General features: G+C 42.2%; 4 protein-coding genes and 1 pseudogene across 4 annotated transcripts in view; 2 read left to right on the top strand and 3 right to left on the bottom strand.

The window, feature by feature from the left end:
- Positions 1-55,018: 55,018 nt before the first annotated feature.
- On the bottom strand, positions 55,019-64,317 carry LOC115151979 (synemin). The gene is made up of 4 exons (XM_029696369.1): positions 63,392-64,317; positions 61,078-61,202; positions 58,970-59,025; positions 55,019-57,850 (listed from the first exon to the last, which is right to left on the bottom strand). Exons 1-4 carry the CDS (start codon positions 64,181-64,183, stop codon positions 55,725-55,727), a joined length of 3,099 nt encoding a protein of 1,032 aa, XP_029552229.1. The 5' UTR covers positions 64,184-64,317; the 3' UTR covers positions 55,019-55,724.
- A 781-nt stretch (positions 64,318-65,098) lies between these two features.
- On the top strand, positions 65,099-65,869 carry pgpep1l (pyroglutamyl-peptidase I like). Its single transcript, XM_029695261.1, has 3 exons — positions 65,099-65,128; positions 65,309-65,535; positions 65,614-65,869. The coding sequence occupies exons 1-3, from the start codon at positions 65,105-65,107 to the stop codon at positions 65,867-65,869; spliced, it is 507 nt and encodes a 168-aa protein (XP_029551121.1). The 5' UTR covers positions 65,099-65,104.
- Positions 65,870-73,261: 7,392 nt separating this feature from the next.
- On the bottom strand, positions 73,262-239,764 carry LOC115151978 (insulin-like growth factor 1 receptor). The gene is made up of 21 exons (XM_029696368.1): positions 239,248-239,764; positions 221,956-222,519; positions 114,883-115,189; positions 110,856-110,992; positions 110,279-110,423; positions 107,266-107,474; positions 104,059-104,185; positions 103,432-103,667; positions 101,581-101,748; positions 100,714-100,921; positions 95,357-95,628; positions 95,104-95,246; positions 94,823-94,988; positions 94,581-94,683; positions 94,285-94,355; positions 93,936-94,165; positions 93,176-93,280; positions 92,773-92,932; positions 92,392-92,521; positions 83,878-84,012; positions 73,262-74,177 (listed from the first exon to the last, which is right to left on the bottom strand). Exons 1-21 carry the CDS (start codon positions 239,339-239,341, stop codon positions 73,643-73,645), a joined length of 4,245 nt encoding a protein of 1,414 aa, XP_029552228.1. The 5' UTR covers positions 239,342-239,764; the 3' UTR covers positions 73,262-73,642.
- Positions 239,765-267,187: 27,423 nt separating this feature from the next.
- On the top strand, positions 267,188-271,866 carry LOC115151344 (protein FAM169B-like; annotated as a pseudogene).
- Positions 271,867-279,776: 7,910 nt separating this feature from the next.
- Positions 279,777-288,358, bottom strand: part of LOC115151975 (aminopeptidase N) — a 17,172-nt gene continuing 8,590 nt past the window's right edge. The window contains exons 11-21 of the mRNA XM_029696366.1: positions 288,355-288,358; positions 287,626-287,705; positions 287,212-287,345; positions 283,427-283,482; positions 283,110-283,257; positions 282,899-282,987; positions 282,699-282,809; positions 282,273-282,440; positions 282,036-282,176; positions 281,386-281,467; positions 279,777-281,188 (exon numbers count right to left, since the gene is read on the bottom strand). The exon at positions 288,355-288,358 is cut by the window's right edge and continues 145 nt beyond it. Coding sequence (XP_029552226.1) covers positions 281,021-281,188; positions 281,386-281,467; positions 282,036-282,176; positions 282,273-282,440; positions 282,699-282,809; positions 282,899-282,987; positions 283,110-283,257; positions 283,427-283,482; positions 287,212-287,345; positions 287,626-287,705; positions 288,355-288,358 — 1,181 coding nt within the window. The 3' untranslated portion in view covers positions 279,777-281,020. The remainder of the gene's footprint in view (positions 281,189-281,385; positions 281,468-282,035; positions 282,177-282,272; positions 282,441-282,698; positions 282,810-282,898; positions 282,988-283,109; positions 283,258-283,426; positions 283,483-287,211; positions 287,346-287,625; positions 287,706-288,354) is intronic.

The following is a 288,358-nucleotide window of genomic DNA, read 5'->3' as shown; positions in this document are numbered from 1 at the left end:
GCCCATTCCTCCTGACAGAGTTTGTGTAATTGAGTCAGGTGTGTAAGCCTCCTTGCTCGCACTCGCTTTTTCAGTTCTTCCCACAAATGTTCTATAGGACTGAGGTCAGGGCTTTGTGATGGCTACTCCAATACCTTGACTTTGTTGTCCTTAAGCCATTTTCCCACAATTCTGGAAGTATGTTTGGGGTCATTGTTCATTTGGAAGACCCATTTGCGACCAAGCTTCAACTTCCTGACTGATGTCTTGAGATGTTGCTTTAATATATCCACATCATTTTCCTCCTTCATGATGCCATCTATTTTGTGAAGTGTAGCAGACCCTCCTGCAGCAAAGCACCCCCACAACATGATGCTGCCACCCCTGTGCTTCACGGTTGAAATGGTGTTCTTTGGCTTGCAAGCCCCTTTTTCCTCCAAACATAACGATGGTCATTATGGCCAAACAGTTCAATTTTTGTGTCATCAGACCAGAGGACATTTCTCCAAAAAGTAAGATATTTTTCCCCATGTGCATTTGGAGCAGTGGAGGAGTGGCTTCTTCCTTGCTGAGCGGCCTTTCAGATTATGTCGATATTGGACTCGTTTTACTGTGGATATAGATACTTTTGTACCTGTTTCCTCCAGCATCTTCACAAGGTCCTTTGCTGTTGTTCTGGGATTGATTCGCACTTTTCGCACCAAAGTATGTCGTCTCCTTCCTAAGCGGTTTGACGGCTGCGTGGTCCCATGGTGTTCACACTAGCGTACTATTGTTTGTACAGACGAACGTGGTACCTTCAGGCATTTGGAAATTGCTCCCAAGGATGAACCAGACTTGTGGAGGTCTACAATTTTTTCTTCTGAGGTCTTGGCTGATTTCTTTTGATTTTCCCATGATGTCACGCAAAGAGGACCTGAGTTTGAAGGTAGGCCTTGAAATGCATCCACAGGTAAATCTCCAATCGACTCAAATGATGTCAATTAGCCTATCAGAAGCTTTTAAAGCCATGACATCATTATCTGGAATTTTACAAGCTGTTTAAAGGCATAGTCAACTTAGTGTATGTAAACTTCTGACCCACTGGAATTGTGATACAGTGAATTATAAGTGAAATAATCTGTCTGTAAACAATTGTTGGAAAAATTACTTGTGTCTTCAACAAAGTAGATGTCCTAACCGACTTGCCAAAACTATAGTTTGTTAACAAGAAATTTGTGGAGTGGTTGAAAAACAAGTTTTAATGACTCCAACCTAAGTGTAAGTAAACTTCCGACTTCAACTGTTTATATGTGTATTTATATGTATGTATATGTATGTACAGTATATTCATATACCAAAAAATATATATGGGGGATTGGAAATGACGCGGACAATTACATTGATGGAAGCTACAATCTATCTGCAGTATTGAAACTGATCTACCCCCTAAAAAACATTTTGGGGGAAAAGATAGAATGGAAGGATACCCATTTTATGCCCCTGAACCTTTTCAACTAGAAGTTAAAGCAGTGTTAAAATGGCAGTATTCAGATTATACCAATTTTGTCAAAATCCTATAAATACCAATGTTAGTGGGATTATTCTCATCCCTTCCCTTTAGTCTGAATCTTCCTCTTTTGGGAAGGGGTGCTCATTCTCTTGCTGGCTGACTCATCAACTTCAGCACTCTGTCATTATCTTTCTCTCACTTTGGAAAAGTCTTTCACCAAAGCACTCCAGAAGGGAAGCATAGGCAAATGGTATGGGGGCCCCTGTGAAACACTAAACAATCAGTCAACTGGGTTTGCCCTTCTGGAGTAACAAGCTCACATCACATCCAGTCATCAGTCATCTCCTGCCTCTGCTTGTCCTCTCGCCTGTTTTCACACCATTTCTCTCACTCCACATAGCTAACATGATGAGTTATTATGTTTTCCACCAACTTGATTCCCTTTGTTGTTTGCACTCACACTCCTTTCTCACTTTTCTGCCTGTGAGTTACGATTCCCTTCCTCGATTTTCCATCTCGATAGCTAGAGAATTAGCTCCAAATGTCTGGCAAGGTGTCAGTCAGCAAACTTGAAAAACCTGGGGAAAAAAGGACTGGCTTTGAGAGTTTTGGTGGTAATTCTCCTTCAGTAGAACTCTGGCAATAATATTAATCTTGACATAAAAACCCATCTGTCGCTTTAAAACACCTGAGGAGGGAGAGATGGGAGTTACATGCAGAGAGCCTGTTCTGATTTTAACAGGGCCAGTGCGCTTAAAATCTTTACACCTTCTCTGTAGGTAGCCTGTAGATACTGTAGCCTAGCAGTTAAAGCATTTGGCCAGCAAACGAAAGGTTGTTAGTTTGAATCCCCAAGCTGACAAGGTGGGGGAAAACTGTAATTGGTCCAGGGTTGCTTTTGATAATGGCTGATGCTTGCTGTGACAATCTCTCTGAGGAGGAGTTGGAATATGCAAAAAAAAATCCATTTCACACATGTACAATACACACTTGTACATGACAAATATAAGCACCCACCAAATTATTATACGTTCATTCCTTTTCCCACTGTTAATCTTGTCAGAATGTGAGGCTGGCCAGTAGCCACTAATCAAGCACCTGTCTGTTCCTCTGCTCCTTCACTCACACACTATTAAAAACATCTTGTTGTTTTTACGGTCAATTACTGGAAACCAATTACCTGTAAGTTACTTTTTATAAAAAGTCCAGTATGTTACCGTAAATTGCAAAGAAACTTCAGTTTAACAGTACATTACTGGAAATGACCCCTTTGGGTCCCCAGGAACAGAATTAAGAAACACTGCCATACAGTACAGGCTGCACAGACAGTAAGCCAGGAAACACAACAGACTTGAGCCAGCAACCTAGTGAGAAATACAAAACCACTTAGGTGAATATTCAGATGTGAGATGTCAAATCCCATTGTGCTCCAGCGTCCTATAATTTATATATGCATTAAGCACAGCAGGAGGTGAAAGGAGATCCCTCTCACCTCACAAATAGATTAGCCCTGTCCAATTGAACATGAACAATATTCTACATTAAACAGCATTTACGTAAATTGATCACCATTCTCAACTGAATATGAAGATGAACACCTGTATAAATGATAAAACTTTCATCAAGAAAACATTGGAGTCAGGCGAATTGGGAGGTAAAAATATTCCATGCTGCTCACAAAGACAGCAACACAAGGATACCACAGAGTAAATAGGCATTTTAAGGTCATAGATTTAGCTGGTGGTAACTTGTGGAATAGACACCGTCTGGAATTGTCAGGAATCCCGCTTCCTGAGTCTGTTTCTGCCTGAGCTGACTGTTTTTTTGTTTGAGTGTTGTCTAAGGTTCCTGAACGCACCCTGTCTGGTTGCTAGGCAACGAAGTTAGGCGGGAGATCTATTGATTACCCGCACCTGCATCTCATCAACCTTCTGCACACCTGGTCCTGATCTTCACCTCTTCTTAAGCCCTGAGCTGACATCCATTCCCTGCCGGATCGTTAACAACGAACAGTATGTTGTACCAGCGTATCAGCCTCATGTTTCCTGAGCTAGTTTTGTTGTTTTGTGCTTGTTACTGGTTACTCACTCCCGTTTACTCTGTCTACAGTCATTCTCCCGGAACATTCAACTCCCTTGCCTGGCCGTCGGTGGATACAGTGACTTCATTGGATCAACCCATTTACTCTCATCAACTCACCTCCGCTGCCGCTCCGTCTCCTGGATCACTCAAATTACACATCAAGACTACCAATAAATACTCACCTTCATTTTACTCACCTTGTCCTGGTCTGCTCTGGGTTCTGTCTTAGAGAATCGTGACAGGAATGTGGTTTTAACCAATCAGCATTCACGATTATAACCACCCGTTGTATATTTAAGCAATAAGGCATGAAGAGGCGTGGTACAGTGGCTTACAAAAGTATTCATCCCCCTTGCCGTTTTTCCTATTTTGTTGCATTACAACCTGTAATTTAAATAGATTTTTATTTGGATTTAATGTAATGGACATACACAAAATAGTCCAAATTGGTGAAGTATTTTTTTTAATTAAATTTCTTTTTTTTAAAACAGAAGTCATGCATGCAAATGTATTCACCCCCTTTGCTATGAAGTCCCTAAATAAGATCTGGTGCAACCGAGTACCATTCAGAAGTCACATAATTTGTTTCTTTGGGGTAGGTGGGATGCTAGCCTCCCACCTGGTCAGCATCCAGTGAAATTGCAGAACGCGAAATTCAAAATACAAAATTCGTAATATTAAACATTCATGAAAATACAAGTGTTATACATCAGTTAAAAGCTTAACTTCTTGGTAATCCATCTTTGTCAGATTTCAAAAAGGCTTTACAGCGAAAGCATACCATGCGATTATCTGAGGACAGCGCTCTGCATACAAAAGCATTACAAACATTTTCCAAACAAGCAGAGAAAGTCAGAAATAGCGATAAAATAAATCACTTACCTTAGAAGATCTTCCTCTGTTTGCAATCCAAAGGGTCCCAGCTACATCACAAATGGTCGTTTTGTTCGATAAAGTCCTTCTTTATATCCCCAAAAAGTCAGTTTAGTTGGTGCGCTTGATTCAGTTATCCACCGGTTTTCCTTCGTTCAAAATGCATACAAATTAATCCCAAAAGTTACCAATAAACTTTGTCCAAACAAGTCAAACAACGTTTCTAATCAATCCTCTGGTACCCTAATATGTAAATAAAAGATACAATTTAAAGACGGAGAATAGTATGTTCATTACCGGAGATAAATAACAAAGTGCGCGCACAACACTACCAGCCAAAATGGGAGCCACCTAGAAAAACTACAAATTCTAGCAAATTTTAAAAAAAACTAAAATTAAAACCTGTTTTTGCTTTGTCATTATGGGGTATTGTGCGTAGATTGATGGGGGGGGGGGACAATTTAATCAGTTTTAGAATAAGGCTGTAATGTAACAAAATGTGAAAAAAGTCAAGGGGTCTGAAGTACTTTCCGAAAGCACAGTACCCTAAACTGTACAAGTGAAAACGTGTTTGTCATTGTCCCGTGTAAATCTTGTCTTTTTTCAAAGAAAATGTGTATATATTTTAATCTCTTTTTTCATTTTTAAATTCAATATACCTTCCGCCAACCCGCCTCACCCAATGTGGTACGGATCTGCTATTTTCTAGACCTTATAGCTAGAACCTCCATCAGAAGCTAGCCATCAGATGCTAACCAGCTAATTAGCTACTAGCTATTTAGTCATTGTTAGCCACTGCTAGCGGCCTTTACCTCTAGCTCAGACACCAGCCGCTTTTACCTTGGATAATATCCGCCAGTCTGCACAGCACGATGTCAACCCTGAGCATATCGGACTGCTTTTCTCCACCATTACTCCAGATTACTCCATTACTGGACCATTACTCCAGATCATCACAGCTAGCTAGCTGCTACCGAGTGGCCCAGCCCTGAAGCTAGCCTTTGAGCCAGGGCCATCTCCCGGCCTGCTCAGTGGACCCTATGATCACTCAGCTACACAGCTGATACCTCCCGGACAATTCACTAACACGACTAGAAGCCACTACATCGCCGGATTCCTGCCGTAAGCTCTGGACCTTTGCATCGGAACATCGCAACTAGCTACTAGCTAGCTGCTACCGAGTGGCTATAGTGGCTAACTCCTTTGTCCCGAAGCTAGCACCAGTTAGCCTCGAGCCATGCGCATCTCCCGGATAGCAAACAAAATTACTCCAGCTACAATTCCTCTTTTGCCAATTGACCTGGACCCTTTGTCGACACGGAGCCCCGCCGATCCATCACGTCTGGTCTGCCAACGTAATTCCGTCCAATGTGCCCTCAACCGGCCTTTGTCGGACTTCGGCTTCTGCTAGTCCCGGCCTGCTAACTTTATGAACCCCGTGTCTCCCGCTTGCTAGCATAGTAAAGACTTCCCTGTTTCATCTATTGCTGTTCACTGGACCTTATGATCACCTGGCTACATAGCTGATGCCTGCTGGACTGTTCATTAATCACGCTACTCCATTTTGTTTATTTTGTTTATTTGTCAGCCACAGCCTTTGAACTCAGGCCCTGTGTGTAGTTAACTGACCCTCTCTGCCTATTCATCGCCATTTTACCTGTTGTTATTGTCTTAGCTGATTAGCTGTTGCTGTCTTACCCATTGTTGTCTTAGCTAGCTCTCCCAATCAACACCTGTGATTGCTTTATGCATCGCTTTATGTCTCTCTCTAATGTCAATATGCCATGTATACTGTTTATTATAGTAATCATTGTTTATTTTTACTGCGGAGCCCCTAGCCCCACTCAACATGCTCAGATACCTCTTTTGTCCCAACTCCCACACATGGGGTGACCTCACCTAGCATAACTAGTGCCTCCAGAGATGCAACCTCTCTTATCATCACTCAATGCCTAGGTTTACCTCCACTGTACCCGCACCCTACCATACCCCTGTCTATACATTATGCCCTGAATCTATTCTACCACGCCCAGAAATCTGCTCCTTTTATTCTCTGTCCCCAACGCACTAGACAACCAGTTTTGATAGCCTTTAGCCGTACCCTCATCCTACTCCTTCACTGTTCCTCGGGTGATGTAGAGGTTAACCCAGGCCCTGTGTGTCCCCAGGCGCTCTCATTTGTTGACTTCTGTAACTGTAAAAGCCTTGGTTTCATCCACGTTAACATCAGAAGCCTCCTCCCTAAGTTTGTTTTACTCACTGCTTTAGCACACTCCGCCAACCCTGATGTCCTTGCATGTCTGAATCCTGGCTTAGGAAGGCCACCAAAAATTCTGAGATTTCCAACTCCAACTACAATATTTTCCGTCAAGATAGAACTGCCAAAGGGGGAGGAGTCGCAATCTACTGCAGAGATAGCCTGCAAAGTTCTGTCATACTTTCCAGGTCTATGCCCAAACAGTTGGGCATAGACCTGGAAAGAGCTTCTAATTTTTAAAATGAATCTCTCCAGAAATAAGTCTTTCACTGTTGCCGCCTGTTATAGACCCCCCTCAGCTCCCAACTGTGCCCTGGACACCATATGGGAATTGATTGCCCCCCATTTATCTTCAGAGTTTGTTCTGTTAGGTGACCTAAACTGGGACATGCTTAACACCGTCCTACAATCTAAGCTAGATGCCCTCAATCTCACACAAATCATCAAGGAACCCATCAGGTACAACCCTAAATCCGTAAACATGGGCAAGCTCATAGATATTATCCTGACCAACTTACCCTCCAAATACACCTCTGCTGTTTTTAGTCAGGATCTCAGCGATCACTGCCCCATTGCCTGTATCCGTTATGGGACCATGATCAAACGACCACCCCTCATCACTGTCAAACGCTCCCTAAAACACTTCTGCAAGCAGGCCTTTCTAATCGACCTGGCCTGGGTATCCTGGAAGGATATTGACCTCATCCCGTCAGTAGAGGATGCCTGGTTGTTCTATAAAAGTAATTTCCTCACCATCTTAAATAAGCATGCCCCTTTCAAAAAATGTAGAACTAAGAACAGATATAGCCCTTGGTTCACTCCAGACCTGACTGCCCTCGACCAGCACAAAAACATCCTGTGGCATACTGCATTAGCATCGAATAGTCCCCGCGGTATGCAACTTTTCAGGGAAGTCAGGAATCAATACACACAGTCAGTTAGGAGAGCTAAGGCTAGCTTTTTCAAACAGAAATTTGCATCCTGTAGCTCTAACTCCAAAAAGTTCTGGGACACTGTAAAGTCCATTGAGAATAAGAGCACAGTATCACCACCGATAAATCCACGATAATCGAGAATTTCAATAAGCATTTCTCTACGACTGTCCAATGTTCGCTCCTGGCTACCCCCACCCCGGCCAACAGCTCCACACCCCCTGCAGCTACTTGCCCAAGCCTCCCCAGCTTCTCCTTCACCCAAATCCAGATAGCAGATGTTCTGAAAGAGCAGCAAAACCTGGACCCGTACAAATCAGCTGGGCTAGACAATCTGGACCCCCTCTTTCTAAAATGATCTGCTGCCATTGTTGCAAACCCTATTACTAGTCGGTTCAACCTCTCTTTCGTATCGTCCGAGATTCCTAAAGATTGGAAAGCTGCCACGGTCATCCCCCTCTTCAAAGGGGGTGACACTCTAGACCCAAACTGATCTATATCCATCCTGCCCTGCCTTTCTAAAGTCTTCGAAAGCCAAGTTAACCTGTTGAGGACAGATGTTCCGTTAGCGGAACCCTGTTCCGCCTGCGGAACCCCTAGCCAACAGCCAATGGCATCGCACGGCGCGAAATACAAAACCAACTAAAAACCACAATTACATTTTCTCAAACAATCAACTATTTTACACCATTTTAAAGATAAGACTCTCGTTAATCTAACCACATTGTCCAATTTCAAAAAGGCTTTACAACGAAAGCAAAACATTAGATTATGTTAGGAGAGTACATAGACACAAATAATCACACAGCCATTTTCAAAGCAAGCATATATGTCACATAAACCCAAACCACAGCTAAATGCAGCACTAACCTTTGATGATCTTCATCAGATGACACTCCTAGGACATTATGTTATACAATACATGCATGTTTTGTTCAATCAAGTTCATATTTATATCAAAAAACTGCTTTTTACATTAGCATGTGATGTTCAGAACTAGCATACCCACCGAAAACTTCCGGTGAATTTACTAAATTACTCATGATAAACGTTGACAAAATACATAACAATTCTTTTAAGAATTATAGATACAGAACTCCTTTATGCAATCGCAGTGTCAGATTTTAAAATAGCTTTTCGGCGAAAGCACATTTTGCAATATTCTGAGTACATAGCTCGGCCATCACGGCTAGCTATTTTGACACCCACCAAGTTTGGGGCTCACTAAACTCAGAATTACTATTAGAAAAATTGGATTACCTTTGCTGTTCTTCGTCAGAATGCACTCCCAGGACTTCAACTTCAACAACAAATGTTGTTTTGGTTCCAAATAATCCATAGTCATATTCAAATAGCTCCGTTTTGTTCGGGCGTTCAGGTCACTATCCGAAGGGTGACGCGCGAGCGCATTTTGTGACAAAAAATTCAAAATATTCCATTACCGTACTTAGAAGCATGTCAAACGCTGTTTAAAATAAATTTGTATGCAATTTTTCTCGTAAAATAGCGATAATATTCCAACCGGGCAACGTTGTATTCATTCAAAGGCTGAAAGAAAAAAATTTAGTAGTCTCGTGAACGCGCATCTCAGTCTCACTGTCCCCAGGCTGACCACTTACAAATTCTGCTGCTGTTCTTTGCCCAGAGACAGCAGACATCCCATTCCACTTCTGGTGGCTTTAGTGTGCCAATGGAAGCCTTAGAAAATGTCACATTACAGCACAGATGCTGTATTTTCGATAAAGATGCAACAGAAGGACAACAAATTGTCAGACATGGCACTTCCTGTATGGAATCTTCTCAGGTTTTGGCCTGCCATATGAGTTCTGTTATACTCACAGACACCCTTCAAACAGTTTTAGAAACTTTAGCGTGTTTTCTATCCAAATCTACTAATTATATGCATATTCTGGTTTCTGGGCAGGAGTAGTAACCAGATTAAATCGGGTACGTTTTTTATCCGGCCGTGAAAATACTGCCCCCTATCCCAAAGAAGTTAACAAACAGATCACTGACCATTTCGAATCCCACCGTAACATCTCTGCTGTTCAATCCGGTTTCCGAGCTGGTCACGGGTGCACCTCAGCCACGCTCAAGGTACTAAACGATATCATTACCGCCATCGATAAAAGACAGTACTGTGCAAACGTCTTCATCGACCTGGCCAAGGCTTTCGACTCTGTCAATCACCGTATTCTTATCGGCAGACTCAACAGCCTTGGTTTCTCAAACGACTGCCTCGCCTGGTTCACCAACTACTTCTCAGATAGAGTTTAGTGTGTCTTTGGACACTGTGTTAACAAACCTCCAGACGAGCTTCAATGCCATACAACACTCCTTCCATGGCCCCAAACTGCTCTTAAATGCAAGTAAATCTAAATACATGCTCTTCAACCAATCGCTGCCCACACCCACTCGCCCGTCTAGCATCACTACTCTGTATGGTTCTGACTTAGAATATGTGGACAACTACAAATACCTAGGTGTCTAGCTAGACTGTAAACTCTCCTTCCAGACTCATTAAGCATCTCCAAACCAAAATTAAATCTAGAATCGGCTTCCTATTTCGCAAAAAAGCCTCCTTCACTCACGCTGCCAAACATACCCTTGTAAAACTGACTATCCTACCGATCCTTGACTTCGGCGATGTCATTTACAAAATAGCCTCCAACACTCTGCTCAGCAAACTGGATGCAGTCTATCACAGTGCCATCCGTTTTGTCACCAAAGCCCCATATACCACCCACCACTGCGACCTGTATGCTCTCGTCGGCTGGCCCTCGCTACATATTCGTTGCCAGACCCACTGGCTCTAGGTCATCTATAAGTCTTTGCTCGGTAAAGCTCCGCCTTATCACAACTCACTGGTCACCATAACAACACCCACCCGTAGCACACGCTCCTGCAGGTATATCTCACTGGTCATCCCCAAAGCCAACACCTGCTTTGGCCGCCTTTCCTTCCAGTTCTTTGCTGCCAATGACTGGAACGAATTGCAAAAATCGCTGGAGACTTATATCTCCCTCGCTAACTTTAAGCATCAGCTATCTGAGCAGCTTACCAATCGCTGCAGCTGTACATAGCCCATCTGTAAATAGCCCATCCAACTTCCTACCTCATCCCCATATTGTTTTTATTTACAGATGACCTGGCCTCCACAATCACCTGACCTCAACCCAATTGAGATGGTTTGGGATGAGTTGTACCACAGAGTGAAGGAAAAGCAGCCAACAAGTGCTCGGCATAGGTGGGAATTCCTTCAAGATTGTTGGAAAAGCATTCCAGGTGAAGCTGGTTGAGAGAATGCCAAGCATGTGCAAAGCTGTCATCAAGGCAAAAGGTGGCTCTTTGAAGAATATCAAATATAAATTATATTTTGATTTGTTCAACACTTTTTTTGGTTACTTCATGATTACATGTGTTATTTCATAGTTTTGATGTCTTCACTATTATTCTTCAATGTATAAAATAGTAAAAATAAAGAAAAACCCTTGAATGAGTAGGTGTGTCCAAACTTTTGACTGGTACTGTATACACACATATATATATATATATGTATACAGTGGCAAGAAAAAGTATGAGAAACCTTTGGAATTAACTGGATTTCTGCATAAATTAGTAATAAAATTTGATCTGATCTTCATCTAAGTCACAACAATAGACAAACACAGTGTGCTTAAACTAATAACACATACATTGTTGTATTTTTCATGTCTATATTGAATACATAATTTAAACATTCACAATGTAAGTTGGAAAAAGTATGTGAACCCCTAGGCTAATGACTTCTCCAAAAGCTAATTGGAGTCAGGAGTCAGCTAACCTGAAGTCCAGTCAATGAGACGAGATTGGAGATGTTGGTTAGAGATGACCTGGCCTACAAAAACACTCACAAAATTTTATTTGGCTATTTACAAGATGCATTGCCTGATGTGAACCATGCCTCGAAAAAAAAGATTTCAGAAGACCTACGATTAAGAATTGTTGACATGCATGAAGCTGGAAAGGGTTACAAAAGTATCTCTAAAAGCCTTGTGGTTCATCAGTCCACGGTAAGACAAAATGTCTATAAATGGAGAAAGTCCTGCACTGTTGCTACTGTCCCTAGGAGTGGCCGTCCTGCAAAGATGACTACAAGAGCACAGCGCAGAATGCTCAATGAGGTTAAGAAGAATCCTAGACTGTCAGCTAAGAACTTACAGAAATCTATGGAACATGCTAACATCTTTGTTGACGAGTTTACGATACACTAAATAAGAATGGTGTTAATGGTAGGACACCACTAAAGAAGCCACTGCTGTTAAAAAAACATTGCTGCACGTCTGAAGTTCGCTAAAGAGCACCTGGATGTTCCACAGCGCTTCTGGCTAAATATTCTGTGGACAGATTAAACTTAAGTTAAGTTGCTTGGAAGGAACACACAACACTACGTGTGGAGAAAAAAAGGCACAGCACAACAACGTCAAAACCTCATCCCAACTGTGAAGTATGGTGGAGGGAGCATCATGGTTTGGGCCTGCTTTGCTGCCTCAGGGCCTGGACAGCTTGCTATCATCAATGGAAAAATCAATTCCCCAAGTTTAGCCTTACATTCTCCTGCAAAATGTCTTTATCTGTCCGCCAATTTAAGCTCAACAGAAGTTGGGTGATGCAACAGGACAACGACGCAAAACACAGAAGTAAATCAACAGAATGGCTTCAACAGAAGAAAATACGCCTTCTGGAGTGGCCCAGTCAAAGACCTGACCTCAACCTGATTAAGATGCTGTGGCATGACCTCACGCAGTTCACACCAGATATCCCAAGAATATTGCTGAACTGAAACAGTTTGTAAAGAGGAATGGTCCAAAATTCCTCCTGATCGTTGTGCAGGTCTGATCCGCAACAACAGAAAACATTTGGTTGAGGTTATTGCTGCCAAAGAAGGGTCAACCAGTTATTAAATCTAAGGGTTCATATACTTTTTCCACCCTGCACTGTGAATGTTTACACAATGTGTTCAATAAAGACATGAAAATGTATAATTGTTTGTGTGTTATTAGTTTAAGCAGACTGTGTTTGTCTATTGTTGTTACTTAGATGAAGCTCAGATCAAATGTCATGACCAACTTATCCAGGTAATTCCAAAGGGTTCACATACCTTTTCTTGCCACTGTGTCTCGGGATGACACGACGGTCTGTCGACGTGTCAATTAGCCTCTGTGTTAGCTTCCATACAAATCAACACCTACATGGTTGTTGGCACTCGGACTTCTTCAGATTGTTGAGGGATATGGAACAAAATGTTTCTAACTTTGTTATGTGGGCTTGTGTGACAGCACCTTGTCTTGAATTTCTCCGAACAACTAAAACCTTAACAGAAAACCATACCACAGAATGGAGCATCCCTCACTAGGGGGATTTCCAGTATAGGAGACATGTCTCTTACAAGTGCTGATTAGGGTTTGTAACACACATGGCTTGGACAGGAGACAAACAAGGTCTGCTGTGTGAACATAAACTAGAGGACTGATGGATGGTCTGTGTGTCAGACTGTTGCTGTGTGATTCAGCTGAGGAGATTTCCCACTGTGTCCACACACACCCAGCTCTTCTCTCTTTCAGATCCCATCACACACTTCTCTCCATGGTCAAACCCAGACACACCACAGATGGTCAGACATATGCATAATGGAACATTGTGGCTCATAGATATTGATGCATGATACAATATTGACAGAATTCAGCTTAAATTCTGGTGCAGTTCGGGGGTTACATGTATGGTTCGTACAGTGGATGTAAATGTAAAGTCTCAAGTCGCCTTAAGACTCCCTGGAGACTGGCTCACTTCTGGCAGTCCCAAAGACAGCCAGTCTACCTCACATCCAGTCTACTACACAGCCCCCTCCCATCCACTACACTCCAGACATCCACTAATGTGTCATTTGACGACGGGAGGGAGACAAAAGAGAATAAAGCAAACAGAACGAGCATCTTTCCAGGAAGGCCCTGAAGGGGTTCGGGTCCCTGAAAAACAAGGCTATTTTGAAGGTCGTTTAAAAAGCGGCAGACTGTGCTGCTCAGTGTGGGGGCTGTGAGTGCGCGCAGGGGGAGAAGCTGGGGCCGCACGGCGCTGAGGCGGGCATTCAGGAGCTCTCCCCGGTGCTCTTCATCAATCTCCCCCATCCGCCAAGAGCCTCCTCTGACCCACATAGCAAGCAGCTGCAGGGGGGTGCCTTTACTCCATTATTGATACCACTGCGTTACACGATCACCACTTGCCTCAACCAACACAGCAGAGGAGTCACAAAGGTCAGAGGACCACAGGCAGACATTTAGCCTCTCACTGACATTCACAGAGTGTATTTTATTAGTGTATTTTAGTGTATTTTATTTTATTCCTCTTGTGTTACTATTTTTAAACTCGGCATTATTGGGAAAGGCTCGTAAGCAAGTATTTAACGATAAAGTCTACACCAGTTGTATTTGGAGCATGTGAGAAATAACATTTGATTTGATTTGATTTAACAAAACACCCTCTGAGATTACTAGTACCGTTTGTGGTTTCAATACACACCAGGTACAGATATGGTTCTGTTGAAAACTTCATGGCTTAAATTTTTTACAACAAAAGGTTTTACACAACTAATGATGGCGCAGATACATAGTTTAAGTAGTTAACACAAGGTCAAAATAACAGGAACTAAAAAATACAGTTGCTATTTGTGTCCAGTATCTTCAACAAAGTGAACTGATTGTGTATTGATGTACAAGAATACTTGTGAGTACTCAGAAGAGCCTCTATCTAAGCACAGTGGAAAGTCTTATTTCCTTGGCAACAATGCCTGCAGCCATGCAGCTTGTGAGAGATTGGAGGTCTATCATCTCAGATGTTGTTATATAAACTAAGTGAGGAGATAAACCTGCAAAAAAACTGGGGGATATTATACAATTTTGGAAGAAAAGAGTATTAGTTTTCACCTGGATAACTCCTACCCATTTGCACAACTCTGGTTAAACAAACAGGTGAAATGTGGCCGCAATATGATGTTTTGACACTGGACCTCTCAGTGGCATTAGCATAATAAACTGTGAATTCCTGCTCCCCCAGTGAGCGAACAAGCATCTCTCACATTTTCCTGTGGTTAACACCAGGATGACAGAGGGCTGCGGTTGTAGCAGGGTGTTCCAGGGACACAGCGGGATACTAGACCCCCTCTCTACCTGGAGCACTGACCTCTGCTAGACAGTTCAGGGGAGCCTCACCAAGCAGACAAATTCCTGAGCACACTCCTGGAGCAGCATGCTGTGCGTTTACTAAATAGACTGTGTCTGAGCAAAGTTAAGCCTGGGTACGCTACATAGCCATCGCTCGCTGACAAAACTCTCCAGTACATGTATCTCCCTGTCACAACACTGCTAAAACTGCAATTACAAAGGAATTTACAAACTGTCAGCAAACAAAACATGCATGGTTATTGGTTTACTGCGCCATTGTCCAAACAAAGGCAGACAATATCACCTCCAAAGCTTTCTATAATCTTAGATTTTGACACTGAATAGGAGTGTGAGTGGAGGCTTTAGCTCTGAAACAATGGGATATTTGTTCTCGGCATACGCCTCAAATTTAGGCCAAGGTTTGAGAGGATAAACAGCAGTCTAAGCCATTCTAAGACTTGGCCATAGCATAGAACAATTCAAATGTTCCCAAATGCAGGCATGGAATGATGTTCTGCTGGATGGAAATACAGCTTATCTTATCATAAGTGTATCATGCTATTGCTATGGACAGCCTCACTCCGATTCAAACCTAGGGACGCCTGACTTAAGGGGTTGGCTTTGTTTCTTCTTCTTAACTGCTGCATTTCTTGCACAAACACTTTGATTAAAATACTGGGACACATTACTCCCTCTGCACGTGAATAGTGGGCTTTATCTGAAGTGCAGCAGCTGTGAACACATTAGCATATGTTCTGTGAGTCAGAATAAGACACCTTTGTTAAAGTGTTAAACTACTTATGCAATTTTACAGCCAAGAATGTGCTCCAGCTTTTTCCGAAAAAGTAGTTTCAGTTCATTATAAATAATCATAAGATGGAGATAAACTCGAAGCAGAGCATTGTAAAAGCAATGAAATAGGACACAATATGAGAAAGTTGGAAATCTTTCCTTCTCTCTGGCAGAGAGTACTATGTTGTTCCATTTGAACATTGTTTTACCTCAAGGTTAGGAAAACAGTTGGCTCCTTAGATGAGTTTTTTTTTTACCTGGTAGTGAACTGTATTTCAAAGCCTTGGCTATCCAAGCAAAATGACAGTACAGTATCATGTAACAATACAAACACATAGTCTAAGCACTCAACACAAATACAACTTTAAATAATATGTTAAATGATATGTTAAACTATCCCTTTTCTTGGAAGGGTGACTTCAATGTTTAACACAGTACTCCAAGTTCTGTATTCTATTCAAAAAGCACATGTAAAGTTTCATGATTGGAGAAACCTTAGAGAATGTGGGTTGAACCATGCAGGGGATCATATGAAGTGCTGAGGGGTGAATGTTTGTGGGTAAACTAACACAGGAAGCAGGGACATCTGTATGACTGAAAGTGAGGTGTTAGTTTGTGGCTCTGTCAAACAACCGTGACTTCCTTGTCAAACATGAGTATATGATAAGTCACTCATTGAAAATTATTAGACAAATTACTAAAATATGTAAATTAGTGAAATTGTAAGATCTTACTGTCATGCTCCTTTCCATTCCTTATGTTTTTACTTATAAACATAAGGGTTATGCTCATGTAATGGGTTATGCTCATGCTTGCAGCGTTTCAAAATTACAAATGAATTTACAAACTGCATGCCACATGATGCCAGAATTGTGAAACAATTAAACAGAGATATCTGAGGTTAAATCAAAAACAAATTACCCTCCTTGATGAGATGTAAACGGGTTCAAATCTGTAAATGGTGCATGGCAATTGGATTAATTAAAAAATACAACTCTTGATGGCGTGTAAGGTCTTTTCATCTTCGAGTCAGACCAATAAAGAGAATGTTGTTGTGGAAGCTGTCTCCATTACGTGACTCACACTGCTAGTCTACAGGGATTTCTGTGTGCTGTTATGAACATACTGGGCACAGTGAGGTCATGTGGCTTGTCAGCTTGGTGTCTGTGTGGCAGAGAGCTCAGTGCACCACACCAGGTGGGGGGTGGCAAAGGGGCTGTTGAGAAGCAGAAAGAGTGGTTTGACAACATCACAAACACAGATGTGCTGCCTTATACCTACAGTGCAGCCCGGGGGAAATCACCAGCAGTCCATGTTCACTTCTTTATTCTCCACAAAGGTATAGCACAGGTTGGTTTAAGACACTAATAATCTCTTATTGAGTCACTCAATGAGCTACGTTTTCAAGAACTGAATGCTACATGATGATCACACTGCCTTCAAATGCAAGATTCGAAAAATACTGTCTGTCTGTGTGGTATTGCAACCTTTAATCACATGCTAGGAGTTTTCTGATTTCATTTGCAGCTGGGGGGGGTGCAAGTCAACAAGGTTGCCATGAGCCCCTTGAACTGTGAACACGGAAGAGTAAGTGCTTGCAGGAGATTGCAATGACAATGTCTACAGGTGAGGATGAATTAATTACAAGCAGAGAAAAACTATGGAACTTAAATAACTTTTCATATCAGCCTAATTGATCATTGACATACATGAAAACATTAATATAAAAAAAAACTCTAAAGGATTGGCCCCTTTATTTCAATTTTCGCATAAAATGACATACCCAAATCTAACTGCCTGTAGCTCAGGACCTGAAGCAAGGATATGCATATTCTTGATACCATTTGAAAGGAAACACTTTGAAGTTTGTGGAAATGTGAAAGGAATGTAGGAGAATATAACACAATATATCTGGTAAAAGATAATACAAAGAAAAAAGCAACTGTTCATCTTTGAAATGCAAGAGAAATGATGCAGAAAAATGTATCCATGCTTTTGTCACTTCTAGGTTAGACTACTGCAATGCTCTACTTTCCGGCTACCCGGATAAAGCACTAAATAAACTTCAGTTAGTGCTAAATACAGCTGCTAGAATCCTGACAAGAACCAAAAATTCCTGTTAAGGCAAGGGCTGATTTCAAGATTTTACTGCTAACCTACAAAGCATTACAAGGGCTTGCTCCTACCTTTCTTTCCGATTTGGTCCTGTCGTACATACCTACACGTACGCTACGGTCACAAGACGCAGGCCTCCTAATTGTCCCTAGAATTTCGAAGCAAACAGCTGGAGGCAGGGCTTTCTCCTATAGAGCTACATTTTTATGGAATGGTCTGCCTACCCATGTGAGAGACGCAGACTCGGTCTCAACCTTTAAGTCTTCATTGAAGACTCATCTCTTCAGTAGGTCCTATGATTGAGTGTAGTCTGGCCCAGGAGTGTGAAGGTGAACGGAAAGGCACTGGAGCAACGAACCGCCCTTGCTGTCTCTGCCTGGCCAGTTCCCCTCTCTCCACTGGGATTCTCTGCCTCTAACCCTATTACAGGGGCTGAGTCACTGGCTTACTGGTGCTCTTCCATGCCGTCCCTAGGAGGGGTGCGTCACTTGAGTGGGTTGAGTCACTGACGTGGTCTTCCTGTCTGGGTTGGCGCCCCCCCCTTGGGTTGTGATGATGCGGAGATCTTTGTGGGCTATACTCGGCCTTGTCTCAGGATGGTAAGTTGGTGTTGAAGATATCCCTCTAGTGGTGTGGGGGCTGTGCTTTGGCAAAGTGGGTGGGGTTATATCCTGCCTGTTTGGCCCTGTCCGGGGGTATCATCGGATGGGGCCACAGTGTCTCCTGACCCCTCCTGTCTCAGCCTCCAGTATTTATGCTGCAGTAGTTTATGTGTCGGGGGGCTAGGGTCAGTCTGTTATATCTGGAGTATTTCTCCTGTCTTTTCCGGTGTCCTGTGTGAATTTAAGTATGCTCTCTCTAATTCTCTCTTTCTCTCTTTCTTTCTTTCTCTCTCTCGGAGGACCTGAGCCCTAGGACCATGCCTCAGGACTACCTGGCATGATGACTCCTTGCTGTCCCCAGTCCACCTGGCCGTGCTGCTGCTCCAGTTTCAACTGTTCTGCCTGCGGCTATGGAACCCTGACCTGTTCACCGGACATGCTACCTGTCCCAGACCTGCTGTTTTCAACTCTCTAGAGACAGCAGGAGCGGTAAAGATACTCTCAATGATCGGCTATGAAAAGCCAACTGAAATTTACTCCTGAGATGCTGACCTGTTGCACCCTCGACAACTACTGTGATTATTATTATTTGACCATGCTGGTCATTTATGAACATTTTAACATCTTGGCCATGTTCTGTTATAATCTCCACCCTGCACAGCCAGAAGAGGACTGGCCACCCCTCATAGCCTGGTTCCTCTCTAGGTTTCTTCCTTGGTTTTGGCCTTTCTAGGGAGTTTTTCCTAGCCACCGTGCTTCTTCACCTACATTGCTTGCTGTTTGGGGTTTTAGGCTGGGTTTCTGTACAGCACTTTGAGATATCAGCTGATGTAAGAAGGGCTATATAAAGACATTTGATTTGATTTGAAGAGAAAGGCCATAATGTATTATTCCAGCCCAGGTGCAATTTAGATTTTGTATGTGCAAAGTTTTAGACTGATCCAATGAACCATTGTATTTTTGTTCAAAATTTGGACTGCCCAAATGTGCCTAATCTGTTTATTAATTACTTTTCATGTTCAAAACTGTGCACTCTCCTCAAACAATAGCATGGCATTATTTCACTGTAATAGCTACTGTAAATTGGACAGTGCAGTTAGATTAACAAGAATTTAAACTTTCTGCCAATATCAGATACGTCTATGTCCTGGGAAACTTACTTACAACCTCATGCTAATTGCATTAGCCTACGTTTGCTCAACTGTCCCGCAGGGGACCCACCAATCCTGAAGAAGTTTTAAAATAATCAAACCGTAGTTCCCCTTTAGAATTCCCTATGATGCCCTGGAAAGACCCAGAGAGGCCAGAGACCGCCCAGCATCTTCACACAAGACCTTTTTATGAATACAGCCTGGAGGCCAAACTCATTTTAGACTCACTGTAACATTGGCACTCACTGTGAAGCTACTAACGGTGGGATTTGAAGGTAAAGGGGGGAGAGAGAGATCTGGAATGGTGTTTGGCTGGGGGAAGAAATTCAGAGCACACATACAGATGTAGAAGTCTGTGTCGTGGCTTCACTCCTCTGTCACTGGGTTCTGCTGTGAAAACAACGCCCCCCTCTGTCTCTCTTTCTCTCTCTCACTTCCTCTCTCTGTCTCCACTGGACACCAGCCTGACATACCAGACCTTGTTCGTTAGTGCTTATTTTGACCCGCCGTTGCTAAATTAGGAATCCAGAGAGAGCAAACGGAGGGTGTCTGCCAAGGCAGAAGAAATAGGGTCTGCTCAGGCCTGGGTTTGCTGAGGGCCCGTGCCAGCCCTGCCAGGTTCATTAAGACTCACTTGGGTTTCAGAAATAGAAGGCCAACAGGGACCCAAGCCAAACAGGACCCAGGACACCCCGGCCAAATACTCACAGGATAAACAAACAAATAAACTGCTTTTCTTATGCACTGCCAGAGTCAACCGGCAGCAGCCACCCTAAGGAGCTATAATAAGTTATCTGCAAACAAGGTGAGCACTGCCGCAGGTTTAAACCTGGTGACAGAGCACACACTGCCTACCTGATAGAGAATTAATTAAAATACAGACTCTCTCTAGAGACCAATTTCTTAAAGCAGCCACAGAGACATAACTTCTTGTTAGTTTGGCATGGTTTAAGGCAGAAATGTTCAGATGGATATTTATGAAAGGAAATGTACATTTCCTTTAAGTACGGAATAGGACATGGATTTCTATTTAGAAACATATTTCTAAAACGCCACACTGGAGATCAGTATGCTGAAGCAGAATGCCAACTACAGGTTGACGTTTATTTTCATGAATCTTGCCCTGGAGGCTGAACTGAGATGTGCCAGCTGCAAAGTAATATTTGCTATATCATAAAAATTAGCGTTTTGGTCTTAATTTAAGGTTAGAGTTAGACATTAGGGTTTGCAGTGTAGTTACTGTTAGGGTAAAGGTTAGTGTTAGTTATAAAATCAGATTTTATGACTTTGTGGCTGTGCCAGCTAGTGACCACTCTGCAGAACTGCCTCCAGGGCAAGATTCATGACAGTATATTTTATTTAACCTTTATTTAAGCAGGGAGTCTTGCTGAGACCACAGTCTCTTTCTCAGATGAACCCTGCATGAACACATCAATAAACAGCAATTACACTATACATATACAGTGCCTTCAGAAAGTATTCACACCCCTTGACTTTTTCCACATTTTGTTGTGTTACAGCCTGCATTTAATATTCATTACATTTAGATGTTTTGTCACTGGCTTACACAATACACCATAATGTCAAAGTGGAATAATGTTTATCAATATTTTTACACATTCATTAAAAATGAAAAGTTGAAATGTCTTGAGTCAATAAGTATTCAACCCGTTTGCTATGGCAAGCCTAAACAAGTGCAGGAGTAAATATTTGCTTAACAAGTCACATAATAAGTTTCATTCACTCACTCTGTGTGCCATAATAGTGTTTAACATGATTTTTTAATGACTACCACATATCTGTACCCCACACATACAATTATTTGTCAGGTCCCTCAGTCGAGCAGGGATTTTCAAACACAGATTCAACCACAAAGACCATAGAGAGTTTCCAACGCCTCGCAAGGGCACCTATTGGTAGATGGGTAAAAAAAAGCAGACATTGAATATCCCTTTGAGCATGGTGAAGTTGTTAATTGCACTTTGGATGGTGTATCAATACACCCAGTCACTACAAAGATACAGGCGTCCTTCCTAACTCAGTTTCTGGAGAGGAAGGAAACAACTCAAGGATTTCACCATGAGGCCAAAGGTGACTTCAAACAGTTACAGAGTTGAATGGCAGTGATAGGAGACAACTGAGGAATACTTAATACTGCAAAACAATGTGGCAAAGCAATTAACCTTTTGTCCTGAATACAAAGTGTTATGTTTGGGGCAAATCCAATATAACACATGACTGAGTACCACTCTCCATTTTTTTAAACATAGTGATGGTTGCATCATGTTATGGGTATGCTTGTAAACATTAAGGACTGGGGACTTTTTCAGGATAAAAAAGAAATGGAATGGAGCTAAGCACAGGCAAAATCCTAGAGGAACGCCTCATTTAGTCTGCTTTCCCCGAGTTACTGGGAGATGAATTCACCTTTCAGCAGGACAATAACCTAAAACACAAGGCCAAATCTACGTTGAAGTTGCTTACCAAGAAGACAGTTAATGTTCCTGAATGGCTGAGTTACAGTTTTGACTTAAATCTACTTGAAAATCTATGGCAAGACCTGAAAATGGTTGTCTAGTAATGATCAACATCCAATTTGACAGAGCTTGAAGAATTTTGAAAATAATAGAGACTTACCCAGAAAGACTCACAGCTGTAATCACTGCCAAAGGTGCTTCCACAAAGTATTGACTCAGGTGTGGGAACACTTATGTAAATTAGATATTTCTGTATTTCATTTTCAATAAATTTGCTATAATTTCTAAAAGCATGTTTTCACTTTGTCATGGGATATTATGTGTCGATGGGTACATTTTTAAAATATTTAATCCATATTTGAATTCAGGCTGTAACACAACAAAATGTGGAATAAGTCAAGAGACCGCTGCTCCCGAAGGCACTGCATCTCTGTGCTAGAGGCATCACTACAGACCCTGGTTTGATTCCAGACTGTATCACAACTGGCCATGATTAGGAGTCCCATAGGGCGGCGCACAATTGGCCCAGCGTCGTCCGGCTTTGGCCAGGGTAGGCCGTCATTGTAAATAAGAATTTGTTCTTAACTGACTTGCCTAGTTAAATAAAGGTTAAATATTTAGTTTTTACAAAAATGAATACTTTCTGAAGGCACTGTATATACACATTAATTACACATACATGAAAAGCAAACACAAAACACGAAAAGCACAACACAATCATATGAGACAAACACATTCTTCAGTAAAAAGGCCTCTAACATCTGCTTAAATTAGAGGCACCAACCTGCATGAACAGGACGGTCTCAAGCCATTAACTGACCTGTCTGACCTGCAGGACATCGCGCTCAGACAGAACTTGATACAGTTTACATCCGAGGGGCTTGTCCAGTACAGACATTTAATGAACATCCATAGATGTCAAATATTTTCTTCTTTAGTAACCTTTAATAAGATTTTAATTACTGATAGAAACAGAGTTGACTTAGGTAAAGCACTGACTCAATCCCCAAGATAAATTAAACATTTCAATCCATAATCTATCAGTGTCTAAAGTCAGTAGGCTGTATCCCTTCAAAATATTGTTGAATTATCAGAACACACACCATATTCAAGGAGGCCACAGTGAAAATGGAAGTTATGTCTGGTACTTTACTGACATCTATTGGATCATTAGAGAACTTATCCAGCTCTCCAATACAGTCTATGGTCCAGAAGCCCCTATCATCAGGGAAGGAATAATGATAGCATGTGTAGATTATTACAGGAATTTGAGAAAGAGGATGGTCATTGATTTAATCTGTCTTGGTACAGTCAACTCAGAATAAATTCAACACCTTGAGACTGTTGTGACAGCATGGACAAAAACACAGACAGCAGGTAGAGTTTTGGGCTAGTAACTGAAAGGTCGCAAGTTTGAATCCCCCAAGCCAACCGGTTGAAAAACCTGTTGATGAGCACTTAACCCGAATTGCTCCAGAGTCGCCGTTGATAGTGGCAGGCCGTGACCCCATTCTCGGAGCCTGTCTCAGGGAAAGTGGGATATGCAAGAAAACACGTTTCCTATTAATACATGTGTAAAATAGGACAAATAAGCACCCACATTATTATTATAACACGTTATCAGAATGAAACTGTATACTGAAGCACCTATCTGAAGTGCCCATATTATAAGTAACTTCTATTGCAAAGCTGGCAATCCAAACTCTAGTAATGTTAAAACTGCAATATGTAACTTTTTGGGTGACCTGACCAAATTCACATAGAAACTTAAGTTATAGATCTGTCATTCTCATTGAAAGCAAGTCTAAGAAGTGGTAGATCTGTTCTATGTGCGCTACTTTTATGCTTCCCGTTTTTGCGTCTTTTAATTTTGGTTTTGTACACCAGCCTAAAACAGCTGAAAATACAAGATTTTTGGTTATCGAAAATATATTTCAAATCAGTTTACATGGTACTGTCACGTCCTGACCAGTAAAGGGCTTATTTGTTATTGTAGTTTGGTCAGGACGTGGCAGGGGGTATTTGTTTAGAGTGTTTAGGGGTTTGTTATATTATGTGTTTATGTAGAAGGGGTATTTGTTTAGAGTGTTTCGGGGGTTTTTGGGCTATGTGTTTATGTAGAGGGGTGTTGGTTTAGAGTGTACCGGGGTTTTAGGTTTAGGTTCTAGGTTAGTGTACTCTATGTTAGTTCTAGGTTGTTTACGTCTATGTTCAGTTTATTGATTTGACCTTCAATTGGAGGCAGCTGTTTCTCGTTGCCTCTGATTGAAGGTCCTATGTATAGGGGTTGTTTTGTATGGGGTATTGTGGGTACTTACGGTTGCATAGATTTGTGTTTAGCCTGCATCCTGTTCTTTCGTACGTTTTCTTGTTTTGGTGTTCAATAAAAGTGAAATATGAGCACTCAACCCGCTGCGCCTTGGTCCAATACCTACGAAAGACGTGACAGAACTACCCACCACAAACGGACCAAGCAGAGGAGGAAGGAGCAGCAGCAGAGCTTCATGGAATCATGGACATGGGAGGAAATTCTGGACGGGGCTGGACCATGGCACCAGGCTGGGGAATACCGTCGCCCACCGGAGGAGATAGAGGCAGCGAAGGCGGAGCGGCGCCGGTATGAGGCTTTGTACGCGCCGATGGGGAAGCACGAGAGGCACCCCCAATATTTTTTTTGTGGGGGGGCACACGGGTAGTTTGGCTGGGCCAAGGGTGAGCCCTAAGCCAGCTCCCTGTGCTTATTATGGGAAGCATTTGGAGTGGAGAGCGCCGGAGTATTCGGTAGTGCGCACGATCTCGCCCATGCGCACACACAGTCCGGTGCGAGCGATCCCAGCCCCTCGCAAGTGCCGTGCTAGAGTATGCATCCAGCCTGGTAGGAGGATGCCTGCACAGCGCCACCAGTGCGCCTCCTAGGCCCAGGCTACCCTACGCCTGCTCTACGCACGACAACCATCAGGCCTCTGCACAGCCCAGTTCGCCCTGTACCAGCACTCTGCTCGTGCAGGGCTGCTATTACCATCCAGCCAGGCTGTAAATCCTTACACTCCGGGACAATTGACTATAAACCAATAAACGCACAAAGATCAGTCACGTTAGAAATTGTTGGAGTAGTCAAAGGATCAATTTCCTCCTTCCCTAGTGTCCTTCAACGATCCTAACCAAAATAAGGATTTTTATGAATCAAACAAGAAAGCATATTATTTATACGCTCCCAAGAGTGGTTTTGACAAACTGATGGAAAGTTTTGGATTGCTTTTAGTCTGGAAGCTCCCCCTCTTGGGAGCTTCTCCACCATGACAAGGTGGTGTCCACGGATAATATTTTTTTAAAGTTGATTTGTCAGTGAGTGGACTATGCCTGGCTGCCTTAGATTCCCCGAAGATCAAAGGTTGGGTCTAACCCGTCATTGGCTAAGCAACTTTCATGTCTGTATTTTGCCAGATTTTTAGGTTGACACTTAAAAGTCCTGAAACCCAGACCATTAGAGTCTTGCCAAAACCCAATATATTGTGGTTGTTTGGGGTATCTTGGAGTTGTTTAAAACAATGAGGGACAGTCACTTGGCACACATTTTACAATCAGCACACGGTCCACCTTTGGCTAATGGGTTATGGTCAAATAAGACCATAATGTTTTAGATATTTCTGAAATGTAATACATGAAAAAGTCCTTTGGCGCAAGGATGTTTGGTACATATTTGAAATGTGTATGTATTGTTGAGAAATAATTACTTGAATTTTGGCCTTACCCAGGATAATGTTTCATCCGTAAGTACTACAAAGCAAGAATTTGTGTAATATGACGCTTTATTACATGCTCTGTAATAAAAAAATGTAACGTTGGTTTGGTGTTTGTGGTTTAAACGGATCAAGAGTGACGAATCCAAAATTTGCTTTTGAACTTTATGGAGTTCAAAAAGTATACATAGGCCTACTATCAAAAAGTATACTTTGACATAATCTATGTTGAAGCAGTGAAGGCCTACTGGTGAACAAAATTAACGCACCCAGCACAACAACAAAAATGTGCCCCAGCACATAGCCTCCTTCATCCAATTACAGAACACAGGCAATCAGCGCGTTCCTAAATTCAGTCTGGATTTTGCGGTGTGTGCCGTTTGGAAATTAGTGATGGGAAGTTTCAAGTAATGGTGACTGCATAATTAGAGTGTGTCTGAAAGTGATCGTTGTGAAACAAATGGGAGGACCAACACAGGAGGGTGTGTCAAAACCTAACAGTTAATTGGGCAGATTGGTTGCCACTCAATGCGGTTTTGTGTAGCTCCTTCCTGCTTTCTTGTAGAGCTTATTTCAAAGAGTGCTCTGTAAGCTATGCATGTTGGACTGGACATGTTTTCATATGGAGAAAAGCCTCTCATTAATGGGTCCACTATGGTTCTGTGTAGCCTAGTTACGCAAATATATTTGAGACCAGTGTATTTCAGTTTTTATCAACTTTCAGCCTGGTCTCATAGACTAGATGTAGCATAGGAAATGTAAATCTGGGACACTGAAATTAGTTTGGTATGTTACATTTAGTATGGTTACATAAGACAGAAGGTTACAAACCCAAAAGTTGCGTGTTCGAATCTCATCATGGAAAACTTTAGCATTTTAGCAACTTTTCAACTACTTACAAATGTTTTGCTACTTCGCTACTACTTAGCATGTTAGCTAACCCTTCCCCTAACCTTAACCTTAACCCTTTTAGCCAACCCTTTAACCTAACTCCAAAGCTTAACCCTAACCTTAACCCTAAGCTCTAGCCTAGCTAAAGTTAGCTAGCTGGCTAAAATTTGTGTTAGTCACAACAAATTTGAATTCGTAACATATCATACGTTTAGCAAATTTGTAACATATTGTACGTTATTACAAATTTGTAACATATTGTACATTTAGCAAATTCGTAACATATCATACGAATTGTAATTTGTAACATATCATGTGAAATGGATGATGGACAACCACAAATTAACACAAACATACAAAATGTAAAATATCATACTAAATAGAGTGTCTTGGCTTTACGTACAAAATCATATGAAATGCTCTGAGACCAGGTTGCAGCTGTCTTTGACTTAATAAGTAAAATATATTTGAGTAAGTAGTAAGTCCCAGATAGTTTGCAATAGAACATACCAGAGGGGGGCATCGTTTACTACCTAAATTATTGACATCATCAGGTTACCACCAGTGTTTGGAATACATTGAGTTTGTCGACAAAAAAGAACATGGGATGCCTTTTCACACAGAGATTTATTTGTCAAAGATCTGTGGTGGATCTGTGTAAACTATGTGGTTATATCGGAGACAGGTTTATAGCAGTGAATGTCATCTATTATTATAGTATTTATAAGTAGCAGCCAGGGAAACTAAATGTTCTCACTTTGACAGAACATTCCTATTTTTCTGCCTGCTTGTGGCACTCTTTACCTGAATTGTTAGAATTTTCTTGTGATCACAAAAAAACAACTTATTTTGCTCAAATACTGATAGAAGGAAATTGTGTTTTCTTTGAAAATATGGGCCTGGCTGAGAATAGAACATTCAGTTTTCTGCCTGAGTGTGACACTGTTTACCGCAATTTTCTAGATTATTTTGTGACCAAAACAAAACTACTTATTTTACTCAACTAGAGATTGAAATAAACGCAGTGGCATATATTCATGGATGCCAAGAGAAGCCAGGCTTCCCAAAACAATTGACCAAGAAAAAAAAGGAGTCTTTCGTATGTGTTTCATAATTTTCTTTCAATTCAAAAGAGGCTGAATGTATCTCACCAGAGAAAGCATCCGAGCGAGCGAAACAGCACCCCTCTGTCTCTTTATGTGTAGACCATTTATCTGATGCTGTCTGTTCAAAAAATAATATTATATTGTTGCCTCCCGTAGCATTGAATGCAAGGGAAGCCAGCAAGCATTTGGCCTCCCTTGATACATTTTTTTATAAAATAATAACCAATCAACATTGAGCTAAACTGAGCGAGCTCAACTGTGAATGGTCCTGGCGCACCAAAAAAAAGTCTCAAGGGGAATTCAGTTTGGATTTGGCTTCAAACCAATCCCAACACAACAAAAAACAAACGTCATTGACAAAAAAACTTGAATTGTTGCATCTTGTTGTGTTGCTGTCCTCCAGTGGCTAGCTAGCTAGCAAAAATTGTCTCTTTCCTAAATTAGCCGTGAATAGAGATAGAGATTTGGACTTGTGGTTTTACTTAATTCTCTGTACTGGCCAATGAATATTATTGTTCCCCTGGCCTGAGAGGATGGAAGTCCAATTTGTAGCTAGATGTAGTAGGCTAATGTCAACTAGTTGGCTCATCATTGCCCATGAAAGACACAAGTAATTTTTGTTTACAATTGTTTACAGACAGATTATTTCACTTACAATGCACTGTATCACAATTCCAGTGGGTCAGAAGTTTACATACACTAAGTTGACTGTGCCTTTAAACAGCTTGGAAAATTCCAGAAAATTATGTCATGGCTTTAGGCTAATTGACATAATTTGAGTCAATTAGAGGTTTACCTGTGGATGTATTTCAAGGCCTACCTTCAAACTCAGGTCCTCTTTGCTTGACATCATGGGAAAATCAAAAGAAATCAGCCAAGAATTTCCAAATGCCTGAAGGAATCACGCAAATCTGTACAAACAATAGTACGTGAGTATGAACACCATGGGACCACGCAGCCGTCATACCACTCAGAAAGGAAACGCGTTCTGTCTCCTAGAGATGAACGTACATCGGTGCGCAAAGTGCAAATCAATCCCAGAACAACAGCAAAAGACCCTGTGAAGATGCTGGAGGAATCAGGTACAAAAGTATCTATATCCACAGTAAAACGAGTCCAAATCGACATAACCTGAAAGGCTGCTCAGCAAGGAAGAAGCCACTGCTCTAAAACCGCCATAAAAAGCCAGACTACGGTTTGCAACTGCATATTAGGACAAAGATCATACTTTTTGGTGACATGTCCTCTGGTCTGATGAAACAAAAATAGAACTGTTTGGCTATAATGACCATCCTTATGTTTGGAGGAAAAATGGGGAGCCTTGCAAGCCGAAGAACACCATTCCAACCGTGAGGCACGGGGGTGGCAGCATCATGTTGTGGGGGTGCTTTGCTGCAGGAAGGACTGGTGCACTTCACAAAATAGATGGCATCATGAGGCAGGAAAATGATGTGGATATTTTGAAGCAACATCTCAAGACATCAGTCAGGAAGTTAAAGCTTGGTCGCAAATGGGTCTTCCAAATGGACAATGACCCCAAGCATACTTCCAAAGTTGTGGGAAAATGGCTTAAGGACAACAAAGTCAAGGTAATGGAGTGACCATCACAAAGCCCTGACCTCAATCCTATAGAAAATTTGTGGGCAGAACTGAGTCAGCTCTGTCAGGAGGAATGGGCCAAAATTTAGCCAACTTGTGGCAGCTTGTGGAAGGCTACCCGAACCGTTTGACCCAAGTTAAACAATTTAAAGGCAATGTACTAATTGACTGTATGTAAACTTCTGACCCACTGGGAATGTGATGAAAGAAATAAAAGCTGAAATAAATCATTCTCTCTACTATTATTCTGACATTTCACATTCTTAAAATAAAGTGGGGATCCTAACTTACCTAAGACAGGAACTTTTTACTAGGATTAAATGTCAGCAATTGTGAAAAACTGTTTAAATGTGTTTGGCTAAGGTGTATGTAAACTTCCGACTTCAACTGTATGTGACAATTAAACATTTTATTTATTGTATTTTTTTGTCATTTCGACAGGTTACCTTGGCGTTCTTGGGCACAGGGACTATGGTGGTCTGCTTGAAACATGTAGGTATTACAGACTGGGTCAGGGAGAGGTTGAAAATGTCAGTGAAGACACTTTCCAGCTGGTCAGCGCATGCCCTGAGTGTGTGGCAGGTAATCCGTCTGACCCTGCGGCCTTGTGCATGTTAACCTGGTCTTCCTATGGAGAGCGAAATCACACAGTAGTCTGGAACAGCTGGTGCTCTCATGCATGGCTCAGTGTTCCTTGCCTCATTACTTTAAGACATGAAGATCAGTCAATATGGAACATTTCAAGAACTTTTAAAGACTCTTCAAGTGAAGTCGCAAAAACCATCAAGCGCTATGATGAAACTATCTCTCATGAGGACTGCCACAGGAATGGAAGACCCAGAGTTACCTCTGCTGCAGAGGATACGTTTATTAGAGTTACCAGCCTCAGAAATTGCAGCCCAAATTAATGATTCACAGAGTTCAAGTAACAGACCCATCTCAACATCAACTGTTCAGAGGAGACTGTGTGAATCAGGCCTTCATAGTCAAATTGCTTCAAAAAGCTTCAATGAAACCACTACTAAGGACACCAATAAGAAGAAGAGACTTGCTTGGGCCAAGAAACACGAGCAATGGACATTAGACTAGTGGAAATCTGTCCATTGGTCTGATGAGTACAAATTTGTGATTTTTGATTCTAACCGCCATGTCTTTGTGAGACACAGAGTAGATGAAAGGATGATCTCCGCTTGTGTGGTTCCCACCGTGAAGCATGGAGGAGGAGGTGTGATGGGGTGAGGGTGCTTTGCTGGTGACACTGTCTGTGATTTATTTAGAATTCAAGGCACACTTAACCAGCATGGCTACCACAGCATTCTGCGGTGATAGGCCATCCCATCTGGTTTGGGAATTAGTGGGACTATCATTTGTTTTTCAACAGGACGATGACCAGAACAATGACCCAACACACCTCCAGGGTTTATTTTTTTATACAGTTTGTATCTCTGTATTCCAGCAATTCAAATAAAGATGAGTGCAAATTGGAAGTGTGACTTCTTTCCCCAATGATTTCCTAAGGCTGAGGTATTTTGTCAATCATCAGTTATTCCATACCAAGGCTAGATGGGGCAACACCACACACAACTGCAATGCAACTAATTCATTTCATTTGTACATGACTGTTCAGTCTATTGAATATTCCATCAATGAAAATATGGATTTTTTGGCTGAATAAAGGTTTTACTAAACCTTTGAAAATGGACACAAACCTACACAAAAAAGGAAGTTTGTCAAATAAAGTCATTGACAGGAAAAGTACTTTACTTCATAAATTATAGTTATAGCCTCTCCCCTTAACTTCTTAAAGGGTAGGGGGCAGTATTTTGCTCTGTGCAGGCCAGTCAAGTTCTTCCACACCGATCTCGACAAACCATTTCTGTATGGACCTCGCTTTGTGCACGGGGGCATTGTCATGCTGAAACAGGAAAGGGCCTTCCCAAAACTGTTGCCACAAAGTTGGAAGCACAGAAGCATCTACAATGTCATTGTATGCTGTAGCATTAAGATTTTCCTTCACTGGAACTAACGGGCCTAGACCGAACCATGAAAAACAGCCTTAGAACATTATTCCTCCTCCACCAAACTTTACAGTTGGCACTATGCATTCGGGCAGGTAGCGTTCTCCTGGCATCCGTCAAACCCAGACTCATCTCTCCAGAGAACGCATTTCCACTGCTCCAGAGTCCAATGGCAACAAGCTTTACACCACTACAGCCAACGCTTGGCAATGCACATGATGATCTTAGGCTTTTGTGTGGCTGCTTGGCCATGGAAACCCATTTCATGATGCTCCCGACAAACAATTATTGTGCTGACGTTGCTTCCAGAGGGAGTTTGGAACTCGGTAGTGAGTGTTGCAACCGAGGACAGATGATTTTTACACGTTATGCACTTCAGCACTCCGGTGGTCCCATTCAGTGAGCTTGTGTGGCCTACCACACTGCGGCTGAGCCATTGTTGCTCCTAGATGTTTCCACTTCACAATAGCAGCACTTACAGTTGACCGGGGCAGCTCTAGCAGGGCAGAAATGTGACGAACTGACTTGTTAGTAAGGTGGCATCCTATTCAGTAAGGACATTCTACTGTTAATGTTTGTCTATGGAGATTACATGGCGGTGTGCTCAATTTTATAAACCTGTCAGCAACGGGTGTGGCTGAAATAGCCGAATCCACTAATGTGAAGGGTTGTCCACATACTTTTGTATATATAGTGTACTTTACACCATTGTTAAATCCCTGGGATGAGAAAAAATGTGCTGGTGCAGTATATATTTCTTTTGGGACATAAAAGATTGTAAATCAGCTCCAAATCATTTTAACTTAGGACATCTGTTACAAAGTATTCCGACACATAATAGAGATATACAGCTCATTCAGAAAGTATTCAGACCCCTTGACTTTTTCCACATTTTGTTACGTTACAACCTTATTCTAAAATAGATTAAATAGTTATTTTTCCTCATCAATCTACACACAATACCCCATAATGACAAAGCAAAAACATTTTTTTGGATGTATGGACATTCAGAGACTTGTCCCAAAGCCACCCCTGCGTTGTCATGGCTGTGTGCTTAGAGTTGTTGTCCTGTCAGAAGGTTGAATCTTCGCCTCAGTTGGAAGTCTTGAGCGCTCTGAAGAAGGTTTTCACCAAGGATATCTCTGTACTTTTTCTCTGTACTCAATCCCGACTTGTCTCTAAGTCCCTGTCACTGAAAAACATCCTAACAGCATGATGCTGCCACCACCATGCTTCACCGTAGGGATGGTGCCAAGTTTCCTCCAGAAGTGACGCTTGGCATTCAGGCCAACGAGTTCAATCTTGGTTTCACCAGACCAGAGAATCTTGTTTCATGGTCTGAGAGTCCTTTAGGTGCCTTGAGGCAAACTCCCAGCTCTCCACCTGATTTATTAGTAAAAATAAAGAAAAATCCTGGAAGGAGTGAGTGTGTCCAAACGTTTGAGTGGTACTGTATATAATTCTGATTGATGTAGTGCTGCAGAGATGGTTGTCCTTCTGGAAGGTTCTCCCATCTCCACAAAGGAACTCTGAGCTCTGTCGGCATGACCATCAGGTTCTTGGTCACCTCCCTGACCAAGGCCCTTCTCCCCAGATTGCTCAGTTTGGCCTTGCAGCCAGCTCTAGGAAGAGTCTAGGCGGTTCCAAACTTCTTTCATTTCAGAATGATGGAGGCCACTGGGTTCTTGGGGACCTTCAATGCTGCAGACATTTTTTTGTACCCTTCCCCATATCTGTGCCTCGACACAATCCTGTCTCGGAGCACTATGGACAATTCCTTTGACCTCATGGCTTGGTTTTTGCTCTGACAAGCACTGTCAACTGTGGGATCTTAAATAGACAGATGTGTGCCTTTCTAAATCATGTCCAATCAACTGAATTTACCACAGGTGGACTCGCAGAAACATCTCAAGGATGATCAATGGAAACAGGATGCGCCTGAGGTCATTTTCAAGTCTCATAGCAAAGGGTCTGAATATTTATGTAAATAAGGTATTTCTGTTTTTTATCTTTAATACATTTGCAAAAAAAAATTAAAAACCTGCTTTTGCTTTGCCATTATGGGGTATTGTGTGTAGATTGGTGAGGAAAAAAAACACATTTTATCAATTCCATAATAAGACTGTAGTGTAAATAAATTGGAAAAAGGGAAGCGGTCTGAATACTTTAAGAATGCACAAATGATGTGATCGTATGGAAATGTAAGCAAGGTTTGAAATGATTATGTTTAAGAGAAAAAATTTATCGGTTTGGGCTTCTTGCTCTCAATTTGCAGCCTACAAATTATTGTAATTAAGTTCCGGCCCACAGCTGAATCTTGTTGATGATCCCTGAGATCAATTGTAATGGTTCAGTTAGCTCAGACAATATGGTCTTTTCTGCTCTAGTTTAGGCCTGTAGTGTCATGTAAAGTCTTCACATTAGAAGTGAATTTAGTACACTTAAAGTTGCAATGTTTTATGTCAACATCAAGCTTTCTCCCAGGCCTGTTGTCAAGTACAAAACTGGTGAGAGTGTGCGCAGCTGCAGGCCAGCCTTGGGTGCGGTTACTGCCCGTCCCACTCGTTCAGTGTCTGCTGGAGCAGTGGAGCAGGGGCATGGAGGACAACACATCCCCATACCCTGAATAAATGATTCATGATTCCCCTCAATGCTCTGGCTCGAAGAACTAACCCTTGTGTACTGGGGATGCTTTTTGCACAAAACTGCACTGATCAGCCACTCCTAGAGGCTGGTGATTTTAATGCAGGAAAACTGAAATCTGTTTTACCTCATTTCTACCAGCACCTGTGCAGCTGGAGGCAAAATAACTCAAGATCACCTTTAACCCACACACATACTGTACAAAGCTTTCATTCGCCCTCCATTTCGCAAATCTGACAATAACTCTATCCTCCTGATTCCTGCTTACAAGCAAAAATTCAAAAAGGAAGTACCAGTGATGCACTCAGTACAGAAGTGATCAGACGAAGCAGATGCTAAGCCACAGGTCTGTTTCGCTAGTACAGACTGAAATATGTTCCGGGACTCATCTGATGGCATTGAGGAGTTTACCACATCAGTCACCGGCTTCATTAATAAGTGCATCGAAGTCGTCCCCACATTTACCTTACATACATATCCCAACCAGAAGCCATTGAGCTAAGGGATAGAGCTGCCGCTTTCAAGGAGCGTGACACTAACCCAGACACTTATAAGAAATCCCACCCTCTGACGAACCATCAAACAGGGAGGCGTCAATACAGGACTAAGATCAAATCCTACTACTCCGGATCTGACGCTTGTCAGATGTGGCAGGGCTTGCAAACTGCCACGGATTACAAAGGGTGCGTACTCAGAGCATTCACTGACCAACTGACAAGTGTCTACAATGACATTTTCAATCTCTCCCTGACAGTCTGTAATACCTACATGTTTCAAGCAGACCACCATCATCCCTGTGCCCAAGAATGCCAAGGTAACCTGACTAAATGACGAACGCCCCGTAGCACTCACATCTGTAACCATGAAATGCATTGAAAGTCTGGTCATGGCTCACATCAACACCATCTCATACATCCTGGACCCACTCCAATTCACATACAGCCACAACAAGGCCACAGATGATACAATCTCCATTGCACTCCACACTGCCCTCCCCCACCTGGACAAGAGGAACAGCTACATGAGAATGCTGTTCATTGACTATAGCTCAGCGTTCAACACCGTAGTGCCCTCCAAGCTCATCACTAAGCTAAGGAACCTGGGACTGACTACCTCACTCTGCAACTGGATCCTGGACATCCTGACGGGATGCCCCCAGGTGGTGAGGGAAGGCAACAACACAACCGCCACGCTGACCCTGAACATGGGGCCCTTCAGGGGTGTGTGCTCCCCTCCTATACTCCCTGTTCACCCACGACTGCACAACTCCAACACCATCATTAAGTTTGGCGATGACACAACAGTGGTAGGCCTGATCACCGACAACAATGAGACAGCTTATAGGAGGAGGTCAGAGACCTGGCAGTGTGGTGGCAGGACAACAATCTCTCCCTCAACGTCAGCAAGACAAAGAAACTGACCGTGATCTACAGGAAATGGGTCTGAGCATGACCGCACTCACTTCAACAGAGCTCTAGTGGAGTGGGTAGAGAGCTTCAAGTTCCTCGGTGTCCACATCACTAGGATCTATCATGGTCCAAACACACAAACATAATCATGAAGAGGGCACTACAACACCTCTTCCCCAACAGTTGGCTAAAAAGATTTTGCATGGGTCCTCAGATCCTCAAAAAAGTTATACAGCTGCAGAGCACTGCTTGACATCCAACCGCAAGGCGCTACAGACAAAATTGTTTTAGCCACAATATATTAATGCCTTCCCACCCTTCTACACTCAAGAAGATGTGTTGTTACAACCAGCATGGTATTGACAGGGTTTGGGAGCTCTCACAGGAGACATTGGCTCAGGGAAAGATAGAGGTTGAGGTTTGGATACCTTCAACACAAACACAAGCACTACATGAACATCTGATAGCCCTGTCTGGGAGTTGTATTGACTTCAATGTTATGGATTTGTCCAAACATACTTTGAGTAGTTAATGAATGCCTAACATTTGCTGTACAAGTCAATATTAATTACCAGACATGGCTGATGCAAATGTGGTACCAATATATAGAATTGAATATAATGATCATGGTAATTCTGAATATATACTCAGCTTGGAATAGTAGCATTAGTGTTTCAACTTGCAGGGAGCTGAGGTAGAAAGTGTTTGGGGGTGAGGTCATCCTTTTAAGGTTTTTATGACTGACAGTTTGTTTACGCGATTTGTGAAATTGGAAAAATGTGCAGACTCTCGCTGGTGTGTAAGCTTGCTAAATCTCTTTTGTTGGATGATGACTCTGAACTTGGCCGGCTTCTACAGCATCATAGTCAATAGGACTATAGTGTTGTGACCAGTGTGAATGTACCCACAAAAGCCTTGAACAATGAAACAAGCTTTTACACAGTTTTGGGTCCAGGTGGAGATTTTCTATTTAACTCATTGTAGAGGTACAAGGTGGGAGTGTGATGAGCACAATATTAAATACTGATCATAGTCACAGTATAATACAGTTTATTTTGCCACCTGTACCTTGACATTGGACGTTCACATCTGAGGCGGCGATTATGGTTCTCATCGCCCACTGACTGTTGCATTCCTATGGCTACATGTTATGTTTTGCTCTCATATCTAGGTGATGTAACAGTGAAAGAAAATGACAAAACGATTGTGTTATGTTCCAATGGGGCATCCTCAGCCTACCAAAGCACCATAGTCTAACAGAGCAGGTTTTCTGTATTCATTTTGCTGTATTTTCACCTGAATAGTTACTTTGCTGGCTTTGTGAACACTATAATTTTCCCTGTTTAAAGCGCAAGCCTTCATAGGACAATTTACGTCAGCATTGGTCTGGTAAACATGATTAAACAGAGGGCCGTGTGGGCTGCTTGGAAGGTCATGGCAAAATCTCTAATTACATTATTACTCCGTTCTGTGGACAGTGAATTCGATTTCAGCTGCAGATGACATACTGCCTCCTGCGCCAGGAAGCCTGTGAGGATGTCATCAGCTGCTAGATGAGGGGATACAGTGGCATTGTCCACAGGTCTGTATATGTGGGCAGGAAGGCATTACACTGGCCTGGGCAGTACACACACAAAGCTGCTCCTGCAGCCAACCATCCCAGCTGCCCTAAAAGGCTGTGCCGTTCTCTGGAATTTCTGATACACAGCAGATGGGTGGAAAAGTCCCACTCCCATGTAGGCCAGCTCCTATCAAGGCTTGTTTGAATAATCTGGCATGCATGGGAAAACTCAGAAAGAGATGGATTTAGTACTACCCTCTAGCACATCTATTCTACTGCAGTAACTATACACACTGATATTTGATTGGTAGTAATTTATACCAGTATTTATGGGGTAAATAATAGACAATTACTGTCGACACCAGTTCCCTGCTTTACTGTGCAATGTCCATGTAGAGGGATTGATGAACAATGGGGAATTTTCCTGCTGCAGTGGCGGTACTGTAGCGTGGTATTGATACTGTACGTGTAAGATGCCTTCTGACGGTGGAGCTGAATTGAATTTAGACTCCATTAGAGCTTCTGAATCTTGTGGGGGAGTTGAGGCTGTTAGATTGCTAGATTGATGGAGTCTGACTATTGTCCTTGCTGAGGATGATGCAAGTCTCCTTTCTGCTTTAGCCCCCTGCTGGCATCCCCCACCTCACCCGTAGTATTGTGAGGGAGGGTGTAAGACTGGAGGCCTATTGTACAGAGATTTAGAGCTGGTATTGTGTGCTGGTACTGAATGGCATAATATTAACCACCTACAGTACATGCTGCTCATATCAACGACACATGTACATATTCTTGTATTTTTAACAATATTTTAGAATAGGGGAATTTTGACCGTTATCTTGATGTTTCATCATATTTCTGTTCACATCCACACAGCCTCTATAAGGGACTGTCTCTGGATTTGTTGCTGTTGCAGATGGATCACTGTGTTGCGACTACCAGGACAAACCTAATTCAGACATCCCGGTGTGGAGTTCTAGTGGAGTTCTAGTGGAGTGTGGTTGCTCAGAAAGGTGCTGGAGTTGTTTGGCAGTGTCAGTAAGTCTATTTATAATGTGGCTCTGAGTGCAACACACTCCTCAGTCTGCCCAGAGGAGAGACCAATAGAGACCTTCAACTAGTGACAAAGTAAACAGTGCTTTGTATGCGAATTCCCTATTATAGTCTGCACTCACTGCATCAGACTTCAGAGGCACCAGTCCGCTAGACACAGCCAGACCTAGCTCGACATTCCTCTTTAGGCCCCACGCTCTCAACACTGCAACAGGCCTACAGAAAGGGCCAGGCTGCTAATGTTCTGCTTTACTCTTTCTCAGTGTGAGAGGTGTGAGGGACTGCTGGAGGGTTGGGAGAGGTCAGGCCTGCTCTGTCTATAAGGACATGGCTGCTATAGCACAGGCCCAAGGAAGGCTGGACAGAGCCATAGAGCACCTCCAAGGTAAGGGACATATGAAATCTGGACACAGGCTTAAGAGGGCACAAACAGCAACACACACAGCATTACTATATTCAAATTAATACAACAACCTCTCCCTCAATGTGAACCACACAAAAGTGTTGATTGTGAACTACAGGAAAGGAGGGTCGAGCACGACCCCATTCACATAGACAGGGCTGTAGTGGAGCGGGTCGAGAGCTTCAAGTTCCTTGGTGTCCATTTCACTAACTATCATGGTCCAAACACACCAAGACAGTCGTGAAGAGGGCACGACAACACCTATTCCCCCTCAGCAGACAGAAAAGATGGGTCCTCAGATACTCAAAAAGTTCTACAGCGGCACCATTGAGAGTATCCTGACTGGTTGAATCACTGCCTGATATGGCAACTGCTTGGCATCTGACCACAAGGCACTACAGTGTCATGACGTTGGCCTGTGGGTAAGGTTTATGACCCCCCCATAAATACCTTTCTCCCTTCCCCTCTCTGACCCTACTGAAGGACTTGAATAGCCTGTGTTAAATATAGAGAGTCTGGGAACATCAAACAAATGGGGAAAAGGAACCATATTTTGGTAATAAAACCAGTTGGAAATATGCTTGGGAACGTAATGAGTATGGATTTCAGTTCGGTTGTCATCTGAGACATTATGACTGATGACAGGACGACATAAACTGTACCTGGGAAAGTATCCACCCTCTAGTTATCAGAGTCACATGGAATTGTTATGCAATTGAAATGTTTGATATTGAAATTGTTTGTTAGGAGATTAAATGTAATTTTAGCTTCCAAATGAGAGATTTGGGTTTTCATAAGGAAAGTGCCCTGCTTGATCAGCGGCCCACCCCTGTGAAGAGGAGGGGTTATAAACGATGAAACACATCCTTCCCCCCTCTCCACTATATAAGCCTTTGACGAAAAGATAACCACGTTGTTCCAGTACGTGAGGTCTGCAGCCTCTACGTTAGAAGGACACACATGTCAAGTACAGAACTAAGCCAACCTCGGCGTGAGCTTTGGTGGCGAATGGTATGAACTTTGAGCTTATTCACTACAGAAGTGATACTTCCTAGCCGTTGAGTTAGCAGCGGCCACTGTAGACGTGGGCTAGGACGGACGGACGACGGATCCAGTCTAACAAACAGACGAAGATACCACCACGTATCCAATTTACCACCAGAGACATTCTTCCGAGGACAGGAAGATCTGTTGGCCAACCCGGCCAGCATCTACGACCAATCTACCGAAGCGCAGCTCAGAGTAAATATTTATTGCATTTTCCTTTTCCAAATGGGCGGTAATTTAGAATGCATAAGATACTGTATTTACGATAGCATAGCTGCTGTTTGTTTGTTCCTAAGTCTTCCCGCTCTTTCATTCAAGCCCAACCCCCTTTCCTTTGTGTAACCAGCCGTCATATCTGTTCCGTCCACCGGGGATGTTTTCTGTGTGACATCATTTGTATTCTGTGTATTTGTAATTCTGTGTGATTAGTTTAGGTATTTAGTAAATAAATAATTAAACCCAATTTTGTATTGCTGATTCAACTTGTTAGCCAGGGTTCGTGAAGATAGCCAAGAATTTACAACTTTCATTGTGAGACTGAAAATAAGATAAGGGTTAATATTGACTGCTATCGATGTAAAATATGACTAAGTATTTTAAGAGTTTATTCGGAAGATAACGGCTCTATAAACGTTCTTCCGTGGTGCCCCGACTTTCTAGTTAATTACATTTACATGATTAGCTTAATCAGGTAATATTAATTAGAGAGAATTTTATAGGTTAGCATGTCATATCACTTAATCCGGCATAGCCAAAGACACGACAACAGCGTATGGCCCAGTACATCACTGGGGCCAAGCTTCCTGCCATCCAGGATCTCTATACCAGGCTGTGTCAGAGGAAGGCCCTAAAAATTGTCCAAAACTCCAGCCACCCTTGTCATAGACCATTCACTCTGCTACTGCATGGCAAGCGGTACCAGAGTGCCAAGTTTAGGTCCAAAAAGGCTCCTTAACAGCTCCTACCCCTGAGCCATAAGACTGCTAAACACTTAATCAAATGGCTACCCCAACTATTTGCATTGACCCCCTTTTTTACACTGCTGCTACTGTTCGTCTATGCAGACACTTTACCCCTACCTACATAAACTCAGCAAAAAAAGAAAGGTCTCACTGTCAACTGTGTTTATTTTCAGCAAACTTAACATGTGTAAATATTTGTATGAACATAAGATTCAACAACTGAGACATAAACTGAACAAGTTCCACAGACATGTTACTAACAGAAATGGAATAATGTGTCCCTGAACAAAGCGCGGGGGGGGGGTTCAAAAGTAACAGTCAGTATCTGGTGTGGCCACCAGCTGCATTAAGTACTGCAGTGCATCTCCTCCTCATGGACTGCACCAGATTTGCCAGTTCTTGCTGTGAGATGTTACCCCACTCTTCCACCAAGGCACCTGCAAGTTGCCGGACATTTCTGGGGTGAATGGCCCTAGCCCTTACCCTTCGATCCAACAGGTCCCAGACCTGCTCAATGGGATTGAGATCCGGGCTCTTCGCTGGCCATGGCAGAACACTGACATTCCTGTCTTGCAGGAAATCACGCACAGAACAAGCAGTATGGCTGGTGGCATTGTCATGCTGGAGGGTCATGTCAGGATGAGCCTGCAGGAAGGGTACCACATGAGGGAGGAGGATGCGTTGAGATTGCCTGCAATGACAACAAGCTCTGTCCGATGATGCTGTGACACACTGCCCCAGACCATGACGGACCCTCCACCTCCAAATCGATCCCGCTCCAGGGTACAGGCCTCGGTGTAAAGCTCATTCCTTCGACGATAAACGCCCTGGTGAGACAAAACCGCGACTCGTCAGTGAAGAGTACTTTTTGCAAGTCATGTCTGGTCCAGCGACGTTGGGTTTGTGCCCATAGGCAACGTTGTTGCCAGTGATATCTGGTGAGGACCTGCCTTACAACAGGCCTACAAGCCCTCAGTCCAGCCTCTCTCAGCCTATTGCGGACAGTCTGAGCACTGATGGAGGGATTGTGCGTTCCTGGTGTAACTCGGGCAGTTGTTGTTGCCATTCTGTACCTGTACCGCAGGTGTGATGTTCGGATGTACCGATCCTGTGCAGATGTTGTTACACGTGGTCTGCCACTGCGAGGACGATCAGCTGTCCGTCCTGTCTCCCTGTAGCGCTGTCTCACGCGTCTCACAGTATAGACATTGCAATTTATTGCCCTGGCCACATCTGCAGTCCTCATGCCTCCTTGCAGCATGCCTAAGGCACGTTCACGCAGATGAGCAGAGACCCTGGGCATCTTTCTTTTGGTGTTTTTCCAGTCAGTAGAAAGGCATTTTTAGGGTCCTCAGTTTTCATAACTGTGACCTTAATTGCCTACTGTTTGTAAGCTGCTAGTGTCTTAATGACCGTTTCACAAGTGCATGTTCATTAATTGTTTGTGGTTCATTGAACAAGCATGGGAAACAGTGTTTAAACTCTTTATAAGGAAGATCTGTGAAGTATTTGGATTTTTACGAATTATCTTTGAAAGACAGGGTCCTGAAAAAGGGCCGTTTCTTTTTTTGCTGAGTTTATTACTTTGTCTAAGCACATTGACTCGGTACCAGTACATAGCCTATTATAGTGTTACTTTTTTTGTTACTTTATTTATGCAAATATTTTCTCACTTGAAAAAATAATTGCGGCCTCCCGAGTGGCGCAGTGGTCTAAGGCAGTGCTAGCTGTGCCACTAGAGATCCTGGTTCCAATCCAGTGGTCTAAGGCAATAATAGCTGTGCCACTAGAGATCCTGGTTCCAATCCAGTGGTCTAAGGCAGTGCTAGCTGTGCCAATAGCGATCCTGGTTCCAATCCAGTGCTAGCTGTGCCATTAGAGATCCTGGTTCCAATCCAGTGGTCTAAGGCAGTGCTAGCTGTGCCACTAGATATCCTGGTTCCAATCCAGTGGTCTAGGTCAGTGCTAGCTGTGCCACTAGAGATCCTGGTTCCAATCCAGTGGTCTAAGGCAGTGCTAGCTGTGCCACTAGATATCCTGGTTCCAATCCAGTGGTCTAGGTCAGTGCTAGCTGTGCCACTAGAGATCCTGGTTCCAATCCAGTGGTCTAAGGCAGTGCTAGCTGTGCCACTAGCGATCCTGGTTCCAATCCAGTGCTAGCTGTGCCATTAGAGATCCTGGTTCCAATCCAGTGGTCTAAGGCAGTGCTAGCTGTGCCACTAGAGATCCTGGTTCCAATCCAGTGCTAGCTGTGCCACTAGAGATCCTGGTTCCAATCCAGTGGTCTGAGTGCTAGCTGTGCCACTAGAGATCCTGGTTCCAATCCAGTGGTCTAAGGCAGTGCTAGCTGTGCCACTAGCGATCCTGGTTCCAATCCAGTGGTCTGAGTGCTAGCTGTGCCACTAGAGATCCTGGTTCCAATCCAGTGGTCTAAGGCAGTGCTAGCTGTGCCACTAGAGATCCTGGATCCAATCCAGTGGTCTAAGGCAGTGCTAACTGTGCCACTAGAGATCCCGGTTCCAATCCAGTGGCCTAAGGCAGTGCTAGCTGTGCCACTAGAGATCCTGGTTCCAATCCAGTGCTAGCTGTGCCTGCCACTAGAGATCCTGGTTCCAATCCAGTGGTCTAAGGCAATGCTAGCTGTGCCACTAGAGTCCCTGGTTCCAATCCAGTGGTCTAAGGCAGTGCTAGCTGTGCCGCTAGAGATCCTCGTTCCAATCCAGTGCTTGCTGTGCCACTAGAGATCCTGGTTCCAATCCAGTGGTCTAAGGCAGTGCTAGCTGTGCCGCTAGAGATCCTCGTTCCAATCCAGTGGTCTAAGGCAGTGCTAGCTGTGCCACTAGAGATCCAGGTTCCAATCCAGTGCTAGCTGTGCCACTATAGATTCTGGTTCCAATCCAGTCGTCTAAGGCAGTGCTAGCTGTTCCACTAGAGATCCTGGTTCCAATCCAGGGCTACCTGTGCCACTAGAGATCCTGGTTCCAATCCAGTGATCTAAGGCAGTGCTAGCTGTGCCACTAGAGATCCTGGTTCCAATCCAGTGCTAGCTGTGCCACTATAGATTCTGGTTCCAATCCAGTCGTCTAAGGCAGTGCTAGCTGTGCCACTAGAGATCCTGGTTCCAATCCAGTGGTCTAAGGCAGTACTAGCTGTGCCGCTGGAGATCCTCGTTCCAATCCAGTGGTCTAAGGCAATGCTTGCTGTGCCACTAGCGATCCTGGTTCCAATCCAGGTTCCGGCCGCCACAGGGAGACCCATGGGGCGGCGCACAATTGGCCCAGCTACGCCCGGGTTAGGGGAGGGTTTGGCTGGCCGGGATGTCCTTGTCCCATCGCGCTCTAGCAACTTCTGTGGCGGGCAATGCACACTGACACGGTCACCAGGTGTACTGTATTTCCTCCGACACATTGGTGCGGCTGGCTTCTGGGTTCAGAGGGCATTGTATCAAGATGCAGTGTGGCTTGGCTGGGTCATGTTTCAGAGGACGCACGGCTCTCGACCTTCGCCTCTCCCGAGTCTGTACTGGAGTTGCAGCAATAGGTCAAGACTAACTACCAATTGGATACCACGAAATTGATGAGAAAAAGGGATAAAAAATATATTTTTTATAATCTGCATTATTGGTTAAGGGCTTGTAAGTAAACATTTCACAGTAAGGTCTACACTTGTTGTATTCAGCGCATGTGACAAATACAATTATTTGATTATATGAGCAACAGTATATGAACAACCACTACCAGGAGTTATCAGAAATGGGCATGTAGTGGAGGGTTGGACAAACTACTTAACACAAGTATATGCAGACCGAACCAACAAGCAAACAAACAATACACACAGTATGTTGGTTGAAGATCATAAGTGATTGTGATCCTCCATCTGTGAGTACATATAGAGCTCCCTGAGCCCACAGGATGCAGTCACTCAACGTTCAGGATGACTACCGTCACTGACTCCTCCTTACAGGGAAGCAAGAGATCAGTCTCGCATACACACACACACACACACACACACACACACACACACACACACACACACACACACACACACACACACACACACACACACACACACACACACACACACACACACACACACACACACACCAATAGACCCAACACCACTGGTCTAACCCCCTTAACAGCATGTTACATTCCCCAGCAAGAAAACCAAATCATCTTTCTCAAACAGAAGGGGAAACCAATAAAGTCACCAACAATAAAAACGAAACAGGTGGGTTTTTAGGAGAGGTTCTGAAAGACACTCATGGGGGTGTCCACTGAAAGTTGACTAGCAACAACAACTGGAACCTAAAAGACACCCACCATGAGACCCACTAAATTTGTGCAAGAAGATGCAAACAGAAAAACCAAAACCAAACTTAAAGACAGAAAGGAAACCAAAAAGTTAAGGCAAAACAAAAACAGGGAAGATCAGATAAAGGATTGTTTGTCTAGACATCACACTATGGCACACCAACCAAAAGTGTTAACCCTACACATCTCTCAAGACAACTGGAGCACAGGGCCAGCCAATATTAAATAGCACCTGGGCCAGCACAGGCGAAACAAATTCCCACTAACGAGACGGCAACCAGCACAGGTGTAACACATACCGACTAATGAGGTGACACCAATCGGCATGCCCTATGTGCTAATGAGCTATACATGCTAAAGTACAACCTCAAAACATAAATGGAAAAACCAAAACCTGTAACACGTCTTCCAGGTGTTTACAGCCTCACAGACTCTGTTCTGCTGCTCTGAGAAGTTTGACGTTCTCAACTGGAATGTACTTTCTTATTGCCAAGCTATTTGAGAGGGCTCTGCTAAAGGTCAGGAGTCACAGGGAGTGGCACCCTAACATGAATACACCACTGAGAGTATGTTTATGAAGCTCACTTATTTATTTACACACACACAGAGTCCCTGTCATTGTGAGAGCAGCTATTTACACCAAGGTCTCTAAGGCTCAGTGCCCTGAGAGTAACATACGCTAATCCAGGCTCAGCCAGTCAATCTCTGGTGTAAAATGTCATACAGAATGACATTGTGCTGCTTTTTCTTTGGACACAGCCAGACAGAGAGATGGGCCTGGAGACGGTGGATGGAGAGTAGAACTTTTCTGACTGCTGTCAATTAAAGGACCACTGGCCCCAATTAGGATGGCAATCCATTACGTCCTTCTAAGCCAAAAGTGAAATTCCTAAATATGTCTCTGTATATGGATGGAATGTGAGAAGTACTGTATATGATGACATTCACTCAGTTAGCAAACAAGTGGCAAAAAGTTGCATTACAAGTTCCTTGTCAACACCATTGTTATTATATTCCAATTATGTTTGATTTATAAAAGACACAGTTAATGCTTATAGCAAATACCCATCATCAATATTTATATACAAAGTATGATGCACATACACATTGACACACTTTATTTTTCCTGGCCGTGCGACCCCAGTCTCTCCGTCCTCAGAAAGACACTGAAATAGCCTAGTTCAGGGGGATTTCAGAGTACTAGTAATAACATGGCTGTAAATTAAGGAGCGTCGTTGCTATGTTGCCTTGTTATTGCATCCAAGTGCGAAGGGGGTCCAAGTATCCCAGAGTGAATCAGAGCTCTCACACTCTGCTGCTCGTCGTAAGGACGGGACTTATAACCTTTCTGAATTACCCCTGACAGATAACATGCAGTGATATCATGTTCTTCCTCCAGTAAATCATGACAACAGCTGCTCTATGGAGCCATGATGTTGAATTTAGGATTCTGGATGGGATCAAAGATGATTTGATAGAGGGAAAAATACATGAAAGCTGACAGTGAGAGTTGTTCTTATCCTAAACCTTTTCCTCTATAGGGGCTACCAAGGAAACCTGACTCCAACATGACATGTTGATGAAAGGGGAAGCAATGGCTTACACACACACACTTGGAGTTTTCCTCCATGTTGTAGTTCTTCCATGCAGCAGGGACAACTGATAAAAACATGAATCAAGGCCATCTGTAAAACGTTCCCTGAGTCCTTTACTCTGACTCTTCCATCGCTAGGTAGGAAACATTGAGCACTCACATTCCTTGCTTTCACAAAGTTCTGTTCACATCCTGTGATTTATGTTGATTGTGGAAACGATGAATAATCTTTGTTGTTGCTTCATCAAACATATGTGTGTGACAACAACAACATAGTGTTTTGGGTACATGGCTACTGTACATTCAGCAAATATGCTCTGACAACATAAATAAACAAATAGACGTGGTCATAGCATTCTTATTTTAATTGATTGAAGGCAAGTAATTCTGGAATGGAAGATGCCCATCACTGCTACTTGTGTTAGCAGTGATGGGCCAGTAAACCAGTATAAACCAGAGCAGATGTCAGGGTTATAAATGTTTGGTTCTAGAAATACCCTGCGATGAGCCGGTCTGTGCTGGTCAGTGTCTACTCACTGGGCGGAGTGAGACAGACTAGTGTTAACTGAACCCTGTTTACAGGAGGAGTTATTTCTGGATGGGAAGAGCTCTCTATAGAACTGGACAGGAAGTGTTTTGTTACCCCTCAGCTGTCTGAGTGTAGCTCTAACTTTTCATATTGTTTGTTGACAAGAACAATCCATCAGCCTCCCTACTTTTTGTCATACATTTCACACAAAAGCACTGTATTCACTGAGTGCTTTGAACTTTAATGAACTTTAATCTCACGTTGTGCCAAATTATTCAAAAGCATGTCTTATCTTCTCCTATTTTAAACCACATCTTACCCCACAGTGAACCTAGCCCATCCTTGTTCTTGTTCCAGTGTCTGGACATTCATAGTGTCCTGTATGGTCCTCCGCATAAAACAAGAGCCGCACAGAAGACAGTGGACACGCTGGCCCTGTAAGCAACTCATAGTGTCTTAGCGCGATGATAAAGTATATTCCCAACACTGTCTGCTCTGTTAAATGCATTGAAGTCATATAATCGTTTACAGTACTGTATTTCTTTCCAGGGCACCCAAGGTTGCTGGGAGACGGAGGGAAGGCAGCCTGAAAACAAGGCCTCCTATCTGTGCAGTCCTACCTTCCTATAGCAAGGCAGGAGGAAATGCCAAAATGTCTGACTCCTAACATGCCATCAGAGCTGAGCTGGATGAATGGGCTTGGGCCCACTAAGAAAATAGATACCCTCCCTTTGTCGCAAGTAGAAATTAGATACATTTGAAGTGGACCAAGAAGACCCCTGACAATCATCTCTGTTTTCATTGTCCATTTTCTGAGAAATTGGTGTCAGGCTGTTGTTAAGACCACGCAGACAGAACTCTTCAGAATGAAGTGGCAGAGGGTTCTCTTGCTCAGAGAAGAGCTGCAGCAGATCACCATCTGTCTCTTCCATTCCTCTCTGTGTATACAATGAAGAGATGTCACGGTCGTCGTAAGGAGTGGACCAAAATGCAGCGGGTATATTGATCATCTTCTTTACTTTATTAAGGAGAAGAACTCTTAAACAAAACACGAAAACAGTCCAATAAGGTGCACAAACTAATACTGGAAACAACCACCCACAAACACAAGTGAAAAACGAACACACTTAAATATGGCCTCCAATTAGAGACAACGACAACCAGCTGCCTCTAATTGGAGGTCATTGAAAAAACACAACATAGAAATAGAAAACTAGAATAAACATAGAAATGGAAAATATAGAACATAAATCAAAAACCCCGAAACACACAAAACAAACACCCCCTGCCACGCCCTGACCAAACTACAATAACAAATAACCCCTTTACTGGTCAGGACGTGACAAGAGATTCCATGTTATGTTTGCTGTACTTAACTGTACCAATGTTGTTGATTTTGTAAAATAAATGACCCAAGGCTTATTAATAAAGACTCAAACTCAGTAAAACACACTCGAGTAGTAATTTAATTGTTTTTGCAATATGAACTGGTGTTTAGACAATGGTTCAAATGATTCTGACAATTCACCCATCTTCCATAAAATAACAATGTAGGCTAATTCATGAAGCACTTACTTTCAATATGTGAATTACACCTATCAGTCTATGAGGGTAGAGCACCCCTTTTTAAACATAAAAAATGGAGGCATAAAAGGCTCTTGGGCACCGCAGTGTGTTTAAATCAAATCATATTATATTGGTCACATACATATGGTTAGCAGATGTTATTGCGAGTGTAACGAAATGCAACATTGCACATTGAATAGTTTGGAGATTTAATTTAACCTACAATGTTTTGTGTCAAAAATATTGCCTTTTTGACAATGTTCTTAAGCCCAAAATTAACCTACAATATATGTGTATTGATCAAACAGTGTTTATGTTATATTCACACACTGAAGAGATTTTTAAGCACTGTGAAAGGCCACCTGTTTTCTAATGTATCTGGGCACTTAAGTGCAACCAGGGGCGTCATGCACCCCAAAAATCTGAAAGGGCACAAAGTATGTGAGGATGGCTTTATTTCTTCAGCTTCATCAAGAGCCATAATCATTGTGCTTAATTCTATGCATGTCTAAGCGTATGCCTTGAGCTGTCTGTATCCTCCTGACTGATTATTTTTTTAAAGAAACCTAATATGCTTCTCTGAAAAAATGTCACACTCACACACTCAAACACACACACACATGCAAACTCACACATACACAAAGGCAGTGATACTAAGCTGGTACTCTGTTCCTAAAATAGCCATAGTTGTGCATATACAAACATGCTGTCTAGACCGGACACGCGTGTGCGTCCGTGTGTGCCATCGCACACATGTTGATTTTGTACATCCACACCAGACGCGATCCAAGACACGCAGGATGAAATATAAAAACTAACTCTGAACCAAATATATTCATTTGGGGCAGGTCAAAAAAACATGAAACACTCATGGGTATTTAGCTAGCTAGCTTGCTGTTGCTAGCTAATTTGTCCTGGGATATAAATATTGGGTTGTTATTTCACCTGAAATGCACAAGGTCCTTGTTTTCTGGATCTTTGTAGATTTTTGACTAATTTCAGTCACAAAAAATGATGTGTTCTCTACTCCAACATTTAATCCACAGACAAAACGGGAAACCTAGTTAATTTCTAGTAATCTCTCCTCCTTCAGTAGTAGTAGTGGTAGTAGTAGTAGTAGTAGTAGTAGTAGTAGTAGTAGTAGTAGTAGTAGTAGTAGTAGTATTCTTCTTCTTCTGTAGACTTTATTTGTCGATTGGCAACCTACTTTAACCTCTATGGGCTATGTGGGACGCAAGCGTCCCACCCCTGGTACACCCTATCAACAACAGGTGAAATATCAAGAGCGCCAAATTTGAAAACAATTAAATGTCATAATTCAAATTTCTCAAACATATAACTATCTTACACCCTTTGAAAGATAAACATCTCCTTAATCTAACCACGTTGTCTGATTTCAAAAAGGCTTTACGGCGAAAGCATAAAGTTAGATTATGTTAGGACAGTACATTGAAAATAGCTGTGTGTAATGTTTTGTCAATGCAAAGACACGCGTCACCAAAAGCAGAAAACCAGCTAAGATTATGCACTAACCTTTGACAATCTCCATCAGATGACACTCCTAGGACATTATGTTAGACAATACATGCATTTTTTGTTCTATCAAGTTCATATTTATATCCAAAAACAGCGTTTTACTATGGCGTTGATGTTGAGGAAATCTTTTCCCTCCAATACCGCCAGTCAAATCAGCACAACAAATTTAAATAATTACTATTCGAAAACATTGGTAAAATATTATATTGTCATTCAAAGAATTATAGATTTACATCTCTTGAACGCAACCGGATTGCCAGATTTAAAAATAACCTTACTGGGAAATCACACTTTGCAATAATCTGAGCACTGCGCCCAGAAAAATACGCTTTGCGATACAGACTAACCGCCATGTTGGAGAGATCTAAAATCGAAAATACTATGTAAATAATCCATTACCTTTGATTCTCTTCATCAGATGTCACTTCCAGCAATCCCAGGTCCATAACAAATGTAGTTTTGTTCGAAAAAGCTCATAATTTATGTCCAAAAAGCTCCGTGTTAGCACATGATCTACGCCCGCCGGACTTGTCTTCATGAAAGAAGGGAAAAAAAATATTTACGTTCGTTCAAACATGTCAAACGTTGTATAGCATAAATCATTAGTGCCTTTTTCAACCAGAACATGAATAATATTCAAGGCGGACGATTGCATTCTCTTTTAAAACCTATTGGAACGAGAGGACCCAACATGAACTCGCGCGCCAGAGTCTTATCGGCCACCACCGTTCCAAGGCTCTTGTTCGGTCAGATCTCCCAGTAGAAGACTCAAACCACTTTGTAAAGACTGGTGACATCTAGTGGAAGCCATAGGAAGTGCTCAACGATTAATAAGCCCCTGTGTGTTTCAATGGCATAGGCTTAAAGGTAATTCAACACATCAGGTATCCACTTCCTGTCAGAATTTGTCTCAGGGTTTTGACTGTCATATGAGTTCTGTTATACTTACAGACACCATTCAAACAGTTTTAGAAAATTCAGAGTGTTTTCTATCCAAACCTGAACAATAATATGCATATTCTAGCTTCTGAGTTGGTGTAGGAGGCAGTTAAAAATGGGCACATATTTTTTTCAAAATTCTCAATACTGCCCCCTAGCCCCAACAGGTTTTAAGGTGCATTACCACAACCAACTGGGCTGGAGTGTGGACCTCAGTTCATCTTTCAAACACCCAAGTGGATTTATGCTCCTAAAAACCAATGAGGAGATGGGAGAGGTGGGATTTGCAGCGCGTCAAGCATAAAAAAATAGAACCAACTTCTATTTTAGCGCCTGGCTACGCCGACGCTCTTTGACGCGAGCAAGCAGTTTAGATGAAATGATTGAAAAACATGTTCCGTACCAGTCAAAAGTTTAGACACACCTACTCATTCAAGGGTTTTCATTTATTTTTACTTTTTTCTACATTGTAGAATAATAGTGAAGACATCAAAACTATGAAATAACACATGGAATAATGTAGTAACCAAAAAAGTATTAAACAAATACAAATATAGTTTAGATTCTTCAAAGTAGCCACCCTTTGCCTTGATGACAGCTTTGCACACTCTTGGCGCTCTCAACCAGCTTCATGAGGTAATCACCTGGAATGCATTTCAATTAACAGTTGTGCCTTGTTAAAAGTTAATTTGTGGAATTTATTTCCTTCTTAATGCGTTTCAGCCAATCAGTTGTGTTTTGACAAGGTAGGGTGGGTATACAGAAGATGGTCTTTTACCAAATAGGGCTAAGTCCATATTATGGCAAGAACAGCTCAAATAAGCAAAGAGAAATGACAGTCCATCATTACTTTAAGACATGAAGGTCAGTGAAGATGGAACATTTCAAGAACTTTTTAAGTTTCTTCAAGTGCAGTCGCAAAAACCATCAAGCGCTATGATGAAACTGGCTCTCATGAGGACCACCACAGGAAAGGAAGACCCAGAGTTACCTCTGCTGCAGAGGATAAGTTCATTAGAGTTAACTGCACCTCAAATTGCAGCCCAAATAAATGCTTCACAGAGTTCAAGTAACAGACACATCTCAACATCAACTGTTCGGAGGAGACTGTGTGAATCAGGCCTTTATGGTCGAATTGCTGCAAAGAAACCACTACTAAAGGACACCAATAATAAGAAGACACTTGCTTGGGCCAAGAAACACAAGCAATGGACATTAGACCGGTGGAAATCTGTCCAAATTTGAAATCTTTGGTTCCAACCGCCATGTCTTTGTGATACGCAGAGTAGGTGAATGGATGATCTCCCCATGCGGGGTGTTCCCACCATGAAGCATGGAGAAGGAGGTGTGAGGATGTGGGGGTGCTTTGCTGGTGACACTGTCTGTGATTTATTTTGAATTCAAGGCACAATGAACCAGCATGGCTACCACAGCATTCTGCAGCGATACGCCATCCCATCTGGCTTGCGCTTAGTGGGACTATCATTTATATGACAATGACCCAACACACCTCCAGCCTGTGTAAGGTCTATTTAACCAAGGAGAATGATGGAGTGCTGCATCAGATGACCTGGCCTCCACAATCACCCAACCTCAACCCAATTGAGATGGTTTGGACCGCAGAGTGAAGGAAAAGCAGCCAACAAGTGCTCAGCATATGTGGGAACTCCTTCAAGACTGTTGGAAAAGCATTCCTCATGAAGCTGGTTGAGAGAATGCCAAGAGTGTGCAAAGCTGTCATCAAGGCAAGGTTACCACATGATTCTATATGTGTTATTTCATAGTTTTGACGTCTTCAGTATTATTTTATAATGTAGACAAAAGTAAAAATAAAGAAAAACCTTGAATGAGTAGGTGTGTCCAAACTTTTGACTGGTACTGTATGTGTACATTTATTTTGCAACACTCAAGCACGCAACGCAAGCAGTGTGGTCAGCATGTACAGTAAGGTCAGATTCAATCAGATCAAGCATTAACCGATAGCAGACACTCTCACAAAGTGGATGTTTTGAAGGTGTTGGAAGTGGTGTTGGAGGTAGTACTGCATTGGAGTGGTAAAATCAGTGAGCAGCTGCTCTTGCAATCACTGTCTCGAAGCCACACCCCCACTCGTGTTAAGAAGTTCAGAATGAGAAAGTGTAAGCTATATAGAAATAATTGACAATGTCTGCTTTAGGTATAATGCCGGGAACCACTTGTGGATTTGACAGCTCTAATGCAGTTCCACTTCTGACACCTTCAAAACAACCGCTATGTGGATGACGGCTAAAGCGGATCTGATTTGACTAGAGCCCTGACTCACCTCTAAGCCAAGGTGAATCCTGACACTGGTCACCAACACAACATGGCTCAAGCCAAGGGAATTCATATGTACTGTGGTTTACTGAAATTACACTGAACAAAAATATAAACGCAACATGTAAAGTGTTTTATATTTTATGAGCTGAAATAAAAGCTCCCAGAAATGTTCCATACTCACAAAAAGCTTACTTCTCTCAAATATTGTGAACAAATTTGTTTACATCCCTGTTAGTGAGCATTTCTCCTTTGCCAAGACAATCCATCCACCTGACAGGTGTGGCATATCAAGAAGCTGATTAAACAGCATGATCATTACATACACCTTGTGCTGGGGACAATAAAAGGCCACTCTAAAATGTGCTGTTTGGTCACACAATGCCACAAATGTCTCAAGTTTTGAGGAAGCTTGCAATTGGCATGCTGACTGCAGGAATATCCACCAGAGCTGTTGCCAGAGAATTGAATGTTAATTTCTCTACAATAAGCTGCCTCCAACATTGTTTTAGAAAATTTGACAATACTTCAAACCGTCCTCACAACTGCAGACCACGTGTAACCTCGCCTGCCCAGGACCTCCACATCCGGCTTCTTCACCTGTGGGATCGTCTGAGACCAGCCACTCGGACAGCTGATGAAACTGTGGGTTTGCATAAGTGAAGAATTTCTGCACAAACTATCAGAAATCATCTCAGGGAACCTCATCTGTGTGCTCGTCGTACTCAACAGGGTCTTGACTTGACTGCAGTTCAGCATCGTAACTGACTTCAATGGGCAAATGCTCACCTTTAATAGTCACTGGCACACTGGAGAAGTGTGCTCTTCACAGATGAATCCTAGTCTCAACTGTACCGCGCAGATGGCAGACAGCGTGTATGGCGTCGTGCGGGCGAGCGGTTTACTGATGTCCATGTTGTGAGGAGACTGCCCCATGGTGGCGGTGGGGTTACGGTATGGGCAGATAAAAGCTACGGACAACGAACACAATTGCATTTTATTGATGGTAATTTGAAAGCACAGATATACAGTGACGAGATCCTGAGGCCCATTGTCTTGCCATTCATCCGCCGCCATCACCTCAGCAGATTTCAGCATGATAGTGCACGGCCCCATGTCGCAAAGATCTGTACACAATTTCTGGAAGCAGAAAATGGCCCAGTTCTTCCATGGACTGCATACTCACCAGACATGTCACCCATTGAACATGTTTGGGATGCTCCGGATCGACGAGTATGACAGCGTGTTCCAGTTCCCGCCAATATCCAGCAACTTCGCACAGCCATTGAAGAGGAGTGGGACAACATTCAGAACATGTGTCGCGCTGATTGAGGCAAATGGTGGTCACACCAGATACTGACTGCTTTTCTGATCTACGCCCCTACCTTTTTTTAAGGTATATGTGACCAACAGATGCATATCTGTATTCCCAGTCATGTGAAATCCATAGATTAGGGCCTAATTCATTTATTTAAATTGACTGATTTCCTTATATGAACTGTAACTCAGTAAAATCTTTGAAATTGTTGCATGTTGCGTTTATATTTTGTTCAGTGTAAATGTACAGGTCTTATCTCAGACATTAACCATATGCTTATCTCCATATTCTCTCTAGTTGTCTGTCTCTCCTTTCCTTAAGTTCACTCCACCTTGTTTACAGTCTGTCTGTCTTGCTTCCAGTGCCTCTACAAGCAGAGAAAAACACCTCTCTTTGGAATTCAAGATGTTTGGATTTCTTCTTGCTCCCTCTAAAGCCATTTACAGGTTAAAAGATCATGGTGAGGGAACCGGAAGGATAACCTATAAAACACTTTTGAGGGTACAATATTGTACATTTTGAAACTTAATAATAATGTCAAACATGTAGAAAACGTTTAGTGGTTTTACTAAGTGGTGATCAGAATCACTCGATTACACCCCATCTGATTTAGAATTGCATTTGATTTTTTTCTTTTTTTCTTTCCAATTCAAATTGTTAATAGCAAGTAGATTTCATTTGACAAGACATGATACACATACTTTTGTGCCCTATCATAAACACATTCAAATATAGCCATCATTAGCATTGTATTGGAGGATTTCCCTTATTAACCACAGGAACTCCCTCAGTAACAAACCACTAGCTTTAAATGTGGTTAAAAATAACATGGCATTACAGGAAACAATAGGTATAATGTTTTTTTTCTAGATACATACTGTAAATGTTGAACATATTTTAAGACTGCAGCATTAACCATAACAATGGAGGATATATTAGCATTGTTCCATATTTGGTTATAGTATCTCAGGCAAAAAGACAGCCCTATTCTGTGGTACAGGTTACTACAAAAATATAGCAGGAAATGAATATAACATATTCTTAAAAAGAAGCAGAGAGACATTTGAAAATGGGTAACAAATGCTATTAAAACTTTTTTATATATATGCAGTGGCTATCATTTGTACTCTTATCACAGTTGTAGGCATAGCAATTTAGGAATCACATCGAATAACGTCACCTTACAGTTCGCTGCAACTGATTGACTGGTGTGTGACTTAATATGGGGAGTATTATAGTAAAAATATCTAATTTGAATCAGAACTCATCTTCATTAGATTCAAGATAGACTGTGGCAACTCTTTTCTTATGAGTGACCTTCAGTGGGGGATCCTGTCCTTGGCCATTATTTACATCCATCTGGAAGGTGAATGACTTCTCTGATTGCCCCAGCTTGATGTTCTTCTCAGTGACATCAGCTGAGGACTCGCCTCCCTGTCCCTCACTGCTAGTCACCCAGCACATCTCCTTTGTGTCCAAGGTGTATCCTCCCTCTGCTCCAAGGTTGGGGTTGGAGGAGCGTAGAGCCGCCATGATCTGCTCCTCAGATACATCATCCCCCTGCTCCCCCAGCAGCCCAGAGTCCTCTAGAGTTGTTGAGCTCTTGAGCTCTGCCACAATGGTCGTGGTTCCGTTGTCAGAGGACTGGTGTACTTTTTTTATGTCCACAGATATGTTCTGAGGACTATCACTGCCGCCTCTTGTGAGGAGAGCCAGCTCTTCTTTCAGGCTCCCTGACACTGTTCCTTGGAGCTGCTCTAGGGCTCCCCTCAGCTGCTCTTTGGGGCGTAGAGTTTCCTCTCTCAGGTATCCGAGCATTGACTCCTGCACTGTGGGGGAGACACGGATGGTCTCCTCTTCAATGATGCACTCTGAGTAACTCTTTGGGGCCAAGGAGTGGTCATCTTTCATGTACTGGCTGTCCGATGCAGGTCTGTAACTATCGATTTCCTCAACAAAAAATGTGTTCTTTGAGGCTTCCCCCTCCTGGTAATACCTTTCATCTGAAAAGTCGTCCACCATTCGTCCACCACTGGAGGGTGGTTCACCATGTCCATATGATGCTATACCACCACCCTCCTCAGGCTCTGACAGATTTCCATCAGGTGTGGAGACTAAATACTCTTGAGACTCTTGGTTGTGGCTGTAGTACGGAGATTCACTATCTCTGAAGTCTTCCTGGACCTTCACAGATTCACCACTACTGCCATAGTTTGCTGCTGTCATGGAGGTTTTCATTACTTCAGCACCACTCTCATGGTATTTGGTGCCGTGAGGGTCATTCTCTAGTTCTTCAATCTGAAAGAACATTGAAGAGGGCTGGGAGAACTTGGGTGTGGACTTCTCCTCAAACTCGTACTCCTCGTCACTGTAACCCTCCACTGGTTCCTCGATGATTTCCACATTGACAGTCTTGTTTTCCATGTCCTCTCCTCCATGCAGCCCAAGGCTGAGCAGATTCTGAATCATGTTTCCTGTTGCAGTGCCCTTGATATCCTCCAGTGACATGTGTTTCACTCCCTTGCTGAGAAGTTCCTCCAGTGCAAAGTCCTCTGACATATCCAGCTCCTCCTGCACCTTGGACTCCAGGATAATCTGTGTCTTTGTTGACCCGTCCTCCTTCTCCGTTTTCTCCACATGGTAAGTGATCTTGGAGTCTGGAGATGAGCTGCAGACCTTTCGATCCAAACCAGCAGGTTTCATGACCTTCTCAATGAGTTCCTCCATAGACACAGAGTCTAGGACCATCTTATCACTTGTCGTGGTTGCTGTAATGCTGCCATCTTTGGCATGCATCTTGACATTCTGAAGACCAAATGCATCTCCTCTCACCTCTCTTTCAACTTGCCTCTCTGCTTTCTTTTTGTTGTCCTCCTCTGTGTTTCTGCTAAGACTCATCATTGGTGGTGACAGAATTCTCACTGATTTGGGGTCAGCAGTGGGTGAGAAAATGGGACTGGACGTGTTTGCTATGCCTCGAGAATGGTCAAGAGAATCCTTAGCTGAGTGTTGTGACCCCTCTTTGATTCTCACACTCCTCTCCTCCACAACTTTCTTCTGAGCATCTATATTTGTCTTGTCCGTACTCTGGGCCACAGGTTTAACGGTAGTGGAGGAAGAGCTTGAGGATGCAGACTGGGATTTAGTGAATGAGACCATGTCCCTTCTGGCGGTAGGACTCTGATTCATGTTGTAGCTGCTGCCTTTGACTGAGATAGGAATGATCCTGGAAGGACTGGTGCGACCATACTGAGATGGAACAGGTGATCTTCTCAAGCTTGAGGTTGGCTCCATGTATTTCACATCCAGATGTTTCCTTACATCCTGTCTGGTTGATGTGGAAACTCTTGGTTTGTACTGTTGTGGAGGCATCATCTTAATATCTGAGGTGGAGAGTGAAGCACCAAATGAATGTTGTTATAAATTGGGAAATGTCTATCACTGCATATACACTGAGTGTATAAAACATTATGGACACCTTCCTAATATTACGTTGCACCCCCCCCTTTTGCCCTCAGAACTGCCTCAATTCATCAGGGCATGGACTCTACAAGGTGCCGAAAGTGTTCAACAGGCATGCTGGCCAATTGTGATGCCAATGCTTTCCACAGTTGTGTCAAATTGGCTGGATGTCCTTTGGGTGGTGGACCATTCTTGATACACACAGGAAAAAACAGTGAAAAGTGTGAAAAACCCAGCAGCATTGCAGTTCTTGAAACAAACCAGTGTGCCTAGTTTCTACTATTATACCCCTTTCAAATGCACTTAAATATTTTGCCTTGCCCATTCACCCTCTGAATGGCACACATACACAATCCATATCTAAATTGCTTAAAGGCTTTGAAATCTTTCTTTAACCTGTCTCCTCCCCTTAATCTACACTGATTGAAGTGGATTTAACAAGTGACATCAATAAGGGATCATAGCTTTCACCTGGATTCAGCTGGTCAGTCTATGTCATGGAAAGAGAAGGTGTCCATAATGTTGTGTACACTCAGTGTATATACAGGTAACTGACAAAATCATGGAAATATGAGGAATACCAAGTATATTGAAAGCAAATGCTTCCACACAGATGTGCTTAGGGTCATGTTTAAAAACTGCAGGGCAAGCCATTATTTTGGCTACCATAGCTATGCCCCTATAGGATGGCAATTCCCCCCATCCACAGGGCACGAGTGGTCACTGAATGGTTTGATAAGCATGAAAACTATATAAACCATATGCCATGGCCGTCTCAGTCCCCAGATATCAACCCAATTTAACACTGTTCTGGGTCGTGGTGGCCCAAAGTCCTATTAAGACACTTTATGTTGATGTTTCCTTTATTTTGGCAATTACCTGTATATACAGTAAGTTTGTAGAATTGAGTAAAATAAATAAATGCTACCAAAAGGATGTAAGCAATAGAAAAAATGTCTAAAGAAAATTGACTCTCAAATGTATAGTAACACAAACGTCCCGGCCGAAAGTATGACTTATTTGAAAGTTATGTACAATACCTATGACTCTTCCTCTTGACTGCAGATGTTGCTGATGCTCTCCTTCAATAAGTGCCCTATAGAGAAACAAAAACACAATGGCATTAAAACCAAGGGTACATACATGGCAATGAAATTATTTGATTTGTATTCTTAGTGCAATATTGCTTCTTCATAATTAAGCAATGGTTTGTTTTCACACAAATACAATCACCTCACAGGAGGATGTTGATCTTTCTGCCCTGCCATCTCAAACCTCAAATAAAACACACAGGTAGGCTACCAAACCATGAACACAACCCATGGACCTGGCCATATACAAACAAGAGCAGAGGTCAACATCAACACTTTACCACAACAGACCAAAAGACGTCTAACAACAAACATACTGTACCAGTAAAGTTGAACAGCTCACCTGCCTCGGAAAAGTAATGGCTCCACAAAATAAGAGTTGGAAAACAAAAGCTACCTTATGAGACTTTGCTGAAGCTATAACCCCTGTGAAAGTCGCCGGTGTCTCTCCCAAAAGGCTGACCTAAAAATAACAGCTACAACGTGCTTCTGTCTGCTCTCTACTATGGATTCTAATGTGTACACAGGCACGCACACAATAGGAGACAGACCAGCTTTCCCGCTAACTCTTCAAGGAAGACATTTTTTCCAAATATTTTAAACAAAGTGCAGATGTACCAGTCTAAGTAGGCTTACAAGAGACCTCGATAAAGAGCCTAGGGAGACCAGGGAATATTATGTAAATAATATCCTTTATATGGGCCACAGACCAGATGACACAAAGAGAGACCCCGGAAGAGACCAAAAAGAGACTAGTGTTTGTGTTAGATTTCTGAATTAAGCAATAATTCATGAGAAGCCATGTGTTATGGCATTTTTATCATGGCTATGATGTGGTCATAGCCACGAGGCGAAGCATGGTAAAGACATGGATATCAAACATGGTAAAGGGCTAAGGCACTGCATCTCAGGGCTTGAGGCGTCACTACAGACACCCTGGTTCGATTCCAGGCTGTATCACATCTGGCCGTGATTGGGAGTCCAATAGGGAGGAGCACAATTGGCCCAGTGTCGTCCGAGTTTGGCCGGTGTAGGCAGTCATTGTAAATAAGAAGTTGTTCTTAACTGACTTAACTAGTTAAATAAAGGTTCAATTTAAAATAAATAAAATCAAATAAAGCAGGATAACAAGTGTCAAGCAAGTGAGTATTGACATGGCTATTTCATCTTAAATGCCATCGCTTGATATAACCATGTGCATGGATTGTACTAGTGTTGTGGGACTAAACTAGCCTCTGTTATGATAATATTGAAGTGTTCTTGAAGTAATCCAATGTGAATTGTAGTGACATGGTATTAGTCTGGCATTGCCATATCAGGGCTCAACAAGACATCTCACAAATCACTTTAATACTTTTTTTCTAACAGAGATATAAATAGCAAATATTTCCTGTTCACCTAAGACCAAACTGTTTAGGTCTTGGCTGTTTACAAATGAGCAAAATATTCCTACAGATATCACACTGTGGATAACATTAGGAGTTAATATTAGAGAAGGCTGTGTGGAGGAATGCTAAGTGCCCCTGCCAAATGGGAGGGCAGCAGAGCAGTTGCTTTGCAGCTACAGTGAAGGGTGAAATCACTATAAATACATTTCAAGTCCAACAACACTGCAGCATTGAAGGGTCAGTGTTGGGCCTAACATGACAGAATCAAATCAAATTTCTGGTCCGACAGGCAAAACCGATGTATTACTATACTGTAAAGGCTGCTTTGTAATTCTATGGTACTTTTAAGCTGCAATAATAAACTGACTGTATTTACAAAAGCACTACACCACAATTCTCTCAGCATTTCCTCAGAATCAGCATTTTCAGCCACCTCCACTGATTTCCAAAGATACTATAGTAAAAAGGAGCACTACACAACGTCTAACCCATGAGGCAGAATAATGTAACATGACATTTCTAACTGTGCTTGGATCATGTGGGAAGTAAGGTTGTTAGTACTATGTCTTGGTAACTACTGTTGGTTGCATAACAGCAATCTCTGCTAAAAGTCTCTATAGTGGCCTCTATAGAAGTCAGAAAGGACTAGCAGTACAGAAGAAGACCTACCTGTAGTAAGCCACCTCCATGCCCAGATCCATCTTGACCTGCAGGAGCTGCTGGTGGTCTCTGACCTTTTCCGCCATGGTGTTGGCCAACATTTCCCGCTCCCGCTCCAACTGATCAATAATCACCTGCAAAGAGACGATGGAATGTAATTGTGAGCATGTGCATTGTCTTCTATCCTGTCATACATTTTTCTCAAATACTGTTATGAGACGATAATTATAGGGTCGGTCTATATGGATTACATATCAATATATGTATTACATTTCTCATTACATATTGCAATATCAGATGTAGGGAATTCAGATGAGAGGTGGTACCCTGAATACGAATATAAACCCATCTTTCAGGCCACAATTTACTGTCCAGATTTGTCCCTCTAAGGTACCCATATGATCATTCATTGTACTACGTGTCAGTTTCAATAAGGTATTTTGGTTCACCATCTAACCCTCTTCGTTTCTCCCTCAGTAGGTAACCGATCCAATTGTATTGAGTGTGTACAGGTGAATGTGGCACTGCTGTTTGTGTTGTGCACCTGTTTTAAAGGCCCTTGAGACACCTTTCCTAGTCACCTCTCATTTAAAGGAAAAGCAGGATGGACTGGCTGAATCATGGGTGATCCCTCAAACGCATCAGACTAAACAGCTAGGTAAACAACTGTCCCTTTAAGTCTAGTCTGATGTTGACATATGGCAGGGCTCCCCAACTGGCAGCCCGCAGGCAGAATTTGGCCCGTGGGTGGTTTTATTTGGTTTTCTGAGCTAAAAATAATAATACAAAAAAAACGTTTGTTGTTGGAAATGAAAAAACACCAGGAAATCCGCTCCAAGTGATTTTATTTTTGGGAATCTTTTCTCAAGTATTTACATACATAATAAAGAGACGTTATCATATACAAATATAAGCAAGGTTTAAAATGATTATGTTTTAGTCAAATATTATATCTGTTTGGGCTTCTTGCGGTCAATTTGCAGTCTACAAATGATTCGTAATTATGTTCTGCCCCCCTGACCATCCGCTCCAAAAAAATCGCCCCCCGGCTGAATCTAGTTGATGACCCCTGACATTTGGCATCCCACTGAATGAGTGTCAGGTTCAATTTTAAACCCATTCCAGGAATTTGAAGATTATTTTGAACAATTAGACATCACTTAAGAGTTTATGACAACATTATGCATGATGTACCTTGAAATTATTTTGGAAATGTGCATTGGAGTAAAATGATTGATCTGCTTGGTAGGGCTCCATCGTTAGTAGGATACTGAGGATTAGTCTCTGTGACAGCTAATTGGTTTAAGTGGCTGGTACAGCTAACAGCCGTAATATGTTTGGCCAGTCAATCCTTTTTGTCTGGCCTGAAACACTGAACTGGTGCAGAATGCATTTTTCTCTGTAGTTATGAGGGAAGTTATGGGCCTTCCACCACCCTGGGGTTGCCATTTTAATGGCACAGGCTTATAAATCAAAGCTGCTGAGATTATTTTCAAGATTTATTGGCTTCAGAACCATCGACCGAGTGTTGATATCATCTATAAGAGGCTGATCCCAGTGGATGGATGGTAGGCAGTGGGTGTGATACAGCCAAATGTCACTCCTCACTGTGGTCCCAACAGGCCTGTCAGGGAACAGGTGCTGGTTGAGAGTTTATATGGAGTAGTTGTGCTCATTTAGAATCACAAAGTAGTACAAGGCCCCTCCAAGTAGGAAAGTGATACTTCACAAGGAGGTGTGGCTCATATATCAATTTCTCAGTTCCTGCAGTTACTTTGCTCCATTTTTAATTCCTGTGGGCCAATGTGATTGAAGTACATGCACAAATATATGCACATTTTGTGTCGTTTAAACATAACTTTGAAGCATACTGTGAACATTATCATTGAAGAAATATCTGATCAATAAATTCAGTCATATAGTGAAATTTCATAGCAGTATAACTTATTATAAGGAGGTAAAGGATCCATCTCACTCATCATAATAATTATGCATCATAGTACAAAATATGATAATGAGAAATAACAACAAAAAAACGAACTAAAAAACGATGTTCGAGTCTGCAGCAATTGAATTTACTATGGAGTAAATTTCTCCTAAAATAGTGGGTGTGGCACCTAGAGGAGGCAGTCATCTCTAATGGAAAGGCTGTGCGATCTGTGCGCAGCACCAATCACGTTGTAGAAATGCATGCATTTCATGATCCATGAACGGAACCAAAAATAACACAAATTTCTGCATTGTTATGACTTTTGTATATATACTGTCAAAAGACAGACACCGAATGGTGTCTAAACATGGGATGCAAACCCTATTTGCTGACCTGATACTGGGTGATGTCCCCGTGGAAGTTCTCCTGCATGTCTATGAGCTGTTCCTCCAGGTGTATTTGAATCTGACCTTGCTTTTCAGCCTCTTTACGTAATTTGTCAAACTCTGAGGCATACTTCATCTTTTCCCTTTGGAGATCCCCCAGCCTCGTCTGGTCCGCTTTGATCGATTCCTCCATATCTTCGACCTTCCTTCGATACATCTCTGAAGTGTCTGTCCATCCTTCGGACAGGCTGAGGGCATAATGTTGCATCTCTTCCATCGAGACCGCTGGAGGACCATGGTACGTTTGGGTAACAATAGGTCGTGAATGCACCTGGCTCCGGAGCTTGGTCATTTCTTGTCTGTGTGCATCCTCAATGAATTTGTACTCGTTCTCAAGCTGGAACAGCCGTTCTTCAAGTTCCCCATTGGTCTGTTGAGCTTTATGAAGCTGCTTCTCGCAACCTTTTAGCTCTCCACCTATGTCTTTGCATACCACCTGCTCCTCACAACACATCAACTGTAACATCTGAAACTCTTGCCAAAGCTTCTCTCGTTCCGTCTCGGCTCGGGACTTCTCGAAAGATAGTTGCCCCACCATTCTCCTCAGGTCCCGTATGTCGGCCATATATTGGTTGTCCCATTCCACTGTCTTCTCTTGTCTTATCTTGTTTATTTCAGTTATGAGGATTGCATTGTCATGCTCCAACTGCATTGTTCTTGACAGGTACTGGCCCAGTCTGTTGTTGAGCTCCTGTAATTGATGTTTTTCTGCTTCAACGCTTCTCCTGAATTGTAACATCTTGTCATTTACAAATGTTACTCCTTCGCGTCTTTATATTTCAGTACGGAGAAAATGTTGTTCTGGTCTTATTTGCGAGTGCGTCTGGGAGCAGAGCTGTGATGCAACTCAGCATGAGGGCTTGACTTGTTAAGTGCAGAAGGTGGGCGGAGGCTTAATCATGGCTTCCAGCGGCCCGTTATCCTGGCAGATGTTAGTGGGTTGAAAATCTTATTCGCTTTTCCTATGGTGGGCTATAGCTCTACCAAGTGGAGAGAAATGTACGATGCAACCGCACACCCGTTCCAACAGAGACAGTTCACTACACCCTACAAATAAAATCAAATCAAAATGTAAACATTTTTTGAAAACAAACTATTCTTGATTACACTTCACAGATATACATGCTATTCATTGGTAGGGATTCTAATTTCTGCACGTACAGAATATGTCTGACTCATCTGCCTGCTTAAAATGGAGAGTATCAGTCGCGCGTAATGGACGCAGATGAAGTCTCCGTGGTATTAACTGGTCTGTGTTACCTTTAAAGTTTTATTTCGAAGTTATATTAGGCTATTGTATGTTTTATTGACAGCTAAGCAAATGTAGGCTTCTGCTATGTAGGCTATTGTTTGGCTACTGGAATGGAAAGCGCTGGTGTTCCCCTTTGTACAGTTCTGTTTTCATTTTGATCAGGGTTCGGGCCTTTCAGAGAGTACTTGGTAAATCCTAGTTGGCAGGCAGCTCAGGTAATGTAACATGTTGGATATCTCAATTGAATGTGTATATTTAATTCAATACATTTAATTATTGTGCAAACTACATATATCATGTCCTGCATTTGCAATAGGGTTTGGAGAAGGTTGGACTGGCAGAGAACATTAATATCTACATTAAAGAGGTATCAGTGAGCTACTCAAATCACATCAGGTGATAGTTGGCATGTGGGAAACTGTTAACCCAAAGGTAAATATGCATACCATGATGGGAGGAGGGGTTGGGACAAGAGTGCAATCCCCTTCTAACAGTCAAATATCTAAAATATGTTTTGCTTCTTTACCTGTGTCTATACTGCTTTTCAGCCCCATTACTGTACAGTACTCACATGTAAAGGTTGACTTACTGACTTTTCTCTGTGATTCCCAGTTTGCCATACATCTTGGAATAGCCCCGGGCTCAAGAGGCATCTCTCTGGAGCAGACAGGCAAGAACCATGGTTACAGAGATAGAGATGTGTGTGCCTTTTGTCCTGTTAATCATTGCTGCATTGAGGGAGGACCAGATAGACTAGACTCAATCATAGACATGAGGTCCCTCTCCAAGGACCTGAAACAAATGGGTCTGGATGTCATCTACTCAAGGGACGCAGGAAGGTAGGGTTCCATATATCCCAGATATACTGTACATTAATAGTAAAGACAATGATTTGTAAGGCATTCCCTCTTATCCAGGTACCTGTGTGATTTTGTGTATTACTGCTCTCTGCACCATGGCCATGTGAGGGCAGCCTTCATCCATGTGCCAGCCTCAGGCAGCATGGCCACTCCTGACAGACTGGTGCCACTGCTGCAGACTGTCATTCAGGCCATGCTCAACCAGCTGGAGGCCCTACAAACAGCCAAAGACCACATGACAACTGTCTCCAAGACTCCCGAAGACCCAACCATGGCTACCTCAGGCATAGTGCACACAGGAGATGATCCATGACCGGTTAGATCATGCCACTCGTATTGTTACTATTCATCCTGTTTCAATGTGTTGTAAACAGTAAGTCATTCTGCTAAATATACAAGTATGGAATATAGTCAAGTATGTGGTAACTCATAAGCAATCAGTCATGACAGCAAGTCATCTTTCTCATTCACTTTTTTATTCAAATTTTAAGAAAAAAATACAAGAAATTCTCATAGATACACATTAAGAGAATGGCATGTCAAAAATACACCATCTCAACTATACGTGTGAAAAACCATGAGGCCTCAGATACAGAACTTGCAAAAAGACAGAGTCTAGCCAAGCTGTTTAACCAAATATATTAGCCAATCATTGAAATGACAGAGACTCAGATTTTGTGAAAGTATAAGTAAATAAAAACGAAGTAAAATCTTCTCAGTAGATCAAGGCCCCTTTTTGAAGTTGTCGGAATGCAAAGCAGAACAACAGTGCCTGAAAAATTATACTGATAAACCTCAAGCTCATTATTGCGATTTGATTGCATGGATGCCTCTTCTATAAACCTGAGGTTTGCATATAGAACATTCTGAAGAAAATACAATTACAATTATATTAATAATAATTGAAATGCAACCTTTTCAGTCAATCTTATCTCCATGTTTGCAAATTGGCAATGCAAAAAGAAACCATTTATCTACTGTAAACAACTCTTCTTAAAATTCTAGTCATGCTATTTACTCTCTGCCATGACTACCCGTAATCTACTGGACATGTCTGTCCTATTTATGTCCATGTATCTACTTGAGTTGTGGTTATAATTGGTATGTAACCTTCTGGTAACTAAGGAACACAGCCAGCATTCCAAGAAAACAAATAATCACTTCGTAACAGGCCAACACTTTAACCAATTTTGATAACTGAAAAAAAGAAGAAATAAATATTACATATCTCTTATCTTTTATCATTACAGACACCAACACTTGAAACACTACATCTAAATGTGAAACACTCCCATCCATTATACTGTACTCAACAACAGAAGCACAGGGCCCTTGTTAAAACGGTGATCTGAATTATTTCTTAAAAATCTGGTAGTGTATATATATATATATATATAGCCATTTGTTTCCGCCAATGTGCCATTAATCCAACCAAGTCTCTTTTGCACCCCCCCCCCATGGATTTACAGCCTACAAAAAGTATAACTTCAGAATATTGAACACGTAAGCCTTCCAGGTTTTGTTGAGCTGTGAACCAAAAACCTTTCTCCATTCCGCTCCATAAATCAGAATCATGTTTATATGCCCTCAACTCCACTTGTCTTTTGCTCTACATAATCTGAGCTTCACCTTTCTATGAACCTTAATGACAAATACCTTTGATGAGAATTTGAGGTCTAAATCCAACCATGCCATCTCAACAACACTTCCATTGATATTGGCCCAGTCTTAGAGGATTTACACCCACAGATTGAGACACCCTTTTCTGAAGCGGCGCCATTATCAGCAGCAGTAGAGTAGAGAAAGCAGGGGTGTAGTCTTAAGACTAATCACAATGAGGAGGATCATGAAGATTACAATGAAGGGACATTAACATCAACTACCTCAACATCTGAGTCTATTCAGAGGTTAAGTCTATTTCAAGCCAATTGGAACGATTTAAAAAATCTTAACAGGGGACAAAAAAAAATACTACAATATTTGAATGTGGGAGCTTTGTAGGTGCTATTTAGAAAAGTGAGTCATTAGGAGCAGGTGGATAGGATGGAGAGATTAGATGATGAAGGAGAACAGAGGAACCAACAGTGTCCTGTCTGACAGATGCATGGGGAGATGGAGCAGCAGCAGATGGCTGGAGATGTTCTCTCTACAGTTGGTCTGCTTTGAGACATCCCTCCCAGGACAGAGAATGTGGTGTCTTAACCTGCGTTCGCCTTCATGTACCACAATTACTCCATATTGACCTATTATCTCTCTAATGCCGGTTATTTCCACACTCAACTGCTCCCAGCAACATAAGGGACAAAGCTTATTTTCGTAGTTGTAGCACTGACTTTGAGAACTTGTGGGGTTATTAAGTGTAGAAGTAAGTGAGTATGGTTTATGTTGTCTTCACTAAGAGGGTTTCACAGAAATAAGTGCCATCAGTTTTACTTTAGGGGAAATCAGTACTTTACATAGGATATTAGCAATGACCATTTTTACAAGAAGAAATGTGTAAGCTGAAACCAGAAGCCAGTGTTGGCAAACATTCTACAGGAGTTGTTTCAATGTCAGTAGTGCTTTAGTTATCCAGAATTCAGGCTAAAGCCAAACATCCTCTGATCTACCTTGTTTTCCAATATACAGTACATTACAATAGCAAAGGATTTCTGCCTTGCAAAATGTCTAGAATGATTAAAGATGATAAATGCAATGTTTCCCATTTTTTGTTTTATAAAAATTGCTTGACTCCAACATACTGATTTGTTTGAAATCTACCTAAATACATAGATACAATTGAAAATAAAGAAGTTATCGTTCAGCTTCACCCTTCTTGGCAGCTGTATGATCTGAGGATTTCTTGTTGTGAAATCCTTGTTTGCGGAGGAGGGGAGATGGGATTTCTGCAGGGTGTAGCTACATATGAGGACACCGAGGTCCAGACCTCAGTAATTATTTTGAATTAAAAAAAGGAACTCTCAACTTACTGTTGAGAGTTAGAATAATAGAATACATAAGGTGCAATTTTGAAACTTGGCTGTGCATTAGCAGTTTCTCTCTTGTTTATATGTCACTGACAGTCACTCAATCAGCCCATGTCAGAAAACATTGTAGATTGGTAAATTAGTCTAGTTAGCTATCTAGACTTGTAGTAATCATGGCCAAATTACTGACCGGGAATGCAGGGCACGTGCCCAGGGGCCCAGACCTCCAAGGGGCCTCCATTGATTTTGTTAGTTACTCTCACTCAGATATCATATTAACATGGCATAAGTCATGTGTAGAATTGCAGGAAATGAACTATAAAACTGCAACAACAAAAAAGGTCTGTATAGCAAATGTATTTGTTCACCTTTTGTTAATAAAATACTTTATCTGCTAAACTCTGTACATTTTCAATTATAGTTTTTAATCTAATTGTATAACTAGTAGGCTATGTATTCGTAGATCGACTGAGGTGAATGAAGCTACAGCAACCAATATGACAATGGTTGTTTTTGCTGTTCTCCAAATAGCATTTTACAGTTTTTAAATTGTATAGAAATGCAGTAAATGAGATTCAACTTTATTAAAATGTCTTGGCTACGGCCCTGGATGTCTGAGGTGGCTGTGTCCTTCTCTCTACCAATACATACTGTACTGTGACTTTGTGTAGCCTACTGTAAACACTTCCTATCACAATAGTCATTTGATGTTATTCTAAGTTAGCATTATTAGGTTACCAGGTTAGCATGTTAGCGCTCAAACCATGAGAGTCGGACTTAAGCCATTTCCTGAGAAATACAGGCCAGACAATATCTTTTATTAAATCAAACCCGTAACATAATCTGTACCACATACATTAAAAATCCTCATACTTTCAGTTAACTACCAACATACTTTATTTTCTATTTAAAATCTTTGGACCAGCAGAAAATTGAGTTGATACAGAAATCGTTAAGCATTTGAGACTAAATAGAATTAGAACCACCCGAGCTACATCCCATCTCCACTCCAACCTAGGTGTGTGTGTGGTGTGTATTGATAATGAGGTCTACCCGGATCCAGAGGACTGTGAGGTTACCTTATACGGACTAATGAGAAAAGGTGAGATGTACTTTTGTTTTTCATACACATACATATATTTTAAAAGAGTGAGGTAGATATATACTTGAAGGGAAAAAAAGAAAAACATCCCCAGTCATGACACCAAAGAAAATACATAAAAAAATCCAACTTTATACTGAATCATGGGGCCTTTATACAGTGATTTAAACTGATATCACAAAAGGAAAATAAAAAAATAAATAACAATCCTACAGAGAGAACCTTCAAAGAAGGAAAAAATAATCACCAAGCAACACTTTTTCAAAAGGAGAAGTGCTTCAAAAACATTTTTCATACCGACACCCCCACTAAGACCTATTCCATTCATGACATTGAAATGTGACCACTTCCCTGGACTTTAACCCATCCTTATTTGGTTTACAGATGCCATGTTTAAGGAGAATAACAACAGAAACTGTTTTCACTTTCATCATAAGAGAATGAGTATGACAACAGAAATGAATCGAATGATAAAGGAGAATAAGCAGTAATGCTGCGTTTGAAATCTAAGACACAAAAAGAGAACCATGATTATGGATGAGTCTTCTTTGAGGGGATGGTGAGTGGTTGGGATAATTAAGGCAAACAAGACAACCCAATTAGCCCTATTAATTGAGAGGCAGGAAAATGGATGGGTTAAAACACCAGATGCAGTAGAAAAAAATAAAATCCTGTGTAACTAATCCTGACTTCAAAAGGAGGCACTGGGGGAGGCAGGTATACTGTACATTTCAGTGTGGGGCTGGAGGGGAGGGGAGAGGGCACTATTGGACTCAACAGAGAGGTGAAACAAGCAGAGGACAGTAATGAGAATGTATGGAGAAAGCAAAACCTTTACTTCGACCTGAGATTGAGTTGCACCTAGGGGGGAATAACTAGGCGCAGTGCTAGACAACTGGTACAAGAAGGGTGACAAACGTACACGCTCACACATGGAGCTAAGGTGTCCATTCAAACTAATAATAATAATAACAATAACAATAATAATATAGAAATCTACAAAAAAAGAATGCAAAGGAAAACATGTTCATAAAAAAGTTAAAGGCAATGGAGAATATGTGGTGATACAGACAACCTTCTGGGGTAAAGAAGAGAGAAAAGTCATTTTATATCTAAATGATCATTTTCTTTGCTTGGAGAAGTATGACGCATAAGAAATGGACTGTAGTGGAGATCATAAACTATTAAACCTGAAGGATTTCTTTATATATATATATATATATATATATATATATATATATATATATATATATATGTATATATATGTATATATATAACATCTAAAAAAGAAAAATAATAAAATAGCAGCTTCATTCTGTACAGGTGAACATCTGAACAGTACAAAAGTTATAAAAGTGACAAACCAATGATGTGTGTGAAAATGATCCTAAGGTCTAACATACAACTGTAAGACCTTTATATAAATGTTTGAATTGTACAGAGAGACTAATGACGAGTCTAAAAAAGATATGCTGCGTACAATGCCTCGCATGCTTTTAGCAGACGTATGTAGAGTACAAGGTGGAGTTCAGTTGAGTCCTTTAGTTCTCCTTGTATCAGAACTGATCCAATGCCTTCCACTTCAGGTTTGTTTCTGTATGTGTTGCATTTTTGGCGCAAAATCCTTTTTGCTCAATGTCTCTGTTGGTGATGTTGGTGTTTTCATCTCTCAGATGACACATACAATAGAAGAGGAATCCAATAAGGGCTCTGATGTAACTCGGGGGAAAAACAAGAGAAAACAGGCAAATTCCTTTTACATTTTGATTGTAATTGTGAAGTAGAAAACAAAATAAACAGCAATTTGTTTTTTTTAGGATGCTTGACTATGTTTCTCTCCATGTCAAATCAAAAGGACAAATGAAGAGCAAGAAGGAGAAAACTACTAACTTTGATTTGGCAAAAAATGTGTCCGATTCACAATTGCCCTCCCTCTATCATATCTACCCACTCCTGAAATCATTCCAGGAATATTTACAGGAAAACCAATTATCCTAGTCCAGAACACATCAATGTCTGAAATGTGGGAGAAGTATACTGATGAAAATAAGTTTGTAAGAGGAGCTATATTTTGCTGTCGAGAGAATAATGTGTTGGTATAGAAATACAGTGCATTTGGAATGAGTTCTGACCCCTTGGCTTTTTCCACATTTTGTTATGTTACAGCCTGATTCTAAAATGGATTTAAAAAAATCCTCATCAATCTACACACAATACCTCATAATGACAAAGCAAAAACAGGTTTTTAGACATTTTAGCAAATCTATTAAAAATTATTTTTTTAAATTACATTTACATAAGTATTCAGATCCTTTACTCAGTACTTTGTTGAAGTACCTTTGGCAGCGATTGCAGCCTCAATTCTGCTTGGGTATGACGCTAAAAGCTTGGCACAAATGTATTTGAGGAGTTTCTCCCATTCTTCTCTGCAGATCCTCTCAAGCTCTGTCAGGTTGGATGGGGAGTGTAGCTGCACAGGTATTTTCAGAGATGTTCGATCGGGTTCAAGTCCGGGCTCTGGCTGGGCCACTCAAGGACATTTGGAGACTTGTTCCGAAGCCACTCCTGAGTTGTCTTGGCTGCGTGCTTAGACTTGTCCCGAGCAGGTTTTCATCAAGGATCTCTCTGTGCTTTGCTCCGTTCATCTTTGCCTTGACCCTGACTAGTCTCCCTGCCGCTGAAAAACATCCCCACAGCATGATGCTGCCACCACCATGCTTCACCGCAGGGATGGTACCAGGTTTCCTCCAGACGTGACCCTTGGCATTCAGGCCAAAGAGTTCAATCTTGGTTCATCAGACCAGAGAATCTTGATTATCATGGTCTGAGAGTTCTTTAGGTGCCTTTTGGCAAACTCCAGGCGAGCTGTCATGTGCCTTTTACTAAGGAGTGGCTTCCGTCTGGCCACTCAACCATAAATGTCTGATGGAGTGCTGCAGAGATGGTTGTCTCCCATCTTCACAGAGGAACTTTGGAGCTCTGTCAGAGTGACCATCCGGTTCTTGGTCACCTCCATGACCAAGACCCTTCTCCTCCGATTGCTCAGTTTGGCCGGGCGGCCAGCTCTAGGAAGAGTCTTGGTGGTGCCAAACTTCATCCATTTAAGAATGATGGAGGCCACTGTGTTCTTGGGGACCTTCAATGCTGCAGAATTGTTTTGGTACCCTTTCCTTCGATCTGTGCCTTGACACAACCCTGTCATGGAACTCTACGGACAATTCCTTCGATCTCATGGCTTGGTTTTTGCTCTGATGTGCACTGTCAACTGTGGGACCTTATATAGACAGGTGTGTGCCTTTCCAAATCACGTCCAATCAATTGAATTTACCACTCATGGACTCCAATCAAGTTGTAGAAACATCTCAAGGATGATCAATGGAAACAGTATGCACCGGAGCTCAATTTCGAGTCTCATAACAAAGGGCAGGAATACTTGCAAAATCAATTTTTGCTTTGTCATTATTGGGTAAAAAATATCTTAGAATAAGGCTGTAACCTAACAAAATGTGGAAAAAGTCAAGGGGTCTGAATCCTTCCCGAAGGCAGTATAAACACACTCAGATATACACATTATTCTCTCAGAAATGATCTAAATGGGCTCGTCTGTTGGATTTTCTAGCAGATATGCTTCAAATTCTTTTTTTAAGTTATTGTCTCTCACTTACAATACCTGTCAGTCAGGGAATATTGATGATGTTCTTCTTTAATGATGTTTTTAAAGTAACAAATACTAAACAAGAAGTAAACACTAGAGCTTCCCAGTGTTGTTGTTCGTTCTGAGCCACCATACTCCAAACGCTTTAGCAGGTTTCTGTGCTGTTTCTCAGTCTTGGTATTCAATAATAAATCTTGATAATATTATTTAAAAATGAAAGACTCCTACTGCAGTAGAGTAGTATAATGTGTCAGTTATTCACTCATCCATCACCCCATTATAACTAAAGCAGGGGAGAAGTTTATGTTACCCTGTGTGAGAAGAGGAGGAGTGGGGTGATCTGGCTGAGGGGGGAGGAGGGGATCAGCAGGCTGAAGACTGGGGCAGTGGCAGCGCCCGCTCATTCTTGCGCCCCCCGTTCATGTGAGCGTAGTTCTGTGTGTCCTCAAAGTTGGGCCGCAGCACCACCACTGGCCCGTTGGCCGATATCTGTCCTGAGTGCTTGTCCAAGGCCAGGCCTGGGGAGGCCGAGACAGAGGCAGCCGGGACTGAGGTGGAGGGAGAGCCAGGTCCCTTCAGGGTATTAGAAGGGCATTGCATTGGGGATAACTGCTGGGGAGGAGGGGGCGCTGAGCCCCCTGTGGCCCCCATGGGTCCCTGGGAGGGCAGAGGAACAGCAGTGGGGGGTCTGCTGGGTGCAGGGTCCAGTGGCACGTTCTCCATGTTCTCCACCTCCATGTCCAGCTCCTCAGTGTCTGGGGGCTTGTTCTCCTCGCTGAAGAAGAAGCTCATCTCACTGAACGGAGGCTCCAGCTCCTCCTTGAGGCTGTTGATGATCTCCAGGAAGGAGGGACGCATCTTGGGGTTGTACTGCCAGCACATCCGCATCAGCTCAAACCTAAGGGCACAAACACATGATCTCATTTATTATACATAATATGAAGGATTCAACTAAAATATGATCCAATACAGTGAGGGAAAAAAGTATTTGATCCCCTACTGATTTTGAACGTTTGCCCACTGACAAAGAAATGATCAGTCTATAATTTTAATGGTAGGTTTATTTGAACAGTGAGAGACAGAATAACAACAAAAAAATCCAGAAAAACGCATGTCAAAAATGTTATAAATTGATTTGTATTTTAATGAGGGAAATAAGTATTTGACCCCCTCTCAATCAGAAAGATTTCTGGCACCCAGGTGTCTTTTATACAGGTAACGAGCTGAGATTAGGAGCACACTCTTAAAGGGAGTGCTCCTAATCTCAGTTTGTTACCTGTATAAAAGACACCTGTCCACAAAAGCAATCAATCAGATTCCAAACTCTCCACCATGGCCAAGACCAAAGAGCTCTCCAAGGATGTCAGGAACAAGATTGTAGACCTACACAAGGCTGGAATGGGCTACAAGACCATCGCCAAGCAGCTTGGTGAGAAGATGACAACAGTTGGTGCGATTATTCGCAAATGGAAGAAACACAAAAGAACTGTCAATCTCCCTCGGCCTGGGGCTCCATGCAAGATCTCACCTCGTGGAGTTGCAACGATCATGAGAACGGTGAGGAATCAGCCCAGAACTACACGGGAGGATCTTGTCAATGATCTCAAGGCAGCTGGGACCATAGTCACCAAGAAAACAATTGGTAACACACTACGCCGTGAAGGACTGAAATCCTGCAGCGCCCGCAAGATCCCCCTGCTCAAGAAAGGACATATACATGCCCGTCTGAAGCTTGCCAATAAACATCTGAATGATTCAGAGGACAACTGGGTGAAAGTGTTGTGGTCAGATGAGACCAAAATGGAGCTCTTTGGCATCAACTCAACTCGCCGTGTTTGGAGGAGGAGGAATGCTGCCTATGACCCCAAGAACGCCATCCTCACCGTCAAACATGGAGGTGGAAACATTATGCTTTGGGGGTGTTTTTCTGCTAAGGGGACATGACAACTTCACCGCATCAAAGGGACGATGGACGGGGCCATGTACCGTCAAATCTTGGGTGAGAACCTCCTTCCCTCAGCCAGGGCATGGAAAATGGGTCGTGGATGGGTATTCCAGCATGACAATGACCCAAAACACACGGCCAAGGCAACAAAGGTGTGGCTCAAGAAGAAGTACATTAAGTTCCTGGAGTGGCCTAGCCAGTCTCCAGACCTTAATCCCATAGAAAATCTGTGGAGGGAGCTGAAGGTTCGAGTTGCCAAACGTCAGCCTCAAAACCTTAATGACTTGGAGAAGATCTGCAAAGAGGAGTGGGACAAAATCCCTCCTGAGATGTGTGCAAACCTGGTGGCCAACTACAAGAAACGTCTGACCTCTGTGATTGCCAACAAGGGTTTTGCCACCAAGTACTAAGTCATGTTTTGCAGAGGGGTCAAATACTTATTTCCCTCATTAAAATGCAAATCCATTTATAACATTTTTGACATGCGTTTTTCTGGATTGTTTTGTTGTTATTCTGTCTCTCACTGTTCAAATAAACCTACCATTAAAATTATAGACTGATCATTTCTTTGTCAGTGGGCAAACGTACAAAATCAGCAGGGGATCAAATACTTTTTTCCCTCACTGTACATCTATCATTGCATCTTCTCACCATAAGGTGGCAGAGTGCACCAAGATAGAGCCAATGAAAATGTTTCTGATACTCACTGAAACAAACAACTTCCAGAGGTTTCTATTCAAACAGCTACTGCCAACTATGAATAGAATGTCAGTAAGAATCTACCATCATATACCATACTACAGCATATGTACAACTAGACAGTAAATCATACATGAGCAAACTGTGCTAGGCTAGCAACAGAACACAGAAAACATCAAAACAACACCATAAAAAAAGAATCATTAAAGTTTGGTGTGGTGCTTGACCACACACCACATATTACATTATACACAAACAAGCTAAGAATACCTTCTACAGCCTACTGACATAAACCACTTAGTCATCTCCCTCTCTCCCAGCAGCCACCTCTCTATGTCCGATCCCACAACAGCCTGTACAGCTGGGTATCTCAGCCTCTGCGCACCAAAGCTTTCTGGGTAGTTCTCTCTGAAGCAGACACTTAACTTCAAACTAAGTTTCAGCCAACGGGAGGGAGGGTTGGTCATGGCTTGTTCTTTAGCCTCTCAGTGAGTTAGTCTCTTAAAGTTGTCTTTCAGATGGCTAAACTAAACCCCGGCTCCAAGACCTCCCATGAAAATGGCTGTAATGCTTGGAGCTGGGCCCACGCACCAGAGTAACCTGTCTGCTTGACGTTGGCATGCTGAAAATTCTTCCTGGACAATCTGTCGCTGTGTATAACTTTCGCTGATGTGAAATGAGAAAATACGCTACAATAAATCATGTCTGCATGTCAGCACCCAGCTCCTCATCACACACAAACACATTCCAGCACATTTTACTTTTCACATCATTTCACTCACATCACGATATGTAAATGTTGCATCGTTCACATTATAAATACCCATACCAATGCAAGCCTCTACCGGAGTAGAGATAGAGAGAGCTACAAAAGAGAGCAACCTATGCTATGACAGACCATTAATAAACAGGAATCTGCAGCTGCAGGCCTGATCATCAACATGTTCCACAATATCACCACTCAGAAAATCAGTTCTTTTCATGCAGCTTTCTAACATTGGATCAAATGTCTAGTCATATTTCACCATAGAACAGTATCTTAGATATTGCCATAATTCTATCTATACTGAACTACAATATGAACCCAACATGCAACAATTTCAAAGATTATACTGAGTTACAGTTCATATATAGAAATCAGTCATTTTAAATCAATTCATTAGGCCCAAATCTATGTATTTCCCATGACTGTGATTTCACATGTATTTCACGTTGGTCAAATATACCTTAAAGAAAAGCTAGGGGCATGGATCAGAAAACCAGTCAGTATCTGCTGTGACCACCATTTGCCTCATGCAGTGTGATACATCTCCTTCGCATAAAGTTGATCAGGCTGTGGAATGTTGTTCCAGCCCTTTTCAATGGCTGTGCGAAGTTGCTGGATATTGGCGGGAAGTGGAACATTCTGTCGTACACATTGATCCAGAGAATCCCAAACATGCTCAATGGGTGACATGTCTGGTGAATATCCAGGCCATGGAAGAACTGGGACATTTTCAGGTTCCAGGATTTGTGTACAGATCCTTGCGACATGGGGCTGTGCATTATCATGCTGAAACATGAGGCGATGGCAGCGGATGAATGGCATTCAAATTGCCATAGATAAAATGCAATTGTGTTCTTTGTCCGTAGCTTATGTCTGCCCATACAATAACCCCACCGCCACCATGGGGCACTCTGTTCACAAAGTTGATATCAGCAAACCGCTCGCTAACACGACACCATACACGCTGTCTGCCATCTGCTCGGTAGAGTGGAAAGCGGTATTCATCCGTGAAGAGCACACTTCTCCAGCATGCCAGCGGCCATCGAAGGTGAGCATTTGCCCACTTAAGTCGGTTACGACATCAAACTGCAGTCAGGTCAAAACCCTGGTGAGGATGACAAGCACGCAGATGAGCTTCCCTGAGAAGGTTTCTGACAATTCTTTGGTTGTGCAAACCCACAATTTCATCAGCTCTCCAGGTGACTGGTCTAAGGTAAAGAAGCCAGATGTGGAGGTCCTGAGTTGGCATGGTTACATGTGGTCTGCAGTTGTGAGGCCGGTTGGAAGTACTGCAAAATTCTTTAAAACGATGTTGGAAACAGCTTATGGTAGAGAAATTAGCATTCAATTCTCTGACAACATCTCTGGTGGACATTCCTGCAGTCAGCATGCCAATTACACGCTCCCTCAAAACTTGAGACATCTTTGGCATTGGGTTGTATGACAAAACACATTTTAGAGTGGGCTTTTATTGTCCCCAGAACAAGGTGCACCTGTGTAATGATCATGCCTTTGAATCAGCTTCTTGACATGCCACACCTGTCAGGTGGAATAATTATCTTTGCTAAGGAGAAATGATCACCAACATGGATTGTAAACAAATTAGTGCACAAAATTGGAGAGAAATAAGCTTTTTGTGTGTATGGAAAGTTTCGGGGATCTTTGATTTCAGCTCATGAAACATGGGACCAACAGTTTTGTTCAGTGTAGTATAGCCTATGTGTATTTAAAGTTTCACTCATCCCCATAATAATTCAGATTTTACGCTGCTGTTACACGCTGTTTATTATCTATGCATAGTCACTTTACCCCTACCTACATGTACATATTACCTCAATTACCTCGAATAACCTGTATCCCCGCACATTGATGCAGTGCCGGTACCCCCTGTATATAGCCTCGTTATTGTTATTTTATTGTTGCTCGTTTATTTTATTAACTTCAGTTTATCTAGTAAATATTTTTCTTAACTCTTATCTTTCTTTTCCATTGCTGGTTAAGGGCTTGTAAGGAAGCATTTCACTGTAAGTTTTTTTTTAATTTGACTGATTTGAAACCCATACAGTTGAAGTCGGAAGTTTACATACACCTTAGCCAAATACATTTAAACTCAGTTTTTCACAATTGCTGACATTTAATCCTAGTAAAGTATCCCTGTCTTATGTCAGTTCGGATCACCACTTTATTTTAAGAATGTGAAATGTCAGAATAATAGTAGAGAGAATGATTTATTTCAGCTTTTAATTCTTTCATCACATTCCCAGTGGGTCAGAAGTTTACATACACGCAGTATTTGGTAGAATTAACTTTAAATTGTTTAACTTGGGTCAAATGTTTCGGGTAGCCTTCCACAAGCTTCCCACAATAAGTTGGGTGAATTTTGGCCCATTCCTCCTGACAAAGCTGGAGTAACTGAGTCAGGTTTGTAAGCCTCCTTGCTTGCACACGCATTTTCAGTTCTGCCCACAAATTTTCTATAGGATTGAGGTCAGGGCTTTGTGATGGCCACTCCAATACCTTGACTTTGTTGTCCTTAAGCCATTTTGCCAAACTTTGGAAGTATGCTTGAGGTCATTGTCCATTTGGAAGACCCATTTGTGACCAAGCTTGAACTTCTTGACTGATGTCTTGAGATGTTGCTTCAATATATCCACAGAATTTTCCTCCCTCATGATGCAATCTATTTTGTGAAGTGCACCAGTCCCTCCTGCAGCAAAGCACCCCCACAACATGATGCTGCCACCCCTGTGCTTCATGGTTGGGATGGTGTCCTTTGGCTTGCAAGCCTCCCCCTTTTTCCTTATGGCCAAACAGTTCTATTTTTGTTTCATCAGACCAGAGGACATTTCTCCAAAAAGCGCGATCTTTGTCCCCATGTGCAGTTGCAAACCGTAGTCTGGGTTTTTTATGGCGGTTTTGGAGCAGTGGCTTCTTCCTTGCTGAGCAGCCTTTCAGGTTATGTCGATATAGGACTCGTTTTACTGTGGATATAGATACTTTTGTACCTGTTTCCTCCAGCATCTTCACACGGTCCTTTGCTGATGTTCTGGGATTGAGTTGCACTTCTCGCACCAATGTACATTCATCTCTAGGAGACAGAACGCGTCTCCTTCCTGAGAGGTATGACGGCTGTGTGGTCCCATGGTGTTTATACTTGCGTACTATTGTTTGTACAGATGAACGGGGTACCTTCAGGCGTTTGGAAATTGCTCCCCAAGGATGAACCAGACTTGTGGAGGTCTACAATTATTTTTCTGAGGCCTTGGCTGATTTCTTTTGATTTTCCCATGATGTCAAGCAAAGAGGCACTGAGTTTGAAGGTAGGCCTTGAAATACATCCACAGGTACACCTCCAATTAACTCAAATGATGTCAATTAGCCTATCAGAAGCTTCTAAAGCCATGGGATAATTTTCTGGAATTTTCCAAGCTGTTTAAAGGCACAGTCAACTTCGTGTATGTAAACTTCTGACCCACTGGAATTGTGATACAGTGAATTATAAGTGAAATAATCTGTCTGTAAACAATTGTTGAAAAAATTACTTGTCATGCACAAAGTAGAAAAATTACAGTTTGTTAACAAGAAATTTGTGGAGTGGTTGAAAAACGAGTTGTAATGACTCCAACCTAAGTGTATGTAAACGTCCAACATCAACAGTATATGGTAAAGATGGGAAAACCTTTCAAATATGACTCATACTTTTTTTATTATGTTATCGTTGTCTTCTTCTCTCTCTTCTCTTCTCTTCTCTCCCCTTCTCGTCTTCTCTTCTCTCTCGTTGTCTTCTTCTCTCTCATTCCCCCTCTTTCTTCAGACTGACTACAGCATTGTTCTGCAGCCCTTGCTGGCTCCTGGCTCTGCAGGTCTCTGTACTGTAACTCTCCACTAACTCACTACAGGAGAGGCTACCAGCAGCGGCAACCTTTCCAGTACAAACCCTCCCCCACCCCACACTCTCCCTCCCCTGCGTAACACAATTCACACTCTCTTGCAATCAGGACACCACTGTGAGGCTGCCATAGAAACCCAAGGTTTGTGTCTACATAACACCCACCCCTCTCTCCCCTCTCTGTAAGGTGAGAGAAAGAGGGAATGCCTTCGCATTGAGATCAGAGGCAGAGAGGAGAAATGCATGTACACAGCAGAGCCGCCTGACAGCTAGGGAGGCTGTTCCATTCCATTCCATTCCATTCCATTCCATTCCAGACAGACAGACAGACAGACAGACAGACAGACAGACAGACAGTGTCTCTCTCTCTCTCTCTCTCTCTCTCTCTCTCTCTCTCTCTCTCTCTCTCTCTCTCTCTCTCTCTCTCTCTCTCTCTCTCTCACAGAACAGAACAGAACAGAACAGAACAGATATAGCCCTTGGTTTACCCCAGACGTGACTACCCTTGGCCCGCACAAAAACATCCTGTGGCGTTCTGCATTAGCATTGAATAGCCCCCGCGATATGCAACTTTTCATAATGAAATTTGCATCCTGTAGCACTAATTCCAAAAGGTTTTCGGACACTGTAAAGTCCATGGAAAATAAGAGCACCTCCTCCCAGCTGCCCACTGCACTGAGGATAGGAAACACTGTCACCACCGATAAATCTACGATAATTGATCATTTCAATAAGCATTTTTCTTTTCTATGGCTGGCCATGCTTTCCACCTGGCTACCCGTACCCCGGCCAACATCTCAGCACCCCCTGCAGCACCCCCCCCACCCCACACACACTTCTCCTTCACCCAAATCCAGACAGCTGATGTTCTGAAAGAGCTGCAACATCTGGATCCCTACAAATCAGCTGGGCTAGACAATCTGGACCCTCTCTTTCTAAAACTATCCACAGAAATTGTTGCAACCCCTATTACTAGCCTATTCAACCTCTCTTTCGTATCGTCTGAGGTCCCCAAAGATTGGAAAGCTGCCGCGGTCATCCCCACTCTAGACCCAAACTGTTATAGACCTATATCCATCCTGCCCTGCCTTTCTAAAATCTTCAAAAGCCAAGATAACAAACAGATCACCGACCATTTGGAATCCCACCGTACCTTCTCCACTATGCAATCTGGTTTCCGAGCTGGTCATGGGTGCACCTCAGCCACGCTCAAGTTCCTAAACGATATCATAACTGCCATCAATAAAAGACAGTACTGTGCAGCCGTCTTCATCGACCTGGCCAAGGCTTTCGACTCTGTCAATCACCGCATTCTTATCGGCAGACTCAATAGCCTTGGCTTCTCAAATGACTGCCTCGCCTGGTTCACCAACTACTTCTCAGATAGAGTTCAGTGTGTCAAATCAGAGGGCCGGACCTCTGGCAGTCTCTATGGGGGTGCCACAGGGTTCAATTCTCGGGCCGACTCTCTTCTCTGTATACATCAATGATGTCGCTCTTGCTGCTGGTGATTCTCTGATCCACCTCTACGCAGACGACACCATTCTGCATACATCTGGCCCTTCTTTGGACACTGTGCTAACAAACCTCCAAACGAGCTTCAATGCCATACAACACTCCTACCGTGACCTCCAACTGCTTATAAATGCTAGTAAAACTAAGTGCATGCTCTTCAACCGATTGCTGCCTGCACCCTCCCGCCCGACCAGCATCACTACTCTGGACGGTTCTGACTTAGAATATGTGGGCAACTACAAATACCTAGGTGTCTGGTTAGACTGTAAACTCTCCTTCCAGACTCACATTAAGCATCTCCAATCTAAAATTACATCTAGAATCGGTTTCCTATTTCGCAACAAAGCCTCCTTCACTCATACTGCCAAACATACCCTTGTAAAACTGACTATCCTACCAATCCTTTACAAAATAGCCTCCAACACTCCACTCAGCAAACTGGATGTAGTCTATCACAGTGCCATCCGTTTTGTCACCAAAGCCCCATATACCACCCACCACTGCGACCTGTATGCTCTCGTTGGCTGGCCCTCACTACATATTCGTCGCCAAACCCACTGGCTCCAGGTCATCTATGTCTTTGCTAGGTAAAGCCCCGCCTTATCTCAGCTCACTGGTCACCATAGCAACACCCACTCGTAGCATGCGCTCCAGCAGGTATATTTCACTGGTCATCCCCAAAGCGAACCCTCCCTTTGGCCGCCTTTCCTTCCAGTTCTCTGCTGCCAATGACAGGAACAAATTGCAAAAATCACTGAAGCTAGAGTCATATATCTCCCTCTCTAACTTTAAGCATCAGCAGTCAGAGCAGCTCACTGATCACTGCACCTGTACACAGCCCATATGTAAATAGCACACCCAACTATCTCATCCCCATATTGTTATTTATCTTCTTGCTCTTTTGCCCCCCAGTATCTCTACTTGTACATCATCATCTGCACATCTATCACTCCAGTGTTAATGCTAAATTGTAATTATTTCACCTCTATGGCCTATTTATTGCCTTACCTATCTACTCTTCTACATTTTCACACACTGTTTATAGATTTTTCTATTGTGTTACTGTCTGTACGTTTGTTTATGTGTAACTCTGTGTTGTTGTTTTGGTCGTACAGCTTCGCTTTATCTTGGCCAGGTCGCAGTTGTAAATGAGAACTTGTTCTCAACTGGCCTACCTGGTTAAATAAAGGTGAAAAAAAATATATATAAAAAATGTACAGAACCCTCACTAATCGGGAATGAGCGGCATCTTTCACACACGGGCCGCGGCATCCCTTCTATGGGCCTCAGCATCCCTTCTATGGGCCTCGGCATCCCTTCTATGGGCCTCGGCATCCCTTCTATGGGCCTCGGCATCCCTTCTATGGGCCTCGGCTTACTACTGAGGAGGGAGCTCCCGTAACACCAGCTGAGCATGTGGGCCATGATGTCACTGTGCTCCATTTAACCTGTGATGTAAATGTCACCAGTCAGGCCTTCGCTTGGCTCCCCACTGGCATATGGCTCTCATGATATAGTATGCACATTTGGCCCCTCAACTCTAAATAGTAGCTGCAAGGGAACCTTTATTTAATTGAACCTTCATTTAACAATGACAGTGAGCTGGTACTAGAGGACAATATCTTCAGAAAATGCACCGAAGGAATAAGCCTAACAGTGGAACAGACAACAGGAAAAACACCACATATTGAAAGGTGTGGCTAATACTGTCATTGAGATATTCTCCTGCGTCTGACTCAGTCCCAGAGCAAGAGTGACATTGAAAGAAAGAGCAGGGGACTCACAGCATGTCAGGACAGTTGTCAGGCTTGTCCAGGAGTCCTCCCTCCATGACGAAACGCAGCACCTGCTCGTTGGACATGCCCTGATACGGCTGCTCAGACAAGGTAGAAATCTCCCACAGCACCACTCCAAATGACCTGCAGGGGGAGACAGAGAGGAGACAGGTATGTTAGAAACAACACACATTTTAAATTTCAAGTTTTATTAGTCGTATATATAGGATAGACATGGTATACACCGTCCAGTGAAATGCTTACTTGCAGGCTCCTTCTCGACAATGCAACAACAATAAGAAATAATACAAGATAAGAATACGAACATAAAGTAAATGGCTCAGTAGAATATATATATATATTTGTATAAGTATAATACAGGAAAGCACAATTTATTATCCAATATTTACCCGTTTTGGGGATGGGGGGATTGGTGGGCAAGTGTTTAAATTGTGCAGTATTTTATCAATAATAATAAGAGTCTGGTAGCAGCAGATGTGATGTGATGTGCGTGTGTACATGCATGTGTGTCTGCTTGGGAGTTTGCATGAGTGAGTGCATGTGAGCTAAGCAAAGGTGCGGAGAGTCAGTGCAGGTGGTCAGTCCAGTTCAAGTGTAGCTGGGGTGTGTGGGGTCCTTGATGATGCTGCGGGCCTTCCTCGGGCACAGCTTCAAGTAGATGTCCTGGATGGGTGGGAGCATGGTCCCAGTGATGTACTGGGCCATCATGTACTGGGCCATCTGCGGTCATAGACTGAGCAATTCCCATACCAGGCCGTGATGCAACCGGTCAGGACGCTCTCGATTGTGCAGCGGTAGTATTTGGAGAGGACCCGGACTAGCATGCTGAATTTCTTTAGCTGCCCTTAGGAAGTAGACACGCTGTTTTTATTTTAATTGTTTTATTTAAACTTTAGTTAGCTGTTGCACCCTCTTGACAAGAGTGGTGGTGTTGTTGGTCCATCTCAAGTCCTTGGTGATGTGGACGCCGAGGAACTTAAAACTGCTGACACTCTCTACTGCAGTCCAATTGATTCCCTCTGCTTCCTGAAGTCAACAATCAACATCCTTTGTTTTGCTGATGTTGAGGTAGAAGTTGTTGTCCTGGCAGCACAATGCTAGTTCACTTACCTCCTCCCTATAGGCTGACTCGTCGTTGTTGGTTATCAGGCCTACAACTCTGGTGTCATCAGCAAACTTGATGAAGGAGTTGGAGTCGTGCGAAGCCATGCAGTCGTGGGTGAACAGGGACTACAGCAGAGGGCTGAGTACACACCCCTGGGGGTCCCCTGTGTTAAGAGCTCAGTGTGGATGAGGTGTTGTTTCCAAACCACACAGCCTGTGCAGAACACCGTCAGGAAGTCCAGGGTCCAGTTGCAGACAGTGGTTTCCAGTCCCAGGGCTCTGAGCTTGGTGTCGACCTTGGAGGGAACAATAGTGTTGAATGCTGAACTCTAGTCAATGAACAGCATTTTCACATACTGTAGGTTTTCCTCTTGTCCAGGCCTAGTGAAAAGCGATGGAAACGGCATCTTCCATCATCAGCAGTAGGACCATGCAGGGTAATACAGGCAAAAACATCCATACACAGGGCCCAGCAGGGCATGTAAATAGTCTCTGGCAGCGCTTTACAAGGATGGTGCTGCACTGTGTAATGTTGAGTAAGACTGTTCTCTAACAGTGGGAAGCAGATTGTGCAAAGAACAGAAGAAACGTTTATTCATAAATTCATGCTACATATATTAATTAAGGACAAATGTAAATGTTTGTGTAATTTTGCCTTATCCATATTTTATGCATACAATGAGCCTGTATACTACCCAGAGACCACTAAGGAACTGCAACAGAAAACAAAACTAAAACCTAAGCTTGACACAAAATAACTACGAGTTCATCGTTGCCAATGATTATTTGTTAGCTCTCTTAAGCCATATTTCCCCCGCTGTTGTGGGATCTAAAGGCGGCTAAAAGCTCCACTCTGTTGATCTACGTACGTGCATGCACGTGGGTGGAGTCGTTTTTTGGGAAGCAGCAGACTGTTTTCGTTGCGTTTCACCCAGAGAGGAAGTCCACCTTGTGTAGTGTAAATCCATTAGGGTCTTGGGAAGCCAGAGTAGCTTACCAAGCAAGAGGGGCCGAGGCACTCTTTTTGACTAGCTAGCGACGACGTTTGAACTTCCGGATCCGGTGTTATGTGCCTGTTTACAAATGCTAGCTACTTGTCAGGCTAGTCTGGTGTTCTATGCTTTATGACACATTTTTTTTGCCACAGAACCAAACATGTCTCTTTGTAACAAGTGCACTGAGAGTCGGGAAGCAAGTACAGGGAGTGAGTGTTTTAATAAATAAACAAAACAATAAACACGAAACACAAACAACACACTGACATGAAACAGAGTCAATAACACCTGAGGAAAGAACCAAGGGGAGTGACAGATATAGGGAAGATAATCAAGGAGGTGATGGAGTTCAGGTGAGTGTCATGAGGCGCTGGTGCGCTTGACGATGGTGACAGGTGAGGCCGGAGAGGGAGTATACATGACACTCTTTTTGAATTGAAATTGCTAGAGCTTGAACTGCTACTACTACTAAGGAGGTAAAGAACAAAAAGACGGAGAAAATTTGTCCACTGAACACTATAAGAGGGGACGATGGAGAATGCACGTCTCTTGTCCAACATTGACAAGGAAAGACATTTTCAATACTTTCGGATGTCGGTTGCCAGATTTTACGACTTGCTTCAGCGGCTTGCCCCTCATATCTCGCACGAGAGAACTCACAGCTTGCCCGTAAGTGCTGCAGAAAGGATGTCTGTGACCCTTTGGTTTTTGGCGAGTGGCAGCACACAGCAAAGGGGACACCAGCTTCCTGGACCCAAGAAACATGTCGGCAGACAGGGCAACCAGAGTGGCTATAGACGTGTTCAACAACCTCAAGGACTACTTCCTCACACCAGCAGGTCAAGTGTCTTTCTAAGATGCTGCTATTACATATGGCACCCTGCAGTAAATGTTGGTGTGGTTTGGAAAACATAAGCACACATACATTCTCTTCTTCTGGTTGATGACTGTTTGTTTCATGTTGTGAGCTACACAATTTGGTTTTGCTGTTTGGATTTAGGTGTTTTTCTTAGTCACACTTTACAAATCACAATAAAGAGTACTATCACGTCGTCCTTGTTTTCGTTTTACCTAACCTTGTGTTATGTGAAGTGGCCTTTCAATGACAACTTTCCTGCTATGGTAAATGGGTGAGAATGGCCATCCAGCTGTAGATAAAAAGTCTAGGCCTTCCAGACATTAACCTCATCTACATAACACAGGTTTGTACATGGTCATGTGTAGTGGCCTTTCAATGGAGACCTTCCTGCTTTGGTACATGGGTGTGTCCAAATGTGGACAATAAGGACAGACCCCCGCCCCCCAAGACATTAACCTCATCTACATAGCTCATGTACAAAGCAGTGCAAGTTTACTGAGTGACTGATTCAAAACCGTAATATTTTCTGCCACAAGTACAAAGAACCAGACAAATACATTTGCAAGCCTTTTAGATATGCATTTACTATCACAAGAGGAAAATAGTGCAATGTAAAACAATGCAATATACATGTGAAAAGTGTGATGAAAGGGGAAATAAGACAAAAAAACTAAGTAAACACCTGTAACAAGTGAATGAGGAAATACAGTGCATTCAGAATGTATTCAGACCCCATTCCTTATTCCACATTTTGTTACGTTAAACCCTTATTCTAAAATTGATTACATTTCATTTTTTACTCATCAATCTACACACAATACCCAATAATGACAAAGCAAAAACAGGTTTTTACACATTTTTGCAAATGTATTAAAAATAAAAACAGAAATACCTTATTTACATAAGTACTCAGAACCTTTGCTATGAGACTCAAAATTGAGCTCAGGTGCATCCTGTTTCCATTGATCATCCTTGAGATGTTTCTTTAACTTGATTGGTGTCCACCTGTGGTAAATTCAATTGATTGGACATGATTTGGAAAGGCATACACCTGTCTATATAAGGTTCCACAGTTGACAGTGCATGTCAGAGCAAAAACCAAGCCATGAGGTCAAAGGAATTGTCTGTAGTGCCGAGACAGGATTGTGTCAAGGCACAGATCTGGGGAAGGGTACCAAAACATTTCTGCAGCATTGAAGGTCCCCATGAACACAGTGGCCTCCATCATTCTTAAATGGATGAAGTTTGGAACCACCAAGACTCTCCCTAGAGCTGGCCGCCCGGCCAAACTGAGCAAACAGGGGAGAAGAGCCTTGGTCAGGGAGGTGATTAAGAACCCGATTGTCACTCTGACAGAGCTCCAGAGTTCCTCTGTGGAGATAGGAGAACTTTCCAGAAGGACAACCATCTATGCAGCACTCCACCAATCAGGCCTTTATGGTGGACTGGCCAGACGGAAGCCACTCTTCAGTAAAAAGCTCACTTGGAGTTTACCATAAGGCACCTAAAGGACTCTCAGACCATGAGAAACAAGATTCTCTGGTCTGATGAAACCAAGATTGAACTCTTTGAATGCCAAGCATCACATCTGGAAGAAACCTGGCACCATCCCTATGGTGAAGCATGCTGGTGGCAGCATCATGCTGTGGGGATGTTTTTCAGTGGCAGGGACTGGGAGACTAGTCAGGATCGATGAAAAGATGAACGGAGCAAAGTACAGAGAAATCCTTGATTGAAACCTGCTCCAGAGCACTCAGGACCTTAGACTGGGGCGAAGGTTCACCTTCCAACAGGACAACAACCCTAAGCACACAGCCAAGACAATGTAGGAGTGGCTTCGGGACAAGTCTCTGAATGTCCTTGAGTGGCCCAGCCAGAGGCCAGACTTGAACCCGATCTAACATCTCTGGAGAGACCTGAAAATAGCTGTGCAGCGACACTGCCCATCTAACCTGACAGAGCTGGAGAGGATCTGCAGAGAAGAACGGGAGAATCTCCCCACATACATGTGTGCCAAGCTTGTAGCGTCATATGCAAGAAGAATCAAGGCTGTAATCACTGCCAAAGATGCTTAAACAAAGTACTGAGTAAAGGGTCTGAATACTTATGTAAATGTAATATCATTATTTTTAACAAACTTGCTAAAATGTATAAAAACCTGTTTTTGCTTTGTCATTATGAGGTATTGTGTGTAGATTGATGAGGAGGGAAAAATGATGTAATACATTTTAGAATAAGGCTGTAACATAACAAAATGTGGAAAAAGCCAAGGGGTCTGAACACTTTCCGAAAGCAAGAAACATGCACCAAAAAAATCTAGGAAATGACCTACGACCTTAATGTATGAATAAGAAAAAAAAGCCCACAACAACATATTTTTGGGGGTGAGACAAACGGGAGACTGATCAGCAGGAAAAGACACCATCCATGGTACCATGACGTTGTAGACAGCCTTTGCTGAACACTGCTGCTGTTTCTGTAACTCCTGCTGCCATTTCTTTAAGTCATCCACCCGCTGCATAATGTCAGTGTCCAAAGGATCCTCAGTTGTCTTCCTCTTCCGGCCACTGGATCTGGGTCGGGGAGATGAGGTAGAGGTTGATGGAGTTACAGGGAAGAGAAAAGGTTGCGCCTGGACGGTGGGTTGGGCGTTGGGGAGAGAGGTCGGAGAGGGGTTGAATGAAGGCATGGTGAACCATGGGCCCTCAGGGCTCAGCTCCGTCTCTGAACTGTCCACTCCCTCCAACACCAACAAGGAGATGGCGAATGTATTAGAATACAATGTAAGCAATCTTAAAACATCTCCATGGTCTCCTTTGAGTTAAAATGTTTACCCCAAATAACTGATTTCATCAACATCTCAATCTACTTATCACAACACAGTCTGTTTTCTGACGTTTGAACTAGCCTGCTAAACATTATGATAACACAGGCACTGAATATTTCCCACACACAATTTCTCCATCCAGAAAATAACTGATTTCACATGTTCTAACTATGTCTGCTAAACATAAGGTCACAAACACACACACTGACTATACAAAAGGACTCGGCTGCATGACGAGTACATACCGTTTCTGGCATTTTTGTGTCTGTGTCTGTCTGAAGATGTTTCACGTGAACACGAAGCCAATCCAGTTGTCTGAAAATCGGTGGGGGACACACCAGAGGCAGCCCCAGTCCTCGTCTCCTTCACCCTTTTCGGATTGTGAACATACCGGTCCCAAATCTTTCTCCATGAAAGAGTGCAAAACTCACCTCATACTACCCCTCAGTCTTTGCAAGGAATGATACGTCGGGTCTCAATTTCCAGGTAGGAAAAAACTGTGTTGAATGCTGGAGCGCATTACAAGAGCCGCCCCTTTTGTGATGAAAAACAACATTTCTCCATCTGCCCTGTTTGTGTATTGTGTGTAGACAGCATCATCATGACTTTGTCAGTCAGCTTGTTCTCAATAAATCAAAATCATTGTTAAGTGTTCCTGTATCAATATGGACTTTTAAAAACCCACACATAATTCCGCCTAAAGTCATTTGATGAATAGGACATTTATTTGAATCTTGGTTTCACTGGAGACGTAATAACAAATTATCCTTACCAACAGAGGTTAGAGGGGGACCTGTATCAGAGATTTTGACCAGACAGACAGATCATCTGCAGAGATATAGCTCCCCATGTACTAAGTTTGTACTTTTCTATATGACTGTGCACAAAAAGAGAATTACCTTCTTTTTTTGCATATAAAACTCATATAAATACTTGATAGAACTGCAATACAGAACTCAGATACACTCTGAATCTACAGAGAAAAGTCTATTTGAATCCAGGATACTCTGGAGACATAATATTAAGTTCTACATATCATCAGAGGGTGAAGGGTGACCTGTATTAGTGATTTTGACCAGATAAACATATCACCTGCAGAGATGGATCACCTTATATACTCACCTATGGTTATTACTGTTTATAATTAGGTATGACTGTGTACAGAATCAAAATGACCTTACATATATACTTAGTTGCAGTCAAAACATCTCATAAAAAGTCTGTCAGTGGTATGAATACTTGATAGAACTAGAGTAAAGAAATCACCTACCCTCCGAATGTACACATAGTGCTGTATTAGTGTGTATTCTCCGAATAATAGTTATTCTCCAGGAAATGTTACATAAATAGCAGAAATCCTATACTATATGCTATATGTGCAACTTGTTATGGTATTTTGGTTGCTATAACATTTGGTTTAACGTGACATTGAGGATTTGGGCATGCTTTTTGAAGCATCCTGCCATAGGCCTTACCACTGCCTTACCGCTCCCATTGTTTCACTAGCAGCGATACTAATGCTATCTGTGAGGTAAATAAATAAAGAAAACTATGCCATATTTTGTTCATTGTCTCTCAGGATCAATAGATGAATCACTTTTTGTGAATAAAATTAAGAATACTTCAAATTTTGGTGTACCACTCCTTTAAATGGCAGTCGATTTTTACCAAAAATGACAAAATTAGTATTTACTTCAAAATTCTAAGAACTAAATGATACTACAACCAAATTATGGCAAATCAGCTTTTTAGTACTAATGTGGATTGTACTTCTAAAAAAAAAGCTGCATATCATTTAAGGGAAAATATATATATTTTTGTTTTACAGAATATTAAAATGAACTGTAATTTTGCTAGAATAACAATCTGTTTTGTCAATAAAAAATAAAAAATCAGATACACATTATTTACATGCCTGATAATGTTTTAATAAGAAATATGTTGATAGTTTGCTATGATTGTTGCTTTTTCCAATAGTTTGTTCTTAGGGTGAAAATGACTCCAGTTGGTAATCCATGTATGTAAAAGATGTTGGTAGTATGAGGGTTAAAAAAGCCTTTTATAACATTGACTTTTATCTAATTGGCTGAAACAGGAGTGTGTTGAAAGACAAAACCACATTAAGAGACTTTTTTTAGATAAACAAGAAAAGACACTACTGGTAATATCATAGGAGCCCAGAATAAGTTCCCACAATGCTTGTTTTCATCTGCGTGACTTCAAAGAGGAAGATAGGGAGTGGGACGTGGAGGTGAATTTCTGTTGGCACTCTAAACCATCATTTGAAAACATCTGGAGGAGTTTAAGTGTGCTTGTAGGGACAGACCCGTGGGACACTTTCGATTGGGAAACAAAAACTAAGGAGCTAGGAAACAGCTATATTTCTCTAAAGCAACCCATTCCAGAGAGAGAACTGGAAGGAGCCTTGATCTGCTGTTCTAAACTCACTCTATGTTCCTGAAAGCACAGAGGAACTTGACTAAACAGGAACTACTTTTCACTGCCAAAATGTACTGTACCTACTAACTATAATAGCATCCAGATGAATTCCTAACTTCCTTAGGACATGGACTGTGTGTGTGAAGTGATAGGCCTGTTTTCCCCATGCTAGTCCCGGAGAGAGCATGCAATATTCTAGCACACATACAGCTAGTGTACTGCGCAGGTCTGTGTATGCGCGTGTGTATGAGTCAGAGAGGACGGCGAGGAGCTCTTACCAGACATCAGAGTTTGTGGTGAACACTCCGTCTTTCAGCGACTCTGGGGACATCCAGCGGACTGGAAGAAGGCCCTTCCCTCCTTTCCGATAGTAATCCGTCTCGTAGATGTCTCGCGTCATGCCAAAGTCTGAGAAGAAGAGAAGAGAATTTTGAGTGGCCACTAAATATCCCACTAATGTGAGGGAGTGGATGCTCATGAGGCCTAATCCATTCCTCACCTCTCCTTCCCTTCTGTCCATTTACATCTGCAAGCTATTCCTCCCCTTCAAGCACTCAGTGATCTCAAAATACTTACTTTGGAGTACAGCAGAGCAGAGGGAGTTTAGCATTAAACAAACAGGGGGAAGTAGAAGTAATACTGTATTTTAAGGCACTCACCTCCGATCTTGACGGTGAAGTCCTCCGCCACCATGCAGTTCCTGGCAGCCAGGTCTCTGTGGACGAACTTGTTGGCGTTGAGGTATGCCATGCCGTCCGCAATCTCCCCTGCCATCTGGATCATCTTCTTCAGCGGGGGCAGAACCTGGCTGGACGTGTTCTGTGGCAAAGAGGCAAAGAGGCAGAGATGTGAGCACAAGCAGGCCATTCAGTCTCTCCCTCCAACCTCCTTCTCCCTGCTGTCTGCAGCACTGAACCATGGCCAGGCCACACCACACAATGTGAGAGACCAACTGACGGAGGTGTGTGAGTGCCGTATTAATACATGATTAATGCACTGACACATAGACTTGAGTTCTGTGCGAGACTATGTTAGAAAGAGCAGGAGGGGTAATGTACATACCTCTTTACGGAGCGAGCGCAGGTGACTCTTCAGGTCTCCACGGGTCATCAGCTCCATTATCACCAAGGTGGGCTGTCCCTGAGAGACCACGCCCAGCAGACGCACCTACAGCAGACGCACCAATCAGAACACAGCACAGAGAGGGTGTCAGGGTAGATGAGCACAAACAATTCTCGTTGGTGTAGTATTCCTTCTGAAACTTTTGGGCAAGAAACAGATTTCTAAGTGCTAATATTCACTAAGTGACTGAAGTGATGTGAAATGTTCTTGCTTTTGAAACTACTCTGGCTCCTCTTAACTAAAACTACTGTGGAGCTTTGAGCTTTGAAAAAAACTCCTTCTTGCCTCTAAATTATTCAAATTGAGCTTAATAATTAACTGTTTGGCTTTTAATCACCCAGACATGCTAAAAGGTTGTAACAGAGTTTTTCCAAGGGGTAAATCCTTAACATTTCCGTTTAGCTGAATTAATGAGGATTCAGCTGTGATAGAGCACAGAGGTCTCAGATCACACAGTTACAGCTGGCCTCAGGTTATACTGGAATTATACTGCAGCTCCCTGTGCCCTGGGTCGTCTGCTCTGGCTTTGACCTCTGACCTCATCAGCCAGCCAGGTGTCTCCGACCCTATGCAGCGGTCTCTGCCAGTGGTCTCTGCCTGGGGCCCTTTGTTTCTAACCTTGAAGTTGTGAACCTTGTGAAATTGAAGCAATAATCTCATCACTCAAAGCTAGTGTTAACTGGTGTTTTGTCTCTCTCACCACGTGGTGACAGTTGAACTCCTTCATGACGGAAGCCTCGTTGAGGAACTCTATCCTCTCCCTCATGCTGGCTGACTCGTTGACCGTCTTGATGGCCACACGCGTCTCTGGGTCGTCTTTAACCACGCCCTTAGCGAGGCCCTCGTACACCATGCCGAAGGAACCCTGGCCCAACTCCTTGTGCATGGTGATCTTTTCCCTGGCCACCTCCCACTCATCTGGAACATACACTGAACACAGGAGGAGAGGACAGTCAGAGACAGACACAAAACACCATCACCCGAGGAGACCTTGACAGTCGGACATTTTGCATTTAAAATGACACTGTAGGTGTTCAGATGGTTCTTACTCTCAGCAGCACTGAAGTACTCAGGGTTGACAGAAGCATAGAGGACACCATTCCCCAGCCTGTCACTGTTCCTGTGGACACAAACACATCTGTGTGAGCCAGTGGAGGCAGCGTCGGCAACAGATAAATGGGATCGTTCATTCAGCAGAAAAGCCGACAATTTTATGAACTGCCTAAGGCAGGAAAATGATCACAATAGCACTATTATATTATTAAACTGATTAATATCGCACTAGTCAAACATTTTGTTACAGAGACACAGTTGTTTGTTATAGTGATCATTCTGCTCCTCTTACCTTTTTTTGTTGATAAAAAAGAGTGCAGTGATGAGGCTGGCGATAAGGATTATCACTATGATGGGGATGATGATGACCAGATAGAACGTGATGTCGTAGTCCCCTGCAACAAAATGATAACGGAACAACTATTCAAATCTGACCAATGAGAAAAGGAGGAATTAACAGAAATATAATTTCTGAGCATGAAAATCATCCATAAAAAAGGCATTTTAATGAGGAAATGCACGTGTTCTCCATACGTGTGCGTGGGGTCACGTAGAAGGACACTGGCTCAGTCCAGGACCCGTTTCCTGCCAGGGAGGTGGCACGCACGCGGGCAGAGTAGTTCCCAGAGCCCAGGTTGGTCAGACGAGCTCCTTTGTGCACTCTGTAGTGCTGGCGTGACACACACTCATGTTTCTCAGCCTGGAAAACACACACACACACAGACAAAGTGTCAACCTGATGTCTGAGGGCCACAGTGGGTTGAGGGGTTGAGGCCCTGCAGAACTCCCAGGGGCCCTGGTCCATACAGACTCACCTCGGTGCCTTGGCGAAACTTAATCTCATACATCAGGATGAGACCGTTGGGGTTGACAGGCTCCGGCCACCTCAGCAGCACCGACCCCTCCACCTTCTCATCCCTCTCCTGGATCACGCTGCCTGGCATGTCATCCGCTTTGTCTGATGGGCAGAGACACAAACACTAAATATCAGATGGCTTCCTACACATAAGCCATTTCCAAACGTTTAACGTCTAACGTTGTCTGTGTCTGTGTGTGTGACTGCCTCACCTGCAGGTTTGGTCCTAGAAAACACGAAGGCTCCAGCACTGCAGCGGCGGACCTCCTGGTTACAGGCGTGGATGTCGATGCGGTAGACAGTGAAGGGCTGTAGGTTGGGGATCTCTATAAACTCTGTCTTGCTCCGGTCCTCCATGAAGGGGAACTCCCTCTCGGGGGATTCTCCGTCCGTCCCATTAACCTCCAGGCCTGTGGTGTTGCCACCCCGCGCCAAGGTGCTGTTAGCCACCCCAAATAGATCCCTACGCCGCCGGTCTGGGGGCCTGAAGGACAAAGGGGGTTGCATAAAGAAATGCTAGAGAGAGAGACCCACTGACTCACTGTAGCAGAAAAGGCACATGTGTGGCAAAGAAAGACAAAGGATAAGAGACAAAGGGTGAGGAGAAGAAGGAGTGGAGAAGATGTGTAGGCTTTCAGCTTCTCTGGAAGGGAGCGGAGGCACAGTTAAAGAGGAGAGAGGATATCAAGTCAGCTAGCCATACAGTAATATAGTGGTTCTCAAATGGTTTTGCCTCGGGACCCAAATTGAACGAGGTTGTCTCCGTCGCAACCTAATATCCATATTGCGAAAAATACAAAATGGAAAACTATTTTTAATGCTATATTGATAGTAAATGTAGCAATTATATGACAAGGGAACAACATTCCCACCTCTTTCATTGTCAATAATGAAATCATTCCCATGTTCTTGATGAAGAATGTTAATAAACTCATTGGTTTGAGAGCACAAAATCAACCAAAATAGTGCTGCTAATAGCTCTATATTGAAAATTCTGTGATATAATTTTAAAAATCTGCGATTAAATTATTAAAAATGTAAGTTCATTATCATTTCAACACACTTCTTGCTGTTTTAAAAAAAAAAAACTCTGCGACCCAATCAAAACCTCCCGGTCGCAACCCACCAGTTGGGAATCGCTGCAGTAATATACTCAGGAACACCATACTGTACATACAGTATACTGTAGCCTTCATACACAGCCCACATGATGTCATTGACACGAGTCACACTGAGCAAAAGCGTCCCCTTCAACCTCACTGGACAGGGCGGGGTCCTCTACAGGAATATAATATGGGAATAAGAAGTAGTAATAAGTACTATCAAGCAGTAAAATGACCATTTCCAGTGGAATACAACTGAACTGAGAGTAGAGTACAGTATGTTGAAGTGGCCTGGTTGTATTTGTTGTTGCAGTGTGTCTGTCCAGCTGCAGTGGTCGGCTCCCTGTGGAGCTGTGTGGTGTGATGAGGTCAGAGAGGTGGGACAGAGGTGCAGAGAGAGCACACATCCACATACTGTCAGCACCCTGCCTGTCCATACAGACCCCTACTGACTCTGTTAGCCTACATGTCCTCATTCACAGGACAAATGCACTTTTCAAGGGAAAGTTATGGGAGAATAATGACCACCTGTTTGATGCATAGAGAGGCGTTTTTTTGCATGATACTAAAAAAAGGCAAATAAAGCAATAAACACGAAATCAAATGGTACATTCCGTCAAAAAGAGCAAACAAGAGAACCTGCAACAGGACTGCAGCCCTCTTTCATGGAGTGATGGAGATGGTTGTAAACACAATGATGAGGATGATGAGGAGAAGATGGGGAGAGCCACAGAAGCTGGAGAGCCGGCCGGCTGTAAGTGGACCCTGGCTGGAGCCACTGACAACATGCAGGCAGCAGTAGCAGTAGCAGATCACCAGACACTACTAGGCAGGGCCACTGGGACTCCACAACACACGGGCGCTGTGCCGATACCGAGAGGAGCAGACCTTACCTAGAGTCACCTTTAGGAGACGTGTAACGACTGGCTCTCTCTGGGTCTCTGAAAGAATTCAACAGTCAGCCACAGGCGGCTGGTGGCACCTTAATTAGGGAGGACGAGATCATAGTAATGGCTGAAACAGAATAAATGGAATGGTATCGAACTAATCAAACACATGGTTCCCATGTCTTTGAAACCACTCCGTTCTGTCCATTCCAGCCATTATTATGAGCCGTCCTCCCCTCAGCAGCCTCTTGTGAAGTCAGCCCACAGTGCAGTCAACTGAGGTAAGGAGAATACAGGACTGTCTGACAGTGGTGGGATGTGCTGTGTATATGTTGGCTTAAACAACAATGAATCCAGAACATATTTAGATTCATAGGGTGTTTACAGTACACATGAACAAGATAAAGTAAATATGTAAAGAGTCTTTAAGGAGAGATAAATTCATTAGTGAATGAAAGTGACTGTGATGGATGAGTGTGTCTGAAATGACTGTGATCTCCTGAGTATCTCTCTCTAACTCCACCTAACAGTACAGGCCAGCAGGGTTCACTCAGGAATACAAGAGAATGTGGTTTCTGATTTATTTTACATTCCAACATCTAGACCTTCAGAATACTGTACAAAGCCAATGTTCTCTCAGAACTATTCTTCTAAAAAATGACAAATATGAGCGGGTGACAAAAGACCTTGAGACTGACCGGCACCCACGGGGGAAAAGTATTTACGGTGAGTGGAAAAGCACAGACAGGCACAGAGATATGTGGGAAGAAAACAGTAGCCATCGCACACCTCTGTTAACATTCCATCCTGAAAGTTTTAACTGCTCCAGCAAAGTCCACGTTGCACAGCGCTCCAAAACGATCAGTTACTATTAACAATACACAACAGCACTGAGGACTGGCAGAGCTTTAATGAACATCTTGTATAAGAGACAAGTGCATGGAAGGGAGCACGAGACAGCCTGCCATTGAAGACTGGGTCGCCCTAAGATGAATGAGAGGGGTGATGGGTAGACGCCCCCATGTGCCAATTTGCCCAGGAGAGGGGACAGATGGCTGGGTTGCCAGAGAGCTACAAGGCAGAGCAGAGCAGAGCAAAGCAGACCTGTCCTCAAATGAACTTTAGACAGAGGACTGATACTGAAGCGTGACCTTCTAACCAGGCGCTGCTGACTGCAGCTGGTGTACTCCCTCCCCAGCTCCCCTCCTAAAAAAATACCTCCCTCTTTCTCACCTTTACGCTGTATGAGGGATCCTAAGAGAGACATGACTGCACCCTCTGTCTGGAGCCAGAACAGCGTGATGTAGCGGTACTCTTTTACCACAGCAGCTGAACATAGCAGCCTCTCATGCCAGTGAAAAGAGAGGCCAGAGAAAGTACACTTTTTTCTACTTTGTGATCATATACAATATGAAAGCACAGCTGTGATGGCGAGTGCTCTCTGAAGGACATACAGGGTGATAACCAGATGGTAAGGGCAGTGCCAACTGCCAACAACAGGAAAAACACAGGGACATTCGCTGTACTTCTCAATGTCCTTCTGTGTGTCCTTGTACTTCTCAATGTCCTTGTCCATCATGAGTTAGGTGATGTCATGGTTGCAACAACCCAATCAGCTGATGTCCACTCAGTGAATCTGAAAGGTTGTCACCCATCCCTGTCCCCTGACTACTCTCGTCTACTTCTCCAGCCAGTCAGTCTGTCTTGCTGAATGGTGTTCACTGGTCTGGCCAGCTTTAAGGGGATCTTCCCTTTCTCTCCTCATTCATTTGAATTCCAGATGGCTTCTCTGTACATTTCCTGGCAGCCGGTCACTCCGAACCATGCCGCGGACAAAGAGAGCATGTGAGGGAAGGAGGAGGGAAGGAGGGAGAGCAGCGAGGAGGGCGACAGAATGGAAAACATTTCCTCTTCTCTCTGTTTCTGTTTCCCCCCTCCCTTTCCCCTTCTCTGTTAACCCTGGACTTTTGAGGGAAAAAAATGCACTCATTCAGAGGCACTTCCCTAGAGTGTTTTGTGATAATGCTGGCTCTGTTGTGGTGGAGTACCTGTGCATACACAAGCACAGTCCTTAGCGGCAGGCCAGAGACCTGGCACTCCTCAGTTTCCTAGACAACTATAACAAATCAACAAGAGAGTGAAAGAAAACAATTAGTAACAATACTGCCCTACCAAGCAAAAAGGCAGTAACTGCTCACTTGGACGAAAATTAGTTAGTCATTTTTGCTACATTAAATATATGCTTAATCATGAGGACTTGAGGAATCAAGTATCCTGCCTCTTTTGTATTGTGTTTTGGAGAAAATGTCGGTCATGTTAGCAGTAACTGCACTCGGTTACTGTGAAACCAAGGTAAATAAAAGCCATTTTTCTCAGTTCCACGCTATGAGCAGTTACTGCCTTTTTGCTTGGTAGGGCAGAATAGTGGTCTTGTTTTATTGTTTGTTTTAATACTGTGAAAGAAAGCATCACAGAGGCGAAGGAAAGGGCATCATAACATTACATAAATGCATGAGCATAGCCCAGCAGGTGATGAAGAGCATACTGTACTAAGCAGGCTGGCGTCAGGGCAAGATATAAACACTGGAATGTATCAAGCACCAGAGAAGTCTATGGAGGTTAACAAGTGCATTAGATTTTGTTTTCCATTCAATTTGTTTTGCGATGAAATGGTACTAATTCAGTGAATACTCAAACCTGTACCCTGAATACACTGAGTACACAAACGCAGTATCACTCATGCACTCATTCACCTCACACACACAGACACACACAGGGCCTGATCTGCCATCTGGTATGGAGAAACAAGTGGCCTGAGTTTACCCTGAAAAATGATCAATTTCAAAACACGATGAGTACATCTGTGTGTGTGTGTGTGTCTGTGTGTGTGTATGACATAGAGTGAGTGTGTGTGTGTGGAAAGGGGTTGGAGTCTTTGAAACTGTAAAGCATCCGTAGCCATGAGAAGGTAAAATTATAACACAACACAGATGTCGTACCCCATTCTGGCAAACAAAAGGCTAACGGGCTGAAAGGGTGCAGCCAGCCCAGCGAGCAGAGCGCAGCGCAGGCCCTTCAGACTCATTAATCAGATCCCTCTCCCTGGGTTTGTTTGTGCTGCCTAAATTACAGCCTGCTAGGCCTTAAAATCCGCTGCCGCCGTCGTCATGGCGATGGAAAAGCCACAAGTGCCGTAAGCAGGCATTGAATTCCTGCTCCCCATGTTTCTCCCTGTCAGGCAGGGTCCTCTGACACAGCTACAGCCCAGCAGCCCTACACCCTTCCTCCCTCCCTCCCTCCCTCCAAACCCTCATGATGTTTAGATCTTGTCAGTCCCAGTCTCAGGGCTGGGTAATTACAGTCCCACTGCCTCCTGATCCTGGATATCTCTCTGGGCTATTAAAGCAAACAGGACCCAGACTGTGAGCTCAGCTCTTTGATAATAATCAACAAAGTCTCAAAGAAGGGTTTGGTCCAAAAGCTGTAATCAAATGGGGGAGGTTATAGCCAGTGCTTTACTATCACACTGTTGAATGACCTCTCACCATAGAGAAAGACTGCCTGCTGCCTGGCACCTACCTGGGGGTGAAGATGGAGTTGTGTAGGAAGTTCTCAAAGACTTTGCGGTAGGAGGCGTCGTCTATCTCTGCCTTCAGGTCCTCCTTGGTCTTGGGGCAGGGGCAGCAGGGGCCCTTGTCCCCCCCAGACAGGTCAGGCTTGGTGGGCTTGGTGTCCTCCTCCATGTCTGCCAACCCCGTGGCTGAAATTCTAATGGGGATCTTCAGCTCTTTTGTTGAGAGTTGGAGGGGAACAGGACTTGTTAGCAAATGACAGCATTCACCAAAAAAAGCAAAAATGAAAAGGGATTAGGTGGTGTTGTGAGGGAAATCTAATGTTTGTGTATCAAATCAATGCTACTTTTCCAATAACTAATTAGCTGGGTTCATGCAGGTAACTGACTGATCGTGTATGGAGGAATCCTCACAATCACTGATAAGCAACTTGGCAGTACACCCAGAATATTGCTATGGCAACAACCAAGGTATCTCAGTTTTAAGGTCTCAACTTGGAGAGCGAAAGCCTCGTGAGGTATTGGTCGGTCACATCTGCGAGCCACCAGTAATGATGAATTAATAATGCTAAATCATGCAAATATAACTTGTCTGTGTATAGCGGTATATAAGACAACTGCTGGGACTGCCCCAGCGGAGCTTCTGATAGACCTGTACGGTGTACAGAGTTTGTTGTAACCTCTCCAACTTGCTGATAATAAAGAGTGATTCATTTAAGATTGACTTCAGGTGTCGCTGGTGTTGAATTTCCACCAGAGTGTGTACAGAGCATTATAATACTAGGGGAGGAGAGATGCCTACAGTTTGGACTCCATAATGCACAAAGATGAAAAGTAGACAAGGGAAGAGAAAGAGGAGGAGTTGGAATGCTGACCTTTGGAGCAGTAGTTGTGTTGGTACAGCTCCCTGTCTTCAGCTTGCTGCTGCCAGCGGACCAGGTAAAAAGTGAGATTGCCGTTAGGGTTGAGGGGAGGCGACCATTTCACCACCAGCTTGGAGGACGAGTTGGAATACGCCCGGGTATCCATTGGCATAGACGGCTCTGTGACAAAAACACACAAATGTTGAAATGCTGTGAGTGGTGTTTACTACACTGAACCAAAATATAAACACAACATGCAACAATTACAAAGATTTTACTGAGTTACAGTTCATATAAGGAAATCAGTCAATTTAAATTAAATCATTAGGCCCTAATCTATGGATTTCACATGACTGGGCACACAGATATGTATCTGTTGGTCACCTTAAAAAAAGGTATGGGTGTGGCTCAGAAAACCAGTCAGTATCTGGTGTGACCACCATTTGCATCATGCAGTGCATCTCCTTCACATAAAGTTGATCAGGCTGTTGATTGTGGCCTGTGGAATGTTGTCCCACTCCTCTTCAATGGCTGTGCGAAGTTGCTGGATATTGGCAGGAACTGGAACACGCTGTCGTACACATTGATCCAGAGCATCCCAAACATGCTCAATGGGTGACATGTCTGGTGAGTATCCAGGCCATGGAAGAACTGGGAGATTTTCAGCTTGCAGCATTATCATGCTGAAACATGAGGTGATGGCGGCGGATGAATGGCAAGACAATGGGCCTCAGGATCTGGTAACGGTATCTCTGTGCATTCAAATTGCCATCGATAAAATGCAATTGTGTTTGTTGTTCATAGCTTATTCCTGCCAATACCATAACACAACTCCACCGCCACCATGGGCCACTCTGTTCACAACATTGAAATCAGCAAACCGGTCGCCCACACGACGCCATACACGCTGTCTGCCATCTGCCCAGTACAGTGGAAACAGGGATTCATTGGTAAAGGGCACACTTCTCCAGCGTGCCAGTGAATATCAAAGATGAGAATTTGCCCATTGAAGTCAGTTACGATGCTGAACTGCAGTCAAGTCAAGACCCTGGTGAGGACAATGAGCACGCAGATGAGCTTCCCGGAGATGGTTTTTGACAGTTTGTGCAGAAATTCTTTGGCTGTGCAAACCCACCGTTTCATCAGCTATCCGTGTGGCTGGTCTCAGATGATCCCGCAGGTGAAGAAGCCGGATGTGGAGGTCCTGAGCTGGCGTGGTTACACGTGGTCTGTGGTTGTGAGGCCGGTTGGACGCACTGGCAAATTCTCAAAAACGACGTTGGAGGTGGCTTATGGTAGTGAAATGAACATTAAATTCTCTGGCAACAGCTCTGGTGGACATTCCTGCACTCAGCATGCCAATTGCGCGCTCCCTCAAAACTTGCGACATCTGTGACATTGTGTTGTGTGAGAAAACTGCACATTTTAGAGTGTCCTTTTATTTTCCACAGCACAAGGTGCACCTGTGTAATTATCACGCTGTTTAATCAGCTTCTTGATATTCCACACCTGTCAGTTGGATGGATTATCTTGGCAAAGAAGAAATGTTCACAAACAGGGATATAAACAAAATTGTGCACAACATTTGAAAGAAATAAGCTTTTTGTGCATATAGAACATTTCTGGGATATTTTATTTTACATGTTGTGTTCATATATATTTTTGTTCAGTGTATAAAGTTTTAAATGTGTTGTTTTCATGAAGCTTAAAATAAGAGTGATACATTTCCTTATTGAAAGTTCTGATAAGAAGTGTTTCAGTTTATCTTGGGTGAAAACATGTCCATGGCTGAGGCGACCTGCTGCTGTGTACAGTAGCTGTACTGTAGTTTAGTCTGTGTACTGCAGCTGTACAGTGTCTTACCTGAGGGGCTGGTGCGTATATAGACCACGTCACTCTTGGCTCCTGGGATGTGTTTGTCCTCCACCACCAGGGTGATGGCCTTGACAAAGATGGCGTACTGGGTCCAGGGCTTCAGTGGGGAGAGCAGCACACCAGGGTCTATCTCTTTGTCTTGCGGTAGGTCCACGTCAACCATGTTCCAACTGTTGGAGCCACACCCGTCCTGGCCATCAAACTCTGTGATATTCTGGTGCGGTCTGGATTGCATGGTTAAGACACCTTATGTCAATTTAGTACAGCAACTCTGAATCCACAAACACAGCAGATAATGTCCTGTCTACAAGTATAAGTATTTGGGGCGGCAGGTAGCCTAGTGGTTAGCGCGTTGGGCCAGTAACCGAAAGGTTGCTAGATTGAATCCCCGAGCTGACAAGGTAAAAATCTGACAAGGTAAAAATCTGTCCCTGAACAAGGCAGTTAACCCACTGTTCCTAGGCTGTCATTGCGAATAAGAATTTGTTCTTAACTGACTTGCCTAGTTAAATAAAGGTTAAATAAAACATTTAAAAAATAAAGGCAGTACAATAGGGAATGCAGTACATTTATGCAGTACAATAGGGAATGGTATATCTCCATAAGAATACTTACGCTTCCTTGTAGTAGACGATGAAGCTGATGAGGTCTCTGTAGTCTGGTGGTCGGTAGCGCTCCCAAGTCAGCTTGATCCGGTTACTCATCGTGCTGTTGGACTTGAACTTCAGGATATGACTCTCACCTACAAACACAAACCACACCTTAGATCAGTAGTTCCCAAACTGTTGTGTGCCCCTGCCAAAAAGGAATTCAGTCCGGCTTTCAACTTACTCTTGAAAGTTGTAGCTAATAGTAGAATACGTAAAATGCAATTACAAAAATGGGTATTGCATTATCATCATCTTCATCTCAGAGAGCTATTTATGACTTGTCAGAAATTTCCAGATCAACGAGAACATGTCAGCTAACTTTTTTGGGATAGGTTTTTTAGCCCACAGATTTTGTAGTAATGTTCGAGTCACTCAAATATCACATGAATACACATTAGACATGGCAAATTGTGTAGCATTTCAAGAAAATTAGCTTCAAAATTGCAACACTTTCTCTGCACCCCATGACAAAATGTGAATAATACTTTTTAAACCTGCAAAATGTTCTCTCCGCCAACAAGAGGAGGTGAACAGTTTGTGTCATGAACAGTGCTTGTGGCCATAGAAATAGACATGGCGTGGGCACGCGGGGGGGGGGGGGGGGGGGGGGGCGGGGTAGGGGGGGCATGGGATAATCCCCAATGCTGGAAGGGGACTGAGTAAAAAGTTTGGGGGCCCCTGTCTTTTTTAATTTGTATTATTAAAAAGTATATATTAGGGGTAGATCAGGTTTAATGTTGCAGATAGATTGTAGCTTCCAACAACACAATTGTCTGCATCATTTCCAATCCCCCATATATACTGTTTGTAAATATACAGTACCAGTCAAACGTTTGGACACACCTACTCATTCAAGGGTTTTCCGTAACATCAAAACTATGAATTAACACATATGGAATCATGTAGTAACCAAAAAAGTGTTAAACAAATCAAAATATATTTTATTTTTGAGATTCTTCAAAGTAGCCACCCTTTGCCTTGATAACAGCTTTGCACAATCTTGGCATTCTCTCAACCAGCTTCATGAGGTAGTCACCTGTAAATGCATTTCAATTAACAGGTGTGCCTTGTTAAAAGTTAATTTGTGGAATTTCTTTCCTTAATGCGTTAGAGCCAATCAGTTGTGTTGTGACAAGGTAGGGGTGGTATACAGAAGATAACCATATTTGGTAAAATACCAAGTCGATATTATGGCAAGAATAGCTCAAATAAGCAAAGTGAAACAACAGTCCATCATTACTTTAAGATATGAAGATCAGTCAATACGGAAAATGTCAGTGCTGTCGCAAAAACCATCAAGCACTGTGATGAAACTGGATCTCATGAGGACCGCCACAGGAAAGGAAGACCCAGAGATTATTTCACTTATAAATTACTGTATCACAATTCCAGTGGGTCAGAAGTTTACATACACTAAGTTGACTGTGCCTTTAGACAGCTTGGAAAATTCCAGAAAATGATATCATGGCTTTAGAAGCTTCTGACAGGCTAATTGACATCATTTGAGTCAATTGGAGGTGTACCTGTGGATGTATTTCAAGGCCTACCTTCAAACTCTGTGCCTCTTTGCTTAACATCATGGGAAAATCAAAAGAAACCAACCAAGACCTCAGAAAATAAAATTATAGACCTCCACAAGTCTGGTTTATCCTTGGGAGCAATTTCCAAATGCCTGAATGTACCCCGTTCATCTGTACAAACAATAGTTCGCAAGTATAAACACCATGGAACCACGCAACTGTCATACCGCTCAGGAAGGAGACGCGTTCTGTCTCCTAGAGATGAACGTACTTTCGTTCAAAAAGTGCAAATCAATCCAATAACGACAGCAAAGGACCTTGTGAAGATGCTGGAGGAAACAGGTACAAAAGTATCTATATCCACAGTAAAACGAGTCCTATATCGCTCAGCAAGGAAGAAGCCACTGCTCTAAAACCGCCATAAAAAAGCCAGACTACGGTTTGCAACTGCACATGGGGACAAAGATTGTACTTTTTGGTGACATGTCCTCTGGGCTGATGAAACAAAAATATAACTGTTTGGCCATAATGACCATCGTTATGTTTGGAGGAAAAAGGGGGAGGCTTGCAAGCTGAAGAACACCATCCCAACCGTGAAGCACGGGGGTGGCAGCATCATGTTGTGGGGGTGCTTTGCTGCAAGAGGGACTGGTGCACTTCAAAGTAGATGGCATCATGAGGCAGGAAAATGATGTGGATATATTGAAGCAACATCTCAAGACATCAGTCAGGAAGTTAAAGCTTGATCGCAAATGGGTCTTCCAAATGGACAATGACCCCAAGCATACTTCCAAAGTTGAGGCAAAATGGCTTAAGGACAACAAAGTCAAGGTATTGGAGTGGCCATCACAAAGCCCTGACCTCAATCCTATAGAAAATGTGTGGGCAGAACTGAAAAAGCGTGTGCGAGCAAGGAGGGTTACAAACCTGACTCAGTTACACCAGCTCTGTCAGGAGGAATGGGCCAAAATTCACCCAACGTATTGTGGGAAGCTTGTGGAAGGCAATTCGAAACATTTGACCCAAGTTAAACAATTTAAAGACAATGCTACCAAATACTGAGGGTATGTAAACTTCTGACCCACTGGGAATGTGATGAAAGAAATAAAAGCTGAAATAAATCATTCTCTCTACTATTATTCTGGCATTTCACATTCTTAAAATAAAGTTGTGGTCCTAATTTTCCCTAGGATTTAATGTCAGGAATTGTGAAAAACACAGTTTAAATGTATTTGGCTAAGGTGTATGTTAACTTCCAACTTCAACTGTTTATACATATATATAAAAAATTGTCCAATTAATCAGTAGCTGCTTTTTTTTGGTCCCACAATAATCGGTATCGGCGTTGAAAAATCATAATCGGTCGACCTCTAATACACAGTATATATATTTACAGACATAATCTATTTTACAATAGTTATATTTTGTTTGTTTTTAGTCCTGTCCTTCCTCTACACTCAACTTCTCCCATCGATTTCTGATGTCCATTCAGTTTGATTTCTATTTGCCATATATTTTTAACTGTGCTGTTTCACAAAAGTTCTGAACCCCTGTCTTAGATAACCTCCTCACAACACATACAGAAAACTTAGTTGTGATAACAGTGTTGCATTAGATTAAGGCTTCTTATTAAATCACATTGGTGTACTCACAGCTTGCTCTGTCTCCATTGTTGCGGAAATCGCCCTCCTCAAACTTCTCAGTGATGTCCGTCTTCTCCCACATATTGTGAATCTCAGACATGCAGAGTTTGGGGTTGAAGCGGAAGGATAGCCTCCCAGCCCTGATGGTCAGGTTGTGTTGGGTCCAGTCCCACAGGTACTGCAGGCGCTGGTTGTCAATGGCAGAAAAAGCATACATTCTGAGGGGAGACAACAGACAGGTGTTAACTTACTAACACACCTAGCAGCTGTGCTGGCATAGATGGGACCAAACCACTTTTTAATCAGTCAGTTTATTTACTTTAAGCACACAATAGAGCACTGAGGATAAAGTCGTCAAAATGTTGTGGAGTGGTTGGCCTAGTTTTCCATCTGGTGGATATGTAAAGTGTTAAGAGGAGAAGACGTCAGAGCGGATTGTGTTTCAGTGTGTGTGGGTGTGTCTGTCTAACACTGAACTGTGCACACAGAGAGGGCCAGAGATGAAACAGAGCGACTCAGAGCCTCTCAGCTACATGGAATACCTTGGGAACGAGCGGAATGCCAGCCCTTCTCTAGAGCATTCCTCGTTCTGTAACTCTAGCCTGGGAGGGATGACAACAAGAGACCTGAGAGGCTTTCCCACGACCCTCCTGGTCATCTCCAGAAACACTCTCCCTATCTCTGACAGGGGATAGAACCCTGGTGATGTCATGCTACAGCCAGATTAAGCTGGGACACCTGGGTTTCCATTCAGATAGAGCCCTCAGGGCACAAACTGGTTGAATCAACGTTGTTTCAACGTCATTTGTCAGCGTATTGTGACGTGGAATCTACGTGGAAAATAATGCACATTGGATTTTTTAAAAGTAATCAATTGTTGTGTTTAGGGTGAAATTTAAACCACAGGATTATGCCATCGTGGTAACCAAATTTCAACATAGACGATGTCAGACCTTCATTGTTATATGCACTGCAGATTAATAATTGATATGTTGGATTCATATCTCCATTTCATCCAAAAATATGTTAAAGATTAAGACTAAATAAAATAAAATGTTATTTAAAGTGCATTTGAAGTTTTATTTTATTTTATTTAGTCCTATTTTTTAACTGAGAAGACGTGAATCTAACATATCTATTACTAATTTATCGACAACTGGAATTAAAGGAGAAGTTTGCTTTTTAATAACAAAATCTCTATTTTTGATGTAAATGGAATGTTATAGAAGGGGCCAAACACTTGTTTTGCATCTTTTACTTGTTTTTGAGAAACTTACCCCAACCAGCGATTCACTTCCTCATCCTCGTTGTGCATTGCTCTGAAAAAACATGAACAAATGCTCCAAAAAGACCCAAATACATCCTTTTAGAAATGGAAATGCTCTAGTTATAGTGATGCGGGGCTTTAGATGAAATTGTGTCATTCCGAACTTTATCTTCAACGTTATATTACATTTTGTGCGACTCAAGCTGTTTTCCTTATCCAGCTGTTCCAGTCTCTGTGTAGGCTGCTGCTAGAATGGACAGAGGTATCGCTCGAGTCGCAACAAAATGGAATATAAGTTGCGGATAAAGTTTGAAATGACGCAATTTCATGTGTACAACATTTAAAGACCTGCATCACTATACTGACAGCCTTTCCGTTTGTTCAGGTTTTTTCCCGTACTGCACAATGAGGATGAGGTAGTGAATCACTGGTTGGGCTAAGTTTCTCAGAAACAAGTCAAATAGCGGGGAGAAAATGTCTGAAATCTTCTATAACATCACATTTACATAGAAAATTAAATTCCAAATTTAAATTCTAAATTCTCCTTTAAAGCTACACTAAATCAGTGGCACAGATGGAACTATCCAAGCAGAAGATAGATCTCCTTCTAATGTTGATATCTTATTGAGTTGACAACCAAACACAATTCAATATCACTTTTTATATAGAATATATAGCCTATTAACTTGCTGAAAATTATATGTATGAGTCTCCAACTCAACCAAAAATAACAGTTAAATAATAGGATTAAGCCAGTGGCTCAGCTGGAACTATCCAAGCAGTAGATATGCCTCTTTTAAACGTTGATATTTGGTTGTGTTGTCAACAGTAAAAAGCCTAAAGTTAAGGCTATCTTAAAAACTAATGTAACATTCAACCTTGAAATGAGTAACACATCAATGGCCACATTTTGAAGTTACTGTAATTACACCTTTCTTATGTAATCATATAAAGTGACCGCGTGCATGTTCCAGATAGCATGCACAATCGCTGTCATATTCTGCGCAGAATCGTGAATAGCATTGATCACTTGCACCATGTGCTTTTAATGTAACTTCAACTGCAATCCAGTTCTTTTGATTTTGCTATTAGATGAAGCACAGTGATATTAATCTGTTGTATAAATAAACAAAATATCTGTCATTGTATTCCCATTGGAACTTTTCTGTGGTTTAGAATGGTTGGAAGCACAGTGATAGACATTTGGGTGACAACTGAATCAAAACTCAGGCTTTGTTTTTCGATTGGAATTTGGTTGTGTTTTTAGATGGTTGAAAGCATAGTGATAACACATTGGAAATTCAACAAACTTTTGGCAGCCATTTTGAGTGAATATACTGTAGGTTGTAATCTCATTGATCAACATCTCAACCAAATAATACCCAATTATCCACATTGAAATAACATGGTGTGCCCAGTGGGATAGTTCATCCACCTTTTCACTATATAACTTGGAGGTGCCTTGTTATGGTGGTTTTGTGTGAATTCCTTTGTACTGTAAATGTTATGGCTGGTAGCCTCTACTCATAAATAAATAATGAATGAGGCATTCAAAACCTGCTGGGATACATTTGACATGAGATGGATTCCAAAAATCAATTTAAATCATCCATGTGTCATTTTTCCTGGTCAAAAATATGGCTGGACCCCGCTGATATTGGAGTGACAACATCTTTCCTCTCTAGGCTGTGGTTCAAGGCTGACACGTCCCCAAACACATCTCAGACTCAGAGAGCAGAGAGCAGCCTGCCGTACCCTTCCATGAGCTCCTCCCCATTGATGTAGCGCAGGCTCTTGAGGAAGGAGAGCGAGCCTAGCGTGTGGGAGTGGCGGATCCTCACATAGCCTGTCACTGTCTGGATCAGCCCCATGAAGCTCTCCAGCTCTGAGGCGATGTTATCTGGGGAGAGGAGAGAGTCAGCAAACACTAGTCAGACACAACAGCCAGTGTGTGAGAACCACAGCTCTGAACACATCAAATCCCACAGGCAACTGTACTGCTATACTGTATGACTATACTATACTATATGACTATACTGTATGACTATACTCAATGCTCTAGAGGAGAATTACCCTGGCTCCAGCAAATCCAGAGTTGTACAAACGTTTTCATATCTAAAGATAAGCTGTAAGTCACTCTGTCAACTGAGCAAATAAATAGCATAATAGCATAATGTGATAATTGGTTTGGGGCACAGAGCAGGCAGCTGATGTAATGTTGACTCTGTGGCCCACACTAGCTCTCCCAGTGGCCCCGTGCTCTGTGTTCCCCTCCCGGTCTCTGGGGAGACAGACAGACTGAGTGGTCCTGGTTACTGGTACTAGTACTCACTGCCACGGCGGATGTTGATTTGCAGGTTGCCTTTGATGACTGTGCAGCCCATTAGAGACTGAGCAGCATCCACTGAGTCGATGGTCTTGGAGTCACAGATCTTATCACACAAGCCATCACAGGCACTGCAGAACATACTGTGATTGAGGAAGAGAAAGGAGGGGGAGAGAAGAGGGAAATCAGTCAAGGAATGACCTTAACTAAATAAAACTACAAAAAAAGACAATTTCCAAGAAACATAATTAAGACGCCTCACCCCAACTCACCTTAAAAATCTCAAACTTCCAGAAGTAAAAATGTATCTAATTTTAGCTTTCTAAAATACAAGGGCACTTTCTTTGTGAACAATGTATTTTTTATGAGTCCTCATTTGAACCCATGGTTTCATGAGAAAATGACTCACTAAACAGTCCTAAAGACAAAACAAGACTGATATGGTAAAAAAATATAGGAGGTTGTTGTTTTTCGTCATGAATCTTGTTCTATAGGCAGCTCTGCAGTGGTCACTAGCTGGCACAGCCACAATGTCATAAAATCTTATATAAACCTAACACTAACCTTAACCTTAACTTTAAACACACTGTTAACCATAATGCCTAACCCTAACCTTAAATTATGACCAAAAAACACATTTTTGTTTTCATGGATTTTTACAATATAGCCAATTTTGATTTTGCAGCTGGTCTATCTAAGGGGAAATCGCTCAGTGCTGCCTCCAGGTCAAGACTCATGACTAGGCCTGTGGCGGTCACGAAATTTCGTCAGCTGGTGATTGTCAAGCAAATAACTGTTGGTCTCACGGTAAGGTAATTGACAGTGAATTAACATAAGCACATTTAGCATCTCCTGGCTTCCACAAATAGCCTAGAAGCCACTGATGCAGACTTTTAGAACATCAACATTTTAAAAAGTCTAATAAATCCATGTAATATAGCCTACACCTTCACAATAAATACATTATTTATTTTAGACAGGTCTAAAGAAGTATGATATGAAAAAAATTGAGTCTATTTCAGGAGAAAAGAATAGCATACTCTGAGTTGTCCTGATGTGGCTATGCCAAATGGTTGTGGGCTACACTCGTTTATTTAGCAGACAAAATTTGCTTATAATTCCGTGGCATTATTTTATATTATCTTATGGTATGAAGAATACAATTGAACAAAGCTGAATAAAATATAAATATTTGTGCGCACATGCGGCTATTCTGTGTTGAGCGGTTAACAAAGAAATAGGTGCTCCTATATGCTTAATTTAGGGTTATTAATGTAACTTTAGTTGTTCTACAAACATTGGGCTGTATGTTTTGATTTTTGTAAGGCTGCATGATGAGACTAATGATGATTTGAAAAAGGTTGCTTGAAAGGCATGAGCTCTGCTTAGTTTTTTGCGCAGGCTGTACACACTCCACTCTCATTCACAATTTGACAAGCACTTGATAATGCCTCGAATTTCATGGCGGCATCCCCTTTGTGGCCATTATACACCCTAAAAAAAATCCATGCCTTTTGCGGCCCGGAGTGCTGCGTAGTGCCCTTCTCCCTGAGTGCTGCGCAATGCGAAGCGCCTCTCACTCACATGGCTCTCGTCACGTGATTGGTGCTTTCTCATAGGCTACAAGTGAAGACAGACACATTGGGGACGGAACTGTGTGCATCCGTATCCAATTCCCAGGTGCATATTGAAGATATTGGAAGAACTGTCCACATTTACTTTTCGTCAGCCAACAAGATAAGTAGGCCTAACGAACAGCAAAAGTACTAGCCTATGTCAATCTTCTATCCCCCATAGTACAAAAGTCAACCTTTTTCATTCTGTGCGAGAAATAAATATTCCAAACATAGTCTGGGACAGTTAATACAACCACTAGCTTAATAAAAAAAAATATTTTACGCAATGTGGCTGACGCAACAGAACAGAATGTTTAGCTTAAAATGTTGATAAACTATTAGGCTATTTCTTCACATTATAAGCGCAGCAATACGCACATGGCAGTAGGCCATTAGCGCAAATGTTCCATTAGTGGGAAAACACCATTATCAAAAGTTACCGCAAATGTGATTATGCATGTAATGCTTTTATTATAAAGGTGCATTTTTATGGTGAAAATGATCTTCTCCAAACTTGAAACTCACGCACTGCTTATGTGTGCCAGTAAGGCTCTAAACGCTTTGTAAAGCAGATTAAGGTGATTAATTTTGTCCACTTTAGTTGTGATACAAACCTTATCAAAACATATAGGCCTATGGGCTAGGCTACATGAGGTGTGCGACTATGATTCGAAAAAGTCGCAAAAAAAGGCAGTTTCTTATGCTGGGCATCATTCACAAGTGATAATATTTAATTCACAAGTGATATGCTAATATTGTCACTCATCAGACTATTCGTGATTTAATCTTGTCTTTACATATACAAAATAATATATGTGTGAAATTTCTTTTGATTTGGAATGGACCATTATCATGCACCTGTCTCAAAACGGGCAGAGGGAAAAAATACATACACTTAAATAGCGAATGGAGGACGTTTTTCCTGTGGTTTATTTTCATGTCAGCCAGGTAGGCTATACACCTGTTGTAAAGATAAACAATGTGATTAATATTAGGAAAGTTGAGAAATAAATATAGTAGGCCTAGTCTATAGAAACCTGATAAGATCCTCCTCTTTTTAGTAGAGGCCATCAATCTGTTTTCTCGCACAATTGTATAGCTATAGAAATGTTGCGCAACATGAGCTCATGGGCTCTCATGAAGTGTTTGATTAGATTTTCGATTACCTTTGCATTGATGTCAGAGTGATTAGAGGGACAATAGAGTGCTGAGTACCAGGCAGTTAGCAAGTTTGGTAGGCTACTAATGACCATCAGCAGCATCAGAGCCTGGAGAAACTAATTACCGGGACTGAACAGTCAGGTGGAAATTGACTGTCTTCATGACTCGTGACCACCAGTGTGGCGGTAATAACGTCACCGCAACAGCCCTACTCAATATGATGAAACCTGCAACAAAGACTCAACATGGAAAGTTTGGAGAATGAAAAATCTAAATACGGAGATAAGTTACCCTGAGACATGAACAAAGACATTCTCTTAATCAAACTTAATAATGTCAAACGGGGAAATGTCAAACAGGGGAAATGTTCTGAGTTACAGCGCTGCTATGATAAACCCCTCCTGAACACATTCAAGTAATGTTCAGAAAGTCCCTTTTGTATCTGATGTTTACATTTATGCTTGCTACAGTATGACCACACCCTACGGGCCCGGCCGTAATTTACAGAAATTCACCAATGGATGAGTCTTGTGTACTGGGTACTGAGTTGAGCATCTTCCTCTGATTCGGAATTACCTGTAAAGTCCACAGGCTTCAATCAATCATGACGGAACAATACATTCTGCCCGAAGCATGTTTAGCTCTGAAGCTTCTCCTTGGAGAGGTAGCCTAGCTGTTAGAGCAGGGGTGTCAAACTTATTCCACGGAGGGCCGAGTGTGTGCAGGTTTTTGTTTATTCCTTTCAATTAAAACCTAGACAATCAGGTGAGGGGAGTTCCTTACTAATTAGTGGCCTTAATTCATCAATCAAGTACAAGGGTGGAGTGAAAACCTGGAGACACTCAGCCCTCTGTGGAATGAGTTTGACACGTGGGTTAAAGCCTTGGGCCAGTAACTGAAAGGTTTCTGGTTTGAATACCCGAGCCAACACATTTCACTGCACCTATCTGGTGTATGTGACAATAAAACACTTTTTTTTGTTTTTAAGAATGTTATCTTGTAAAGGACCAGGCGGAGGAGGTGTTGAGATAGAGGTGAATTATTCAGAAGACATCTGCATGCAGATTCGTAATGTAACAAAACACACATGGCCAGAAAGTCACCCCACAATCAATATGTCAGAGGACTGTTTACAGTAACAATGACTGGAGTGAACTCATGATAGTTCTCAATATAATACTGTAGACAACCAATAACCAGGACCATGCCTGATACTGGGGAGACCTTGAGGTGAAGTGTGATCTCTACTCTCTTACTTATTGCTCTCATTGCGTGTGAAGCCTGATGGACACTCAGGCATGCACTCCCCTCCGTGGATGACAAAGTGAAAGTCCCCGGCCAGGTGCACACGGTCACACAGGTCCATGGTAATGCAGCGCCAGCCCTCAAACTTGTAAGTGTCTGGGGGGCAGTCCTGCATGCAGCGGCCCTCGTGGTAGTAGTGCAGGCAGGCTGCGCAGGCCATGTCGTCGTCCGGCTCCGTACAGCTTCCCAGGCACTGGGCATGGCAACACTCACCACCGTCCGTACATGCCCGCCGCTCACACTTCTTCTCTGGGCACACTGGGCAAAACAGACAGAGAGAAACAGGTTAGTGGGTCAGAGTAAACAGTCACTATATTACTGTAGGTCTTGTTGCCCAGGTCAGAGTAAACAGTCACCATATTACTGTAGGTCTGGATGACAGGGTCAGAGTAAACAGTCACCATATTACTGTAGGTCTGGTTGCCCAGGTCTGAGTAAACAGTCACTATATTACTGTAGGTCTGGATGACAGGGTCAGAGTAAACAGCCACCATATTACTGTAGGTCTGGATGACAGGGCCTGAGTAAACAGTCACCATATTACTGTAGGTCTGGACGACAGGGTCAGAGTAAACAGTCACCATATTACTGTAGGTATGGATGACATGGTCAGAGTAAACAGTCACCATAGTCTGAGTAAACAGTCACCATAGTCTGAGTAAACAGTCACCATATTACTGTAGGTCTGGATGACAGGGTCAGAGTAAACAGTCACCATATTAGTGTAGGTCTGGATGACAGGGTCTGAGTAAACAGTCACCATATTACTGTAGGTCTGGATGACAGGGTCAGAGTAAACAGCCACCATATTACTGTAGGTCTGGACGACAGGGTCAGAGTAAACAGTCCCCATATTACTGTAGGTCTGGATGACAGGGTCAGAGTAAACAGTCACCATATTACTGTAGGTCTGGATGACAGGGCCAGAGTAAACAGTCACTATATTACTGTAGGTCTGGACCACAGGGTCAGAGTAAACAGTCACCATATTACTGTAGGTCTGGACGACAGGGTCAGAGTAAACAGTCACCATATTACTGTAGGTCTGGATGATAGGGTCTGAGTAAACAGTCACCATATTATTGTAGGTCTGGATGACAGGGCCAGAGTAAACAGTCACTATATTACTGTAGGTCTGGACGACAGGGTCAGAGTAAACAGTCACCATATTACTGTAGGTCTGGACGACAGGGTCAGAGTAAACAGTCACCATATTACTGTAGGTCTGGACGACAGGGTCAGAGTAAACAGTCACCATATTACTGTAGGTCTGGTTGCCCAGGTCTGAGTAAACAGTCACTATATTACTGTAGGTCTGGATGACAGGGTCAGAGTAAACAGCCACCATATTACTGTAGGTCTGGATGACAGGGCCTGAGTAAACAGTCACCATATTACTGTAGGTCTGGACGACAGGGTCAGAGTAAACAGTCACCATATTACTGTAGGTATGGATGACATGGTCAGAGTAAACAGTCCCCATAGTCTGAGTAAACAGTCACCATAGTCTGAGTAAACAGCCACCATATTACTGTAGGTCTGGACGACAGGGTCAGAGTAAACAGTCCCCATATTACTGTAGGTCTGGATGACAGGGTCAGAGTAAACAGTCACCATATTACTGTAGGTCTGGATGACAGGGCCAGAGTAAACAGTCACTATATTACTGTAGGTCTGGACCACAGGGTCAGAGTAAACAGTCACCATATTACTGTAGGTCTGGACGACAGGGTCAGAGTAAACAGTCACCATATTACTGTAGGTCTGGATGATAGGGTCTGAGTAAACAGTCACCATATTATTGTAGGTCTGGATGACAGGGCCAGAGTAAACAGTCACTATATTACTGTAGGTCTGGACGACAGGGTCAGAGTAAACAGTCACCATATTACTGTAGGTCTGGACGACAGGGTCAGAGTAAACAGTCACCATATTACTGTAGGTCTGGACGACAGGGTCAGAGTAAACAGTCACCATATTACTGTAGGTCTGGATGATAGGGTCTGAGTAAACAGTCACCATATTACTGTAGGTCTGGATGACAGGGTCAGAGTAAACAGCCACCATATTACTGTAGGTCTGGATGACAGGGCCTGAGTAAACAGTCACCATATTACTGTAGGTCTGGATGACAGGGTCAGAGTAAACAGTCACCATATTACTGTAGGTCTGATTGCCCAGGTCTGAGTAAACAGTCACTATATTACTGTAGGTCTGGATGACAGGGTCAGAGTAAACAGCCACCATATTACTGTAGGTCTGGATGACAGGGCCTGAGTAAACAGTCACCATATTACTGTAGGTCTGGACGACAGGGTCAGAGTAAACAGTCACCATATTACTGTAGGTATGGATGACATGGTCAGAGTAAACAGTCCCCATAGTCTGAGTAAACAGTCACCATAGTCTGAGTAAACAGTCACCATATTACTGTAGGTCTGGATGACAGGGTCAGAGTAAACAGTCACCATATTACTGTAGGTCTGGATGACAGGGTCAGAGTAAACAGTCACCATATTAGTGTAGGTCTGGATGACAGGGTCTGAGTAAACAGCCACCATATTACTGTAGGTCTGGATGACAGGGCCAGAGTAAACAGTCACCATATTACTGTAGGTCTGGATGACAGGGTCAGAGTAAACAGTCACCATATTACTGTAGGTCTGGACGACAGGGTCAGAGTAAACAGTCACCATATTACTGTAGGTCTGGATGACAGGGTCAGAGTAAACAGTCACCATATTACTGTAGGTCTGGATGACAGGGCCAGAGTAAACAGTCACTATATTACTGTAGGTCTGGACGACAGGGTCAGAGTAAACAGTCACCATATTACTGTAGGTCAGGACGACAGGGTCAGAGTAAACAGTCACCATATTACTGTAGGTCAGGACGACAGGGTCAGAGTAAACAGTCACCATATTACTGTAGGTCTGGATGATAGGGTCTGAGTAAACAGTCACCATATTACTGTAGGTCTGGATGACAGGGTCAGAGTAAACAGCCACCATATTACTGTAGGTCTGGATGACAGGGCCTGAGTAAACAGTCACCATATTACTGTAGGTCTGGATGACAGGGTCAGAGTAAACAGTCACCATATTACTGTAGGTCTGGACGACAGGGTCAGAGTAAACAGTCACCATATTACTGTAGGAATGGATGACATGGTCAGAGTAAACAGTCACCATAGTCTGAGTAAACAGTCACAATATTACTGTAGGTCTGGATGACAGGGTCAGAGTAAACAGTCACCATATTACTGTAGGTATGGATGACAGGGTCAGAGTAAACAGTCACCATAGTCTGAGTAAACAGTCACCATAGTCTGAGTAAACAGTCACCATATTACTGTAGGTCTGGATGACAGGGTCAGAGTAAACAGTCACCATATTACTGTAGGTCTGGATGACAGGGTCAGAGTAAACAGTCACCATATTACTGTAGGTCTGGATGACAGGGTCTGAGTAAACAGTCACCATATTACTGTAGGTCTGGATGACAGGGCCAGAGTAAACAGTCACCATATTACTGTGGGTCTGGATGACAGGGTCAGAGTAAACAGTCACCATATTACTGTAGGTCTGGACGACAGAGTCAGAGTAAACAGTCACCATATTACTGTAGGTCTGGATGACAGGGCCAGAGTAAACAGTCACTATATTACTGTAGGTCTGGACGACAGGGTCAGAGTAAACAGTCACCATATTACTGTAGGTCTGGACGACAGGGTCAGAGTAAACAGTCACCATATTACTGTAGGTCTGGACGACAGGGTCAGAGTAAACAGTCACCATATTACTGTAGGTATGGATGACATGGTCAGAGTAAACAGTCACCATAGTCTGAGTAAACAGTCACCATAGTCTGAGTAAACAGTCACCATATTACTGTAGGTCTGGATGACAGGGTCAGAGTAAACAGTCACCATATTACTGTAGGTATGGATGACAGGGTCAGAGTAAACAGTCACCATAGTCTGAGTAAACAGTCACCATAGTCTGAGTAAACAGTCACCATATTACTGTAGGTCTGGATGACAGGGTCAGAGTAAACAGTCACCATATTACTGTAGGTCTGGATGACAGGGTCAGAGTAAACAGTCACCATATTAGTGTAGGTCTGGATGACAGGGTCTGAGTAAACAGTCACCATATTACTGTAGGTATGGATGACAGGGCCAGAGTAAACAGTCACCATATTACTGTAGGTCTGGATGACAGGGTCAGAGTAAACAGTCACCATATTACTGTAGGTATGGATGACAGGGTCAGAGTAAACAGTCACCATAGTCTGAGTAAACAGTCACCATAGTCTGAGTAAACAGTCACCATATTACTGTAGGTCTGGATGACAGGGTCAGAGTAAACAGTCACCATATTACTGTAGGTCTGGACGACAGGGTCAGAGTAAACAGTCACCATATTACTGTAGGTCTGGACGACAGGGTCAGAGTAAACAGTCACCATATTACTGTAGGTCTGGACGACAGGGTCAGAGTAAACAGTCACCATATTACTGTAGGTCTGGACGACAGGGTCAGAGTAAACAGTCACCATATTACTGTAGGTCTGGATGAGAGGGCCAGAGTAAACAGTCACCATATTACTGTAGGTCTGGACGACAGGGTCAGAGTAAACAGTCACCATATTACTGTAGGTCTGGATGACAGGGTCAGAGTAAACAGTCACCATATTACTGTAGGTCTGGTTGCCCAGGTCTGAGTAAACAGTCACTATATTACTGTAGGTCTGGATGACAGGATCAGAGTAAACAGCCACCATATTACTGTAGGTCTGGATGACAGGGCCTGAGTAAACAGTCACCATATTACTGTAGGTCTGGACGACAGGGTCAGAGTAAACAGTCACCATATTACTGTAGGTATGGATGACATGGTCAGAGTAAACAGTCACCATAGTCTGAGTAAACAGTCACCATAGTCTGAGTAAACAGTCACCATATTACTGTAGGTCTGGATGACAGGGTCAGAGTAAACAGTCACCATATTACTGTAGGTCTGGATGACAGGGTCAGAGTAAACAGTCACCATATTAGTGTAGGTCTGGATGACAGGGTCTGAGTAAACAGTCACCATATTACTGTAGGTATGGATGACAGGGCCAGAGTAAACAGTCACCATATTACTGTAGGTCTGGATGACAGGGTCAGAGTAAACAGTCACCATATTACTGTAGGTATGGATGACAGGGTCAGAGTAAACAGTCACCATAGTCTGAGTAAACAGTCACCATAGTCTGAGTAAACAGTCACCATATTACTGTAGGTCTGGATGACAGGGTCAGAGTAAACAGTCACCATATTACTGTAGGTCTGGACGACAGGGTCAGAGTAAACAGTCACCATATTACTGTAGGTCTGGACGACAGGGTCAGAGTAAACAGTCACCATATTACTGTAGGTCTGGACGACAGGGTCAGAGTAAACAGTCACCATATTACTGTAGGTCTGGACGACATGGTCAGAGTAAACAGTCACCATATTACTGTAGGTCTGGATGAGAGGGCCAGAGTAAACAGTCACCATATTACTGTAGGTCTGGACGACAGGGTCAGAGTAAACAGTCACCATATTACTGTAGGTCTGGATGACAGGGTCAGAGTAAACAGTCACCATATTACTGTAGGTCTGGACGACAGGGTCAGAGTAAACAGTCACCATATTACTGTAGGTAAGGATGACAGGGTCAGAGTAAACAGTCACCATATTAGTGTAGGTCTGGATGACAGGGTCAGAGTAAACAGTCACCATATTACTGTAGGTCTGGATGACAGGGTCAGAGAGGAAACACACTAATGGAGCTAACAGATAAAGCACAGATCACTCTAATTAGCTTATATACAGTGTCAAATTACAATAAATTCAAAGGTTTTTAAACTGGAATACATTTATGAGCTTCTTTCCCTGGAGAGGAAAAAGGGTTAAATGGGTTAACTATTATTAGACCTATATCAAGTTCTGAGGACAGGAGTGAGGATGGGTGGCATGATGAGACTCTGATTAAGCTGGACGGTGTGTGTGTGTGTGTGTGTGTGCATGCCTAGCCTGTACTGTGCTCGTTGGAGGTGGAGGAGAGGCAGGCTTTAGGATTAGTGGGCTGTGAAATGGTAATCGCTGAGCAGAGCTGGGGAGCTGGAGAACGTTCTCAGAGAGGAAGTGGTGTGCCATCAGGGCGTCGAATGTTTGCGCAGGGCCCCACTCTGCTCTATGCCAGCCTTGTTAGTAAACTGCAGAGCTGGCCCCACTACAGATAAATATTATTGCTGTTTGGGACTATTAAGGGAATTCTGGGGAGGGGAAAGAGAGAGGGGGGAGAAATAAAGCAGTTGTATCGCCAGTAGATGGATTGCCGTTGACTCCAGGAGCAGAGGAGGGCTCCAATCAGACTGAGCTTCTCTGATACTACATCTACATGGCAGTGGGGGAGCAGACCTGAACCAGGTCCCACTGACAAGAACCTACTGATGGACAGTGCACCCTTACCAGATTACAGTGCATCCCTTTATTCAAGTATAGATTTTATTAAAGCAGCTACCACCCAAGACAAGACCAAAAAACTGCAGCAAAGAAAACCCCTCAGCTAATAGATCATTTGCAGTCAATTTCTTGAGAAACAACATTTCATTGGTTTACCAATACTGTGCCAAAAACGGGACAAAAGTGACGCCACTTACAGAAATCAGAACTCCTAGAGTAGCTTCCAAGACATATGAACTTCCTTCAAGACCGTGAGAAAATCAACAGTAAAACAATTATGTGGAGAACACTGGCATGTTTCAAATTAAGATTTTAGCTTCACGAATAACAATTGTCAGTGTTTACTGAGAATAGCAAAGGGACTAAACCACACAGAAATGTGGTATCAATAACACCAGCATAACCTCTGGTTGAGAAATACACTGACTTTGGTTACAATGGTGGGAAAGACAGGCTTCAAACAGTTCATTTGGAGTTGTTGCCCTATGAACTCTATAAGCGCAAGACTATACATTTACTCTGCCTGTAATCAGCTCTGACTATCCGCCCAGGTATTAGGCCTATGCTGTTAGATGTTTAGACCTAAGTGGTATTAACCCATAGTTATTATGTGTATTATAATCCTTATGTATTATTTGGTGATGTTGTTCCCGGCAGGGGAAGAGGAGGTGAGGTGATTCTGTCTCGTGAGGAAACTCAGTAGTTATTTATAATCTATCAAGGGCCACCTGAGTTTGGACAGGAAAGGGAAAAATACTTTATCAGGGGCCCCAGGTATGCATGAGGGAAGGTGAGGCAGCATGTGCCCATGGTAACTGAATGACAGGAGCTCTAATCTGGAGGCCAAGGGAAGTCTACTACACAGAGACAGGCCTGGGTGTGGGCCCAAGTGAGTGGATGTGGAGGAGCTCTTGGTGACCTAGTGCTTTTTACAAATGATTACCCCTGTCTGAAGAGGATCTAACTCCAACTGAGAAGGCCACCGAGCGACACGGTGAAACTCCTGGTTCCTAGGCAACGGCCTCTTGGTGCCGAGCCCTGCAGGCGGGGGGAAGGGGGGGGGGGCACAACCACACACACACGACACGTCTTCATCATTCTGTCTGTTCATTAGCCTCCACACTAATAAGGAAATCAAAGGTTTTTAAACTGTGTGTTTATTGGGGTAATTCATCTGCATACTGACATATAGAATGATTATTGTATTAAGTCAGAGGAGGCTGGTGGGAGGAGCTATGGGAGGACGGGCTCATTGTAATGGCTGGAATGGAATAAATGGAATGGTATCAAACGGATCAAACATATGGAAACCACATTTAACTCCATTCCATGGATTCCATTCAGCCATTATAATGAGCTTGTCCTCCTATAGCTCCTCCCACCAGCCTCCTCCATATTAGGTGTATACTGGGTGTGGTGCAGAGATAGAACTAGAAAAAGAAAGAGAGAGAGAGTGTGTGTATAGTAGGAGTGTTTCTTTCGAGACGTGTGTTTGCTTGTGTAAGATGTGTCTAGTGTCAGAAGATCAGCGGTGCTTTATGAACCAGGGGAGAGAGGGAGTGGGGCTGCTAAACTAATCTAAACATGAATATTTCATGCTGCTTTAGCAAACATCTGTGTAAGTGAAGAAGAATGTGACAATGCACTACAGCAATGTTGCAAAGCAAACACATCATACTCCCACAGTACCAACTAGCCTAGTGCTTCTCTTTTTCACAAGGGAGGAGACTCATCATTCCCACTCTTAACCATTTCTCAAATAGTTGAGATTCTTTCTCACATTTGGTCAAATCACAAGCTGAACATACAAGAGGTGAAATTAGTCATCAAACATTCCATTAGAGTTTTGTAACCAAAAGAAAGATGCAAGTTTTTTCAAGAGAAAAAATAAAATAAAAATCAGCTATTTGGTCAAAAGAACACAGACATGATCCTTCTTAATTCTGCTGATATCTTTAGCCAAGACTTAGGCTAATCACTCTATTTATTGCCATCCATTATGTAATAATTTGTTTATTACTAATCCGCTCATCACCTTTAACACACAGGATTGATTGAAAACCTTTTCTAAACCATAACACAGGATTGGTGTGTTGGAATGAGTATGGGTGGTAAATGAGAACTGCACTTCCTTAAATAGCCATATGGCCCCTTTATGAGCTATATATAGATGGACAGTTACTTGTTCCAATTCCAACTCTCTAACCAGGCTCTAGCTCAATGCTCCATAAATACCTAGCCATTCTGGACCTAGCCCATGAAGACAAAAGCATTATTTTAAGTAACCTATCCAATACCAACACATACTAGGCACTGATCTAGAAGTTGAATCCCATGATGGAGGTGAGCAAAGAGAGAGAAAAGCAGAGAGAGGGAGAAAAAAACTGGAAGCCATCCATTTTTTGGAATTCCACCAAAAGGGGGCAGCCCAGACAAGCTCAAAGGGGCCTCGTTAGGAGAGGTTCCGCATCATTTGAACAGATCCCTCAATGAAGAGAAATTCCAAACATGTATACCTTTCGCTGGGAAGAAGAGGGGGTAGCTGCTGCTTCACAATCCATATAAGTCAAGCCAATTTCCCTGTGTGACCAAACAAAATGTGGTATCAAGAATACAATCCTATATTTATAAACGCTCCAAGTGCAGCCAGCCTATTTCCACACTGCTCTGCTCTACACACAGCTATGTGTGGCATCGTGGGTTTCCACTGCTTCAGAGGAAAGGGACCACTAGAATACCTAACAAGAAATGCACGACTGATCAGAGAGTGTCTCATCAGTTTAGTTAGTTAGGCCCAATAGTCCTTATCAGGAAGTAATGGTCTATATTGCACAGTATTGTATCTATAGGCAATGTATGTATTTCAATTAATTGAGGATAACATGTAAATAGATACAGTGTAAATAGCGCACTTACAGTTATCTTTAAATGAGTAACTCAAGGGTTGATTATGATACTGGAATAATCAATGCCAAACACTGGGCTCCGATAAGATTGTATGGCCCCATTAAGAAAGCTAAGATAGCGGTATGTTGTGGTTGTGCCCAGTCATGTGTGACTGTCAGTAGAGGAGAGAGGCTTCGTACAGCTGACAACACACTCCTGCTGCAGAGATCCAGAGGGTTGGGGAGTGGGTGTAGGGGTTATGTACCACACTCTCATTTCTGCACAATCTCTCCCTCCTAGAGAAAACTGACAGGTCAGACGCCATAGACACTGCAGCTGCCCAGCCTGTCCCTGCTGCACGCAGCAAAATTACTGCAATGTAAGGAGCGGCACGGTCCATCTCCTCTGTAGTAAACAACACAATGAACACAGAGAGAGCGACAGAGTGGGCTCCCCACAGAGACTTCCACACATTCCTGTACCCTCAATAAACAGAGAATGAACGAAGAGCTACAGTCACAACAGTGCTGTAACAGACTGGAAAACCTACATGCTGTTTAAAAGCCCATTGACCCACTTGGATGTTTTTCCTGTGACATGTTGTTTGCCTGTGGTCTGAAGTCAGTGGAGTATACAAAGAATATCTATCAGCTCAGTAGTCAAGGAGTAGAACGTAAATCCCTTTGTCGTCTTCACCAACATACAATAACACATTTCAGGAGACTATGAAGAAATATGAAAGCTTGTTATGACTTGACTCAAATACTGTATATCATAAATCCTGGATATGTTGTAGTGGGCTATGGATGTAGCAGAAGGATTAGAATGCTTGTTTTGCTGCAGGAATGTGACTGCAGGGCCAGGATGCCGATAAGTGATCTGAGACAAACGGAGGTTTGCTGACACGCAGCATCTGCATCAGAGAGAGAGCGTCAGATCCCTGCATCGAGAGGGCTCGCCTTGCTTGGCTGGCGGGGGACATGCGATTGGGAGCTGTTGCGAATCTGCGATCTTGGGTTTAGTAGCCTATGGGAACATCATGTGTCCGCCCGCCCGACGCCCCCCTGCCCTCTCACTCTGTCTGTCTGTCTGTCTGTCTGTCTGTCTGTCTGTCTGTCTGTCTGTCTGTCTGTCTGTCTGTCTGTCTGTCTGTCTGTCTGTCACAATATGCTCTGCTTCGTTCTGATCTGATAAGGAGACAGTGAGGTTTCAATTGATGCCTGCTTTTCTCCCACATGACGCTTCGTTGATCGGGAGAACCACATTTCTCCGTTTGACATTTATAATCCTAATATTTTATCACAGAATTTCTGTTTTTCTTAAAAGACTGATCCTTGCAGAGAGCATTATGCACCAATCCTCCTCTGGGTTATTTGAATGCGTGGCATGTCGCTCTAGCCAAGGTGCTTGCGTCGGCTACTACAGTGTTTACATCTGGGGAGACTAGTGACGCATTTGCAGCCCGCACGCAACGATGCTGCAGTGGAATAGTAGCCTATTCTATGTGCATACCTCTACTGCTGTATTTGCTATCTCACAAAGTCATAAGGTGAAGGTAAAATAATCGAACTGGATACAGATTCAAAGGAATGTAATTTAATATGAGGTGATCATATATCTTTTCGATTTCTATTTCAATTGATCTATGCTTTTCAAGGCCAATTTAGATGACCTCTAGAAACAGAAATACATTTTTTTTAAATATATATATATACTGTAGTAATAATAAAAAGAACTGTTATTATTATACACATTGGATTAATATTAGTATACGTATTATTTGACATATTTTTCTAATCATAAATATCCAATTTGCCAGTGTCATGAATAGGATGTAGGACAGACTGTTTGGAAATCATTCATTATTAACGGGGGAGGCATTTGAGGGGTGTAACTGGGAGAGATTTCTTGTGGACCAATAGCAGGCTTGCAGGGGCGGTTCTGGATGATTGACATGTTATTGAGTCTGGAGTAGAGATGGTAAACAAGTCCTCTCTGGTGAGGGGAGTGGGAGGGGGAGCTGTAACCATGGTGATTAAACATGCCCTTTTCAGCATGCAGTGTCTTTATACCTTCAGGAAAAGCCTGAAAATATGTTGTTTGATACGATACAATACAATATTACTCTCCTAAACCCAATAGGCCAGTCCCCTTTGTTGTAGAGGATGTTGTTTTGCTTTCGCTGGAACAAAACCAAGATCTTCGTATTTCATCTGACCTGGAAACAAACCCTACATCTGTGGCAAATCAAATGTACCATATGTTCGATCAGATTGGTTATCTCCTTCCTTGCACTATTAACATAGATTCATTAATGGTTCAAGTAATCTGCACAAGCATCCATTTATTACATTTTCCAGCCTGCACACCAAGGCCATCTATGAAGGTTGAAAATAGTGAGCTCAATGCTGGCCCCAGCAGTCAGGTACGGTAGCCCCTCATTTTGTATACAGTCAAAGCTCTGCGTCTCAGATTACCAGCATAGGCAGGAGCAGCAGTCTGCATCCGTCTGGCTGTGTAGCTCCCCCCGACCCCCAGCTCCCTGGGCTCCATCAGGCCACATCCTCATCCGGCAACCCGATTCTCCCCTGGAGCCCCCATCGGTTCACTCTAGACACTTGTTTAAACCACATCAGCACAGAGAGCCAGGGAGAGGATGCTTCCTACACTAGCACAGCCGAAAGACAAACCGCACCACCAATCCAATACTACTGTTGCTATTATTTGATTTGATTTATTTAACCTTTATTTAACCTATTACAGCAAAGAGTTTAAGGACTATTTTAAATGGGACAATTTAATCAGATGTTTTGTACACTTAGAGACACAACATCCCCTGCACGTTTATGGAGTTACTGTACATGTTTTGCTTTAAACAGTCTTTTTCATGGTCAAACTCTGTAGAATCTACAATCATTCCAGATCTATTTTTCTCATGCAGACAGCTGCCTTAGGTAAGCCTGAAAAATGTATCTTCAGTGTTTTGCACAAATAGGTGTATGTGAACTCATTCCTCCCAGCCCAGTGTGTTTGGGTCTCTTCCACTCCCATGCACACTAAAGACCAGCACTGTGTTTTTCACTGAGGTATGTGCTGGTCTGTGTGTTCAGGCATGCATGGCATTTCCCATCACCCGCGTTCAGACACAACAACACACCCTTCCTTCCACCCTCAGGCCTCAACCCACTGCAGCTGCTGTTGTTATTGATGTTGTTGTTGTGTTGTTCATATGTACTTACACATATGCACTACATTATTATATAGAAATCTGTTTTCCAATCAGAGATGAGTGTGAGACACCATTTAGTGGAGATCATTTTGAGGCCTATTCTCTAGCAGCTACAGTAAGGAACCACAAACACGGTCTTCTATTATAAACATTTGGAAATATTGTTATTGTACTTTTTTTCAGGATTTCTGTAATATCAAAATGCTTTTAGGAATCAGGGAGTGGACACACATCTCATATTTATCAACTATCAGTACTGAGTGTTACACAAGTACAGTATATACAGGGGGTCTTTCTGGTCATAATCGATAGATAGTGAAAAAATCGAATATCTTTGACCCGGAACCTTCCTGGATCTTAAATGTGTTGTCTAATTATAGCGGTTGTGTGAGGTCGTGGGCTTCACAGATGAAACAGCCCAGTCTCCCAGCCCAGTCTCCCAGCTCAGTCTCCCAGCCCAGTCTCCCAGCCCAGTCTCCCAGCCCAGTCTCCCAGCTCAGTCTCCCAGCTCAGTCTCCCAGCTCAGTCTCCCAGCCCAGTCTCCCAGCCCAGTCTCCCAGCCCAGTCTCCCAGCCCAGTCTCTCATCCCAGTCTCCCAGCCCAGTCTCTCAGCCCAGTCTCCCAGCCCAGTCTCTCATCCCAGTCTCCCAGCCCAGTCTCCCAGCCCAGTCTCCCAGCCCAGTCTCTCATCCCAGTCTCCCAGCCCAGTCTCCCAGCCCAGTCTCCCAGCCCAGTCTCCCAGCCCAGTCTCCCAGCTCAGTCTCCCAGCCCAGTCTCCCAGCCCAGTCTCTCAGCCCAGTCTCCCAGCCCAGTCTCCCAGCCCAGTCTCCCAGCCCAGTCTCCCAGCCCAGTCTCCCAGACCAGTCTCCCAGCCCAGTCTCCCAGCCCAGTCTCTCATCCCAGTCTCCCAGCCCAGTCTCCCAGCCCAGTCTCCCAGCCCAGTCTCTCATCCCAGTCTCCCAGCCCAGTCTCCCAGCTCAGTCTCTCAGCTCATCCCCAGATACACACAGACACACAGAGTTTCCCAGCCCAGTCTCCCAGCCCAGTCTCCCAGTCTCCCAGCCCTGTCTTGAATTGGCGCATCTGGATCTTATTTTAGGCCAAACAGTGGCTTCAGCAGTCTCCCTTGTTAATTCAGAAAACTCTCCAAGTTCATCTAGGGAGTCCTCACGGTGGTTCTGGCTGTCTTGAATTGGCGTGTTTGTGAAAAACTGTTTGTGTTCGCTGGCATGGAACACTCTCCTTTTGGTCTTGTTTTCTCGTCTGTCATCTCCCAGTGTGACTAACCTGCCCACTATGACATTGCTAAAATTCACAACAGTACAACATTTGATCTCCACTTTGCTCCACTGTAGACCACTTTTAAATCAAGGGTTTTTATTGAGATGCCTGTTTTGTGAACTTCCTTACTAGACAGCCAGCAAAGTGTATCATGAAATAAACTATGGGAATATAGTGCATACTGCATTTCTGTGGTAAACCCATTCACAAAAGAATGTAAAGCCATGTAAAGACTGTCAGCAAGAGCAAATCAAATTACTGTCCATTTTTTTTCTGGTCAGGCATGATGATGATGACATTATTGGTAGAACACAAACATGGGAAGCATTCCGGCACTCAAGGTTTTATCTGGCAGGGCCAAAGCAGCCATGCCTTCTCCATGGCTTAAACCCACATTAGTATGGGAAAAGGCAAACTCGGAGAGAAACAAGGCTTTTTTTTCACAGATTCAGAGGTGTTTCCTCTCACTGTAAGTGGCTTCTAAAAATACCTGAGTTCCCAGATCTGCTTCATTAAATGCACTGTGTTTCCTGGCAGCCCTGAGTTGGCTGGCTGACTGGCTGGCTGGCTGGCTAGTTGGCTGGCTGGCTTACTAGCTGGCTGGCTGGCTAGTTAGCTGGCTAGTTAGCTGGCTGACTGACTGGCAGATTGGCTGGCTGACTGGTTGGGGGTAGAACCACCAGCCACAGCCTCCCTCCAGATATGCCAGCAGTGAAGAGTCCAACCATCACACCTCTAAGCGCTACAGCCACACACTATGTACTTGTACTATTTCCCCATTTCCAAAAGAGAAAAAACAACTAAGCCCATGATTTCTGGCCACGGGTCTGCATGTTCACCTAAGACATGCCCCATTCTTCTACTCGGCACATTCTATAGCATATCCCATATTTTATTCAGTTGTATAAGACTCCAGTCACAACAATATCACTACACATGGCCTTTGTCCCCTACTACATGACTTGTTTTGACTGAAGGAGGGATGAGTGGCTCTGCACCTCCCTGAGTGTGGCTCTGCACCTCCCTATCCCCAGACTGCAGGAGTCACAGACTAGGAGCATTATAGGGGAACATTACATCACAACAAAAGCTAATACTAAAACAGGCCAACACCTTGGCTGCAAACCGGTCCTTTTTTCATTAACTGGATTATTACACTGCCTGTAAGTACGCTGTCTGCACGGAACAGAGACTGAGAGTCCACAAGCACAGAGCCAATCAGAGCCTCTGGATTGTGGTGGTTCTGATGCTGCCAAGCCCTATTTTTGTGGATAGCCATCTGCAGCTTTGCGGCAGGCTTCAGTACGATTGGCACACAGCACACACACTTCATCCTGGCACTGCGGTCTGCACACACTCTCTCTGCTGGCACAACATCTGGATTTAAAACGACACATCTGTATTTTACATTTAATTCAAGGATGCCCTAATCCTGATTAAGCATACAAACATTTACCCTCATTTAAAAAGTGTATGAAGCTGTGTTCATATTAGGGCTGTCCCCGACTAAAACAAATCTTGGTCCCTCTAGTCATTTGTGTCTTATTTTTTTCATCAAACAGTGCGCTTAAAGCTTCAGACAAGCTCAGTGCATATACTGTAGTTGATTTGATTATAACACATAGGATGTGTTTATATATGGAAAAATAGACATTTAAAAAATGTATATCAATCGATTAGTTGAAAGAAGTCTTGGTCCCAAAAAAATGTAAATGTGTATTTTTCCATATATAGACACATGCTATGTTTTAATCAAATCAACTACAGTGTATTCACTGCGCTTGTCTGATGCTTTAACTGCACTGTTTGATGAAAAAAATTAAGAAACACAAATGACTAGAGGGAGTCTGACTGCAACTGATGTGATTGTGCTGGGCTCTCCTCCCTGCTGCAGTGATCACCACAGAAGATCAACAGGGGTATTTTTTACCCCTTTTTCCTCCCCAATTTCATGGTATCCACTAGAGGTCGACCGATTATGATTTTTCAACGCCGATACCGATACTGATTATTGGAGGACCAAAAAAAGCCGATGCCGATTAATCGGCCGATTTCTTTAATTTATTTGTAATAATGACAATTACAACAATACTGAATGAACACTTATTTTAACTTAATATAATACATCAATAAAATCAATTTAGCCTCAAATAAATAATGAAACATGTTCAATTTGGTTTAAATAATGCAAAAACAAAGTGTTGGAGAAGAAAGTAAAAGTGCCATGTGCCATGTAAGAAAGCTAACGTTTAAGTGCCTTGCTCAGAACATGGGAACATATGAAAGCTGGTGGTTCCTTTTAACATGAGTCTTCAATATTCCCAGGTAAGAAGTTTTAGGTTGTAGTTATTATAGGAATTATAGGACTATTTCTCTCTATATGATTTGTATTCCATATACCTTTGACTATTGGATGTTCTTATAGGCACTTTAGTATTGCCAGTGTAACAGTATAGCTTCCGTCCCTCTCCTCGCTCCTACCTGGGCTCGAACCAGGAACACATCGACAACAGCCACCCTCGAAGCAGCGTTACCCATGCAGAGCAAGGGGAACAACCACTCCCAAGTCTCAGAGCGAGTGACGTTTGAAACGCTATTAGCGCGCACCCGCTAACTAGCTAGCCATTTCACATAGGTTACACCAGCCTAATCTTGGGAGTTGACAGGCTTGAAGTCATAAACAGCGCAATGCATTGCGAAGAGCTGCTGGCAAAACGCACAAAAGTGCTGTTTGAATGAATGCTTACGAGCCTGCTGGTGCCTACCACCGCTCAGTCAGACTGCTCTTTCAAATCATAGACTTAATTATAATATAATAAACACACAGAAATACGAGCCTTAGTTTCCGGATTCGACCATATTAATGACCTATCATCTCGAAAACAAAAGTTTTTTTCTTTCAGTGAAATATGGAACCGGTCCGTATTTTATCTAAAGGGTGGCATCCCTAAGTCTAAATATTCCTGTTACATTGCACAACCTTCAATGGTATGTCATAATTACGTAAAATTCTGGAAAATTTGTTCGCAACGAGCCAGGCAATGAACGCAAGAGCAGTGACACAATTTCATGTTAGCAGGCAATATTAACTAAATATGCAGGTTTAAAAATATATACTTGTGTATTGATTTTAAAGAAAGGCATTGATGTTTATGGTTAGGTACATTGGTGCAACGACAGTGCTTTTTTCGCAAATGCGCTTGTTAAATCATCACCCGTTTGTCGAAGTAGGCTGTGATTCGATGAGAAATTAACAGGCACCTTATCGATTATATGCGATGCAGGACACGTTAGATAAACTAGTAATATCATCAACCATGTGTAGTTAACTAGTGATTATGTTAAGATTGATAGTTTTTTATAAGATAAGTTCAATGCTACCTAGCAACTTACCTTGGCTTCTTGCTGCCCTCGTGTAACAGGTAGTCAGCCTGCCATGCAGGCTCCTCGTGGAGCGTTAGACCGTTGGACTAGTAACCAGAAGGTTGCAAAAACGAATCCCCGAATCCCCCCTGAACAAGGCAGTTAACCCCCGTTCCTAGGCTGTCATTGAAAATAAGAATGTGTTCTTAATCTGACTTGCCTAGTTAAATAAAGGTGTAAAAAAAAAAATAATAATATATATAAAAAAAAAAAATCGGCAAATCGGTGGCCAAAAATACTGATTACCGATTGTTATGAAAACTTGAAATCGGCCCTGATTAATCGGCCATTCCGATTAATCGGTCGACCTCTAGTATCCACACAGCAACACATGGGACAGCAAAATGGATGTCGAAACGGGGGAATGTTTACTGGTTGCTCAGGAGGTAAATGGGAAGTCAGATGTGTGGGATAAATTTGACTAGTTGTGGAAAATACTGGAGATCAAGAAAAATAAGATAAGGAGCAAGAGCTGCGTGCATATGTGTGCCAAACAGGTGCTGTTAGATTACAATATTATTTTTTCAGATCGTTTCGAATAATGTAAACAACACTAAATAAATGAAGCATACCAGAAAGTCTGTTGTAACGTTTTTGTTTTTTTGTAAAGCCTACATTATAGCAAAGACTAAAAACACAAAAAATTGAACAATTTATTTGTTGTTTACACTAATTATTCAAGTTTCACTTTGTTATTTTATTTTAAAACTATAATCCTTGATAGCATTTAAAATCATGAATGACTCGTATGCTGTGTGATGACTTAAAAAAATTGAATGATTTATTTATACAGTAGCCTATATAAGTATTGAAATATAGGCCTAAGTAAGTTACGGTATTAAGACTAAACAGGATGCACTCTTTTTTGGACAATTTGGAACAGTTTGTGAATGTTGTGGTTGCATGAGGTTTGGTGCTCAAGGAATCAGTAAGCTATTAAAAAAACACTCAAACAGGCAACAGAAGCAGGATCTGTCTTATTTCTGTAGATATATATGGATGATTTATAAAGCCAGGCACATTTAAGAGTTAGGATATTGATTATAGACATAATTAAGTTGGGGTTTCCTCTCTCCTCCGTCGCATTGCTGGATCACTTTGCTATTACGCACATGGTCAAGGACAAGGCGCTAATTCAACAGTGCACTGATGTGTTTCAGAACCGTGGACAGCAACTGCTATCCGATGCGGGGGAAAGCAAATTTGTTATCAAATAATATCATTTTTAATTTGTATATGGTTAAATTACTGTAATATAGCCATATACAATTTCAGTAGCACATGTCTTAGAGTGATGGACTGTGCCATCCCCACAGCCTCCACAATGGATCAGTCCACTCAGACAGGTGTGACTCAGACAGGTGTGACTCAGACAGGTGTGACTCAGACAGGTGTGACTCAGACAGGTGTGACTCAGACAGGTGTGACTCAGACAGGTGTGACTCAGACAGGTGTGACTCAGACAGGTGTGACTCAGACAGGTGTGACTCAGACAGGTGTGACTCAGACAGGTGTGACTCAGACAGGTGTGACTCAGACGGGTCTTCAACACCATGACATTTTTTTCTTTTTTTGCTACTACTTAACTATAGAAATCTCAGTCGACTAACAGCCTATCGACCAAACAATCGACCAGTCGACTAAATGGGGTCAGCTCTAGCTCATATTCACTCTGGGCTTCCTCATTTGGATAAAATGGGAGTGCGTTACCTAAACTGATAAGGTCATTAGTGAATTGCTAATCAGACAGCTGATGGATATAAAATCCCAAAATTGTGTCTACTGGTTTTCCTACTTCACCAGGATGCCGGTGTCCTAACAATTCATCCGAATGTCCTGACAAGGTAGGAAAACATTTTTTTTTTTGGAAAAGTCTGGACTTTTTTCATGTCCAAATTTGTTCAAATGCTATTTTAAGCTTAAGGGTTAGGTTTAGGGTTTGGGGGTTAAGGTTAGGGTTAGGTTAAAGGTAGGGATATGTTTAGAAAAAATATCATTTTTAATGGTCAAACATTTTTACTCCCCAAAAAGTACAGAAATGTCATGAAAATAAAGCTGCGTGTGTGTTATAACTAAGATGACAGTAATGTTGTCTTGAGCCACTCTTTAACAGAGGTTGTCAGGGGCGATACATCTAACTGCACAGTCTAGGTTGCACAGTCCCTCAGACTCTCTGCACTCTTCTCTTTCCTCTCTCTCCCTCTCTCTCTTCTCTCCCTCCCACTTTCTATTTACTCCCTCTCTCTCGTACGAGCGTGGCCAGGCAGCTGGCACACCCAGACCAGCCTGTGGCGAGAGACATTTTGTTTTGCTGCCCATTTCACTGGCTTTCTCGGTTTCATTTTGTTATGGGGATGCCAGCATGCATCTGCCACCTCTCCGGCTGGCATTCCGATCTTCAAGAGAACGCTGGTGGCCACTTAAGATCTGACATCTGGCAGGGAGCCCTGTTTTCCCAGTGTCATTTCATGTTCATATTGTGTTTCTCAGGGACTTATATAGGGGAGGTGTGTGGCTGTTTTCCTTTTAATAAGGACAAGCCCAGGGTCAACAAGTGCAGTTGTGCCTGGTCTTGACATCTGTTCAGATCGGGCAGAAAGACTATTCCAGCAGTCTGCCCAACTTCACTGAGGACTTTGTTTGGGTTTTAGGCCTTAAGTGTAATGGTCTGCTAAGGTTCTACGCAGCCTGACTGTATCAATAGGTAGGACATGATAACATAGACCAAGTATCCAACACAAAGTACCATTAGCTTCATTTCACATGAAAGAGATGGTCTTTCACATCACAGGAATATCAAGGGTTCAATGCTTGTTTTGCTCATTTCATACCTGCCTATCTATATTAAACCCCAGGGCTCCCTGGCCATTCATGGACACTTGAACAAACATACAGAGCAGAAAAAGGTCTTTAATACTCAATTATTGCCATGTTTACACACTGATAACATTATAGAGGTGTAATCATATTAGAAGATATACTCTTTTGTATAGGTTACACAGGAAAGATTTATGAGTATTATAGCCTCCCCTGTTTTCAATTTGATCATGTTGTATCAAAGGGGCACATCAGAATACAAACTGTACAGACGAGATATTAGCACTCTTCTTTATGCTCCTTTGTTAAAGAGGACAATAAAAACAGCCGGTATGGGTTACGGTGAGCATTAAAAGGCTTTGATTACACTAAGAAGCTATTACACTGCCGTAAACAATGAACTCATAATTGCTTGTCCTCATTAAGCATTGGGTAACAACAGCACCAAATAAGGCTCTACAGTTACACATATGCAGTAGAGTATAAAAAATGTCACTGTTTACAGTCTCTGAACAAATTGGGGGTTACGTCACCTAAGTTTCTCTCCCAGACTGAGTAAACACAGTCGTAGCTTTGCAGTAGAACTGAAGTTATCTAAAGTATTATACCACACCTTTTGCACTACTGGCTTCAGATATAAGGTTGAAGGAACAATATAAAGAGCTAAAAGAAAAAAAGGATAGGCTGTGTGTAGCCTCTGCTCCTATCTAGTTCATGGAGAGGGTTGCTGGGAAAACCCAAGTCCTGTTGTTAGTCAGTAAGAGGGGCAAACTGTGAGGTCCCCTGGCTGGCACACGTAGTCTGACACAGGGATCACGGGACTGAGGATAAGGGCCAGGGGCCAGGGCCAGAGAAAGCCTGGCCTAGTCAGCCCTCCAACAGTACAAGCAGGCAGCTGATGTGGATGGAGCAGGACAGCTGACAGCCCTTAAACAGTCTGCAGCCCACACTTCCTATTGGCTGCCAGTGACATCATCATTTTACCTCCTCTTTTCAGTGGGAGGGGATTTTTGCTCTTCCTCTCTCTCCACCTCTCTTTTTTTAGTCTCTCCCCCTTTCAGGGACCTCAGCAGCTCATATGGCCAACCCAGTGCGAGAGGAGAAATAAGAACAAGGGAAAGAACAAGAGAGAAAAAGGAGAGAACGAGAAGTTGTAGGCACTGGTATGAGCATCAGAACTACAAAAGCCCATAATGTAGAAAGGCTTAACTAAACCGTTTTCTCTCTCCGTGCTTCCCCTTGTTTTGATACTGTGCCTCTTGGTGGAGCTGGCTGGTGGTTGAGCTGTGCGAGGCCAGCATTCGTGCGTTGGTGTGGAAAGTGCACGCTGTGTGTGTGTGACACTCACAGGATGTGGCATGTGCGCAGGGCTACAGAGCCCACCCCCAGTGATCGCCCTCTGCCACATCACACTCAGTTAACATTAATGTCCATAGTCAGTGTGGGCTCCCAAGAGTCAGTGTGTGGTCAGCTTGGACAGGGCAGGAGTGCGCACGCGCACGCACCCAAACACAGCGCTCCTCAATCTAACAACTGGCCAGTACTCCCCAGCTGAAAGTAGATGTGTTATGGTGTGTTAACTTGCTTCAACACCAGCTGAGTTTCACAAAAATATAGTTAACCCAAGAATGAGACAGAGAAAAAGAGACACAGAGAGACAGACAGAGAGACTGTGCGACATAACAGTGGGGTTTAGGTGTCTCTGAATCACAAGGATTGATCTCTGTACTAGACAGGTGTCTCTTGTCTGGCGGGGCAGGGAGGGAGAGACAAATATGGAGGGATGGATAGGGGGAAGGGGAGGAGTGACTCAGCCAGTCTACTAGGCAGCTCTGCTCTGTTCTGTTCTGATCTGAGGCCTGGCCCAACAACCCACATCCCCCCGTGACAGATTAGCCCTTAGTCGGATTAAGGAGGAGTCAACTTTAGCTCCACGTAGGAGAGGTGAAATGTCGTCAGAGCACTGCAGGAGAAGTCAAAGGGGCTGCACTGCAGTGAGGAGTGCAGCACAGCGGGGGGCTCAGGGAGTAGGCCGCTGGGCCAGGGGCAGACAGCCAAAGTTCTGCTCCCACTCCACAGGCACACCACGGCACGACACAGGCAACAGTCAGTCAGTTAGTCAGTCAGTCCCTACAAACCTCTACTGAGAGAGGAGGAGGAGCAGGGGGCAAAAACAAGAGTCCGAGCCACAGGAAGTGCTTAGCCCCCACCACGTCAAACATTAAGACTTCCAGAAATGATTGAAACGGAATACCCACGCTCTCCCCCCCAAACAAACAATGGAGCCATTGTGGAATGTTGTGGCACACTCACAGCCAGGGGAGACATAAAGACACAGTTTGAAAAAGGCTCTCCCCTCTCCAAACCCTCTCCCTCTCAGATGGGACATTGACGAGGCCAGGCAATGCCCCAGCCCACTCCGGGGCCCCTGCTCTGAAAAATATGCCCTTTGTCTTCTTGTCGCCAGAGACCTCACACAGCTCAACAGCCATGCAGGCCCAGGTTCAGCAGCACTACCGCTGGCAGCCAACAGGGGGCTATGGGGTTGGCCTACACCAGATTAGACTTGAGGAGAAAAACAAGCTGCTGCTGCCACTTTGTACTGTTTTACGACAGTGGAATGAGAAGCAGATTAATGTTACCCACATGATTACATGTGAACAACCCAAACAAAAATGTAGGAAGCAACTGTTTCCTAATCATGGGGATTATTACCAATACCAGACCCCTAGTTCCAGCCCCCAATATTATAATAAAGATTCATGGTGTTTTTAGTTACAGCATATTTGTATATGGTCCCTAGAGTATTTCATCTTAATCTGTTGATGAAAATAAAACAAAATATTTGTTTTCCATACATGATCCCAAAGTGAAAAATGACTCCCAGGTTCTCCAGTCACACTCAAGGTGAGTCACTACCAGCCAATCACGTTACACGATCAGACACAATAACAAACTAACAGTTCCTCATTGGCCACATCAGACTTCTTCTCATTCAAAGAATACAGTCTATGGCTTAGCTCATTCTGCCTGGGGGCTTTCCCTAACACATTGCTATACTTCTATTTTCCCTTCAATCAAAAGGAAGATATTTTGTTCCACTCAAATGCCAGTGTGAACCTGAAAAAGGAGGCTCCTGCACCTGACCTGGCCTTTCAGCACAAGTCCCAAACCTAGCCTACCACAACCAAGTAACTAATACCCTTTACAGACAGATTTTACGGTATGTTGCCTGTTTTTTTTAACCCAATTCCTACAGTCCCATTTTTACCACATTCTTGCTGGGATAAGCCTTTTATATCTCCAGTGCACATGGCGGCAAGTTTAGGAGTGTAAGTAGACGTGGGCCGATGTGGGTGGACTTCTATTTTAATAAATCCATTGAATATGCACCATCACAAAGAAATCTATTATTCATTTGTTTTAGGCAGGTTCTAAGAAACATTATAAGACTAATAAAATGTATTTTCAAAGGAATAGAATGGCATATTTTGGGTTTAATGATCTGTGCAGCCTATAGGCTACATGGCTGTGGTATGCACAGGACATCAACAGTTATTTTGTTCATTAAACAGACAAGACACACTTAGGCTACCCTGATCACAGTCAACACACATATAGTTAATAGTAGGGTAAGAATACAACGTAAACAAATATATAATAAATAAAAAATAATTAAATACCACACAACTTCCGCCACGGCAATGTTTGGAACCGCTGTCATATAAAAAATAGATATGTTGAAACAGAGGCCAAGGCAAGCCCATGCTGTTCTTTATCCATGTTTCATCTCTTTCCTACCCTCACTCCACTTTGTTAGGGAGCAGGCATAGGGTCTTACATTGACAGTATCTTTATCATGATACCCATAGAAAATAGGCCAAGTAGCAATCTATATTTTCAAAAGCATGTGAGTCTCATATTCATATTTGACAACCTCCACAGGCTTTTGGAGTTGGAGTAAAATAATAGGCCTGCACTTGATTCAGGTTACATTACTGCATGCTAAATGTTTCTGATCAGTGATAGATGAGACAACGAATAGATGAGCTTTACCACCTCAACTTATTTGCCCAACCAGAGAATTAACCAAATATACAGGCGGAGATTCAATTAAACAAAATCACATTGATTAGTGAAACAAAACCACAATAATTGATTAAGACAAGTCACAGGCTTTTTGTCGGGAGGAGGCCTAAGCTACTAAGCGACTGCGAGTGAAGAGCAACATAATCCACTTGTTAAGCTACATAACATGCTGACTAAATGTTCTGATCAGGGCAAATAAATGAGCCAACCAGACAAGATGATCATGAGCAGCACTCACCTCAACTTAGCTAACATTTCCCCAGCCTAATTGTAGCCCAACCAATATCCAAAGGGAAAATCAATGAAAAGAAAAATCTGATATTTACATTTTAGTGATTTAGCAGACACTCTTATCCAGAGCAACTTACAGTAGTGAATACATACATTTCATGCATTTTTTTTTTGTACTGGCCCCCCGTGGGAATCAAACCCACAACCCTGGCGTTGCACACACCATGCTGGCATTGCAAACACCATGCTCTATCAACTGAGCCACAGGGAAGCCTATTAACTGATTTATCAAGGCGAGTCTCCACGCTTGTCTCAAAGCAGCGTGAAACGGTGCTGAAATAGTTGACCACGCGGGCAGGCTATTGTTTCAAATGTATTATAACAATTGGATGACTTTGGGAGTTTCAGTAAGCAACAATTTGATGCCTTCAATTGCACTAGCCTACTTTATTCCAATATTTTCGTCATTCTGTGATATTTATTCCCACAGTTATTCTTAATGGATCCATCCAGTTGTGGTTAAGAAAACAGTGCATGTGGTGGGCTATAAGAAAAGATTGGTAAAGTGACGTGGCTCGCAAAGTTTAGAACTGCCAGGAGGATTGTAGTAACGGGCGCTGCCTAGCAACCATCAAGAGCTTAAGAGTGTAGTGTGCAGTGCTTGACTTGGGCAGGAGCTCAAGTTGATTCATCAAAAGTCATTTTCTCTCACATGTCAGTTGAGACAGATTTTGTACCAAGTGATATTTCCCCAATGTGTTAAACATTGCCCTGGTTTTGCATTGCTGCTAGTCACATATTATAAATATATTACTGTGTAACAATGGTATAACAGTGTAGAGACTGGGTGAGATGTCAAATCCCACCTGCTAGATCAATTAGTTAGGTCCTCTAACTAACGTGTCTCCTCCTAACCTAACAGGCTGTGAGTGCTGGCTGGCTGAGCTGGGTTGCAGACAGGGAGCAGATAGCTGCCTGGCTCAGAGAGGAAGTGGGAGCACGCTGCTCAATCAATGATCCATCAATCACACAGAGAGGGAGAGAAGAGACTGAGAGGGAGAGAATAGACAGAGAGAAGGAGAGAAGAGATGGAGAGAGAGGGAGAGAAGAGATGGAGAGAGAGGGAGAGAAGAGATGGAAAGAGAGGGAGAGAAGAGACAGAGAGAGGGAGAGAAGAGACTGAGAGAGAAGGAGAGAAGAGATGGAGAGAGAGGGAGAGAAGAGATGGAGAGAGAGGGAGCAAAAACAGGAAACTAGAGACCATATCCTTTAACTAGCACTCAAAAGAAACCCCTCAAAGAGCTGGCTAGGACTTCAGACTTTACCGGCCAAATTTCCAAGCATTGGTTTCACTTGTGGTGATTTGATTAGAACCACTGGTGCTGTGACCCCTCAGAGAAGAGTTCCCTCTGTCCTGCAGCCTGATGTGGTACCTGCTTCTAGGCTATATCCAGCTACTGCCCAGCCCACCACTACACTGTACTGGGCTTCCAGACAAGTAGGGGTTTGCAGCACTTTGTTTTCAGGAAAGTATGGGTTTGGGGAAAGGTTGGGAAGGGGAGGGGTGGGATTGGGATTGATTGTCTGTGTATTCTACAGGGTGGGAGAGAGAGGGGGGAGAGAGAGGGGGAACAGGAACACAACCCAGCTGAAGGTTAGGTTAGCACCAGACAGCCTGCAGATCAAAGGCACATTCCAACCTCCCTCTGATGCTCCGGCCCTATTCTGCCTGCAGGAGGACATTCTTACTGACTACATGCAATACAAGGCACACCTGAAGCATTTTATTACCCGCCCGCCTACCTTCTCTGGAGGGAACTTAAACAGACCAAATAAAACCTTACAACCTGTAAGCTCACACACCTCAGCAGTTGGTGTTTTGATTAATATGGCTTTAACTTTGAATGAGACAATCTCTAAAACAGTGTGCAGAGCATGGTAATGGCGCCAGGGTCTGTTGTTTGTCTCCATGGCCTCAGTGTAAGGTCAGGCTAAAGAGAGGAAGGGCAGCCTCTGTTGAGTAAGTGCAGATGGTGAGTAGAAAACAACACTGGGGACGTCCTACTCATGTCCTGGGCCAGCCGACAACATGTCCTCCTATCTACTGTGCCACTCCGTGTCAGCTCTGATTACTGGCCATTACTGTGTAATGGCACCTGCACTGTCTTTTGGGGGGGGGGGCAGGGATCACCACGACAACTCACAGGCCCTGGAAAAACACAACCTCGTTCACCTCTGAGTTACCAGCTTTCATGGGAAGCTTGCCAAGTCTCAGGTAAATCTAACTCTACTGAGGCACTACAGTATATCCTCCAGTTCATCCACAGTGTATCAAGCATTAGCCTACCCTTCCATGTTTACACTATACCTTCTCATTTCTTAACGAGCTAGGTAGTTGCCTTTTTACAGGGTGTGATTTTACGTAAGGAAAAAACAAATGCTAAAATGTTCAGAGACGGAACAAAAGGGAGATAAATACAAATGTGTGTCAGGAGGGGACAGGCTAAATGAAAAAGACTCCCCCAGACGTCTCTTTGCCTGAACAAAATGGCCTTCTGCCTTCATAAAAGCCCTTGTCTGCGTATTTAACAGCAGGCCTGAGTTATCTGGAAATAAAAATAGGGAGTGGTGGTGGGGGGGTGAATGTTGACCCATTTCCCCTGATGTGGGCCCCTGGTCCCATCATGCATCAAACAAAGCTGCACGCCTCTCAGACTTCTCGGGACGGAGTGGTGGCCATGTAAGCAGTGTTGGCGGTTTAAGGATGGATGCAGGTCAACTAGTAATGGGAGCATGGATCGATAACTCTTTGCGATCTGAACACCACGTCAGAGGAAGCCAGGCTTCCCCAAATATCAGACCAATAAAAATATATTAGTCTGTGTTTTCGTAATTTTCCTTCAATTCGCTGAATCTATCGCACTGGAAAAATGATCAGATTGAGGGGAACAGCACCCATCTGTCTCAATATGTATAGACCATGTATCTGATGCTGTCTGGATCAAAAGAGTATGACATGTCGCCGCCATAGCATTTGATTGATTGATGCCAGCAAGCATTTGGCCTTCCTTGATAAAAAAAGACAATAATTAGCCAATCAGCATTGAGCTGAGCTCAACAGTGGATCGTCCTGGCGCAGCAAAACAACCCCCTGAGAGAGGCCAGTTTGGATTTGGCTTCACACCAATCAAATCACATCAAAAGCAAAATATCATTGTCAGAAAAATGTGTCTGTTTCTGGTCTGCTTGTGTTTTTGTCCCGCTGTAGCTAGCTAGCTAAATGGGGATTTGGACTTTTTTTTTTATTCTCCGTACAGGCCAATGATTACAACAGACATTCTGATCGAACCATACATTCATATATTGTGCCACTGGCCTGAGACGATTGAAGTTCAATATGTAGCCTAGATTATACACATGGGAAACTGTTGAGAGTGAAAAACACAGCAGCGTTGCAGTTCTTGACACACTCAAACCAGTGTACCTGGCACATACTACCATACCCCGTTCAAGGGCACTTAAATATTTTGTCTTGCCCATTCACCCTCTGAATGGCATACATACACAATCCATGTCTCAATTGTCTCAAGGCTTAAAAATCCTTCCTCAACCTGTCTCCTCCCCTTCATTTACACTGATTGAAAGGGATTTAACAGGATCATAACTTTCACCTGGTCAGTGATGTCATGGATGTTTTGTACACTCAGTGAATATAGCCTAGTTGATTTAATGATGTTGAAATGGTGATGGAATAGCGGAAACAGTGCTCCTGTTTTCTTTGTGCTGACTTGTGGTAACTCTCGGTGGATGAGGCTGAGCCAGACCGTCAACACCTCACACACAAGCATGCACAAACAGATACATAAAACCATTCCTGCAAGTCATTGAGGTGTTCACAATGTGAATTAGAGAATGGAAAACGGAGAGCGCTGGAGTGGGCCATTCTTCCTTCAACACCTCAGACCGAGGCAGCTCGGGGCGGAAGGGAAGCTCAGTCCAAACTAGGCCTTTTGTTACACTGCGCTGTGCCTCGGAAAAGGCAGGAACAAAACACAAACGCATAAAGCCTGCGGAGAGGAGAAGCAGAGTGTGTGGGCCGACCCCAGACTCCTCCTCAGCCAGTGAATATACACAAACACACACAACTTCGCCACTAGCGCCTCGCTGAGCCGCGTCAGGCACACCACCTGACCAACTCCACCTCCCTCTCTCTTTTCCTACCTCCTTCCCACCCTCATTCATAAAATGGCCGCTTCACAACTCCAGCTGCTGGCATGGGATGTATGGATGAAGGGTCATCAGCAGTGGCGGAACGGGAGGGAGGAAGTGGTGTTTGTATTTTTCTTCGCTCTGTCGGTCTGTATGTTTGATTCCACACATGCTTTTTTCATTACGCACGATGTAAAGATTTCTCCCACCAGTAGTCAGTTTCTTCTCTATGCGTATGCCAGTCCTAGCCCCCTTCCCTTCCCCACCAAAACAAACCTGATACCCCAAAGGCCTGGGAGGGAAACTGAAGCTCTGTCTCCAGCAAGGAGAGAGGGAGCAGTAGAAGGGGTAAGAGCGGGGACAGGAGCGGGGGTAGGAGTGGGTGGCTCCTCCTCAGAGGCCAGCGAGAGGGGGCAGGGACATTCTCACGTTCCAGCTCAGGAACACAACATTCATGTGTCTGCCATTTTACTACATCACACACTGAGCCTTGAGGCAAGGAAACATAGAACCTACTGTTACTGTATGATGCTCTGCTGTTTCTCTCTACAGAAACACTTTGTTTTTTACTTTTTATTTTATAAACAAACTCAATATATTTTAAAATGACTAAAACCAAATCAAAACTGTGTAGAAATGATAATGGACCTACAGTTATTCTGTTTCTTGATTCTATGGAGGGCCGCACTGAAAATTCCCACAAAAATTGATAGAGGACTATTTTCTGCACATTTTGACGGCAAGGAAATATAGCCAATTTTCAGTGCGGCCCTCCATACATCCTTGAAGACCAAATGCGGCACCAGAGGCAAAATTTGTTTGACACCCCTGATCTAGATCCAGTGAGAGATTGCATCTGAAAAGAGAAAACAGACAAGGCAAGGAGCACCAATGGACTGTGTCCCTGAGCAGCTCATTCGCTACTGCCACACACCCTTGTAAATTGATCAATCAGAGGGAGAGGGAGTGGGACGGTACCAGGGTTGAGTTCCAGGGGAGATGACTAAGACAGCAGCACCAAAACCGTTCAGACAAAGCCACAGGGCGCAGGCAGGCATCCTGCATCAGCCGTGTGTGTATAGGCGTGTGCGTGTGTATATGAGGTGAATGAGTGCATGAGCAGTACTGCGTCTCCTCCTCCTTTCCACCACACTGCAGTGTCTTCTGCTGTAAGCAGATAAAATTAAAACTCGCTCAAGCAAGAGGCTTGGCTATACCACCCTCCCCCACCACCACCCTACCCTCCACTCCCCTTCTCCTCCCTCCTGCTGCTGCAGCCCCCTTGTCAGACAGGGGCAGTGGAGGGGCGGGAGGGGGGGGGGGCTCTATGGCAGGACAGGACACAACATGTGCCACACAAAGGGGTATGTGTTTACAGAACATAAGGGGACACACACAGAGCTAGTGACTGACAAGGGCCAGTCTCAAGATGCATGAGGACAAAAACAAACCCTGCTGCCACCTGCTGTCACCCCTCATATCATCACTACTCTCTAATGAGCAACTATGGATACCAACCCCTGTATGACCCATTACTTCATAATGGAATTGAGTCTCCTTTTGAACAGGATAATATACAGTTGAATTCGGAAGTTTACATACACCTTAGCCAAATACATTTAAACTCTGTTTTTCACAATTCCTGACATTTAATCCTAGGGAAAATTCCCTGTCTTAGGTCAGTAAGGATCACCGCTTTATTTCAAGAATGTGAAATGTCATAAAAATAGTAGAGAGAATGATGTATTTCAGCTTTTATTTCTTTCATCACATTCCCAGTGGGTAAGAAGTTTACATACACTCAATTAGAATTTGGTAGCATTGCCTTTAAATTGTTTAACTTGGGTCAAACGTTTTGGGTAGCCTTCCACAAGCTTCCCACAATAAGTTGGGTGATTTTTGGCCCATTCCTCCTGACAGAGCTGGTGTAACTGATTCAGGTTTGTAGCCCTCCTTGCTCGCACACGCCTTTTCAGTTCTGCCCACAAATTTTCTATAGGATTGAGGTCAGGGCTTTGTGATGGCCACTCCAATACCTTGACTTTGTTGTCCTTAAGCCATTTTGCCACAACTTTGGAAGTATGCTTGGGGTCATTGTCCATTTTGAAGACACAAATTGCGACCAAAATGTAACTTTCTGACTGATGTCTTGAGATGTTGCTTCAATATATCCACATCATTTTCCTACCTCATGATGCCATCTATTTTGTGAAGTACACCAGTCCCTCCTGCAGCAAAGCACCCCCATAACATGATGCTGCCACCCCCGTCCTTCACGGTTGGGATGGTATTCTTCGGCTTGCAAGCGTCCCCCTTTTCCCTCCAAACATAACGATGGTCATTATGGTCATTATGGCCATCTATTTTTGTTTCATCAGACCAGAGGACATTTCTCCAAAAAGTACGATCTTTGTCCCCATGTGCATTTGCAAACTGTAGTCTGGATTTTTTATGGCGGTTTTAGAACAGTGGCTTCTTCATTGTGGAGCGGCCTTTCAGGTTATGTCGATATAGGACTCGTTTTGCTGTGGATATAGATACTTTTGTACCTGTTTCCTCCAGCATCTTCACAAGGTCCTTTGCTGTTGTTCTGGGATTGATTTGCACTTCTCGCACCAATGTACATTCATCTCTAGGAGACAGAATGCGTCTCCTTCCTGAGCGGTATGATGGCTGCGTCGTCCCATGGTGTTTATACTTGCGTACTATTGTTTGTACAGATGAACGTGGTACCTTCAGGCGTTTGGAAATTGCTCCCAAGGATGAACCAGACTTGTGGAGGTCTACAATTTTTTTCTGAGATCTTGGCTGATTTCGTTTGATTTTCCCATGATGTCAAGCAAAGAGACACTGAGTTTAAAGGTAGGTCTTGAAATACATCCACAAGTACACCTCCAATTGACTCAAATGATGTCAATTAGCCTATCAGAAGCTTCTAAAGCCATGACAACATTTTCTGGAATTTTCCAAGCTGTTTAAAGGCACAGTCAACTTCTTCTGACCCACTGGAATTGTGATACAGTGAATTATAACTGAAATAATCTGTCTGTAAACAATTTTTGGAAAAATTACTTGTGTCATGCACAAAGTAGATGTCCTAACCGACTTGCCAAAACTAACTATAACAAGACATTTGTGGAGTGGTTGAAAAATTAGTTTTAATGACTCCAACCTACGTGTATGTAAACTTCCGACTTCAACTGTACATCTATAAAGAGTGTCGTTGTGCACATACAGTGCCTTCAGAAAGTATTCATACCCCTTGACTTCCACTGCCTGAATTCAAAATGGATTAAATAGATATTTTTCATCACCCATCTACACACAATACCCCATAATGACAAAGTGAAAACATGTTTAAAAAAAAAAAAAAAATATTATATAAATATTCACACCCCTGGGTCAATACTTTATAGAAGCACCTTTGACCGCGATTACAGCTTTGAGTCGTCTTGGGTTTGTCTGTATCAGCTTTGCACATCTGGACTTGGAGATTTTCTCCCATTTTTCCTTGCAGATTTTCTCAAGATCTGTTAAATTAGATGGGGAGCAGAGGTTAACAGTAATCTTGAAGTTTTTCCACAGATTTTCAATGGGAATCAAGTCTGGGCTTTGGCTGTGCAACATTCTTGTTCTGAAGCCATTCCAACGTTGCTTTGGCTGTATGCTTGGGGTCCTCCTCCTGTTGGAATGTAAATCTTCGCCCCAGGTTCTCATCAAAGATTTGACTGAATTTAGCTCCATTCATTGTTCCTTCCTTCCCTCAATCCTTACCAGTCTCCCAGTTCCTGCCGCTGAAATGCATCCCCATTGCATTATGCTGCCACCACCATGCTCACGGAAGGGATGGTGTTAGACGGGTGATGAGCTGTGCCTGGTTTTCTCCAAACATAGCGCTTTGCATTCAGGCAAAATAGTTATATTTTTGTCTCACGGCACAGAATATTTTGCCTTATGCTCTCAGTCTTTCACATGCCTTTTTGCAAACTTCAGGCTTGCTGTCATGTGCCTTTTTCTCAGGAGTGTCTTCCATCTGGCTACTCTCCCATTAATCCCAGATTGGTGAAGTGCTGTAGAGACTGTTGTCCTTCTGGCAGGTTCTCCCATCTCAGCCAAGGAACTCTGTTGTTCTGTCAGAGTGGTCATTGGGTTCTTGGTCACTTCCCTGATCAAGGTGCTTCTTGCCCGGTTGCTCAGTTTGGACGGACAGCCAGCACTAGGCAGTCTGAGAAGTTCCATTTTTTATATATTTCCCTATGATGGAGACCACTGCTCTTGGAAACATTTAATACTTTAGAAATAGTTTAATACCCTTCCCCAGATACTGTATATACCTCATCACAATTATATCTGAGATGTACAGACAGTTCCTTGGACTTCATGGTATAGTTTCTGCTTAGCCATGCACTGTCAACTGTGGGTTCTTATATAGACAGGTGTGTTTCTTTCTAAATCATGTCCAAACAATTTAATTCGCCACAGGTGGACTCCAATCAAGTTGTAGTGACATCTCAATGATGATCAAAGGCAATTGGATGCACCTGAGCTCAATTTGGAGTGTCATAGCGAAGAGGTGTGAATATGTACAGTACCAGTCAAAAGTTTGGACAAAAGTTTCTTTATTTTCACTATTTTCTAAATTGTTGAATAATAGTGAAGACATCACAACTATGAAATAACACATATGGCCACAAATAGTAACCAAAGAATTGTTAAACATATCAAAACATTTTATATTTGAGAATCTTCAAAGTAACCACCCTTTTACTTCGATGACATCTTTGCACAATCTTGGCATTCTCTCAACCAGTTTAATGAGGTAGTCACCTGGAATGCATTTCAAGTAACAGGTTTGCCTTCTTTAAAGTTAATTTGTGGGATTTATTTTAAGCCAATCAGTCGTGTTGTGACAAGGTAGGGGTGGTATACAGAAGATAGCCCTATTTGGTAAAAGACCAAGTCCATATTATGGCAAGAACTGCTCAAATAAGCAAAGAGAAACGACAGTCCATCATTACTTTAAGACATGAAGGCCAGTCAATGCGGGAAATTGTAGCTCAAATAAATGCTTCACAGAGTTATAGTAACAGACACATCTCAACATCAACTGTACGGAGGAGACTGCGTGAATCAGGCCTTCATGGTCGAACTGCTGCAAAGAAACCACTACTAAAGGACACCAATAAGAAGAAGAGACTTGCTTGGGCCAAGAATCACCAACAATGGACATTAGACCGCTGGAAATATGTATTTTGGTCTCAAGATTTTTGGTCTCAAGATTTTTGTGACACGCAGAGTACAGTGGTTCCTCCTTCAAAAAGTTGCGAGCTTACGCCGCGGGTAATTTGTAGTTTAGTACGGTACCCTGCGTCACCACTTCAATGCCCCAGACCAGCGCAAGGGGGAGTTAGAGCACTTATTATGCTTTTGGGTCCTACTGTGTCTCTAACTGACAATGAATGGGCAACATAAACCTAAATAGAAACTGATAATTGTGCACGACTTCAGTATTACTTACTAAAACTGTTGTTACACTAAGGTTTTTATTATTTTATTTTGTTAGGATTATTTTGCTCTTACTGTAGTACTGTAGGCCACTCCCGATCAGTCACATTGTACAGCACCTGAGTGGCCAAACGGTCTAAAACACTGCATTGCTGTGTTGCTACAGATGCTGGTTCAATAACCGTGCCGGCCTCGACTGGGAAACCCATGAGATGACTGTAGGTTTTCGGTTTTTCTCCCTCTAAAAACAGAAATAAAAAATTCTAAATAACAAACTGGCTTTATTTTCAAATTAGTAACAATGTCTCACCCATGTTCAAGAATGGCCTTTTCCTCGCTCATACTACGTTATTTGAAAATGAAATAATCTCCAAAATATTTAAGGGGCATTGTACTAATAATGGCGCTGACTAGGGAAACGTTTCCGCTGGTCTGTTCTTAGCGCCAGTCTGCATTTTCAAACTAAAACAATGTAACTAATAATGTCATCTTTATGCTTTCAATAATAAAATAATGAGAAAAATAATCTTTCAAAATACCAATGTTAATTTAGTTATGGATCCATAACGAATTACTATGGGAATAAATTTCACTGAATTACAGAAACATCCTCCAATCCTCTATATGTATAATTGGCCCCCATATAATTACTTACCCTCATGCTCTTTTGCACCCCAGTATCTCTAATTGCACATCATCATCTGCACATCCATCACTCCAGTGTTAATGCTAAATTGTAATTATTTCACCTCTATGGCCTATTTATTGCCTACCTCCCTACATTTGCACACACTGTAGACTGATTTTTTTCTATTGTGTTATTTACTGTACGTTTGTTTATGTGTATCTCTGTGTTATTTGATTTTGTTGCACAGCTTTGCTTTATCTTGGCCAGGTCACAGTTGTAAATGAGAACTTGTTCTCAACTGGCCTACCAGGTTAAATAAAGGTGAAATAAAATAAAAAACATGTCAAGCAGTCATTTGAAAGAATAACAAAATTTCAGCGAAACAACTCAAAGGCAAAATCCATTAAAGCAGAGATAATGGAATTCATTGCCCTTGACAATCAATCGTTCTCTGTCGTGGGTGATGTTGGCTTTCGCCGACTGGTCGAGCACCGGTTAACAAGTGCGCTATTTTTCCGATGTTGCCCTCCCGGGTGTTACACAGTAATAGCGTCACTGCCATCCTTGGCCAGCTCTCCTGCTATCTCTCTCAGAATGACCTTCTTGATCCAAATCAGTCAGGTTTCAAGACTAGTCATTCAACTGAGACTGCTCTTCTCTGTGTCACAGAGGCGCTCCGCACTGCTAAAGCTAACTCTCTCTCCTCTGCTCTCATCCTTCTAGACCTATCGGCTGCCTTTGATACTGTGAACCATCAGATCCTCCTCTCCACCCTCTCCGAGTTGGGCATCTCCGGCGCGGCCCACGCTTGGATTGCGTCCTACCTGACAGGTCGCTCCTACCAGGTGGCATGGCAAGAATCTGTCTCCGCACCACGTGCTCTCACCACTGGTGTCCCCCAGGGCTCTGTTCTAGGCCCTCTCCTATTCTCGCTATACACCAAGTCACTTGGCTCTGTCATATCCTCACATGGTCTCTCCTATCATTGCTATGCAGACGACACACAATTAATCTTCACCTTTCCCCCTTCTGATAACCAGGTGGCGAATCGCATCTCTGCATGTCTGGCAGACATATCAGTGTGGATGACGGATCACCACCTCAAGCTGAACCTTGGCAAGACGGAGCTGCTCTTCCTCCCGGGGAATGACTGCCCGTTCCATGATCTCGCCATCACGGTTGACAACTCCATTGTGTCCTCCTCCCAGAGTGCTAAGAACCTTGGCGTGATCCTGGACAACACCCTGTCGTTCTCAACTAACATCAAGGCGGTGACCCGTTCCTGTAGGTTCATGCTTTACAACATTCGCAGAGTACGACCCTGCCTCACACAGGAAGCGGCGCAGGTCCTAATCCAGGCACTTGTCATCTCCCGTCTGGATTACTGCAACTCGCTGTTGGCTGGGCTCCCTGCCTGTGCCATTAAACCCCTACAACTCATCCAGAACGCAGCAGCCCGTCTGGTGTTCAACCTTCCCAAGTTCTCTCACGTCCCCCCGCTCCTCCGCTCTCTCCACTGGCTTCCAGTTGAAGCTCGCATCTGCTACAAGACCATGGTGCTTGCCTACGGAGCTGTGAGGGGAACGGCACCTCCGTACCTTCAGGCTCTGATCAGGCCCTACACCCAAACAAGGGCACTGCGTTCATCCACCTCTGGCCTGCTCGCCTCCCTACCTCTGAGGAAGTACAGTTCCCGCTCAGCCCAGTCAAAACTGTTCGCTGCTCTGGCACCCCAATGGTGGAACAAACTCCCTCACGACGCCAGGACAGCGGAGTCAATCCCCACCTTCCGGAGACACCTGAAACCCCACCTCTTTAAGGAATACCTAGGATAGGATAAAGTAATCCTTCTAACCCCCCCCCCCTTAAAAGATTTAGATGCACTATTGTAAAGTGGTTGTTCCACTTGATATCATAAGGTGAATGCACCAATTTGTAAGTCGCTCTGGATAAGAGCGTCTGCTAAATGACTTAAATGTAAATGCTATTATCTTCACGACATACTATGTAACGCCGTTTGGGTCTGAGTGTCAAAAAAGATACAGTAGCACTGTCAACGCTGCACTAAAAAAGTCTGCAAACAAGCAAACACCGGTCACGAACGATGTGTTTACAATACCGGTAATAAAGCATAATTTGTTCGACCGCAACTTCTGGGGTAGCTAGCTTTAGCTTGGTACCTAGCTAGCATCAATACAACCAGCCTGAAAACAATGATTGCAGTCATTTTCCTTATTCTTAGAAATGATTTAGAAATCGTTATTAGTAAGTATTAGCTAGGTTGCAACTTGTTGTTCGCCTATTGAACTAAAATAAATCGCTAGCCATCTACAGTGGGGCAAAAAAGTATTTAGTCAGCCACCAATTGTGCAAGTTCTCCCACTTAAAAAAATGAGAGAGGCCTGTAATTTTCATCATAGGTACATGTCAACTATGACAGACTAAATGAAAAAAAATCCAGAAAATCACATTGTAGGATTTTTAATGAATTTATTTGCAAATTATGGTGGAAAATAAGTATTTGGTCACCGACAAACAAGCAAGATTTCTGGCTCTCACAGACCTGTAACTTCTTCTTTAAGAGGCTCCTCTGTCCTCCACTCGTTACCTGTATTAATGGCACCTGTTTGAACTTGTTATCAGTATAAAAGACACCTGTCCACAACCTCAAACAGTCACACGCCAAACTCCACTATGGCCAAGACCAAAGAGCTGTCAAAGGACACCAGAAAGAAAATTGTAGACCTGCACCAGGCTGGGAAGACTGAATCTGCAATAGGTAAGCAGCTTGGTTTGAAGAAATCAACTGTGGGAGCAATTATTAGGAAATGGAAGACATACAAGACCACTGATAATCTCCCTCGATCTGGGGCTCCACGCAAGATCTCACCCCGTGGGGTCAAAAAAAATCACAAGAAAGGTGAGCAAAAATCCCAGAACCACACGGGAGGACCTAGTGAATGACCTGCAGAGAGCTGGGACCAATGTAACAAAGCCTACCATCAGTAACACACTACGCCGCCAGGGACTCAAATCCTGCAGTGCCAGACGTGTCCCCCTGCTTAAGCCAGTACATGTCCAGGCCCGTCTGAAGTTTGCTAGAGAGCATTTGGATGATCCAGAAGAGGATTGGGAGAATGTCATATGGTCAGAACTTTTTGGTAAAAACTCAACTCGTCGTGTTTGGAGGACAATGAATGCTGAGTTGCATCCAAAGAACACCATACCTACTGTGAAGCATGGGGGTGGAAACATCATGCTTTGTGGCTGTTTTTCTGCAAAGGGACCAGGACGACTGATCCGTGTAAAGGAAAGAATGAATGGGGCCATGTATCGTGAGATTTTGAGTGAAAACCTCCTTCCATCAGCAAGGGCATTGAAGATGAAACGTGGCTGGGTCTTTCAGCATGACAATGATCCCAAACACACCGCCCGGGCAACGAAGGAGTGGCTTCGTAAGAAGCATTTCAAGGTCCTGGAGTGGCCTAGCCAGTCTCCAGATCTCAACCCCATAGAAAATCTTTGGAGGGAGTTGAAAGTCCGTGTTACCCAGCGACAGCCCCAAAACATCACTGCTCTAGAGGAGATCTGCATGGAGGAATGGGCCAAAATACCAGCAACAGTGTGTGAAAACCTTGTGAAGACTTACAGAAAACGTTTGACCTGTGTCATTGCCAACAAAGGGTATATAACAAAGTATTGAGATAAACTTTTGTTATTGACCAAATACTTATTTTCCACCATAATTTGCAAATAAATTCATTAAAAATCCTACAATGTGATTTTCTGGATTTTCTTTTCTCATTTTGTCTGTCATAGTTGAAGTGTACCTATGATGAAAATTACAGGCCTCTCTCATCTTTTTAAGTTGGAGAACTTGAACAATTGGATGGCTGACTAAATACTTTTTTGCCCCAATGTTCTTAACCCTGTTGCCCAAAACTAACGTTATAAGCAGCCAGCTAGCTTCATCTGGCTAGTGAGGCTTGACCTGACCGGGTTATGTGTTGTGAAGCTAGCCACAATAAGGATTAGGCACAATAATGGCATTTTCGGTTTACCTTCAAACTAAAAGTATGTAATTGAAAGTGATGCAAATGAATACAAATAGCGGAATCATGCCATACTTTTATTTTGAACGCTAACCGCAAAGTCCACTACTGTGGTTAATCGTTATTTTAGCTAGCTTCACATAGATGGATCCGACCACCATTAATCAAATTAGAACTGTCTTATCAATTAGGGTTATTTTAGATGATGACCCCCAGCTATATAGTTAGCTAGCTAACTATAGCTACTGAAACAGATGTTGTGTTATTTGACACATCAAATAGTGTTTTTGACACGCAAAGACCCAAACGGCGTTCCATAGAAATCATGGTTGAGATTGAAACGACTGAACAAATGAACAACGAAACAGCACAGCAAGTAAGTGAAAGAAATAGGTTTTGATGTCACGCCCTGACCATAGAGAGCCCTTGGTTCTCTATGGTGTAGTAGGTCAAGGCGTGACTAGGGGGTGATCTAGTATGTCTATTTCTATGTTGGCGCTAATATGGTTCCCAATTAGAGGCAGCTGTTTATCGTTGCCTCTGATTGGGGATCATATTTAGGTAGTTATTTTCCCACCTGTGTTTTGTTGGGATATTGATTGATTGTTAGTGTGTTTGGGCACTACGTCCTCACAGTCTTCGTAAGTTTTGTTATTTTGTTTTGTTAGTTTCACTTAAATAAATATGTGGAACTATACTCATGCTGCGCCTTGGTTCGCTCATTTTCAAGAACTTGACATATGATTATGTTTTACTGGTAATGAGGACATGCGTAAATGCTAAGAAAATAACCTTTTGGTCAGTTTGGTGTGTGTGTGTAACCTTTATTTAACCAGGTAGGCCAGTTGAGAAAAGGTTCTCATTTACAACTGCGACCTGGCCAAGATAAAGCAAAGCAGTGCGACACAAACAACACAGAGTTACACATAAACAAACGTCCAGTCAATAACACAATAGGAAAATATATATACAGTGTGTGCAAATGTAGTAAGATTAGGGAGGTAAGGCAATTAATAGGCCATAGTGGTGAAATAATTACAATTTAGCAATTAAACACTGGAGTGATAGATGTGCAGAAGATGAATGTGCAAGTAGAGATACTGGGGTGCAAATGAGAAAACAAAAAACAAAAGAAATATGGGGATGAGGTGGTTGGGTGGGCTATTTACAGATGGGCTGTGTACAGGTGCAATGATCGGTAAGCTTCTCTGACAGCTGATGCTTAAAGTTAGTGAGGGAGATATAAGACTCAAGCTTCAGTGACTTCTGCAATTCGTTCCAGTCATTAGCAGCAGAGAACTGGAAGGAAAGGCGGCCAAAGGAGGAGTTGGCTTTGGGGATGACCAGTGAAATATACCCGCTGGAGCACGTGCTATGAGTGGGTGCTGCTATGGTGACCAGTGAGCTGAGATAAGGCAGGGCTTTATCTAGCAAAGACTTATAGATGACCTGGAGCCAGTGGGATCAGCTATCTGGATTTGGGTGAAGGAGAAATGGGGGAGGCTTGGGCAAGTTGCTGTGGAGGGTGCAGAGCTGTTGACCGGGTTAGGGGTAGCATGGCCAGCCATAGAAAAATGCTTATTGAAACATATATGTGTTTACTGAATATAAGCAAGTGATGTCTGCTAAATAATCAAGTTAGGTTTCTCCAGAAATAAATAATTCTAAATAACAAACTGGCTGTATTTACAAATTAGTGAGAATGTCTCACCCCATGTTCAATAATTGTCTTTTTCTCACTCACTCTAGGTTAAATGAAAACGAAATCTCCAAAATAACATTACTTTTTAAACAAAGCGATAATTATTATTAATTAATTTAGAATTATATAAAAGCCCCCTAGATATTCTCACAGATCCTAACGAAAAATGCCCCTTAGATATTAATTTTGAATCCTCCAATCCGCTAAATGTAATTATTGGCGGAGAGTCACGTCATTGAAAAAAATATTTGTAGATATACTGCAGGCCTACCATAGGTGAAATGAGTATTAGTTACACTACAATTAGGGTGTGGAAATGTTATGCCCCTTAGATATTCATTTAGAATCCTCCAATCCTCTTTTAAGCTGTAGCCTACTCCCGACCATCATGTTATACTGCGTTTCGTTTCGTTTTTTTTTCGGAATAGAAACACCACAATATTAATCAAATTAATTAAGCCAACATTTTTAAAATTAATCCCATGTACTATGTTATTACAAAAAAGGGTTTAAATTCTCTAATAATGCCAATATGGGAGACTGTCAAATGCTTCTCAAAGTTGCCCTCTGGTGATCAAACTAGCACTAACTTGCATTAACGTAAAAAAAATGGCTGACAATTAATTAACGTGCCATAGAATGCTGCAGCAGCCAGCAAGGTGTGCTGCAGTATGACGTAACTTTTAAAGGAGGAACCACTGTAGGTGAACGGATGATCTCTGCGTGTGTGGTTTCCACACACCTACAGGCTATGTAAGGGCTATCTGACCAAGAAGGATAATGGAGTGCTGCATCAGATGACCTGACCGCCACAATTACCCGACTACAACCCAATTGAGATGGTTTGGGATTAGTTGGGCCACAGAGTGAAGGAAAAGCAGCCAACAAGTGCTCAGCATGTGGGAACTCCTTTAAGACTATTGGAAAAGCATTCCAGGAGAAGCTGGTTGAGAGAATGCCAAGAGCGTACAAAGCTGTCATCAAGGCAAAGGGTGGCTACGTTGAAGAATCTCAAACATAAAATATATTTTGATTTGTTTAACACTTTTTTGGTTACTACATGATCCATATGTTATTTCATAGCTGTGATATCTTCACTATTACTCTACAATGTATAACATAGTACAAATAAATAAAAACCCTTGAATGAGAAGGTGTGTCCAAACTTTTGACTGGTACTGTATGTAAATTAGATATTTCTGTATTTCATTCTCAATAAATTAGCAACATTTCTAAAAACATGTTTTCTCTTCATCATTATGGAGTATTGTGTTTTGATGGGTTTAGCTTTTGGGGGGGCTCTCGAGTGGCGCAGCGGTCTAAGGCACTCCATCTCAGTGCTAGAGGCGTCACTACAGATCCTGGTTCGATCCTGAGTTCTATCACCACCGACCGTGATCGTGAGACCCATAGGGTGGCGCACAATTGGCGCTGCGTTGTTCTGGTTAGGGGAGGGTTTGGCTGGGGTAGGCCATCATTGTAAAATAAGAATTTGTTCTTAACTGACTTGCATAGTTAAATACATTTTGAATTCACGCTGTAACATAAAATGTGGAATAAGTCAAGGGGTGTGAATACTTTCTGAAGGCACTGTATGTACTGTACTGTCTAACACTGCACTTAAAAAGCCTGTATTTTTAGTTTTTGAGTTATTGAGCTACAACCAGGATATTACATTTCCCTTCCTCAACCCACTACCCACGCAGGATACCGGCAGCCCACCCACCCACCGCCTGCCTGTCTCTCAGCCCTGGCCCAGCTCCACTCAAACTTTCCACAGTTGGGCAAGGGCTCTGTGGCGGTCGGTGCGTTTAGCACGCAGCCTGCGTCAGCCACACCACAGCCTGGGGACCAGAGGCTGCCACAGGGGCGGAGCCAGGAGACAACAGCCTGACTCCAGGGGGCGGGCTAAGGCATCAGCATGGCGACGTCACACATATCTGAGGGGCCGACACGGGAGAAGGGCCGGTCTAACACACAGGCCCTGCTGCATAGTGTGGTTACTGCAGCCAGGCTATTTATATGTGTCTCTTCTTCAGAGAACGAAGCTGGACCTATTGAATCCAGATGTGAGAGGACAGACAGAAGGCACAAGACAGAACAGAGCTGGAAGAGACAGACTGGGCCAGAGTGGCAGCCTACTGTGTCTGAACAGGGAACACTCAGTCACAAAAAAACAGGTAGGAGATAATACTAAGTTAGAGAGGCCAGAGGAGATCAATGTCACTCTCACACACTCTCACATTCATATATGGGACAAGTACAGATGAACACACTTAAGAAAGGAAATATGAACATTCAAACAGTTCACAAGCACATACATTCCTATAACGTTACTGGACAGTACCGTGTGATGTGTAGGGCGGGACAGTGCACATACCAACATCCTAAACATATTTGTTCAAAACATCAACCATCATCAGTCACACACATACACTACCGTTCAAAAGTTTGGGGTCACTTATACATTTCCTTGTTTTGGAGAAAGAAAATGTTATAGCCACTATGCGCAGTTCTGTGAATGGAGTAGTACACAGTGTTGTACGAGATCTTCAGTTTCTTGACAATGTCTCACATGGAATAGCTTTCATTTCTCAGAACAAGAATAGACTGACAAGTTTCAGAAGAAAGTTATTTGTTTCTGGCCATTTTGAGCCTTTAATTGAACCCACAAATGCTGATGCTCCAGATACTCAACTAGTTGAAAGAAGGCCAGTTTTATTGCTTCTTTAATCATAACAACAGTTTTCAGCTGTGCTTACATAATTGCAAGAGGGTTTTCCAATGATCAATTAGCCTTTTAAAATGATAAACTTGGATTAGCTAACATAACGTGCCATTGGAACACAGGAGTGATGGTTGCTGATAATGGTCCTCCGTACGCCTATGTAGATATTCCATAAAAAATCTGCCGTTTCCAGCTACAACAGACATTTACAACATTAACAATGTCTACACTGTATTTCTGATCAATTTTATGTTATTTTAATGGACAAAAAAGTTGCTTTTCTTTCAAAAACAAGGACATTTCTAAATGACCCCAAACTTTTGAACAGTAGACTACATACAGTACACAAAGAGGAGCGATGTGAAAGTAGGTAATCTAAAAGGGCCACGGTGTCTGAATCGATGTCCGGATTTTTCCATGAACTTTAAAGGAAAAATCCACCCAAAACCACTCATTCCTGTAATTTACAGTGTTAAATTACACTAGTATGTGAGAACAATATTTTTTGTGAACAAATGTTTCATTTTGGCTTCATAATAACGTTGCTAGCAACATGGAAAATTGTGGAAATCTGTTGCGGCTCAAGTCGCCTACAAAATCCACAATGCAATGCTCTCTCTATGGGCTGGCTAGCTAGCAAATGTAGCTACAAACAAAATAATACCAAAGACAATATCCGCATGTAACGTAGCTAGTTAGCTGTAAAATCCATGTTCAACCTGCAGATTGATGTGCCTCACAGAGTGGAGTCTAACATTCAACATGGCAGATATAGTTTTGAGGCGACTGGAGACATCGCGATGCATTCTGGGTTATTCTGGGACAAGAGCGCTCTCCTTCAAGGAGTGAATGGCAGTCGATTGGGCGCTAGCTCAAAAACCTAACATTAGCACGAATTTCGTCAACAAGAAGTACAACATTACAAATCTTTTCCGATATGTGAGATAATTAACTTGCTATATGTAGTATCGTATAGCTTTGGAACATTACATTTTGACATTACTTACTTTAGAGGAAAATAGGCACGTTTTTCGACATATACACTGACTTGACAACGTGAACACGATTGATCGACAGTTATACGTGGGGGGCGTTATGCATTCCTTAATTCATTGGATTTCTACCTCCTTTCTATAATATCTATGGCAACTGCACCATCCAATGCACCCTGGACGAAAGAACCAGACAAATAGGAAAAATATGCTAGACCCTCTTAAATTACACATTTCTCGAGGTAGGAATATCGCAAAAATATGATCAATGGCTTAATCGAGAGAAGACATCCTCCCGATTTATGAAATCGACCAGTATTGAAATCTGAAATGTATGATAGATGTTTTCGTGATCTAAAAGTCGTATTCCTATTAACTTCCAGTTATTGAGAGACTTATCACAGTGCTACGTCATACCGGACGGATTTCTGCCTACTTGAACGCCAATAACTCAGATACACATCAAAACATTAAATTACCCAGGGAATCGATTGAACATCACTCAGAGATGTACAAAAACAATATAACATTCAAAATGGGTAAACCTTTCTTTCATATTTCATTGGCCCTGGTCAAGCTGTATTGGACATTTTAAGAAATAGTCAGGGTAAAGTGTGTGCTCATCTGAAGAGCTTAGCCCAGCGTAGTTCTCCCCGCCCCTGCAGGACCACAACATTTGAATGACAATGAGTGCTTGTGAGACATGGCTAAATGTGTTGTGACCCCTCATGATGAATTGCCAGTGGCCAACCTACCAATGACACATCATCAATCCCTGGACACAGCTCGCAGGGGGTTGGAAGGGCCACATAGGCCAGGAGGTCTTCACTCTGACACTCCTCCTGCAGTGGCCTCTGATGAGAGATGAACCCTACTAAAGTCTCTCTCTCGACCTCGACTGTCATAGACTTACAGGACATGTGATGTCCAGTCAAGAGAGCGGTTTTCAGACTGTAGACAATGGAGAATCTGGTCAACCAGTAATCCAGTCACCTCTGGCTCTATAATCATAGTACAGTACTCCCATGCATTTTCAGATGTGGACAGAAAAGTATTCAGTATAAGTATACTCAGCTCAGTATTCTCAGAAATTACATACTGAACTTTTGATCCAGTGTTGCATCAGATTTGCACCAGCCTGCATTGTGAAAGCAGACGCAAGCACGCACACACAAACATGTGTGGTTGTGGTATCTCAGTCAGTATGAGGTCTGAACAGGAGCCATTGTGGATTGAGATCCCAGCCACACTGCAGCCCACTCTCTCCTCTGATATACCCAGAGATGAACAACGACGTCAGCCCGCAAGTAGCCTGTGTGACGTCAACAGATGTGTGCTTTGACCAGAAGCCTGAAGGACTTGGTTTCAACAGGAGGGAAAAAACTGTCTGGATGTCATGTTGAAAATGTGGCCCACCATAAGAGAGAGTGAGATCAGCTTTGATTAGAGTAGCAAAATAAAACAGCAGTATTTCAGTGAAAGCATCACTGTCCGTGTAATGGAATAATTATGTGTCTGCTCTCCTCTCCAATAACGCTGATGTATTACTGGTGTCCACAGCATGGCCAGAGTTCATAGAAACACTTGCGTCTAGTTGACCTGTGGGTGCTGACTTATATTTACAGAGAAGAGATAAGGATGGCAGGGTGTATAGTAATAAACACAATTCTTTTTAAACAGGGGAAGATACAATGTACATCAAAGTCAAGTCAAATTGGATAAACAGGTCTCTCAAATGAAATCATGTAACTGACTTCTTTAAGTCAACATTCCATGTACTCCAGCTCTGTCCAGTGAGGGATAACAGAATGACAGGGTTGATATTGTATTACGTTAACTAATAAATGGCATCCTGTTGCCGCTCAACTGAGTTGTCTAGATATGACTGGATGAATGAAACAAAGGGGAGTAGCTCTGGGTTGGGAGAAGGGGGTTAGCGAAAGAGAGAGAAAAAAAACACATAAACATACACCTCGGAGTGCATTCCATCCCTCCCTCTGCAGCCTCCCTGTGCCTCAGTCTGGGACTCCTCCCCTAGGGCCACCCGGCATGAGGCATGAGCAGGGTCTGACATTCCACAGGGATACTTGCAACACCACACAACAGCTTACCCAGCTAACAATTCTAGGTAGAGAGAACGTTTTTGTAATGTTACAAAAGTGTCCAGTTTTCTGAGAACCTTTTTAGCATGTTTTGGCATTAGATTTCCCTTAATGTGAAACAGAACATAGCCAGAACGTGGTTTCCATCAGAACATACAATATTAATTTTCTTGACACTTTTCATGGGAACGTTGCAAGAACATTTATGTGTATCAGTTGTCAGGACGTTGCATGATGGAACCAAAGAAATGTTCTCTACCCCAAAATATTTTATTACACTTCACACCTTGTGACTACAAGGCCCTGATTGGTGAACCACTGATCCATTTATAGCTCTTTGTCTGTTGGCAAGGTCAGGGATACTGAATCACTATGATCAATAAATGTTTTTCTTGAGTACTTTTAACAGAGATGAGATTTACTTCAAAGTGCATTCACCCTATTGCTTACAGCCTTACACCTATTAAGTTGTTTCAAATCTATACAAGTGCCTATGGAGGAGGGGGTAGATTTTCTTCTGTACAGGACAGGGCATAACTATTCTGGCCCAGTAAGCACATGTACTAGATATATCCCTTATTGGGACAGTGGTTAGGTTGTTCCTCATTGGTGCTGGTGGCCTGGGCTCGAGACCTGCTAAGGGAATCACCCTACTCTAAAATCCTTACCAAAATATGTTACTGACATTATTTGACAACAGTTGCAACACACCTATCTGATCAAATTTAAATGTGTTTTTCATTGAAAGATGGGGATATGTAGGATTTCGAGACTTTGGGAATATATATTTCTATCTGACATTTTGGTAAAAAATTAGATATTCACATAGAGTTGCTCTTTATGTCCCTCACGTGAGATGTGTCAGATTTGTGAAAAAGTCCATTTACAATGAAAAAAATGCATAATTAAAGTTCTATCAGCACAAACACCTTTGAACTTGGTTCTATCTGCAATCCAATCACACAATGCTGGGTTGTGAATAATTGTGTGTAATGTGATGTACTTTTTGAGTCATTAAAGAGGAAGACAAAAAAAACAGTTCTGAGATCTGGGACTTGATAAATACTCATTATCCCAAAACCATACATTTAGCAGATAGAACCTTATAGTCCCAAGTCCTTGATTATTCATATCATAGGTTATTGTCCTCTTTTGCAATTACTTTGATTTGTTTCACCACTTTTTCAGAAGAATGGCCATCACTTAAGCTCTTTATGGTAAAAACAAATAAGTACAGGTCCCTTAGAGCATGTTTAAGGCCCATTGGAGAGGCATTGCTGATTTTGTCTTGTTCTACAGTATATAAGAGATGGGCAACTCCAGTCCGTGGTGGCCGGAGTGGTGTTACACTTTTTCCCCATCCCTAGCAAACACAGCTGATTAAACTAATTGCATTCTAAACTGAAGATCATGATTAGTTGATTATTGGAGTCCGGTGTGTAAGCTAGGTCTGGGGAAAAAGTGTGACACCACTCCGGCCACCACGGACTGGAGTTGCCCATCCCTGTTCTATATCAATATGAAAACATCCATGGAAGGAGTATTTCACAAAAAATGAAATTGTATTGATAAGAAGCAAGTAGTTTACTGACTTTGAGTGTCCGAGACCAGATTTATCAGTTTGCTTATCCAGAGCTAAGCTTTAGCAATGTTGCTAGTTTTCCATAGAATATAGTGTACTTGTAATTTTAGTGAACTATCGCTTTAACAAATGTGTTATGAACATGAATTAATATATTTAATGATGTAATTAGAAAGAAGCAAGGGTATTCTCTTCATTTAATAATAGAATGTCTGTACTTTTCTATTGAAATGTAAATAATTATAACATTCTGTGCCAGATAGAACCTTATGGCTGAACCCAGATGGACATTTCAGAACCATAATCCTCGTTCTGCATTTGCACAACCCTAAAACAAATTATTTACAAATGTTTAAGGATTTTGATAGTCTGCAATTTAGGTACCTTTAATGTGAGGACCTTAATAATGGTTGATAAAAAAAATATTCACTACAAAACAGTTCTGAGATTTGGGCTGTGAAAACTTTGATGCTCAATATCTCAGAACTATGGTTTGCGCAGATTGAACCATACAGTCCCAAGGTCACAATTTCCCTTTTAGCATGAATTATGACCAAATTTCCACTTTCAACATGAATTCAGTATTTATTAATTCTATACATCTGAACATCTCAAATATAACTCTATCATATTTTTGAAATCTACACCCCATATACCACGTAGGAGAAAAAGTACACTACATGACCAAAAGTATGTGGACACCAGATAGTCGAACATCTCATTCCAAAATCATGGGCATTAATATGGAGTTGGTCCCCCCTTTGCTGCTATAACAGCCTCCACTCTTCTGGGAAGGCTTTCCACTAGATGTTGGAACATTGTTGCGGGGACTTGCTTCCATTCAGCCACAAGAGCATTAGTGAGATCAGGCACTGATGTTGGGCGATTAGGCCTGGCTTGCAGTCGACGTTCCAATTCACCCCAAAGGTGTTCGATGGGGTTGAGGTCAGGGCTCTGTGCAAACCAGTCAAGTTCTTCCACACTAATCTCAACAAACCATTTATGTATGGACTTCCTTTTGTGCACGGGGGCATTGTCATGCTGAAATAGTAAAGGGCCTTCACTAAACTGTTAATACAAAGTTGGAAGCACAGAATCATCTAATGTCATTGCATGCTCTAGCGTTAAGATTTCCCTTCACTGGAACTAAGGGGCCTTAGTCCGAACCATGAAAAACAGCCCCAGACCATTATTCCTCCTCCACCAAACTTTACAGTTGGCACTATGCATTTGGGCAGGTAGCGTTCTCCTGGCATCCGCCAAACCTAGATTCGTCCGTCGGACTGCCAGATGGTGAAACGTCACTCCAGAGAACACATTTCCACTGCTCCAGAGTCAGTGAGCTTTACACCACTCCAGCCAACACTTGGCATTGTGTATGGTGATTTTAGGCTTGTGTGCAGCTGCTCAGCCACTGAAACCCATTTCATGAAGCTCCTGACAAACAGTTATTGTGTTGACGTTGCTTCGAGGCAGTTTGGAACTCAGTAGTGATTGTTGCAACTAAGGACAGACCATTTTTATGCAATACAAGTCCCGTTCTGTGAACTTTTGTGGCCTACCACTTTGAAGCTGAGCAGTTGTTGCTCCTAGACATTTCCACTTCACAATAACAGCACTTACAGTTGACCAGGGCAGCTCTAGCAGGGAAGAAATTTTACATTTTAGTCATTTAGCAGATGCTCTTATCCAGAGCGACTTACAGTAGTGAATGCATACATTTCATACATTTTTTCCCCCCGTACTGGTCCCCCGTGGGAATCAAACCCACAACCCTGGCGTTGCAAACACCATGCTCTACCAACGGAGCCACACGGGATTTTACTAACTGACTTGTTAGAAAGTTTGCATCCTATGATGCTGTTACGTTGAAAGTCACTGAGCTCTTCCGTAAGGCCATTCTACTGCCAATGTTTGTGGCTGAAATAGCCGAATCCACTAATTTGAAGGGGTGTCCACATACACTATATATACAAAAGTATCATTGACAAACTACTTTTAATTAGATCAGATATGTGTGTTGTAACTATTGCCAAATAATGACATTAAGATACAACAGAGTAGTGGAATTGATATTCCTTATAGTGGATATCAAACCCAAACCACCAACACCAATGTCAAGCACCCTAACCACTGTGCTAATAAGGAATATCAATAAGCATGTGCTTATTGGGTCAGTATAGTTAGGACCTGTCCAGAAGAAACCCTAACCCCTCCTCTCTAGCACTAATGTACACTGAACAAAAATATAAACACAGCATGTAAAGTGTTGGTCCCATATTTACATTCAAGATAAACATTTACTGATCATAGTGAATCAGGAATATCATTAAAAAAGGTTAACATGCCCCACCAACATTAGACAACTATACAGAAAGCCTTTAAATTGTAGAAATAAGTCAATCAAATCAATGAGAATAGTCAGATTAACTGTCACCTGACAAAGACAAGGTGGTGTAGCGGGAAGATTGGACTACTGTGAACCAAGAGATTGGTGAGTTCAAAACCCAGGAGAGGACATGTTGAATAATAATTACTGTATGAAAGAACAAGGACAATGTAATTGTCAAATATGTAAGTCAAAAATACTGATTGGCTCGGCAACAGTGAGAGGGCATGACAGGTAATAAAACACTTTTTGAGGAGGGAGAATGTTTCTTTGGGACCATCATGCAATGTCCTGAAAACTGATACACTGAAATGTTCCTGCAAGGTTCCCATGAAACGTGTCTAGATCATTAATATCTTATGTTTCGAGAACATGGCAACCATGTTCTGTGTAAGTTCTAATTGACATTAAGGGAATGGTCTCTTGCACATCACGGGAACATTCCTGTGAAAACGTTAATGACCTAATGAGACTCATAAGGGAACGTTCTCTAAAGTTGTGGTAACGTTTGTTTTTAGCTGGGCAGACACAATGGCAGGAATGGGGCAGTCCCAGCACAACCAATAACACTCAATCACAACAGGATGCATGGCCTCAATACAAAGACCTTCCCACAAACAATGCCATGTCATAATATAGCTTAAAAGCCTTTCCCAAATGTTTTGATTTGTGATATCTGTTATGTTCCTGTGCTGGTGAGCTGGTGAGGCTCCATATGGTCAAGGTTACAGACCTCCCCGCCCATCATCCAGACCACGTTACCATCAAAACATGGGAGCAGCGTTTGAACTGAGCCTTGTGACCAATGGGGAGCGGCGGAGGCCTAATGGGTTTAAGTGAGTGTCCAGACTGCCCACTGCTCTCCTAAACCCTGTTTGACCAGCTGTCTGTTGTCTAAAGACGGCTAGAGAGCGCCTCACTCACGCACTGACTTAAGGGAGTGCTCTGAAAGGCTAAACACACTCCCGTGCAGCGGCCACTCCTCCCATTTACGCCACCAACCGCCAACCTCTCCTCCATCAGAACAAAAGGCAATATTAACTTCCTTCGTTATGGACTTTCAGGATCAGCCGCCATCTTTACCGCCCACAGCCTCCTGTAGAGGGTGGGTGGGTGTGTAGCAGACGGTGACTGATGTACAGATCGGACTGCAGCTACACACACGTCTGTCTCTCTCTCAGTGTATTACACAAACATGTACTTCGCAGCTCTGCAGTAGCCATGTCTTTAGTCTCCTGCTGTTCAAACTGTCATTTATGGCATTGCTATGGTGTAAGAGACATAATCTACCAGAGGAAAGTGAGTGTGTGACACACAGAGCAGCCATTTCCCTCCACACCAGCTTATAACAGCTACAGAGCTACTGTGGTCCAAACAATGTGGAGGGGAGGAGGAAAACAACAGTGTGATGGAGCCTGTACAGCACAGTACTCTCTATCTCTGCCCTCTCTCCCTTTGCTGTTAACCAGGTATCAGCCTGAGAGGAATGACTGCATGAATTACTTGTGATAGCTAGATCTCTTTGTTTGTGTGTGTGTGTGTGTGTGTGTGTGTGTGCGTGCGTGCGTGCGTGCGTGTGTGTGTCAGGGCTTCAGTTAGGAAAACATTTGACCAGCAGCATTTTAATTTACCGGATATTTGACAAATGTACCAGACCCATATCCATTGGGTGAGTAACCTGATTAGGGTGTTCACCCACAGCGTTCAAAATGACAGAAATCCCATGTAGACCATGGTAACTCAAATTAACAGAACAAGTCGAGAATGCAACGACGTGCGGCCCTTCTTACTGAATTCTGATGCGCACTTTGAAGATATTAGAATACAGTGGGCGCCAAAAGTATTGGGACATATTTTTTGTTGTTGGGCTCTGTACTCCAGCACTTTGTATTTGAAATTAAAGTTGAAGTGGGAAGTTTACATACACTTAGGTTGGAGTCATTAAAACTCGTTTTTTAACCACTCTGCAAATTTCTTGCTAACAAACTATAGTTTTGGCAAGTCGGTTAGGACATCTACTTTGTGCATGACACAAGCAATTTTTCCAACAATTGTTTACAGACAGATTATTTCACTTATAATTCACTGTATCACAATTCCAGTGGGTCAGAAGTTTACATACACTAAGTTGACTGTGCCTTTAAACAGCTTGGAAAATTCCTGAAAATTATGTCATGGCTTTAAGAGCTTGTGATAGGCTAATTGACATCATTTGAGTTAATTGGAGGTGTACCTGTGGATGTATTTCAAGGCCTACCTTCAAACTCAGTGCCTCTTTGCTTGACATCATGGCAAAATCACTACCCTATGTCAATCTACTATCCCATAGTAGAAAAGTTGACCTATTCTACTAGTCAGCTTGTGGAGAAAGAAATAGCCTATTCCAAACAGACTCTGGGACAGTTGTGGGAAGCTAGATCCCAAATTCCAAATCAAATCAAATGTTATTTGTCACATGCGTCGAATACAACAGTGAAATGCTTACTTACAAGCCTTTAACCAACAATGCAGTTTTAAGAAAAATAAGTGTTAAGTTAAAAATAGATAAGTAAAAAATAACAAATAACAAATCATTAAAGAGCAGCAGTAAAATAACAATAGTGAGGCTATATACAGGGGGTACCGGTACAGAGTCAATGTGCGGGTGAAACGGTTAGTCGAGGTAATTGAGGTAATATGTACATGTAGGTAGACTTAAAGTGACTATGCATAGATAATAAACAGAGAGTATCAGCAGCGTAAAAGAGAGGGGTGGGGGGGGGGGGGGGAATTGCAAATAGTCTGGGTAGCCATTTGATTAGCTGTTCAGGAGTCTTATGGCTTGTGGGTAGAAGCTGTTAAGAAGCCTTTTGGACCTAGACTTGGCACTCCGGTACCGCTTGCCATGCGATAGGAGAGAGAACAGTCTATGACTAGGGTGGCTGGAGTCTTTGACCATTTTTAGGGGCTTCCTCTGACACCTAGTGATGTACTGGGCCGTACGCACTACCCTCTGTAGTGCCTTGCGGTCGGAGATTGAGCAGTTGCATACCAGGCAGTGATGCAATCAGTTAGGACGCTCTCGATGGTGCAGCTGTAGAACTTTTTGAGGTTCTGAGGACCCATGCCAAATCTTTTCAGTCTCCTGAGGGGGAATAGGCTTTGTCGTGCCCTCTTCACAAAGGTCTTGGTGTGTTTGGACCATGATGATGATGGTGATGTGGACACCAAGGAACTTGAAGCTCTCAACCTGTTCCACTACAGCCCCGTCGATGAGAATGGGGGTGTGCTTGGTCCTCCTTTTCCTGTAGTCCACAATCATCTCCTTTATCTTGATCACGTTGAGGCACCACATGGCCAGGTCTCTGACCTAGTCCCTATAGGCTATCTCATTATTGACGGTGATCAGGCCTACCACTGTTGTGTCCTCGGCAAACTTAATGATGGTGTTGGAGTCGTGCCTGGCCATGCAGTCATGAGTGAACAGGGAGTATAGGAGGGGACTGAGCACGCACCCCTGAGGGGCCCCCGTGTAAAGGATCAGCATTGGCGGATGTGTTGTTACCTACCCTGGCCTACCCAGAAGGCTAGGCAACAAAAAAACTGTTAAAAAGCAATGAGTCTGGTGCAACAGATCAGAACATTTATCTTAAAATGTTGATAAACTATTATTGATATTTCAATGCTCACAAGGCAGTAGGATACACACAAATGTTCGTTCCATAATGCCATTTACGGGAAAACACCGCTGTCAAACGCACACTGCACATGCGAGTGGTTTCATGTGACAGAGATGAAAATATCCGTTACGACATTTAGAAAGAGGGGAGATCTAATATGCAACAATTAGCATGGGTTGCTAATATGACTAGGATTGTGCCTTTGGCTACAGGATAATGAAAGAAAGTTGATATAAAATAATTGCCTCCACGGATATGGTCTGATTTTGACTAGGCTACTTTGAAGATTGGTTAGATATGCCTCATAATATGTAGTAAAACGTTCAGGTTTCAATCAATTAAGTATATTTTTTCTAAATGCATATTGCCTCCAGCTCATTGCAAAGTGGTTTGTGACGCGTTGATGAAGCCTGCCTTCCGTTGTCTTTGCATTTGCTGTTTGAGATGCTCTAGCAGCAGATTTTCCACTCAAAGGCTCTGTATCTGTATGATGTACAAGTTAAATAAATAAGATACATAACGAATATACTGTACACACGCGGCAATTTAATTCCACTAAATTATGCAAATTTGCCTATAGACCGATAAGTCTATAGGCTAAAAAGCATTATTTCGCAATGGGATTTTTTCTTCTTCTCCCGGACAATTGGCCAGGTGCCAATTGTATTTATCGGCCCTTAAAAAGAAATTGCGCCCAAAAGCCGGCTATTGCCGGCTAACGGAAACACTGGTGTGTGTGTGTGTGTGTGTGTGTGTGTGCACATTAATTCCAGGCATTACTCAAACCATTCAGTTACACCCAGTCCTGATGGGAAAAATTCCCTGTGCTCCCTCAGTCTCCTCCTCGAAATGCAACTCATAATAGAACATGGCAGGGTGGCACTTAACCCCACTTTGTAAGAGGGACACATGGCTCACTCTCTCTCTCTATGCCTCATTCTCTGTCCCTCCTCAGCTCAATGCTGTTTCTGTAAGGTGTGTCCCTACACCCCTCCTCCAGGTCGCCTGACTCCTGGAGTTCTCAGATCGCTGCAGCCGTCAGGGAGGCCCAGAAGAGTGAGTGTTCTGTTTACCAAGCTCACATAGGGGGCAGAGCAGAGAGCTTCCATCATACATTCCCTCAACTGCCAGCCTGCCTGCCAGGCTGCCTCCACAGGGGGCAGGTTAAGAAGTGGTTATGAGAGGAAATTAACTGGTAACCTGTCTGCTTGGCAGGCTCTCTAGACAGGTGTCCAGCTGAGTTCCTCTGTCACTAGGCTCTAGGCTCTCTACCCATACATCTACATATACAGGTATGTGATTTTTATTTAGTTCTCAATTGCAACTGCGACCTGGCCAAGATAAAGCATAGCAATTCGACACATACAACAACACAGAGTTACACATGGAATAAACAAAACATACAGTCAATAATACAGTAGAACAAAAGAAAACAAAAAGTCTATATACAGTGAGTGCAAATGAGGTAAGTTAAGGCAATAAATAGGCCATGGTGGCGAAGTAATTACAATATAGCAATTAAACACTGGAATGGTAGATGTGCAGAAGATGAATGTGAAAGTAGAGATACAGGGGTGCAAAGGAGCAAGATAAATAAATAAATACAATATGGGGATGAGGTAGGTAGATAGATGGGCTGTTTACAGATGGGCTATGTACAGGTGCAGTGATCTGTGAACTGCTCTGACAGCTGGTGCTTAAAGCTAGTGAGGGAGATATGAGTCTCTAGCTTCAGATAATTTTTCAGTTCGTTCCAGTCATTGGCAGCAGAGAATTGGAAGGAAAGACAACCAAAGGAGGAATTGGCTTTGGGGGTGACCAGTGAGATATACCTGCTGGAGCGCATGCTATGAGTGGGTGCTGCTATGGTGACCAGTGAGCTGAGATAAGGCGGAGCTTTACCTAGCAGAGACTTGCAGATAACCTGTAGCCAGTGGGTTTGGCGACGAGTATGAAGCGAGGGCCAACCAACGAGAGCGTACAGGTCGCAATGGTAGGTAGTGTATGGGGCTTTGATGACAAAACGGATGGCACTGTGATAGACTGCATCCAGTTTGTTGAGTAGAGTGTTGGAGGCTATTTTATAGATGACATCACCGAAGTCGAGGATCGGTAGGATGGTCAGTTTTACGAGGGTATGTTTGACAGCACGAGTGAAGGATGCTTTGTTGCGATATAGGAAGCCGATTTTAGATTTAATTTTGGATTGGAGATGCTTAATGTGAGTCTGGAAGGAGAGTTTACGGTCTAACCAGACACCCAGGTATGTGTAGTTGTCCACGTATTCTAAGTCAGAGCCGTCCAGAGTAGTGATGCTGGACGGGCGAGCAGGTGCGGGCAGTGATCGATTGAATAGCATGCATTTAGTTTTACTTGCGTTTAAGAGCAGTTGGAGGCCACGGAAGGAGAGTTGTATGGCATTGAAGCTCGTCTGGAGGTTAGTTAACACAGTGTCCAAAGAGGGGCCAGAAGTATACAGAATGGTGTCGTCTGCGTAGAGGTGGATCAGAGAATCACCAGCAGCAAGAGCAACATCATTGATGTATACAGAGAAGAGAGTCGGCCCGAGAATTGAACCCTGTGGCACACCCATAGAGACTGCCAGAGGTCCGGACAACAGGCCCTCCGATTTGACACACTGTACTCTATCAGAGAAGTAGTTGGTAAACCAGGCGAGGCAATCATTTGAGAAACCAAGACTGTTGAGTCTGCCAATGTAGTGATTGACAGAGTCGAAAGCCTTGGGCAGGTCGATGAATACGGCTGCACAGTAATGTCTCTTATCGATGGCGGTTATGATGTCGTTTAGGACCTTGAGCGTGGCTGAGGTGCACCCATGACCAGCTCTGAAACCAGATTGCATACGGTGGGATTCGAAATGATTAATAGCCATGAGAGCGCTGAGACTTGGGCTATTATGGGAATACCTCCATGTTCTGTTGTAAAATATCGTTATGGCACCTTTCTCCAGAGGGTACCTCTAATCCATTTAGTGAATTAAACAGGGGTAATGGTTTCAAGGCATCCATCCCACTTATCCTCCAATCACAAGGAGAACAGGAAAAAAAGGTACTGTAGACTCAAGAGGGACTTCAAAAGGTTCCACCAGTCTAGGGTTGGCCGGTATCCAGATATTCATACCGTTCCTGTACCAAACCAGGGTATACAGTATTACAGGCAGTGCACACAAGGGGCGCTATTTTAAAAAGTTTGTATTTATTTTTACGCACAAAACGAATTTAAGCAGCAAGGGCCTCATTTATCAACCATGCATAAAATTTCTCACAAAATTCTGGCGTATGTGAAGATTCTAGGATTTGCATGTGCAACATATTATTGGGTTTTATCAAACTGTCGCACACAACAAACATCCACATGTTTTCACTGATAAATCAGAGCCATACTATATTCTGTGCTTGTGACTGAGCGTACAACCCTGCCCTCCATTCACCTTTTATGAAAGGAAAAAGGCCCTCATTTGCTGTATGATTGAGATTTTGGAACTGGGCCATGACAGTTTCTAAAGCGCAATGACAAATGTTATGACATTTCTGTAGAGGTGTGGACAGAATGTTTTCATCTTTTGCAGTGACTTTTTTAAATAAAAAATGCATGCCGCCTATAGCGAGTGCCAAACATTGGCCACGCATTCTGCAAGACTGATTGTCTATTGAACAATTTAGAAATAAATGCTGCATACAGCCCACACTTTAAAAAAATAACTTTTAAGACAAATTGTTCAATATTTTGTTTATCAATACATTATTGTCATTACAATATCCTGCCTTGGTATAGGCTCTGAGATTAAATAGGATATTATGCTGCGCTCCTATCGCACAACAATACTGTAGCCTACCCATACTGCCATAGGCTACCAGTCTATTTACTTTCAAGCATGTTTGGCATTTGAATGAGTGATGGATAAATGGTAGCATAATATTTGTTGTGTAGCAGGAATAAACCAGTCATATCAAAAAAGGAGAGACATGCCCTGCAATATGCTTATAATTTAGGCCTATATAATGAAAGGGAAAAAAATATTTTAGGAGAAATGCTGCTTGTCACATTCTGACCAGTAAAGGGGTTATCTGTTATTGTAGTTTGGTCAGGACGTGGCAGGGGGGTATTTGTTTTATATTGTTCGGGGTGTGTGTTTATGTAGAGGGGTGTTTGATTTATGTATTCCGGTGTTTTGGTCTATGTTCTATGTTAGTGTATTTCTATGTTCCGTCTATTTCTATGTTTAGGTAATTGGAATTGGGGCCTTCAATTGGAGGCAGCTGTTTATCGTTGCCTCTGATTGAAGGTCCTATAATTAGGAGTGTGTTTGTTATGGGAATTGTGGGACGTTTTTTATTTTTATTTTTTAAATATATTTGCATAGCTGTGTGTTGCCTGCAAGACTGTTTGTCGTCCGTTCGTTTTTTCTTGTTTTGTTTAATCAGTGTTCTAATAAAGTTAAAATGAGCACTCAACCCGCTGCGCCTTGGTCCACTTCCTACGATGGCCGTTACACTGCTATGCAATCCTCTTACCAACAGCAAATGTATCTGTTTTATCATTATTATAATTCCTGTGCACATCAAACACCTCCATTTCCCAAAAAATAACAATATTTGCTTGCAATAGTTGATCAACCACTAGAAGTTGTGCGTACGCATGATCTGAGATTTGCGTGGAGATACTCATACTTTCACGTCGAGTTCAAAATTGATTAAAACCAAACTTTGTGGAAAAACTGGCGCACGCAAGGTTTAGAGTGACGCGCCTTTGATAAATGACGCTAAAGGGATCTTGATCAAGGAGGGGATTGATTGTCTTGTAAACAAGAAGCTTGATCTTGTAATCTAGCCATTTACCTAGCAAGTTGGCAAACCAAATGCATAGCTGGATACCTGAGCTGGAGATAATTTAGGGGGTACCCAACCCCCTCACCCTAAAAAGCTCTAAATACCCTGGTATACGGTATACCGCCAAAGCCTACGACAGTCTAAACATTTGTCAATATTTTTGGAATTCAATTGCAACCGTTCCATGAGTGCATTCCAAGCCATTACTCCAAACCTCTGAAGAAACAGACACCGCCGAGCAGCAGGATAGATGGGACCGAGCGTTGTTGAGGAGGTGGATAAATCTATATTTAATTTTATTTACAATAAAGGGTGTAGAGAGGGTCTTGTGAGATAGGGAACAGTTGTAATATGGCACTGAGACAATGGGAGAGTGAGGAGTAGCAGGCCATGTAGCCAGCTCTTCTTTCTCCCGGGTTAGAACGACACACAGGTGGTGGGCAGGCTATGAGTAACAGCACCAGCACACCAATGCCCCTCCACACCAGATCAGCTTCATTAAAACAGCATAAACTTGCCAAGTCATGACACCACCTGCATGACAGCCTAGCATAGCCCTTAACTCTTCACCCTGATTCCCCATCACCTCCCATGCTTGGAGAGAAACAATGGAAATCCCAAATACCATTCGGTATCCGCTAATCGCGATTAACAGTTTTAAAAATCGTAAGAAGAGCGAAATTTGCTACAAATACCTTGATTGTTGGGGCCTAAGAGGCTAAGTGAGGCATGATGGAGTAGCTGTGTTCTGACGCCCTGGCGTGAGCTGAATAGGGAGTGACGTTTTGGGAGGCTAATTTCCCATCATACATTCTTTACTTGAGCCGTGTTCCCGTGACTGTTTAAACTAATCTAACGCACGTCATGCTACGGCATCGTCATGGTGACAGGACAGAACCAGAACTAGGCCCTCTGGTTCTTCTACAACACACTGCTAGCCAATTAGAAACTCCACATCCCCGATGCTCTCTTTTATTTAGCGACTACAAAGAAAATTCAACATGATGCCCTCTCAGAACTCCTCCAAATTTTCCATTTGCACTCTCTGGACAAAATGACACAAGGAAAAACAATGAGTCATAGCTTAAATGTGCCGGCTTACATTGTTTAATTGTACTTATCCAGTGAAATGAGGGTAGGAAAAGATGGGCAGAGGAGTGCCAGCTGTCTGTCTGGATTGAGGGTGGATTGAAGAACGGGGTCTTGGGAGGACAGAGGTTGTGTCCTCATTTTTCCTATGTAATTACATAAAGCGCCACATACACACACTCACACACACTCACTCACACACAAACACACTGTGCCCTCTGTAACAATAGAAGAGTAACAACAACAGCAGCAGCCATGACGTGAGAGAGACAAAGTATCCTTTACGTAATCCTGTCCAGATCAAGGCTTTTTATCCTGGGTAAGCAGGCCAGCAGTGCCCACAGGGTGAGGAGAGTTCTCCCTGCTCTGCTCTGCAGCTGTTCTACTAAAGATGAGCAGACCAGGGGGAGCAGGAGGAAGAGAATGAGGAGGAGGGGGAGACTAAATAAAGAATAAATAGGGTAGGTGAAGAGAGAGGCTATCAGCTTGTGGACCAAATGGAGCTGGTCCAGAGTTCATCAGACAAGTAATGAGAAAACAATAGACATTCCTGGAATCATTCTCTCTCTGAGAGAATTATTATTATTACATGTTTTACTTTTCTATTATTTCTCTATTTTCTTTCTCTCTGAATTGTTGGGAAGGGCCAGTAAATAAGAATTTTACTGTTAGTCTACACCTGTTGTTTACGAAGCATGTGACGAATAACATTTGATTTGAGTTGAAGCCAATGAAATGAGCGCCCACAGCAGTGGCCTACAAAAGCAATAACAGTGAGGAGCTAGCCGTCTCCTATTGTGCTGTTATGTAAGCTGTAACTAAGTCGTACCGTACGCTGCTTTGAAAAAATAACAAGAAACCAACTGCCATAAGCTAGACATGACATCACCCGGCGATGAATAACGACAAAGCTATGACAATCAAGTAGGGGCACTCTGAGAGCCTGGGTCAATACCAACCAACACCACATACCCATCCTAACTAAGAATCTGACTTTTGTTTGACTTTGGTTTGAAGAGCCTCATCCCTCATCGCTTTGTCTCTCTCGGATCCAGACACCATTGTCTGTCTCGTCTCCTTATCTCTGGCCAGACAGAGGAATCCCCAGAATGCAGCAGGAATGCCCACAATTTAGGCCAGCCCTGGGACAACTGACCCCACAGGTGAGTCTCTCTCTCTGAGGAAGATCAAGGATCCTCCAACAGGGGATAGATAGCAGGTTAGAGAAGAATAACCCACCCAAGCTCATATCCCATTCTCCATGCCAGTATTCTTTCCAAGAAACATATACTGTTGGGTTTCACAGTAACCTTTATGAGTGTCTGTTTGATCATGGTCAGTCGCCAGAAATAGTGTCTATCATAAGTATTCCCCCGTTGGAATTCTTTTTAAAAAAGTGTTACAAAGTGGGATTAAAATCTATTTAATTGTCATTTTTTGTCAACATTCTAGACAAAACACTCTTATGTCAAATTAAAGATTAGTGACAAATATAACCAAAATGTTTTTTTAGTTTTTACCTTTATTTAACTAGAACAAGTCAGAACAGTGGGTTAACTGCCTTGTTCAGGGGCAGAATGACAGATTTTTACCTTGTCAGCTCAGGGATTCAATCTTGCAACCTTTCGGTTACAAGTCCAACACTCTAACCACTAGGCTACCTGCCTCCCCAATATACCTTGATTTGATAAGTATTCACCCCCCTGAGTCAATACATGTTAGAAACACCTTTACAGCTGTGAGTCATCTTGGGTAAGTCTCTAAGAGCTTTACACACATGGATTGCGCAATATTTGCCCATTATTCTTTTCAAAATTCTTCAAGCTCTGTCAAGGTGTTGGGGATCATGGCTAGAAAGCAATCTTTAAGTCTTGACATTGATTTTCAAGCAGATTTATATCGAAACTGTAACTTGGCAACTCCAGTGTAGATTTGGCCTGTTGTTATAGGTTATTGTCCTGCTTAAAGGTAAATTCCTCTCTCAGTGTCTGGTGTAAAGCAGACTGAAACAGGTTTTCTTCTAGGATTTTGCCTGTGCTTAGCTCCTTCCCGTTTCTTTTTATCCTGAAAAACTCCCCAGTCTTTGCCGATGTCAAGCATACGCATACCATGATGTAGCCACCACCATGATTTGCCTCAAACATAAGGCTTTGCATTTAGGCCAAAAGGTGTATTCATTTGCTGTGTTTTTTTCTTCTCAGTACTACTTTAGTGCCTTGTTGCATACAGGATGCATGTTTTAGAAGATTTTTTATTTGTATTCTTCTTTTCACTCTGTCAATCAGGTCATTATTGTGGAGTCACTACAATGTTGTTGATCCATCCTCAGTTTTCTCCCATCACAGCCATTGAACGCTGTAGATGACAGAGCATTATTACCTAGAGTTTATACAAGGCATTGTGTACTCCCCTCCCAGAGGACAAAATGCCAGGAGAGCCAGGGCAAAATTAAATCATGGGAGAGGCTTTTCTTTTCAATAACGTCTGTGAGCTCGCTTGTTTATTCCTGGTTGAGACATTTGCTTCTATGGGTTTAACAGAGCGGCACACTCTCGAAAACTCAATTAACAGATTTATAGCCCTTCAGCCTCAAGTCACACATGGCCTGGGAGAGAGAGAGGGCAACCGGGCTGCCCAGATGGACACGGACTAGCCTCGGATTATACAACAATAGGCTCATTTACATTTTGGAACCAATTCAACAATGATAGCAGCGGTGAAATATTCAATATTCAGATTTAATAAAAAGGCAATGGTGCTACTTTGCCAAATGTCAACCAACGTAACAACAAGACTACAAAATAATTACTTCTTCATTCCAATGTACATTTCAAGAAACCAATATGAGCTCATCTGGGGCCTTTTGTCTGGGCCTCCAATGGGAGAGCCAAGTGTCAAACTGCGTGGAGCAGAATAAGTCCAGAATAAGTGCATTCTCCCCGTGTTGACTCCAAACTAAACAAACAGCTCATTAATCCCCAGTTGTAAGAGTCCATTAGCACAGAGAGCTGCTTCATTTCTCTTGAGTAACATAGCCTAGCTTTAGCTTACAACACTCACAGTCAGGATGAGTCCTCAAGACTGAGGCCATACTTCAAATATGTTAGAGTTGATCAAAGAGGAGAGGACAGGAAGAAGGGAAGATTAGGCAGGGTAAACTAAAGGAGAGAAAGAAAGGCTCAAGCAGAGGGGATTGAAGTGACGATGTGTCTTCCCTCTGAGGGGGTAGTCCAGTCATCATTCCATCCCTCTTTCTGCTGCTTATACCAGTGAGGTGACACCATCATTCTCAGGACTTTAATCCGAATGAGAATGCCTTTGCTCTCAAAGGATGCCCGCAGCCCAAGAGGGAGATGGATGCCAAGCAATTAAATGGAAACTCACTGGTTCAACAGTCACGGTCTGGAACCGTTTTAATAAGCTGGAAACTATTTCTAAAATGGTTGACGGTTCTGATGCCGACCCGAGACAAAGGGCTTCATTGTAAAGGCAGAGTGTGTATTTTTCTTCACGGATCAAGTTCACTGCCAAGAGGCTAAGAACAGGCGACAGACCCCAGAGCTGTCGTCTGTTGTTTTTTCATAACCCCTGCCCCCACCACCTAAAAGGAGACCGACAAGACCTCCTCCATCGAGTGCTGCCAGAGAATACCACACTATAAGCATCCCTACCTTGGCCTATTGCCAATATTTGAATCAATCTATGATAACCCTAATCTTCCCCCAGTCAAAGGGGATGTAATTAGATGGGAAAGTTCAACTCAGTAAAACCACCAGATTCCTGTAATGGGTGTGTCCGTTTACACACAAAAAAATAACAAAGAGAGAAAATGTCAAAGACGGATGCACTTCTTCTCAGCACAATGCCCTCGCTACAATTACAGATGGCAAACGGTGAGGAGACAGAGCTGCTTTTCTTTTACTCTTCTCTCTCACAGCATCAAGGCTATGCCTCAGCTATAATCCCCAATGGGCTGAGGTACTCACTCACCCTTACTAAAGACATTATATCAGCAACGGTCATCAAAATAGTTAAAAGGTTAAACATTTGAATTTGAATACAAATTTGAATAAATGGACGAAGATACTACAAACATTTAGAATTTAAAAAATGTATCAGATACTGACTGAATTATAGCACATAAAACATTGTACTGACACAGACAAAAACGAATGCAGTTCAGGCATTTTGGTGGGAATCCAGATGTTTCATTTATTGTAAAATTTCAAAATGTTTCTTATATGCACTGAAATATAAAATGCCTTAGTATGTCAGGTATTTTTTTAATACTTTGTGATAAAATAAAGACAATTATATGTGCTTCATTTGTATATACACTGGGTGTATTTGCATACATGACTAGATTAATATAAAGGGGTGGAACAGTGCTGCAACCAACAAAAACTTGCTCTGTCTAGGGCTAGGGCTAGGGCCAGGGCTAGGGTTAGGGCTAGGGCCAGGGCTAGGGTTAGGGCTAGGGCCAGGGTTAGGGCCAGGGCTAGGGTTAAGGCTAGGGTTAGGGCCAGGGTTAGGGCCAGGGCTAGGGCCAGGGCTAGGGCCAGGGTTAGGGATAGGGCCAGGGCTAGGGCCATCTGGGTCTCACTCTGTGTCGTTATAATCTGTTTCATTTCTCAGGTAGCTCGCAAAATCCACCATAGATAGAATGCAAGAATTGACAAATATTTGCCATATTCTAATAATTCTCATGTACCAACGTATCACCACAGTCCGTGCCATGAGGAAACTTGCACTCCTGTAGATCTGAAATTTGTGAAAGTCGGGACAATTTTTGTCCTGCAGAAACATTATTTTAGAGTTGATTTTTTTTTATTTAGAAGCAATAGGCATTTAGAATTGCATGTGGAGTGGAGCTTTATAGTTAGCCTCTATATCTTAATTTATTTGAAAAACACTGTTTCCATAATATGTTGCAATAAAGTTTGAGAAAAGAAATCCAATCCTGTTGAACAGTTATTTCAAAAAATCTTTAGAACATTTTTCCTTTAGCTGCCGTTTCCATTACACATGTCGCGACATTGCTTTTGTTGAATAAACCTGGGTCAATGGAAACCTGCCTAGTGTATTCAATTGAGCCCATTTCAGCCATTACTGGAGTGTGTTTGACAGGTCATTACAAATGTTTCCACAGTCGTTACGTTAAAGGGAAAAAACAAAATGGCACAAGCAAGAGTGGGAAAGAGTCACCAGAATAGAATGAAAGCAATCAATCTAGCAAGATTTAAGTGGCTGAAAAGGAAAGATCCTCAGGTGGGCGGGGCATGCGCGTTGCTAATTACATGTAAGCCTACTTTGAAAGAAAATTATTTTATCAAACAGAAGTGTTTTGGGCCTTCTGATATTCAGTTCCATCTACTGTGAGTTTCTCAGCAGCCTTAGTTGGTGATTAGTAAAGGCCCATATGCAGTATCAACCCTGAGAACCAGCACTGGGACCAGAGATCTTAGTGTTGTGTGTGGCCCAGGCCAGAAACCTCTGAGCCCAGTAGAGAGAGAGTCTGTCTCTCTCTCTCTCTCTCTACTTTCTCTCACCCTCTCTCTCTTTCTCTACTTTCTCACCCTCTCTGTCTCTCTCTCTCTCTCTACTTTCTCTCTCTTTCCCTTCCTCCATCCAAAGTTTTGCCTGTCCATCCGCCTCCCCAGTAGCAGAGCTCTCCGGCAGGACGTGACCTGCCCAGCTCCCACTCACTCCATAAATCACAGGCCGCGTCTCCACTGTGCAGTTGAAAAAAGAGGCCGCAGCGCTGCCTTTCTTTGCTGTACTCCAAGAGACCGCTTCCTCCCACTGCGCTGGCCTGTGAGGAGCCAAGATTTAAAACACATACTTGTGTGCTGCACTTTTCGTCACCTGCAGGCACAAAGTGACGTAAAGTGCACAGAGGTGTCTGTCTCCATGGCAGTGTGGGGAGTGCGTTCTCTGGAGCACGTACTTACACGCTAATAGCAAACGCCTTTGATATTTACATACACTTCAATGCAAAATCACAATGGGCTAGTGTGTTCTGCTGTGCAGCTTGAAGAGAAACAATCAAGAGGAGATCACTTAAAGCACTTTTAATGTATCAAGCTTGGTAGAGGGAGGTTGTACTCTCCCACAGCCTAGGAGCAGTTCACTCACACCGTATGGAGCATGACTCTTTACACTATTAATAAAAATCTACTCCAAAATAAACAAAAGACCCTAATACAAATCTTAAAACTACCAAGCACTTAAGCGGAGAACATTAATAAAGAACAATTGCCTAGCTTGAAGTGAAACCAACTAGAAAAACTGAATTCCAGGAGAGCTCAAAATCAAGTCTTACTGTAATCCTTGATTTAAGTGGCAAAGGAAGCACTGAGTGGAAAAAGGTCAAGAGTCAAAATCAAATCAAATTTATTTATATAGCCCTTCGTATATCAGCTGAAATCTCAAAGTGCTGTACAGAAACCCAGCCTAAAACCCCAAACAGCAAGCAATGCATGTGAAAGAAGCACGGTGGCTAGGAAAAACTCCCTAGGAAAAACTCCCTAGAAAGGCCAAAAACCTAGGAAGAAACCTAGAGAAGAACCAGGCTATGAGGGGTGGCCAGTCCTCTTCTGGCTGTGCCGGGTGGATATTATAACAGAACATGGTCAAGATGTTAAAATGTTCATAAATGACCAGCATGGTCAAATAATAATAATCATAGTAGTTGTCGAGGGTGCAACAAGCACATCCGATGAACAGGTCAGGGTTCCGTAGCCGCAGGCAGAACAGTTGAAACTGGAGCAGCAGCATGGCCAGGTGGACTGGGGACAGCAAGGAGTCATCATGCCAGGTAGTCCCGAGGCATGGTCCTAGGGCTCAGGTCCTCCGAGAGAAAGAAAGAAAGAGAGAAAGAGAGAATTAGAGAGAGCATATTTAAATTCACACAGGACACCGGATAAGACAAGAGAATACTCCAGATGTAACAGACTGACCCTAGCCCCCCGACACATAAACTACTGCAGCATAAATACTGGAGGCTGAGACAGGAGGGATCAGAAGACACTGTGGCCCCATCCGATGATACCCCCGGACAGGGCCAAACAGGCAGGATATAACCCCACCCACTTTGCCAAAGCACAGCCCCCACACCACTAGAGGGATGTCTACAACCACCAACTTACCGTCCGAAGACAAGGCCGAGTATAGCCCACAAAATCTCCGCCATGGCACAACCCAAGGGGGGGGGGGGCGCCAACCCAGACAGGAAGACCACGTCAGTGACTCAACCCACTCAAGTGACGCACCCCTCCCATGGACGGCATGGAAGAACACCAGTAAGTCAGTGACTTACTGGTGTAAGTAATAGGGTTAGAGGCAGAGAATCCCAGTGGAAAGAGGGGAACTGGCAAGGCAGAGACAGCAAGGGCGGTTCGTTGCTCCAGCCTTTCCGTTCACCTTCACACTCCTGAGCCAGACTATACTTAATCATAGGACCTACTGAAGAGATAAGTCTTCAGTAAAGACTTAAAGGTTGAGACTGAGTCTGCGTCTCTCACATGGGTAGGCAGACCATCCCATAAAAATTGAGCTCTATAGGAGAAAGCCCTACCTCCAGCCGTTTGCTTAGAAATTCTAGGGACAATTAGGAGGCCTGCGTCTTGTGACCGTAGCGTACGTGTAGGTATGTACGGCAGGACCAAATCGGAAAGATAGGTAGGAGCAAGCCCATGTAATGCTTTGTAGGTTAGCAGTAAAACCTTGAAATCAGCCCTTGCCTTAACCTCTCTGGGCTAGGTGGGACGCACCTACTCAACAGCCAGTTGAATCCCGTGGCGCGTTATTCAAATACCTTAGAAATGCTATTACTTCAATTTCTCAAACATATGACTATTTTACAGCATTTTAAAGACAAGACTCTCGTTAATCTAACCACACTGTCCGATTTCAAAAAGGCTTTACAAAAGCAAAACATTAGATTATGTCAGCAGAGTACCCAGCCAGAAATAATCAGACACCCATTTTTCAAGCTAGCATATAATGTCACATAAACCCAAACCACAGCTACATGCAGCACTAACCTTTGATGATCTTCATCAGATGACAATCTTAGGACATTATGTTATACAATACATGCATGTCTGTTCAATCAAGTTCATATTTATATCAAAAACCAGCTTTTTACATTAGCAGGTGACTAGCATGTGACTAGCATTCCCACCGAACACTTCCGGTTTACTAAATTACTCACGATAAACGTTCACAAAAAACATAACAGTTATTTTAAGAATTATAGACACAGAACTCCTCTATGCACTCGATATGTCCGATTTTAAAATAGCTTTTCAGTGAAAGCACATTTTGCAATATTCTAAGTAGATAGCCCGGCATCACAGGGCTAGCTATTTAGACACCCAGCAAGTTTAGCATTCACCAAAGTCAGATTTACTATAAGAAAAATGTTATTACCTTTGCTGTCTTCGTCAGAATGCACTCCCAGGACTTCTACTTCAATAACAAATGTTGGTTTGGTCCAAAATAATCCATTGTTATATCCAAATAGCGGCGTTTTGTTCGTGCGTTCAAGACACTATCCGAAAGGGTAAATAAGGGTTACGAGCATGGCGCATTTCGTGACAAAAAAATTCTAAATATTCCATTACCGTACTTCGAAGCATGTCAACCGCTGTTTAAAATCCATTTTTATGCCACTTTTCTCGTAAAAATGCGATAATATTCCGACCGGCAAAGCCTGTTTACATTCAACGAGAGAGAAAGTAAAAGCATGCTATCCCCTCATGCACGAGCCTCAGTCTAAAGGCCCTCTGATAGAGCACTTGCCAAACGCGCTAGTGTGTTTCAGCCTGGGCCTTGAATTATGTCATTCAGCTTTTTCCCGGGTTCTGAGAGCCTATGGGAGCCGTAGGAAGTGTCACGTTACAGCAAAGATCCTCAGTCTTCAATAAAAAGAGCCAAGATGAACAACAACTTGTCAGACAGGACACTTCCTGGTCAGAATCTTCTCAGGTTTTTGCCTGCCATATGAGTTCTGTTATACTCAGAGACACCATTCAAACAGTTTTAGAAACTTTAGGGTGTTTTCTATCCAAATCTACTAATAATATGCATATTCTAGTTTCTGGGCAGGAGTAGTAACCAGATTAAATCGGGTATGTTTTTTATCCGGCCTTGTAAATACTGCCCCCTATCCCCAACAGGTTAACAGGAAGCCAGTGTAGGGAGGCTAGCACTGGAGTAATATGATCCAATTTTTTAGTTCTAGTCAGGATTCTAGCAGCCGTATTTAGCACTAACTGAAGTTTGTTTAGTGCTTTATCCGGGTAGCCGGAAAGTAGAGCATTGCTGTAGTCCAGCCTAGAAGTAACAAAAGCATGGATTAATTTTTCTGCGTCATTTTTGGACAGAAAGTTTCTGATTTTTGCAATGTTACGTAGATGGAAAAAAGCTGTCCTTGAAACAGTCTTGATATGTTCTTCAAAAGAGAGATCAGGGTCCAGAGTAACGCTGAGGTCCTTCACAGTTTTATTTGAGACGACTGTACAACCATCCAGATTAATTGTCAGATTGAACAGAAGATCTCTTTGTTTCTTGGGACCTAGAACAAGCATCTCTGTTTTGTCCGAGTTTAAAAGTAGAAAGTTTGCAGCCATCCACTTCCTTATGTCTAAAACACAGGCTTCTAGCGAGGGCAATTTTGGGGCTTCACCATGTTTCATTGAAATGTACAGCTGTGTGTTGTCCGCATAGCAGTGAAATTTAACATTATGTTTTCGAATGACATCCCCAAGAGGTAAAATATATAGTGAAAACAATAGTGGTCCTAAAACGGAACCTTGAGGAACACCGAAATTTACAATTGATTTGTCAGAGGACAAACCATTCACAGAGACAAACTGATATCTTTCCGACAGATAAGATCTAAATCAGGCCAAAACTTGTCCATGTAGACCAATTTGGGTTTCCAATCTCTCCAAAAGAATGTGGTGATCGATGGTATCAAAAGCGGCACTAAGATCTAGGAGCACGAGGACAGATGCAGAGCCTCGGTCTGACGTCATTAGAAGGTCATTTACCACCTTCACAAGTGCAGTCTCAGTGCTATGATGGGGTCTAAAACCAGACTGAAGCGTTTCATATACATTGTTTGTCTTCAGGAAGGCCGTGCGTTGCTGTGCAACAGCTTTTTCTAAAATTTTTGAGAGGAATGGAAGATTCGATATAGGCCGATAGTTTTTTATAATTTCTGGGTCAAGATTCGGCTTTTTCAAGAGAGGCTTTATTACAGCCACTTTTAGTGAGCTTGGTACACATCCGGTGGATAGAGAGCCGTTTATTATGTTCAACATAGGAGGGCCAAGCACAGGAAGCAGCTCTTTCAGTAGTTTAGTTGGAATAGGGTCCAGTATGCAGCTTGAGGGTTTGGAGGCCATAGATATAGTACTAAAACACTTTAGTATCTCCCTTGATCCTAGGTCCTGGCAGAGTTGTGCAGACTCAGGACAATGGAACTCTGGAGGAATACCCAGATTTAAAGAGGAGTCCGTAATTTGCTTTCTAATGATCATGATCTTTTCCTCAAAGAAGTTCATACATTTATTACTGCTGAAGTGAAAGCCATCCTCCATTTGCGAATGCTGCTTTTTAGTTAGCTTTGCGACAGTATCAAAAATACATTTCGGATTGTTCTTATTTTCCTCAATTAAGTTGGAAAAATAGGATGATCGAGCAGCAGTGAGGGCTCTTCGATACTGCACGGTACTGTCTTTCCAAGCTAGTCGGAAGACTTCCAGTTTGGTGTGGCGCCATTTCCGTTCCAATTTTCTGGAAGCTTGCTTCAGAGCTCGTGTATTTTCTGTATACCAGGGAGCTAGTTTCTTATGACAGATGTTTTTAATTTTTAGGGGTGCAACTGCATCTAGGGTATTGCGCAAGGTTAAATTGAGTTCCTCGGTTAGGTGGTTAACTGATTTTTGTCCTCTGACGTCCTTGGGTAGGCAGAGGGAGTCTGGAAGGGCATCAAGGAATCTTTGGGTTGTCTGAGAATTTATAGCACGACTTTTAATGCTCCTTGGTTGGGGTCTGAGCAGATTATTTGTTGCAATTGTAAACGCAATAAAATGGTGGTCTGATAATCCAGGATTATGAGGAAAAACATTAAGATCCACAACATTTATTCCATGGGACAAAACTAGGTCCAGAGTATGACTGTGGCAGTGCGTAGGTCCAGAGACATGTTGGACAAAACCCACTGAGTCGATGATGGCTCCGAAAGCCATTTGGTAAACAATGCATGATCGCTGGATGATTCGTTTTAAGTCTAATACTGCGGGTAATGGAGTCGCCAATGACTAGGGTTTTCAATTTGTCAGAGCTAATGGTGGGAGCCGTCGGCGTCTCAGACCCCACAGCGGGAGGAGTAGAGACCAGAGAAGTCTCGGCCTCTGACTCCGACTCGCTTAATGGGGAGAACCGGTTGAAAGTTTCTGTCGGCTGAATAAGCGACACCGGTTGAGCATTCCTACAGCGTTTCCCTCCAGAAGCCATGAGAAAGTTGTCCGGGTGCGGGGACCGTGCGAGGGGGTTTATACTAACGTTACTATCTGTACTTGCTGGTGGCACAGACGCTGTTTCATCCTTTCCTACACTGAAATTACCCTTGCCTAACGATTGCGTCTGAAGCTGGGCTTGCAGCACAGCTATCCTTGCCGTAAGGTGATCATTTTCCTGTATACTATAAGTACAACGACTGCAATTAGAAGGCATCATGTTAATGTTACTTAGCTTCGGCTGTTTGAAGTCCTGACGAACCATGTCCAGATAAAACCTCCGGGGTAAGAAAGTTGAATGAAAAAAGTTGAGTGAGGGTAAAAAGTAAAAATATACGGTAATGAAAAAGTAAAAACCGTCAGGTAGCAAAGTAAGATCGGCAACAAAAACGCACAGCAGCGTAAACAAGTCTGCAAATTGTGACCGGAAACAGGAAACAGTCTGGGGGACTGTTAGAGTGTCTAGTTTGAGAAATAGACGACATCCCTGGTGGTCTGAAATACTTACACAACTACACCAACACGTATTGCTTTCAGTTAATTAAAACATTGGCCGGTATATCACTTCAAGAGCATTCCATGTCACTCCGATACCATAACCAGTTGGGCAAGTCTTTTTATTACCATGAGGCCTTCCTGAGGGATTACGGGCTAAAATAATACACTGTTAAAATAGAAAGACTCAAAACATCATTATTGTGTAGTAAAACCATGAAAAGTAATCCACCTAAGCTGAGATGTTTAGTGTTTGGAGGGTGTTTGAATGTAAACCCAATGTAAGTGCTATGATACACTGAATGGATTTCTAAAACAGAATGGAAGTATTCTGAGCCACCCAAAGTGGTTCTTCATTCTGAATCATTGTGTTTTTAAGAGTGTTGTGAAAACACTTTTTGGTGTTTCAGTGCATGTAAAACGTAGCACAAATGTTTTGGCAGACTGTCTCTCATATAAACATAACATAAATATTGATTGATTATAAATATTGATTGAATTCTCAGTCAATATTTGAATGAACATTTTAAAGAAGACACTGGGAAAGTAATACTTTTCCTAGGGTAGACTTTGGCACTAGTTATAGGCTACAGTTGCCAGGCAACTTTGTGAGATTCTAAATAATGTTATTTAGGGCTATGTAAGTTATAGCAGAGGTGACATGTATAAAGTGAGCCTTTATCACTTGTATGCATGTGAGAAGGTGGATGTGAACCCAGGTCTCTTGCTTGTCAAAACACTGCCTTCGGGCGTCTGCATGCTTCCAAGCCGAAACAGTTAGGTAGAGTTTGTGCATATATTCTGAGGACATTTTGTAAAGTTTTTGTGCGTTTTTTAGTGTGTTTTTTCCCAGCTGTTCGGGGCATACAACATTTTTTCTGGATGCAATCTGAAGTTCGGAGCTGAAGTCTACGGCTCTTCGCCGGTGAGTGGTCAACAGTAGGGATTATTCAATAAAGTCTTTATTGTCATTGAACAAGAGACAAGTCATTTTCATGCACATTTTTTCATTGAAAAATACTGCACCAAACATCTTAGTTTGATGTAAAATAGCGCAATTAAGATCTCCTCCGTAAAAATGTCAACATTTATGAGAGATTTATTGAGTTATCTTAGATTCATTCTAAGATTATTGCACTTGTTTCTAGTTTTTAAAGTCTTTTAAAACCTCTACGGGCCACGGTGGCAGTATTGAGAATTTTGAAAAAAATACGTGCCCATTTTTAACTGCCTCCTACACCAACTCAGAAGCTAGGATATGCATATTATTAACACATTCGGATAGAAAACACTCTGAATTTTCTAAAACAGTTTGAATGGTGTCTGTAAGTATAACAAAATTCATATTGCAGGCAAAAACCGGAGAAAAATAGATTTTAAAAAATGAGAATTTTGTGGCTGTACTATTTAGTGTCATTGTTTATTAGATACCATAGTGAGAAAGGATTCAGTTCGCAACTCCTACGGATTCCACTAGATGTCAGCGATCTTTATAAAGTTGTTTGAAGCTTCCATGATTAACAGGGAGCAAATTAGAATGCACTGAAGTTGACGTCCGTGGGATGTCGTCACTTCCATTATGGCCTGCACCTGCGCAATCATGAGACACGAGACATTTTTAAAAAACGTTTTTCTAGACACAGGTGAAGTCGGATTATTTTTGTAACTTTTTTAACTTTTTGCCGTGACTTCACACACCCCCCCCCGCGCTACTTTTTAGTAGCCACCGAAGCGCTAACAACATGGAACAACTTGGAGTTATTTGGACATCAATTATGAACTTTGTCAAAAGAAACCACATTTGTTGTGGACCTGGAATTCCTGGAACTGCCAATGGATGAAGATAATCAAAGGTAATGGATTATTGACAATAGTATTATTGATATTACATGGTTACAAGATGATGCTAAGCTAATTAGGCTAGCTTATTGTTCTTAGCACAGCACCTGGTTTATTGCAACTTGTGATTTCCCAGTAAAGTTATTTTGAAATCTGGCAAGACAGTATCATTTACGAAATGTTAAACTATAATTATTTGAATGACAATATTATAATTTACCAATGTTTTCGAATAGTAATTTTGAAAATTGTAACGTTGTTCACCGGAAGCATTTCAGAGAAGAAAAAAATCAGAATTTCACCGCTACTGTAAAATGCGGTTTTTGGATATAAATATGAACTTGATGGAACAAAAAATGCATGTATTGTATAACATAATGTCCTAGGAGTGTCATCTGATGGAGATTGTCAAAGGTTGGTGCATAATTTTAGCTGGTTTCTGCTTTTGGTGACGCCTGACCTTGAATTGAAAATGGATGTTTGTACTTTTGTGGCTATGTACTGTCCTAACATAATCTAACTTTATGCTTTTGCCGTAAAGCCTCTTTGAAAATCGAACAATGTGGTTAGATTAAGGAGATGTTTATCTTTTAAATGGTGTAAAATAGTTGATTGTTTGAGAAATTGAAATTATTAGATTTTTGATGTTTTGAATTTCCAGCCTTGCTAGCAATCCCGTCTCAGGGTTCATTGCTAACCCGTGGCCTCAACAGGTTTTAAGGGAGTATGCAAGCACACTCGTTTGGTTCGCTTAGCCAACTTCAGCTAGCCACCAGCCGAATTGAAGCATTCTAGCGCCTTTAGTCCACTCAGCCAGTCTTCAGGAGTAAACTGTTGTGCTGAACAACCCTTGTTACACTGATCACATAGGGCCTGATTCAGACTTGACATAAGTAGACTTAACATGGACTGAAGAAAAATGGACTACAGTCATAATTAGTCCACGTTAAATCAAATTATCTCAAGTCTGAATAGGGCCTACGGAGAATGTTTTTTTTGCGTAAAATTCTACCTTTATTTTTTCATACCTTCATATCAGAAGACAGATGTTTAGTTTAAAGACAAAATGTGAACTTCAAACATGTGCTTTTGTACTGTTCAGAATTCCCCCAGTCTGAGACATAGAGGTGGAGGGAATACATTCGTGCCATTTAGCAAACTTTATGGTCAAGTATAAAAACAGGCAAGTTTGCGAGCAAGTCCACTGTATTCAGGTTCTTCACGAACTCAGACACCTGAGAGCACACCAAACGCTCAGATGAAACTCTCCAAAACAATCCAAGAAATGATGCGTCAATGAGTACACAATGTTATTATATTGAAGGAAACAGAAAAGGAATTCGCTCTATAAGAACATTTGTTTTGTGTAGCATTTCAGACATTTTGATTCATTGATCCGTTTTCTTGATGCTACATGTTGTTAATTGACATGTAATTTTTTGCACTGGTTTTATATGCAAATTAAGGCCTGCTTTTGAGTTAATACTACTTCATATTAATATGGTATTTGATAACCTAATTATGTATTCATGTACTATCATTATTGCTTGTTATTATTTGCTATTTCTGTCTCCCTGCAGAAAAACATACATGTTACCCACCGACTGGCAAATCCTACCCAAAGTCAATTAAGACCAGGATCAGACTAGTCAACTGAACTGTCAACTGTCGATCATATCATCTAACTCAACTGTACAGTGATTCAATTCATCGGAGCAATTTTTTTCTTTTTTTTCTTTTACCTTTATTTAACAAGGCAAGTCAATAAAGAACAATTTCTTATTTACAATGATGGCCTACCTGGGAACACTGCCTTGTTCAGGAATTAGCGTAATGGATGACAGGTAGATAGCATTGAGCCTTGGGCTGAAGTGTTTTTGTTTCAGGTTTTGTATGAGTGCTACTTCTGACATTAGCAGTCATTGTCTATTTATTTCCATGAATGTGAAATATGCCACATGCTGATTTTGAAGGATATGATAAATACCTTGCAGATTTTTGAACTGACTTTATCAATATAAAAATGTTTAAGACCTTTTAATGTTTTGTCATGTGATAATTTGTTACTAAAAGATAAAGCACTTAAAGCTCCAATCGTGTCTTGAAAATGTAATTTTGTACTCATTAATTACTATCCTGGACAAACGTATTAATGTCTATTTTAACAACATTTTTTTGTGTGTCTTTTGAGCATAACACTGTCCATTTGACCTTTTAGAATTACTGAGGCATTTATAAACACCTTATAATAGCAGGGAATATATAATAACGGAGACTCCCATTTACAGTATTTGAAAACTCCAGAAGAGATCTAATTCTGCACTACACAGAACTCGAAACATAAGTGTATACAACCTTTTCTGGGTTAGGGCTCCCAGTCTCTGGCAAGGTGTTGCACAGCTTTTGATTATGTGGTGTTACAACACACCATGTCATGTTTCAGAAGACCTCAGGGTAAATGTTTAAGTACACCTGAAATCTGTCCCAATGCCTTCACAACCATGTGTTTTCAATACTCCAGCAAAATTAAGGTTTTGTCTCCTTTAAGGTGATGGCAGCTCAGTTGCAACTAGTTTTAGTGTTACAAAGAACTTCATTTTTAGTGTACCAATGGTAACACTGACTAACTCAGGGAGCAGGACAGAGTCCAGCATGTCTGACTATGTGCCAGTCATGCAAACATAGTGCCTCACCATCTGACTTCTCCTGGCTGACTGAACCTTCTCCTTCCTACAGTAGCCTATCTGACATACTAGGAATCCAATATGGATTACAATGTTCAAGAATATTTATGCAATCCAAGATGGTTCAAGAAAACTGTTAAACATTTATTTCGGAAGGGGGGACATACGATGTCCTAGTGCAGTATGTATCTTTCCATCTTAGCTGTGCTCTCTGGAGTGTAGATGAACTCTCACACAAAGACACTCAGGCTGCGTTTACACAGGCAGCCCAATTGTGATCTTTTGCCCAATTTTTACCAAAAGAGCTGATATGATTGGTCATTACACCCATTAGTGGAAAAAAGATCAGAATTGGACTGCCTGTGTAATCGCAGCCTCAGACACTCACACAAGCCACATGAGCAGATTATAGTGAGTTCAGGGTCAGTGCTAGAGCAGACCCCCAGTGAGTGGGCTTGTGCGGCATACAGACACAGACGACCCTGAACATGGCCTTTTCTCTGTCAGACTGAAGTAGAGATGTCACAATCAACCCTGATCAATACAATAAGACTGTTAATTAAGTGATAATGCCCGAGAAGCCGGCGTTTGGAGGATATATTGGCACGTGTGTTGTTAGGCCCGAGACGAAGTCGAGTAATGATTTACATATTCAAATAATGATTTACATATTTTCGTAAAAATTTTTATTTTGATGAATTTATTCATACTATTTCATCCTTCCACAAGATATAGTCCCGACAAAAATCTATACTGGCTGGCAACGTTCTTATCCCTTGCTTGCTAGCTAGCCAACTACAGATAACTTACAGTCACTTCAAAAAGTCCAGCCAGAATAACAGCGAAGTAGCCGCATTTGCATTTGTTTAAGCTGTTTTCTAGGGAATTTTTTTTGGACACATCCATAACAATGAGCTACTGAGGCGCGATTTCGCCTTGCATAGAAAATGCACTCACTCGTCAGGACACAGTTCTTCAGAGGAGCTAGCCAACAACACAGCTAAAACAATCACTTCAAACTGAAGATGGAAAGACTACAAACTAGATGCTCTTTGTTTCGTCTGACCTTTTTTCAATTGACATTTCTTTGTATACATCCATAAAAATTATACTGATTCATGATTTCGACAGATTGAGAAATGCTGCCTGCCTGTCTGTCTCGTCCCGACTCCAGACACGCTCATTACTATGGGACAGATGGAGATTGAATTTGAATATTGAAACAATGTTGCAAATGTCGGAGAGACAGACAGCAAGGTTTATACAAATCTCTGCTGTTGAAAACTAAATGTTAATCTAAAAGAAATGTGAGATAATGTCTAGATGCTTTTTGTAGTGGAGATCAAGTTTATAAATTGCTTGGCTGGGCTGATGAGACAGTGGATTGCGCAGTCAGATGGAACAGAGTAAATAGGCATTTTAATGTCATAGATTTAGCCAGTGGTAACTTGTCGAAAAGACACCGGCTGGAATGTGGTTTTAACCAATCAGCATTCAGTATAAATGGCTAACAACTACTGCTCTTCCTCTCCCACAGACTATCCACATGGACTCTTTGCCCATCCACAGGTCTCTGCCCACTTAGACACAACCTACACTGCTGCTAAAATGATTATTGATTAGATGTATTACTCCATTACACTGCTGTCCATTGATTTAAAAAAAACATATAGATGGTTAAGAAGCTAAGATTTAAAGTTGGCTTTTTCTACAGAAACAGATCGTGCCTTTCTTTAAGCAGTAGGAAGCAGATTATTCAGTCAACCTTTTTATCTGTTATTGATTATGGTTATATTATTTATCAAAGTGCAGCTGCTACTACTCTTAAACCTTTGGATGCCATCTACCATAGTGTCCTTTATTTTGTTACTGGCAACAGTTTTGACACTCATCGGTGTATCCTGTATCAAAACGTTGGCTGCACTTTGCTAAAGACCCGTAGATCTCTATGTTACCCCCTTTTTGTTTACAAGCCTCTACTTCATAAACTTCCATCTTATCTAACTTTGCTGTTGAAGTATAGACACCTAATTTTCCTAACCCATTCACAGGGTTGGTTAACTCGAGGTTCCTAGGGTCTACACCAAGCTAGGTAAATCTGCTTTTAGTTTTAAAGCACCGTATTGCTGGAACAAAATGTAAAATACATTCCCGTCTGGGCAATTTAAAATATTAATTGGGGAGTTATTTGTGGATAATGTAACTGTTCTTCTGGGTAATTTGTGGTGTTTTATTTGTGCTTACCATGATTTTGTGTTATATTTGTGTATATATATTTGTTTTCTTTTTTTGTGTGTTTAATATGTATTTTATGTTGTATTATACAGGGTGCATTTGGAAAAGAGACTTAGGTCTTAATATGTCTTCTCTGTCAAAATAAAGGTTCAATAAATACAATTATTGATTGACATTACCATTAGTATTTATCTATTATCCTGCTACTGGTCACGGGTACTCCTATTTACATGTATATATTACCATTAGTATACTACCATACGTATTTATATATTCCTGCTACCAGTCACTTTTAGTGTTTACATGTACAGTGCCTTCAGAATGTATTCATACCCCTTGACTTATTTCAAATGTTGTTGTGTTACAGCTTGAATTCAAAATGGATTAATGACACAGTAAAAACATGTTTTTAGACATTTTGGCGAATTTATTGATAATGAAATATTGAAATATCTCATTTACATGCGTATTCACACCTCAGCCATTTTCAAGTCTTGCCATAGATTTTCAAGCCGATTTAGGTATAAACTGTAACTTGGCCTCTCAGGAACATTCAATGTCGTCTTGGTAAGCAACTTCAGTGTATATTTGGCCTTGTGTTTTAGGTTATTGTCCTGCTGTAAGGTGAATTTGTCTCCCAGTGTCTGTTAGAAAGCAGACAGACCCAGGTTTTTCTCTAGGATTTAGCTTGTGCTTAGCTCTATTCTGTTTCTTTTTATTATAAAAAAACTCCCTAGTCCTTGCCCATGACAAGCATTCCCATAACATGATGCAGTCACCACCATGCTTGAAAATAAGAAAATATGAATTTGTATTCAGGACATAAAGTACATTTATTTGCCACATTGTTTGCAGTTTTAATTTAGTACCTTATTGCAAACAGGATGCATGTTTTGGGAAAAAAATATTTGTACAGGCTTACTTAGTTTCACTCTGTCATTTAAGTTAGTACTATGGAGTAACAACAATGTTGTTGATCCATCCTCAGCATTCTCCTATCACTGGTGAAGTACATTTTTACTCCTGAACTTATCTATACGTGCCAGAACAAAGGGGTTGAATACAAACTGACTCAAGACATTTCATCTTAAAATATTCTACTAATTTCTAAGCATTTCTAAAAACATAATTTCACTTTGACATCATGGGACATTGTGTGTAGGCCAGTGACACAACATCACAATTTAATCCATTTTAAATTCAGGCTGTAACACAACAACATTTGGAAAATGTCAAGGGGTGTGAATACTAAAGGCACTGTATATCCTACTACTAGTCACTTTTTATGTATAAACCCACCACAACCACTCCAGTACCCCTGCACATTTATTTGTATTTATTTTTTTACCTTTATTTAACTAGGCAAGTCAGTTAAGAACAAATTCTTATTTACAATGACGGCCTAGGAACAGTGGGTTAACTGCCTTGTTCAGGGGCAGAATGACAGATTTTTACCTTGCGAGGTCAGGGACTTGTCCAACGCTCTAACCACTAGGCTACCTGCCACCCCATTGAGGAACGTACTGGCACTTACCTCTATATACTTGCATTCTCATGTCTCTATCTCACATCGTAGTTCTTGTGTGGTTTATATTTATATTTTTGATTATATTTTATTTTATTATCTATATTATTAGTATTATTATCATTGCATTGTTGAGAAAGAGCTCTCAAGGTAAGAACTTCACTGTACTGTTTTACACCTGTTTTACAGCTGTTTTATCCTGTACACCACAGGAGGCTGTTGAGGGGAGGACGGCTCATAACAATGAACGGAATGGCATCAAACACCTGGAAACCATGTGTTTGATGTATTTGATACCATGCCAATTATCCCGCTCCAGTCATTACCACAAGCCTGTTCTCCATAATTAAGTTGCCACCAACCTCCTGTGCTGTGCAACTTTGTAAAACTTTAAAAGCCTCTACATACTGCCCCTTTCAACCCATATCACTGCTTGGGTTCAAGCCTGAACTATCCATGCTACTCTGTACTGAGGATAACCAACACCAACTCAGCTGGCTGAGGACAACATCAAAAACACACACAAAAAGCATTCCAGACTCTAACTAACCCCAATTCCTAGCTTCTCTGTTGGTTAGAGGAGGGGGAGGAGAGAGACAGGGAGGGAGATGCAGCAGACAATACATTAGCACCAATAGGGGCCTCAGTCATCAGCCCTGGCTGGGAAACCTGTGAACTTTAGCACTGGCTGCACCTGCCGCTCTTCCACCCGGTCAGCAGGTGCTGTGCTGAGGAATCCTGTGATACGGCACTAATGTCAGCACTGTCTTCCACGGCGACGGCAGAGTGGAGGGTAAATATCAGGTAGCGAGATGTCCTCTCTCCTCGGTTCAGCCCCTAGCGAGGCTCCAGCCTGCCCGTTTGTCTGTAACCAGATCATGTCACATCAACATTCACTGTGCTGCACAACAGATAAAGCCAAGGACCACCAGGATCTACAGAACACATTGCTATACAAGGTCAGCAATACAGATACAGTACCAGTCAAAAGTTTGGACACACCTACTCCTTCTTTTCTTTATTTGTACTATTTTCTACATTGTAGAATAATACTGAAGTCATCAAAAATACACATATGAAATCATGTAGTAACCAAAAAAGTGTTCAACAAATCAAAATATGTTTTATATTTGAGATTCTTCAAAGTAGACAACCTTTGCCTTGATGACAGCTTTGAACACTCTTGGCATTCTCTCATCCAGCTTCATGAGAAATGCATTTCAATTAACAGGTGTGCCTTGTTAAAAGTTAATTTATGGAATTTCTTTCCCTCATAATGTGTTTGAGCCAAACGGTTGTGTTGTGACAAGGTAGGGAGGGTATACAGAAGATAGCACTATTTGGTAAAAGACCAAGTCCACATTTTGGCAAGAACAGCTCAAATAAGCAAAGAGAAATGACAGTCATGAAGATCAGTCAATGCGGAAAACTTTAAGAACTTTGAAAGTTTCTTCAAGTGCAGTCGCAAAAACCATTAAGCGCTATGATGAAACTTGCTCTCATGAGGACCGCCACAGGAAAGGAAGACCCAGAGTTACCTCTGCTGTAGAGGATAAGTTCATTAGAGTTACCAGCCTCAGAAATTGCAGCCCAAATAAATGCTTCATGGAGTTCAAGTAACAGACACATCTCAACATCAACTGTTCAGCGGAGACTGTGTGAATTAGGCCTTCATGGTTAAATTGCTGCAAATAAACCACTACTAAAGGACACCAATAAGAAGAAGAGACTTGCTTGGTTCAATAAACACGAGCAATGGACATTAGACTGGTGGAAATCTGTCCTTTGGTCTGATGAGTCCAAATTTGAGATTTTTGGCTCCAACTGCCGTGTCTTTGTGAGACACAGAGTAGGTGAACGGATGATCTCCGCATGTGTGGTTCCCACCGTGAAGAATGGAGGAGGAGGTGTGATGGTGTGCGGGTGCTTTGCTGGTGACACTGTCAGTGATTTATTTAGAATTCAAGGCACACTTAACCAGCATGGCTACCACAGCATTCTGCAGGGATACGCCATCCCATCTGGTTTGTGCTTAGTGGGACTATCATTTGTTTTTCAACAGGACAATAACCCAACACACCTCCTGGCTGTGTAAGGGCTATTTGACCAAGAAGGAGAGTGATGGAGCATCAGCATCAGCATCAGATAACCTGGCCTCCACAATCACCCGACCTCAACCCAGTTAGGGTGGTTTGGGATGAGTTGGACCGCAGAGTGAAGGAAAAGCAGCCAACAAGTGCTCAGCATATGTGGGAACTCCTTCAAGACTGTTGAAAAAGCATTCCAGGTGAAGCTGGTTGAGAGAATGCCAAGCGTGTGCAAAGCTGTCATCAAGGCAAAGGGTGGCTACTTTAAAGAATCTAAAATCTAAAATATATTTTGATTTGTTTAACACTTTTTTGGTTACTACATGATTCCATATGTGTTATTTCATAGTGTTGATGTCTTTACTTATTCTACAATGGTGAAAATTGCAAAAATAAAGAAAAACCCTTGAATGACTAGGTTTGTCCAAACCTTTGACTGGTACTGTACGTAATATAATCCTCTCACTGCCAGCCAATGAAACTCAATGTCCTCTCATATCAGTTTTATTTGATCAAGCGTCTTGTCAGCCAGTGGTAATCAAACAAAGGAAAACGGAGTTCTAGGACTGACAGACAGCCTGGTTTATGGTTTATTTCAGTTCCATCTATGCTGCATGGTCTCGTTCTCTCACACAGCCCAGTGATATTCACAGTCCCTGTGGGACAGCCCACAGTTAAAAACATATTGGATTCCATTTTCTGCCCATGTATAAAACACAGAGCAGAGCAATGGAAGCAGAGAGTGAATGAATCCACAGTTAACGAGAACAGATGAAAACACATTGGAAAGGGGGGTCAACTAAGTGCTTAATCTAATAATCAACATCGACTACAATTGGCCATTTGTGTGGCACAATGCAGACGCTCTTCGGTGCTGGGGACACGATTCACCCTTAATGACTCTGATATAAACAAAATTAGCCAGTCTTTTGAAAAATTTGCGAATGAGAAAAATGGAGCGAAAGAGAAAATAACTCCACACGCATAAATATGACCTAGAGGAAACAGCATTCCATGGTGCGGATGAATGACTTCGTATGCAGAGTGAAAAGCATCAGAGTAGCAATGCTGCAATCCCCTTGAACAAAAGCCACTTTGTGTTCCTGCATGCTACAGGCATGCTACACACACGCACGCACGCACGCACGCACGCACGCACGCACACACACACACACACACACACACACACACACACACACACACACACACACACACACTTCCTATCACACCACGCCTCCAAACCCTGGAGGACACACATCTGGAGCTGGGCTTTGGGCTTTGACGTTTAAGGGCGTATTTGTCTAAACACATGCATCCAGTATGTAGGCCTAGAGTTATTCGCAGACAGCCACACTCAAGCTGGTAACAGACGAAAGGTCTGTCAGCTCTCAACTGCACCAGGCCGGAGAGAACACAATGTGGTTCCGAACAAAATAATTGTGTAAAGCAACTAGTGATGCACCGATATGACATTTTTGTCCAATACCGATATACAGTATGTTCCTTGCCAAAAAAAGCCCAATACCGATATTTAACATTTTTGCGGCCTTTTAAGTATTCTAGTACAGTTAAATAGTTAACACACACACACACACACATGAATGCAGCGGTCTAAGGCACTGCATCTCAGTGCAAGAGGCGTAACAACAGTCCCTGGTTCGAATCCAGGCTGTATCACATCCGGCCGTGATTGGGAGTCCCATAACGCGGCGCACAATTGGCCCAGCGTCGTCCGGGCCGTCATTGTAAATAAGAATTTGTTCTTAACTGACTTGCCTAGTTAAACAAAGGTTACAGACACACACACACACACACACACACACACACACACACACACACACACACACACACACACACAGACCAAAACGTTTTTTTTGGGCATTTACGTATGTTCCCATTACCAGTAAAACATAATCAAAACCTAATCCTTTCACTTTCAAGCTGTGCTATTTCGTTACTCATTTGTTCAGTCGTTTCATTCTCAACCAAGATGTCTATGGAACGCCGTTTGGGTCTTTGCGTGCCCCACAAAAAAATAACACTATTTGACGTGTCAAATAAGCTTGTTGACCAATCAGGACCTGAATATGACTGCACGTCACATAATAATTTAACGTGTTCATACATTTTTACACATTGATTACACTATCTCTTGTATTTCATGTCAACGATTCATCGATACATATGCTATGATGCTGGTAAAGTTGTCTCGCGCACCTACAGTGCTGGTCATAAAAAAAAGCTAGCTAGCTGATGGATGCAAGCAATGTTCTTCCCCAAAAACACAGCAAAACGACATAATCTGTTTCAGGATAGCTAGGTGTCATCATCTAAAATAACCCTAATTTATAAGACAGTTCTTATTTGATGAAGCTAGCTGGCTGCTTATAACGTTAGCTTTGGGCAACAGGGTTAAGTAGGTAGCTAGCTATTTATTTTCATGAACTGAAGTTCAATTTCAATAGGTGGCAACAAGTGGCTACCTAGCTAATACTTACTCACAAGGATTCCTAAATCATTGCTAAGAATAATGAAAATGACTGCAGTTTCTACTGGTCATTGTTTTTAGGCTGGTTGTATTGATGCTAGCTAGGTACCAAGCTAAGCTAGCTACCCCAGAAGTTGCGGTCAAACAAATTATGCTTTATTACCAACGCGGTACTGTAAACACATCGTTCGTGTCCAGGGTTTTGTTGTTTGCAGACTTTTTGTGCAGCTTTTACAATGCTACTGTATCTTTTTTGACATGCAAAGACCCAAACAGCGTTACATAGTATGTATGTCGTGAAGCTAATAGCAGTGACGCTATTACTGTGTAACTCTGGTAGGAGAAAAATAGCCCACTTGGTAGTATGTACCAGTGATCGACCAGTCGGCGAAAGCCAACATCACCCACGACAGAGAACGGCTGATTGTCAAGAGCGATGAATTCCATTATATTGGATTTAATGGATTTCGCCTTTGAGTTGTCTCGCTGAAATGTTCTTTCAAATGACTGCTCGACTTGTTGACTGCTCGATCCACACACAGACATTGTGTGGGCTAGGTTAGAAATGCTGTGTTGCACGTGTAGCGCAAAACTTTACGTGGCGTCATTATGTCATGTACCTACGTTAAATAGGTTTGCACATCGGTTTTGCTTTGACATCGGTTTTTAACATCGGCGTTAAACTACATTCCGATATGTTCACCAATATACTGTGCATCCCTAAAGCAACCTTATGTAACATATGTTTTCATAATTGTTTTTAAATTCTTCAGAAACATCTTAACCACCCTCAGTGCCAGTATCAACAGCAGATCCAGTACATGGACAGATAGAGCAGTAGTTTGGTTCGGTAGACAGACAGACAGAGCAGTTACATAACTGTAACAGCTAAAACCACCAGCCTGAGATTCCAGGGGCTTTCCTCAACCGGAGCATCAGTATTATTACCACATGTAGATGGAGGGAAAAACTAAACAAAACAGCAAGATAAACCATATATCACCTAGTGAAGAGGGTGGAATGTAAAAACAAGCCTTTTAACACGTTAGTACATGCCTGGCCAAGAAACAGCGCTAACTGCAGTATATGGGAAAAACTCATGACTGGAGAGATGGGAGATGGGACCACACAGCAGAGGAGATATGATGCCATGTATCGTGACGGAAAAGACCATTCTAACTCATGTATCCACAAGAATTCACGTTTGTGCAGTCAATGTTACAATTATATCCAAAGGATCCAAGCAAGTATAACAAAAACCCTCCAAAAACATTGTTTAGCAACAAGAGGCAGCCTTGTGTAAATGAGTGTAAGTAATGTGGCCTAATAAAACATGAATGAGAATCAGAGGTGTTTACATGAACGCTGTGGGCTAGCGCTGTCATGTTTATCAGAAGACCAGAGAGAGGTGGACCCTAAAACACACTCAAGTGCAAACAAGCCTGGCTCGGTTGGTCATGTCTCAGTAATTGATGCACTAATGGGAGGGATGGGGGTTGGGGATGGTTGGGGAGAGAGTAAAGGAGGCTGGGACTTCAAAGGCCTGTTGGACACTTATCAACAAACGTGCTCTCATCAGACACAAGAGGACGGCCAGATGAAAGGAAGACTAATGCACCTTCGCTCCCACAGCTCCACTCTACTATGCTCTTTCAGCACTGGGCCTGGGGATGGGAGCCAGATAACGACATGAAATAGGGAAACAGCCCAGACAGTGTGGGGGGTTCGGTAGGACATATACCCAATAAACAACTCCATCTTGGAATGGTAGAGAGATGGCCACACATGGCATGAACAGTGTCCATCTCCATGATGTCACTTACAAATAGGCTGTTTTCCAACTATTTACCTGTAGTGATACCAGGGGTGACCTTCGGATACTTTGTGGGAATATGGAAAACGTAACAGGAAAAAGAGAGACTATCCCCTGGTGTCACCTTATATTAACCCTTACCCCCTCTTTAACCCTAAACTACAGCCTTAAAATGACAATAAGGAACACTAAATTAGTGTATAGCCGGCTGGATGAATGAGGATAGTGAGGTTCCCTAGGTGACGTGGCCTCTCCCTCGCCTCCTAACAGGCTGAGATAGAGCTGCTGTTGTTGCTGCTCCAGAGATGGTCTATATTTAACTGACACAGTAACGGCAGTCCGTCCTTCCGTCTGCTGATGAAACTGGAGTGCAGCTGTGCTGAACCTCCTCAGCCCCCCGACCTTACTACAGTAATGCAGCCAGGGGTGAGGACTGGGGTGAGGACAGGGCTGTGGACAGGGGTGAGGACTGGGGTGAGGACAGGGCTGTGGACAGGGGTGAAGACTGGGGTGAGGACAGGGCTGTGGACAGGGGTGAGGACTGGGGTGAGGACAGGGCTGTGGACAGGGGTGAGGACAGGGCTGTGGACAGGGGTGAGGACTGGGGTGAGGACAGGGGTGAGGACAGGGCTGTGGACAGGGGTGAGGACAGGGGTGAGGACTGGGGTGAGGACAGGGGTGAGGACAGGGCTGTGGACAGGGATGAGGACTGGGCTGTGGACAGGGGTGAGGACAGGGCTGTGGACAGGGGTGAGGACTGGGCTGTGGACAGGGGTGAGGAGAGGGCTGTGGACAGGGGTGAGGACTGGGGTGAGGACAGGGCTGTGGACAGGGGTAGGGGCTGGGGTGAGGACAGGGCTGTGGACAGGGGTGAGGACTGGGGTGAGGACAGGGGTGAGGACAGGGGTGAGGACAGGGGTGAGGACTGGGGTGAGGACAGGGGTGAGGACAGGGCTGTGGACAGAGGTGAGGACTGGGGTGAGGACAGGGGTGAGGGTATGGCACATAAATACACCCCAGATATAAACATATATCAAATAACATAACATCCTACAAGAATGAAGAGCATTTCCACCTCCAACAAGATCAGCCTGAAATTATATTGAAACAAACTGCAGCACTGTCTAACTCCTCTTTAAGGAGTTAGCATGCTTCAGTTCGGCTGGCAGCTACCCAAAGTTGGCTTGGCAAACCGAACGAGTGTGCTTGCATGCTCCCTTAAAAGACCTTCGCATGAAAAATAAAAAAAAACGACAATACTATTGTTTGTCCATTTTGAGATGACGTAGTCAGTATACACTTCCTCAAAATAATCAGAATTAATCGAAGATACCTCAAGAAATCTGTCATAAATGTTTATGTTTTGCTAAGGAGATCTTAGTCCCGCAATTTTGGTGCATTATTTCTCAATGAAAAAATGTACATGAAAACGAGTTGTCTCTCGTTGAATGACAACAAAGACTTTACTGACGAATCCCTACTGTTGACCAATCACCCACGAAGGGGCGTAGACTTCAGCTACCAACTTCGGCTTGCCTCAAGAAAAAAAATTGTGTGCCCAAAGACACTTAGAGTTCTCTGAACAGGAGCAACTCAGCGCATTGAAGATCACATATTTCATCCTTGGCCACCCTGGTGCTAGCAAAGCGCCAACTGGTTATAGGCGTGTTGGTCTGTTGGAGTAGCCCTTTGGGGCGTCTGGCCAAGAGGCAGCGGGCCTGCCAGGACCAGGAGAGACAGACAGGCCAAGACTGAGGGCCAGCAGCAGCAGCAGACCACAGGAGCCCCAGACACCTGAGCATATTACCCAGGGTGCTGACAACTGCTCGGGGATTACACTCAAACAGAACGAGGGACAGAGGAAAAGGAAGCACTCTCCTTCTCCTCCCAGATGGTGTCAAGATCATCCTTCGAACACCGACAATCGCAGACAGAGCACACATGAATTACAATGCTAAGATACACAGAAGCTAGATTTGATTTGAAGCTAGAAACTAAAGGACTCTGGAAGCTAGCTACCTATAAACGTTGAGTGAGCCCTATCTATATCAACAAGGCATTCTGTTCTCTCTTCACATTGAAGACTGAAAAAGCTCAGTAAAGGGTTAAAGGGGAAGTGTGGCTGTCAGAGGCATTTCAATGAGCTGAGTAACTCCGTAAGATTTCCTTTGTAATTTTATGACACCGTTTCTACTCCTCAGTGTGTACAAGCTAGCATAAGAACAAACGTTGGTGCTGCTGTCACGTTGCAGCCTGTTCACACACACACACACACATTATTATTTTGCCCCACACTTAAATTGCCCCACACTCCTAAAGTGTCTGTTTACTGCTCCTTTACCATATTGCATCATGATATAAACTCATGATGGCATTGACCAGTGATTTCTTTTACCCTTATCACATACTAGCTGTAAAGAGTAACAAAAACCCTAGCTAAAATAATAAGCAAAATTATAAAAGACATTAGAAAGGATAGACATTGGACAACAATGTTCTGGAACTGAGACATCATTGGGGTCTCAACCTTCGTCTACCTACCAGCTGATATCTCCTCACTACCCAAAGGGACTGGGTCAGGGCACAGATCCACGTAGCTCCACTGGGCATCTCAGGATGGACCCACGTGCTTTTCAGTTATCACACGTTCCACATCCACACACTGTCCCTTCAGTGCGTCTGTCATAAGCTTCTGCCTTCACATTTATGCAATGTGAGGGGCCTCATACATGAACAGAAAAGATACACATAAACAAACACACACACCATAAAGGGAGCAGGGGAAGATGCCAGCAGAGAGACGTATCTGATCCTGTTTCCCCTGAAACTAGCTATTCAACCATAGCAGAAAAATATTCTTTCTCTGCGGTATGTCAAATACAATGCCTTGCAAAAGTATTTCTACACATTTTATTGTGTTACAAAGTGGGACAAATGTATTTAATTGCCATTTTTTTCCACAATCTACACAAAATACTCTGTAATGTCAAAGTGGAAGAAACATTCTATTTAATTTTTTTAGATGATTAGAACTTAAATAACAAAAATATAGTCGTTGTGTAAGTATTCAGCTCCCTAAGTCAATACATGTTATTAACAACTTGGGCATTGATTAGAGCTGTGAGTCGTCTTGGGTAAGTCTCTAAGAGCTTTGCACACCTGGATTGTGCAATATTCTTCAATATTCTTCAATTCTTCAAACTCTGTCAAGATGTTGGGGATCATCTAGACCGCAATTTTCTAATCTTGCCAAAGATTTTCAAGCAAATTTAAGTCAAAACTGGCCACTCAGGAACATTCAATGTCTTTTTGATAAGCAACTCCTGTGTAGATTTGGCCTTGTGTTGGTTATTGTCCTTCTGCAAGGTGAATTCCTCTCCCAATCTCTGGGCTAAAGCAGACTGAAGCAGGTTTTCCTCTAGGATTTTGCCTGTGTATCCCATTTCTTTCTATCCTGAAAAACTCCCCAGTATATTTTCTGATGTCAAGCATACCCATAACAGGATGCAGCCACCAGCATGCTTGAAAATAAAGAGGCAGGTACTCAGTGATGTGTTGTGTTGGATTTGCAGCCAAACATAAGGCCTTGCATTTAGGCCAAAAAGTGTATTCATTTGCTGTGTTTTATGCAGTATTACTTTAGTGCCTTTTTGCTTACAAGATGCAAGTTTTGTATTCTGTATATTTGTATTCTTCTTTTCACTGTCATTTAGGTCATTATTGTGGAGTCACTACAATATTGTTGATCCACCTCAGTTTTCTACCATCGCAGACATTGAACTCTGTAGCTGTTTTAAATTCACCAATTTGGTAACATTACTGAGCAGATTATTTTGTCTCCTACAGTTCAGTTCAGAAGGACCTTTGTACCTTTGATGTGTCTGAGTGGTTTAATATATAATCCATAGCATAATCATTAAATTGACCAATAATTAAGAGATATTCAATGTTTGATTTGTTATTGTTACCCATCTACCAATCACTGCCCTTCTTTTTGAGGCTTTCAAAAATCTTCCTGGTCTTTGTAGTTAAATCTGTGCTTAAAATTCAATACTTGACTGTAGGACCTTACAGATGAGGGACAGAGGAAGGGTTTGTCATTCAAAAATCATGTCAACCCCTATTATTTTACACAGAGTGAGTTCATGTAAGTTATTATGTGATTTACTCCTGAACTAATTTAGGCTTGCCTAAACAAAGGGGGTGAATACTTATGCAACGACTATATTCCCCCCCAAAAAAGAATATTCCACTTTGACATTACATAGTATTTTGTGTAGATTGTTCACCAAAAATTACAATTAAATCAATTTTAATCCCACTTTGTAACACAAAATGTGAAGAAATCCAAGGGGTCTGAATACTTTTGCAAGGCACCAACATTGCACACACCCTCAATTCTGCAGGAGAGATTTGTCGGCATGAGATATTATTTTTCTAACTGTGGAATTAACTTGGGCTTTAAGAGTTTACTTGCGGGCATGACGCATTATCTCCCTGGCAATGCCAAGCCTGCCCAGCAGTGAGTAGTGGCCGCAGCGGGCAGAGAGCTCAGGCGGGCAGTCCCAGCAGCGTGGAGAGGAACAGAGCAGGGTGGCATGGCACGGCTACTCCTTTCACCTCCGTATGGAGCAGCTAGCGAGTAGCAGTGCTAACAGGCGGAGACGAGATCGGCCTCCTCCTTCCTGCCATTACAATGGGATTGAGCGGAATCTACCACGGAGCGGAGGCCCCATGGCGCTGAGAGAGGAAGTTATAGTATTCACACAGATTTATGAAAGAGTGTTGAGAGCGCCGGATGAGTCACAGCTGCCGCGCAGAGCGGCCAGAAGGCAGCAGGCAGCCCATCAGCACAGGCACTGAGTGGCTTGCACACACTGTGCGTGTGTGTGTGTGTGTGTGTGTGTGTGTGTGTGTGTGTGTGTGTGTGTGTGTGTGTGTGTGTGTGTGTGTGTGTGTGTGTGTGTGTGTGTGTGTGTCCGGAGTGGCAGCATAAGCTACACTGTCCAGCCTTTTAATGTCTTTAGAAGAGCATTGAGGACAGTATTTTGATAAAAAGTATTCACATTTTACAAATAAACAACAGATAAACAAAACATTTAAAATGACAACTTGAAAGACATTACTGTTCAAAATGCTTTGTAGTAAACTTGTTGTTGACAGAACCATGGCAGGTATGTAAGTGGTTGGGACTTACTAGTAGGGACTTCACGATTGTCCCAATACTTTGGTGTTGATACAATATGTATTGCGATTCTCACCATTCTATATCTATTGCGATTCGATACTGTGATTTTATTTGTGATCCAATGGTCCAAACAGTATGTCTGCTGCAGAGGGACGAGAGAGCCATGAGAAAACAAGTTTTGATCAGTCATGGAAATAAAAGTGTTGAGAACAAATTGGCTCCCTATTTAAAAAGGAAATGAAGAACAATCTACGAAGGAAGAATACTGAAGTTTTGGTGCAGGTACAGGTACAGCCAAGTAGCGCAAACATAATATTGCGATATTGTCAAAACGATACAAGACATCATCAAAAATAATAACCTGATATGTTACTATACTGATTTTTTTCCCTCATCACTACAAACAGTGAATGCAGTGAAACAGTATATAATATGTAAAAAAAAAATGCTTTTGGGGAGAGCTAAAAACATACTAAACAGTGAGGGAAAATAATTCCTGTCCGACCAATCACACTCGCCACTCAACCTCTATAGCTAGAAAAAGTCCAAAGGAAACCTATAAAACCAAATGTGAAGAAAAACTATTTGTAAGCAAATAGATTTTTTCCTTGCTTTCCGAGGGCTCAGGTTCTTGGGGCCGACTGAAGAGCGGCTCTGTAACAGCTAAACATATTAAGATCTCCTGCTCACATTTCTCAAGAATGACATTTATGAATGTGACCTAGATGAGAGAAAATGTGTCAGAGGCCAGAAGAGGGGCAAGGGGTGAGAGGGAGGGAAGAGCTGCATGGAATGTACTCACACACACACACACACACAACACACACACACACAACACACACAACACACACACACACACACACACACACACACACACAACACACACACACAACACACACACACACACACAACACACACACACACACACACACACACACTCTAGGGCAACAAAACCTTGTATTGTGCCCACACAAGTCTTAAACATTAATAAGCACTCTATAACATATTTGTGTTCATACAGATACAAGTTGTAGTGTCTCACTGTCGTCAAGTTGACGGTGTTGATTATATTGTCTACAGGGGGCAGTAGTGAGGGGAGAGAGGAGAGCCTCTGTCCACTGATAAAGCAGCTCTCTATGCTACCATATAACCCTATTTACAGCCTGTTGTCAGTTTGCTTGCCCCCGACCACTCTTTAAAAAGACAGTCTGAGAACACAAATAGAGGGAGGGGCTAGTATACCTTCTCTATGTATTTATTTTCAATGGCACCATGGAGTAGCAACAGGAATCAACAGTGCTCAGTCCTCTGGGGAAATAATAAAGACAAGGGCGCAGTGGCAGACACAGCAGTAGTAGACCCAGGGTTAACTGAACAGGAGGACTGTGTCTCACGTGTTGATTAATACCCCCCTTCTCGCACCTATCGGGGATAGATTCCACATGGGGAACCTTTCCTGTAATGCTTTGTTGTACTGCTCTCAGATAAACTGGTGGGTAGGGCCTTGAGGCACAACACAAACATGGTGGTTAGGCTAGCTAGCTAATGTGTGTAGTGCAGACCCAGTTTCCCATGGCTTTTCCCTCTTTCACTGTCGTGACCCATTGAGAATGCTTCAGGGCTGAGGGCAGTGGAGAAGAAGATGATGAATTTTATTATGCCGTCTTTACTGTGGGGGAGGAGGGAGTAGAGAGAGAGGGAGTGCTCATGGTGTGAGGTTGATCAACAGAGTGGCATGGCTCTGTCTTCACTGTGGCACACTGCCTGAGCAGAGCCAGGCAGGCCTGGCACAGGGAGATGGATCCAGGCAGTGAGTCACCAGCAGCAATACCGTACCCCCAGGAAAGCACAGGCCTCTCGGAGGCCAGGGCAGGCGAGGCTGCTGGAACTGGAGCCCTTCCTGCTTTCTGTCCCTCACTACGGCCCTTTGATAAGCTTCAGAGACGCCATTAAAAATTGAAAAGCCTTCCCTGCATGTCGAGGCAAAGGTCTGGGATTACGTTGGTTAAACAAAAACAAGACAACCGATCGCATAACACAGTCCACCTAACGCTGTGCACACACACAAACACATTCCCAGCGCCTGTCTCTGCCACCCCCATCATCATTCGTACTTCCATTCAGTGATCTCTTGGTTTTTCACAAACATTCTTTCTCCACCATACCACATGGCCTCTGTACATACAGGGAGTTCTGTGTGTTTCCCCTCTTTATCCTCTCAGAGCTGCAATGACTTACCCAGCAGGAATTCCTACCTTATATACTTACTTAAAGAGACAGTCACAAGCCCCTTTCCCAACTCCTGTCCAGTACACACTCTAGGTCTGCTGTAGAGGTAGGTTAAATGTATCAGATCCCACAAACTAAACATTTCATTTAAAATCCTTAACCACAATGACACCCACAGTCTGTCCTCTGTACCATAGGCCTAGTTCAGGTCAGAGCACACAGAGCAGTGATATCAAGTGTGTCTCTGGCATCCAGGGAGTAAACAGATTAAGTCTCCCAGAGCAGGAGAGAGCAGAGAGCAATGGTGCCAACTGCCAAGGCTCCTAATGATGTTCCTCTGCTGGCCGGCTGGGTTCTGTAGGGGTTCAGGGCTGGGACATGCTGTGATCAGCCCTGTGTGACCAGTCACTCCCAGTGTTGGGGGTAACCTGTTACAAAAGTGACACGTAATGTAATCGGGTGTTTTTTATGAGTAACTAGTAATTTATTGCGTTACTTTTGAAAACTGGGTAATATAATTATAGTTACTTTCTTAAGTAACGCGTGTGTTACTTTCAGAATCATATCTCTACCGGGTGCATGTTTCCAGGATCCAATCTCGACTTGCTTCCTCATTTAGTTCTCAAGCGAGAGGAGAAAGAGTGTTTGGAGAAATGTCATGACAGCTGCTGTCCATAAAAATGTATAGAGGGCGCACATCTGATCTTTGCCATTGATTACTTCTTTGATAGCAAAGCCCGCATAGAGGACTTTCCCATCTAGTGGCAAGTATGCCTATACATCTTTATGGGTCCGTGTACGTGCGGTCTAACCGGACCTGGAGATTTTGAATGATATATAAATGTATATATATAAAAAACACATATGGAATCACGTAGTAACCAAAAAAACTGTTAAACAAATCAAAAAATATTTTATATTTGAGATTCTTCAAAGTAGCCAACCTTTGCATTGATGACAGCTTTGCACACTCTTGGCATTCTCTCAACCAGCTTCATGACATAGTCACCTGGAATGCCTTTCAATTAACAGGTGTGCCTTGTTAAAAGTTAATTTGTCGAATTTCTTTCCCTCTTAATGCGTTTGAGCCAATCAGTTGTGTTGTGACAAGGTAGGGCGGGTATACAGAAGATAGCCCTATTTGGTAAAACACCAAGTCCATATTATGTCAAAAACAGCTCAAATAAGAAAAAAGAAACGACAGTCGATCTTTACTTTAAGACATGAAGGTCAGTCATGATGAAACTGGCTCTCATGAGGACCGCCACAGGAAAGGAAGACCTAGAGTTACCTCTGCTGCAGAGGATAAGTTCATTAGAGTTACAAGCCTCAGATTGCAGCCCAAATAAATGCTTCACAGGCCTTCATGGTCAAATTGCTACAAATAAACCACCACTAAAGGACACCAATAAGAAGAAGAGACTTGATTGGGCCAAGAAAAACTAGCAATGGAACATTAGACCGTTGGAAAACTGCTTTTGTCAGATGAGTCCAAATTTGAGATTTTTGGTTCCAACTGCCGTGTCTTTGTGAGATGCAGAGTAGGTGAACGGATGATCTCCGCATGTGTGGTTCCCACAATGAAGCATGGAGGAGGAGGTGTGATAGTGCTTTGTTGGTGACACTGTAAGTGATTTATTTAAAATTCAAGGTACACTTAACCAGCATGGCTACCACAGCATTCTGCAGTGATACACCATCCCATCTGGTTTGTGCTTAGTGGGACTATCATTTGTTTTTCAACAGGACAATGACCCAAAACACACCTCCAGGCTGTGTAAGGGCTATTTGACCAAGAAGGAAAGTGACGGAGTGCTGCATCAGATGACCTGGCCTCCACAATCACCCGACCTCAACCCAATTGAGATGGTTTGGGATGAGTTGGACTGCAGAGCGAAGGAAAAGCAGCCAACAAATACTCAGCATATGTGGGAACTCCTTCAAGACTGTTGGAGAAGCATTCCTCATGAAGATGGTTGAGAGAATGCCAAGAGTGTGCAAAGCTGTCATCAAGGCAAATGGTGCTACTTTGAAGAATCTAAAATATAATATATTTTGATTTGTTTAACACTTTTTTGGTTAATACGTTTGACTGGTACAGTATGGCTAATTAAGCAGCACATATGATTGTGCAGCACTTCTTGACTAGCACAGGAAAGCAGCACCACATATGGAAGGAGAAGCTAGTGATCAAAACTGAGTTAGTAAGTAGCCTATCGTTGATAGTGTGTGCTGCACGCCTCACTGCCTCAGACAGTCAAAAAGGTGAGGTTTGAGATTTATTTAATGAAAGTAATGCAAAGTAATATAACGAGTAATATAAGGCATTCCTTTCCATACAAAGTGATATTGTAAATTAACGCATTACTTTGGTTAAATGAGTAATATATACATTTTTCAACACTAGTCACTAGGGGAGGCAGGTAGCCTGGTGGGTAGGAGCTTTGGGCCAGTAAACTAAAGGTTTTTGGATCACATCCCTGAGCTAACAAGATAAAAATATTTAGTTCTGCCCCTGAGCAAGGCAGTTAACCCACTGTTCCACGGGCGCCACTGACATGGATGTTGATTAAGGCAACCCCCACACCTCTCTGATTCAGAGATGCGGAAGACATTTCAGTTGAATGCATTCAGTTGTACAATTGACTAGGTATTTCCCTTTCCAACCTTGACCCTAACACTGACACAACACTAGTTGAGTTAATACCACAATTACTCTTACAGACCCACCCTCATATCAACTCACACAAAGACCCTTTATTAACACAAGTGCCAAAAAGCTGACACCGTTTTTATTTTACTACAATGTAGACTGAGGAAAACACAAAACCAGTCTTGCAAGGTGCTGACTAACGGGGCATAGTAGAAACGTGTAGACACACATGCAGAGATGATTTATCACAAATCACAAACCAGCTGCCTTGGACAGTTGACACATTTGGAGCAAAGTAAAAGATACAAACCAACAGGGTGTTATCAGGTGTTATATGTAAGTCAAGGCCCAGATGTAAGAAACCAGACACCAGAGTTTCATTGAAGCTTAGCATATTGTACGTAAATATTCAAACACGTTCAAGGGAAAAGTTAGCTATGTGAGGTCAGACGAGGATGAGTGTCTGTTACTCTGTTAAGGAGTATTTATACCCTATGGAGACGGAAGTATTGGGGCGTAGCGCAGTGTAGCAATCTCGTTTTTCGTGACAAAAGGGGTGGCTACTTGTAGTACGTGCAAACATTCTATGTACTCTTGTGTGCCATTAAATTTGGAACGCACCGTATAATTGTTTGCGCAGCCGTGGAGGCAGTTGTTGTGTAGGCAATGACGCTGTATTTTACCACCAACTCGCTTGGTTCCCTGAGCTGATCTATATAGGCTATGCATCAAAGTAGCCTATTTTTCATTGATAACCAAATATAATCTCAGTGACTGTTCAAACAATAAACCAAAAAACATTGTAGCCTCATTAGAATCCCCCCAAAAGGTATTTTGTTTAAAAGTGATAACTTGTGATTCTAGGCTATTTTGAAACTGTAAAATCAGCTGCCATTAGATTTTTTTCTCTGTGACCAGTCATTCCAACCTTGGCCCTAACACTGACACAACAACACTAGTTGAGATAATACCACAGTTACTCCTAAAGACCCACCCTCATATCAACTCACACAAAGACCCTTTATTAACCTTCTCATCAAACGAGGAAAGGCAAGTGCCTAGTTTTACTACTACGTAGACTGAGGAAAACACACAACCAGTCTTGCAAGATGCAGACTAACGGGGCATAGTAGAAACGTGTAGACACAGATGATTTATCACAAATCACAAACCAGCTGCCTTGGACAGTTGACACATTTGAAAAAAAGTGAATAAGAGCGTCTGCTAAATGACTAAAATGTAAATGTAAATGTGTTATAACCTGGGTAGTTTGCGCCCTGAATGCTGATTGGCTGACAGCCTTGGTATATGAGACCGTATACCACGGGTATGACAAAACATGTATTTTTACAGCTCTAATTACTTAGGAAACCAATTTATAATAGCAACAAGGCACCTCCAGGGTTTGTGGTATATTGTCAATATACCACGGCTAAGGGCTGTGTCCAGGCACTCCACGTTGCGTCGTGCTAATGAATAGTCCTTATATACCACACCTCCTCGGGCATTATTGCTTAATAATATGTAAGTCAAGGGCAGTGTGGTTAAGAAACCAGACAACAGAGTTTCATTGGAGCTGAGTTATTCTTAAGTAATTATTCAAACACAAATATGCTAGATATGTGAGGTCAGACGAGGAGTGTCTGTTACTGTTACTCAGTCATTTTCTCCAGAGCTGCGTGGTGTGACCTGCCCTTATAGAACAAGGCTGGTTGGGACTAGGGCTGCGGCAGTCACAAAATTTAATCAGCCAGTGATTGTCAAGCAAATAACTGTCGGTCTCACGGTAATTGACAGTTAATTAACATAAACACATTTAGCATCTCCTGGCTTCCACTGATGCAGACCTTTGGAACATTTACATTTTTAAAAGTATAATAAATCCATGTACACCTTCACCTTCACAATAAATCCATTATTTATTTTAGACAGGTCTAAAGAAGCATGATATGAAGAAAATGTATTATATTTCTATGAAGAAAATGTATTCTATTTCAGAAGAAAAGAATAGCATACTCTGGAGTTAGGTCCTGATGTGGCTATGCTAAATGGCTGTGGACTACACTAGTTCATTTAGCAGACAAGATTTTCTTATAATTCTGTGGCATTATTTAATTTTACAGTATGAAGAATACAATATGTTATGATTTTTAATACATTCTAAGGCTGCATGATGAGACTCTAATGATGATTTGAAAAAAGTCGCTTGAAAGGTATGAGCTCTGCTTTGTTTCTTGTGCAGGCTTCCCCTTTGTGGCCGTAATGCACCCTAAAAAATCCATGTCTTTTGCGGCCTGGAATGCTGCGTTGTGCCCTTCTCCCCGAGTGCTGCGCAATCTGAAGCGCCTCTCACTCACATGGCTCTCGTCACGTGATCGGTGCTTTCTCACAGGCTACAAGTGAAGGCAGACACATCGAGGATGAAACTGTGCGCGTCCTTATCCAATTCCCAGGTGCATATTGAAGATATTGGAAGAACTGTTCACATTTACTTTTCGTCAGCCATGAACAGCAAAAGTACTAGCCTATGTCAATCTACTATCCCCCATAGTACAAAAGTCAACCTATTTTATCCTGTGTGCAAAATAAATATCCCAAACATAGTCTGGGGCAGTTGTGGGGTGCAATAAATCCAAAATGAATACAACCACTGGCATAAAAAAAACATGTTTTATGCAATGTGGCTAACGCAAATGTTGATAAACTATTTGGCTATTTTTTTCACATTATAAGCACAGCAATCCACACATGGCAGTAGGCTATACTGCCCTACCAAGCAAAAAGGCAGTAACTGCTCATAGCGTGGAACTGAGAAATATGGCTTTTATTTAGCTTGGTTTCACAGTAACTTTATGCAGTTACTGCTAACATGACCCCCATTTTCTCCAAAACACAATAGAGGCAGGATACTTGTCCACATGATTAAGCATGTATTTAATGTAGCAAAAATGACATTAACTCATTATTCGACCAAATTAGCAGTTACTGCCTTTTTGCTTGTTAGGGCAGTATAACCACGAATGTTCCATGAGTGGGACAACACCAATTTCAAAAGTGACAGCAAATGCGATTAAGCGTGTAATGCTTTTATTATAAAGGTGCATTTTTATGGTGAAAATTATCTTCCTCAAACTTGAAACTCACACGCTGCTTATATATGCCAGTTAGGCTCTACACCCCTTGTAAAGCGGATTAACGTGCTTAATTTTAAGAAGTTATTTGCCCACTTTAGTTGTGGTACAAACCTTATCAAAACATATAGGCCTATGGGCTAGTCTACATGAGGTGTGTGACTATGATTTCAAAAAGTCGCAAAAAAAATGTTGTTTCTTATGCTGGGCATCATTCACAAGTGACAATATATAAGTATATATATATATATATATATATATATATATATATATATATATATATATATATAGTGATAGGCTAATATTGTCATCCATCAGACTATTCTGGATTTAATATTTTCTTTACACATACTAAATAATATATGTGTGAAATTTGTTATGAGTTTGAATGGACCATTATCATGCACCTCTCAAAAAATGCACTTAAATACCAAATGAAAGATGCTTTTCCTGTTGTTCATTTTCATGCCAGCCAGGTAGGCTATACTCCTGTTGTAAAGATAAACAATGTGCTTAATATTAGGAAAGTTTAGAAATAAATATAGTAGGCCTAGTCTATAGAAAGCTGATGGGAACCTCCTCCTTTTAGTAGAGGCCATCACTCTGTTTTCTCGCGCAATTGCATAGCCTATAGAAATGTTGCGTAACATGAACTCATGGGCTCTCATGAAGTGTTTTATTATATTTCCGATTACATTTGCATTGTTGTCAGAGTGATTAGAGGGACAATAGAGTGCTGAGAACCAGGCAGTTAGCAAGTTTGATAGGCTACTAATGACCATCAGCAGCATCAGAGTTTGGAGAAGCCTAATTACTGTGATTAAACGGTCACGTAGAATTTGACTGCATTCATGACTCGTGACCGCCGGTGTGGCGGTAATACGGTCACCGCAACAGCTCTAGTTGGGACAGCCTGCCTGCCTGCCTGTATGCTGCCTATCAACCAGCCTCTCTCTCTCCCGTTGGCTGGCTTTGCTCCCTTCTCCTCTGGGGGAGGAAGACATGCCTGTCTGGAACAGAGCGACCTGAGGGGACCATTTGAAGCAGGCCAGAGAGCATGCTCAGTCACAAGACCCAAAAACACACACCGACAACACGCAATGTCACAGGGCCATGGCCAGCCAAACCACTCAACTTCACTGCATGGCGGCTGGGGTGTGTAAACAGTCAAGAGATATCGCACAGTCAAAGCTGTTAACAGCCTCTGATAAGGCTGGTGGAAGAGAGAAGAGAAATTACTGGTAAAACTATCAAGAAGAGCAATAAAAGAAGACGTCCGGACCAAACTTGATGAAGGGAAGGAGAAAGGGAAGGAGGGAGGGAAGGAGGGAAAGGGGGAACATTGGAGGAGGAGGGAGCTGGGCTGTGTTATGCCTCCTCCGGGGTGTTAGTGAGAGCCTGCCATTGTGCTTGTGCACTTGACATTTCTGTGACATTTTTCCCTCAACCCCCTCCTCATATAAGCCCTCCGTTAGCGCCTCGCCACACACCGCAGCCTGCTACTAAAGAGAACTCAGTAATCTCCACGGCCCGGCTCTGCCTTATCCCAGACAAAGAGCCAAATACCAGCCAGGTAACCCTATCCTATCCTACCCACGCCCAGCCATAGAGCCAGGAATTAACCTGTCATGTGTTGCTATTTTCATGCGCATCTCTGAGGCTATCTGTTCCTTTTAATCTAACATTATGCAGGTTGGTGTTTAAATCTGTACACAGTGTGTATATACAAGCAGGCAAGGCAAGTATAGAGTAAAGGCCTGTTTGACCTGACAAACAATAGTGCTCCAAAAAACATCCGCCGGAGGCTAAACTAGTCCTACTAGCAAAAAGCATCTCCTAGTCACGTACTGTAATTAAAGAGAGGCATTCAGAGTAGAGGACTGGTCTGGATTGACTAGGAAACCACTGCACTGCATGCCCTTGAAGAAACATCTGTACTGGAGAAAAACAAGGCAATTATGCAGAGGGGTGGAGACAAGTGGAATATCCGCCCTTCAGTGAGAGCCAGAGAAAGTCTCATCTCTACTAGACTCAGAGTCTTGACCATTGTATGGGTGAGACTTGAGCCTACAAATCTAGCAGTACTACCACTAAACCACAATCACACACCCTCTAAATGAGCCATTCTATCGTGATATCACAACGCAGTCTATCTCTGATAGCCTTTATCTTCAGAGTTGAGACCTCAAAGCTCAGAGGATTTATCCTACTTTAAGGTGGGAGAGCGGATCTGTGGGAGCTGATCAAAAATGCCCTTTGTCTACTTTCTGTTACAAATCTTATGAAAAACAAAGATGTTGGCCCCTAACATTGGTTCCAACCAACATCAGATAAAGAACAAGCAAATCTTTGTACATCAGTGAAGTTCGTTCCGCATAGGCAAAAACTGGTTGCATCAACGTTGTTTCCATGTTATTTCAACCAAAAATGAAATCTGATGATGCTGAATCAATGTGTAAAACTGATTGGATTTGCAAAAAGTCATCAACGTAAGGGAATTTTGTATTTTCTGTTGACATCTCCAGCAAACGTAAATCAAAGCTAGATGTTAAAATGATGTCTGTGCCCAGTGGAAGGTCACTTAAGTACAGTTGAAGTCGGAAGTTTACATACACCTTAGCCAAATACATTTAAACTCAGTTTTTCACAATTCCTGACATTTAATCCTAGTAACAATTCCCTGTCTTAGGTCAGTTAGGATCACCACTTTATTTTAAGAATGTGAAAAGTCAGAATAATAGTAGAGAGTATGATTTATTTCAGCGTTTATTTATTTCATCACATTCCCAGTGGGTCAGAAGTTTACATACACTCAATTAGTATTTGGTAGCATTGCCTTTAACTTCATTAGCATACCGGTTATTGTTCAGAATTTTGGATGACTGACGTGCCAAAAGTAAACTGCCTGTTACTCAGGCCCAAAAGCTAGGATATGCATATACTTGGTAGCATTGGATAGAAAACACTCTGAAGTTACTAAAACTGTTAAAATAATGTCTGTGAGTATAACAGAACTGATATGGCAGGTGAAACCTGAGGAAAATCCATCCGGAAATTTTCTTTTTGAGGTCACAGGCCATTTCAATGTCAGCCTATGGGAAATACAAATAGATAGGACCCAGATTGCAGTTCCTATGGCTTCCACTTGTTTTTTGAAAAATTAGCAAGCATTTGTAGATTTTACAAGGTGTCTCTCATTAGAAAAGTAGTCTTGTTGGTGAGTGAATGAGGTGCGCGCTCTTCGTTATTTATCTTCCCTGCTGAACATACTACTCTCCGTCTTAAATATTATAGTTTATTTAGATATTAGAGTACCTGAGGATTAATTAGAAACATCGTTTGACTTGTTTGGACGAACTTTACCGATAACTTTTTGGATTCGTTTGTATGCATGTTGAACGAGTGGATTACTGAGATCATTGGCGCCAACTAAACATACTTTTTTGGATATAAAGAAGGACTTTATCTAACAAAATGACTATTCATTGTGTAGCTGGGACCCTTGGGATTGCAAACAGAGGAAGATCTTCAAAGGTAAGTGATTTATGTAATCACTATTTGTGATTTTCTAACGCCTGTGCTGGTTGAAAAATTATTTTGATGTGGGGCGTTGTCCTCAGATAATCGCATGGTATGCTTTCGCCGTAAAGCCTTTTTGAAATCTGACAATGCGGTTGGATTAACAAAAAGTTAAGCTTTTAAATGATTTATTACACTTGTATTTTCATGAATGTTTAATATTACGATTTTTGTATTTTGAATTTCGCGCTCTGCAATTTCACCGGATGTTGTCGTAGGTGTCCCGCTAGCGGTTCATGTGCCCAAACAGGTATTAAATTGTTTAACTTTGGTCAAACGTTTCGGGTAGCCTTCCAAAAGCTTCCCACAATAAGTTGGGTGAACTTTGGCCCATTCCTCCTGACAGAGCTGGTGTAACTGAGTCAGGTTTGTAGGCCTCCTTGCTCGCACACGCTTTCTTAGTTCTGCCCACAAATTTCTATGGGATTGAGGTCAGGGCGTTGTGATGGCCACTCTAATACCTTGACTTTGTTGTCCTTAAGCCATTTTGCCACAACTTTGGAAGTATGCTTGGGGTCCTTGTCCATTTAGAAGACCCATTTGCGACCAAGCTTGAACTTCCTGACTGATGTCTTGAGATGTTGCTTCAATATATCCACATAATTTTCCTTCCTCATGATGCCATCTATTTTGTGAAGTGCACCAGTCCCTCCTGCAGCAAAGCACCCCCACAACATGATGCTGCCACGGTTGGGATGGTGTTCTTTGGCTTGCAAGCCTCCCTTTTTTCTTCCAAACATAACAATGGTCATTATGGCCAAACAGTTCTATTTTTGTTTCATCAGACCAGAGGACATTTCTCCAAAAAGTATGATCTTTGTCCCCATGCGCAGTTGCAAACCGTAGTCTGGCTTTTTTATGGCAGTTTTGGAGCAGTGACTTCTTCCTTGCTGAGCGGCCTTTCAGGTTATGCCGATATAGGACTCGTTTTACTGTGGATATAGATACTTTTGTACCGGCATCTTCACAAGGTTGTTTGCTGTTGTTCTGGGATTGATTTGCACTTTTGGCACCAAAGTATGTTCATCTCTAGGAGACAGAACGCGTCTCCTTCCTGAGCGGTATGACGGCTGCGTGGTCCCATGGTGTTTATACTTGCGCACAATTGTTTGTACAGATGAACGTGGTACCTTCAGGTGTTTGGAAATTAATCCCAAGGATGAACCAGACATGTGGAGGTCTACAATTCTTTTCTGAGGTCTTGGCTGATTTATTTTGATTTTCCCATGCTGTCAAGGAAAGGTAGGCCTTGAAATACATCCACAGGTAGACCTCCAATTGACTCAAATGATGTCAATTAGCCTATCAGAAGCTTCTAAAGCCATGACATAATTTTCTGGAATTTTCCAAGCTGTTTAAAGGCTTAAAGGCACAGTCAACTTAGTTTATGTAAACTTCAGACCCAATGGAATTGTGATACAGTGAATTATAAGTGAAATAATCTGTCTGTAAACAATTGTTGGAAAAATTACTTGTGTCATGCACAAAGTAGATGTCCTAACCGACTTGCCAAAACGAGTTTGTTAACAAGACATTTGTGGAGTGGTTGAAAAATGAGTTTTAATGACTCCAACCTAAGTGTATGTAAACTTCCGACTTCAACTGTATGTCCATCACGGCCAGTCCAGACTGTCTATAATGCAACATACAGTTAGCTACACCAGAGGCCCTACAAATACCTTCAACATCCTGATTAATTTAATTCTGCATTCAAAGAACAATAATCACAACAATAAAGACAATTCCTTGTTTATAGAAACATAAATGGTCACTAAGGAAGTCGCTAGAGGTTGATTTCCTCTATTTGTTTTCTGTGTCTGAAGGGAAGGGGAGATGTTTAGAACTACCAGTTATCCATGGGAGCTGTAGACAGGTCTTCAAAAGGCCGGGGCTGGGAGGACATTTTCCCACCATTATTCCATGTTGATGAGTGAAAAGGGGAGCAGACAGGCAGGCAGGAGGAGTAGGAGCCTAGAAGCCCTGTTTTCATCCCAACCTTTTTGGAGTCAAGGTCGACCTCATCTCCTTCACCTGTCAAATTTATCTGAACCCCTTTGATTTGGACCTGGGAGATTCGGCAGAAACTGTCCACACAGAGAGACACTCTAAACAGGCTTTAAACAGGCACCGTCTCACTCAAGCTCTCACTAATAGTCTAGACAAAACAAATAAATACGTTATGGTGGGAGTCTGGTTGGTCAATGCTGTCACCCTCTCAACCACACATCAACATCAACAACAACACCCACTATGAGTAGGGAAGACAACAAAACTACTTTCTACACTATGCCTTTCCCTTAAAGATGGAATCCGCATTAGGGGGAACAGCACCACTGTTCGCCCGGTGTCTTTGTTATTGTTTTTGTTTTGTTGATGAAAAGAAAGAAGAGCATTGCAGTGCATATTTTGCTGTCCTATCGTGTGTGCAATGATGAGAAAAAACTGTGTTTGTTGTTTGCAGAAACATCTTTCTTGTTGCAATATCCCAAACAGGCGTGTCAGTTTCACCAATTAAGGAGTCCAGTCCTAAATAAGTAAATTGTTAGCTGTTAAAGTCTTACAACCAGACATTAATTGTATGTATTTACTTAATTAAAATGTTATATCTGTGAGTAACAGACAGATATACATCTTAATAATATTTTAAATTAAATTTAAAAAAATGTATTTAACAAGGTAGGCAAGTTGAGAACAAGTTCTCATTTACAATTGTGACCTGGCCAAGATAAAGCAAAGCAGTTCGACACATACAACAACACAGTTGTTACACATGGAGTAAACAAACATACAGTCAATAATACAGTAGAAAAACAAGTCTGTATACAATGTGTGCAAATGAGGTGAGATAAGGGAGGTAAGGCAATAAATAGGCCATGGTGGCGAAGTAAATACAATATAGCAATTAAACACTGGAATGGTAGATGTGCAGTAGATGAATGTGCAAAGTAGAAATACTGGGCTACCTGAAACATATCCTTCATTTTTCATAGCCTATAAATACTTGTGCTGTAGTGTGGTGTGTCATAACTTATTCATCACATCAGGTAAGATATAGTAAATATTGACCTGATATGGTCCAGACAGGAAGAGCAAAAGTAACCTCAACTGAGCATGTATTTAATACCAAGAGCTGTATAATGCACCCATCCTTAGTTCTGTCAGCAACTAGGTTGATCTAAAGAAAAGGCCTCCATAATAAATGGAAAGGAAAGGTTTTAACTGGACAAGGGACAATCCTTCTCCCTGCTGAATATGAAGGGAAAACACTGCATAGATTCATGGGATTTGTTCACTGGGGAAGAAATGCACAATTTGAGAATGTTTGCGAGACTGGAACCCACCTACCTATGTCAGAGACCTATGCAAAAGGCTTGCATCACAAGTGGGATAGACAAACACTGACAAATACCCCAGGTATTTGGGAAATAATCTACCTTAAAACCTTAAAAAAACAACAAACAAATCTCCTTTTCTGCAGGTGTAAACAAAGATCGTAAAAAAAAATAGCTAGAAATAAACAGGAGCTCTGTGGACAGGCTGTCCTCTGTGACCCTGACTGGGTCTCTGCTGCCCACACTGTAAAGAGAAAAGCTCAGAGCTCCTTACCTTTCTGGCAGTGGTTGGATGTCCAACAGCGAGAGTTAAAGTTGCCGTTAAAGCTGGTCTTGATGCACTGAGCGTTGTCCTCCGTGATGCCTGGACACACATCACCACACTCCTTGGATTGCTTGTTCCCCGCGATAAAGTTGTTGAACTCAGCGTCCATGATGAGAGACCAGTCCACAGAGTCCAGGTAGCAGAGCTCCGGGTTCTTCTCGATCCGGATGGCCCCTCGCGTGATGTTCCTCAGGTTGTACAGGCCGATGTCCTTCAGACTGGTCATCTCAAAGATAACCAGGGCATAGTTGTAGAAGAGGTTGCGTCCATGGATGACGTTGAGGTTGGGGAAGAGCGTGCTGAGGCTGTCCAGGCCGGACACACGGAACAGGAGCAGGTAGTCGGTGATGACGGTCAGCTTGGGGAAGCTGAGGGAGCGGAAGAGCTCCTGGTTGAGGTTGTTGGTCTTGTCTCCGATGAGGAGGATCTGCAGGAAGCCCTCCACCACCGTGCAGTTCTCCAGACGCTTGAACTCACTGATGTCATTACGTATGTCAATACTTGGACCACAGACTGGAGGAGAGAGAAAGGGAAAGAAAAATCACACATTACATAATTATTACACATCTTACTTTATAATTTTAAAACACAGTATTTGTTTTTCCTTTATTCAATGTACCTAAATAAAATGTACCCTTTAATTTGATTTTAGAATTTATTTATCAATTTGTCTGCATACCTATTCACTGTGTTAATCTCTTTACCATGCCTATGATGTAAATCCAATTTCAAGTATTTTCAGGTAGTGACCTGGCTTAAAGGTTCACTGTAGCCAGTCCCAGACATACTGTAAGATGACGGCACCAAAATAACAAGCACAGCAGCCATTAATAGGATGTAATCTAATCTTCTTGAGATCATCTCTGAAAATATCTGGACTTGATAGTGCTTAAAACAGGATGTCTTATGTTATGTTGTTCTCTTCATGTACAAAAGTTTATTTTTGCTTTCGTTTTATGGATATAACTATTCATTTTACTGTGACAAAAGAGAGAGACAAACAGACAGGGTCATCTGAGGTGAGTGTGCTCTTCATTCTGAGCAGGCGTAGGAAGTTCTCTCTCAATGACAAGGGTCAACATTTTGAGATTCTCTTGCTATATATTTTGGTAAGATCTGGGATCCTAGGTTCCTCTCCTTTACTGGGATAACCCATGTTTAAAAAGATCCCATCCATCTTAGCTCAGCACACAGAAAGCAACACACGAAACCAAAGTGCCCGAAGTTGACTATCTCTCCCATACACACACACTCATACACACAGACACCTTGATCAATTATTCATTAATGACAATCATCTCTGCTTTTAATTGTGTCTGTCAATTACTCCAAGTGGGAATGGATACAAGCATACATAATGGGATATCACCACTGAAAGACTGCTATGATAATAAACCATATAAAACCCAGTCCCTGTTTATCTAAGTGTTTCATGGATAACACTAAATGTACTGTCAGAATGTAAACAAAAATATTAGTCCCACATCTACCTGTATTGGCTGTTGCTTGGCCCCTGTCTCCCTATAAACCCAAGCTAATCCTTTCACTGTAACACTTGGAGCAAGCCATCTCCTCTGGGTCTATTGACACGTACAGTATGTAATGATGTAATAATGATTTCTTCTAACAGTCCATTCACACCAGGGAAGCAGAGCTACATTATAGCCATGACATACCATGGAATGTGTTAAGATTCTCAGGACTGTAGTACAAAGGCAAAACAAAACAAGCAGTATTAACATATGCCCTTTCACAATAGGAGGGAGACCTGCTACACTCATTACCAACTCCCTGTCCAAGGCAGGTATTGGTCAAGGCAGGTATTGGTCAAGGCAGTAATGTGCGATATAAAAAAATATATATATATATTTTTTTTTTAAACACTACAAAAAAAACATAGAAAACCCAACAGATCTACAAGAGGTTTGAAATGCTACTTGGAAGGTGAAGTAATCAGTAGAAGAAATGTCTTGACATATGAGCTCCTTTGGCTAAACCTGTAATGTTCTTACAGAGGCTTAGGACACCCTCTCAATGAGTGACAGCGTCACAGGGCCTGTGCAGTGACAAATAGTCCTGTTTTAAACCGCCCGGCCCTGATCCATGTCAACACACCATTTAATTGACGCTATGTTTTCTGCTAATTTCCGCAAAGTTGAACAATGAGCTAAACTGTATCTAACTTCACAACAATGACCATAACAAAAGCTTCCCAGTTGAATCATGTTGATCTACTGCTACTTAGATTTGAATTTTATTGAAATTGAATGGAAGCCAAAAGATGCCATCTCTACTTCCATATGAATGACATCCATAGAACACATACTGCACCATCGGCCAAACATTTACTCAAATTATTTCTAGCAGTAGGCTAGCCTAAAAGAGATTCAACTTCAGTAATGACAAAATATCCTGCTTGAAGTTCCTTTTTCAATCTATCCTGCCAAAAATAGTGAGCACATTGTTTATCAGGATGAATGGACTTTATTTTCTCCTGTCAGTGTGGTAGACTTTTTTCAAATTTAGAACGGAAATGATTACTCCCGTTGAAAATAGTATTTGCTTTCTCCTATCGACACTAAAGCTCTGGGGATCCACTTCTGAGCCATCAAGTTGCATGTCCTCTTTGTTTCATTGACAATTTTTCTGCTCCTCGACCAGCCAGAGAGAGGGGAGGAGGGGTGGAGCAACTCAAACACAAAGACTAATTTGTTTGTTAAGTAAAGAGAAACTCTTGGCCTCACTTCCTGTTGGAGGCATTAATAGAATCAGGGGGAGTCTGTTGGGGAAGAGACAGGAGCAGGGGCAGTGGTGGATATTGTGGCAATGGAGGAGATAGGGTTTCTGCCAGGCAAGACTATCTGAGGCCTTGCTATTGGTGTAAAACCCGTCGGTGATAAAAGGAGAAGGTGAATTAAATTAGAAGTATTTTGTAACGCTATTGTTGCAATTACATCTGCATTGCTTGCTCTTTGGGGTATTAAGCTCAGTTTCTGTATAAGCACTTTGTGAAAACTGCTGATGTAAAAATGGCTTTATAAATACATTTGATTGATTGATTGATTGATTGATTGATTGACAAAAGACCACACTAGCAGAATGTCTGATAGTACTAGTAAACCTGTGACACTCCTCCACCTGAACATGTCGCGACATCTCTGTTCTCAAACCAACAAAACACCACATCCTCCTCTCCCACATAATGCCAACAAAGGGGGAAAGAGAGAGCAGGAGAAAGAGACTCCTACCTCCCTCCTTTCTCACCCACTTGTTATAGTCATTAACTGTGTTAAGCACCAGGAATTCCAATAATTTCCTTGGAAAAGGCTTGAGAATATCTGCCTGAAAGAGAAGCCATCGGAGATCTGTGCATCCTGCTAAGCCTGATCCATATGTTGTGATGGGCTATCACTTAATAAGCAATAAAGGTGAATTATGGTGCATTACACTGACATCCCTTTTGACTGTATTTTATATCTAAAACAATCTTCATATTTGTCCAAATTCATTTGAACAGAGAGTATGGGGGAAATTAATAAAATGCCAACCATGACAGGAGTAATTTCCTATTGTTGTGTAACAGCTGTGTCTGGCCACTGTCCTCACAGTGGGATAAGCACACATAGAATAAAGTGCTTCTTCCTGTCCCTTTGCGCTGTTCACACTGCTGAGTAAACACACATATCTCCTGCGTGTAATGGAATCCAGCGGCTCATGGTTATGATTGATAACCTTGCCCTGACCTTCCACACATAGTCATACACACACAAACAAACACACACACAGGTGACCCTGTGAAAGAGTGAAATCAAGACATGGCCATTGCGCAGCATATTGTTATCCTCAAACAAAGTAAAAATCCAAGGGTAGTAAACCACTTGACTATCACAATATATCAGCCACAATCTTTTAACAGATAAAAAAATGCACATTCTGCGTTAACTGAACTTTCACGGTTAAGCTGCGTCCCATAACAGGAGAGGAAGTCAGTCCCAACTCAAGATCAGTATCTGTTTATCAGAGGTTACTGAAACCATTTAAAAGACCAGTATGAGACCATTTTTGGAATGGGATTAATTGTATATTTTCCCACTGTAAACTCCAGAAAAGTTGTTATGAGGAGGAAGTATTTTCTTGGTTCTGAAATGTAATGTAATGTGATGGGGGAAAAAACACTGGGGCTGGACCTTGTTGAATTTACTCACCCACAAGTTCCTGTCCATCAGAACCCATTATGCTATCCTGTACACTTTTCAGTTCTAGTCTATTTTTCACATAGTTTGTTTTTCTCAGATATGCAGACTAGAGGTCGGCTGATTAATTGGAATGGCTGATTAATTTGGGCCGATTTGAAGTTTTCATAACAATCGGTAATCAGCATTTTTGGGCACCGATTATGGCCGATTACATTGCACTACACGAGGAGACTGCGTGGCAGGCTGACTACCTGTTATGCGAGTGCAGCAAGGAGCCAAGGTAAGTTGCTAGCTAACATTAAACTTATCTTATAAAAAACAATCAATCTTAACATAATCACTAGTTAACTACACATGGTTGATGATATTACTAGTTCATCTAGCTTGTCCTGCGTTGCGTATAATCGATGCGGTGCCTGTTAATTTATCATTGAATCACAGCCTACTTCGCCAAACGGGTGATGATTTAACAAGCGCATTTGCGAAAAAGCACTGCTGTTGTACCAATGTGTACCTAACCATAAACATCAATGCCTTTCTTAAAATCAATACACAAGTATATTTTTTAAACCTGCATATTTAGTTAATATTGCCTGCTAACATGAATTTCTTTTAACTAGGGAAATTGTCACTTCTCTTGCGTTCTGTGCAAGCAGAGTCAGGGTATATGCAGCAGTTTGGGCTGCCTGGCTAATTGCGAACTGTCTGAAGACCATTTCTTCCTAACAAAGACCGGAATTAATTTGCCAGAATTATATATAATTATGACATAACATTGAAGGTTGTGCAATGTAACAGCAATATTTACACTTAGGGATGCCACCCGTTAGATGAAATACGGAACGGTTCCATATTTCACTGAAAGAATAAACGTTTTGTTTTCGAAATGATCGTTTCCGGATTTGACCATATTAATCATCTAAGGCTCGTCTTTCTGTCTGTTATTATATTATAATTAAGTATATAATTTGATAGAGCAGTCTGACTGAGCGGTGGTAGGCAGCAGCAGGCTCGTAAGCATTCATTCAAACAGCACTTTCCTGCATTTGCCAGCAGCTCTTCGCTATGCTTCAAGCATTGCGCTGTTTATGACTTCAAACCTATCAACTCCCGAGATTAGGCTGGCAATACTATAGTGCCTATAAGAACATCCAATAGTCAAAGGTATATGAAATACAAATGGTATAGAGAGAAATAGTCCTATAATTCCTATAATAATTACAACCTAAAACTTCTTACCTGGGAATATTGAAGACTCATGTTAAAAGGTACCACCAGCTTTCATATGTTCTCATGTTCTGAGCAAGGAACTTAAACGTTAGCTTTTTTACATGGCAAATATTGCACATTTACTTTCTTCTCCAACACTTTGTTTTTGCATTATTTAAACCAAATTGAACATGTTTCATTATTTATTTGAGACTAAATAGATTTTATTGATGTATTATATTAAGTTAAAATAAAAGTGTTCTTTCAGTATTGTTGTAATTGTCATTATTACAAATATATAAAAATCATCCGATTAATCGGTATCTGCATTTTTTGGTCCTCCAATAATCGGTATCGGCGTTGAAAATTCATAATCGGTCAACCTCTAATGCAGACAAATGTGAGAGCCTGATGAGCAGTTGCAAATGCAGTGGACCAGCTCCCTCCATCCCGCTGAGTTTAATGTAAGATGGCAGCGCTGAGGGCACGAGTCTTGCCGGTTCCTGCTCAACCTTGGTTTGTTTTTTTATACTGTGCTCAAATGTTTATTCTATTCTGAGCCATGTACTTATGTTTTTTATTCTTATCTTTTCTTATTTCTTATTGCTGTTGCATTGCCGAGAAGGAACCTGCAAGTAACGATTTAATTGGACGGTGTATACCAGGTGTATCCTGTACATACGACTAATAAAACTTGAAACTTGTCCCTCACACCTGACACCTCAACTCGACTTAATCCTCCACATGCTGGAAGTCATCTGACCAGTGGTCTGGTGGGCCACTTCCCCTGCATGGTCCTCACTTCAAAAGCACAGGTTCAGATATCAGGCCCAGACCAGTAACACAACACTGTCACCCCCTTACACACACTCCAAACCCTCTCCTCGGCCCGACTGCAGCATGGCAGAGAAGGGGTAAACACACGCATACCTGCCGTCTTTTAAATATAGTTTATAGTCACGTTTAATGGGTTTGCACAATCAGGTCACATTCCAATACCACTTAAGTTTAACAGTTGAGCTACTGAGGCTGAAACATTACCTCCCCAGCCATTTGAAACGACATCCACAGTATGTTGCAGCTTATTTATATGGTTTGTCCATATCAAGTGTTACAAATCAAAGAGCTGCACATTACCAAAGAGAGGATCTTCCCTCAGAACAATCATAAAAATGATGAAAGTCACTGTTTCAATATGGATCTGGCCACAGTCTCTTGATCTGCAGCCTGTCACTGTGCAATCTATTAGAAGAGATAACATTTGCAATCATACTGCAAATTGTACAATACTCCATGGGCTATTAAACCCGTGGGCCACAGTACATGACCATGTATGCGTCTGGCCAGAGATTGCATATGAGCAAATACTCTTGACAGCCCACTTTAAATAAGTGTTTAATTAAGCATTGTAAACCTCAGCTGGCGGTCTAGAGAGGCCATAGGACAGGATTTGACTGCACTCTCATAAACTAGCACAGTGACACACTTTCCCATCCCTGCCTGCACAGTCCCTGTCAGGCTGCCTGCCACGCTGTGTGGACTGCAGTGAGAGAGCAGAGCCAAGCACAAGGCGCGCACACACACACACACACACACACACACACACACACAGGCATGCACACTGCGCTGACTCCCTCGCTGGGGGTGAGACACGATATGCCGGCATCACTGCCCCCTTAGCGGAACCAGGGCTAAGGGATGGGCAGAGGCACAGTGGGAAAGACAGCACTTCCAGTCACGAGACAGAGTGGGAGTCTTATAGGAATGTGCATCTCTCCTTTCATGAATGATTTGATACGCATCTAGATACATGGGCTCTGATACGATACAGGAACAATAGGTTTTAGTCTGAAACGATTCAGTTTGATTAGGGGAACGAATTGATGCGATTCGGTTCAATTCGATACAATTCGACGCACACAATTTTTTTGAATGACACATTACTTTCCATTTTAAATGAATATCTGCTGCTGATGGGAGCTCAGGAATTGGGCCTCTGAGCTGGATCGTTCTGAGATTACTTTTCTAAGCTGTGTGTGTGTGTGTGTGTGTGTGTGTGTGTGTGTGTGTGTGTGTGTGTGTGTGTGTGTGTGTGTGTGTGTGTGTGTGTGTGTGTGTGTGTCATTGTCAATGGTGTGTGTAGGCACCTGAGCTGAGCCATAGGTCAGATTCAGCATCTACCATCCCACTTTCATCTGAAATCATCTTCACACAATGATTAACTTGTCATGTTTGCAGATAAAACATTTTTTGAGATAGTACTATATCAACATTTACAATTACACCATACCCAAACCGGCCGCGAGCGTGCGCCATCTTGCACAAATTGATTTTGTCCCCCCACATCAAATCCGATCATGACACGCAGGTTGAAATATCAAAACAAACTCTGAACCAATTATATTAATTTGGGGACAGGTCGAAAAGCATTAAACATTTATGGCAATTTAGCTAGCTAACTTGTCCTATTTAGCTAGCTTGCTGTTGATAGCTAATTTCTCCTAGGATATAAACCGTGAGTTGTTATTTTATCTCAAATGCACAAGGTCCTCTACTCTGACAATGAATCCACAGATAAAAGGGTAAACCAAATATTTTCTAGTCATCTCTCCTCCTTCCAGGCTTTTTCTTCTTTGGACTTATATGGCGATTGGCATCTAACTTTCATAGTTACCACGACTACCGACCGAACTCAGTTCATCTTTCAATCACCCACGTGGGAATAACCAATGAGGAGATGGCACGTGGGTATCTGCTTCTATAAACCAATGAGGAGATGGAAGAGGCAGGACTTGCATCGCGTTCAGCTTCACAAATAGAACTGACTTCTATTTTAGTGCTTGGCAAATCAGACGCTCGTTGGCGCGCACGAGCAGTGTGCGTGCAAAAATTGAATAACATGTACGTTTAAACTTATTTTGCAACGCGAGCGGTGTGGTCAGCATGTTAGAAATTAAAAGGATAGGACAATCGCGTGTGGTATATATTGTTTTTGGGGGAGGGGATTTATTCATCCTAAAAATAAATATCAGGTTTTATAACACATTTCTACCCATTTTGGGCTCCAGAGTGGCGCAGTGGTCTAAGGCACTGCATCTCAGTGCTAGAGGCGTCACTACAGACTCTGGTTTGATTCCAGGCTGGAATCGAACCAGGCTTTATCACAACCGGCCGTGATTGGGAGTCCCATAGGGCAGCACACAAATTCTTATTTACAATGATGGCCAACCCCAGCCAAACACTAACCCAGATGACGCCTGGCCAATTGTGTGCTGCCTTATGGGACATAGTGAAGACATCAAAACCATGAAATAACACATATGTAATCATGTAATGACCAAAAAAGTGTTAAACAATTTAAAAATAGCCCAAAGTAGAGAATGTCAAGCGTGTGCAAAGCTGTCATCAAGGTGGCTACTTGAAGAATCTACAATATAAAATATATTTTGATTTGTTTAACACTTTCTTGCTTACTACATGATTCCATATGTGTTATTTCATAGTTTTGATGTCTTCACTATTATTCTACAATGTAGAAAATAGTAAAAATAAAGAAAAACCCTTGAATGAGTAGGTGTATCCAAACTTTTGACTGGTACTGTATATCAAATTACTCTTGAACGTTGTAATAGTAGAATGCACAAGGTGACATTTTTTAATTGGGTAGTGCATCATCAGTATTCCTCTTGTCATGTTAGTCATTGTATACCTTAGAGAGCTATTTATAACTAGTCAGAAATGTCCAGATCAACTAGCTCATGTCAGCTAACATTTTTTAGCTAGGCTTTTTATCCCGTAGATTTTGTAGTAATGTTTGAGTTACTCAAATATCACATGAATACACATTTAACATGGCAAAATACATAGAATTTCAAGAAAATGTGTTTTAAACCTGCAACATTTTCTCTGTACCCCATGACAACATGTGCATAACTGCAGGAAATAAGCTTTAAACCTGCAACATTTTCTTTCCGGCAACAAGAGGTGAACAATTTATGTCATGAACAGTGCTTGCGCCCATATGGCACGAGCTCGTGCAGCGGGGGCGTGGGATGTTCCCCAATGCTGGAAAGGGGGCGTGGGATGTTCCCCAATGCTGGAAAGGGGGCGTGGGATGTTCCCCAATGCTGGAAAGGGGGCGTGGGATGTTCCCCAATGCTGGAAAGGGGGCGTGAGGGAAAAGTTTGGTACCCCTGGGCTACAGAACGGAAGGAGAAGACGCATTAATTCAGTCACAAAATGTATTTATTTTCAGAATAAAACAATAGGAGTAAAAAAACATGAATAAACCGATGATTCGTAACGTTTGAATCGGTTTTCTTTCCGATGCATGCTTATTTTGGATCAGTTTGGGCTCCCGCAAACCGATGCATTAGCATCTTAAACATTTGAACCGGGGACTGATGCGTATTGGTTAATCGTTACATCCCTAGAGTCTTACTGTCTCACCCATGAGAGAGAGAGGATGCATTCATGTCTGAGTCACTAGCCCAAGCCCCAGTCACGAGGACCACTGCATCACAGTCCTCTGTACCACTCAGCCAAAGGTAGAGAGGGAGCGTGGATGTCAAGTGCAGAGGAACATCTAACCCCAATTCTGCGTAACTTTGGTGACAGCTAATGCCATTCTGCTTTCCAGGAGGAATGGGTCCTGTCGTAACTATGCAATAGCAATGCCAGTGCGTCTGTGTTAAACAAGAGCCAGCAGTCACAGGACATGAACAAACAGTGGAAGCTGAGTCTAACAATACACACAAACAGTGAGATCTGTTTTCATTCAAGACCCTCCAGGTGAGGATAGCATCATTACTCTAAATTGTGATTTTAGCCCTGAATCCCACACTTCACTTAAACCTTTACTTGAGCTCCAACAAGGAGGCAGCTGAGTAAAATGATGAGTCATGCTAGCCAAAAGGAATACCTCAAATAGTGTGTGTGTCAGAGTGTGGCTGGAGCTGGGGTTCGATAGGAGCATCTGTCTGCTGCCAGGCCAGGCTGTCCAGAGACCGCTCGTGTGAACAGCAAAGACCAATAAAACAGTTCACAAACTCTCTACTCTTTCAATCAACAAAACCATGTCTGTTTCCCTAGTGGGAGTATTTTTGCACATTCTATTTCCAAACACCAACTTTCTCCTCTCTCTAACTCTCTCTCACACCTTTTCTCCCTCTCTCTCTCTCCCCCTCCCTCCCTCTCAATGTATCATTGAGCCTTGTTTGCTGTATACTTGGAAGCAATGGCATGGAAAGTTTACTGTGGTGAGAGTTAAAAGCGAACTTAATTACATTTTATTAGCATGGACAGATTATTAAAATACATAGGGTTGAAAGTATACAAGACCTGATGGAGCATGGCCATTAATTTGCTATGCCCAGAATAATTGTATATTCTATGCATAAAATATAGCCCTTGATTCAATTTTGCTGATTTTTTAAAACCTTTGGGAAATGGGCAATATCATAGTAATATACATGTATATTCTGTACCGTGTATATTGTAAAAACAGATTGGCTGGCATCAACACTAATTTAGGGTAAAAAAAAACTTTTACCACGAAATGAAAGCGACCAAGGTTTGTTGCTCTAAGTGAAATGGTAAACATGCACTTATTTACCATTATCTTGGCTGTATTGGTCTGACACCTGAAAGTTCTGAACTTGTCTCCAGTCCTCCTACTTATGATGGTGAGCTATATGTTGAGAAACTCCACCCATGGCTTGAGGGACTGAGGTCCAATGGAATCCCAAAGTTCAAGAGTAAAAAATGTTCATGCCCCTACAGAGGCGGTGGAACTCTGCCGTGCTCAGCAGGATGCTGAGAAATGCCCCACTCTGTGATTCACAGTGGCGAGGACACTGGCCTGACCACACTGGTCAATAGCTCTCAATTGCTTGAGTCCTCCTCCTTTTTTAATGCTAATTGAGGTCGTTCCCTGTTTCCTTTCCATGTCAAAATCATCTCCAATATCCCACATCCCCTTCCTTTCCTCATAGTACAAAACACAGCCATTCTCATCAATTACATCCACAGGGCTACACAAACACACTAGCTAGTAACTATACAAAATCAACCAGACATCACATAGATAAACAACCAACCCTCCTAAAGACACCAAGTGTCAGTTTAATTTCTGATAGATACCCATACTCACTTATAACGTAAATGCAACCACCAAAGTACTACAGATATAGGCCTCTATCAAAAATAAACAGCCGACAACCAATAAATAGCAACTAACAGACAGTAGCAATAAAGACTGTATGTGAGTATAATCTGTGAGTTGTAATGTCATTGTTTAACTAATAAACAAATGGCAACCCCCTTATTGAGCAATTCTGAACATTCGTTTCTGAAGGGCCTTAATGTATTGATTTTAGGGGTGTAACGGTTCACCAAACCCACAGTTCGGTAGGTAATGTGGTTTTGAGGTCACGGTTCAGTTCGGTTCCGGTACAGGGGGGAAATTAAATGCCAACAGTTACTGTAGTTTTAGTTGTTTGTTTTGGTTGTTGATGGGCGTTCACTGTTAAGTAGCTCTCCGTAGACCTGGGGGTCCATCCATCTGTAGTATGCGCAACACAGGATGCATTGGCCAATTCATTGACAACTTCGGCTTTAACCTGCTTATATAGAGCAGGTACTACATGCTTGCTAAAATGGGTCCGAGGACAATGTTCGTAACGTGGCTCGAGCACTTTCACAAGGTGCTGAAACCCCTTATTCTTCTCAACCACCGACAATGGGCGCATATCCATGGCTATAAACATACCTATCACTCTGGTCAATTCTTTGTTCTGGTCAGAATCAGCTGCGAAGGGCTGCTTGAGTGCAGAGGGGAGACGTAGTTGTGTTGTTTTTTTGCGTTTCCGTCTTGCTCCGCAGGTAGGAATATTGGGGTGATGTCGGTGTAAATGCATCAACATGTTTGAGGTGTTGGCAGATGTATAGGTTATTCACATTGAGCAGTGGCGACATACTCTCTGTCCAACGCTATTTAATCTACTGGGAAGACAAAATGTTCCCAAACTGGAGATTTAAACAATGATGGAGAATCCTCCTGGTTCATCGACCCCACCCCTCACCATCGTACAGAACTAGTTCCCGGCTGCGCCTCACAAAAGTACAGTACGAAAAGCACCAATTAAGATTTGAATTTTGATTACAATGTGCGCATAGGCTCCAGTTGTTTTAACGGAATAGCCTGAATTTTTTACAGCTCAGATTTACTCAAGAGGCATACAACACAGCATAAGCATAGCCTATAGGCCTAGTGTTTTTAATTTTTATATGAACAAAAATATAAACACAATATGTAGTGTTGGTGCCATGTTTCATGAGTGGAAATAAAAGATCCCAGACATGGTGTGCACAATTTAGTTTACATCCCTGTTGGTGAACCTTTCTCCTTTTCCAAGATAATCCATCCACCTGACAGGTGTAGCATATCAAGAAGCTGATTAAACAGCATGATCATTACACGGGTGCACCTTGTGCTGGGGACAATAAAAGGCCACTCTTTTGTCACACAACACAATGCCACAGATGTTTCAAGTTTTGAGCGAGTGAGCAATTGGCATGCTTACTGCAGGAATGTCCACCAGAGCTGTTGCCAGATAATTTCATGTAAATTTCTCTACCATAAGCCTCCTCAATGTCATTTTAGAGAATTTGTCAGTACGTCCAACTGGCCTCACAACTGCAGACCCCGTGTATGGTATTGTGTGGGCTGAGCGGTTTGCTGATGTCAACATCGTGAACAGAGTGCCTCATGGTGGCGGTGGGATTATGGTATAGGCAGGCAAAAATGAACACAATTAAATTTTAACAATGGCAATTTGAATGCACCAAAATACAGTGACGAGATCCTGAAGGCAATTGTCATGCTATTCATCCACCGCCATCACCTCATATTTGAGCATGACAATGCACGGCCCCATGTCGCAAGGATCTGTACACAATTCCTACAAGCTGAAAATGTCCCAGTTCTTCCAAGGACTGCATACTCACCAGACATGTCACCCATTGAGCATGTTTGGGGTGCTCTGGATCTCGACAGCGTGTCCAGTTTCCTCCCATAACCAGCCATTGAAGAGGAGTGGGACAACATTCTACAGGCCACAATCAACAGCCTGATCAACTCTATGCGAAAGAGATGTGTTGCGCTGCATGAGGCAAATGGTGGTCACACCAGATACTGACTGGTTTTCTGATCCACACCCCTACTTTTTTTTAAGGTATCTGTGACCAACAGATGCATATTTGTATTTCCAGTCATGTGAAATCTATAGATTAGGGAGTAATACATTTTTTTCAATTGACTGATTTCCTTATATGAACTGTAACAAAGTAAAATCTTTGAAACTGTTGCATGTTGCATTTATATTTTTGTTCAGTATATTTTTTATGCATTCATTCGGGTTCACAGTGCGGACTGAACTGACTCCCGTGTTCGGTACGAATATGTGTACCTTTACACCCCTAATCGATTTTGCAGGAGACATGATTCCATCACTGTTGGGTCACTTTGCTCCACCACATGGTGTTTAGCCTTAGAGATTCCACTAAGTTGCTTAACAGCAGTCAAACTCAAACATGATCGAAGTGAGCTGTTACAGTAGCCTAAATGTTATTAATGGTCACAAACTGGGCATATGCTCAATTCAGAGGGACACAATCTTCAGAAATGCATTGAGCCTCATTAGACTTTTCCCATTCCGATAATAAATGACTGGATTAAACATTTGTTCTATTTTCTATTTAGTTAGACACCTCCACCTGTCTTTACTGGTGTAAATGAATGAGACAAGAAAATTGGATACTGCACAAACCTTGCTCCGAAACCTTATTACATTTGACCCCTTTATTCACTCTCCAAAAACACCTGCCCCTTCTTGAAGGCTGGCTGGAAACTGGGCTCCAAATGGTGATGTCAGAAGCTATAGCAAAGCCCAGTTGTCTTCTCCACTAACTAATAAGCCATTGCCTTTTCATAGCCCTCTCAAAACATGATGAAGCACACTATTAACATAAATCAGCACAATTGGAAGATGCTATGACAGGTTGCAGGAACCAGGTGCCCAGGTTCCCTGAGCTGTTGAGGGTAACCACTAGAGCAAGTAATAGCTAATGGCTGTCAGGTAGCCTAGCGGTTAATAGCGTTGGGCCAGTAACCGAAAGGCTGCTGGTTTGAATCCACGAGCCGACTAGGTGAACAATCTGTCAATGGGCTCTTGCGCAAGGCACTTAACCCTACTTAACCCTAATTGCTCCTGTAAATTGCTCTGGATAAGAGTGTCTGTTAAATGAATAAAATGTAAAATAATTGCAAGACAGATGAGGTACAGGAAATGTAAAGAATAACGCTGATCTGACAACAGCAACAGTCCTCAAAACATTGAGTGATGCACTGTTTTATGCTATGGAAAATAATCCACATCTTTACAAGCTGCTCAGTCCTTCAAAGTCATTGTGGTGCACTTGTGTGAGCTATGTATAAATTCTTTAAAGAAAATTGTTGAGAACTGTTCATTTCCTTGACATAGAACATGCATGTGGATAAGACTGGAGGCACTGTCAATAGAAATAGGACTGAGTAGCAGCTCAGTTGTACATTTAATTTGGCAGAGAAGGTCTTCTGCATTTCATATGCATTCCACCACTTGTTTGCCCACTCATGGCATATAAACAATCATTTTGGATACTTGGGTATCCTCTGACTTTGTCCTTGTTTCTGAATAGGCCTAGTGAACCACTTTTAAGAGGTTGCATACACTGCAACAAAAAAAATATATAGTAGTTTCAACTAATTATTATTAAGTAACTGGTTCCACAGCCTGTTTCAGTTTACTTTTCGGTCAAAGTGTTACCTGAACTTAACATTTTTAGGCCCAAACTTTGCACCAACTTGAGAAAACTTGGGCAAATGTTCTGTCAACTCAAAATGACGTGTTTGCTGAACTTGTCTCATATGTTCATTCAACTAGAAAAATATTATTTGGCTATTTTCACACAAAAAAATTCTGTGTAGTAACACACACAGTGCTTTTGACATACAATATTTTCAACTTACATATTTGACACACATGATTACATTGTGCATGTTCATCTATTCAGTAATTATTATTCAACGTGTCTGCGATTTGAACTCACTACATTTTGGTTCACAGCATTCCGATCTTTCTTCTACGCCACCATGTCTGTGTCAATTAGCAGTTAATCTGACTATTCTCTCAACATTGATTTCATTGACTTATTTATGAAATTTGTTTTTTTTCCTGTATAGTTGTCTAATGTTGGTGGGGAATATTACTTTGTTTTAATGTTACTCTTTAATAATACTTTTACTTGAGTGTACTTTTAACAGAGCTGAGATTTACTTTGAATTGTAAAGTATAGCAATACAGATTAAATCAGTCATTGACACAGAATTGGTGGCGTAGGAGGAAGATCGGTGTGCCGTGAACCAAGAGATTGAGTTAAAATCCCAGGTGAGGAGATGTTGAATAATAATTACTGTATAAATGAACATGCACAATGTCATCATGTATGTCAAAGTGTGTGAAATATGTATGTTGAAAACATTGTATGCCAAAAGCACTGTGTGTGTGTGTGTAACTTGTTCGACAGCATTTTTTTGTGAAGATGCCCAAATAATAATTTCTAGTTGAGTAAACATATGAGACAAGTTGAACAAACACATAACTTTAAATCGACAACATTTTCTCAAGTTGGAGCTAAATTTGGGCCAACAAAAAAATGTTACGTTCAGGTAAGACTGATCGAAAAGTTGAGTAAACTAAAAAACAACTGTGGAACCAGTTTGGGTTCTACACAGAACCAAAAGGGGTTATTCAAAGGGTTATTCTATTGGGTCAGCCAAAGAACCCTTTTTGGTTCTAGATAGCACCTTTTATTCTAAGACTGTACCTTTATTTGAATGCACTGAAGTGGATAAAGAGACACACTATTCCATTGTATAGGCTATTGTAAACTGGTGAAAAACTAGGCTTATTTAATTTAACACAGTCCTCCAGGATGTGACATCAGGTCCTAAATGCATTTTTTTGTCGCTAAAATAAAAGGCCAAAAGCTAACCTAAACCAATAGGACAGTATTTACCTATACTATGCGCGTGCATGTGCATACACATAATGACATTGGTGGGACTCGGAAACCGCGCGCTACCACCACCGCTACGAATGCAAAATGGCCACATGGTCGAAGTAGTAGGCTATCCTTCATCCATGGATTCATCCTCGTTCGTTTGCGGGAAAGCATCATTATAAAGGTTCACATTTTTACGGGTGTAGGCCTAATTCATTGCTAAAATATATGAGCCTATAAAACTGAAACAAAATCAAAAACATATAGGATAATATGTTTGTGGGCTACTGTGGAAAAATCAACAATCCCAAAGCCTAATGTGATATATGTTTACATTATGCAATGTGACCATATTTTCAGCTATTTCCATAGCTAAGACAAGCTAGATACGGCATTATTTTAAAAATCATCAATTTGCTTTTGCTATTCAGCCTACTCCCAAATGAATTAATCTCTGAACTGACGATGAAGCCTACAATAACATGTAGCCTAGCATGTAGGCCTATGTATCTCTTTACAGTAGTCATGTGGACCAAAACAAGATACTGATACTGTAGTCAGACCAACAATACAGCTGTAACTAAATAATAATAACATAAAATAGCTACAATGTTAAATCATTGGCGGCAAAACATTGTTGCATTGTAACGGCCCGCATGAATGACGATAAGCACGAAGAAACCTGACAAGGTATACCGTATTATTTTGAGTAGGACATCACAATGGCACTTACTTTCTCCATTTGCGGTCCATAGGCAGATAGTGGAGACAGATAGCGTCAGACCCCAAAACAAGGTCAAATTATTCCTCTCTGTCTCAGATCTCATTCCTGATCAATTAGTTATTCACCTCTCTAAAAAGCTAATCACTTAATTCCAAACAGTGTCTGTTTTCGCCGTTAACGCAGTCAATCGTCTCCTTTGCGGCTGAAAAAAAAAGACTTATGCCACGCAACAGTAGACTATCAAGTTTAAGAGCTTCGGTTGGGGTGTAGTATGGTATACTTGCACCAAACTCAAGATTCCGTTATGTCCTGTGAGCCATTTATGGGTGATGATGTGTATTTTTTTGTTTTCCCGTATAGCTCCAGTAAGCAGCAATCCTATCACTTGCCCTAGTTGTCGGTCTCCAGTCCGTAGAATCACTGCTGTAAACAAGAGTAAGCTCCGCTCACACAGAAACACATAGCACTAAGCATACGGCAAGTCACGGAGAAAAGCTGGAATGGAGCAGGCAGCCAATGACATGGATAACCAATGTTAAGGTAATTTTAAATGTCATTTAGCCTATTAAAAAAGACGCAGCCCTGCAAAAAAAAGTGTAACAAAAGGTTATAAATCGTTTGTAAACGGTTAATTATAGCTCCCGTTGTATCCATACATTTGTAAATCTGTAATAAACATTTGTGAGATTGCTATTTCTGAATTTGCTAAATTGTATGTTTATATATGACCAGGCTACTGTTATTCATTATTAGGCTACGTTTATTATTTCCCGTGCAGTCATGGGCAAGCACCATAACAAACACACAGTTTCAACCAATGTGTTATAGCTGTTTATTACATTTACATTACATTTATAATATCTTAACTAATAATTAAGAGTTTATAATCTACATACAGCTAAACCTTTTATAACCGTTATGCCATGTAGCCAACGGTGTTGCCTTAAATTAAGCTATTTGGTTTGATTGATGGTCATTAGGTTATAACGTTCCATATTCGTCTATAGGGTAATAAAAGCAAAGTAAATATACATTATTCTGCCTACAGGCTATATCTACTTTCCATATATTATTTTGTGTAGTAGCCTAATTAAGTGCGATATCTGGAAGAAGAGCTCATTTATTTGTTATCCCCTGGGAGTAGTGAATTCTATAACAGTTGCCTGAACGTTATTTGAAATGTAAAAACACTTTAGAATCCAGCTCCCTCTGAATTCAAAATAGGTAGCCTAAGTCCTGTGTCCGGGATAAACATTTAGCAAGCAAATAATTACAATCACAGTAGGCTACAACATTTTATTATTGGATGCATTGTGCTTACAATGCAAAACAATTTGTTATATTAGATTATTGGTAGGCCTATAAATTTACACAGAACATATAAATAGCCTAGCCTATGCTAGTCTGTTTTCCGCAGTGCCTGTTTGAATCTTTCGGGATATGTTGGTTGTACATGGATGGAAATGTAGGTTTATATAGCCTAACTTTATGTTTGGAATTAAATGTATATGATTATTGATTCTAGTCTTATAATAGACTGCCGTATGTGTTGTATAGCCTATATTGACCATTTTCAAATTGATAATCTTACCCAGTTCCACATTTTTGATGTGCACGTACAGTACTTTGCCTGACACACGATAGCCCAAAGCGAGTAGTAAAATCCGCCATGGAGTTTCATTCAAATGCACGGATTGGACTCAATATTAGCGTTCATTCATCTGTGTTCTCTCTCTAGCTTGTTTTGTATAGATAGCGCGCAATGGGCAGGGCTGAAATAATCAATGTTAATTCTGCAAAAGTAACATTATAATTTGAATAGGACACACCACAGCCGGCGCAGTCAGCCAGGTCACAAATTCTTATTTTTAATTTGTGGTGTTAGCTTATAGATACGTCATGACATGCTTGTTGTTTCAAAATTCAAAAGGCACTTGCACTTCTGAGCCATCTTTGTTGCAGGTGCATGCTTTTTGTTGCACAAAGTTTCAATTGTTTGCATTTGTTTCATAACGTATTTAATTTTGCAGCATATTTTGTTACTTACAAATATAGCATATTTGTCCAGCAATAATAAATACATAATGTGGAGAATCAGGGCCGGACTAACAACCTCCAGGTTGTTGGAAAAGGTGCCGTTTTATCATGTTATTCTAAAAATTTTGTCATGAAGCTATGAGAAAATGTTGCCGTTTTAAAGCAAATTTCCTGCAATTCTACACTTTTTGCCATGATGCTGAGAGAGAATGTTTCAGTTTTAAAGCTAATTTCCTGCAATTCATCACATTTTGCTATCTGGGTGGCCCCAAACCTCTAATAATGTTTTGATATGTAATCAATTAGTGTTGCTACTCATTTATTTTTATGAAGGCATTCTCATTAGAATGTGTGTCTGTCAGAATACATTTGAACAGACAGCATGTATTTAATGTTTATAAATTCATATCTCATAAACAATTACTTAATTACACCTAAGCAGTATATATATACACAGTGACCATCAGTGCCTTCTCAAAAATTGTTGGTGCATGATGCCACTGCTCAGGTGTAATTCAGTAATTGTTTAGGAAATATGAATTTAAAAATTGTATAAACATAAAATACATACTGTCTGTTCAAATGTATTGTGACAGACATATACAGTTGAAGTCGGAAGTTAACATACACTTAGGTTGGAGTCATTAAAACTCATTTTTCAACCACTCCACAAATTTCTTGTTAACAAACTACAGTTTTGGCAAGTCGGTTAGGACATCTACTTTGTGCATGACACAAGTAATTTTTCCAACAATTGTTTACAGATGTAATGGTTTCTATTGAGAAGTAGAGGAGTCAGGCACAGGACACAGGAATAAGTGTAAACAAAACGTGTTTACTCAAATTTATCAATAAACTTCTCACAGAAAATAACATGGTTTAAAAACCACCAACAACCACAAAACAGGAAACAATCACGGACAAGACAAACAGGAAAGGCAAAGGGTTAAATAATGAACATAATTAGGGAAATCAAAAACAGGTGTACACAATAAAGACAAAACCAAACAAACAGTGAAACATCGATCGGTGGTAACTAGTAAGCCGGTGACGTCGACCACCGAACGCCACCCGAACAAGGAGAGGGGCCGACTTCGGCGGGAGTCGTGACAACAGACAGATTATTTCACTTATAATTCACTGTATCATAATTACAGTGGGTCAGAAGTTTACATACACTTAATTGACAATGCCTTTAAACAGCTTAGAAAATTCCAGAAAATGATGTCATAGATTTAGAAGCTTCTGATAGGATAATTGGCATAATTTGAGTTAATTGGAGGTGTACCTGTGGATGTATTTCAAGGCCTACCTTCAATCACAGTGCCTCTTTGCCTGACATCATGGGAAAATCAAAAGATATCAGCCAAGACCTCAGAAAATAAATTGTAGACCTCCACAAGTCTGGTTCATCCTTGGGAGCATTTTCCAAATGTCTGAAGGTACCACGTTCATCTGTATAAACAATAGTACGCAAGTATAAACACCATGGGACCATGCAGCCATCATACCGCTCAGGAAGGAGACACGCTCTGTCTCCTAGAGATTAACGTACTTTGGTGCGAAAAGTCCAAATCAATCACAGAACAGCAAAGAACCTTGTGAAGATGCTGGAGGAAACAGGTACAAAAATATTTATATCCACAGTAAAACTAGTCATATATCAACATAACCTGAAAGGCCACTCAGCAAGGAAGAAGCCACTGCTCCAAAACCGCCATAAAAAAGACAGACTACGGTTTGCAACTGCATATGGGGACAAAGATCGTACTTTTTGGATAAGTGTCCTCTGGTCTGATGAAACAAACATAGAACTGTTTGGCTATAATGACCATTGTTATGTTAGGAGGAAAAGGGGGGATGCTTGCAAGCTGAAGAACACCATCCCAACCGTGAATCACAGGGGTGGCAGCATCATGTTGTGGGGGTGCTTTGCTGCAGGAGGGACTGGTGCACTTCACAAAACAGATGGCATCATGAGGCAGGAAAATTATGTGGATATATTAAAACAACATCTCAAGACATCAGTCAGGATGTTAAAGCTTGGTTGCAAATGGGTCTTCCAAATGGACAATGACCCCAAGCATACTTCCAAAGTTGTGGCAAAATGGCTTAAGGACAACAAAGTCAAGGTATTGGAGTGGCCATCACAAAGCCCTGACCTCAATCTCGTAGAAAATTTGTGAGCAGATCTGAAAAAGTATGTGCGAGCAAGGAGGGTTACAAACCTGACTCAGTTACCCCAGCTCTGTCAGGAGGAATGGGCCAAAATTCACCCAACTTATTGTGGGAAGCTTGTGGAAGGCTACCCAAAACGTTTGACCCAAGTTAAACAATTTAAAGGCAATGCTACCAAATACTAATTGAGTGTATGTAAACTTCTGACCCACTGGGAATGTGATGAAAGAAATAAAAGCTGAAATAAATCATTCTCTCTACTATTTTTCTGACATTTCACATTCTTAAAATAAAGTGGTGATCCTAACTGACCTAAGACAGGGAATTTTATACTAGGATTAAATGTCAGGAATTGTGAAAAACAGAGATTTAATGTATTTGGCTAAGGTGTATGTGAACTTCCGACTTCAACTGTATATATACACTGCTCATAAAAATAAAGGGAACACTTAAACAACACATCCTAGATCTGAATGAAAGAAATAATCTTATTAAATACTTTTTTCTTTACATAGTTGAATGTGCTGACAACAAAATCACACAAAAATAATCTATGGAAATCCAATTTATCAACCCATGGAGGTCTGGATTTGGAGTCACACTCAAAATCAAAGTGGAAAAAAACACACTACAGGCTGATCCAACTTTGATTTAATGTCCTTAAAACAAGTCAAAATGAGGCTCAGTAGTGTGTTTGGCCTCCACGTGCCTGTATGACCTCCCTACAACGCCTGGGCATGCTCCTGATGAGGTGGCGGATGGTCTCCTGAGGGATCTCCTCCCAGATCTGGACTAAAGCATCCGCCAACTTCTGGACAGTCTGTGGTGCAACGTGGCGTTGGTGGATGGAGCGAGACATGATGTCCCAGATGTGCTCAATTGGATTCAGGTCTGGGGAACGGACGGGCCAGTCCATAGCATCAATGCCTTCCTCTTGCAGGAACTGCTGACACACTCCAGCCACATGAGGTCTAGCATTGTCTTGCATTAGGAGGAACCCAGGGCCAACTGCACCAGCAATATGGTCTCACAAGGGGTCTGAGGATCTCATCTCGGTACCTAATGGCAATCAGGCTACCTCTGGCGAGCACCATGACTGACCCACCGCCAAACCGGTCATGCTGGAGGATGTTGCAGGCAGCAGAACGTTCTCCACGGCGTCTCCAGACTCTGTCACGTCTGTCACGTGCTCAGTGTGAACCTGCTGTCATTTGTATAGAGCACAGGGCGCCAGTGGCGAATTTGCCAATCTTGGCGTTCTCTGGCAAATGCCAAACCTCCTGCACGGTGTTGGGCTGTAAGCACAACCCCCACCTGTGGACGTCGGGCCCTCATACCACCCTCATGGAGTCTGTTTCTGACCGTTTGAGCAGACACATGCACATTTGTGGCCTGCTGGAGGTCATTTTGCAGGGCTCTGGCAGTGCTCCTCCTGCTCTTCCTTGCACAAAGGCGGAGGTAGAGGTCCTGCTGCTGGGTTGTTGCCCTCCTACGGCCTCCTCCACGTCTCCTGATGTACTGGCCTGTCTCCTGGTAGCGCCTCCATGCTCTGGACACTACGCTAACAGACACAGCAAACCTTCTTGCCACAGCTTGCATTGATGTGCCATCCTGGATGAGCTGCACTACCTGAGCCACTTCTGTGGGTTGTAGACTTCGTCTCATGCTACCACTAGAGTGAAAGCACTGCCAGCATTCAAAAGTGACCAAAACATCAGCCAGGAAGCATAGGAACTGAGAAGTGGTCTGTGGTCTCCACCTGCAGAACCACTCCTTTATTGGGGGTGTCTTGCTTATTGCCTATAATTTCCACCTGTTGTCTATTCCATTTGCACAACAGCATGTGAAATTTATAGTCAATCAGTGTTGCTTCCTAAGTGGACAGTTTGATTTCACAGAAGTGTGATTGACTTGGAGTTACATTGTGTTGTTTAAGTGTTCCCTTTATTTTTTTGAGCAGTATATTTAAAGATGCCTCTGAACCCAAGGCAAAAGAATAACACAGCGAATGAGACAGAATAGAAGCAATTTTACTGGCACTCTTGTGCCCCTATTATACCACCACTACTGATGTTACTATCAACTACTGCTCCTATAAACATTTGCAAACCATTCATTTCAGCATTGTTTTGCCATATGTCTAGATCACTTCTATGCCATGCAATCAAGGAGCTATATCATGCACAATTTCTATAACTGGCGCCCTCTGTTGCTACAAAGATAGTATTGATGCACTACTGAGGACAATTCACCTTCATGCTAGGGTATTTGAAACTGTGTTGGGTATATGACTGTGTTGCTCTGTCAAAGCTTTTTCAGAGTCTGTTCTGTCTGAAACCCTGTTGTATTGCAAGTATTATTGCAAGCCAATAGACCAAATGGTCAATCAGTCATAAATCTAGACTACTCTCGCTTTGTTCTTTTGATACTAACTAGAACCAGTGAAAAGGTGTATCGAAGCTTTGTAGTGTGGCCCAAACACTTCGATTTGGAGGATTTTTGAGGCTGCAATAATCCTCACAAATAGGTAGAAGTAGTTTTTGAAGGAAAATATTCCAAGGTCATATTAGTTAATTAAAGGTTAAACAGTAGTTCTGGTTGTAATGACTGCCAACATAAATACTTTATTTTATGTTGGTAACTTTTATGTTGGTAACTTGTTTGCGTGTCAGCAGAACCTTTGTATCAGAAAATAAAACTGTATCAAAGAGATAAAGCCTTCCACTGAGAAATATTACAAAAAACAAGCAGAGGATATCTGGCCACCCAGACTGCAGATATGATGAGTCATCCCTGCATAATTATCCCCGGTCTCCAGTGATTGACCTGCCTGTCCACTTGCATTTGTTAAATCCTTGTAAACAGTTTCTCATAAAGAGTGGCGGGATGGCCTACCTACCTTGACCACCACTTGTTTGATTTCATTCTGCCCTAGCACTCAAGTGGAAATAAGTGTTTACCACCAGTGGGTCATATATGCTAATGAGTGGCTGTTTGTTCTTCACAGCACTCATGCAGGAGAAAATACATTTTAGGAAGTTATGATTGGGAGAGAAAAAAAATTACAGTTCTGAAATCATAATCCCCCTAAAAATCTGGAGCATGTGAATGGATAATTGTCACTGAATCCATACTTGCCAACAGTAACTTAAACACTATGCCTAACTACATTATGTACCTTTAGTATTCTGAGTGCATATTTAAAGTAATTTAGGCCAATTTGATTTAAGCACTTCTCAGTAGTTGGTATTCAGACCCGTATGCAGCAGTGGCGGTCGGTAACATTTAAGATGGGGAGGACGATTATTTTGTTTATGAGCATGGCCATATTTCTATTAAGCCATATTGGATGTCAGTCATTCATATTCCATTCACCCAGCTCATTGTAACATTGATAGGTTTAGGCTCCATGATACCCGGATTTTCCTTATACCCATCATGAGGTTGCTACAACCTAGCCTATGAATGAAAGTTTACAACGTAGGTGCACAGGTCAAGAGAAAAATTTGAGTAATCAAGGTGACAGACATTGACACATTCAATACCAACTTGCACACTCTTGCCTGCATCTAACTGATCTAGAGTGTAGTCATTAGTCCACCAGTTGCAAACAGGAATTTCTATTGGACAAATTCAGGTATGTTTATCCCCATTTTGTTTCGTTTGCTTACGTTTAAGAAACGTTTTTCAACAGAATCGGCGGCATGAATACACCACTGATCACACGCAAACACAGTTCACTTTCATAGCAGCCTCATACAAACAGTATGATCATTTTGCTCGCTGTATAATTCCTTCTCACATCTACGCACTCTCCTCCTGTCACCTTTTCCCTTTGCTTGTGGACTTCAGTGGACAACACATCAGCTGTCTGTGACTTGGCGAAAAAAACTTTCTAAGCCAAACTTTCATATCATAACCGCTAACCGCTATACACAGCCTACATCATTGTCACCATATTAGCTAACGTCACAGTCAACATAGCTATTAGAACTAACACATTATTAAACCCGCTACAATCACGGTACAGTGTACAGTCAGCAAGCAGTTTAGCAGTTACACCGGTGGGCCCCGGTGGCAATTAATTTATAAAACCAAAAGCTTACCTTGACTTGGAAGAGTTCCAGTGTTGGATAGCCATAGCCAGATAACTAACAAAGCATCCCTTTCTGCTTGAGCTGGGTGTTTGAGTAGGCTAAACTAGCTAGCTGCATTCGGTGAAAGTCAAAGTGAAAAAAATAGAACGAAATATAGCTAGCTCTCTCTCTTGCTCTCTCTCTCTCTCTCTTGCGTCTCCTTAATTTTTAAATAAATACATTTGTTCTAAACTGTTCAACTATTGTCTTTTTCACTCTTTGAGTCAACTACATTTTATGCACTGCAGTGCTAGCCAGCTGTAGCTTATGCTTTCAGTACTAGATTCATTCTCTAATCCTTTGATTGGGTGGACAACATGCCAGTTCACGCTGCAAGAGCTCTGATAGGTTGGAGGACGTCCTCCGGAAGTTGTCATAATTACTGTGTAAGTCTAAATGTGAATCAATTCTCAATTGCAGTGGTACAGTTCTAGAAACATAAATCCCTCTACTTTAATATCACATCAAAATAATTTCAGAAATGCAAAATACACATTTACTGTACATTTTTTAAACCAGTGTTAACATAGTTGCAGTCGACAATTTTTCAGTGACAACAATTTTGTGGCATCCGTCTTCCGTTTACACATAGGTGTTAAGGTGACGCAGATAGCTAAGTAGAACAGGTAGTCCACTCTGTCTTCCATCTGTTCTGTTTTCCGTAAGCAACCGCTGTAACATGGAATAATGGCCATTTGGGAAACCTTAACCCTCTAAAGGTATAAATGTCACCTTTTTTAATTATTATTATTTCTTGCCGATATGAAAGATAATGCTTATGCTTCCAAAACTGTACCGCAAGCGATCTGTGTTAATGTTCCAACCAAGCGTCGCGGCTCTATTTGCTTTTCGATTAACAAAATCAGATTAAAGCTGCAATATTTAACTATTCACATAGAAATGTGTGTTATAGAGCTGTCATTGTCATTGAAGTCTAAGAAGCAGTAGATTGGTTCTATGTGCGCTATTTCTATGCTTCCCTTTCTTAAGTTTAGTTTTTGCATCTTTTACTTTTGGTTTTCTAAGATAATCGTTCATAGAAAACACTGGGGGGGGGGGTATTAAATATAAAATCTGCGATTTGTTCCCCCTGCGCAGCACCCAAAATTATATTTAATATTTTCCCGAATTCTGTTTTTCACTCTCAAAATTACAATTGTTCATAGAGAAACAACAAAATTGGAAGTTCTGAGTCCATGCCAATGCTTAAATCACATCAGAAGAAAAATTAATTTTAAGTCTGGAAGAAAACTAACACATTTCAATTTTTTGTGTAATTCCCCTTTAATTGTGCACGTGACCCTTCAATTGCGCATCTAGAAAGTGAGGAATGTGCAGTCTAATGTTCTGACCTAGCCATGGTTCTGTACTGCTGCTGCTCATTTCATGGCAAAGTTTGCAAATAACAAATAATAAATACAAATGATATACAGTGCATTCGTAAAGTATTCAGACCCCTTTACTTTCTCCACATTTTGTTACTTTACAGCCATATTCTAAAATGTATAAAATATTTTTTCCCTCACCAATCTACACAAAATACCCCATAATGACAAAGCGAAAACAGGTTGAACATTTTCTTTGCAATTTTTGGTTTGTTTGTTAAACAGAAATACCTTATTTACATAAGTATTCAGACCCTTTGCTATGAGACTCGAAGTTGAGGTGCATCCTACTCATGCTCAGGTGCATCCTGTTTCCATTGATCATCCTTGAGATGTTTCTACAACTTGATTGGAGTCCACCTGTGGTAAATTCAATTGATTGTTCATTATTTTGAAAGGCACACACCTGTCTATATAAGGTCACAGTTGACAGTGCATGTCAGAGCAAAAACCAAGCCATGGGATCGAAGGAATTGTCTGCAGAGCTCCGAGACAGGATTGTGTTGAGGCACAGATCTGGGGAAGGGTAGCAAAAATGTTCTGCAACATTGAAAGTCCCCAAGAACACAGGGGCCTCTAGTTTGGAACCACCAAGACTCTTCCTAGAACCGGCCGGCCTGGCCAAACTGAGTAATTGGGGGAGAAGGGCCTAAATGCCAAATGTCACATCTAGAGGAAACCTGGCACCATCCCTACGTTGAAGCATGGTGGTGGCATCATCATGCTGTGGGGATGTTTTTCAGCGGCAGGGATTGGGAGACTAGTCAGGATCAAGGGAAAGATGAATGGAGCAAAGTACAGAGAGATCCTTGATGAAAACCTGGTCCAGAATGCTCAGGACCTCAGATTGGGGTGAAGGTTCACCTTCCAACAGGACAACGACCCTAAGCACACAGCCAAGACAACATAGGAGTGGCTTCGGGACAAGTCTCTGAATGTCCTTGAGTGGCCCAGCCAGAGCCCGGACTTGAACCCGATTGAACATCTCTGGAGAGACCTGAAAATAGCTGTGCAGCGATGTTCCCCATCCAACCTGACAGACCTTAAGAGGATCTGCAGAGAAGAATGGGAGAATCTCCCGAAATAGTTCACAGGAGGTTGGTGGGACCTTCATTTGGGAGGACGGGCTCAATGTGACAACTTTTTCCTCTTCTAGGAAATTAATTTGGTATCAGCGTTACTGGCTTCATTAAAAACTATTAATATGATGGATTTTGGATGTCCTTGGTCTTATTTATTTGTTCAGGGCCTATACATGAGGAAAACTTTACCATATTATCCTGGAGCCATACTTATACACACAGTCTCATTGTACAGTCCCTTACTTTGCGTGAATGATATCTCTCAACCTTAAACAATGTAAAATTCGAATACTAAATAATTTGAAATAGCAAACATAACATGATGACATTTGTTAACGTCATCTTTGTTGCTCCCTGATGAAACAGTAACATCCATTACAAGACAAAATAACAAAAGGAAAGACTGTCATTTAATGTGAGGTGCTCAGCGATGTTAGGATTTTGAGTCATGTAGTGTTGACTAGATTCCACAATGTGTGCATCTGTATGCACGCTGAAATCTACATCCACTGTGACATATACAGTGGCTTGCGAAAGTATTCACCCCATTGGGATGTTTCCTATTTTGTTGCCTTACAACCTGGAATTAAAATTGATTTTGGGGGGGGGGGTTTGTATCATTTGATTTACACAACATGCCTACCACCTTGAAGATGCTAAATACTTTTTACCGTGAAACAAACAAGAAATAAGACAACAACAACAGCTGGTGTACAGCAATCTTTAAGTCATACCACAGAATCTCAATTGGATTGAGGTCTGGGCTTTGACTAGGCCATTCCAAGACATGTAAAATGTTTCCCCTTAAACCACTCGAGTGTTGCTTTAGCAGTATGCTTAGTGTCATTGTCCTGCTGGAAGGTGAACCTCCGTCCCAGTCTCAGATCTCTGGAAGACTGAAACATTAGCGCCTGTATTTAGCACCATCCATCAGTCCTTCAATTCTGACCAGTTTTCCAGTCCCTGCCAATGAAAATCATCCCCACAGCATGATGCTGCCACCACCATGCTTCACTGTGGGGATAGAGTTCTCGGGGTGATGAGAGGTGTTGGGTTTGTGCCAGACATAGCATTTTCCATGATGGCCAAAAAGCTCAATTGTAGTCTCATCTGACCAGAGTACCTTCTTCCATATGTTTGGGGAGTCTCCCACATGCCTTTTGGCGAACACCAAACGTGTTTGCTTATTTTTTTCTTCAAGCAATGGCTTTTTTTCTGGCTACTCTTCCGTAAAGCCCAGCTCTGTGGAGTGTACAGCTTAAAGTGATCCTATGGACAGATACTCCAATCTCCGCTGTGGAGCTTTGCAGCTCCTTCAGGGTTGTCTTTGGTCTCTTTGTTGCCTCTCTGATTAATGCCCTCCTTGCCTGTTCCGTGAGTTTTGGTGGGCGGCCCTCTCTTGGCAGGTTTGTTGTGGTGCCATATTCTTTCCAATTTTTAATAATGGATTTAATGGTGCTCCGTGGGATGTTCAAAGTTTCAGATATTTTTTTATAACCCAACCATGATCTGTACTTCTCCACAACTTTGTCCTTGACCTGTTTGGAGAGCTCCTTGGTCTTCATGTTGTCGCTTGCTTGGTGGTGCCCCTTGCTTAGTGGTGTTGCAGACTCTGGGGCCTTTCAGAACAGGTGTATATATATACTGAGATCATGTGACAGATCATGTGACACTTAAATAAAGTCCACCTATGTGCAATCTAACTAATTATGTGACTTCTGAAGGTAATTGGTTGCACCAGATCTTATTTAGGGGCTTCATAGCAAAGGGGGTGAATACATATGTACGCACCACTTTTCAGTTTTTTATTGTTTTGAAGTTTTTGAAACAAGTAATTTTTTTCATTTTTCATTTCACTTCACCAATTTAGACTATTTTGTGCATGCCCATTACATGAAATCCAAATAAAAATCAATTTAAATTACAGGTTGTAATGCAACAAAATATGAAAAACGCCAAGGGGGATGAATACTTTTGTAAGGCACTGTAGCATCGCCCATCGGGTTAAATGGCTTGAAAAGAGTGTCCCAGATTTATACTTGTTGACCTGTCCCTCCCTAATTAGGGTCCTAGGAGAAACACTGACAAAAATTAAGGATCCTACCCAGGCCTTTTCTCGTTTGGACAAAAGTCTGTCCTCTCTCCTCCGTCCTCTCTCCTCCGTGACTCAGAAACCATAAGTGGTCAATTGGTCGAGGAGTGTGTCAATTCTTTAGTAGGCAAACAGAAGATGGTCCTCCCCTCCTCAATAGCCTCCTTTTAGTGGGGAAGCACAAGTGTATCCTACCTCAAAATAGTTTGATATTTTACACACCCCCTTTGAATCAGATGTTGTATTTTTGGAGGAGAAAAGTATGCACACATGAAAAACTATATGGGACTTATCCTTTTATCTACAATATAAATTGTCTTTCACAACTAACTTATTCACTTTTATCACTTTAAACATTTATTTTGGGATACACCCCTGTTAACGTAATTGGCTTGATGACACACAAGTGGAGGAGCTTCTCATTTCATACAAGCGCATTTTCTTCCATGTTCTTCCATTTTCTTCCTCTCCTCTCTCCTCACTGCCTCTCAACGATTACCTTTGACCTTTTTCAAAAGGAGGCAATAGAGGACAGAGAACACACGAGTTGAGCAAATCTAATTGAGAAAAGGCCCCTGCCCTGTCACATAATGAAAGTTGCGTAACGTTTTGTTAAGTTCAGATAGAAATATATGTAGAACAAACATGCCTCTTTGACATGTACAATAATCACGTCGGCTCATTTCTGAATGCAACTTTCTGAAACGTTTTCTTAATGAACATGGTCCTGATACAGATCTGATAGCGCTCTACAAATGCAGAAGTAGAGTTTTACATTGCAAGACCACAATCAGTATGATAACGATCTGGGCCCGGTTTCCTGATAGCAATGGAACTTAAACTTATAAGTATTTTAACAATATATTGTTCCTATTGTGATATATAACAGCCAAACAACTTACATGTGTTTCCCAAAATACCATGTAGGGAGAACTTTCAATCATGCATCATTGCAGCATGTATTGATAGGCCTACTGATAGGCCTACTGATAGAATCTCTAATCTCAGACCTGCTTTCTCCATTCAAATCTTACCTTAACATTACAATTATTCCACAATACTGATGATGGAGCAGCTCCTAGAGTGATATTATCACCTATATGGCTACAAATATTGCAGCTTTTCTAGCCTACCCAATAATAATACGCCAAATCACTGATTTGGCACATCATTGCGCACATGTTACACATTATGGAATATATTGAGGTAAAAAAATACAGATAGTAAAATACACTCAGTGGTGCTACTGAGTTCGTATGCTAGCTCGGTAGCTAGCTCAAGTATCTCGTCTGTTCTCCTTTTTCTTTTGTCAATAATTTTTTGCATGTTACCGTAGTGGGGTTATATTTTATATACAGCATGTCAACATCATACTTTCAAAATCTTAGCTATCAAGCTAGAAAGGCAGTCATCACCATGCATCAAGTCGGCTATCTACTGGCAATCCTTTTCAATTCTTGTCATATGAAGAGAAATTATGGATAAAACGTATCGTTGCTCATCGGCCATTGGACATAAACATTACACAACAAGTTGAAAATTGCAAATTCAACAATGAGTGCAAAGGCGTCATTGCAGCCACGAGTTCAATCCCAGGCTGTGTCACAGCTGGCTGTGACCGGGAGAACCATGAGCCGGTGCACCATTGGCCCAGCATCGTCCGGGTTAGGGGAGGACTTGGCCGGCTGGGACGTCCTTGTCTCATCGTTCTCTAGCAACTCCTTGTGGCGGGCCGGGTGCCTGCAAGCTAACTTCGGTCATCCGTTTGACAGTGTGTCAAGAAGCAGTGAGGCTTGGCTGTCGACCTTCGCCGAGTCTGTAGGGGAGTTGCAGTGATGAGACAAGATCATACTTTGCCTTGCAAAAGTATTCATCCTCCTTGCCATTTTTCCTATTTTGTTGCATTACAACCTGTAATTTAAATGGATTTTTATTTGGAATTCATGTAATGGACATACACAAAATAGTCCAAATTGGTGAAGTGAAATGAAAAATGAAAAAAATAACTTGTTTCAAAAACTTCTAAAAAAGAAAAAATGGAAAAGTGGTGCGTACATATGTATTCACCCCTTTGCTATGAAGCCCCTAAATAATTTAAATATCTTGGAATGGCCCAGTCAAAGCCCAGACCTCAATCCAATTGAGAATCTGTGGTATGACTTAAAGATTGCTGTACACCAGCGGAACCCATCCAACTTGAAGGAGCTGGAGCAGTTTTGCCTTAAGGAATGGGCAAAAATCCCAGTGGCTAGATCTGCCAAGCTTACAGCGACATACCCCAAGAGACTTGCAGCTGTAATTGCTGCAAAAGGTGGCTCTACAAAGTATTGACTTTTGGGGGGGTGAATAGTTATGCACACTCAAGTTTTCAGTTTTTTTTGTCTTATTTCTTGTTTGTTTCACAGTAAAAAATATTCTATATCTACAAAGTGGTAGGCATGTTGTGTAAATCAAATGATACAACCCCCCCCAAAAAATCTATTTTAATTCCAGGTTGTAAGGCAACAAAATAGGAAAAATGCCAAGGGGGGTGAATACCTTCGCAAGCCACTGTAACTACCAATTGGATAATATCATGAAAAAGGAGGGGGTAACACCATGGGCCAGAAAAGTTTGAATACGTTGGCCATGCTGTCAATCGCGTTCAAACCAACTGGAAAATCGGAACTGGGAAATCTCAGACTTCAGTGAGTTCAAGACAACTGGGAACTTGGATAAAACTAATTCTGACTGGGAAAATATGGAAAATAATTTTGAAAGGTCATCCAACTCGGAATTCCAAGTCGGGATTTCGGGCCTCTTTCTAGAGCCCACATGAAGGACTGCCGCGCCACCTTCCTGTTCAAGTGAGCACAGCACAACAAGGTGAGTCCAAAAATGTCTTGTATGCTGCTGTATAAATGATGTAATATGCCAGGGAGATATGTATACTGTAGCCAGAAAAGTAATACTAAGTGTATGTTGTATAGTAAGCTGTTAGTAGCCCATGTGCCTCACCCTAATAATTTGGTGCCTTTCCTCCATCATAACTTAGCCTACTGTTCTGACTTGATGGTGCACATGTAGCCTATATCCTGTTTTAGAGAAATGTAATCATCAAATATTGTAAGAGCTTTCATTGTCTGCTTATATGCCCCCTTTATTTATCCTACGGTTCTGACTTGGTGTACAGTGTCACGTCCTGACCAGTAAAAGGGTTATTTGTTATTTGAGTTTGGTCAGGACGTGGCAGGGGGTATTTGTTTTATATGGTTCGGGGTGGTTGTGTATGTAGAGGGGTGTTAGATTTATGTATTCCGGGGTTTTTGGTTATTGTTCTATGTTAGTTTATTTCTATGTTCTGTCTAGTCCTTTGTATTTCTATGTTTTGCTAATTGGTGTTGGGGCCTTCAGTTGGAGGCAGCTGTCTATGGTTGCCTCTGATTGAAGGTCCTATAATTAGGACTATGTTTGTTTTGGGGTTTGTGGGAGATTGTTTCTTGTATTGCTGTGTGTTGCCAACAAGACTGTTTTGTCGTCCGTTTTTCATGTTTTGTTTTGGATTAATAAAAATGAGCATTCACGTACCCGTGAATGCTCTATTACGACGGCCGTGACATACAGGGAGAATACTGTAAGAAAGGGCCATGTTCTGAATTCTGTCGCTGTACATTTCAAAAGTGCTGAACAAATAGTTATATTGACTACGTCCGTTATATTGACTACGTTTAAATGACTTAATCTAAATTACGGACTGCCTCTTATCCGCTTGTCGTTCCCTTATCCCATAGTTTGTACATCTCAATTGTCAGTAGACACCACATTTGTTTATGCAAGTCAGACATCTCAGCTATGTTTTAAAAAAAAGGCAGTAAATGAGGCTGAATGAACTGTTTTGCTGGGAGACAAGGCTCCGCTGATAGCCAGGTGTAGCCGTGGTAAGGATTCACTCCATAGTGCTGAAAAGAAAGCTTTGCGGTTGGGACAGTTTGTGGGCACCGTTTTTCACGTTATAGTGCAATGAATGTATTGTACAGCGTTGGTTGTGTTGTGTTGTGGCTTTGCTGGCATGCATAATTTTCTTTTGAAAAAATTTTACATGCTTAAATCGCCACTGGATACATACAACATACTGTAGCTACGTATATGCGCTACACATTACTGTTGGGGAGGTGCTAATGTGAAACATGGCCTTTAAACCTTGAACACTGTTCTGTCATACTGAACGCAGCCCAGGCAAATGCAATCGAGCAAAGCACTATGGCACTGATCAACCAATTTTTGGGTATATTATTAGGATCCCCAATAGCTGTTGCTAAAGCAGCAGCGACTCTTCCTCGAGACATGAAATATGACATAATACGGAACATTAACAGACAAGAACAACTGAAGGATAGAACTACATACATTTTAAAATGGCACACAACGTCTATATATCAATACATACACACAATATCTAGGTCAAATAGGGGAGAGGCATTGTGTCGTGAGGTGTTGCTTTATCTATTTTTTTTAACCAGGTTTTCTGTTCATTTGAGCAATATGATATGGAAGGGAGTTCCATGCAATTATGGCTCTATATATACAGTAATACTGGACAAGTTCTGGCCTGGTTTAGGTCTTATTTGTCGGAAAGATATCAGTTTGTCTCTGTGAATGGTTTGTCCTCTGACAAATCAACTGTAAATTTCGGTGTTCCTCAAGGTTCCGTTTTAGGACCACTATTGTTTTCACTATATATTTTACCTCTTGGGGATGTCATTCGAAAACATAATGTTAAATTTCACTGCTATGCGGATGACACACAGCTGTACATTTCAATGAAACATGGTGAAGCCCCAAAATTGCCCTCGCTAGAAGCCTGTGTCTCAGACATAAGGAAGTGGATGGCTGCAAACTTTCTACTTTTAAACTCGGACAAAACAGAGATGCTTGTTCTAGGTCCCAAGAAACAAAGAGATCTTCTGTTGAATCTGATAATTAATCTGGATGGTTGTACAGTCGTCTCAAATAAAACTGTGAAGGACCTCGGCGTTACTCTGGACCCTGATCTCTTTAGTGCTAAATACGGCTGCTAGAATCCTGACTAGAAACTAAAAATTTGATCATATTACTCCAGTGCTAGCCTCCCTACACTGGCTTCCTGTTAAGGCAAGGGCTGATTTCAAGGTTTTACTGCTAACCTACAAAGCATTACATGGGCTTGCTCCTACCTTTCTTTCCGATTTGGTCCTGCCGTACATACCTACACGTACGCTACGGTCACAAGACGTGGGCCTCCTAATTGTTCCTAGAATTTCTAAGCAAACAGCTGGAGGCAGGGCTTTCTCCTATAGAGCTCCATTTTTATGGAATAGTCTGCCTACCCATGTGGGAGACGCAGACTCAGTCTCAACCTTTAAGTCTTTACTGAAGACACATCTCTTCAGTAGGTCCTATGATTAAGTGTAGTCTGGCCCAGGGGTGTGAAGGTGAACGGAAAGGCTGGAGCAACGAACCGCCCTTGCTGTCTCTGCCTGTCCGGTTTCCCCTCTTTTCACTGGGATTCTCTGCCTCTACCCCTATTATGGGGGCTGAGTCACTGGCTTACTGGTGTTCTTCCATGCCGTCCCTGGGAGGGGTGCGTCACTTGAGTGGGTTGAGTCACTGACGTGGTCTTCCTGTCTGGGTTGGTGGGCTGTGCCATGGCGGAGATCTTTGTGGGCTATACTCGGCCTTGTCCCGGGATGGTATGTTGGTGGTTGGAGATATCCCTCCAGTGGTGTGGAGGCTGTGCTTTGGCAAAGTGGGTGGGGTTATATCCTACCTGTTTGGCCCTGTCCGGGGGTTTCATCGGATGGGGCCACAGTGTCTCCTGACCCCTCCTGTCTCAGCCTCCAGTATTTATGCTGCAGTAGTTTATGTGTCGGGGGGCTAGGGTCAGTCTGTCACATCTGGAGTATTTCTCTTGTCTTTTCCGGTGTCCTGTGTGAATTTAAATATGCTCTCTCTAATTCTCTCTTTCTCTTTCTTTCTTTCTCTCTCTCGGAGGACCTGAGCCCTAGGACCATGCCTCAGGACTACCTGGCTTGATGACTCCTTGCTGTCCCCAGTTCACCTGGCCGTGCTGCTGCTCCAGTTCCAACTGTTCTGCCTGCAGCTATGGAACCTTGACCTGTTCACCGGACGTGCTACCTGTCCCAGACCTGTTTTCCCAGACTTGCTGGAACCCTGACCTATTCACCGGACGTGCTACCTGTCCCAGACCTGCTGTTTTCAACTCTCTAGAGACAGCAGGAGCGGTAGAGATACTCTCAAAGATCGGCTATGATAAAGCCAACTGACACTTACTCTTGTGTTGCTGACTTGTTGCACCCTCGACAACTACTATGATTATTATTATTTGACAATGCTGGTCATTTATGAACATTTGAACATCTAGGCCATGTGCTGTTATAATCTCCACCCGGCACAGCCAGAAGAGGACTGGCAACCCCTCATAGCCTGGTTCCTCTCTAGGTTTCTTCCTAGGTTTTGGTCTTTCTAGGGAGTTTTTCCTAGCCACCGTGCTTCTACACCTGCATTGCTTGCTGTTTGGGGTTTTAGGCTGGGTTTCTGTACAGCACTTTGAGATATCAGCTGATGTAAGAAGGGCTATATAAATAAATTTGATTTGATTTGAAACTGTACGCTTTCTTGAATTTGTTCTGGATTTGGGGACTGTGAAAAACCCCTGGTTGCATGTCTGGTGGGTAAGTGTGTGTGTCAGAGCTGTGTGTAAATTGACTATGCAAACAATTGGAATTGGGATATGCTTAACACCCCGGCCGTCCTACAATCTAAACTAGATACTGTCAATCTCACACAAATGATCAAGGAATTTATAGCCCTTGGTTTACTCCAGACATGACTGCCCTTGACCAGCACAAAAACATCCTGTGGCATTCTGCACTAGCATCGAATAGTCTCCGCAATATGCAACTTTTCAGGGAAGTCAGGAAGCAATATACATAGTCAGTTAGGAAAGCAAAGGCTAGCTTTTTCAAACAGAAATTTGCATCCCGCAGCACTAATTCCAAAAAGTTTTGGGACACTGTGGGACACTGTAAAGTCCATGGAGAATAAGAGCACCTCCTCCCAGCTGCCCACAGGCTTGGAAACACTGTCACCACCGATAAATCCACAATAATCGAGAATTTCAATAAGCATTTCTCTACGGCTGGCCATGCTTTCCACCTGGCTACCACAACCCCGGCCAACAGCTCTGTACCCCTCGCAGCAACTGGCCCAAGCCCCCCCCCCCCCCCCCCCCCCCCCCCCCGCTTTTCCTTCACCCAAAAACAGCTGGGCTAGACAGCTGGGCTAGACAATCTGGACCCTCTCTTCCTAAAATTATCCGCCGCCATTGTTGCAACCCCTATTACTAGTCTGTTCAACCTCTCTTTCGTATCATCTGAGATTCCTAAAGATTGAACCTATATCCATCCTCCCCTGCCTTTCTAAAGTCTTCGAAAGCCAAGTGAACAGACAGATCACCAACCATTTCAAATCCCACCGTACCTAATCCGCTATGCAATCTGGTTTCCGAGCTGGTCACGGGTGCACCTCAGCCACGCTCAAGGTCCTAAACGATATCATAACCGCCATCGATAAAAGACAGTACTGTGCAGCCGTCTTCATCGACCTGGCTAAAGCTTTTGACTCTGTCAATCACCGTATTCTTATCGGCAGACTCAACAGCCTTGGTTTCTCTAATGACTACCTCGCCTGGTTCACTAACTACTTCTCAGATAGAGTTCAGTGTGTCAAATCGGAGGGCCTGTTGTCCGTACCTCTGGCAGTCTCTATGGGGGTGCCACAGGGTTCAATTCTCGGGCTGACTCTTTTCTCTGTATATATCAATGATGTCGCTCTTGATTCTTTGATCCACCTCTACGCAGATGACACCATTCTGTATACATCTGGCCCTTCGTTGGTCACTGTGTTAACCAACCTCCAAAAGAGCTTCAATGTCATACAACACTCCTTCCGTGGCCTCCAACTGCTCATAAATGCGAGTAAAATGAAATGCATGCTCTTCAACCGATTGCTGAACGCACCCGCCAGCCCGACTAGCATCACTACTCTGGACGGTTCTGACTTAGAATATGTGGACAACTATAAATACCTAGGTGTCTGGCTAGACTGTAAACTCTCCTTCCAGACTCATAATAAGCATCTCCAATCCAAAATTACATCTAGAATCGGCTTCATATTTCGCAACAAAGCCTCCTTCACTCATGCTGCCAAACATACCCTTGTAAAACTGACCATCCTACCGATCCTTGACTTCGGCAATGTCATTTGCAAAATAGCCTCCAACACTCTACTCAGCAAACTGGATGCAGTCTATCATAGTGCCATCCATTTTGTCACCAAAGCCTCATATACTACCCACCACTGCGACCTGTACGCTCTCGTTGGCTGGCCCTCGCTACATATTCCCACTGGCTCCAGCTCATCTATAAGTCTTTTCTAGGTAACTGACTCAGCTCACTGGTCACCATAGCAACACCCACCTGTAGCATGCGTTCCAGCGGGTATATTTCACTGGACATCCCCAAAGCCAACACCTCTTTGACCGCCTGTCTTTCCAGTTCTCTGCTACCAATGACTGGAACGGATTGCAAAAATCACTGAAGTGGGAGACTTATATCTCCCTAACTAACTTTAAGCATCAGCTGTCAGAGCAGCTCACTGATCGCTGCAGCTGTACATAGCCCATCTGTAAATAGCCCATCTAACCAACTACCTACTTCATCCCATATTTGTTTTTTCTTTTTCTGCTCTTTTGCACACCAGTATTTCTACTTGCACATCCTCATCAGCACATCTATCTATCACTCCAGTGTTAATTGCTAAATTGTAATTACTTCGCCACTATGGCCTATTTATTGCCTTACCTCCTTACTTCATTTGCACACACCGTATACAGATTTTTCTATTGTGTTATTGACTGTATGTTTGTTTATTCCATGTGTAACTCGGTGTTGTTTTTGTCACACTGCTTTGCTTTATCTTGGCCAGGTTGCAGTTGTAAATGAGAACTTGTTCTCAACTGGCCTACCTGGTTAAATAAAGGTGAAATAAATAAATAAATAAATAAATAAAATAAAATAAAAATAAGTAATGCATTAATTGTGTGTAACCAATGGTGTGCTAGACACCGCCCACATGTGTTTGCTTGACACCCCCTCATTTTAATATTGGAGGAAGAAATACAGAAATACAGTACCAGTCAAAAGTTTGGACACACCTAATCATTCAAGGGTTTTTCTTTATTTTTCCTATTTTCTACATTCTAGTAGAGTTCATCAAAACTATGAAATAACACATATGGAATCATATAGTAACCAAAAAAGTGTTAAACAAATCAAAATATATTTTAGATTTTAGATTCTTCAAAGTAGCCACATTTTGCATTGATGACAGCTTTGCGCACTTTTGCCATTCTCTCAACCAGCTTCAACTGGAATGCTTTTCCAATAGTCTTGAAAGCGTTCCCACATATGCTGAGCATATGTTGGCAGCTTTTCCTTCACTCTGCGGTCCAACTCATCCCAAACCATCTCAATAGTTTCTGATGCAGCACTCCAACACTCTCGTTCTTGGTCAAATAGTCCTTACACAGCCTGTAGGTGTGTTGGGTCATTGTCCTGTTGAAAAACAAATGATAGTCCCACTAAGCGCAAACCAGATGAGATGGCGTATCGCTGCAGAATGCTGTGGTAGCCATGCTGGTTAAGTGTGCCTTGAATTCTAAATAAATCACAGACAGTGTCACCAGCAAAGCACCCCCACACCATCACAACTCCTCCTCCATGCTTCACAGTGGGAACTACACATGCAGAGGTCATCCGTTCACCTACTTTGCGTCTCACAAAGACACAGCGATTGGAACCAAAAATCTCAAATTTGGACTCATCAGACCAAATGACAGATTTCCACCGGTCTAATGTCAATTGCTGTTTCATGGCCCAAGCAAGTCTCTTCTTCTTATTGGTGTCCTTTAGTAGTGGATTCTTTTGCAGCAGTTCAACCATGAAGGCCTGATTCACGCAGTCTCCTCTGAACAGTTGATGTTGAGATGTGTCTGTTACTTGAACTCTGTGAAGCATTTATTTAAACTGCAATTTCTGAGGCTGGTAACTCTAATGAACTTATCCTCTGCAGCAGAGGTAACGCTGGGTCTTCCTTTTCTGTGGTGGTCACTGCACTTGAAGAAACGTTCAAAGTTCTTGAAATTTTCCGTATTGACTGACCTTCATATCTTAAAATAGTGATGGACTGTCGTTTCTCTTTGCTTATTTGAGCTGTTCTTACCATAATGATATTTTACCAAATAGGGTGATCTTCTGTATACCACTCCTACCTTGTCACAACACAACTGGTTGGCTCAAACGCATTAAGAAGGAAAGAAATTCCACAAATTAACTTTTAACAAGGCACACCAGGTGCATTCCAGGTTGAGAGAGCTGGTTGAGAGAATGCCAAGAGTGTGCAAAGCTGTCATCAAGGCAAAGGGTGGCTACTTTGAAGAATCTCAAATCTAAAATATATTTTGATTTGTTTCACACTTTTTTGGTTACTACATGATTCCACATATGTTATTTCATAGTTTTGATGTCTTCACCTTTATTCTACAAAGTAGAAAATGTAAAAAATACAGAAAAAACCCTTGAATGAGTAGTTGTGTCTAAACCTTTTACTGGTACTGTAAATAGAGGAAGAAATAATATAAATGAATAAAATGAAATAAAAGGTGATTAATTAATTAAATAATTATTTATCTAATTGTGTGCATTATTTATTTATTTTTCTATGAGTCCATTTATTTATTCATTTATTTTTAACTATGGCAGGTTTGGTCCAGCATACCCTTAAGATGCTTTTGGGAGACCAGGCCCTGATAATTTGCCCAATCCATCTGCAAAGTAGACAGATTGGAAGGCACGCATTGTGTATTGCTGTCTACTGAAGTGCTTCTAAAAAACAAGGTTTTAATGTATGTTTTCTCTGTCACCAAAAGGTGGTAGTGTTGCATAACTTTTGTCATCCAGTTGACAGTTTTCAAAATGGAATCCAACCAGACATTCCAAACACAAAACACAGGTAAAAGAGAGTAATGTGAGCCCATAATGTGACATGTTAGCATGACAATTGGTTATAATGTTCAGTAGCCGATATATGATACATTTTTTATCCTCTTAAGAGATCGCTGACAGTTGAGCAAGTTACACAGTTGTAATCCAAGCATTTTGTAAAAGTTCACAGTTCAAATCAAATCAAATTGTATTTGTCACATGTGCCAAATACAACAGGTGTATTTAACCTTATCGTGAAATGCTTACTTACAAGCCCTTAACCAACAATGCAGTTCCAAAAATATAGTTAAGAAAATATTTACTAAACAAAGTAAAAATATAAAATCCAAAACTAACACGAAAATTACATAACAATAACGAGGACATATACAGGGTCAATGTGCGAGGGTACAGGTTAGTCGAGGTAATTTGTAAAATGACAATGCGTAGATAATGGGGGTGGGTCAATGTTAATAGTCCGGGTGGCCATCTGATTAATTGTTAATTGTTCAGCAGTCTTATGGCTTGGGGGTAGAAGCTGTTAAGGAGCCTTTTGGTCCTAGACTTGACGCTCTGGTACCGCTTGCCTTGTGGTAGCAAAGAAAACAGTATGACTTGGGTGACTGGAGTCTTTGACAATTCTTTGGGCCTTCCTCTGACACCGCCTAGTATATAGGTCCTGGATGGCAGGAAGCTTGGCCCCAGTGATGTACTGAGCCGAACACACTACACTCTGTAGCGCCTTACGGTCAAATGCCGAGCAGTTGCCATACCAGGCGGTGATGCAACCGGTCAGGATGCTCTCGAAGGTGCAGCTGTAGATTTTTTTGAGGATCTGGGGACCCATGACAAATCTTTTCAGTCTCTTGAGGGGGAAAAGGTGTTGTCATGCTCTCTTCACAACTGTCTTAGTGTGTTTGAACCATGATAGTTCGTTGGTGATGTGGACACCAAGGAACTTGAAACTCTCGACCCGCTCAACTTCAGCCCCGTTGATGTTAATGTGGGCCTGTTCGGCCCTCGTTTTGCTATAGTCCACGATCAGCTCTTTTGTCTTGTTCACATTAAGGGAGAGGTTGTTGTCCTGGCAACACACTGCCAGGTCTCTGACCTACTCCCTATAGGCTGTCTCATCGCTGTCGGTGATCAGGCCTACCGCTGTTGTGTCATCAGGAAACTTAATGAATGTGTTGGAGTTGTGCTTGGCCACGCAGTTGTGGGTGAACAGGGAGTACAGGAGGGTACTAACCACGCACCCCTGAGGGGTCCCAGTGTTGAGGATCAGCATGGCAGATGTGTTGTTGCCTACCCTTACCACCTGGGTGCAGCCAGTCAGGAAGTCCATGATCCAGTTGCAGAGGGAGGTGTTTAGTCCCAGGGTCCTTAGGTTAGTGATGAGCCTTGTGGGCACAATGGTGTTGAACGCTAAGCTGTAGTCAATGAACAGCATTCTCACATAGCTATTCCTTTTGTCCAGTTGGGAAAGGGCAGTGTGGAGTGCGATTGAGATTGCATCATCTGTGAATCTGCTAGGGCATTATGCGAATTGGTATGGGTCTAGGGTTTCCGGCATGATGGTGTTGATGTGAGCCATGACCAGCCTTTAACAAAGCACTTCATCGCTACCCACGTGAGTACTATGGGATGGTAATCATTTAGGCAGGTTACCTTCGCTTTCTTGGGCACAGGGACTATGGTGGTCTGTTTGAAACATGTAGGGATTACAGACTCAGTTAGGGAGAGGTTGAAAATGTCAGTGAAGACACTTGCCAGTTGGTATGCGCATGCTTTGAGTACACGTCCTGGTAATCCGTCTGACCCCGCGGCTTTGTGAATGTGTACCTGTTTAAAGGTCTTGTTCACATTGGCTATGGAGAGCGTGATCCCTCAGTCGTCCGGAACAGCTGGTGCTCTCATGCATGCTTGAGTGTTGCTTGCCTCGAAGCAAGCATAAAAGGCATTTAGCTAATCTGGTAAGCTCACGTCACTGGGCAGCTCGCGGCTGGGTGTCCCTTTGTAGTCCGTAATATTTTTCAAGCCCTGCCACATCCGACAAGCGTCAGAGCCGGTGTAGCAGGATTTAACCTTAGTCCTGTATTGATGCTTTGCCTGATTGATGGGCATAGTGGGATTTCTTATAATCATCCGGATTAGTGTCCCGCTACTTGAAAGCAGCAGCTCTAGCCTTTAGCTCGGTGTGGATGTTGCCTGTAATCCATGGCTTCTGGTTGGGAATTATACGTACGGTCACTGTGAGGACGACGTCGACGATGCACTTATTGATGAATCCGGTGACTGAGGTTGTATACTCCTCAGTGCCCTTGGATGAATCCCGGAACATATTCCAGTCTGTGCTAGCAAAACAGTCATGTAGCATAGCATCCGAATCATCTGACCCCTTCCATATTGCGTGAATCACTGGTACTTCCTGCTTTGGTTTTTGCTTGTATGTAGGAATCAGGAGGATAGAATTATGGTCAGATTTGCCAAATAGAGAGCGAGGGTGATCTTTGTATGCATCGCTGTGTGTGAAGTAAAGGTGGTCTAGTTTTTTTCCCTCTGTTTGCACATGTGACATGCTGGTAGAATTGAGGTAAAAACTGATTTAAGTTTGCCTGCATTAAAGTCCCGGCCATGAGGAGCGCTGCTTCTGGATGAGCATTTTCTTGTTTGCTTATGCCTTATACAGCTTGTTGAGTGCGGTCTTAATGCCACCATCGGTTTGTGGTGGTAAATAGACATCTACGAATAATGTAGATGAGAACTCTCTTGGTAGATAGTGTGGTCTACAGCTATCTACCAAGAGAGTCTACAGTATTCTACTTCATTAATATTAGAAATTACGCACGAGCAGTTATTGACAAATAACTCTGCTCTGTCCTGCCGATGTATGGAGAAGCCAGACAGCTCTATATTATCCGTGTCGTCATTCAGCCATGTCTCAGTGAAATATAAGATATTACAGTTTTTAATGTCCCGTTGGTAGGATATTCTTAATTGCAGATCGTCCAGTTTGTTTTCCAATGATTGCACTTTGGCCAATAATACAGAGGGTAGTGGTAGTTTACCTACTCGTTGGCGAATTCTTACACTGATGATGGGGATTTGGGCCTTGTCTTGACAAAACAGTATATCCTTTGCGTTGGACTGTCACGGTTGTCAAAAGGAGAAGAGGACCAAAGTGCAGCGTGTGTGTCGTTCCACATTTTATTTATATTGTGAAACTATGCAATACATAAATACACTGAATGAAAAAACAACAAACCGTGACGCAGAGATGAACACATACACAACTCAAAATGAATCACCCACAAAACCCAGGTGGAAAAACCCCTACTTAAGTATGATCTCCAATTAAAGACAACGAGGACCAGCTGCCTCTAATTGGAGATCATCCCAAACAAAACCCCAACATAGAAATACAAAACTAGAACCTAAATATAGAAATAGAAAACATAGAGAGAGAAAAAACCCTGTCACGCCCTGACCTACTCTACCATAGAAAACCTCTTTCTATGGTCAGGACGTGACATGGACTCATTAAAGAAAAAATCTTTGTCCAGTTGGAGGTGAGTAATCGTTGTTCTGATGTCCAGAAGCTCTTTTCGGTCATAAGAGATGGTAGCAGCAACACTATGTACAAAATGAGTTACAAACAAATCGTAAAAACAAACTAAATAGAACTGTTGGTTAGGAGCCCATAAAACGGCAGCCATCCCCTCCGGTGCCATTATTAAATAGGTGATAGCCCATGTGCAAGCAGCGATAGATGTCAGATAAAGTTTCAAGTTACTTTTAGTGTAGACTAATGTTACTTTTGCCTAAGGAGAAATCTAGGAAATATATCCCATTGACCCCCCAGATCTAGATCACAAGACCTTGAATTCAACCTCTGAGAACATATTGTTATCCCTGGAGTCAAAAACCTATCAAGGAGAGCATTGGTTTATATCCTCAAATGGCTCCAAGGTATTCAATTATACGAGTTTCTGGCTCCAAGGTATTCAATTATACGAGTTTCTGGTTACACTCACTCCAAATAAAACATCATGCTGCTGTAGGCTAGAGTTGAGCATCTATCTAAAGTGACAACCATCCAATGTTTGTGACAGATCTATCACCTGCCAAATGTAACCCCTGCACATAGAACCCCTGCTTCCCTCCATCAGGTGGTGGTGACACATGACAATGAGGGCAAACTCCTGCTGTTCGGTGATCATGATCCACCTTGTACTGTGCTGGCTCTGCACATGCCTGCAGCTGAAACTCAATGTTGATTCCCTACAGAGAAACTTTCAGATCCGCTTAGTTTGGTTGATGTTATATAGGCTACAGTATAATGTTACAGAAAATGTAATATGTTTTCACAGTGGTGGCCCTGAACCTGCCTGGAAACTGGTGGTCTTTAAATGATGTTCAAGACATCCAGCAAATCCAGATCTGGTCTTGTGATGGTATGTTATTTTCATTTGCGCTTATGTCCTCTATGGTAAGTAATTGGCAATGGTGTCACTAAACATAGGACTTCCCATTACCTTCATGTTTAGATGGGATAGGTGCACATATATTAAATATAATACCGTAAATGCTATGTTTTTACATGGTTATTACATCTAAAGGGTGTATTATTACATGTAATAACATGCAAAGGCCCCTTCATACCCACAAATACATCAAATGAGGTTTTAAACCACTGAATGGGGTTTTTGTCTATGTGTTTAGGATATGGCTTAGATGTGTAGGTCATTCACAGAGGAAGTCTGTTACAGAAAGATATACTGTTCCTGCTTAGATTATTTGGGGAGTTTTGGAGAGGTTGGGGAAGAGATTTACTTCTGAGGGAATTTGGCAAAATTCTATGGCACAATGGAGAGGCAGTTGGATTCTACACCATCAAAAAGAAAGGTAAGGCAGTCTCACATTGTGTTTGATTCCAATTTGCTGCCAGTTCCCAAAACAAGCAGCCCAATTTGGATATTTTTTCAATAATTGGTCTTTTGATCAATCAGATCAGATCTGAAAAAGATCTGATGTGAAAATATCTGATGTGATTGGTCAAAAAAACAATTAGTGAGAAAAACAATCTGAATTGGGCTGCCTGTGTAAACGCAGTCAAAGGGCCTGTTTCACAGCTAATGCGAGGTGACGCAACAACTAATGGGTGAGTGTTACGTCATCGACTGTGTACTCGATTGACAAATTGCTATTACATATGGTTAGCTGATACTTAAAATACCAATCCAGGCGTTGCTAGATTTGTCAGGCATCAGCAAATTCTAAGCATAGGAAAATGCCCATCGACTCTCATCGCAATTTCTATTTAGAACAGGGAGTGTTGCTATGTCAACATATGTTATGTGGTTACATGTTATTGAAAATAGTGAAGCTGCACAGGCAGTTGTGAAAATCAAAACCATTACCTTATGCTCTTGGTTTACACAAAAGGCTCTGTATTGTACATGTTGAATTTGGGTGAGACAGAATTAGGGGAAATCAATCATCCCATTCCTGTTTTCAAGTCAATAATTTAAAAAGCTAAACAGTATAGGGAGGAATACATTTTTCTGTTGCATATGTTTTTAATCATTTGGTCAAAGCAACATCATGCATAATTGGCTCTTTCAGGAAGTCTGTGTGATGGATGCACAAATCAAAGCTATCAGCTTCCTGTTCTTGGCACTGTGTGTGAGGACTCAGTGGAGGAGGAAAGGTATGGCACTGCAGATCCTTACAGACGTATACATCCTTCCCCAATGAGGAAGTGATAGGAATCAGCTGTACCATATCCCCAAGCATGATTAAAGGTGGGTCAGTATTAGAAATTCAAAGGCCAATTATGTCAATGCTGGTTGTACCATAGAAAGATAGCTGAATTTATATTAGGACAAAGTCAGGCAGTGGCATGTATTCATGGATGCCAAGGAAAGCCAGGCTTACCCGAATATTTGACCAATAAAAAAAAATATTTTTTTTTATTATCTTTGGTCTATCTCTGTGTTCTCCGAATTTTTTGTCAATTTGCAAGTGGCTGAATCGCACCGGAGAAATCATCTGAGCGAGGGAAATGGAGCCCCTCGGTCTCAGTAGGCTATGTGTAGCCCATGTATCTGATGCTGTCTGGACCAAAAGAATATAACATGTTGCCACAGTAGCATTTGATTGAGTGATGCCAGCAAGCATTTGACCTCCCTTGATAACATGAGAGAAAAAAGAAGAAACCCGCACACTGCTCTTTCTAGTCTCAGTTCTCTTTATTAAGTTTTTCGTATCGACCTCAAGGCCTTCATCAGAGCTTTTATGAGTATTTTTAATTTTCACCCTTATATAGACATTGTAGCCTCCCTTGATAAAAAAAAAATAATAATAATAATTAGCCAATCAGTGTTTGGCTAAGCTGTCATCAAGGCAAAGTGTGGCTACTTTGAAGAATCTCAAATATAAAATATATTTAGATTTGTTTAACACTTTTTGGGTTACTACATGATTCCATATGTGTTATTTCATAGTTTTGGTGTCTTCACTATTATTCTACAATGTAGAAAATTGTAAAAAAATAAATAAAGAAACACCTACTCATTCAAGGGTTTATCTAAACATTTGACTGGTACTGTAGGTTGCAATATGTATTTTTTACTGGCTTGGCTTCGTCAGTGATTTTACGCACACACCGCTACTGCAATCAGGTAAGTTTAAGTGCTGCCAGTCATGTTTCAGTTTGGAGGTGGCACACGCTATGACTAAGTTGGATGCACAACAATTTATAGTGTGTTTTTTGAAGGACTGTTCACCTAGTCCCAAACCAAGATATCTAAGAGCCAGGAGAGGATGGGTAGAGTTCACATTAGCTGTACTTTATTTTACAGGAAGGGACTAACCTAATGGATCTTTAGACATAGACCCACACTTTTAGATGACATTACATTTTAAATAATGCTAGCCAGCTTGTCCTCTTCAAAAATGTTGAGGTAACACTTTCAGATAAAATGTAACCATGTTACACACAGTATACTGTAAGTATGGACTCCAAAATGTTAACAATGTAAGGAGGTTTTCTCAATGAACATGTACATACTACCTCAACTACCTCGACTAACCTGTTCCCCCGCACATTGACTCGGTACCGGTACCCCCTGTATACAGCCTTGCTATTGTTGTTTTGTTGTGTTTTTTTATTTTTTACTTTATTTTATTTAGCAAATATTTTCTTACAACTCTTATTTTCTGAACTCTGCATTGTTGGTTAAGGGCTTATAATTAAGCATTCCACGGTAAGGTCTACTACACCTGTTGTATTCGGCGTATGTGACAAATAACATTTTATTTAATTTACAATAAATGCTTTATGGAAAATTCAGGACAAATACAGGACAACATCAAAGTTACCCCATTCAACCCACAGTGATATTGTATTCAACCCACTGGTTGAAACAACATTGTTTCCAAGTCATTTCAATGAAATTACGTTGAACCAATGTGGAATAGATGTTGAAATGACTTCTTTACCAATTGAGAAGTCTCAATTCCAGTAAACTGTCCATTGTATGTCTCCTACTCCTCTCCAGTGTGCAGGAAATACCTGTTGATGCACCAGAAACAAAGGGATCGGCTCTATGAGGAGGAGGCTCCTGGGGGCTGGCGCCAGAGATGGAACATATTGCTGAACATACAGCTCAACCGCAACACAAACAGAGGCCATTTCTAGGTCTGAATCAGGGTGTACCAAGGCAAACGTTGTGTGTTAACGTTGGACAGACAGACATCACTATAAACATAACATGGTCTCTGAATTGTAAGACAAGAAAGCACACCTTGAAAGCATTCCACTTGTGAATAAGATTGTTTGATTATATGATGTTAGGATTTTATAGCTTGTTTATTTCCATGTTAGTTTCATTCATTTTCAGTGTGAAGTATCTTTGTAAAGTGGGGTTGTCTTTGTAGGTTCAAGTGAGAAGCAATGTCCAACAACATTGAAGAAGAAGAAGCGAAGCAATAGAATTTGAGAAAGAAATCTGATTTTTGCTTGGACATACAATGTGTTTTGGTGACTTTTGGGGTCCATAACAACAAATTTAGCAACCACTGGATCTTGTAATGAAGACCATTTCTAAGATGTAGGAGGAAAAGAAGCCCTGTATACATGGGTTAGGGAATCAATGTGTAATCAAATATTTTACATCTGATTTAGCCTACTTTTCTGAGGAATGTGTATTCATGACTGTACTATCTGCCTCTTGCCTAACACTTCCTTCAAGTAGTCACCTGATTATAGATTTGCTGATGGGTTGGCTGCCACCAGTGATGCAGCATCTTGTGATCACCACAGGAGTAAAAGAGTGAAGCCACCGGCAGACAAGGCTGATAGGAGTGCTAATTCCAAACGGGCTGGGACATTAGATTAAACCTGAGCACAGATGGAACATGGTCCTCAGAAGACTTCAGGTCATGGGTTCGATACAGTATGTGATTTGTAGAAGGACATAGAAGGTAATTTGTGTAATTGGTGATTTTGAGCAACTGTAAGGTGTTGACTAAAGCTAGAATAATGGATTTTCAAAACTAAGTTTATAATTTTGTGACCTGAATTAAAGATAATGACAGTTTTCTATTCTGCTTAATAAATGTATAACATCATCACTGCGGTTAGATGGGTTTATGTTTCTATGTGTTTACTGCTTTGTATTCATTCTGTCCTGCCATCTCATGACTGTAATTGGATGTTAAAAGTAAGTGGCTTTGCAGGGCAACCTTAAAGGCCCAGTGTAATCAAAACGTGGTTTTCCTGTGTTGTATACATACACTATATGGCCAAAAGTATGTGTACACCTGCTCGTCAAACATCTAATTCCAAAATCATCTGCATTAATATAGAGTTGGTCCCCCCTTTGCTGCCATAACAGCCTCCACTCTTCTGGGAAGGCTTTCCACTAGATGTTGGAACATTGCTGTGGGGTCTTGCTTCCATTCAGCCATAAGAGCATTAGTGAGGTCGGGCACTGATGTTGAGCGATTAGGCCTGGCTCACAGTTGGCGTTCCAATTCATTCCAAAGGTGTTCAATGGAGTTGAGGTCAGGGCTCTGTGCAGGCCAGTCAAGTTTTTCACACCGATCTCGACAAACCATTTCTGTATGGACCTCGCTTTCTGCAGGGGGGCATTTTATTCCTCCTCCACCAAACTTTACAGTTGGCACTATGCATTCGGTCAGGTAGCATGCTCCTGGCATCCGCCAAATCCAGATTCGTCCCTCGGACTGTCAGATGGTGAAGCGTGATTCATCACTCCAGAGAACGCTTTTCCACTGTTCCAGAGTCCAATGGCGGCGAGCTTTACACCCCTCCAGCTGACACTTAGCATTGCACATGGTGATCTTGTGTGCGGCTGCTCGAACACGGAAACCCATTTCACGAAGCTCCCAACGAACAGTTCTGATGACGTTGCTTCCAGAGGCAGTTTGGAACTCGTTAGTGAGTGTTACAACCGACAGATGATTTTTACGTGCTACACACTTCAGCACCATCTCGCGGCTGAACCGTTGTTGCTCCTAGACATTTCCACTTCACAAAAAAAAAGCCCTTACAGTTGACCGGGGCAGTTCTTGCAGGGTGGAAATTTGATAAACTGACTTGTTGGAAAGGTGGCATTCTATGACGGTGCCACGTTGAAAGTCACTGAGCTCTTCAGTACGGACCATTCTACTGCCAATGTTTGTCTATGGAGATTGCATGGCTGTGTTCTTGATTTTATACACCTGTCAGCAACGGGTGTGGCTGAAATAGCAGAATCCATTAATAAGGGCTGTCCACATACTTTTGAACATGTAGTGTATTTCCACGCGATGAAGTTGGAATAACCCTATGAAATTGTGAAAATTATGATAATACCCTTTTAGTGCAAGAGCTGTTTGAAAAGACCACCTGAAACTTCAGCCTGTTTTGGTGGGATAGAGTTTTGGCCTGACTGGTGGAACCACCAGGCGGTAAATTAGTTAATAGACCAATAAGAAAAAGAGTTCCAAACCTCTCTGCCAACCTCTCAACAGCTAGTTTTCATTTTTCCCCTTCCCCACTCAGACCTCTCCTAGAGAGTCCTAGCAAAATTCTTGCTTGAAAAATTGGGCCGTTAATACCAGTGGCGGTCAGTGCCGTTTATGAAGAGGGAGGTCTTTTTTTTATGAGCATGGCCTTATTTCTATTACAGCATGATGGAAGACAGTCATTCATTCATATTCTATTCACCCAGTTCAATGTAACATCGATAGGTTTAGGCTACTACATGATACTCAAGTTTTCCTTATACCCATCCTGAGGTTGCTACAACCTAGCCTGTGAATTCAAGTTTACAACTTAGGTGCACACAGGTCGAGAGAAAAAGTTGAGATAACAGTGACACATGGACAGACGGGGACACATTCAATACCGCCTTTCACACTCTTGCCTGTATCTAGCTTATCTAGGGTGTAATCATTAGTCTAACAGTTGCAAACAAGAGTTTCTATTGGACAAATTCAGGTATTTTTATCCGTGTTTGGTTTGCTTCTGTTTTAAGAAACGTTTTTTTAACAGAATCAGCGGAGTGAATACACCCCTGATCACGCATAAACACAGTTCACTTTCATAGCAGCCACATTGTATTCATTTTAGCCTCTATGCACTCTCCTCCTCTCACCTTTTCCCTTCATTTGTGGACTTCAATGAACAACACATCTGATGTTTTTGATCAGGCAAAAAAACTTTCCCAAGCCAAACCATGTTATAACCGCTACACACGCCTACATTGTTGTGCCCATATTAGCTAAAGGAACATTTTAGTCAACATAGCTAATAGAACTAATGCATTCGTAAACCCACTACAATCATGCAGTAATGTTACAGAATATAGTCAGTAAGCAGTTACATCGACGGGCCACCGGCGAGAGTTCCAGTGTTGGGTTGAATAGTCATAGCCAGCTAGCTAACATAGCATCCCTCTGTTTGAGCCGGGTGTTTGAGTAACTAAACTAGCCAGCTGCATTTGCTAGCTAAGTAAGTGAAATTAAGAAATGAATTTGTTATACCTCTGATATGAGGATGGGGACAACGTGTGCCCAATCTTCTCATTATGAACAGGTTTATTCTGCAAGGATGTATTATGATAGATTCGGCTCATTGTTTGAGGCAATTGAGATAGATAGAGAGGAAACAAGAACTCGTGCATTAACAGCACCTCAAAATTGTATACAGTAGCCTACAGCATTTTTCTACTACAGTGGTCTAGGTGTCATATTAGAGGGAAAGCTGGTTGATGTTTCACGCCATGTTATTACTGATGTCAACAAAGGTAAACTGACATTATGGAATAACCTCAATTAAATATGATGAGTCGGTTATTGTTATAAGGCTATTTTATTGATTTCATTGTTCTACTCTGCTATCCAGTAGTCCTACTGTTGGCTGTTTGTACTATGAAAGTATGACTGCATGAGGACCTAGGCCTACTTGGATTTCTAGGACTCCTAATTTGCCAGCTTGCAACATATTGTGCTGATTTGGCAGGGACATTTCTGTTTTATACATCAAACCCAGTCAAATCCACCAGAGGAAACGTGATGCTAAAGGAATGGAAATAGAACCAAACTTCAGTGATACCAAAAAGGTCAACACAGGTAATCTCGTCATCATTCAGTGAGTATTCTTATCCACTTCATACAATGATATGAATAATCTTACAGTCGGATGATTCACAAATATTTTTTTTAAAGATATCTTACTGGTACACTTTACACTGAGACACCTATAAAGGCCTCATCAAAACTCCTCCAAGGACTCTCAGAATAATGTAATGCATGCATTTGCCACGATACTATATTTTTTGTAAAACAACTCTAGGTGGTGCTGTCTGTTGATTACTACCACCATGCAGAGGTGGAGGAGGACAGATTGATCGCCTCACTGAAGTCCAGCTGGAAAACCTAGTGACCAAGGAGGATCTGGTGAATGTGACAGGGAAAAACTGTCCCAGGGGGACCTAAACTTTTAGGCACCCAGAGGGATAGATAAACAGCAGCAGAGTCAAGAGTCAATGTGCGGGGGCACCAGTTAGTCGAGGTATTTGAGGTAATATGTACAGTTGAAGTCGGAAGTTTACCTACACCTTCGCCAAATACATTTAAACTCAGTTTTTTCATAATTCCTGACATTTTATCCTAGTAAATATTCCCTGTCTTAGGTCAGTTAGGATCACCACTTTATTTTAAGAATGTGAAATGTCAGAATAATAGTAGAGAGAATGATTTATTTCACCTTTCATTTCTTTCATCACATTCCCAGTGGGTCAGAAGTTTACATACACTCAATTAGTATTTGGTAGCATTGCCTTTAAATTGTTTAACTTGGGTCAAACGTTTTGGGTAGCCTTCCACAAGCTTCCCACAATAAGTGGAGCGAATTTTGGCCCATTCCTCCTGACAGAGCTGGTGTAACTGAGTCAGGTTTGGGCCTCCTTGCTCGCACACACTTTTATAGTTCTGCCCACAAATTGTCTATAGGATTGAGGTCAGGGCTTTGTGATGAGCACTCCAATACCTTGACTTTATTGTCCTTAAGCCATTTTGCCACAACTTTGGGAGTATGCTTGGGGTCATTGTCCATTTGGAAGACCCATTTGCGACCAAGCTTTAACTTCCTGACCGATGTCTTGAGATGTTGCTTCAATATAGCCACATCATTTTCCTGCCTCATGATGCCATCTATTTTGTGAAGTGCACCAGTCCCTCCTGCAGCAAAGCACCCCCACAACATGATGCTGCCACCCCCGTGCTTCACGGTTGGGATGGTCTTCAGCTTACAAGCCTCCCCCTTTTTCCTCCAAACATAACAATGGTCATTATGGCCAAACGGTTATATTTTTGTTTCATCAGACCAGAGGACATTTCTCCAAAAAGTACGATCTTTGTCCCCATGTGCAGTTGCAAACCGTAGTCTGTCTTTTTTATGGCGGTTTTGGAGCAGTGGCTTCTTCCTTGCCGAGCAGCCTTTCAGGTTATGTCGATATAGGACTCGTTTTACTGTGGATATAGATACTTTTATACCTGTTTCCTCCAGCATCTTCACAAGGTCCTTTGCTATTGTTCTGTGCTTGATTTGCACTTTTCGCACCAAAGTACGTTCATCTCTAGGAGACAGAACACGTCTCCTTTCTGAGCGGTATGATGGCTGCGTGATCCCATGGTGTTTATACTTGCGTACTATTGTTTGTACAGATGAACGTGATACCTTCAGGCATTTGGAAAATACTCCCAAGGATGAACCAGACTTGTGGAGGTCTACAATTTATTTTCTGAGGTCTTGGCTGATTTCGTTTGATTTTCCAATGATGTCAAGCAAAGAGGCACTGAGTTTGAAGGTAGTCCTTGAAATGCATCCACAGGTACCCCTCCAACTGACTCAAATTATGTCAAATAGCCTATCAGAAGCTTCTAAAGGCATGACATCACTTTCTGGAATTTTCCAAGTGGATTAAAGGCACAGTCAACTTAGTGTATGTAAACTTCTGACCCACTGGAATTGTGATACAGTGAATTATAAGAGAAATAAGCTGTCTGTAAACAATTGTTGGAAAAATTACTTTTGTCATGCACAAAGTAGATGTCCTAACTGACTTGCCAAAACTATAGTTTGTTAACAAGAAATTTGTGGTGGTTGAAAAACAAGTTTTAATGACGCCAACCTAAGTGTATGTAAACTTCACGACTTCAACTGTACATGTAGGTAGAGTTAAAGTGACTATGCATAGATAATAAACAGAGAGTAGCAGCAGCATAAAAGAGGGGTCTGGGTAGCCATTTGATTAGATGTTCAGGAATCTTATGGCTTAAGGGTAGAAGCTGTTAAGAAGCCTTTTGGAACTAGACGCTCCGGTACCGCTTGTGTAGTGGCAGAGAGAACAGTCTATGACTAGGGTGGCTGGAGTCTGACAATTTTTAGGGCCTTCCTCTGACACCGCCTGGTATAGGGGTCCTGGATGGCAGGAAGCTTGGTCCCAGGGATGTACTGGGCCGTACGCACTACCCTCTGTAGTGCCTTGCTGTGAGAGGCCGAGCAGTTGCCATACCAGACAGTGATGCAACCAGTCAGGATGCTCTCGATGGTGCAGCTGTAGAACCTTTTGAGGATCTGAGGACCCATTCCAAATCTTTTCAGTCTCCTGATGGGGAATAGGCTTTGTTGAGGATCAGCGTGGCGGATGTGTTGTTACCTACCCTTACCACCTGGAGGTGGCCCGTCAGGAAGTCCAGGATCCAGTTGCAGAGGGAGGTGTTTAGTCCCAGGATCCTTAGCTTAGTGATGAGCTTTGATTGCCCATTAATTTGTAAGTTCGATGTTCCTTTGAAAAGTAGAGAACTCAGATTTCCACTTTAAAATGCATGTCAAACAAAAACCAATGATTGCAAAGTTAAACAAACCAAATATGCACAAGGACTTATTTTAACAATTTCCATGCAGATGCAAAGGTTGGTAACAAAATGACAGTTGAAAAATAAACGTACATTACTTACCTAAATGATTCCAATGCACAGAACTTACATAAACACATTTAATTCAAGAACAGTACATATGCAAAGTTTGGTAATAAAATGACAGTTTGTGCTGCTTGTGCCTTCATTCTGTTACTTTGCATCTGCACTGTTCTTCAAGTAAATGTGTTTGTAAGATTTTCTGTGCAAGTTGTTAAAGTTGTCCTTGTGCACAGAGTTGTATGGTTTGTTTAACTTTGCAGTCATTGGTTTTTGTTTAGCATACAATTTGAAGTGAATAATCTGAGTCTCAGCACCACTCTGTCACTGTGGAATTTCACAGCTCTTAGTACTAACAGCATTGTGTACTTAGTTGTAATCTGCCCTTTCAGTTTCCTTGGCCAAAGTCGAAGGAGGCACAATGACCAAGTGCAATTTTGCAGGCAACGAAAAGGCTGGAGCATCGTGGACAGACAAAATAATGGCCAACAAATCAGATGTCAGCAACGAAGTTGGAGGGACAGGGCGGGGGAGCAGATGAGGAGGGATGGGTAAGAGGAGCAGGAGATTTCTGAAGCACAATGTATTTACTTTCCACACATATTTAGTCCTTGTTTACAGTAATCACATAAGGAATAATTTAGGTAAACAATGTACGTTTATTTTTCACCTTGTTATCTTTGGGAAAACATGTCAAATTTGATCTACAGCACAGATATAATCTACAGCAGGGATGGGCAACTGGCGGCCCATGGGCCCTTGGATGAAATTAGTTTTTTCAATTTACTGTTGTGAGTTAGAATAGTTGGTTGTACATCAGCAGTTTTTCCTCTTATGTCAGTCACTGATAGTCAGTTCATTTGTCCATGTCAACTAACATGTTTTAGATTGTAAGTTAGTTCAGAAGCCAGTTATCTAAACTTGTTATCATGGTTCGAATTACTGGCCCGGGGGTCACCCATAGCCTTGTTAGTCAGTCTCACTCAGATATCATATTAAAAACTTCAAACATGTCTCTCCATCCTATGGCAAAATGTGTAGAATTGCAGGAAATTTGCTGTAGAACAGATAATTTTCCTCTCTGTCCCATGCCAAAATGAGCAGAATTGCATGAAATGAGTTATAAAATTGCTAAATCTTCTCTCTGCCCCATGGCAAAATGTGTAGAATTACACTATCGGTCAAAATGTTTAGAACACCTACTCATTCAAGGGTTTCTCTTTATTTTTACTATTTTCTACATTGTAGAATAATAGTGAAGACATCAAAACCATGAAATAACACATATGGAATCATGTAGTAACCAAAAAAGTGTGAAACAAACCAAAATATTTGAGATTTGAGATTTTTCAAATAGCCACCCTTTGCCTTGATGACAGCTTTGCACACTCTTGGCATTCTCTCAACCAGCTTCATGAGGTAATCACCTGGAATGCATTTCAATTAACAGGTGTGCCTTCTTATTTGTGGAATTTCTTTCCTTCTTAATGCGTTTGAGCCAATCAGTTGTGTTGTGACAAGGTAGGAGGGTATTCAGAAGATAAACTATAATACCAATAGGGCTATGTCTACACTATTATGTAGAAAATAGTCAAGATAAAGAAAAACCTTTGAATGAGTAGATGTTCTAAAACTTTTGACCAGTAGTGTATATCAAACTTGTTTTGAAACTGCAACATTTTCTCTACACCCTATTGCAAAATAGGGAAAACTTAAATACAATTCTCTCCGCTGTCAAGAGGAGGGCCAAGAGGGGGGAGCGAGGTAGATGTGGGTACACAGACCCGCGAGCAACTGCGGGCCCTCATGAGTTCTGATTTTTTGTGATCCCCACACCCATCAAAGTTGCCCATCCCTGATCTACAGTCTAGTCACTGAACATAAATTATAGCTTTTTCTCTGTACTGTATATCTTTTATGACACCCCATTTCAATGTTTGGCCCCTATCACCCCTATTTGACTGCCATTTCTATCTTAGGATGATTGGGGAGATGAATAGAATTGCACAGCCTCCAACATTGCTTGTGCAGCATATGCACACAGAAGAGAGGCGTTTCATTTTTAATGTTGTTTTTTATTCTGCGTGTAATATAGACTCTACAAGATGCTGACAAATCTTGGTATTGCAGGGTACCTTTGATATAGGGGTGTAAAGCCTCTCTTTGGTAATCATCATACATGATTTACCCCCTCTACTAATCGCTCTATTGAAAATGCATCATTGTCCGTAGAAGGGTACAAATCACATGTACAAGGCTAACCTTGTAATAACTTTGTAATAAAGCTAATGGCAATTTATTTGATGGTGTTGCTGTTCTAATGATGTGTCATCCAAAATGTAAACCATCACTTGGGTAAGAGTGATCACGCAAGGATGGAGTTATAGCTTTGACTAGTAGAGTAGTAAACGTTGCCTGCTAATCAGAATATCTGCATGTGTAAATGTATGAAGTAGTCACTTAGATCTAGGCTACAGTAGAATAAGTCAACTATTGTAAGTGATTTGAAATCATGCGTCCTCCAAAATAAATCAAAAACACAATAGCCCTTCTCAATCTAGTCCTTTTACAAATCTAACTTCAATCAATTTGTTAAATTTATTAAAATATATATATATTTGTTTTAGGAAAATGTATGCACTCACTACAACTGTAAGTTGCTCTGGATAAGAGTGTCTGCTAAATGACTAAAATGTAAATAAAAATATGCTTTGACACATAATACATATTTTTACAAATACATACAGTTAGACATTTTATTGCTATAGTTGTGTTGTTTGATAGTCGTTTAACTAAATAATTGTAGTTGTCAACCTGAGAAAGCGCTTTCTTTGGGTGTGACTGTCAGTGTAAACAATATTGTCTCAAACAACAAATGGTGGAATGTTACTTGTTTAACTAAAATTGATTAGAATTTCTCATCTTTTTGAATTACAAGTGACAAAAACATTGAAATATACATTTATGTTAGGATTATATTGCATGTTGATTGTATAAAACCTGTTTTCAGATCTAATTGGAATGAAATCAAGGATGTATTCATTAGTTGGATACTGTTGCAAAACATTTGATCTGTTGCAAAACATTTTGCAACGGAAACCATTGCTGTTTCTATTAGACAAATTCAGGTAGGTCCCTCCAGGTTTGATTACGTTTGCTTCCATTTGCTTCTTAGAGTAAACAGTAAACGGTTTCCGTTGCAAAATCCAACTAATTAATACACCCCAAGACTCAAGTGAAATACAGGGTCTGTTCAAAATCATGGCACTCTGGTCCATCTGGTTCTCATCCTATCAGCTCAGTTCAGCTGCTCTCGCCTTGACTCATTTTTAAACCACTCCAAAACAGTCTGCTTGTTTTCCTTCACCCATTTAATGTTGGCCTCAGTTCTCTCAGTGGCTTGCTCTAGGGCCCTGATTGCCAAATGCAGTTCTTCTACATCATGGTCGGTCAGGAACTGCCACAGCTGCACAATAACAAATCAGGGAAAAGTTTGAATTAGGGCGGAAACCAGTAATTACTCAAAACTCAACTCCCACCAGCTGAACCTAGTCTCTCATCCCCAGACATTAAAAATCAATCACTGCATTCAAGAGCGGAGGAGAGGTTTGTGACTCAGATAGCGTTGTGGGCCTTGCCTGTTACGAATAGGGAGATGCTCACCTCTTCAAGCTCAAAGTCAGTGGAAAATCTCTGCGTCACTCCATCAATCAGGTTGCCAAGTGACATGATCCCTTCTTCGTACCTGTGGAGGAGAGCGGAGGAGAGGGGTGAAATGAGCATGTTTGCTCAGCAAGCAGTTTGATAGAAGCCAATTTAGATGACTGCCTGGCAACTGGTTAGTGTCCGCCCTGAGATTCGAAGGTTGAGTTCAATCCCTGCCAGAGTCATTCCAAAGACTGTAAAAATGGGACCTGATGGGTCTCTGCTTGGCACTCTGCGATAGACTAGCGTCCTGTCCAGGAGGTGTACATCAAGCTGCCTCACGCTACAGAAACAGGAAATAGGCTCCGGCTCATAGGGCAGGCTACTTACTTACTGGCAACTCCAAACAAATACATTAGAGGTGATTTCCTCTGATTGGCCAATGAGACCTTTGTACCTGACTTGTTTTACCGGTCTACACCTTCCTTATTGGTATATTGCATGAGGTTTATTTAGGTGATTTTTACACATTATGAGACACCATACAAAATAATTGCTAATAAGTCATGGTTCCATTATTTCAGTTGGAAAGGAACTTGGTCCTCTGGCTTGTTTGTCTTAACATTAGGCCTTGCTATATACAGTACTTAACAACAGAAAAAACATACTCCAAGCTGATGTAGTTCCAGTTTGCGCGTACAAAATTCCACGCTATTGCTTGTCCTGCCACATTTCTGGCTATGTAGCTAATGGTAGAAACTGCATCCATTTTTCTTATCTTGTCAGGGTTCAAAGTGTACTCAAGGTATCTGCAAGATGAGAAGGAAATGCCAGATAAATGGTCTTTGCACAGCAACTAAATTGTATATCCCGAAAAGGGTGGTACAGACAGAAATCAATCTAACCTGTTCAGGAGCCAGATCTTCCTGGTGCATGAGAGGGCATATCTTAGTTTGTCTTTCTCTGTGGCTGTGGTGGCATTCTCAAACTTGCCCCAAGCAAATTCCCATTCCTTCTCTCCCCCAGCAGCTATAGCTTGGCAGTAGATGGTGGCCTTCAGGTTAGGGTGTATACTGTGGCAGTGAGGACAATCAAAGAGAGAAACAGAATCTGGTCATTACAGTTAAAAGGATCAATACATTCAATATATCCAAAATTGCATATAGCATTTTGGTGTTAGGTTATTGAATTAATCTCATGCATATTTCAGGTTATGTGTTATGTTTTATGAATGACATGACGACCCCATTCAACTGTGAAATGCAGTGATAAGTACAGCAGGAACTAGCATGCATCTGTCTGTGTTGGCATGATGAAACCTAACTCCATACCGATTGCTGGTTTTGTTTGTCATCCAGTTGTCAAAGAGCATTCTTGCCATTTCTTGGCACTCTGGAATGTCATTGCTGCATGCGACTGAAATGGCGTTAATCTGGTTGTACCTGGGAACGAATAATGACATGTTAATAACATGCTTAAAGAGAGGATGTGTTCAGAGGGTTGCAATATCCAACGAAAATATGTTTCTCACTGTGCAGAATGCTGCTCTGGGACCGTAGAAAACATGGTGAAATTTTCAAAATGTTGATAAAGGCCACCAACTTGCTTTCTTAAGTATGCCTGGAAATAGCATAGGAAAAAATACTGCATTACACTCATATTTGTCATTTGCATTTGTAGGAATACAGTTTGCTATGATAAAAGGGCACTTTAATGTACAGTATCCTTATTTGATGACTGACCTGCATTGGGCCATAGACCTCAGAGCGATCAAACATGAGAATGAAATAGTCCAGGTTTCTCAGTGCTGATTCCCATGGTATGTACTCTGTGTCATTCCAGAGGTACTTGGTAGTTCTCAAAGCCAGTGTCACATTGATATGTTTGGCCCTTGATAAACAAATAAAATACATAATATAAGAAGACCTTAACCGTCCAAAGAGGATATTAATTACACCAAGAAAGTATGATTTCACATCATTGTGATGTGTAAAACATGTTATTCAGAGTATACATTTTGAAAGAAGTCCATGAATGTATCAGTCTTAGATGAGATTACCTTGCCAAGTTGAATGCATCATCAATAAGCTGTCCCCGGTTGATGATTGGAATTTCCTGAGAATAAATCAAATGAATTCTAATTATTAAAGTCATACTCCAGTCTCTTTTTCACCTCATTTAACACCTGATTTACTTAACCAAGGCAAATCTCAATAGGTGGTCCAGGTACGACATGGCAAAAGAGGGGCCTTTCCTTTTTTCCCCCTCTAGTACTCCTCTATTGTTCCCGTAAGGAAAGGGGGAGGCCGATGACATCACATCAGACCATCATGTCCTACTCCTTGAAGTTCAGTTACACAGTTGTGTTTAAAAAATATTACTTTACTCAAAAAATATTTTTTAGTGTGTGTACTGTATATTACAGTATTTATACTTGTTATATTGTTTTTCAACCAGAAAAGTTCAAAGCTGGAGAGCGTCTTTAAAGCAAACTGCACAAGTGAGCTAACATATTGTCTTATTTGTCTTATGCTCCATGGTCTGTGATCTGCGGCGAGGGGTTCGAATTATCTGATGCATGCCAGGTGTCTAGCATTCTTCAATGTACTCACCACTGTCCCTCCTACCCAAGCAAACAGAGGTAAATGACTATCGCCATGTAGCACTCACTTCTGTCTTCATGAAGTGCTTTGAGAGGCTGGTCAGGGACCACATCAGCTCGACCTTACATGACACCCTAGACCCATAACACTTTGCATACCGACCCAACAGATCCAGGGATGACGCAATCGCCATTGCTCTGCTCACTGCCCTATACCACCTGGATAAGAGGAATACCTATGTGAGAATGCTGTTCATTGACTACAGCTCAGCTTTCAACAACATATTCCCCTCCAAACTCGTCACTTAGCTCAAGGCACTGGGTATGAACATCTCCCTCTGCAACTGAATGCTGGACTTCCTGACAGGCCGCCCCCAGGTGTTGCGGGTAGGCAACAACACCTCTGCCACGCTGACTTTTAACACAAGGGTCCCCCGGGGGGTGCTCAGCCCTCTCCTGTACTCCCATGACTGCGTGGCCGCGCATGACTCCAACACCATCATTAAGTTTGCCGATGACATGACAGTAGTGGGCCTGATCGCCAGCGGCGACGAGACAGCCTACAGGGAGGAGGTTCAAGCCCTGTCAAAGTGATGCCAGGAAAACAGACTTTCCCTCAACATCAGCAAAACGAAGGAGCTGATCGTGGATTACAGGAATGAGGAGAGGGACCACGTCCCTATTGACATTGACGGGACTGCAGTGGAGAGGGTCAAAAGCTTCAATTTCATTGGTGTGCACATGGCAACTGCACAGCCCTCAACCACAAGGCTCTACAGAGGGTGGTGCGGACGGGCAATACATCACTGGGGGCAAGCTCCCTGCCCTCTAGGACATCTACACAAGGTTGTGTTTGAGGAAGGCCCGGAAAATCGTCAAGGACTCCAGTCACCCGAGCCACGGACTGCTCACTCTGTTACCATCTGGCAAGCAGTATCGGAGCATTGGGTCTTGGACCAACAGGCTTTGAGACAGCTTCTACCACCAGGCCATCAGACTGCTGAACAGCTAACCCTAGCTGTCTCCTGCACAGACCTGAGCCTTAGTGACCATTTTCACCGACTCTCCACACACACATAACCATCCATAAACAGACAGACACCAGCAACACGCAGTCAATGCTGCTGTTCTATTATATATTATTTATTCAACTGCGTGACCAAGATACAACCCACTTTATATCTGTAAATATAACTACAGTGTAGATATTTGGAGGGGGGGGGGGATAAACAATAAACAGGGGGTCCCGGGGGTAGTCCTCCCCCAGGATGTTGTTGTTGTTGACATTTTAAAATGCATTTCCTGCAATTCTACAGTTTGACATTATGTACTATGCCTCTCAAGGGGTATTTTGAGGGGTATTTTGAAAACAATATAAGTGGAAGGCCCCACAACCTCAACAAAAATGGAATTACAGATTTTTTTCATGAAAACGTCCAGCATTTCAACACATTTTGCCATGGGGCAGGTAGAACAATCTGCAGTTTTATAATGCTACTCTACACATTTTATCATGAGGCTGAGATAAAATGTTGCCGTTTTAAAGCCATGGGGTTAAGTAATTGTCCAGTGAAAACTAAAAACAAATGCTTGCCATTTCCTCATAGAGGAGGATGAGCTGGCTAATCAGTGGTCTACTTGCATTAATATTTTTTTAGGACTGGTATTACGCGCACCATTCTGTTGTTGGGGTACGCCCACACCATTCCAACACAGAAAATCTGCATTTTAACATACTTAATAACGATTTCTTGGAAGGAAAACAATTTCATTCATATTGTAATTAATTATAGGTCATATTTCATAGAAATCTGGAAACACTGGGCAGCTACTTTAAAGCTAATTTCCTGCAATTCTACACATTTAGCCATTGCCATTTTGCCATGAAATACAGTCATACTTGACATAGCACAATCATTATCTATACTGTATAACCTATTGTGTATAGAGGGCTCTAGCCTTTTGGGGGCCCTAAGCGAGATTTGGTTGCCCCCCCACCAACTAATTTCCTGCCCTTCTACTTATTTTGCCATGGGGTGGAGAGACATTTTGTCCCAGACCTGCTGGAACCCTGACCTATTCACCGGACGTGCTACCTGTCCCAGACCTGCTGTATTCAACTCTCTAGAGACAGCAGGAGCGGTAGAGATACTCTCAAAGATCGGCTATGAAAAAGCCAACTGGCACTTACTCTTGTGTTACTGACTTGTTGCACCCTCGACAACTAATATGATTATTATTATTATTTGACAATGCTGGTCATTTATGAACATTTGAACATCTAGGCCATGTGCTGTTATAATCTCCACCCGGCACAGCCAGAAGAGGGCTGGCCACCCCTCATAGCCTGGTTCCTCTCTAGGTTTCTTCCTAGGTTTTGGCCTTTCTAGGGAGTTTTTCCTAGCCACCGTGCTTCTACACCGGCATTGCTTGCTGTTTGGGGTTTTAGGCTGGGTTTCTGTACAGCACTTTGAGATATCAGCTGATGTAAGAAGGGCTATATAAATACATTTGATTTGATGATTTTCAGTTTTAAAGCTAATTTCCTGCAATTCAACAAATGTTGCCATGGGTGGAGAGAAAATGTTACAATTTTATAAAAATTGTCATGCAATTCTAATCATTTTGCCATGGGGTGGAGAAACATTTTTTTTCAGCTTTGAAGCAGATTTCCTGCAATTCTACACATTTTGCCATGATTATGCCATGTTAATGATATCTGAGTGAGAGTGCCTAACAAAATCAATGGAGGCCCCCTGGAAGTCAGGGCCCCTAGACACGTGCCCTGCGTGACCGGTCAATATTCGGCCATGATTACTTCTAGCTCAGATAGCTGGTTAGACTAATTTACCAATTAAAAAATTGTTAGCCGACATGGCTAATTCAGTGATTGTCAGCGACTGACATAGCAAGAGAAAAATTGCTGTTGCACAATCTACTATTCAACAGTAAATTGAGACCCCAACTGAGAGGGTTGGGGTCTCAATGACACGTACATTTGATTTGAAGAATGTACTCACAAAAACCTTGTCCAGCACATTATCTCCAAATATTTCTTACCATAACAAAACATTACCTAGGTCTTCTTAGAAAATGCTACATTGTTTATTTCGGATCAACCGGCTGCTTTGATAATGCACAGGCACAGCCTTCTAAGCACTTGCAATATATAATGTGCCCTGTTTCGTGTCTGACTTGGACTGTATGGACAATACTGTTCCACACAAATGAGGAAGACTTACGTGAATATTCATTTCCAGCTGAGAGAGCAGTCTATCCCAATTCACTGGATCATAGTTGACTCTGAAATATCCCATACAGTTTATGTTGGCAAGCACCCACTTGCCATCTTCAGACAGGAAATCAGGCATCAGCACTGTTTAGCAAATTCAGAACATGAGAGTTACAATATGCCTTAATTAGGTTTTTATTGACAGAACTAATGACTAGCACCATTGAATTAGTTGGGTTTTCTGTTATCATACAGTATACAGTATATTTGCCATGTTCAGTCTATCTATAATGGAGAATTACTGTACATAATATAGCTCATCAGATCATTTCTCTCAATTAGCCTGGGGACGAGGTTACTCATAAAGTCATACTAAGACAAATATTAACAATTGTACATGTATATTCAATTAAATACTCCTTACCTTGACCTTTTTTATCCAGTGTAGCTATTTTTATTGGTTCACCTTCCTTCATCACTCTGATTGGAACATGCCATTCAAAACTAATGAAAGAGAAAAAATATATTGGCATAATATTATGACCTACAGCTATATTCACATATGCTAATAAAATGCTTAATTGTTGGCCTAATTCATTACATAGTAATCCAATTAAAACTGGAATAATATACTATAGTAACACTTCATTTGAAATGATAACAGTGTTATAATAGTCATAAAAATGTCATAACAGAATGTCAAGGCAGTGCCATTTTGCATGTACTGGAAATGGTTATGACAGGTGCTACAACTAACCATTTTAGCAACAATTTTTAGGTGAGTAATCAACATAAGCTGTTATGTCAACATATGTATGAAAAATGACATCTTATGACATTCATTATGTCATATTCATGATAATAGTATGATGCTGTTATGGTTTATATTTCAAATAAAGTGTTACTCTAAAACTGTTGAGTGGAAATGTCTGTCAGAGTACTATAGCAACAATCCATTGCTTTTGAGAACAAGAGGTGGAGTAGCCTGGGTTTGAACTCCCCACCTGCTGTGGGGGACGGACCAAGCACAGGATTTCACAAAGTCAGCCATGTGGGCATCTAATTCTACATGGAGGGGACAATCAGTGGTTCAGGAAACCTGTTATATTTGTTTCTCTCTCTGTGATGTTTCTTGACATAGTGCAGGACTTACTCGT

The sequence above is a fragment of the Salmo trutta genome, chromosome 17, assembly GCF_901001165.1.
Source record: "Salmo trutta chromosome 17, fSalTru1.1, whole genome shotgun sequence".
NCBI classification, from domain to species: Eukaryota; Metazoa; Chordata; class Actinopteri; order Salmoniformes; family Salmonidae; genus Salmo; species Salmo trutta.
Note: the sequence above shows the minus strand (reverse complement) of the source record. Positions and strands in the feature narration are given on the sequence as shown.

What these genes read in the sequence shown, in the direction of transcription:
- LOC115151979 (XM_029696369.1), bottom strand. Translation starts at nt 64,183, where the DNA reads ATGTTACAATTCAGGAGAAGCGTTGAAGCAGAAAAACATCAATTACAG. An exon ending in GGGACATCACCCAGTATCAG is followed by an intron (nt 61,203 to 63,391) that starts GTCAGCAAATAG and finishes GTCTCTTTGCAG; the next exon opens with GTGATTATTGATCAGTTGGA. An exon ending in GTCAAGAGGAAGAGTCATAG is followed by an intron (nt 57,851 to 58,969) that starts GTATTGTACATA and finishes TCTCCACCTCAG; the next exon opens with ATATTAAGATGATGCCTCCA.
- pgpep1l (XM_029695261.1), top strand. Translation starts at nt 65,105, where the DNA reads ATGTGGGAAACTGTTAACCCAAAG. An exon ending in GGGAAACTGTTAACCCAAAG is followed by an intron (nt 65,129 to 65,308) that starts GTAAATATGCAT and finishes TGTGATTCCCAG; the next exon opens with TTTGCCATACATCTTGGAAT. An exon ending in TACTCAAGGGACGCAGGAAG is followed by an intron (nt 65,536 to 65,613) that starts GTAGGGTTCCAT and finishes CCTCTTATCCAG; the next exon opens with GTACCTGTGTGATTTTGTGT.
- LOC115151978 (XM_029696368.1), bottom strand. Translation starts at nt 239,341, where the DNA reads ATGAGATCTGAGACAGAGAGGAATAATTTGACCTTGTTTTGGGGTCTG. An exon ending in ACACGCAATGAGAGCAATAA is followed by an intron (nt 110,993 to 114,882) that starts GTAAGAGAGTAG and finishes CCTCAATCACAG; the next exon opens with TATGTTCTGCAGTGCCTGTG. An exon ending in CTTCACCGTCAAGATCGGAG is followed by an intron (nt 92,522 to 92,772) that starts GTGAGTGCCTTA and finishes TCTTCTTCTCAG; the next exon opens with ACTTTGGCATGACGCGAGAC.